At 47.8% G+C, this 217,172-nt stretch overlaps 9 protein-coding genes, 2 long non-coding RNA genes and 3 other non-coding genes across 26 annotated transcripts; 4 read left to right on the top strand and 10 right to left on the bottom strand.

Annotated features, from left to right (window-relative positions):
* The first annotated feature begins 3,880 nt into the window (after positions 1 to 3,880).
* Positions 3,881 to 24,731, top strand: csnk1a1 (casein kinase 1, alpha 1). 4 transcript variants are annotated; one of them, XM_023794865.2, is made up of 11 exons: positions 3,882 to 4,600; positions 4,752 to 4,858; positions 11,358 to 11,484; positions 11,638 to 11,736; positions 14,114 to 14,197; positions 17,236 to 17,375; positions 17,724 to 17,802; positions 18,145 to 18,219; positions 19,574 to 19,680; positions 20,027 to 20,139; positions 23,217 to 24,731. In XM_023794865.2, the coding sequence occupies exons 1-11, from the start codon at positions 4,478 to 4,480 to the stop codon at positions 23,222 to 23,224; spliced, it is 1,062 nt and encodes a 353-aa protein (XP_023650633.1). In that variant the 5' UTR covers positions 3,882 to 4,477; the 3' UTR covers positions 23,225 to 24,731. The 4 variants fall into 4 exon arrangements, with proteins under 4 accessions (XP_023650632.1, XP_023650633.1, XP_023650631.1 ...); XM_023794863.2 differs by having other exon boundaries at positions 20,027 to 20,175; XM_023794864.2 differs by lacking the exon at positions 23,217 to 24,731 and having other exon boundaries at positions 3,881 to 4,600; positions 20,027 to 20,180.
* An 8,562-nt stretch (positions 24,732 to 33,293) lies between these two features.
* Positions 33,294 to 40,949, bottom strand: LOC111834974 (uncharacterized). Its single transcript, XR_002836116.1, has 2 exons — positions 40,804 to 40,949; positions 33,294 to 33,968 (listed from the first exon to the last, which is right to left on the bottom strand). It is a non-coding gene; the product is annotated as an uncharacterized lncRNA (long non-coding RNA).
* A 6,823-nt stretch (positions 40,950 to 47,772) lies between these two features.
* On the bottom strand, positions 47,773 to 57,550 carry fbxo38 (F-box protein 38). 2 transcript variants are annotated; one of them, XM_023794996.2, is made up of 21 exons: positions 57,133 to 57,550; positions 56,594 to 56,799; positions 56,366 to 56,499; positions 56,120 to 56,283; positions 55,819 to 55,984; positions 55,464 to 55,739; positions 55,184 to 55,277; positions 54,954 to 55,084; positions 53,837 to 54,007; positions 53,575 to 53,717; positions 53,291 to 53,495; positions 53,067 to 53,201; positions 52,554 to 52,718; positions 51,523 to 52,062; positions 51,302 to 51,402; positions 51,127 to 51,229; positions 50,870 to 51,036; positions 50,524 to 50,669; positions 50,073 to 50,176; positions 49,415 to 49,528; positions 47,773 to 49,247 (listed from the first exon to the last, which is right to left on the bottom strand). In XM_023794996.2, the coding sequence occupies exons 2-21, from the start codon at positions 56,722 to 56,724 to the stop codon at positions 49,069 to 49,071; spliced, it is 3,369 nt and encodes a 1,122-aa protein (XP_023650764.1). In that variant the 5' UTR covers positions 56,725 to 56,799; positions 57,133 to 57,550; the 3' UTR covers positions 47,773 to 49,068. The 2 variants fall into 2 exon arrangements, with proteins under 2 accessions (XP_023650764.1, XP_023650765.1); XM_023794997.2 differs by having other exon boundaries at positions 52,596 to 52,718.
* A 2,070-nt stretch (positions 57,551 to 59,620) lies between these two features.
* Positions 59,621 to 81,775, bottom strand: fgfrl1b (fibroblast growth factor receptor like 1b). Of its 2 annotated transcripts, none has more exons than XM_023794847.2 (7): positions 80,742 to 81,775; positions 80,475 to 80,584; positions 69,726 to 69,998; positions 62,800 to 62,880; positions 62,004 to 62,282; positions 61,561 to 61,884; positions 59,621 to 61,361 (listed from the first exon to the last, which is right to left on the bottom strand). In XM_023794847.2, exons 2-7 carry the CDS (start codon positions 80,545 to 80,547, stop codon positions 60,985 to 60,987), a joined length of 1,407 nt encoding a protein of 468 aa, XP_023650615.1. In that variant the 5' UTR covers positions 80,548 to 80,584; positions 80,742 to 81,775; the 3' UTR covers positions 59,621 to 60,984. The 2 variants fall into 2 exon arrangements, with proteins under 2 accessions (XP_023650615.1, XP_023650614.1); XM_023794846.2 differs by having other exon boundaries at positions 59,623 to 61,361; positions 61,561 to 61,914.
* A 2,539-nt stretch (positions 81,776 to 84,314) lies between these two features.
* LOC111835089 (small nucleolar RNA SNORA74) lies at positions 84,315 to 84,519 on the bottom strand. Its single transcript, XR_002836155.1, has one exon. It is a non-coding gene; the product is annotated as a small nucleolar RNA SNORA74 (small nucleolar RNA).
* Positions 84,520 to 85,484: 965 nt separating this feature from the next.
* hspa9 (heat shock protein 9) lies at positions 85,485 to 92,621 on the bottom strand. Its single transcript, XM_023794912.2, has 17 exons — positions 92,311 to 92,621; positions 91,729 to 91,787; positions 91,527 to 91,614; positions 91,260 to 91,441; positions 91,040 to 91,164; positions 90,757 to 90,830; positions 90,508 to 90,614; positions 90,089 to 90,251; positions 89,852 to 89,944; positions 88,402 to 88,611; positions 88,081 to 88,308; positions 87,887 to 87,991; positions 87,686 to 87,803; positions 87,373 to 87,467; positions 87,121 to 87,213; positions 86,896 to 87,036; positions 85,485 to 86,552 (listed from the first exon to the last, which is right to left on the bottom strand). The coding sequence occupies exons 1-17, from the start codon at positions 92,398 to 92,400 to the stop codon at positions 86,475 to 86,477; spliced, it is 2,049 nt and encodes a 682-aa protein (XP_023650680.1). The 5' UTR covers positions 92,401 to 92,621; the 3' UTR covers positions 85,485 to 86,474.
* LOC111835091 (small nucleolar RNA SNORD63) lies at positions 87,569 to 87,638 on the bottom strand. Its single transcript, XR_002836157.1, has one exon. It is a non-coding gene; the product is annotated as a small nucleolar RNA SNORD63 (small nucleolar RNA).
* Positions 88,659 to 88,864, bottom strand: LOC111835090 (small nucleolar RNA SNORA74). The gene has a single exon (XR_002836156.1). It is a non-coding gene; the product is annotated as a small nucleolar RNA SNORA74 (small nucleolar RNA).
* A 10,636-nt stretch (positions 92,622 to 103,257) lies between the features above and the next one.
* LOC140593287 (uncharacterized) lies at positions 103,258 to 107,050 on the top strand. Its single transcript, XR_011993556.1, has 5 exons — positions 103,258 to 103,936; positions 104,069 to 104,095; positions 105,887 to 105,925; positions 106,223 to 106,369; positions 106,899 to 107,050. It is a non-coding gene; the product is annotated as an uncharacterized lncRNA (long non-coding RNA).
* Positions 107,051 to 107,418: 368 nt separating this feature from the next.
* Positions 107,419 to 134,124, top strand: LOC111835021 (F-BAR and double SH3 domains protein 1-like). Of its 3 annotated transcripts, XM_072717321.1 has the most exons (20): positions 107,419 to 107,698; positions 108,216 to 108,313; positions 112,109 to 112,154; positions 119,452 to 119,519; positions 119,719 to 119,863; positions 121,527 to 121,663; positions 121,812 to 121,875; positions 124,139 to 124,267; positions 125,359 to 125,481; positions 129,301 to 129,396; positions 130,279 to 130,398; positions 130,479 to 130,586; positions 130,975 to 131,136; positions 131,599 to 131,724; positions 131,819 to 131,902; positions 132,106 to 132,283; positions 132,780 to 132,994; positions 133,125 to 133,275; positions 133,390 to 133,442; positions 133,619 to 134,124. In XM_072717321.1, the coding sequence occupies exons 1-20, from the start codon at positions 107,678 to 107,680 to the stop codon at positions 133,667 to 133,669; spliced, it is 2,175 nt and encodes a 724-aa protein (XP_072573422.1). In that variant the 5' UTR covers positions 107,419 to 107,677; the 3' UTR covers positions 133,670 to 134,124. The 3 variants fall into 3 exon arrangements, with proteins under 3 accessions (XP_072573422.1, XP_072573423.1, XP_072573424.1); XM_072717322.1 differs by lacking the exon at positions 108,216 to 108,313 and having other exon boundaries at positions 107,420 to 107,698; XM_072717323.1 differs by lacking the exons at positions 119,452 to 119,519; positions 119,719 to 119,863 and having other exon boundaries at positions 107,420 to 107,698.
* A 432-nt stretch (positions 134,125 to 134,556) lies between these two features.
* Positions 134,557 to 146,632, bottom strand: rell2 (RELT like 2). Its single transcript, XM_023794960.2, has 7 exons — positions 146,436 to 146,632; positions 145,708 to 145,791; positions 140,336 to 140,574; positions 140,027 to 140,092; positions 139,631 to 139,694; positions 137,280 to 137,459; positions 134,557 to 137,163 (listed from the first exon to the last, which is right to left on the bottom strand). Exons 3-7 carry the CDS (start codon positions 140,529 to 140,531, stop codon positions 136,554 to 136,556), a joined length of 1,116 nt encoding a protein of 371 aa, XP_023650728.1. The 5' UTR covers positions 140,532 to 140,574; positions 145,708 to 145,791; positions 146,436 to 146,632; the 3' UTR covers positions 134,557 to 136,553.
* Positions 146,633 to 146,650: 18 nt separating this feature from the next.
* Positions 146,651 to 155,504, top strand: hdac3 (histone deacetylase 3). Its single transcript, XM_023794958.2, has 15 exons — positions 146,651 to 146,834; positions 147,448 to 147,530; positions 148,362 to 148,504; positions 148,734 to 148,815; positions 149,785 to 149,841; positions 149,925 to 149,980; positions 151,443 to 151,576; positions 151,656 to 151,736; positions 152,009 to 152,082; positions 152,246 to 152,310; positions 152,938 to 153,027; positions 154,274 to 154,332; positions 154,588 to 154,667; positions 154,805 to 154,962; positions 155,050 to 155,504. Exons 1-15 carry the CDS (start codon positions 146,780 to 146,782, stop codon positions 155,117 to 155,119), a joined length of 1,287 nt encoding a protein of 428 aa, XP_023650726.1. The 5' UTR covers positions 146,651 to 146,779; the 3' UTR covers positions 155,120 to 155,504.
* A 274-nt stretch (positions 155,505 to 155,778) lies between these two features.
* Positions 155,779 to 171,113, bottom strand: myot (myotilin). 2 transcript variants are annotated; one of them, XM_023794956.2, is made up of 17 exons: positions 170,959 to 171,113; positions 167,579 to 167,631; positions 167,185 to 167,311; positions 166,022 to 166,087; positions 165,560 to 165,701; positions 164,650 to 164,706; positions 164,441 to 164,560; positions 164,177 to 164,333; positions 160,249 to 160,983; positions 159,963 to 160,107; positions 159,732 to 159,833; positions 158,916 to 158,953; positions 158,432 to 158,564; positions 158,141 to 158,348; positions 157,433 to 157,598; positions 157,088 to 157,221; positions 155,779 to 156,244 (listed from the first exon to the last, which is right to left on the bottom strand). In XM_023794956.2, the coding sequence occupies exons 2-17, from the start codon at positions 167,584 to 167,586 to the stop codon at positions 156,114 to 156,116; spliced, it is 2,469 nt and encodes an 822-aa protein (XP_023650724.1). In that variant the 5' UTR covers positions 167,587 to 167,631; positions 170,959 to 171,113; the 3' UTR covers positions 155,779 to 156,113. The 2 variants fall into 2 exon arrangements, with proteins under 2 accessions (XP_023650724.1, XP_023650725.1); XM_023794957.2 differs by having other exon boundaries at positions 164,683 to 164,706.
* Positions 171,114 to 172,096: 983 nt separating this feature from the next.
* Positions 172,097 to 213,867, bottom strand: LOC111835014 (mitogen-activated protein kinase kinase kinase kinase 4). Of its 5 annotated transcripts, XM_023794896.2 has the most exons (32): positions 213,262 to 213,867; positions 212,778 to 212,843; positions 204,220 to 204,276; positions 202,644 to 202,769; positions 202,246 to 202,356; positions 201,013 to 201,103; positions 193,784 to 193,914; positions 193,615 to 193,669; positions 192,757 to 192,835; positions 192,012 to 192,187; positions 191,588 to 191,660; positions 190,381 to 190,588; positions 189,766 to 189,888; positions 187,444 to 187,503; positions 186,681 to 186,881; positions 186,247 to 186,396; positions 185,715 to 185,846; positions 184,549 to 184,616; positions 184,279 to 184,349; positions 183,800 to 183,891; positions 182,887 to 182,966; positions 182,568 to 182,658; positions 181,507 to 181,656; positions 180,714 to 180,840; positions 180,427 to 180,582; positions 180,201 to 180,344; positions 179,674 to 179,808; positions 179,095 to 179,195; positions 177,885 to 178,034; positions 176,046 to 176,205; positions 175,412 to 175,551; positions 172,097 to 174,855 (listed from the first exon to the last, which is right to left on the bottom strand). In XM_023794896.2, exons 1-32 carry the CDS (start codon positions 213,310 to 213,312, stop codon positions 174,772 to 174,774), a joined length of 3,639 nt encoding a protein of 1,212 aa, XP_023650664.1. In that variant the 5' UTR covers positions 213,313 to 213,867; the 3' UTR covers positions 172,097 to 174,771. The 5 variants fall into 5 exon arrangements, with proteins under 5 accessions (XP_023650664.1, XP_023650666.1, XP_023650667.1 ...); XM_023794898.2 differs by lacking the exon at positions 181,507 to 181,656; XM_023794899.2 differs by lacking the exon at positions 186,681 to 186,881.
* Between the last annotated feature and the right edge of the window lie 3,305 nt (positions 213,868 to 217,172).

Below are 217,172 nucleotides of genomic sequence, written 5' to 3'. Positions count from 1 at the left end.
GCATTTTTAGTTTTTTCATAGCAGTCACCGATTTTTATAAAATAGAGTTTTCCCTTATCGGGACCAGGAAACCGGTCCCCATAAGGGAAAAAAAACGGATATTTATCACGTTATGGGGACATTGTGTCCCCATAAGGATAGGTAAACCCGCTCACACACACACATACACACACACGCACAAACACACACACACACACACACACACACACACACAGACTTCAGTAAACATTCAAAGATGTTCACAATAGTATTATCAAATTTCAGTGTCTTGATTTTTTTGACTTTTTTAACAATATTTTGTAGTTCAAATGCATTGTGATAATCAACCAAAACACAATTGTTACTTGTCACTTGAAAATCTGTTGAAAATTTCCTTTTACTAGACTTTGTCTCTATGCAGCCAATTTAACTTGAGGTGAAGAACCTGTCTGTGCACAAATAAAGTAAATAAACTGCAAAATGATGATAAAGAGTGATTACATTTTAATGAATGTTGCAACTACCCCTGTGGACTGTTGCAACCGCCATCCCTTATGGGGTCAGTTGCAATATTTGACTTTGTCTATTTAAGTATAAATTGTTACAGCAGTGTGAGTGGGTAGCTGACAGATGTGGGTTTATTGTATTAAAAATGTATCTTTCCAGTACAAACAGTCTCAGAGAAATTGAAGGAAATGCAAAGTGTTGTAACCATCCCCACTCCACTACATGAATAGGAGATAATAGAACGGACAGCGTCGCAGATTACTGAATTTCATTGACTTTTTCAAAGTACAGTACAGCTGTTCTAAATGTTTTTCAAATTACATTACTGTACAAATTAAACTACTGAACTGTGTACAATTCAAATATGCTGTAATACAACACAGTACTGTACATATGATATAGCTTAATGTAGTTTTGCTGCTGCAGCTCGTTGGCTCGTTTTTGGTGGTTTATCATAAACTTTGATGAGTCTATATTTGTCATTGAGAGAAAATGACTATTTGCACGCAGCACGCAGCATTAGCCTCAGGTCGCTAACCAGAAGCAGATAGGTTACTGTAAGCATGATTACAGTAGGATTAAGATGTACAGAGGCCCCTAGGCTACAGTAGTCTGTGGGGCCCCCAACCCCACCCCCCTCCGCGCCAATGGGGGCCCCCTTGCAGGCTGGCACACGTGGGGCCCCTAGGCTTAAGCCATATCTAGCCTGTGCGTTAATCCGCCCCTGACTGTAAGGCATAGGTGAATCTGGGGGGTGGCAAGGGGTGACCTTGGCCAGTCTAGACTGAAACCTGGCCACCCCATTGGCCACCCTTCCACTCATGAGTTTGAGGCTGGCTTGGAGACCAGTCTCACCTATTGTTTTACTTTTATCCTTAGTGTTTGGTATTTATCTCTGTCTTTGCTATGTGCCCTTGTTTTTGGTTTACCCTGCCTGGTTTAATTTGTTTCTACAGGAATATTTGTTCCTAGTTACCTTTGGTGTTTCTTAATGTTTCCTAGTTTCAGTGCTTGTTAATTGTAATTTATTCCACTTGTTGCTGTGCATTTTCTGATTGGTTGTTTTTGGTTATGTTCCACACCTGCCCCTTGTTAGCCCTTGTCGCCTATGTAGATTTAAGTGCCTGCTCTCATTCTATTCTATAACCTGTCATTGTAGATGCTCTCTGTGTTAGTAATGGTGTTAGTTTCTCAGTCTTGCTCCCGGTTTTTGCTTTGTTCCTTATGTGTTACTTTATGGTTCTTCTAGTTTAGTTCTTGACCCCTGAAGATCCATCTGTTTTGTGTTCTGTTGTGTTCGTATATTCACCATGCTCCACCATAACAGTAGTGGGGTGAGTCCTTAGTCACTACGTCACTCTTCGCCACAGACATAAGAAAAATACTCTGATATTGTACCACAAATATCAGGCAAATAACAAGCCAGTCACTTATAATTTTCTGTCATTCATTGACACCCACTGAGGCACTGATGAAATTACATAATCATATATATTTTGTATAAGAATTTCCATTTGTAATTAAATTTACAAGGGAGGAGAAATGGTCCTTCAAAAATGTGGCAAGTATCAAGAGTTTTGTATTCCCATTAACAAACATGATTGAATCCATTTTGAAATCTGTTTGACATCAATTGCTCTGGGGCTCAAGGCAGATAGGTTAATGTGGAATGGCATTTTCACAGCATGCTAATGCATGCTAACCCTCTGCCTGCTAGCCATTACATACTTAAAGCTATTGTATCATTCATCACAGAACACAAGAGACACAGCACAGCAATCACAACACTTCTTTGAAAAGCTACAGATAACAATTGCTGGAAGTAAGGGAGAATAATAGGTTTGGAAAACAGAGACTTTGTGAGAGTCCTGGTCTGTATTTACGTGCTATTAATCGCTCTCCTCTAAGCTATGATTATATTTACTCAGGCAGTTTTTTTATTCCACTTATATTGTGTCTGTGGAACAAATGACAGAGAATATGCCTATTATACTGTCATAAAATGTAACCTCTTGCATCATGCTCAGTGCAAACGACAGCAAAAGGTATAGTAATTGGAGCCGGGTCAACTTGAATTGTAAAGAGGTCACCCAATCACTGAGCTGAAACAGTGAGATATAATCCATGTAGTTTCTGTTAACACCATGTTTCACTGTCAGATTACAGTGAACCCCCACTCCTGGCAGCAATTAAATGTAGTTTAAAAAATATGTGAATTTACTGGCCCTTTGTCAACTGATTTCACACATTTTGTGAACAGCACTTAGGACACAGCTGAGTAGAGCCACAGAGAAAGCTTGTACCTTCATACTGCGACCCTAGAAACTGCCTATGAGCAGTTATGCATGGGATCCGTTTCCTGGTGTAACCCGATGTGTAAGATGTTTATGTGTATCTTCACACAATCACAAACAGTCAAATCACCTGACACAGATGGCTCAATACCATGTGTCAGCTGTGTGCTTCCCATCAAAGACCCCCCCCCCCCATCCAGTTCCTCTTTCTGTTGGGATGTTGAAAGTGAAGGGTTTAGTGGCTTGGGGGTGGGGTAAGGAGTGCTGGCCTCACAGCCACTATATGGGTGTGTCTGTAGAGAGGTAGAGCAGGAATTTAGCAAAAAGGAATGAAGCCAAATTGAACAAGACGGTTACAATGCTTTTTTGATCAAGGCTCAATAAGAATGCAAGGTGTGGTCTGGTGAAGTATCTGGGAAGTCTACAGGTTGGCGAAAAAACACAGGGTACTCTCAATCACAATTTTGTATCTAGTTGTAATCACTATATATATCATAGAATTCGGTGATAACAGTTGTATATGTTAGGAAAGAAAAAATATTAAGTTCTTGTTATTTTACACAAATAAGGAACTGCTTCCTTGTCAATCCGGAGAGCAGGGAATATCAGCTTGGACCCACGTCGAGCCTCACAGACCAATTTTACCAGTTGCCTCAGTCAGACTGGTAGTAGGACACGTCTCGAAATGGATTCCACATAAAGGGCCGGTGCTACTAGATACCGTCACAAGGTGGCAGTCTTGCTCCGCAGTTTCGCATCTGGCACGCTGCCGTCAGCGGTACCGAAACCATTTTGAGGCATTTGTTGGATACTGTATTATCAGGCCCCAATTTTCACAATATGTCATTACTAAACTGGTTTTTCATTTTTTAATAAAAATTTGGCTTTTCTAAACCAATAAAATGACGCATTTTCAACGAATCCAAAATTTCCATAAGAATGCAGTACTGTTCTCTGTATGTTTTTGCCATCTATTAACATCGGACGGCTACCTCGATTGTGCAGCCGCCATTTTAACGTAACGCGTGACCGCTCCTCGCCTCGCGCTGTCGTGCGTTGCACCAGCGTGCCCGCTGACGTCGGGACTCCGCCCCTGCCTGCGGCGGCTCGCGCCGCCTCGTCCTGTGGGAAGAAAGCCCAGCCAGCTCGAGACTGACGAGCGGAACGGCAATATGGCGGAGTGAGCGGGTTGCGCTTCTGAAGAAGTGTGGCGATTCGACGGAGATTTCCCCAGAATACGGACGGGAAGGGGGCATCCACTCTAACGTGTGGATACCAGTCCCAAGAGATTAACGTCCAGCGAAGAAGAAGAAGGACATAAGAAAGAAAATCTAAAGTAACCTCGCCCACCCAAACGCTGAGGCGGCTTAGGGAGGGAAGCTTCGTCAGACTGCCTCGGGGTTCTTTGGCCGGACGAGGTTCTGAAACCGCGAAGGGACGGCAGCAGCTTTTCTTATTTCTTCTTAAAAGCAATCACCAGCGAAGCGCCTTCCCTTTCTACCCATGACAAGGGCTTCATCTCACTGAGTATTTAGCTAATTGGAGTGAGCGCCCGCCTCTATCAGGACCTTATGCTTTGTTAACGACGAGCGGACGGGATCGTGTTAGATAGACCCATCAGATCTTTTTTTTTTTTTTTTTTTTTTTTATAACCACGAACAACCCCAGATCGAGTTTTTACTCGCGTCTCCGACGACATGGCGAGCAGTAGCGGCTCCAAAGCCGAGTTCATAGTCGGCGGAAAATACAAGCTCGTTCGGAAGATCGGATCAGGATCCTTCGGCGACATTTACCTGGCGATCAACATCACGAACGGAGAGGTAAACGGCCCGTGAAGTCTGTGCCGTATTACGGACGCCAAAGGGGTGGGAGGTCGTTGCTGTTAAGCTAGGGCCGGGCGTGTAAGATGGAGGAGCGACCCAGGACATATAGCGATCATCACTACAGCCGCTCTCGCTCGTGTCGTTTCAGGAGGTGGCCGTGAAGTTGGAGTCCCAGAAGGCCAGACACCCACAGCTGTTATACGAGAGCAAGCTGTACAAAATCCTTCAGGGCGGAGTGGGCATCCCGCACATACGGTAAGACGGGCGGCCCTTCGGACGTTAGGGACGGGCGGCCGACAGGCTCTGTCACCGTGTCATCCACTTATCGGAGTGCTAGGCGGCTAACCGCTAACTACTGGCTGGGGATATAATGTCTTCAGGGGTGAGAACTAACATAGACTCGGTATGGGTGCTGGGACGCTGTGCTGCCCTCCGTAGCCGCTCCATCCGTTCGTCGGCGAGTTGAAGCGAAATGGCCGCTCGCCTTTTGTTGTCTTTGCTCCCAACATGTCCGCCTGCTGTCAGAAAATGGCGGCCACTGGAGCGGCTCCGTGGGCCTTGGGTGCTGTGTGTGTGACAGGGACAGGCCGGTTCGATCGGAATCTCCTTAATGTCCGCTGAGGGGCCGAAAAGAAGCTGGGGAACTGAAAGCAGCTAGCGGCGGTACTGTATTTTGGCAGGTATCGCCCGGTCCTGGTTTAAGTATCACCCCAGTGGTTCGACGCCATTACCATCCCGTGTTTGTAGTCAGCGTGATGCGGGAGTCGTTTTTTTGTTGAAGCCCTCAGTATCGGACCTCAGTTTCGGTGAGCAATAAACCGGATTGTTCCACGATCAAGGCTCGCTTTCTCATCATGTCCGGCTGATGGCTCACACGACATCTAAATTCGCGTGTCACCAAATGTACATGGACGACACGATATTGGCAAAGAAATGTCGATAAGTTCTTTGGACTTTGAAGATGTGAGTTATTGTTGTCGAAGCCATAAGATTTCTAAATTTTCCAACAGCACTGCCCGGGATTTGGGCCTGTATTATCTGGAATGTCACTTTCAGTGGTAATTTTGTGGACATCTCATTATGAATATAGCTCTAGATGCTGGCATGGCGTTAAGAATCAACATAATCCCACATCCTGTTCATATTGTAACTTGACCAAGGAATAAATACTGTTTTAGCATCATTTGTTGAATTGAAATTAAATTGTGAATTTGTATAAAAATGACCTGATCATTTTAGGGGCCAATCATTAAGTTTTGGGTTACGCTTGGCTGGGGTGTTATTTCTCTGTCCTTGAGTTGGAAACCTATTTTCCAGCCGTTCCTGATGTGTAATTAAATTAGAAATGGCTGCAGGAAGAATTACCTTTATACAAACGCATACCTTGCTATGTCGTGCTTCACAAAATCTGCTGACATGCTGGATTGACAATAGAGGTTAGTCATCTTGATCATCTTGTTTCATACACTCAAGTTTCAACTTAGAGGCCCAACAAGCAAGAAATAGCTTAGGCTGGCCATGGAGCATTCACAAGATGGCAGCTACTGCAAGCTCATGGCAGTTAATTGTTCAGGATCCTGGCTAACAAAGCAATTGTATCATGGGGTTGAATTCCTCGTTTGCACAACATACCCTCCTCAACCTTCTTTGTTACTCAATCCAGAGTGTGTCAGTTCTGTCCCTGCTGTTAGACAGAACAGTGACTTTGCTCTCCCTTAGTAGTAAGGAAGTGTATTTTGTACATGGTTCAGTTATTGTCTGGTCTTTTGGAAATTCGATTGTGTGTGGAGGTCTTCATGAGGCATTGGCTGTGAAGGGGTTGTCTGCGTGGAAGTGACCACCACAGAACAACTGGAAATTGTGCTGACCTAGGAGAAAACCGATCTTGCTTTTCCAGGGTGCCACATGGCTGAGTATTACTTGTAGTCTGAAATATGTGTGACAAATTTTCATTCTGGCAAGTATGTAATGTGTTCTGTGTTTACTAGTAGAAGCTGAATATAAGCACTGCCTGTTTTGTTCAAAGCAGAAAATGATGAAAATGGTTAGCCTCCTTGACTATGACATGCTTTGAGTCCCAGTTGAATTTATTGTGTGGAATTTGCAAGAATCTTTCTGCTTATTGTCATTGTTTTCTGTGGTGGACAGGGGGCCCATACTAGTTTTATAAATGTTGTATTTGGGCTTAGTACCAGTCTAAAACAAAGCTGGAGTTTTACGTGGAGTAGTAGTCTTGGTATCCCAAAGAGGTGGGATGGCATTTTGTTCTTTCTGCCTGCACCTTTGTGTCCTGACTGGCTATTCCACTTTAAAATCTTCGCTTTGAAGTATTTTTGAGATCTTTGTTTGCTTTTGTTGTCTACTTGAATGATTTGCTGTTTTATTCCTGCCCCAGGACACAACTAGGGAATGGTTTCTATGAACCCAATTACTGATGACATTTTGGACCATATCCAGTTAAGCTGTGCCCCTTAAGGTCAGAGTAGGACTCTGAGCAGTGTTTTTCAAAGCTAGGAGTGAGTAATATTATGAAGGTTCATGGGAACGATTGTGCTTTTGGGTGGCTCGGTTTCGACGAGTGCAGTATTTGTCTTGATTGGATTTGGTTAAAATGTGCTTGTACCGTAATCCAAGTTTCCTACAGCTAAAGTGTCCTTTTTTTTTGCTGAGTCACTATCAAAACTGGCTTGCCATCAGACAATAAACTGGTACCTTTCAGGCTCTTAATTAGCTGCATGGGGCTTGTGGAGTGTGACTTCACTGCTTTTAATGATGAGGACTTCACTCCTGTTAATGTCATTAAGTCACTCTTGATGGCTGTAAATCAACAATAATACTATATTCTCCCACATTCTGATTTTGATGACCAGCTGTCTGTCTAGTAAGTTGGCTTACGAAGTGAAAGTGAAATCTGAGGAGTGGCTTTTCTTCTTTCTTTGAATATTTTTGGAGGCGGTGGGGTTTTTTTTACTCCCTGTTTACATCAAAAGTTAATGAATAGTTACAGATTTCAGTTGTCTTCCCTCTCAACTTGAAATAATGAACTTTCTGATCCTGGTCTGCAAATGCATGACTAACTCAATGGCCCCTTTTCTCTCTGCAATGAGCCCAGGTAACTTCTGCTTTCCTGTTTGTCAAGTTTTTAGTTCAGTGTAATTGGAAAGGCTTTCATTTTGAGTAATCTCATTTTTTCCCTAATATCATTATTAGTAGTCTGTATACCAGCTGTATTGTCCTGTGTGGCTAACTGTAACCTGGCCCTGACATGATGGTGCAACCTTGCTAATGCCTGAGAGGTGCTATGTTGAACTCACACAGCAGCACCCAGTGCTACTCTTCCAAGGAAGTTGAAATCGCCCTGCATCAGTGCTGGATTTGCCACAGTATATTTCAGGTACATTCAGTGCATATCCTTTTTCTCACAAAACCAAATTTTATGACCTTTCTTAATCGCGGTATTACATTTAATAACTACTGCATCGATGGTTTCCTGTTAATTTCTAGTAAGTTACAGCACTAGTTTTTTCAGTCTTGCAGATCTGTGATTTCAGTACTGTGATGTGCTGTGCATGCACTGTCTGATTTTGCATCCATTCTGTCAGTACTGATGAGCCTGGCACTCATCATTGAGCAGAGTGCCTGGCTGATCTCTTGGCTCTTTGGACACAATCGATGGGACTGCAGCACGTCTGGCCAGCTCACATTTGCAGAACAAAGCGGCATAGCTGCTCTATGCTGATGCGGGTAAAGTGTCGCTCTGCTCACTGTGGATTCCAGAGCTGCAGCTGCTGCTTATTTTAAATGTATAGCCTAACAAGGAAGACATCTCAAACACTTATGAATATTCTAGATGCCTTGGTGAGACATGACACATCTTCAGCCCTTTCCAGCTGCACTCGTTTGGTACTAGGCCCTAGTGTTACCCTCCAACAAACTAGGGCACACATCCATGTGAGATTAATTTCAAAGTAGCATTAGTAACTTCTGCTGCCCCATGGAGCTCAAACAAATCAGAACTGGCAAAGAAAGTAGTGGGGCAAGTTGTCTGCTTGCTTCTGTCTTATGATTGGGGTGAGGCCCTGTCCTTTTACTACCTGGCTTTGTTGGGAAGCCTGTGAGCTGTCAGAGGAAGCAAGGACTGGGTTATATAATGCGTTGAAGCAATTTCCATACTCACCAGTGTTTTCCATTTTACTGATGTGATCTTTCTGCATCTTGTCTCATGAAATCAGTCCTAAAGGTGTTTCATTATTCCCTGCAGGTAAACCAGGTTGCCTATAGTGCATTGATTGTTAATCTCATCCTGGTGCACTTATAGTTTGTAGTTCTGCTGCTGTAGTGTGCTGTATCTTCACAACAGAGGCTCATTTCGTAGGTGCCCTTCCGAATGCCTGTAACAATTCCTTGGTGTGGAGTAGTCAAGCTGTCTGAATAAGCCAGTTGTGAATGCTCATCCTATGGTTATTACTCCGTGAACTTTCCCTGTTGTCAATGTCAAACCTTGCCTTAACATTATCCCCATTTGCTCCCCAGGGCATGTTCTGTCCTCTGTCCACTGAAAAAGTAAAACACCAATGGTTGTTTCTCTTAGCCTAAATACTGTAAAAGGTGTGAACCATAAACTGCTAGATGACTTGAGAGAGCACGTACAGATAGCTTTCCTATCATTTTCACACGCGTTATCGCTAGTGTCAGCGTGGTATGGTGCTGCCTTCAACCTATTTGAGAGTTTTTGTTTTTCTGTGGTGCATCTGTTTTCCAGATACGTTCCTCACAGTACTTTTTTTGTATAGAACGTTTGGTCACCATAGTTTTGCCTCTGAGTGGGGAAAAAATAGATGTCAGTGGGGGTGCTGGGCTCTCTGAATCGTTGTGAGGTCACCTTGGTCTAATGCCTTGGTGGCCATGCTCCACTCTTACACAGATCAGAGTCCGCCCTGTGCTTTGGTAATGTCGCTACCCTAGATGAAAGGAGTTGGCACAATGGCTCTGCTGGTTATGGCTTTTGTGCAGAGGTGCCTTGTGAAGATATCATCTTTAAACTGTCCCTTTAAGTGCTGCTTCCCTCTTGACTCTGGAGATTATTTACTGCATAAGGTTGTGCTCCATCATAAATGCTGGTTGGGCCTCATCCTCTTTTAACTGGGTTCCTTTTGCAGTTCTCATTACTCACTGCACTTCCTGTTGGGTTAGTGGATGGAAAAAGGACAGGTGGCCCAAGGTGAAATGGAGCGGGGGGGAATCGGCGGTGGCCAATCACGGTTTTGCTCTCCTGGTTTGCTGACAGTGTGTTCTTCGGGTGTATTTCTGCATTTTACAATGGCTCAGCGACTTTGTTTGTATTGGTGTGCCCGCTCTGCTCTTCCAGGGCAGGGAGCCAGGCCTAGATGCCTGTCCGCCTAAAGTGCAGGTCAGTGTTGTCTCAGTGTTTGGGTTGTGAGACCTTCATAGTGGTACTGATCGCTGATTTAGGCCCTGCTTTGGGGGGCATAGTGTGATGTTTGTCTTCATGGTTGCCAGCTGCTTGCATCTTATTCTGGCTGCATGCTGTTAATGTGTAACACAAGCTGTGGTGATTGAGTTGGAGGTTTGTATGAAGTTTTACTTTTAAACAAAGGCAGCCCTGCCGGGTACTCATTCACAGAGCCGCTATCTGCTTCATACAGGCAGGTCAAATGTGAAGAAAAATTTTGAGCAGCCACTTCAACGTTTGATCCCATACACCCGAGAGGGCAGTCGCCTACCGGCTGGAGCATTGTGTCTCTCTGCCACGCACACACCATAAAAACAGGTTGCGGGAAATCTGGTTTAACCAGATAGTGTTTGTGTTGCCACCTAAAGAACTGATGTTCTGTTTTTTTAATAACCTTTACTTGAGTGAAGATGTAATTCATGAAGTGCCGGAGTTGGTGTGGTATTCCTGGGAGTTCCCTTAATGGATTTTGGTAGGAATCCCCTCCTGTCCAGTCATGTGGGGAACAGCTTTGGGTCTTAATCTGTCATTTTTGGCTGCAGGACCCACACCTTGTCATCACTGGAGCCGAAGCCATTTTGGTTACATACTTAATTTATTGCTTTGTCTTAGTGCATCTGTTTTTGCATGGATTTTAGTAACTTGTATGAGTGTTTTTTTGGTTTTTTGTTTTCCTTCCTGCTCTCTTCTCGACAGCGTATATTTCTGTGCCTTTATGTTGAACGGCAGGAAGAGGATGTAGTGAATCCCCAAAACCACCATCTAGCAAAATAGACTTGTTTCAGCCAGCTGTCTAATTGGCCTTTTCTTTTGCCTGTTTGGTACAGCTGACAGGATTGTACTTTTTTCCCAGCTATAAAGCTGCTGAGGTATTGATTTACCATGGTTTATGCACCCACAAAATCAGGACTGCACCCCGCAGGATTTGAACTTAACGATCAGTTCTAAATGACTTAGGCCTAGCCATCCTTAATCCCATGCCTTTCTATCTGAAGTTTCCTCTAGTCTTTGAGATTGCTTTCTGCAGGACGTAACTATAGCTATAAATGGCCTCATGGCAGTCAATGTGGTCTAACCGGTTTAAAACTTGAAACATTCAGCAGTCTCTTCCCAAACCAGATAAAACTACTTTTAAGTCTGTTCAGGAAAGTGAGCAGCTTCCCTGTTGATATTCCTGCCCCTGATCTTCATGTTGGGCTGTTTTTGTTTGCAGATGATCCCAAATGTTAAGGAAAAACTCCTTCCTTTGCATGGTCTGATGCTGGTGCTGCTTTGTTTCAGGTGGTATGGCCAGGAGAAGGACTATAATGTCCTAGTCATGGATCTGCTGGGGCCCAGCCTGGAGGACCTCTTTAACTTCTGTTCGCGCAGGTTCACCATGAAAACCGTCCTCATGCTTGCTGACCAGGTAAAATGCCATAATGTTTATATAAAAAAAAACCGGTATCTACAGTATCTATGCTAAATCCCCAGCTGGATCCCAGCTGCTTTGGGTTCGAGTGGTGCAATTGTGATGGCTTTCTCCACGAATTGAACCATTGTGAGGTGTTTGTCTTTGCAGATGATCAGCAGAATCGAGTATGTTCACACAAAGAACTTCATCCACAGAGACATCAAGCCAGACAATTTCCTCATGGGTATTGGCCGTCACTGTAATAAGGTAAGCCCCCGGGATCGCGGAGCAGGCCCTGGGGAGTCGCTGGCTCCAGCACCGAGCTGCCACATTTCAACCTCGGGACAATTTTGCCAGAATGTTGCCTTGTGGTTTGGGATCGGCACACGTGCAGCTTTATACAAGTTAGGAATAAAATCATTTCTTCATGGATCATAGGACATCCCCTGTAAATTTTTACCAAATACTCAGCCAACATGAAACAGTAGCCTGAGACAAGGCAGATTTTAAGTTCGATTTAAGGCACCATGATTAAGTTTAACTTTCCATATGGTATTGGTAATATTTTTGTTTAGCATGGTCACAGGCTTGTGTTGTCATTGTGGGTATGATGGCAAATTGATATGAAATCAGCCACATGTGGATGGGCCTCCTTGGTTTTTATTCCTCATGGAAATGAGGAAAAAGCTTCTGCATGACCTGTAATCTTCCCTTCCTCCGCAGAAAACCGCTTGGTATTTCGTTTTTACCCCATGTCGTCCACCGTACCTGAAGTTGCCTGTTTTTTTGCTCTTGTTAAATACGTCGTTATCTGAGGCCTTGCAGACAGGCAACATTTGGCGAAGTTAAAGCATGATGTGCGTTTTGACACTGACTGGCCAGTGGAGGCAGCGCCGGCGGCTGGGGTCGCGTGGTCGCACCTAGAGCGAGACGAGAGGCAGAGACGATACGCAACAGGTGCTGCTGTTGAAGGCTGTACTACCTTTTTTGGCAGTGCTGTTTGGACCTGGTTTACCATTGTGTGTTTGTGTGAATGCCAGTCTCAAGCTTTTGTTTATGCACATGTTGAGTTACCACCTCATTTTCTTTTTTTTTCTTTTTTTAATGCTAAACTGAATCTGCAAACCCCACCCCCATCACATACTCACCCCCCCCCCCCTCCCCCGGACGCTCAAGCCCAGTGACTGGTCATGAAGACTCCCCACGCGAGTCTCGTCCGAGCTCCTTTGGTCCATGTAGCTCTCCTCTGGAGTCATCTGCCTCCATCCGTCCCAGTCCTTTGGCCTTCTCTTCCAGTTCGTTTCCTTCACATTGGGTGCTGATTGCTTTTTTAATTTGGCTGTGTCCATATATTGCCCAGTCCTGTGGGTACAGTCAGGGGATGCTTGGGACATCAGTTTCCAAATGCGGCTTTAAGATTAATATGGAATATCCTGGAGATGATGTATTGGTTATTGGAAATCTGGATTTGCCCAGGTTAAACATTAATCACCCCTAAACCCAAACACACAGCTTAGGTCAGTATTGTTACTCTTCTGTTTCCTGCTTGGCCAAACCACCTGCTGTATCCAGCGCAGATTATGCCTTGCAAGTTCTGTTTGCCCTTTCTGCACACTGATCCATGTAGATGTTGTCTACAGCAGAAGTGGATGTGTGTACATCACTTTTTGCTAACGCACCTTGGCCTCGTGTCAGCTGCTTTCTCTGTGCTGCCGAGGCACTCGTCATTACAGGCTGCCTTTTCCTCTGAGCTGCGCTAGAACCCTACAGAGCAGAACCTATAGCTGCCTGGAATGCTGTCCTTACTAAACTCCACGTCTGTGGTTGGAATCATGCTCTTGTTTGCATGCTGTTTCTGTGTTTTGTTGACGCTCTGTGGGCCTCACTGCCTGATCAGGCCACACCAGAGGTTGCCAGTGTTCTACCCTCTTCCTCACTGAAGGTGCCTCACCTTCTCAGTGCCATTACAATGAGCAGGAAGGCTGTTTCTTTTGGTTGTGTCGCTTCTGCTGGGGATGTGGGAAGACAGCGGCTTTGAGTCTGTGTGGCTGCTTTTGCTTGGAGAACCTCATGCCTACACCAATTGAAGTGGCTTGTAGGGCCCAGCCTGAGAATTAGCCCCCTTTAACCCTAGTTGTGCCTAGTAAGCCAGGTGCAGATGGTGTGGTTTCCCACACAGCCCTAGGTGGCGTTACTCTCTGGAAAGCTTGGGTATTGGATGGCACTGCTAGCGTTAAATGCTAGATCAGGATGCCACTGAATGGGAAGACAGGCATGAAGGTCTGTATCTCCTTCGTAGTTCTGAGCAGGTGATGTGCTGAGACTTCAGAAGTCTTAACTGGCTGCCCTGCCTGCCTGTCCACCCTGCCAGGCCAGCAGCATGAGCTGCATTGGAAGAACGCTGAAGCAGTGGATTGTGGGCTCTTTCTCTGTCTCTCTTTCTCCGGAGATCAGCAGAGCTCCCGGGTTCTGCTGGAAGCTGCTTGCTCATGGGGAAGGAGGGTGGCCTTAGGCTGCCCTTCCTCCTGCTCTTCTTCCTCTTCCTCCGTCCTTTTTCTGAGCCTCGGTGTTGCCTGTCTGCGCTGGCCGTGTGGGCTTGTCAGCGATACTGTTTGATGCACTGCACCCTCTATTGTCTGTTCAGTGTTTAGAATCTCCAGTGGGGAAGAGGAAAAGAAGCTTGGCTGTTAGTTCTTCTCAGGATCCATCTTTCTCAGGATTAAACCAGGTCTGAAACCACAACCGCCTCCTGATCACCCCCCACCACCCCCAAGTTCTTTCTTTTGGATTTCTCATGTTATTTTTAGTGCTTGAATTTGACCAGTAACCATTAACACTTGTTGGCATTTAATCCAGACACACATGCTAAACAGATCAGGGGATTAATGTGTAGTCCAGGTTGCAGAGATCTGTTTAGGTGAAGGATCTAGTGTGTGCAGGGTTTATCTGCAGTGTGTAGGGTTTGTTACCGTTGAACGTTGCCTTCATTGTTTTGAGGCACTGTCTATAGTGCTTGTGGGTGGGGGTGGGGGGGGGTGGATACATTTCCCTATAGCTTGCATGCGGTCTGCCTACATCTTGGTTTCCCCACTTATGCCTGCACTGGGGGGTTTTTTGGGTGGGTGGGTGTGCGGCTGCATTTTTCAGGAGGCAATTCCAGTGAAGCCCTCAGTCACTGGGGAAAAGGGTTCGTGTTCTGGTTGGGGTTTGGCCTTGTCAGGCCCTCGCGGCAGTCTCGGGTGGTGAAGACTTGGGGATCGTGATGGGTTGCTAGGAAATCCAAGCATGGATTGGTGGGGTTGGGGAGGGATGTATCTTGGGAGCCACATAGCTGGTTGAGACTGACCTGGAATGGCCTGTGAAGAGCGATGATGTCAGGAGCTGCGGGTAGTGATGGGGATGGGGGGGGGGGAGAACAGTGCTGGGTACTACCTGTGTATGACACTTTCCTCCATGCTCTGTGTGACAGCGCATGCAAGTTCCTGCTTTAGAACAATTTTTCTCAATCCAACCGTTGGACCCCCCAGACAGTCTGTTTTTGCCCTTCTCCAGCTCCTGGTAGGGTGTGGGAGGGAGCAAATATGTGGACTGTCTGGAAGGGAGCTGGGAGGGTGCAAAAACATGGACTGTCTGCAGGGTCCTCTGAGGCCTGGCTTGAGAGACACTGCTATAGAGAAGTGGCCAGTTGTGGTGTGGACTCTGTATATGTAAGGCTGTGTGTGTGTGTGTGTGTGTGTGTGTGTACGCGTGCAAACGCCTGCGTATGTGGTAGCTGAACCACCTCTGGGTTGACGTAACCCTTTCTGTTAAAGCTGCACCTCATTTACCATCAATTCTGGGCCTAACAGCAGAAATGTGTATCATAAAGATTTATCTAGAAACCAAAATAAACTGCCCAATGCATTCAGATATGGTAAAGTGCACTGCTATGTGCTCTTTTTAACAGGTATCTCACTGACTGCTGGCCAGTTTTTAAAAGCATTTCCTCCGATAAGCTCTGGTGTGTTTTCTCTCTGGTGTTGGCTGTATTGCACTGTGATATGTGTGTGTCACACTGGTCTTGCCATCGCCAATGTGTCTGCTGCTTTAAGACTAAACACCGTTTCATAGCATGTGGACCTACACTGCTCCCCCAACCCCTCTGCCATATGCCAGGTACACTCAGTGGCCACCTTATTGTGTACCCCTGTATAGTACCAGGCTGGACCCACTTCAAGCATGAATGAATTGTGTTCAGAGACACGTGTCTGCACTTCACAGTTGTCTGGCTGTTCTCCTCCAGCCTCTCTCAACCACAAAATGGACCCAGACGTGGATGTTTTTTGCTCATTCCACCATTCTCTAAACTAAGATGCTGAAACAAGCCTTATAAGGCACACCACGTTTAGATCAAGCATCTTAGCGGTTGTGGTGCTTGTAGACAGTGTGCACCTTTTGACCTCGTTCAGATGCAGCCACGTGATTCGATGTTCCTAGGCATGTTAAGAAGGTGTGCCTAATAAAGTGGCCTCAGTGTCTGAGTCATACATAACTGACATGACTTTTAATTTCACAATTATTCAGAATTAGTTCTTTAACTATATGAAAGTTTTGTGAAATATGGCTAACTGTAGCAAGCTAGTTAGTGTTTGCTAATGTGTCAATCATGCTGCTCCTGCTTGCTGTCTTCATATGTCTGGGAAGCTTTTTTTTTTTATTTTTTTTTATCAATGAAGGAAATTTGTATCTCCTGTTGAATCACTGAAAATGTTTTGTTTGCTAATCTTTTGTCATCTCATTGAATGTTTGCTTAACCCAATGCAATTGAGTTTTGAATATTGGTAAACTTTTTTGACAAACCTTTCATCACAATGAGGGAGTAATACACCTTTTCCTCAAGCAAGGTGCTTTCCTATTAACTAAATACTCTTGTGTTCTGAGCAGCTCAGACACTAAAGCACCTTAAATGTACTTGTAGCTCTTATTCTCAAGCTTGACTTGTGCTGCTGCAGATAAGGTTTGTTTGGCCCAAGTTTCCTGATGTTGTTCTAGGACAGCACGTTGCATTTTCCACTTCTGGTTGTGTCAGGGCGCAGGGTGCTATTTTGGGTTACCTTCATAAGGCCACATCGCGTATTTATAGATGCGGAGATGTTCCATTCTCTTCCCTTGCTGTTCCAGCTTAGGGGCCTTGCAGTGGTGGTGAAAGAGGAAAGACATTGGTGTACTCGATTGGATGGTGTTTTGGGGAGATTCTCTTGGTGGTCGTCTGCTGTGAGAAACTATGAAACTTACAGCCGTATCAATAAGATTTGATTCCTTGGGTGAGCCCAGTGACCCCAGGGAATCAATGCTGAGCAGTTGGCTTTCCGATGTAGCTTCAGAAGCTGCTGTCCCAGTGGGATGGATGGGTGCTGCCCTCTCCACCACAGCACCTCCAAGTTGCCTGTGGGCTGCTGCCTTTGAGAGCTGAGCTTGGTCCTCTTAACTGAGCGAGTGACAAACGACGCCCTAGGCTGTGTCGAGAGGATTGACCTGCTCTTTTTTTCTTTTTCTTTTTTTATTTGCCTTGAAGTTTTTTTTGTTTCCTTCCCATTTCCCGCTTTACTAAACTGGGAGGGTGTTTCCCGTTCATCCGTGTGCCAGTTGGGCTCCATTATTTTTTTTTTTTCCTTCCCCAAGGACTACAAGGAAAGTTGGAAAATCGGACATAAAGCCTGAGGAGTAGTGTTTTAATTGGCTGTCCTGCTTCCCCAGTGCATACGGGTTTGTCTGTTTCTCTCCTAGTTGTTCCTCATCGACTTCGGTCTGGCCAAAAAATACCGAGACAACAGGACACGGCAGCACATACCTTACAGAGAAGACAAAAACCTGACCGGCACAGCCCGCTACGCCAGCATCAATGCCCACCTGGGTATCGAGCAGAGGTCAGTGTGTGCTGGAGATGATGGCGTGTGCAGTGATTGAGGACTTACCCAAAAACTGCCGAATCCTTCCATTTTGTGGCTTTGGGTGCACAGATGGGGAGAGATTCTGGCCTGTCCTCCTTAGCCTAGGATGGTGTTTTCTTTTGACCCAGAACCCCACTTTTTGTTTGAGGGCATGATTGTGGTTCTCCACCCCCAGTGGCAGTTTGATGTTTCAAGCAACCCTTTTGCTTTTTCAGCATTGCAACCCCTGATTACATGGCATTTCCGCATTTACGTCTTGTTGGCCCACTTGATGTCTTTGCTGAAAGTGTGTTTTAAAATTTTTAAAAATTTTTCACCTTCTAGTCGCCGTGATGACATGGAGTCGCTAGGATATGTTCTGATGTACTTCAACAGAACCAGCCTGCCCTGGCAAGGACTAAAGGTAGGATGTGCAGATATTCTGCTGGTCCTGCTTCGGCGAATGCCAGGATGCCGTCATCATTATAGTTCCTGAAATCTTCCTGAGCTTGTTCTGTGACATGGCCACTGCAGCAAGTTTATTTTGAGTATTGCTGCATAGTATAACTAAGAGCGTTTCTTCACCCCCCGAGGTGTCGGGTACTGAGTAAAACACACATGGTAGTTTGGTAAGGATTAGAGGTAAAGGTCACTCCTGCCCCTGGACATCACTCTTTGCTATGAGCCATGGTGTTTGTCTAAATGCCTGAGCCACTTGCAGTTTGTGGTGCACATTCCTTTCATCTTTCCTCTGCATGTTCCTCAGGCCGCCACAAAAAAACAGAAATATGAGAAGATCAGTGAGAAGAAGATGTCAACCCCGGTAGAGGTCTTGTGTAAGGTATGGGTGAGGTCTTTGTATTTCTCAGGCAGCATGGTGGTCACCTTTCAGAGGAGTTCCAAACTATCCTCATTCTTGAGATCATACCTCATGTATATAGGTGGATATTCTGTTGAAGGATAAGCTGTGGAGACATTGAGCTTTGTATGTTTACATTTATTTAGTGGATGGACAAGTGAGGGCCAGAGAAGGGTCAGCCAGTCCCTGGAGAAATTTGGATTAAGAGCCTTGCTCAAGGACACGATGGTGACATCGCACTGCCAGCTGTGTGATTTGAATCCGTGACCTTCTAAGCTGCTTTGCCAGACATCTGCCCAAGCTTGTTTACGTTATTCACTATGACGTTCTCAAGGTGTCGTTATCTTCGGTCATGTAAATGATTAACATGGGAAGCAGAGGCCGTCTTGCACTCAAGTTGACTACCTGCTGTTGCCTGGCAGTGGCAGTTTAATATGATCGCATGGATTTTCAGTCATGGTTAGCGGAGAGATTCTGTTCATGCCACGCCATGGGTTTTCCTGTTGGCTTTGGCTTGGATAATTCTTTTCACGTTGTTAGGAAGGGGGTAGAGCTTCAGCAGCACACATGTAAAGGCTTAGGGCAACCTTTTCGTATCTGCATCAATCTCAGAGACAGGAAATCCTTAATTCATCATGCCATTGTGACTTACAGGGCGAGAGCAAGTACGTGACAGCTGGCACGTGCTAGCAGAATGCTAAATAATCAGAGAAGCCTTGCTCCACATAGTGCTTGATGGATGTCTGTGTCTGGAAGGTCGTGGGTTTGAATCCTGTCCAGCAGAGTAACCCTATCACTGCTGGTCCCTTGAGGAAGGCCCTTTATCCAAGATACTCCCGATATACTGTCTGACCTGCCCTCTGACCCCAAGCATTCCTCACTTGTATGTGCTTTGGATGTAAGCATCTGCTAAATAGATCCGAATAAATAAGAGAAATCTTACCTGGTAAATCTAGCTGGCTCTGAATTTGTAAAACACAAACCTTGCTGTTGTGGTACGTGTGCAGGGAATAACAGAATAATATTTTAATAAAACTATAAATGCAACACATTGTGCGCATGTGCAAAGTACGTGGCTTGACCAGAGAAGTATGAACGTTTCCATGTACGCACATGGAGAGTGGATACGTGAGTATTGCGGTTTTGCGGAGAATTATGAACCGGTCTGTAGGGAGGATGGCGCTGTGCCAGTTTACCTGGGAAGGCAGTGTCGCTGTGTCTCCCGCGGTCCCTGTGCAGGGCAGCCTTGGTGTGCTGGGTGTGAATGTGGGCTGCTTACTCCAGCGCTGCCCTTGGTGTGAGTGCTGCTGTGACCTGTCCTGTCTACCTTGGTCAGGGTTTCCCAGCTGAGTTCGCCATGTACCTGAACTACTGCCGTGGGCTGCGGTTCGAGGAGGCACCAGACTACATGTACCTGCGACAGCTGTTCCGCATTCTCTTCAGGTGAGTCGCCTGGCTGCCGCGCGTGTTTCTGCCTGCCTGCCGCCAAGTCAGACTCAGGGTGGGGGAGGTGATGTCAGGTTAGGGGATCGCCTTGTTTCAGCTGGGAGCCAAAGGCTTAAGGTGCGATTTCAAACCTCCCCCCCCATAGGGCTGTTTTGCTTCCCTGCTTTTCGTTCACATGTGAAAGCAGGTGGCCATTAGAGGTTTAAAGTTTCACACTTGACTGTAACTGTATCTCTCTCTTGTTGGGCTGGAGTGCCTGTTGAACTGTTTAAGGGGTCACATGACTCAGGGCTGCTGTGGTCTCTTTCCCCCTCCCACCCCCCCCCCCCCACCCCCGCTACAGGACTTTGAACCACCAGTACGACTACACCTTCGACTGGACCATGCTGAAGCAGAAAGCAGCCCAGCAAGCAGCATCCTCGGGGGGGCAGGGGCAGCAGGCACAAACGCCCACAGGCAAGCAAACTGACAAACCCAAGAGTAACATGAAAGGTTAGTAGCAAACGGCCAAGCGACGTTTTCAGTGCAAAAACGGAGACGCCAATTGTTCCACTTTTGTTTTTTGTACTCAAAAGGTTCCTGATGATAAATTTGGAACATTCTCTCCCTCCCAAATTAAAGAGGAAAAAAAAAAAAAACGGTGTTAGTTCAAGGAGACACCCAAAAAACTCAATTGGTCTGTCTTGCAGATGCAAAGACGTCCTTGGGACATTTGACTACTAACTTTAAACCAGTGTCTTTATTCTTTGGGGGTGATTTTCTTCTGTGGGCATAAAACTAAACGATCCCTTTCGTGAATTAACCACTTTCCAAATGGGCTGAATGGATACGACCTTGTCAATCATTGTTCCTGGATCTAACACTTGTTCTTCACTGGAATGCTGTTCAGTCTTACACTGAGCCAGATGTGCTAACGGTAACCTTCCCTCTGTCTTTGGTGGGTGGACTCAAGCTGGTGTGGCTACAAAGACAATGATGCTTTTATGATGTGACTTAACCATTTGTGTTGCATTTGAGTTGCAGGTACCCCATTTGCTTAAAGGTCACAGCCCAGGCTGGTTAGTCGGACCATTGCATCTCCCACCATTATCCCATTCTGTCAGGTTCATGTGGGCTTTCGGTCTCCCTTGCAACCCCTTGCTTCTGTTTGACTTCCAGCGGCTAGTTGCATAGCAGGTCCTGCGGTGCTGATCGCCAGAGGCTGCTCTTGGCTGCTCGGGCACCGTGTGGCCGAGCTGTGTGCTAGCTGTGCCCAATCCTCCTGTCGTTGAGGCTTTTATTGCTCTGCCTCCCTCTTAGTCTGAGTGTTAAAGCGAGAGAGAGCGTGCAAGCGAGCAGGCCATGGAGTCTACCCCTTCACCTGCCTGAGGGCAGCTTTGATTCTCTGATGTCCCAGTGTGGAGATCAGGCCTGACAGATGCCTGCTTCTAGTCTGCCTTCACCAGGCTGGTCTTTAGACCTCTGTCCTCTCGTGCTCAGTGTGAATTCAGGCTGGTTCGAGGAGCCAGTGCCTCGGGATGCAAGGGGACTGACTAAGTTAACTCGGCTCTCACAAGCAATTCTGCCTTACGCTAAGCTACTAGCGTACAAGGCTTGTCTGATTATTTAGCATTCTCCAAGCACGTTTCAAGCCTGTCATGTAACGTGAATGCAGTTAGCGGCTGATTCACGTCGTTGCCACCTGAGACCCCTTGGCCACTTCTGGCTGCAGCTGCTCGATGGTACCCCACTTCTCAGACGCCGGTCTGCAGCTCTCCACGTCTGTGGAGAGGTGAGGGTCTAGTGGGGTTTGCTGATGCCGTGATACTGGGCCGACCCCTTGTGTTCTGCTCTTGGTTAGTGTCCCATACCTGCGGTTAGCATGAGCCAGAGAGAGCTGTACTGCATAGCCCATACAAACACACAAAGATTAGCCAAGTGTTTCCTTGTTTGGCTGCTGCTTTTGAAGTGTGTTTCTGACCTTTTTAACACCTCTCCTCTTGTGAGGGAGGGTTGGGTGCCTGCTGGACAGCGCTGGCAGGACGTTGAAGGCGCCCCCTTTTGGAGGGGGAGTGCTGTTTATTTGGACACGATCTTAGCTGATCCGCTTAGTAGCTTGGCTAAACAATGCCACCATTGTTAGTGCCCTGTTTGTTTCCAGGCCTCCGGTGTGAATTCACAATGGCAGCCTGTCAAAAGCAAACGTTTGAGAGGGCAGTTTCAGTGCTGTGCCACTTCACAGGTAACACTTCCAAAAACCCAGAACTGTTTGCCTGAGGTCCATGGTGTACGTGAGTGCACACTTTCCTTACGTTTTATTTAGCTGGTGCTTTTGTTCAAAGCGGTGAATTTTTGAGAAGGCAGAGTTGGACTGTCCCTGGAGCAGTTGGGTGTTAAGGGCCTTGCTCATGGGCCCAACAGCGACATCATCGCTGTGCCGACTCTGGGGATCAGAGCGTCCCAAGCCACACGGCGCCTGCAGGAATGTGTAGCTGCTGTGTCGTTATGCACTTCTCATATCTCTTGTTCAGACTGGTTATGCTGGTGTCCTTTTCCAACTGAAGCTGGAACCAGTGACCGGTTTTTACAGACCTTGCAAGGAGGGTTATTTAATCCTCGGTCGCCCTGCTTCTTGCTGGTTTAGACACGCAGGGGGGAGTGCCCACACAAACTGGTGTAGGTTTGGGTGGGACGGTGCCTGTGATTATGAAGGTGGGGATTTTATCTCCCCCCGCCCGTAATCACCAGCTAGGCTGTAGAGGTATTTCACAGACCTCTCTTGTTCAGCATGTTTCGTGCTCTGAAATGGTCATAGCTATGATCTTGTTCTGTGTAGGAATCTTACCCAAAGAAAATGCAGCGTGTCCTAAATCAGACTCTGGTTAACTGTCCTGGTATTGAAGTGGGAGTGAACCTTAGCCGACTGCTTGGAGGAGGCGGGGCTTCCCCTTTGGATATCTGCTGCCAGCAGATGTACAGGATGAATGAGCCAGGTCTGATGCCCTCTCTTTGCCTGGCATGGCGTTGTATCCTTACGGGACAGTGTGACTTGTGCATTAACCAGTCATTGGGATTTGCTACTATAAAATGGCAGTAAGCAGATTTTTTTTTTTTTCCAATTTCCTTTTTTTTTTATTTTATTAAACAAAGTTTCTCATAGGATCTCTGTCCAGCTTTAGAAGTTTGGAGTGACAGCTTTAAACCTTCCCTTTTACCTGTAACTCCTGAACGGGAAATACCTGACCCCCATGTTCCTCTGCTTAAGAGTGAAACATCTAACATCCTCTTCTGGCTGTTTCGTGTCCCCCCCTTTGGGGCTTTTATACACGTAACCTTCAGCGGAGCCCCTCGCGCCTGTGCGGCGCCTGCGCTTCCGTCACGCCTGTGGACTCTGGCCTCCAGTCCTCGCAGACGCGGCTGGCTCCTCCTTCCTTTCTCCTCTGGCTGTGGTGTTTGAGCTGCGCCCCCCACCCTGCTCGCTCCACGCTTTTGCCTGTGATCTGATTCTGTGTCTTAACCCCAGTCCCCCCCCTCCCCCCTGCTGTCTCCCGCAGGTTTCTAAGCATTAAGACAATGAAGTTGAATGAGAAGGGTCAAAGAAGGACCTGCGTTCCGATCACACCCCGGATCTCGGATCAGTTCACCAGAACCCGCCAGGCCATGTGGGCAACCATTTCCCTTCCCCCGTCCTGTTAAAGAACTTCTGTTCTGTATACTATATATGTAATCGCTATATATAGATAACATGCACAAGCATCTATCTATATATTGGTTTGTATATACTATATACACATAGAAAGCGGCTTAGTTATGAAGCTTGGAAGCTGTAGCCTTTTCTATCGTCCTGTTCCTGGAGACCCTTTTATCCTTTCCAAACTGAAGTGTCTAAAATGGTTTGCTCACAGAGGATGTAACTGTGCACATGCCAATGTTACCCTGAGCCGTCTCCTTCAGAAAAAGGCTGCTTGGGTCCCCCACCCCACCCCCCTCCCCCAATCCTGACTGGGCCTGCTCCGAAGGGGGCGCTTCTCGCCGTCGGACGCGCACGCATCCGGCACGTTTTCTGCCCCGTCTGGCCCTCTTCCACCTTCTCGAGAATGCGCGATGAAAAGATGTAAAACTAGGACTTTTGTCTTTGTCATGAATGAATGAATGAATCGGTGTATCCTGGATATCACTAAGCAAACATTGGGTTTCTTGGTTCATAAAGTCATCGAGACTCTGCCTGCTGACGTGCTAGAGGAGCTTCGTATGTGAAAATTAAAAAAAAAAAAAAAAAAAAAATTCTAGTGACTACTAGGTTTCCATTTAGAGCGCTGCATTTACTCTTGTTCTTGGTATACTGAAGGCTAAAGCGTATAAACACCACAGAGCGTATTCATTACAGATTAGGCATCACTTGACTAAAACCTCTATGTAAATTGCTTAGATATAAATGTATGCCACTGCAATCTCGGTTTGTACTCCCTCTTTGGAAACGTCAGCGTGAAAATGGGGAAAAACTCACCTGTTAGTCAGTCAGGCTGCGATGGCCTTCATGTTCATTTGGCGCGCAAGCAGACCGCCCTTTTCCTTTTTCTTTTTTTTCTTTTCTTTTTTTTGTATACATTCACAAATACATTTTTATCAGTAAGGACTTTTTTTCTGCTCTCTAGTTGTCTCTTCCCTCTTAAATTGATCGTTTTTGGCAAAGGGGCTTTTGTTCCCTCCTGTAGGAAGCCGAGATTATAACCCTTAAACTCTGAGGCTTCCTCTCTGAGGCTGAGAATATCGCTGCTGGTTAGAGTGGCGACTTTTTCCCCTACATTTTTTTTTTTATTGATTATTAAGGTTTGGAGGGTTCTTTTCTATATGCTTTTAAGTCTTGTAAAGAAGAAGCAAGGTTATTTTGAATTAATTTTTCAGCCTTTGGCCACAGGAGATGCACACCAGTAACTTGTTAGATGACTCCATTGATCCCTCCTCTCCCTTCTGACCCAGCTTAAAGTATTTTACTGCTGGACATCCTATAAAAGTGTAATTTATTCCCTTTTAGCATGTCAGAATAAATTAAAAATGACTTGTCAGAACCACTGTCCCAGTCTCTAATTTTGATAAAGGAAAAATATCAGCCAACCTGGCCTGTATGTGTAAGCGGCCATTTTTTGTTGCCAACTTTGTTTGCGTCTGTGGTGGCTGGTTAAACATTACACCTGTTTGATTGCCAGCCTAAGCAGTTAAAACTGCGCCATTTATCCTGTCAACACGGGAGCTTTATGACTGGTAGGCCAATTAAATCTGAACGAGCGGCCTCCCATTGGTTGGGTTCCGTCAAGGCGAAAGGGACAGTCTGTGACAATGATGCAGAGCTCTTGCTGTTCTCAAAGCAGTTCCTGTGAAATTTTGTTGTGGGGGTTAGTTGTAGGTGCTTGTGGTGGTGTTTATAAAAAAACTTCAAAATTTATATCTGTAAATATTAAAATGGCTTCAAATTGCACTTGTGGAAAATGGATTAATTGACCAAATTGTACTGGGGGGGTGGTGGGACTATGGATGGACGTCTGGCTGCTGCTCTCGGAATTCAGTTATTCTCCTGATTAGAAACCTGTGGTCACACCTCAGATCTGGGTGTCTGCACTCACCCTATAAATCCTCATTCAACTGCACTGTCTCCTCATAGCTTCAGCTTAAGAGTTTCCTGTATAAGTTCTCGAGAGAGGGGTTTCTAATTGAACTGTGCTTGTGACGGGTCTGCCCCTCCCCCATCGCCGCGCCCTGGGTCTGATGCTCCGCTGGAGAGCCGCCTCTGACGTGCCACACGAGGCTGGATGAATAGCTGTGTATGGAATCAAAAGGAGCCTTACCGCAGATCTGCTCTGCTTGCAGCCGAAGTGGCCGCCCCTTTGTAGGGGGGACGTGTGACCCAGCAGCACAATGGCTCAGAAAGGCCGGGGGTGGGTGGTGTGTAAAGGTCAAGCTGTCTGTCTGGCTTTAACGGCACAGGCGGGGGCTACTGCTGTGTTTGGACCCCATACACAAAGGAACTGCAGCCATTCCGGTTTTAAGACATTCAGTTCCCGGCCAACTGCTACAGGTGAGTCTCCCATAATCACAGTGCAGAGCTGCAGATCACAGCCATACAAAACGTGAAGGAAGGTGCGGAGCAATGCACAATTATTTCCATTCAGTGGTGATTTGTGTACCAGTATCTAACATTCACACAATCATAGTCTCACTATCGCTTCCTACTGCCATGGATACCTGTGCTCTTTTATGTTCTCTGCTTCCCAGTTCTGTAGTCAGTCAGGGCGCTAAGGTTTAGCAACACTGCAACAGGCTCCCTGAAACACCCCCCCCCCCCCGTGCTTTCTAGTGTCTACAGAAGGGGTGATGTCTGAATGTTGCTCTGGCCCAGACTGCAGATGCACACAGTGTCTGGGCTGAGGGACAGGCTGCCTGTACCCTCTGCTCATTGTGTGCAAGACATATGCAAGAGGCAGCTGTATGCAAAAGGATAGAGGGGTCCAGACAATCTAGCAGATGGAAAATGTGTAGGCGGCTTTCACTGTCACATGCTCAAAGGGCTGGGGGTGGGGCACAGAGGATATTCTCTTTGGCAGACCGCAGGGAGGCACACAAGGCTGGCATTCACTCACTGTAAGTCCGGTACAGGAGCTGTGTGCAAAGAAAATGGCCGCCCTTCTGCCTTTGAAGTGGAGGCTGCCGTCTGTCACCTGCTGCCAAACTGCTTCCGTTCTCAGTAAATTATTTTTAATTGCTCTGTGGAGGTTTGTGACCATAACCGGTCTCTTCCCGTTTCTATGCTTTTGTTTTAATGTAACATTATGCTATAGTATCCTGCCTGACGAAAGACAGCCCTCAATCTCAGGCGCTTTAGCACGGGAAGTGAGGGTTGGTATGTAATACGGAAATTCGCATGTAACTTGCTGCTATATGTGGTTGCGGATTTGGTGACAGAGATCGCTCACTGCGCTTTTTTTTTGCAGGGGGGATGCCTATCTAGCTTTCTTTTAACAGGAGCGGCGTCTCTCTAACCTCCCTGAACCCCCCTCCCAAGGCCCGTCACCGCAGCCGTGCCATGGAGATTGCTGGGGGCCGCTTTTTCTAACTGATCTCCACTGAGGAATGCATTCAAACAAACTGTGCCTGTTTAGAGGCTGTAAACAAAAGCACACGGAACTGTTTAGCGAACAGCCGATGCGCCCATTATTTCGCGCGATCGCGTCCGGTTTTATTTGCAGGGATGTACGCCAGCTTCACGACAGCAAGACACTCAATACAGGCCGAGGCTCCTACTCGCGATTAATTACGTGCTCAGTCTTCTTGTGCGAGTGACTGACAGCAGTCTGCTCGGCATAATAAATATTTAATCATTATAGTGGGAGGTACCCCGCAAGCTGAACTGTGCTCCAGAATATAATGATTTTGTACAGTGAGAAACTAATGTGTATTTACCGATATAAATCTTGTGAGATTAAACACAGGCGTAGGCGGATAACCGTGGTCATTATTTAATGTAGCTCTTCCGCTTTAACCCCCACCCCCCGGTCACGTTGCGCTGCGCCCCCTTGCGGGGCCTTTGAGAATCGCCTTTATACGCGCTACTACCGAATCGTATTTCAATCCCATTTCATTTCCCTTCAACCCAATTATTTTCAACCATCAACAACTTCGATACAGTTTTTTTTGGCTTACAACAGTTTAGGATATAAATGCATATTTAATAAAAGCCATGAAATAAAAGAAGAGAGGGAACAAAACTTGAAAATCCCTTAGGGGTCTAAGGTTATCTGGCTGCCCAATCCCCCCCCCCCCCCCCAAGCCATGCCAGCAATAATCAGAGCGGGAAGGTGTGTGTGTTGTGCTACCTTCTGTCACACTTTCTGTGGGTCAGCTCATTGTAAAACCCTCTGCAGACCCACAAAAGCCAAGAGAAAATCGCTGTATGTGCAGTAACACCAGCAGCCTTATGCGTGGCAGGCTAGGCTACAGTAATGTGGCTTCAGTCTGAATAGTGAGACTGATGGGGCCTCCCTCACATATGCTAGCAGACTGTTCACTAAGCCAGGGGCCCTGTGACTTAAAGCTGTCGCCAACAGTCTTTTTATTTATGTGAGAAACTACAAGAAGGCCTGTATTCTGTGATCTCAGTGAACGTTCTGGATCACACGCTTTGGTCAGATGGGTTAGATAAGCAGGAGTTGCACCCCCGTAGGAATTTTGCCGTCCTGTGCTGAACAGGACACCAGTGGAGAGACATCAGGATATCAGTAATACTGTCATATTTACTTCTTTTAAGGCTACATTTTGAAACTGCTGCAGGGGAGAAAGTGTGTGGTTGGTGTTCGCATGGCAGTAGTCTGGTTTGTTATATAAACTCATGTATTCATCTTTCTATATCATCAAAGGTTAGAAAGCACTTCAGTTTAGTTATGTCCCTAAGCTAAGAAGTATATCCTAGACCAGGGGTATTCAACTAAAATTTAAAGAGGTCCAGTTAGAGAAAAATTCTTGAAGCAAAGGTCCGGAAGATTATAATGTCTAACTATTTAATAGTGTGATATATATTTCAGTAGCCTATTAGTTGCATCAACATTGTATGTAATCAGTACCTGACTGTTAAATCAAATTAATTCAGTACAATTCAAAAACGTTTTGACATTATTTATTGTCACGTGACATAGAACTTCGGGCAGCTGGCTGGAGTGAGATTTTCAATTCGAGATGTCTGCACACATGTAACAGTTCTTACCTTGTAAATAGTCTGCTTTTGTATTTAACCTTGTATATACACTTTTGACGTAGCTAATTTTAGGTTTTATAATGAAGTAATATAGATTTGCCGTAAGATTTCCAGCATGAGTCTCAAAGCAACCCTGAAAACGTACATTTTTTGTTTCGCATGAGTTTATTTATATAACAGATAACATTACTTTATACATATGTTAAAATACAGAAACTTCAACGAACATGAAATCAACAATAAACTACGTCTATTTATTCAACGTGTTATATGATACATATTGTATTTGAAAGCTTTTCAGCTTTACGATTTCAGGAGAACGCAGCCACTCTGTTACGAACATTACGCTTTTTGTTTGCGGGTGTTGGCTTTGCTGCTGCTATTAACACGAAAGGCACAATAGCGCAGACAAAGGGCTGCATACGCCGAAATATATGTCTTGCTTGGCGGTCAAAGGCGTTTGACGTTCATTGGCGTGGGAAACGGCGGTTCTACTATAAACGACTACCGAAAAGACTACAAACGCTGCGCCGGTTGAAATAAAAGCGCCCCGTCTGGTTTTAAATAATAACTAAATGTTTTGGCTGTCGGTCCGGGTCCGTGTGGTACAGCTTCTGGGTCCGGACCCGGACCGCGGTCCGCCTGTTAGTGACCGCTGTCCTAGACAATAAGGCAACATGAGAATCGACCGTCAGGACTGCATTGTAAAGTACACCATGGTCACCGTCTAATTCGGTGAAACTGAAACACAAGCTGTCAGTTCAGGTGGGGGTATTACCACCCATCAGTAGGACTCCTGTTTTATCGACGTTCAGAGACCGATATTAGTCACTCACCACCTCGGTCCTTAAATGGCAGCTTCTGTTGGCAGTTGGGTGGCTACTATTCTCTCAAGGATTTTTGAGAGGACGAGAACATCGGTGACAAGTTTGGAATTGTTAAGAATGTGAGAAAAAATTTTTGGCTTTTTAAGGAAAAGCCACTTTAAATTGACATGGGTCCTTACCTGAGGCTGGGGAGGTGTTAATGGGTCTCGTGAGTAACTACAGTGAGTCTAAGTAGTTCAGAGGGTAGGATCTAGTGAGCATGTAGTTCGTCGGGTTTTCTGAATAAATTCAAAAATTCCAGTCCATTGACCACTTACTGAAAGTGCGTACTGTCTGTCAAACCTTTATCAATGAATACTTAATGACTGCATGATGTTATCAAATCTTAGTTTTATTGGTCTGTTGGGCAGCTATGCCGGAGCTGTTTCCTACATTGTCGATGCTGACCCCCCCCCCCCATGCAGTTTCTGCAGCCTGTGTAAAATACGCCCTGAATAATGCACAAGCTGCAATACACACAGCTGGCATGCGACAGGGGTAAAGTTACGGGGTTACAGTGGTGGTGGGGGGGCTCGTATTGCAGGGCACGTTCCTATAGGAGTTTGTTCCATCTAGACAATGCCTACAGTTTCAACGAAGACTTAGCACCCGGGTAACCTTATCTGCGTCTATATTTATATCTCCCAGCATTAATGTATATTTAGTTTTTAAGTGAGCCTCACGTTTGTACCAAAAGTCACGTGACTCTCCTTTTTTGTTTATTTCTGATCGCCATGGCGACCATTTGGCTATGTTGACGAGTGGCCTGTTTGCTGTGTCCTGCCAACTTGTGGTCTAGCCCGACATGGAGGCAGGCAGGAAGGGGCAGTGGGGCAGGTGTGGTGCGCTCTGTGCTCACGGCTTTCAGAATAGAGTATTTGTTGGCTTTTGGTCCACCCACCCTCCCCACCAATGGCCTAAAACGGGCGGTATGGGGGGTCGGGGGACGCTGCTAAAAACAAACACAAATGTTAAATCGGTCAGTCTAACACCTCCCCCCCCCAGCCTGTCAGCAAGCTGAATGTTTCCAAAAAACTAGTGGCCATCGAAATCATACACCAGAGCATACAGTCACCGTGTCCCACCCAAGCAGCCAAGCAGGGGTGCAACATCTCAGGACACTTCATCCTGGATGGCATGTGTGGGGACCCCCACCCCTATCATTTTGGGGGGGTTGGTAATCAGTGTGCCCTTGAAGTTCATGAGGTTAATAGCTGAGTGGGTGACAGACGCATAGAGTCAGCCATCACACGCATTCATGTGAAATCCCAAAGTTCACTAGAAAGCGTTTATCAATGAAATGAGGTAGATGAGGAACTTGATGAAGAACGTGTCCCTGAGGGCTCAACGCAGAGCCACAGTTAGAGCCGGTAACGTGTGCTTACTCCCAAACAGTAGCACAGTAGTGTCCTGATTGGGTGTGACTTGGTCAGAGATCCCGCTTTTGGTGCCCCTGGTGACTCCTGGGTACGCAGATATTCATGGAGGTTGAGGGATCGACCCCCCCCCCCCACCCCCCCCACTGGCACCCTGTAATCTGAGTTGCTGCTACGTGCAAGATTTAGAGAACAAATTTACATTTGGGCTGCCAGAAATCCCCCTAATCACCTGCCCTTCTTGTTATGTTTAATAGATTGCCTCAATATTTTTTCCCTACATCACCCCAAAACCTTATTTGTGCTGAGCTCTGACTGCCATGTGTCCACCAGGTGGCCCCCAGAATACGGTGCCAAATGCTCAACAAGAATAGCAGGATATCAGATGTAAGCCTTCCGGCCTGCAGTCCTGTCTGGGTTGTCTGCCGCCTTGTGCCCTGTGCTGCCCTGTGCTGCCCTGTGCTGACCCTGAGTTCTTTTCTTAAACACGCCTAGAGTACGTCCTTAACAGCTGTGGCCCTTGCTGTAAGAGAGTCGCGTTGATAAGATGTCAACATGGCCGCCCACGTCCGGTTTGTCTGTGGAGTGGCATCTGTGTGCTGATTCGCCAGTTGCCACAGTCACGTCCTCTGACCCCGCCAGCTGGGCCGTGGGGTCCTGTGAAAATGAGAAGCCGAACCTGGGCTTTGAGTATAATCACTGCACTCCTGCGCCCTGAAATAACACGCCGTGTAAGGTGGCAGAGGGAGGCAGTGCTGGCTTGCCGAACCAGGCGCGTTCTTTTTATGTCTGCGTTATATCCCAGCAACAAAGCAGCCACTTCCTGTCCTCCAGGCGGCCTGACACTGCACCCTCTGGCCACATAGCTCCTACCCTGCGTTGTCATGGATACCCATGCCTCCTGATCGTAACACATGTATGTGGTGCATTGTGGGAAACGGGCTTGGCCAGGCACGTTGTGTAAGACATAAGACACCTTTACTCTCATTGTACAAACATACAATGAAATTCTACGTGGCGTCACTCTTGTGGAAAGGCAACAATCTGGGAGGGAGGATGAGTATTCAAAAGGCTCAGCGCAGTGGCAGGATGTGATAATCGGGTTTAAGGCTCCTAGCGAGGGCTCTGAATGTAGTTGGGACAAGTTTATTTTTTGGCTTCCTGTGAATTCTGTTTAGCAGCAGACTCCCCTCCCTGTTCGCTTCCGGAAAGCTCTGCAGCAGGTGAGTCAGAGTAGCACTGCACCCCAATCAAGGTGTGTCAGAGGAGGCTGATTCAGTAGGTAAAGGAATGAGATATGACTCATCACCCCCCCCCCCGTCACATGATCCCCTTATACTTTCCCCTCCCACCTCACTCTGACTCATTCCTCATTCAGTTCCTCCAGGCTTCTCTCACTCTCTGCCAGTCTGAAGCACACTCACGAGTAATACTAGGCAGACGTCACTGTCTCATTATCATAAAAACCCGGAAAATTCCGCTTCGGTCCAGTGACGCGTGACGAGCCCGAGCCTTGGGCTGATGCTGTTTCTCAAACCTCTATTACATGATCGTGGAGCCTGGGTCTCTCCCATGAAGAACCCCAGCTATGCCGTGGCTCCCATTCACGTGTGCCTGTTTACTATGTCTCTGTTACGCTCCCTCAACGGCTGCAGCTGGATCCTTCTGGCTTCCAGGCTGAGGTCACGGCAAGCGAACATGACAGCCAGTCAGATCTGCCGGTTGGGTCACATGCCTGACCTCAGCGCAGCACCTGGTACGCCGGCTGCTTCACGTTCTGCATGCAGAGGTGTGGTATAGGGCCCCTCCTGCCGCGAACTCCAGCAAAACATGCAGATCTCTCCATAGGCTAACATGAAGACTCTCCTCTGTACTAATAGGCCAATTTAGCATCAACCTTGATGCCCATTGGCTGGTATATGTCCAATGTGATTCCACACAAATCACTCATAAGTCATTCAGTCTTACATCATAGCCAAGGTTACTGTGAGTTAGAAGCTTTCACTTTACATGGGCCTGAGTGATCCTGGTCCAGTAGATCTAAAAATATGGCAAGTGTGATGTATAGAATTGTTTCTGAAACCAAATTTGTCCTCTGTAATGCTTGAATACAAACTGCACATAATCCCTTGTGTATTCTGCGATGGCACATTCAGTGGGCCTTTGGATTGTAGCATTAGCTTCTCTATAACTGATATTAACTTTAAACTCAAGTAACCTCTTGATACTGATAAGAATAAGCAATATATAAAAGCACACACACGTCGGTTGGATTGGGCGGCAAACGTCACCCTATCCCACAGGCGACTGCAATGTAGCCGTGCCGCTGAGGCTCAGTGGGCAGCATTCCTGGAAATTTGTGAGATAGATGGCTGGCCTTGATGGATATAACTATGTAATGCTCTCAAATAATTATCAAATGGAATTCAGGTCATCAGTAAAATGAAATAAAGGAAGGCTGCTTAGTCCCTAAGGAATCGGCTCAATGACACCCCTTAGTGGTGAGATTGTATACAGTAGCCATGGTAATTCTCACACTTGCCAATAGATGGTGCATTTGTCCCTCTTCTTGGTAAACAAAAAGTTGACAAACACATTTTAAAAATATTGCGCAAAACTATAGCTTTTTTTTTTAAAAGACACAGATCTTTTTGTCAAATTTATTTATATTTTACATTTTATAATATATCTCAGGAGTCGTGCTTTGTTTTATTATTTGAGCTTCATAAACACAACGTTAAGTACTTCTGTCATTTCTAGTGAGAATAACACACAAGGTTCCTGTGTTTAGCAGGGTTATCTGGGTTCATTTAGCTGTCACGTGACAATGTTGCCTTTCAGCTGCCACACATGGTGAGAGTACATCTTGATGTCTGGTTGTAAAGCCACACCTCCAAGAACAGTATTTCCAGGAATCCCCCTTGTTATTGCCCAAGGGATTCCTGGGAAAACTGGACCCCGGAGGTAAGGAAGTGAATGACTGTTTGTCAATAGTAAGGATCCAGTAGGAAGAAAATAAATAATGATCAATCATTTACACTTGTAACATAGTTACATAACTGGATATATTTTCTCCTGAAGGATGGTCCCTCCTGTGTTGGGTGGGATAGAGGTGTTGACCCTCCGTAGCTGAATCAGCCTCCTGGTCTCTCTGGCTCTGCGGGGTCAGTGGAAGCTGTGTCCCCTCTCCTGAGCTACAGTGCTTCATCTCAGACTCCCAACTGACCAGAGATGCAGCACTGCACCTTGGGCCTGGGGACTGAACATCCATCCTGTCAAGCAGCGGAGGGCAGCACTTTACCCCCGGCCTGGGCCACCATCCTGTGAACCAGCAGAGGGCAGCATTGTCATTCCAAATGGGGTCAGAATAGTAACATTACACATAAAGCCTAAACAAACACCAAGCCATTTGTTAGAAAAGGGGCTGCCCTGAGGGGCAAGAACGATGCAGTACGATGACGCAAGCATACAGGAAGTGACATTGACCCGAGACTGCTTGTATCCTCATATTTTCTCCCCGGACTTTCAGGTTTTCCCACACTCCTATCCCCCTGCTGAGCCCAGATCCCTTCCTGGCCATTTTGAGATTGCCCCCATGTTGCCCTTTCAGCCCGAGCCCCAAACGGCCAACGATGGTGCTTTTACACCCACACGCTGCCCCAGGACCAGCCTCAACACCTGTGAGCCATTGGAGCCCCGCCAGCCGGACAGATGGACCAGCATGTCCATTTGTGTGCCCAGCAGTAGTCTCACAGACATGTATTTTGGTAACTCCAAGCTTGAAAAGGGTGAAGAGCTGTGTACACATCACCCAGTTAACCATAAACACTCAAAAGACTCAACCAGCGGGTTGGAAAAAAGGTCTCCCTGAAGTCAACCTGAGGAGAAACATCTCTGATGTCTGGATGAAGGCCCCAGATGAAAGTTGAGAGATCAGCACCACTGCTGTGTTCCTGTAGCGAAGCAGCGTGGTGTCTCTGATGTCATTCTCTACCGTTGACGGCAAGAGGCGGATAAACCAATCAGAGTGAAGGCCACAGTCCTGCTTAATCCTATCATTTTACTGGATATGATGTTTCTGGAGGACGTTTAGATATGTTCTCTGATCGGGCTCCGGTCTCCACCTTCTGCTGGCCCAAGTGTTCACATGCTGGTGGGTCTGTTCTGCTCTGGCTGCTTCCTTCAGACTGTGAGGAAGAGGAGCAGCCAGCCCCTCGCAGCATTGACCAGTTCTGGGTTATTCCAGTATGTATGCATGTAACATAGAGTAACTCACAATGATACCCTGTATTGCATTTATTCCCACTTCGTATTCTGGTTGATGGTTCTAAATTCATAGGAACAGTGGACGAGCAGCCAGAACAGGCCAGGAACTGACAAGTCAGGAGCCGTGTGAGACCAGTAACACTAGTTGCTGGACCAGTGTGTTCTCCAGCCCCCATTAAATTGACCTTAAGGTGCATTCTGTTTTGTCTTGTACAGTTAAAATTGTCCTCAATCTGCAAGTGCTGTAAGTACATTTTATTTATTTTATGTACATTTTTTTTTTGAGAAAGCAGGATCAGCCAGACCCTGGATCAATTAGGGAGTGAGGGCTTTGCTCAGGGGTCCGATGGTGACATCGCTCTGCTCAGCCTGAGATTTGAACCGGCAACCTTCTGATGACAGGCACAGTGTTCTTGGTGCTTTGGTGTGAAAAGGCCTCCCATTGATCGGCCTGCTAGAGAGAAGAACGCATGGAGCCGGCAGATGGGGGTGGGCTCTGCCCCAGGCCTGAGAGACTCAGGGTTAACCAAGGACCAATCAGAATCTTTACTGCCACATGACCAAGGCCGGTGGAAATTTGTGCTGGCCGCTGTCGGAGACACCCTGACAAAAGACAACTAACGATTAGGGCATAACGTAGATGGAGTAAGTACAAGGCTCAAGATACACCACAGAACACGCAACGTATGTGGTAAATACAGCGGGTCGTGCAATCGGCGTACATGTGTGTCTTCAGCTATTTCGATTAAACACTGCTCAGTGATGCTGGGCCGGCCCCCAGCGAAAGCCCGCTGAGGATCCCTGCAGACGCATAAGCACCAGCGGCCAGCCGGACTACAGACTTCTGCAGTTTCATTTGGGGGGAATTTAATTTATCCTTGCGAACTGGGACAAACCAAAAAAAAAGGCACGGAGAAAGAAACAAGTGAATTCCTCTGCTGTCCTGGGCCAGCTCCAGGAAGGAGAAGCTTTAGGGTCACTCACATCCCTCTCTTGGAATCTGCCTCTGTCCATATAAGGAATTTTTAAGGGATTTTATTTTGGGATAATGGAAAATGTAGCCGGGCTCTCGATAAACACTCAAGCTCATGGTTCTTAACAGGCCATGATGGTGGAAACAGATAGTTTGTCACACTCTGCCCCCCAACCTCCTCCCCTCCCTGTGGCCCCCCTCCCCCTGGTTCCTCTCCTCATTTTATGTCCATTTCTAGTCTCAGCCTGCAGCTGACTGACATAAAAGGATAAAGCGGTGAAGGTGAACAGTAGACCTGCAAGGCCACTTCTACTCTCCCGCTTTCAGACATGGCAGACATCGTCGTGTCCTGGGCTGCAGGGGGCGCTGCGGCACACGGACCGGCCCAATCACACACAGTGGGCCAACAGGTCCGCGGATCCTGCGGTGCTGCACTGGCCCGGCTGCCTGGAAGCTCTACACCTTCACCAGGAGCCTAAATGTACATTTCTTGGAGGGGGCGAGCTGCTGTCGTATTTAATGGTGGGTTACGGGACAGCTGAGTGGGTTTGTGCCTCAGAATGAAGCATCGTGGGGACAAAGCGACACAACGATGCTTAAGGGGTGGGAACTGCCTCCTGGCTGGTGCCCGAGGCTGCTTTGCTCATAGGGGATCCTATCAGCCTGCCTATCCCCCATAAGGGTGGGCTTGCCGCCAGAACGCACAAACAGGGATTCTGTGACCATCAGAAGCAACCCAAAGCACACACTCCATCCATCCATCGGATGTTCCACAGCTCGCCTGCATCACAGCAGACGCATGAGCCCCTGTCTGCAGTAACTGACATTCCTGACGGAAGCTGCTCATTAGCGTGAGTCTGCCGATCATTCAGGAATTCTAAACAAGCCACCAGGAAATGTGAACTTGCCCTTTTTTTCTGAAACCACAATAGAGAGACTCCAAGGAGATGCTTTGCCAGAGTTACATGTAAGGAGCACGCTCTGTGTCTCCTTGTGAGCGTGTGCGGGCCTGCGTGCCCCGCCGCCGCCCCCCCGCTATATTTACAATCAGATGAGTCGGTAATCTGGCACAGCCAAACATCTCCTTATAAGGCAGCCTCCCCTCTCCTCTCTGCCCCCTTAATCACTGAGGCAGGAAACACGGGCAGACGAGCTGTCCCTCCCATCCAGGGCATTAAATCTGAGATAGAGCTGATGTTCCAGCAAACCTCCATCTGCACCCTAAGCCTGTCAGACGCCTATCCTACCCCTAACCTGTTAGATCCTGACCTGTTAGATCCTAATTGTAATTGTAATCACTAAGACCACTTACTCTGATGATGTCAAATTTTGGGTGAGGACAGCAAATAAGCAGACTAAGTGGTGTGTATGGGGGGGGGGCAGGGTCTCTGTGGTAGAGGGCTTGTCTTTGAATGAGCTGAGCGCCAAGCCCGAATTAACTGAACAGACAGGCAACAAGTGGGTGGGGGGGGGATGTTTATAATGCTGAAGGTAAACAGATCCTGATGGAAAAACTTGCTAACATACAAAAAACCATTGACCAGAGAGAAAAGCGAGTCCATATTAACTACACATTAACTACACATTAACTACACATTAACTCCACATTAACTCATTGTCGGCTCATTTTCATTCAGATCAAGCTCACAAAGTGGCCTCATTACCCACCCAAATTATCAGCAGAGCATAAACAAACTGAAGGCTTTCCTCTTCTGGCTCTCCCTCACGGTCAGTAAACACACATGTGGAAAAACACAGGCTGAACATACTTTCTCAAGGCCCAGAGGTGGTGGTGGTGGGGGGGGGGGGGGGGGCTTGCTGGGTGACATTTAAGTGACACACTCCAATGACAGGAAGCCAGACAGGGACATTTCAATTATGACGAGAGGAGAATCATGACAAAAATCAGTTAATCCTTGTGAAAAAATTTTATCTCTGAATGAAATGTTTTTCTAACAATGCCTGGAGATAGCATCCATTACTCCAGAATCCAGAATCTCTGTAAGGCCGATCGTTTGGCTGAGACAGCTGATAAGTGCCTCCTTTTACTCTCAGATGCGTTACATGTGGAGCAACATGTGGACTGAAGATTCACAGGGTTTGATTATCACTGTGACTCTCTTGTTTTCCCTCCTGGCACCGGTCCTGCTGTGTTTGCAGTTGGAGGAGATTTTCAGCAACTCCCAAAGTATTGCTCTTGGATATTTACTAAGCGGGGGGACTTAACCATGGGCACTTTTCAGAAGGATGGAAAGGCAGACCTGAAATGCCGCGATGAGGGCCGGCTGGTTTGTGCGGAGACCCACCGGGCTGCAGACCCAAAGCCACAGACAGGAATCGCCCGCCAGCGTTCCCTCATTGCGGCAGCGTTCCGTCAGCGTTGTGGCAGCGATGCCCAGAGTGGAACGGCCTGCCGTCACATGACCGCGTTTGCATGTGCGTATGTCATGCCGGGCACTGACTCCCCATGGAGATCTCCTCCCTCCTCTCCCTCCCTGCTTCGGAGCGACCCTGGGAACGGGGTTCCCCTGTGGCCCTTCTGGTGGGGGTGGGGGGGGGGGGGGTCATGTGAAACCACTCTGGTTTGATCGCTTCCAGACTCATGGTTTCTCTGAAAATAAATAAAGTGTTTCCTTTCCCTCCCCCAGCCCCCTCCCTCCCCCACCCTTCCCCCCCATCTAATCTGTCCATCTATCCTTCCAGCCAGACGTTCTGTCCACAGCGCAGTGACGGGAAGCTTGTTATGGTGATGGTAACCCGTACATGACATAGCACTGAGTACTTAAACCATTTTGAGGTATTTACAGAATACTTCAACTATACCAACATTACACAGTACAGAGTACTCAAGCAATACTGACAGGACATAGCACTCAGTGATTAAACCATACAAGCACAACACAGTTTGGGGAATTTTACTATACTGACATGACAATACTGAACACCGAAAGCATACTGACAGGACTCAATATAGGGAATTTAGCAGCACTGACATACCACTGAGTACTTAAATACCCCATACCGTAGTATTTAAACATACTGACATGACACAGTACCAATTACTTAAACCACAGTATGCAGAGTATGGGGTATTTATTTCAGGTATATAATTCACTCTATCATAATGCAGCAGTGGGTGTCTAAACCAAACCAGTAGATCAGTCACCAGTGAAGTTGACTTATGTGTGTGTATGTGTATAAAGCACCAAGATGAGATCAGTCATGGCTGGTTGTCATGCCTTCCAGGTGAGATGTCTTACTTCAGCCGATTGGCCGAAACTCATTTGATGGACAGCTCTATGCAGCCTGTCTCATGTCTGCAACCCAAATGTCACCGCCCTAGTAGTAAAAATGAATGAGGAAAACATCAAATCTTGGCCAAACCGTATCACTGAGCCGGGTATGTCGAAATATCGGCAGCATGGTGAGCCAAAATGCAGACACAACCTATAAACGGATAATTTAGCACATAAATAATTTAATAAAAGAACACTGTGAAATCTCAAGGGGATAAATGCCTAGTCTGTATACACTGAGGTAATGCAGGTATCATCACCTCTCATATAAAACTGCAGAAAAACTTCACACTACAAGGCCCAGCTTATAAAAATGAGTTTGGCAACACCAAAGGCTCCTTACAGCTTGCCGGGGGGTTGTGAGTATTATGCTGACACCCCTGACATCAGGTCACAATGCTCAGAACGAAGACTTGCTCTGCTGACCTAACAGCTGGACACATCTGCTACAACCCCCCCGTCTCGAACAAACCTTCCCAGAAACAAAGAGCGAGAAGACCACGGAGCTCCAGATGGGGGATGGGGGGGGGGGGGGTCACATTTCTTTCGTACTACGCACACACCCTCGAGAGTGAGCTCCACGCTCAGTGAGCGCTCTTGCCTATGTTCAGATACATGGACGTTGGACCTTTCAATAAACATCACTAAGATCCCCCCCACACACACAGAGCTGGATAAGTGCTGGGGAAGTTCAGTTTAATGGTGTAGATTATAAGGTCCAACATTAAGTTCTCCTTAACCACCACACTTTGGTTAACATATAAGGTGACATAAAAACGCCAAATGGCCTAACATTATTATTTAAACACGTTGTTCTCCACAGCCTGGGACCAGATGATGGTGGCCAAAGCAACCCCTATGAAGGTAAGTTACCCTGATGAAGAAGTCTGGGGACGACAGCGAAATATCGGAATATATAATTTACTGGAGCCCAGATGCCACTAGTGACTGAACCTGCAGTCTTCTATTTTACACAAATATACTTAATTAACCCATATGTCTCCTAGGATGGTGTCCCCCAACCGTCCCCCCCCCCAGATAGTCCCCGTTTTGGCACCCGAGGAACTGGGTGGAGGAATACAATCCTCGACTACAGATTAGGCGTGAGGACTGGATTCCTGGTTCATCACTGTCTACCTCACTGAAATGCACTTACTGACACAGAGAAGCAACCAAGCAGTTCTGAGCGTCTACAAGATCCAAATGCACGAGAGCAATGGAAGCAGCCGATTCGCACGCCAGCAGATCACTGGCACTGAGATGTATGTGCAGATACGACCTGTGAGAAAAGCAGGACCCCCCCCCCCCCCATCCAGAAGAAGCCCAGCTCTTAGCCTCCTGTCAAGAATGACGGGCAATGAACCTGAGGTCTGGAGGGGCTGAGAAGATCCTCAAGCAGTGACCTGCGGCGGGTGGGGGGGGCGGGTGCTCTTTGCAATTCTATACTCCCAGTGAAACTGAATTTGCAGACCCTGGCTGCAGTCTCTTCCCTCCACAAGCCCCAGCACCCTGAGTCACACAATCTGGCCTGAACCTTACGGTGCCCCCCACCCCCGAGACGCCCCCCGCCTGCCACATCCCCTGCTTCAGGCTCCCTAGTTGGCCCATTTGCCATACGTACCTGCCGGCAGCTCCTGTCCCATCCTAGCGGGGGCGCTGGCCCGAGGGTGGGGCCGGAAAGGAGGGGAAGCGGCCGATGCTGCTCCCCGTGGCCTGATGGGGCCCCCGGCTCCGGGGCCCCTTTGCAGAGCGGCCGGCTCAGCTGGCAGCCTCTTTTCTTTTACTCCTTATATGAGGAGGGAGGCCGGCGCTTGGAGGGGGAGGCCCGCCCGGGAAAGCCCCTCGAGCCGCGGGATTGGCCAGCGCCGGACCCCCCATGACCCCTACCCATGACCTGCGACGTCTGAGGAGGAGAAGTTTGCATGGAAGGGGGGGGGGGGGCGGAGGCTGGGCCGGATTCCCTCGAAAGGAAGCCGCATTTGACAATTTTCATATTTCTTCTAAATTTGGAGATTTGTGCCCGTGCCGGAGTCTTGGCTGCGTGCTCAGCAGGGCCATGTGGAAACCATTAAGGACGGAGCGGCGCTCCGAGCTGGGCCTGGGAATGCCGGGCCGGCACTCGCAGGCACTTGGAATAATTAACTTCCTCTCAGAAGGTCTCTCACTCCTGCATATGGAAAAGTGCTCTGGGGAAGCGGAGTGGGAATGATGCAGACTGGACGGGAAGAGGCTGCGGGAAGCTCTGTGTCTCTGATGGGGGAGACGGAGAGAATGGGGGCAGGTGAGAAGGTCAGATCCCCCAGGTCAGGATGACGGAGTGTGCCCTGTCACCCAAATGCCAAACACCGTGCCCCACAGGAAGAGGCTCAGCTAGTTAAGAAGATAACTAGTACTATCAAGTGCTTATACGGTAAGCCTAACTGAACATGCCTACGCAAGCTAGTGGTCCAGGACAAGAAGCCCGAAGTGAGGGTCCTGAGGGACTGACTCAGCAGCATATCTGGGCCACCTGAAGGCCACAGGAGACAGAACCGGATACGTTTTACGGCATGAGTTCCAGCCCAACCCATCAAACGGCCACCAGCTCCAGGCGGCGGTCCTGAGAAAGCAGATCACGTGTCCTTCAGAAGGTCACAGAGTCTGAGAAGCTCCCTCTGGGAGGTCAGGGACCACCTGCGTGCTTCCTGTTTCAGATCACATGGCTTTGCAGCGGCCCTGGGGGCGGCATGGATCTCACACAACCTCTCAGCTTAATCGAATAAAGGACAGTGAGGGTGCTAATGTGAACCACTCGTGCAGAAGGTCATTGTCACATGGACAGGATGTGGGTCTTCAGGGTCTGGCTTCCCGTATCGCTATGAGGTCTAAGATACATCCTGGTCCAGGTCTTTTAGCTCCTTGGTGCTCATATCATCCATTCTTTGGTGGCGTGTGTGTGTGTGTGTGTGTGTGTCTCTGAGGTCATCCAGAACATCTAACGGTGGACTGAAACCAGGCTCATTGCAGTGTTTACATACCCTAAGGACACCATGTCCAAATTTTCCTTCCAAGGGCAAACATGGCTGTGTAGCCTTGTACCTTCAATATCCCCAATCCCTAGTGCGATGATGTAAACACTGCAATCACGAAAGAGGAGACGGGGCTTGAGCTTCCATTCTTACAGAAGAAAAGAGGAGATGGAAGCCCAATGCAGCTTCACTGACTATCTGAGGAGACCCTCCCCGACAAAGAGGAACTTGCGTCCCCAGTATGGTCACCTCACTGCTCCCCACTCAATGTTCCAGCTGCACATGGGGATCAGAGGGAGAGGGCAGGAGTCTGCGAAACATCAATGAGATTAACGTCCCCCCCCAACCCCCTCCCGACAGACCCCAGCCACTTCTCTAGCAACCCCCCCCCACACACACACACACAAAGATGAGCGGCCAGACACTCCTCCACGCAGAGGCTAAATTTAGATGAGAGAGGAGGTGTAGGGGTGGTGTGGGGTGGCTGAGCAAAAACACAACAGTGGAGGAGAAAAGAGTGCAGGTCGCTCCTTGGTGAGATGGGGGGGGGGCATTTCATCATGGCAGAGAGTTGGGGGGGGGGAGGGGCAGAGCTCCCTGCCCGCAGAGAAAGCCTTAAAAAGGTAATGTTTGGGGAAGCCTCAGTGTTTAGATCTGCAGAAGCGGGGCCCATCAAACGCATGAGTGAGCGAGCAGCGGGGGCCCCCCGGCTTGGCACAGGGCCCCCGGGGGCCATGTTGGAGGCTCAGGCTCCTACATACCGCTTTCCCTCATATGGTGAGGTCAGGCGTCCCTCTGCTATCAAGCGATCGCACACATTAGCGCTGCAGGCCGACGTCCTGTACTGCTCGGAGACGCACACCTCCTCTGAATGTACCGCTATGTGTTTGGTGCCGGGACACATACACTCTAATACAATTTTATTGTTAATCTAACAAAGACCCCGAAGGCGGTGGGGATGGGGGTCATGAACATCAGCAAATGTTCGTCGTGATCACTAATGATATTGGCAGCCTGACCAGTGTCTGTGGTTTGTGAATTTAAGTACTTTCTGAAGCAGATGAGAATGCACTGTGTATAGGGACAGTTCCCATTGTCCCTCACCAACAGTGACTGGCCTGCTAACATCACCAAAGCATCACCCACTATTTACTTACATCACTATTTTTATTTCACACTTCATTCCATCTCTACTCTAGGTAGACAGTCAAGTATAAAAGTATGCTTAAAATTTCACGTGTACGTTCACTGCAAAAAAAAAAAACTTATTTGACACCAGACGGCCTAAAACTGGCAAAATTATCTGCCAGTGCAGTAAAAAAATTGCAAATGGTAAGATTTCCTAAAATAAGACAATATGCCTAAATGCAGGCAAATTAATCTTATTCACAAGATGTGTTATAAGTTTATTAATGAAATTAGAATTTTGTATACATGTATAAAAAAATTATACTTCTTTGGATTTAAATTTTTTGCATTGTTGTTTTGAAACTTTCTCGCAAGTTATATGTTATAAACTGGGGCTTAACCCATCAAGATAGCTTTGTTGTTTAACATACTTGTCCAATAAAAATCTGTTTGATTCAGATTCAGGGGGTGACAGGGGGTCCACAGGAACCTGAGGTACATTATTATGATTACTATTATTATCATCATGGGGCAGCAGTCACTGGGGCACACACCCTGTAAATCCTGTGGTGTAGCAGGCACTGGGGCACACACCCTGTAAATCCAGTGGTGTAGCAGGCACTGGGGCACACACCCTGTAAATCCTGTGGTGTAGCAGGCACTGGGGCACACACCCTGTAAATCCTGTGGTGTAGCAGGCACTGGGGCACACACCCTGTAAATCCTGACGAGCTGAACGTGTTGCCAGGTCCGTCTAAGGACACCTGTGTTAGGCTGGGGCCTCAATGTCCCACCTGCAGGTCAAAAAGCACCCCCCACCCCCCAAAAAGCAGCATGCCGATCAGCTTACTGTCCGATATTCAGCTTGCTTCCATAAAAAGCTAATTAGCTGATTAGCCCGTTTTATGGGGGCACTTTGAGAACACGCTGCCCCCCCCCCCCCCAATTGAAGAATGACGTGATGGCTGCTGGTATCTGGGTGGGTGGGGGGGGTGGGGCGGATAACAGTTACGTGGCTACATGTCGTCCTGAATTTCCACATCCTGTCTGAAGCGTTCCTGCTGATTTTATTTACGTGTTCGCTTCGGGCTGTGGGACCCCAGGAAAGTGTTTGTGTTGTTAATAACTAGAATGCTTTCGGCATGACATAAACGCATGGCCCCCACTGTGTGCCAAACACCCCCCCCCCCCAAAAAAAACAAAAACAAAAAAAACACAGTGCACTGTGACTCTCACCAACATCAGCTGGAGGTGGGACTACCACTTTCAATCGGCAGGAATATGGGAATTTGCCGGGGGTGGGAGGGGGGTCACAAAATATTGATTTAAAACGAGGCACATCAATATGGAATATGGGGTGGTCCTGTTAAAAAACGGGACAATAGGTATTTCTAACTGGAGAGCCTGTGTCTGTGAACCAGGCTGGTGGTGGTATGGTTGCTTGAGTAGAATCGAGCCTCCTGGAGACCCCAGGCCACCAGTGGGGTCATATCCGCACTCCCAGGTGAGGGGGGGGGGGGGCGTGACAGTGGGATAAGCTGGGACATGGAGGACACAGCGCGTTTCCACACATCGTCACTACAGGTTTGAATGTTTGGCTGCAGAAGCTGGGAAAACCAGGTCATCTGACAGACGCATGCTGGCTGGTCTCTGTAGTGACGGCAGAAGAGGCCCACAGAGCTCGTACTGCAGTTTTTATCAAGCCATGTCACTGCTCCCGTTACCCTGAGTGTTTAATGAAAGACCAACTGAAAGAGTGGCAAGGCATGGATAACCAGTCAGAGATTAATTAATCATTAATCATTTAATATAAAAGCTTCCTTTCACAATATGCAGACCTGACATAACAGATGCAAAACTCTGCGCTGTACTGTAGTCAGTTCTGTTTTAAAAATAGACTTGCTGCACCCCCAGGCCATCCCAGTAATCCGTGCTCTGAAAAGGGGCTCAGTTTTGATAGCACCGGCTCTGGCACAGGGGGAAAATTGATTCTGTCAACAGCGGGAAGCGATGTTTACACGAATAAAGTTTAAAAGCCTCACCGTCCTAAAACAGACCTCTGTAGATATAACGAGAAAGCATGATAAGGAAGTCCTCCTTTTCCATGGCAAAAGTGGCAGGGGAGGGCTGGCTGCAGGCTGCAAAGTCGGGCTTCTTAGCAGGAAAATACCAGGCTTTGAGGCCTAATAATCGGGTGGAGGGCCTCTGACCAATCAAGAGAAACTACCAGAGAAATAATGTTCATCCTGTCTTTGCAGGTTGGATACTGAGTTCATGCAAGCTGAACTCTCAGCCTGGGGATGTTTGAAATGCTGCCCCGCAGTGTCAACCTCATGCACATTACACTGATTTAGAAAGTAATTGAGACTGTTGAGTGGTTAAAAAGTTTTAAAAGTCTTAAAATATCATTAAGTGGGTAGAAGGATTAATCAAACTCATCCCATTCATTAAAATGTTTATCGATGTTTATCTGAGACAACTCAGTTTTGCTGAATGAGTCACCCACTTCTACCAGGTAGATATTAAGGTGACTAATCCATCTGAAATTTTAGCTGGACAAAGAACACACGTTTAGTTCAAAATGATGTATGTCTCAGTCACACAGGAGATCCTGACATCCTTGGAGAGCCTCAAACTAAAACTATGCAGAGCTTTATGACACAGAACTGGAAAACACGCAGTAACTAACGGCGTTTCAGGGCTGCCTCCGCTGTCGTCTCGCAGATCTTGGCACTTCGATCTGCGAGACAAGCTGCAGGTTCAACAAACCTCGCTAACAAAGAGCACCCCACCACAAATCACATCCCCTTCCTGTTCAGACGCTGCTGGCTGACAGGCAGCTGTAAACCTTCTCTGGAGACGTGCGGTGTCGTGGAGCGGTGATGTAAACACGGCGACAGGCTGCAGGCCTCGTGCGTCACGGTGCCACCAAGGAAAAGCATATGGATGGATACGGCGAAAAGGTACCCTCTCCCGTTTGACCAGTCATGGCAGCACCTTCAAAGAACAGGAAGATCCCCAGCAATGGGGTTACAGAATGAAGTGGCCCTCATGACCATGCCAAACCGTACCATGTCTGGTATTCCATTCCATTGGGAAGCATATGTGCACAGAATTCAAATCCCCCTGGGGGTGGGAAACCATTTCCCCAATCTATGCCAACCGCAGTAGCGTGGTCCAAGCCACAGAACAGTGTCATACCCATGTATTGCATACACCCAATTGGTTAGGTGCACCACTACCTCATTAAATTACCTCCAGTTGGCGCTAGCATAGCATAGCATGCTACAGCGAGAGTCCTAACAAGGATTAGGAAATGTGTGCATCTCAGTCTCATACTGGCTTCACTTCATTGGCTTCCGGTTAGGTCTCCTATTGACTACAATGTGCTACTGCTTAGCTATAAGGTACTGAATGGTAGGGTGACCAGATAATCCATGTCAGGGAGGACACTTTGAGCTACTTCGGGTTTTACAAACTATTTTCAAATTGAAAGGCTCCTGTGCTCGGCTAAATAGTTCAGCTCTTCTTGTGCTTTGACTGGTTTGTTTCCTTGACTGAAAGACTCATCCAGCTGTTTCACATTAGCATTAGTAGCACATGCATGATTATAGGAGACTGACCAATCAGCACAGAGCAAGAACTCAGTGCTCAAGTGAAATCCAGGTCCGTTTAATTGAAATGGTAATTTACAATTCCTGTCCTAGCTCAGAGTGTCCTCCCTGACATGGATTATCTGGTCACCCTACTGAATGGTCTATCACCAGAGTATATTACTAGCTTACTGGTTCCATATAGCTTTGCTCTCAAGGTGCTGGCTACCTGGCAGGGCCTAGAATAGAGCCCCCTCATCTCCATACCACACTACAGATTACCTCAAGTAATTTCAACCATTTGTCACAGTTTTATTAATGCACTGTTAAATTCTCCTGATGGTGGGCAGATCCTTGCCTGACTACACGTCTGTTGTCCACCCCGGTTTGCTGCTGGACCACAACACCCCTCAATCCCACCAAAGGAAGCGGCTTCCTCACCTTCCTGCCCAGACGTCGGCTGGACCTTCCACATGTATACCTGAACTACACACAATTTTACTTGATAAATTGGGACTTTGTTATTCTATACTTCCTCTGCCGGCCCCTGGAGGCTGGCCTCCCCCTTTGAGTTTGGTTCCTCCCAAGATTTCTTCCTTCTAGGGAGTTTTTCCTTATCCACTGTCACCTCTAGCATGCTCACTGGGGGCTTTGGGCAAGGATAATGTAAAGCAGTTAGAGACAATGTAATGTTGTGAAAATATGTTATACAAAAATAAATTGAATGTTCTGAATCAGACCAGGTGGTGTCCTTCTACACCTCAGCCATGTCCCACCCACCCCCCAAAAAACAGCCACCCAAGTCCCTCCAGATGATCTCGATTTTAAAAAGCACACAGAAAAATGACCAACACAAAAGAACCCATTCAGCTTCTCACTTTTATTATGTGAAATAGTTTTTTTTATATATATATATATAAACCTATAAAACAAATCTCAGAAGATCCTTTAAATACAGTATATCTGTTCTGTACATCGGTAGTGTCCACAGGCTAGTGCCATGCTGGGCTGTAGCGTGAACCCACGCCAAGTTGTGGCTTCATGGGGGAGGGAAGCCCCCCCCCCCCCTCCCCAGCTGCAGGTTTCAGGATGCTGGGAAGCTCCTGAGTAAATGCGGGGCTCATTAAAGCAGGTGGAATGGAGGAGAGTAGCCAGGCTAGATGAGCAGAAGGCATGAATCACTCACACACAGATACAGGTCTTCAAGCCATCTTCCTCTGATTGCTCACAGGACACCTTCGGGAAAGCCGTGCGAGTCCAGCTCAGGTAACAGTGTGAAACCGGGTGGGGGGGGGGGGCAGTTTTGTCTAAGTTCCTCTTTGCTTCCCTGAAATAGCATAAGGATGGTCCAGCACCGGAAGACAGACTGACTGAAGGGGGGGGGGCTCGTCTCACAGTCCACATGCACCCTCTGTTCACAGCACCCACATCTGGGACTGACCTGCATGTGCCTGAACACTAACACAGAAGCACGATCCACATCAGGCAGGTGGGGGGGCAACTGCAACTGACCGGCTCAGGACCAGAAGGTACCACTGGGGGGAACTGGGGTGGCAAAGTGTGCATGTGTGTGTGAAATGGTTCCTAACAGCGCAGCAGGGTGATCTCTTCCCTTTTTGTCATTCTTTGTGATGAATAAACAGCAGCGCAGATGAACCAGGAGCTGGGCTGAGAGTGAGGACAGGCGAGTAGTCAGGGAAGATGCAGGAACACGGGAAGGAACGACGAAAGGTGAGCGAGGTAAGGGCACTTTCAGCACAGGGCACCATGCCCAATAGGGCCCAGGAGGTGTGAGGGGCGGGGTCTCACACATAAGGCGGGGCTGGGGGAGGCCAGGGCACAACACTCCGATATCACCATATCTAACAGGGTGTTTCCTTCGGGCTTTGCGTGTGCGTGTCCGTGTGTATGCGTGTGTGTGCACACATGTGACATCCATGTAGCCAAACACTCTCCTGCCCCCCCTCAGCATAGATGGGCCACACCCAACAGCGGAAGCAGGTTTCTGCCAGTCAAGGAAAGAGGGATGAAAAGAAAAAAAAAAAAAACTGCAAAAGGCAAGTGGCCATCAGTGACAGGGACACAGTCAGCCAGTTTATCCCTTCATGTAAACACAGGTAAACAGCAACAAGGCATTGGTGCAGCTTGCAGCGCCCCCTAGATGTAGTCGTCCTCAACTGGTTCCCCACGCACATCACAGTAATGGATGAAGACGGCGACCACGCGTTGGAAGACGCCACGCCGCGTCTGCCGCCTCTCCGAGATCTCCTCCCCGATCGTCTCCATGCAGATGTCGGCGGACAGCTGGCCCTTCCTCCGGGGGGCATAGATAGTAGCTATGGAGACAGGGAGGGGGGGGTGGTGTCTCTGACCAAACTGAATTACATGCCACCCGGAATGTAAACAAACCACCATAAAATGCTACACAGTCTGAGAAATCAAGCAGACACACGATCATCTGTCAGCAATCTAACACCTTCCCACCCACACGCCCCCCACTCACTGCTCTCGTCGTCCTCGAAGTCATAGCGAGCGTAGCTATTGGGCTCCGCGGTCCGCAGCGAGCGAAGCCACGGGAAGTCCGTTATCATGGAATAGGGGGCGCCATCCACCAGCCCTGTAGGGGAGGAACGGCGAGTAAGGGGAGGCAGGCAGAATGCACAGCAGCTGGAAGAAGCATGCAGACTCTGCTGAGGGGGGGGGCTGCACAGAGCAGCTGGGGAGGGGGTCCTATGCCCTCGCTTGGGTCCCTAGGGGTATGAAGTACAACTCTTTGCTCTCATGACCTCACGCAACAGGAAGCTTCAGACTGAATAGGCTGCCATTTTGGTTTGGGAACTCAGAGGAGGCTACGTTCACACACACAGAGACACACACACACACACACACACACACAGAGACACACACAGACACACACACAGACACACACAGCCCCTGACCCTCCAGCTGTGACCAGGAAAACCTGTCTGTGCTTTGCTGCCACACATTTGATTTAAATGCCTGCAGATAAGACAGACGGAGCAATACTCCCCGTTCCTGAAATGATCCTGTTTTTTCTTGTTGCCGTTAGATTCTCAGCCTTGGGGCTCCGTAGGCAACTTTCTACGTGGCTGGTCAGCGTGACAGGATAGTGCCACCGTCCCCAAGGGTCCCAGTCTCACCCTCCAAGGTGTAGATGTCTCGGCCCCAGGGGTAGCTGGGGTACTTCTTCACATCCTCTTCGGTCCGTGTCGCCTCTGGAAAGAACTCATACTTGATGAGCTCCCTGTAGGAAAGGGAAAGCTTATTTACATCCCCAAGGCATGATTTTCCCCCAACGCAGGAAGGAAAGGGGAGCTCATTCAAAGCAGAACCGCGATAACAATCTCAATTACACTGAGCAGAGCATGATATACATCTGCCCGATGGATGCACTGCGTTTTGACATCGCTGGCACACAGTGCCACCTGCTGGTAGAACTGAATTATATCTGGTGGAAAATGCTGTCATCTGGTGGGAGATTAAAAAGCCTGTAGGTCTGGAATTAGAGTTGAAGATTTCTAATACATAAATCAGTAATTACGCTGCCCTCATTGTGTTCGAATGACTGCATGCTTCATGGTGGGGACTCACTGGCTGATGTTGGCAATGGTATCCATCCAACTGCGCACGCGCACTTTATTCCGCACATTTGGGGGGTTGCTGAACTCGTGGATGATGCAGATGTGATACGGGTACGGTCCACAGAACAGCTTCCTCTCCAGGGCCAGGGAATCTACCTGGGACAGGAGAGAGCAGGTCAGATGGGAGACCCTGAGTTAGGTGACCTAGGAACCAGAAATGGGCTCCAGAACTGGAGGAAATAAATGACAGGCAAATGAGAAGGAGCAGGACTGACAGATGCTGCCGAACCAGGTGGGAGTGAATCGTATGGGATGGAAGCAGGGTGCGGTGTGTGGTGGGCACGCCCCTCCCCTACCTGCTGCATGGGTCGCATGTAGATGATGCGGTTCCTTTCGGGGGGCATGCGGAGAATCTGGTCTAGCACCTGCTCCATGTTCAGCTTCCTGCACTGGGCGTAGTCGAAGCGGTTCACGATGGGGGCGTTCTCCACCTTTAGGTGCTTCAGCACCCGGCAGCGTGTTGCTGAGGGGGTGGAGGCACAATGGGGGGGGAGGGGTCACAACATGGAGTTGACGACCATGCGGCGTCTGGGAGGGGGGGCTGTGACCCTACCGTGGACAAACATCATCTTGGGGCACTCCTTCAGCACCAGGTCGGTGATGCCGCAGTTGGTGAGCGTGATCCCCACCAGGTTCTTAGATTTCAGAGTCAGCACCTGAGGGAGGGAAGATTCATGAATGTGCCCTGACAGGAGGGGTGGCTAAACCACCAGGGGGGAGGGGCCAACCTGCACATGGTCGTCCTCTGTCACCGGGTCACTGGTGCTGGTGGACTTGTCTGCCGTGCGCTTCCTCTTCCCCACAACCCGGGGCTTGGCCTTTGCCAGCTCTGTAAGGGGTGATGTCACATGACCACTCACAAAATTAACAAGTCAGTTCCTTTATCGTGTCTATAACACAGAAAGCCCACAAGATGGCAGCAGAGAACATCTCTCCGCACAGACCCTACCTGACTCAGACACCAGTGAGACTGAGGAGAGTCGACTGCGGGCTCGAGTCATGGGCCGCCGTGGGAATCCTTCCCGGGGGGCAGGGTCTCCCACAGAGCCCTGCATGCTCCTTGCACCCGATCTCTCACCACCAGCACCAGTGGAACCCGCTGCCACGCCCGTACCAGCGCTGGCTTCACTATTAGGGTTCCTGGGCGGTGCTCCTGGCCCGGGCTCCTCTCCCCTGGCACTGCTGGCCCCGCCCTGAGTCCTGCTGCATGTGCAGCGCGTCCTGACGGCTCCCTCACCGCCCCCCGCCCCAGGCTCCGCCCTCCCCTCCCGATTGGCCGAGTCCTCCCTCCAGCGGATGGAGCAGACGCAGCCTCCCACTGCGCAGCCACTCCCCGCTGCATCCCTAGTGACCCGCCCCCCCCGCTCGGCGGTGTCCGAAGCCGCTTTCATGTCCGCCTTGATCTGCTCGCTGGTCACCTGACAGCCCTTTTCGCAGCTGCGCTCCTGGGGGGGCGGTCCCCTCCGACGCAGGGGTATCTTCCCTTTGCCTTGGGGACAAGAGACAAGGACAATAAGTCACATCGTGATGTGATATTTTCAGTGACAAACAGCTCTCCCAATCGGATCCAGATGTGTGTATGTAATGCTGCTTTTCCACTGGCATACTGGAACGGACCCGTACCTGAGGCGTACCGCAGAGAGAGACTAGTTACAGTGCGGTTCCAGCTCGCTTTGGTTTTCCACGGCAGAAGGGTCGGCTCAGTAAAGACGTGACCAGGTTTGGACAGTGACGAATTAACTTGAGTAAATATGCATTAAAAATCCATTCCGGTATTTCCACGCACTTAAGCAGGGCCATGTCAGCATGGTTACCACTCGGGTTTGGGTCACATACTTTACAATGGAAAACCGTCAGTTCCCAGCACGGTTCGGTTCTAGGTGCCAGTGGAAAAGAATCATAATTCATAAGGCGCTGGAGGGTGGGGGCGTGACAGTTGCAGCACGGTCCCCAGGTCCGAGCTTCAAGTTGTCCACACACCGCTATGCCTTGCTGCGTCCTCCGCCTCAGGCAGCTTCTCACCGACATCCGAGTAAGATGACGTGGCCGGCCCACCCTCCTTTGCCGTGTCATCCTCGTCCTCACTCTCCGAGTCCGACACCATCACAGGGCGCTGTCTCACTGATGACTGGACCCCGCTGGGGCCTGGGGACCCAAAGGAGGAGGAATCAGGGTGGGAGGGGGCCCAGATAGAGGTGACAGCTTTGATCAGTGGCACAGCTGGGTGTGACAGGTGCTAGATGCTAACTGATACTAACCACTAAAACCTGCAGGCCAGCTGGCTCAGACCAAACCAGACCAGAGGTTCCAGCACATTTCACCTTCATTTTACTTACAAGTGAGGTAAATACCACATCACAAACATAAATTGCTTTGCAGATCACGAGATATGAATTGGTGACCTTCCGGTGCTTTCATTACTAGACACACAGAGCTGGTTTGACATCCCACGGGCTTGGACCCTCACCCACACCCATGTCCAGGCACACCCACCTGCTTGTTCCTGGTCCACGGCTCGGGCCACGCCCCCCGCCTGGCTGGGGCCTGGTTGACCCCCCTCAGAGGCGCCTCCCGCCACTGACTCCACCTCCATGTTCTCCCGCTGTGGGTCCGCCTCAATGTCGACCACTGAAACACAAAGGCAGGCATGTCAGGATGCTGGCTGGTCTAGACTGAAGGGGAAAATGGGGGGGGGGGGGGGCGTATGCAAGTCGTACTGGGAGCATGGTCCTGTGGCGGGGGGGCCTGGCCAACCTCGTGGGCGACGTGCCCACCGTGCTCGTTGCCGCCCACCAGCGCCTCCTCGCCGTCTGCGTTGGCGTTGTTATTGTTGTCATTCTCGTTGTTTGAATTCTGGTTGCTCACCAGTGCCGAGGAAACCCCGATCCCAGTGCCAGCACTGAGACCGACCCGTGCACAGCCCTGCAGAGGAGACGAGCCACACGGCAGTCACACGGCGATCCCAGAGCCCCTCACTCCACATGAATCCCCTATGGCTTACCTTGGGCGGCTCTCGGAACATCTGGTCCAGCGAGATGAACTCCAAGCTGGGAAGCATCTCAACAAACTGGCTGAAGGACTCCAGGCGGATGGCGTGACACCGTACTAGTGTGAGGTCCACCAGCCTGCTCCAGCGCGAATGATCTGGGGGGGTGGGGGGGTAGGGGGTTGGGGCCAAGTAAACGGGGTGCGCTTTTCCCTAAAACCTGCTCTGTTAAATTCCCGATCAGATCCCCTAGGGAGGGAGGGTGGGGGGGGATCACCTGTGATCCAGCTGTGGGGGTTGTGGAGGTGTGGACAGTTGTAGACCAGCAGGTGCTTGATAGAAGAGAAGACCTCATTGACCGCCTTCATCCCAATGTCCGTGATGATCCCGGGATTCTCGATCACGTCCGCGAGGCCGTACTTCACCAGCCCCGAGTGGCTCATCTTACCTGTGAAAGGAACTCTGAACATCTCACCGGCTCTGTGGCAGTCTGCTCAAAGGTCCATCAGCTCACCTTGTGGGATTTCATCCAAAAACGTTCACAGGCCAAACTATCAACCACAACATGCCATCACCAACTATGGGTCAGTCACCATGTCCAACATGAAAGACTCATTATGAAAAATGTCCTTTCAGTTATGGGCCGTTTCACAGGCAATTAGCTTCACAGCAAATTACAGCACACACAGTAATAAATTCAACATCTGAGCATCATTGGATGGGGGGAGGGTGTTTTCTTAAATATTGCAATCTTGATTCTAGAAAATTGATACAGATAGACTAAACCATAACCCAAATCCTAGAGGTACAGGAGGTATAATAAACTAAGATAAGCAGAACACTGACTGTAGGAATTTTATGCTCTGTTTTCCTCCATCAGAAAAAAAACGTGGGGCCTGGTTATGTCAAAGGGCACTTTCTGCCATAACCTTTAGAGGTCCACAACTGCTATGAACACCTCGAGCCACGCAACGCCCGTGTAAATCCGAGACACTGCTGGCTAGGCAAGGGAGAGTTCTCCATCACCCAGCCCACGCGTCCAACACCCTGCCTCGGCAGGCTGATTTCTGTAGTGTGATACTGATTCTGGCCGTCATGCTGCCCACGCTGCTCTTGTTTTGTATACACCCAGCAAACCAAGGCAGCTACACTAACACTAACACCAACACTAACACTAAAATAACTCCAGGAATCAAGTGAAGCTATTTTAATAGCACTACCGAAGCAGTCTTTGAAGTAGCCCGTTCTGATGCCCTAGCCCCAAATGCTAGTGATGAATGATCTTTGACAGGATGGGTTGCCGATATGGACACCAAGATGAGCTCACTTCTTTCCAAAAAGTGGAGGAAGGAGCTTCACGAAGCATAAAGGAGCAGATGGAAGTCTGTACTCACACTGAAGCAGGAATTCGTCCACGTAGCCCAGGTGTAACGTCTCAAACTGAGGAAACTCCAACTGGGCCATCTTCAGGGCGGAGAAGACGCCGTCTTTGGTCAGCGAGGGCTGGATGCGGACCTCATGCAGCCTGAAAAGCCCAGAGAGCACTAAGCTTCCATCCATCCGCCCACCAGCTACATCTTTTGGGGTCACGTCAACCCCAGCCACGGGCCGTTGGCCCACTTACCTCCGAGCTGCAGTGATGATCAAATAACCTAGGTCGACCTCAAGGGCATTTTTACAAGCCCCGAAGACAATGGTGTGCAAATTACGGAAGCCTCCTGGATCAGCAAAAAAAAAAAAAAAGACGACATAAATACCACTGGAGACAAGCATTGCTAGCTCGGACCTGGACCACGGGGCTCGGTTGAGAGGTCCTTTTCCCCTCTGCATCTGTGGAATGTCCCCAACACACCTGGACATTCCAGAAGCCCTACAGAAGCACCCCCGGCCGCCCAGTGCCTCACCTGACCTCCAGCTATCCTCCACTACGTGTTGGATGAGCCCCCCCAGGAAGGGCACCCGCACAAGCTCCAGCTGTTCCAGGTTGCGGGCAGACGCCAGGCCCGTGACCAGAGGCACGTACTTGAGCGAGTTGGTGGGCCCGGCGCAGTTCCTCATCACGAAGGTGCGCAGGCTCACGCACAGAAAGTCCTTGAATGGCTGCGGCTTGGTCAGGCGGACCCACTTAAGGTAGAGGTGTTTCAGCATGGAGATGCAGGGGATCTCAGGCACATTCACGCCTGCAGATAGGAAGCCCACATGCTTGAGCAGCTCCTGTCTGCTGAGTGAGAATCCAGGGGCGCAGCTTCTGGGACCTACCTACGAGATGCAGGGTCTGGATCTTGGCTGCCACTGGGATGGTGAGCTTGTTCTCCGGTGGGATGGGAAAAGCCCCGTTGCGATTCCGGAACTTGCCCAGGATATGAACATGTGGCATGTAGTTCCAGATGGCCTCCACCAGCTCCAGGTGAGAGGTCTCCACACCCTGGAGAGGGAACACACCCCAGGCACCTCTTCAGAGAGGTTTTAAGAAACCAGCTTCTCTGTCAATGGAACAGAATATTTCAGCTCCAGTGCTTTGTGGCCCTGACAGTTGGAGGGTGCTGGAAGCTTAGCTCACCAGCAGGTTCGGGCAGGCCTGCAGTGCCTCCAGGACCCCCGGGATGCTGAAAGCCTCGTAGCCACGCACGCGCCGGCGTTCCAGGTAGCGGGGGTGCAGGCCGTACAGCTGCTCCAGGTCCGGCATCTTCTTCAGCAGCATGAGGAAGCTGGAGTCTGTGAAGCCTGCAGGCACAGAGCAGTCAGACGTATGCGCCCCCGCCCCACTGCTAGCGTCATTGGTGCCAGGCTGTAAGCCAGCTCTTACCCGAGGGCATGTACTCCCACCAGCGGCTGGCACACAGGTCCACGACCTTCACCACGCGCAGGTACAGTGTTACGGCCTCCCGCAGCTTGCGTGATAGGCACTCCATACACATGATGTCCTGCATGGGGAGGTACCTTTACGGAAAGGAGGAACGGGCATTACCACCTACATCACTAGGCCACCTGGGTGTGTGGCTTCCATTCCCAGTGTTGGGTTGCTAAAACTCACCGGAACACGTGGCAGAGCACTTCATGGGACAATTCGTTCATGTAGTCCTTTGGCTCCTCCTGCCAGGAAGGCTCCGCCCCTCCGCCGCCACCACCCTGCGTCTTGGTGGACTTCCTCCTGGGGCCCGTCATGTCAACTCAGGCACGGAGAGGCAAGCCAACTCAAGTCCCCTTCACCCAGTCACACGCCAGCATGCACGAATACACCTGTGGGAGAACCATGCCACTGACACCGTGACAAACCGCGTAACTCAGGCTCACAAAAAACATGGGCAAATGGTGGCAGCTGTGGGGACTCCGGCTGTCCCCTGGACTAGACACTGAATCGCAGCAGCATCGCTAAACAGAGCGGTCCGTTCACATATCCCTACGTTCATCAGTTAGGGCAGCTATCTCACTAGGTCTGCAACTGCGGCTTATCACTCTGGACCTAACCTTAAGCCAACGCGATCCCGTTGGGCAGCACGCGGCCTACCGCCGGTACCGAAACCCATGGTACATCACACCCCGAGAGGTCCTTCCGCCCCGGTGGTCCGTTACCTTGCCGTTCACAGCAGCATCAGCTGCGGCCACCGCTTTCTGAAGAGGGCGTCAAACCACAATGTCTGCCAGGTCAGACACACGCACAAACGAGGCGTAAACTCGGCTGTACCCGGTGCAGAGAACCGGGGTCCCGTGGCTGCTCAGCCCGACACCTCGCCTTTGTACCCCGCTGCGCGCAGACAGGCACTCCGCTAAGATAGCACTAGCTACATCCCCGGGGCCGCCAGGGATCCCCCCTGTTTTAATGAAAAGCTCCGGCACACTGTCTCCAACGTCCAGCGACCCGTCCTAACTACCGGGACGCGAACTGGCTCCGTCAGCCTCGGCTTCAGCCCGTCCGGCTGCTCGCAGGCTAACTTCAGGGTCCTGATGCGCTCCGGCCGCGGCTCATAGACGCACTTCCGCTATCGGCTTCCCCAGCCCCTTACGTCACGTGACCCATGACCGAGGCGGCGCTACAGCACCGCTGATCTTTCATTGGTTCTTTCTCGCATAACACACACACGCACGCACGCACACACACACACAAAAACAATAACTAGTTCATTCAGGTGGTGTTTATTAGTGCTCCGTTGCTGTATGGTGTGCTGTTTGAAAAATTAGTCTTGTAACTTAAAAAAATACAAATGTAATATAATTAATAAATGTATTTGACTTTGTCAAGATAACAGATCGTAGACGCAAATTGTTGTGACGGGATTTTAAACGCAATTTTAGAATATAGTAAGGCCATTGCAACGTACATTTCTTCTGCCTTGCTTGAAGGAAGTTAAAAATCAAAGTTGCGAGTTTCACGTGAGGCTGGAGGTATCCCGATAAGAGTTTAAGTTGAAGTTATGAAGAGTGAAGAAACGACTGGTTGCAGTAGTTTTGTCAAATACGTTTTTTCGATTATATCACAATTAATCATGGTTATTGCATGAGGCGTAAAAATAAATGTGATCATTATTCTGTTCGGGCTCCTACTTTTTGCACTCATCAGTCACTAGGTGGCGCCGAGACTGCATGCAATTCACAATTACAGCTCCCTGACATTATTCTCTGGAGAAAAGACAGAACTCCGCTACTTCTCCTAATCTATTATCTGTATGGATATATATGCCATATAATTTACTCCTGCTATCAATATTATTTTTTATTGTTGTGTTGTTGTCAGAAATCCTGCTTTTATTTACATTCACAGATCTTGGGACCAGTATCATCTAGTATCCGGATAAATGAATGGTTGAAGTCCATTGGAATAAATTTTTCAGCTAATCAAGATATACGGCAATGTGATACCAGTCCCTGCTCTTGAAATAGGCCTACAAGTCTGGAAAAAAATAAGAGACCACTCCATATTCGAAAAAAAATCTGCATTTTAAAATCCTGGTTTAATCTTGGTTCTGTTGGCAGAAGGCTACTCTGCGAGATAGACTGCTTCCAGGCTCAAAGTTTCTAAGACACCAGTACACAAGAACAGCGTGAAGCAGGAGACACTGGGAACGACCTAAACCAGCCAGGTAGAGAGCAGAAGCAACTTTCTAATGCCAGAGATGACTGTCAACTTATCTGGCAGTACCTCTTAAACTGGAGGATGACATCAAGTGACCTTCAAAAAGAAGGGGAAACATTAAGTACAGGTGTGGAGAGCACTGCTAGGACAGTTCATGTCAGGCTTCTAGAAGCAGGACTGAAGATCCATAAAGCAAGGAAGGAGCCTCATCAATGAGAAGCAGGGAAGAACCAGGCTGGAGCTTGCAAAAAAAACCCAAAAAAACGTGTATTTTCCACAGAAGCATAACCATAAACTGAGAAATGAGTGAAACTGAAATTTTTGCTGTGGTTCCTCAAATTTTCTTATGTATGTTAAACATATACTTTTTTTTTATTTGTTTTTCCAAGCCCCAACAGTTTTTGACCAGCACATACCCACTTTGAGTTGCGATGGTCCAAAGCTGAACTGAACACGGAGGACAGAATTATGACTGTTTAATGGAGGCTGTACATACACAGTACGGGCAAAGTTACCAGGTCACGTCAACACCAGGGGTGTCGTCGGATGGACTGAACTGGCCACCGAAGGGACCCATCGGAAACCCTCTCATCACACGCACACACACACACACACTTTCTCTCTGAAGCCCCCTTCATCCAGAGCCTCTATCCCCACACAGTTAAGGTCAGCTGGAAGCTTTAACTGGGTGGCTCACTTTTCCTCAGGAAAAACAGAATGAAGTGTACCACCTCCCTGTAAATCTGCCTGCTTTTGATGCTCCTAACACGCCTTTGGTAATATTTATCCTCTAAGACCACAGCATGGCTTTCTTACGCCTGACTAGGTTAGACTAACATTGCACCAGGAGACTCTTGCCCAGGGAATCCATAGCATGGCGAATCCCCCAGACACACACCAGCATCTTAGTGAATCGTTTCGATTTTATTACTGTACACTGCAAACAAGCAACTGGACGCCAAGGATATGTTCAGTTTTTTACGTGTTTGTGTTTAATTTGCATGGTTTCTTATTAATCGTAATAATAGTAGGCCTGTAGACCGATTGATCACTTGCAATCAGAGACGACAGGAATAAAAAGGTTTTTATTAGAAAAATATTTCATGTGCAATGCTGAGAGACAAACAGTGTGTTTCTTGGTGGGATTGTGCTACAAGCCATTAGTAACATTACATCAAGAACCGCTGAGAGGCTTTAATGCCCGTGACAGACTTCTGAACCTAAAACAGACCGCTGGTAAGAAGTACTGAGCATGAACACGACATACAGCTGCTGTCAAACGCAATAAATAACCTTTAACGGCATAAAACGGTCCATTTATTTCACATCTTATTCACTGCTCAGTTTTTACGGCTGTAACATCAGACTTTGGTCCAGAAAAGTCGTTTTTAAACAAAATGACAGACATCACTGTCATATCCAAGGCCATAGCTTTGGGCTGAGTATTGGGGGGGGGGGGGGGGTTAGAGTTCTCCACCCATTTAAGGGGATCCAGGGGATTGTATTGGTTGGTTTTGGTTACAGCCCCCCACCCCCCCATAATTTACACCCATGGTCGTATCTGTTTCCTATCTCTGAAAAAACAAAGACAACAGAATAGACTGATAACTAATAACAGCAGATATAAAAATACAATGTGTCCCAAAATTTTAAATAAAATACAAATCTAATAAGAAATGTATATAATAGCTTTATATACTTTTAACATGTGAGAAAATGGCACTTCAGTCACAGAATATGCAATTTGGTAATACTGCATTTATCAGACACAACTGGGCACATCTGGAAACTTCTGGGGGTTAGAATGAAAGGCTCCGTCCTGCTTCCCCGTTCACCTGTTTAGATTCTCTGACATGAGGCGGCACCCTCCAGCACCCCACCAGGAACAGGTGAAGGGACCGATCGCAGTCACAGCTTCCAGATTGCAAAACACTTACATGGCATCTTATGCACGAACCTGCTTTGGACACACAAACCTCTTTTAGTAATAAGAACAATTAATAGAACATTTCTGCATTAAGGGCACCGATTCTCTGTGAGGTGCAAACAAACTTAACGTTTCATTCACCTCCTGGGTCGGTGCGGTTCTGGTGAAAAAAATAACACGTCAGAATCAAACACTTGTGAGAATGTATCCCAGCCCTGAGACAACTCGAAACTTTCTGTTTGGGTTCATCAACACGGGAAACAACCTCACCCCCAACTGACCTCTCAGGATGTGACCCTTTAGGTGTCTGTCCAGATCCTGATCAGGCTTGCAGGACCAGACAGACTGTCCTGAGCTCCGCCCATCATGAGGTCAGGGGTCAGAGGGACAGCAGAGGTGTGAGGGTGGGGCCAAGGGGTGGGCGGGGTTAACACTGGTAGTGGAAATGCTGGTGCACCTTGCCATCTGTGTGGGCGTGGGAGTGCGTGTGTGTGTGCATGTGGGTGTGCATGTCAGTGTACACTCTGGAGTAGACCTTGGGGGTTCCCCCCGGCATGGCGGACCCCACACCCAACAGTCTCTGGTTTGGGTAGTCTGGGGTCGTGCAGCCCACGGGGTCCTTGTCCCGGTGAACGGGGGCGGGGCCACGCGGTGGCAGGTTGCCATGGTGACGGCGGGTGTGGCACAGCCAGAGTACGATGGTGCCCACCATGAGGAGGGCGGTCGCGGGGATGCCGATGATGAGTGGCCAGGGTAGCCCGGAGCTCAGGTGTGGGGGGGTCACCGTATTCTCCACCTGGGGGTCTGAGCCGGGAGACAGGAGGTCTTCAGAAAGTAGGCAGATCCACACCTGCCCATAAACCTGCTCTCTTAGCTAAGCTTATGAATATAGCTATCCATGAACAATTAACTTTCAAATTTATCGCTGAAAACACCCTCTTATAATGTATGTAACTTCAGAATGTGCTGGAGCCCACTAGAGGTCCACCTTTCCCACACTTACCCGGCCGCACGGTTAAATAGGCACTGCGGAAGCTGTAGCCCATAGTGTTGGCGCCCAGGCAGATGTACATCCCAGCGTCCTCGTCACGCGCTTTGATGATGGCCAATTTGTTGAGGTACGACCCGTCGGGCCGAGACCACACCTCCCCCATGGGCAGAACCATGAAGTGCTGCCCCCCGACCTCCAGCGTGGAGTTGTGGCGTCCCTCCATGCCCGGGTCCACCCTCTTGAGCCACTGGATGACAGGCTTGACATCGCTGTGCACTTTGCACTGGAAGGAGGCAGTCCCCCCATAGTCCACCGTGGTGTTGACCGGGTGGGTGCCTGTCAACATGGGCTTGGAATTGGTACGTTCTGGAGAGGGGGGTGGGCAGTCAGTAAATTGTCCAATGACAGCAAAGCAATGACTGCTGCCTAGTAGAGGGAAATCACGGCAAGCTCACCAATGACGTCCACTTTGTATGTGGCGTTGATGTTCCCGGCTGCGTTAGAGACATGGCAGGTGTACTTAGCGCTGTCCTGTGGTTGCAGGTTCTTCAACGTGAGGGTCCACTGTGGCCGGCGGCCCGGGCGGGGACCTGCTAGCCGGGTCTGGTCCTTCCACCACATTATGATGGGCTCCGGATTCCCAGTGGCCAGGCACTTGAGTCGTACTGAGGAGCCCACTGGCTGCTCCAGGACTCGCCGGCGCATCTTGGTGGGCAGGCTGAAGCGCGGTTTCACTGCCGAGGGAGATGAGGAGGCCTGGCTTAGAGAGCGGCATCACTAACTGAGCTAGCCACCTTCGTGCAACATAGCTGTGTCTCATGTACACACCAAAAGAACGTGCCTCAGGTTCATGTTACGCTTCCGGAGGGCTGTCTGCCTGTAGCTAGGGGTTTGTTGTCTAAACCCCACCCAATCTGTGTTTGTAAAGTTTGCTACATCCTCAACAGGCATAGCATCGTTTGTGGTAAAGAAACTGGTCAGCTCAGGCAAATTTCCTGTTCGAGACTTCCTAACGTCGATTTTCTGTCTTTTCGTGGGATTTGACCAATTCAGTGTTGTATGTAGCCTTATCATTAGTTAGTGAGTCGAGTCAGAAGATGGTAGCTAACTAGCTGGTTAGCGGAACATGCTGCTTCAGCATCTTCTAAACAAGGAATGTGTCTATTTAATATTAAGTGTAGTCACTATTTGTGGCCAACAGGGGATCCCATACGAATGTGTGGTTTGAGCAGTCAGGCTGGAGTGCCTCACCCAGGGGCTGCTCCGTGGGGCCCGGCTTCGAGAGCTCCATGCTGGGCTCTAATGGGCTGGCCTGGGCGTCTGCGGAGTCGCCTGAAAGATAAAGCAAGAGGCTGAATGATATTGTGGGGGGTGGAGGGGGGTAGAACGGATAAAGGCAACACGGGCCCCAGAGCAGCAGGGAGGACACAGATCACACAGATGCCCCCAGCGGGAAGCCCAGCAGGGCCCCAGCCAAGTCCCGATGAGAGCTGGCCCCCCCACAAACCGAGGCGTCGAAGCGCTCCACGCAGGCGGCTGACTGTATCAACCCCTTCCCCCCCGGTCATCATTTACAGTCTCAGAGTCATCCCTACGTACGAAATGTTTGGTATAACAACAAATGAGTGTGGGTTTAAGATATCTTGCATAGCAAGAAGGAAAACAACAGTTACGCTTGTTATCTGGGCCTGGCGGCATCCTGAATAGCTCTCCTACTGACGAACTCCAGCACTGTTTCATGCAAAGAGGCCTGGCTCACGCACACCCTGTCTGTTATTTCTTATTTACCTTTTCTCTCTCCTTGCTAACATGCAATCTGAAAAAAAAAACCCATCAGAAAAGTCCTAAAGTTATTTGTTTATTCATCATTTTTCCCCCAACTAGTTTTAAAAGTTTATGGGGCAGCCAAATAGTGTGGTATGATGAGAAGCCTTTTGGGAGCACAATTAACCCTTTTAGTTTCGGGTCAACGAACCCTGTTGTGGCAGCTTTTATCCAAAACTAAGAGGGTTAATTGTGTTTCCAAAAAGCCTCTCATCATACGAAAATGTATCTGTCCTGAAAACCTACTATTACACATTGGGATTTTTACAAGCTGTTCCGCAGGGAAGGCGATAAGTAGGTGTGTGTCTTAAAGGCCAGCGCAGTTTATTTGTGGTCCTTCGGGACCTGGCAGGGGGGGAGGGGCCATGGTGGGGGCACGCCAGCGGCGTGTGACGGCACAAAGCCCGGTGTGTCTTTACCTCCTGGGGTAAAGTTTTACGGCTGTGTGGGAACCGCAAGCAGCCAACGGTTGTATTATTTTTATAGGGCTTGCTAGGGGCCGGACAAACAGACCTGATATTGTTGCTCCTCTCGAGTTTCCACGCTGTTTAAAACAAGGCCCGTGTTGACATAACCCTGAGCAGGACGCCAATTAGGCGCCTGTAACGCAAAGGGCGCCGTGCTCGGGCTGCGGGGCTGCGTGTTGAACCCCCCCCCGGGAAGCACCCCTCAGAGACGGGCTTGTGTGAGGCTTTTCCTGAATCAACAGCCCCTGTGTTCGGCGTCGGGGAGAATCGGGGCTTTGGTGTGTGCTTTAAAAAGGCTGGTCTGTTTAGGCACGCCGCCTACCTCTGATCTGACCTCACTTCATGTAGCTGGAGGTTAAAATATTCCAAGTGAAAAAGATTAAAAAGTTCGTTTTATCACGGTGACCGCGATCAGGTACAGAAATCCAAAATCCCACGATACGTATGGGTTAGAAGAATCTTTGGTCCTTGACATATGTTTTCCGTGTCTTTCTTTGACGTTTTATGAAATTTAGGCTTCCTCTGAAGTCCCGGCTCCTCGTCCAAGCCTCAGAGACGCCCCTCTGTGGGCAGTGCACCATCGCGCACACCTATCTTTGTGTTCTCGGTACCCAGGCTGACATCATACGGCCAAGGGGCGATATCTGCTGCCATAGTGACCATTTTGGATTCTCCCGAAGCCCAAACAGGACGTACTCTGAAGCTACCGTTTCTGTTGCACGTCTCTGTCACATGGCCATCCGTGGCCTGCAGGGAGAGGCAGAGATTCGGAGAGTGGATGCTAGCATGAAGGCGGGGGCTCTCGCCGCCCCTGCTGTGGCGGGCCCCTCCCTCCCTGTTTTTCCACTGTGAACCTGCTGGCACCAGGGAATCGGGGGCCGTATACGGCTTGCGGGTTTCAGTGAGGGCCTTGTTATGGCGCTGATGTCATCTTAGCCTGCTGACCGGCACCATGACAGTGCAATAGGAGTCACAATCGTGGTGTTTGCTGCCACTAGGGGGCCCGTGAAATGCGTGGCTCAACTTTAAAAACACGTAACCACCAGACTAAAAAAACAGGAAACTCTGGTGGCAGATCAAGCTGGTCTGTTACTAGGTCAGAGGTGAGATCACATAAAAACCAGCAGTCTACCAGCCTACACTCATCCCCCACACCTCCAGTACAGCCTGAGAGAGGAGGGTAAGAAGAGCTGTGTGGATGACTGAAGAAGCTCTCCACACTCCCTCACACACACACACACACACACACGCACACACCACTGTGAGGTGCTCAGACCCCTAAGATCCCGACCAAAACGGAACATGAGGCAAACACAAGGTCACACGCTCCGGGGAATGTGCAGTCTGATGTGCGACACGGCGTGACAGACCGAGAGACGTACGCAGGAGCGTGAGAGACGGTGCAGGTGCCCTGTGCCGCAGAGAGGTTCACGCCTGCGAACAGGAGAAAGTGAATAGCGGTTGGTTCTGCAGCGCAGAGGCCGCGTGTGGCTTCCTGTTACATCTGGTGATGCTAATTGTGACCCAGCGTACTGCGAAGTTGTGCAACCACTCCCCGTTTAATGAGCGAGTTCCGTTCTGACGACCGGGTCGTTAAGGGAAATGGCCGCTTAGTGAAAATCACGGTAGCCCAGGCGTGAGCGTGACCGTGCTTACGACTTCAGTTCAGCCTTTCACGCTCGACTTCTTTTGCTCCGCATGAAGTGGATCATTTCCTGGTGTTTGTGTGCACCCTCCTTCCATAAGGCTAGATCCCTTGATGCACAGCAGGCCAGCTACAGTGTGTATGAGAACGCGGAATCTATGGCTTAGATGCAGCCCCTCTTTCTGCTCTCGCCGGCAGTAGTATATATTGATTGTGGTGGCCGTCGGGGACCAGATATATTTATGGAGGTCTCTTCTAAGGCTCTGTATAGAAAATAAATTAATCCATATTTTGTTTTTATTATTTTGATGTGGGGAGGCAACAGGGGTAGCCATGTATTTAATAGGGGAAGCCATGGCCACCCCTTAGATCCGCCCCAGCTTGCCGGAAAAGGCACTATATGAAAGTGGCACAAAACAGGAGGGCTACGTAGCAGCTTCCCAGTGGCCGGCCGATGCCGTGGAATGAAGAGGGCGACCAACGCCTGGAAAGGGGCGGGGCCCCGAAGTGGCCGGCCTGCCGAGGGCTATTTTGGGCAGGGCACACGTCTCCTAAGTGCCAGTGTTGCCTGGTGCCAGGCGAGACAGGGGGGCAAATTAGAGAGCTGTAGCACACACGCAGCATGGGAGATGCAGCGGGCCATGGGAGGTGGGGGTAATTAGAAGGCTCTCCTATCTTTTATAGGACCATTAGTGGTTTTCTCTAACAGCCATGCGGCAAGCCAGGAGGAAGTCGCCCAACCTTTTCTTCTTCTTCTCCCTCCTCCTCCTCACTTATTTACTTATTTAGATCCTCTCATTCTCCGCTAGGAGGTGGACTGTTTGAATTCCTCCCGTTTAATTAAAAGTCATTGGTGCATTTTTTGGGAGGGGGACCTCCCACGGGGGGGGGTCACAGGAGGGACAACCCGTCTCTGTCATAAAAAGGACTCACGTTCGGGGGGGCTCCTGAATGCCTGACGTTAATAGCAGCAGCGACGCTAAATGTAGTCCCGCCTACGTGAACAAGGTACACCAGAAATAGAGCTGGGCGATGTGCAGCCGGCCCGTCCTGCCGCGCCACGCTGCCGCCGGCCTCCCACGCAAACACGCTGCCGCGGCACCATCACCCAGCCACTCAGGTTCCTCGTGATTATTTTCGGGTTCCCGGGTTTGCCTGCCGCTTCGCTCGGCACGCGATGACGAAGCCGTGCTGCATTTGGGAATGGTTTCAATTTCATCAAAACATCCTTTCATCCCCTCTTGCCTTTTACCAAGTCTCGCAAGCATGAATTAATTTGTGCCCATATGTGCTTTCCGCTTTGAACTCGCCCGACAGTAACACAAAGGAAAGGCGGATATTGTGAGGGATCTGGGTCCGTCACTGAGCTCGGTGTCAATCTGTCCGTTATCAGAATTAGTCATGAAGTGACCTTCCTGCAGGGAAAGAGACCGACGGAGCTGCAGACGGCTTGGGGTGAGGTGTGTGCCGCCCCAAGGCGCCCAGGATCCTCATTGGTACGGAAGGCAAAACAGCTAGAAGTGCCCGAGGTGGGAGGGGCCCAGGAAAAAGCATCTCACTTCAGGAAAATCCAAATATTCCCCCTTCTCTCGGCCGAAGGAAAAGTGATCCTGCGAGTGGTTCACCCCAAACGTTTGGATAGCACTGCTGGAAGCTGAGTCACTGCATTTCCAAGCGGGCAGCAGAGGGAGGTTGAGGGGGTATGACCACAGTGACCTATTCATCAATTTTATCGCTGAAACGCGGGACAAATACCACCCCCCCCACCTCAACCACTGCATGTGTGGTACGGACCAGAATGGACATGTTATGCTGAAACCTTAGTCTCACCCTGGGCTAAAATTGGCTCCCCCAAAGTTATTTTGTTATAGTTAACCTCAGGTGAGGGAGTGTTGGCTGGGATACAGGACAGTACATATGCCCCCCCCCCACCACCATAGACGAACAGAACACAGCACAGGTCCACCTCTGGACCAGCCGTGTGAACTCCAGGCCGTTGTCCTGTGGAGAATCACAGTAGCTACTTCTGGTTTACACTGCTGGGGTCCAGCCAGAGGCTCTAGGCACTGCCCCCTGCATCCTGCGAGCCAGCCAGGCTGCTGCGTTACCACCTCCCTCAGGCTGCTGCTGGAGGAGCTGAAGACCTTGCTCCACTGAGGGGCAAGATTCCCAAGACCTCCAGGTCTCTCAAAAGGAGAGTCGCACCCTAAAATTAGGCACCTAGCTTGACCTGATTCAGTATGGTACTGGTTTTATCGCAGGTCACCTTGGATCAGTTTGCCACGTAAGTGTATCGCGAGGCAGCCTTGGAAGCGTTTAACTCCTTTGTGTGAATCCACACAGTCAGCTGCAGATGTAGGGTTACCCAGCTAGTACGGAAATCCACGGTGGTCAATTCTAAGCTGGTGCTGCTCTCCTTCGGACAAGCGAGTCGGCCGACTTGTACGCCACCTTGCTGGAAACCATCTGGCTTCGAAGACGTGTTTGTCATCTTACCCACCATTTTGCCCTAATTTGTTGTGAAGTGATTAATTAGTCAGTGACTAATGAAGTCATGTGTGACACAGGGACAAGCGGGACCCTGAACACAGACAGACGGGCAGTAATGTGAATCCTTTGTTCCTTGCTTCGGTATGGGCTGGCAGCTCCGCTAAGACGTTAGACCTGCCCAAGCTTGCCCCCTAAGAAGCGTGTGACCTGAGAACAGCCGACACTGATGAATCTCCCTGAAGTCAGCCGGGTGTCTCCCCCCGGTGGATTTCCCTACAGTTAACTGCATAACGTTTTACGTGATATTCTAAGCTAATGTTGAGGGTTCAAGAAGACCTGGGAGAAAGCAGGGCAGGAGAAACCACCTCTCGTTTCACTGAATGACCAGCTCTTAGCAGTGCTGTTTGGTTTGTATAAAAGCTAATGTTCAGAAATGAATCTACTTAAAATAAATAGAAACTTGAAAATAATGTCTGTTCGAAATGGCTGCATTCTTTCCTAGCTAAATGGTTATGCGCTGCTAATATAATCATTTCCTTGTGACGTAGCTGTGGGGGATGTGTTTAAAAAATAAACACAATGAGCAGACGGAAGGAAAGCCTGGACAACCAGCCTTTGGACTACCCCTCTGGACAAGGTTATTGATTCTCCACACCCTTCTTCTGCACTATCGCAGGCTTTGGGTTCTCCAAACCCTTTTTCCATACACAAGCAGGCTTTGCGTTCTCTACACCCTTCTTCCATTCTTTGGATTCCCCAAACCTTTCTGCCATATTTAAGCAAGCACACTGTTCCCCAAACCATTCTTCCAGACTAGACCAAGCTTTGGATTCCCCACACCCTTCTTTTGTACTCGAGTATGTACTGGGTTCCCCAAACCATTCTTCTGTACTAGAGCAAGGTTTGGGTTCCCCACACCCTTTTCCTATACCGAAGAAGGCTTTGAGTTCCCCACACCATCCTCCTATACTCAAGCAGGCTTATGGGTTCCCCAAACCATTCCTTAGTACCGGTTTTGGCTTCTCCACATCCTTCTTCCATATTTGAGTAGCCATGAGCTTCCTCAAACCACTCTTCTGTACTTGGGCAGGCCTTGGGTTCCCCACACCATTATTCCATACTCGAGCAGACTTAGGGTTCTTTATACCCTTCTTCCATACTCAGGAAGACTTCGGGTTTCCCACACCCTTCTTCCATACTCTGACAATCATGGCGTAGATTTTCTACATAGCATCATCACCAGCGGAAAGGACAGCGCTGCTCGGCCACATCAAGCAGATGGTTCACTGCTTAACCCGCATTTCCAGGCACGCTTAACACATTCATCAACATCGAGGTTCCCAATATGTCTGGAGGGAGTGGAGGGGAAATGCAGAAAAGCATGGTGTTGGGTTACATGTGCGGTAAACAAGTGCTGCTCCTCCACGGTACACATATTGTGTGACAGACACTCAGGTGAAAAAGGCCCTTTGTTCTCTGCACTCAACGTGAAATCCGAGTAACAAGCTCTACCTCTTTTATATGGCAAACTAGCCGTAAATTCTCATTTACACAATGCACACTTGTACATACTTATTTTGTGTCCTGGAAATGAAACCATATTCGCTGAATAGTGTTGAGGCTGCCAACTCTGCCAGTCAAGTCAAACATGATCCAGCAGAATGCTAACCCGGAGGCTGAGCCCTTATCCGCTTTGCAGGCTTTCTGATAGCAGCAGGAGGCACCTTCATAGGAGAGAGGAGCTCACTCACCGACTATGACCAGGGTGTAGTTGAGCGCCAGGGTGCCAAAGCCGTTGGTGGCGCGGCAGACGTACATGCCCGCGTCGCTGGCCTCTATCTGACTGATCTTCAGGCTCCGTCTCAGGATGCGATAGCGACCCCAGCCCCGGTTCACATTGCGACCATCCTTCACCCAGAGTACCAGGGGTGGGGGGTCTCCTTCCACAGGGCAGGGCAGGCGCACGGTGTGTCCCAACCGGACGACATGCTTCTCTTCCACCGGCCTGCTGATCCGAGGTGGGCCTGGAATACAGTGAACATAAAAGCCCTTTACCCTACCGAATGACAGGCACAGCAACGACACGGTAATAGTTGCGTAAAAATATATAACGCAACATAAATTTCTTACATCAAAATCACATCGTGATATTTGGACATTTTCAAATAGCAGTTCCCAATACACTGTCCTAGTTTATTACACAAAATACTTTATTTCATGTTGTAGCATCCTGATCTTCTTGTATCTGTTCTTTTCATTTGTTCACGCACCCATCATTACTCCTTTTATTTATTTTATTGTTGTTTTCTAAGTATGTAACTTTTTTTTTCAAGACGCTGGTTATATTGTCTTTCAGAGGCAGGTTATTTACATAATCAATTAACAAAGAACGCGTTTGCAAGTCCCACCCCAAAGTAATGAGTACCAAAAAAGTACCCCAGCTGGTTTGATACTTTAGGTACTGGAACTTTGGTACTGGAACTCGACCGGAAGCCAATGGAAAAGAGAAAGTACTGAAAGTACCATACCAAAAGTACAGGGGACCTCCTGGGGGGGTCACAGAAGGGATAAACCATCTCTGTCACAAAAAGGGCTCATGTTTAGCAGGGGAAAAGCACCCTTAGTGTCAAGTATTTACTTAGCACTGACGCAGTGACAGTTAGTAACAGGTCTTTAATTCAACACTGACAGAGTGATAGATAATAACAGGTCTTTAATTCAACACTGACAGAGTGATAGATAATAACAGGTCTTTAATTCAGCACTGACATAGTGATAGTTAATAACAGGTTTTTAATTCAGCACTGACATAGTGATAGTTAATAACAGGTCTTTAATTCAGCACTGGTTTAATGACAGTTAGTAACAGGTCCTTATTTCAGCACTGACATATAGTTAATAACAGGTCTTTGATTCAGCACTGATTTAATGATAGTTAGTAACAGGTCCTTATTTCAGCACTGACATAGTTATAATTAATAACAGGTATTTGATTCAGCACTGATTTAATGATAGTTAGTAACAGGTCCTTATTTCAGCACTGACATAGTTATAGTTCATAACAGGTCTTTAATTCAGCACTGACATAGTAATAGTTAATAACAGGTCTTTAATTCATCACTGATTTAGTGACAGTTAGTAACAGGTCCTTATTTCAGCACTGACATAGTGACAGTAACAGGTCTTTACTTAAGAACTGACATAGTGACAGTAACAGGTCTTTACTTATGCACTGACATAGTGACAGTAACAGGTCTTTAATTCAGTGCTGATATCGTAACAGTTAGTAACAGGTCTTTATTTATGCACTGAAATATTGATAGTAACAGGTGTTTAATTCAGCACTGATATAATGACAGTTAGTACAGGTCCTTATTTCAGCACTGACATAGTTATAATAACAGGTCTTTAATTAAGCACTGACATAGTGACAATTAGTAACAGGTCTTTACTTAAGCACTAATGTAGTGACAGTTTCAGGTCTTTAATTCAGCGCTGATATAGTGACAGTTAGTAACAGGTCCTTATTTCAGCACTGACACAGTTATAATAACAGGTCTTTATTTAAGCACTGACATAGTGACAGTAACAGGTCTTTAATTCAGTGCTGATAAAGTGAAAGTTAGTAACAGGTCTTTAATTCAGCGCTGATATAGTGACAGTTAGTAACAGGTCTTATGCACTGACATATTGATAGCAACAGGTTTTTACTTTAGCACTGATATAGTGACAGTTAATAACAGGTCTTTACTTAAGCACTGACATAATGATTGTTAATAACAGGTCTTTACTTCAGCAGTAATGCATAATTTCATGCCGGGTAATTAGATGGCTGCTTAATTTGTCCCCCATCTTGTTGATTTACACTAAGATGACGTGAGTCTACAGTGACCAGTCATTCAACACATGAATCCCTCCTTTCAGAAATGACTAATGATGCTGTCTGTTCATTCTGCCTGATGTTCCTCAAACATCCCATTCACTGCACAAAAAAAGCAAACAAACAGGGAAAAACACACAGCACCTCACACACCCTAGACTGGAACTGGTGAGCAGGGGACAGGCATGTGTCTTTATAAGCCTCTCGGGGTCGCTGCTTTCTCCATGCCCTGCCCCTCTCTCTCACCCCGACTCGAGTTCCACGGCTAAAACAACAAACCGCCTGGCTACTGGAGTTCCCTGCTGTCCGTTTGAGGCTGAAATTTTCTCCACAACACTACCCAAGGTCATGCTTTTAGGATTGCTTTTACACCTCAAGGTAATACAAATTTTCTTTCTTACCAAATTTTTTTATTGCTCCCTTAAGCTTTGTATTTGTTTTTTGCCTTTTTGTCCAGTGGAGGACAGGGCTCCTTCTTCAGTCCCTCCTAATCCACCTTGGTGTGTGTGTATGTTTTGGACAGCCCCTCCCCGCCCGCCCCTCGCCCATGTACTGTGACATCCTGTTTCTTCGCTGGACAAGAGCCGCCAAAATTATGGAAATTGAAAAATGAAACTTTGCAAATTGACTTTTTTTCTCCCTCCCCTTCCTCCTCCACCTCTCAGCCAGATTGAAGTGTTTTCACCTGGAATTGCTGGTTGACATCCAGGAAAGTGCCAGAAACTCAGAAAGGGGAAAAAAAAAATAACTGGAGTTGTTTTTAGTGCTGGAATTAAATTACAGCACATTCCTGAGCATTGGACTGAAAGGATTTCTTTTTTATTTCCCTGAAAATATTCTCAATGCTGTAGAAACGGGACACATTTCTGGGTCTCCATGAGGAGTCACCGACGTCAGGAGGTGTTTGGATCCACACCCATCGTTGGGTGTCACAAGGGACCTTCCAGGACCTTACACAACAACGGCACCTCACTGGCCAATCAGAGGCTGTAATGAAGTACATCCATAAAATGGGATCAGGGAATACGAGCAGTAAAGATACGATGCATCTTAAAAAATTGTCTGCCGTTATCTGCCAGGTCCAGAAGTGGATTGTGGGGCGTTACATCTGCGTGTGGGCGTACATCTGCATTTCTACCTTTGTGGTCTAAAATTGTGGCAGCCATTGAGGTTATTCATGAGCAGACTTAGATACAGATGCAGAGATTCATCAACTGATATGCTGTCACGGTGGTAAATGCCAGTGTGATATCAAAAATTCCCCCTAATTTGCTTATGGGACAGAAAATGGCGAATCAACACAAGCCACCCAAGCGTGGCATTATTGGAGTAACTTAGATGACACCAGATGAGCCAGCGAGTGGGCAAACATGCGACCTGCTGGGTCCTCTATGCCTCACGGCCCTGCCACGGAGCGTGTGAACATGGCAAGCAGGGAGTGGGACACCCCATGGCAGATGACAGGCGGGGTGGGGGGGCAGGACGGGAAAGCCCCCCCTTGGCTACTCCCACGGCCCCCAAAACCTGTTGGCAGATGGAGGTGCTGTGGTTGACTGGGTGGAGGAGGGGGGGGCGTGAAGGCACTTGAGAGGACAATCGAACTCTATGTTGCCGTATGCCTGCCCCCCCGGGAGGCGCCGTTGCACTGGAAAGCTGCCAACTCCGGACTTCTTTGCAGAGGTGACCCGCATTCCTCCTCCACCTCCGCCCACCCTCGCACCCGGGAGTCCATCTCCCCTTGCATGCAGTTTCATGTCAGAGAATATACAGCCTCACCTCACCCTTCACTGTATGGGATAAAACAAAGAGAACCCCCCCCCAACACAGATCACACAAGCTTGTCGTTGTTTTCTGAACTTACACACCCAGTGGGAGTCTCTCTCTTTACAGCCAGCAGAGTGAGGAGAGTGTGGGCTGTAGAGTGCACACACATACACTCCCCAACCCCACTCCGTTCCTTTCATCTGAGGACCTCCACCCTCTGCGCTCGAATGCGACCCCTGCATGAGGACCCTGTCCGATCAGGACACGTCCCCAACCGGTCAGCGGGTCTATCACGTGTGTTATGACAATGAATGCTGAACCTTGTGGCATTATGGAAAGTCCAGCCGTCACTGTCCCTTTGTCCTGCACTCGGTTCCTTCCATGCCACTCAGAACCACCCCACTCCCTGCCTTCCATCCCACTTGGACACAACCAATTCTTGCCTTCCATCCTGCTTGAATTGCCCGCTTCCTTCCATCCTGCTCAGAACCAACTACTTCTCACCTTCTGTCCTGATCAGACTCGCCCACTTCCCACCTTCCGTCCTGATCAGACTCGCCCACTTCCCACCTTCCGTCCTGCTCAGACCCGCCCACTTCCCACCTTCCGTCCTGCTCAGACCCGCCCACTTCCCACCTTCCGTCCTGCTCAGACCCACCCACTTCCCACCTTCCGTCCTGCTCCGAACCGCCCACTTCCAACCTTCCGTCCTGCTCAGACCCGCCCACTTCCCACCTTCCGTCCTGCTCTGACCCGCCCACTTCCCACCTTCCGTCCTGCTCAGACCCGCCCACTTCCCACCTTCCGTCCTGCTCTGACCCGCCCACTTCCAACCTTCCGTCCTGCTCAGACCCGCCCACTTCCCACCTTCCGTCCTGCTCAGACCGACCCATTTCCCGCCTTTTGTCCTGCTCAGACCCGCCCACTTTACACTTTCCGTCCTGCTCAGACCCGCCTACTTCCCACTTTCTGTCCTGTTCAGACCCACCCACTTCCTGCCTTTGTCCTGCTCAGACCAGCCCATTCCTCCCCTTATATTCCCTCCCTGCTTCTTCTCACTACCTAGCGGCCTCCTGTTTACATTTCCTGATAGCAACAGTAGACACAACATGGTATCTCTGCAGAGTTGCCAGGCTGCCCGTCATCTGCTGATTCCTGGGTAGAGATAGCTGGGGAGGGTGGGCAAGGCTCCGGCTCCGATGTTATCGCTGATCCTGCTGGATGACCTCCGGATGACCCCTGACACTGTCCCATCATGCATCAGAGGGTGCATCTTGGGAAACCTGAAATCCTTGGATGCCAAACTTCCCCCAGCTATAATTGGAGCAGGTCACATGTTCGTGCACAGAACCGGCCCCTCCCAATCCACATCAAGAATGAACCAGGAAACCAATCGAGCAGCCAGAAAGGTGAAGGAGGCAGGTCCATGATCACACTGGATGCAGCGTCACGCCCTCGATGCACTGCCCTTTACGTTAGAGAAGAAAGGGGGACGATACCAGGGAAGCCCCATGCTGAGGTCTCCACCCACCCATTTTCTGTGCTCATCATCGTTACTTGAATCCCCGATTCATAAGCCTCGATGGTCCTGTTAATTGGAGGATTCCCAGTGTTCACTTCTCACTGATGTCAGATCCCAATGGCTGATGGACCTGGTGCCAGCCTGCGAGCCCCTGAGCGGCGAGACAGCTGTGGGTTCACTCCTTGGGTCCCTGTGAGTCACGGCAGCTAACGTTCAGGTTCGGCTCCTTCGGAGCCCTTTAAAACCGAGAATGGGGCCTTTCACGGGCTAATGGGGGTGTGAGGTGGGGGGGGGTCATCCCTTCATTTTTTAAAGGGCCAGTAATCCCCACCTGGTGTTGTGCGAGGAGGCTTTTCGGAGTATGGCGGAGAAGCTTCGGGCCTCTGCTGTGTGCGCCAAGGCATTTGGCCCGGTGCTGTTCATGGGAGAGTGCAGGACAATGGAGAGAAAGACGACTAACAGATACGGACCCACCTGAGCAAACAGGTACGACACATCCGTGACCCCGCGGAGCCCAGGTCACACCCCACTGCACTAGCTGTGTTTGTGCAGAGGAATTCCAACGGGGCCCTTTCAAATTACAAAGGCGTCACTGGGGCCAGCCTGGTACCGTCAACAGCAATGGATAAGGAAACGACAGTGGATAGGGAAATATGTTCAGCGAGATGAAAGCAGGGAGAACAGGGTTGGGTTTCATTCATGCAGGACCAGACTGATGCTCACTGGCATTCCTTTGCAGTATCATCGACGCCTCCCCCAGCAGCCACACACGCGTGCACATGCATGCGCGCATACGCACACGTACGCACACGCACACACGAGGCACACCCTTCTCCGATGACCCCCTTCACCCTGGACCCATGAACACCACCTTCCCACCACTCAGAACCGGCTGCTCCTGTAGGCTTCTGTACGCCGGCTTCTGGGGAGAATTCAGACGTTCAGCACCTTGGGGGTTCAAATCCTTCCTCTGCTCTGTGTGTGTGGGATTCGCATGGTCTTGCCCCTTTTCTGACGGTTTTCCCTGAATTCTCAAAGTTCCTTCTTCCGTTCAAAGGTATCTACTTTGACCAATTGGTATCTCTAACCTGCCCATAATGTGTGTGTGTGTGTGTGTGTGTGCGTGCATGTGTGTGTCCTGTGACAGACTCATACCCCAGCCTTGTGCCCTCCGCTGCCTGGGATAGGCTCCAGACATCTCCTTTCCTAGTGGTCAGAAGATGGATGGATGTTTAAACGTGTTTCCCATCCAACAGCCATTTTCCTCATAAAACACATCCTTCCAGCAGTTACATTTCAGAACACACATTCAGTCACGTCCGCCAAGCACAGCACAGGAACAAAACTGTATTAAATAACTGGAATATCTGAGCAGAGCCAGAGAGACTAAACACGATACATATCACGCCTGGGTAGCTTCTCTGTGAACTTCCACAGATCCCTGGCATCAACACTTCCTATCTGCCCTGATGAGCATCGCTGTCCTCCCCAGGCAAAGCTGGATCGTGATCTGGCCTCCATCTCCAACGTGGAGCAGCTACTCCGGAAAGACCCAGGTGATGCGAGGTGAACGGTGGCACCAAATCAGGGGAGCTAGAGATGTCAAGGAGGAATGCCGTAGGTTGTGATGCACCGATTTGGAAATTTTGGCCAATACCGATATTTCGTCTAATGTTACCGATAACCAGCCAACCTCAGACGCCCAGAAATCTGTAGTGAAACTGATGTTGGTGATGTTACTTCTTAAGATCTTTATGGGAATGTGCAGTGAGATTTCAACAAAGTAGTATGACTTGAGATTCGGTAGCGAGGTACTAAGTGGCGAATGAGTCAACAAAATCGGTGCTATTTTAGTAGTTGTGTTTTTCGCTGTGGTGCTTCTAACTTTGATAAAATTATGAAATTTAAATATTCACTGACTGACACATCGGACCGATGCTGATGTATTGATTTTTAAAGAACGTTGGATAATACCGATACGTTGTCCGATATATTGTACATCTATAGCCATTAGCTTGGTATACTATCGGCTTTGACCCAGTTAAAAACCCCACAGCCAAACATGCCATAAAGGTGGAACCACAAACCCTGTTCAGTGGCACCACCTGGACCCCAGTGGTATCCACCAATTCACCCCCATCATCGCTGGGTGTTGCTCTGAGATGCCCCCCTCCAGTAAATGAGTAAAGATAACGGCCTCCAGCCCCCCCTGCATTATCTGCCTAATGAAGTAGGGAGCTGAACACCTGCTGAGCGGATATGAGGTGCAGGGGGGGGGGGCTGTTTCTGGGGGTAATGATTTACCGGGCTGTTGATTCAGCCGTAGGTCCCGACCACCCAGCCGAGTCGGCCCAATCGCATGTGTGGGGCCTCCGACCACCCAGAACAACAGATTAGTGTCAAGGAAACCGCTGCCTCCCCCTGCCCCTCCCCGCTCGCACTACACTAAGCAAGAATACAGATTGTTATCGTAAACCATTTAACTCTTCAAAACGGCTGATGCTTCCTTCTGATGACTGCGCCCAAACCCGGTGTAGACGGACTGCACGAGGTAGTATGACTGTGGTCCTGAGCACCAAGACAATATGAGAGAACACTTCCTGTTTGGCTGAGGGTGGGAATGTGAAATCGTCCAACCATGTGGCAGGGGCAGGGGGTGGGGCATCACGTGGGGGGGCCTTGGGATTGAGGGGCCTATTGGCCCTCCATTCACAGCAAGAACACCTGCAAACGCAACATGGCTGTTCTGCTGTATCCAAATAAAGAGCATGGTGCATGAGTATCCTTAAAAGAATCAGGAGAAGGTCCCCAAATGATCATATGGGTGGGGCCCAGTCATGGCGCCCCAAACCCAGGTGGCCAATCCAGCACACAGCTGTGGCTGCGTCCTTCCGCCTCACACGCCTCCACTCCTGCCCTCCTGTCCCCATGTCATATGATTCTAATCACAGTCCCACCCACATAACAGGGCCCACATAATAGGGTTCATTTCTAGGCCCGTCTGGGTCTATTTTGCAGAACCAGAGGCACTGAGCCCCAGACCTGACACACATCAATGACGGGCTGCGACAGCAGCGGTTCCAAGGTCCTGATGACATTTACTCCGTGAATGAATTACCATGGTCTAACTTCACGGTAAAGCCCACAGTCTCTGTATAACAACTAATTATAGTTAAACCGCATCACATGATACAGATAGAACAACTTCCTGTCAGGCCCCTTCTTCACAAGAAACATATAAACACACTGACCTAAGAGAAACAAAGGCCACTGAATCCATATGATATATGAGCTGTGTTCACTTGATTACTCTCTCACAGGGACTCAGAATTTAAAAGAAAATTATGCTTCTATTTTCTATTTGCTACAGGCAAATACAGGCACATTGTACAGGAATTCTTTAGTTTTCAAATATCCCATCATGCTCTCCTTTAACGTCAGCCCTTAATACGGCAACCCCTGGAGAATTTTTGGGTGTTAAGGGCCTTGCTTGAGGGCCCACCAGAAATGTGACTGTTCTGTCTAAGGATGGGATTTAAACCAGCAACCTTCTGATCACAGGCACAGAGGCCTTCCCTGCTGAATCACACACCAGCACCTTTCGTGTTTAGATGGCCCCACAGAACCAGCCAAGAGGGACAGGCAGCTGGACGGCTTGGCAGGACAGAGGGACAGTAACCAGGAGACGGTTTAGGTGACACAGGGCAGGCACAGCCCCCCCGCTGACCATTTTCTCCACCAGCAGTCGGTGTCATGAGACCCACTGTGATTTACGCTCCCGCCGCTTTTGAACTTGGCAGGAGAGACACTCAGCCAGCGCTGGGCTCCTGGTTAAAAGGGACGCGCTCTTGGTGCTCGGTGCTGACCGCGTGGAATTCAAAAGCCGCTGAGAACCGCTGGCTGTGCGCTGTCAGCAGACAAGGCCCTCTGTTCCCTACCTAGAGCACCCGTGTAGCTCATTACACTTCCCAATCCTTTAAAGAGCTCCTTCTCTCAGGCTGGACAGCTCTGGGTGCTTGTGAAGTGCCCAGGGGCAGAAGAAGGGAGAATCTCTCAGGCTGGTCCATGGTTCTGTGTCCCCTGACACTTTATTGTGAACCCCCACCTGCTGAATTTAAGGTGTGCTGCATGCATGTCACCTTGCACCCCCCCCCCCCCCCCCACCACCCCCACAACTGCTTGGTAGATGCTGCGGACAGGGATCGGGGGCTCCTTGCAGATCGAATCGCCAACATTAGATTTTGGGGGTCCTATAAAGCGCTACGCCCCCTGAATCTGCCGTGGCATCCATGCCCGCTTTGACGCGAATTTCGGCTGCTTCCCGTTTTAAATCTGTGTAAAGTCGAAGAACCACGATCCACCTTCTGTGTATCGGGGAAAAGCGGTGCCTGTGTTCTAAACTCCCGCAACAGTCCCGGGATTTTAACACTTAAGCCCTAATAACACAAGTTATTAAAACACGGTTCACACTCAACTGGTCAAAATAAAACTGTCAGGCAAAAAAGAACTATTTTATGTATTTAGCACATGACCGCAAATATTAAAAGGACTCTGCGCTTTGAGTAAGAGGTAAAACATTTCCCGTAAGTCAAAAGCATAAGCCAACGCTTCCAGCTGGCGGCTCACTTCTCACCCCAGTAAAAACCTATTTAGTTTGGATTTTCTTTTTGATTTTTCGCACTAATTTAAGGCATTATTATGATCATTCAGCGATATTCCGTGGTATGAGATACACGAAATAGGATGCTACGCGTGTTTCTTAATTTAGTGTTATTATAAAACCGCTTTGCAAGCTATTTTAATACACTTATAAGTAGCCTATATCAGATATTATATCTTATATCAGATATATCTCGCTATTAATCTGCAGTATTAGTTCAAACTAGAGTACACCTCTCTCTCGATTCTTTGCCTTATGTATATAAAAGGTCTGTAAAATGGGCTAAATGCAACTGTTACCCCTAAACACACAAAGTCATCAAGGGCACCAGTTCAAGTTGAAATCGGTTGAAACACAGGAATTATATTTTTGTACGCTGGTCTACATGCAGCGCAGTCTGGGAAAATACGAGTCTATTCCGAAAAGAAAAAAAACTTTCCTGCAAATCAAATGAAAGGTAGTAAAGCGGTGCGCTGAAATAGCAGCCAGCTGGGACGGGAGAGACAAGCGGGCCATTGTGCAGTCAAACCCTGCAGCCTGGGCCAGACAGGTCCGGCTTGGTAATGCTCGGTTCAGTTCGGTCCCGCTCGGTCTCGCCGAGGGGACCCGCAGTAGTGAGCGCTGAGTTGCAAGCTTACCGGGAGGCTGGTGAAACAGAAAGTGCATTTCCTTACCTTTGGCCTCACTGGACAGAACCAGAACCAGAAGCGATAGGTAAACCCATAGGTAAAGCGCTAAACCTTCCATCGGATTGAAAGACCCTTATTCCGGCGCGACTTGCTTTCTGCAATTAAAAAAAACCCAGAAACACCAAGCATTAATGTGGAAGGATGAAAGTAAGACACTGCGTTTAATATTCATCAGGTGATCTGATAAATTACATACAGTAATTATCCTGCGGAGCACCGCTGTATAGAAACAAACCTGGAGTTGATACTCACATGCAGGCGACCTGCGACGCGAATCCCAGCAGTGTTTAGTCACATATACCGCTAATGATGATGAAGATGCTGTCAGGAGCGCACCGTACATTCAAGCAAAATATTAAAGTAACTTATTTTAGGATACGATTCCAAGTTCGTCTCTGTGTATCACAGCACTAAAGCCGCATTAAATGGTCTGGATGCTTTCAGTACAGCCGGTGTTTCTCGGGTCGCCGCGGTTAAATGTGCGAATCGCCCGCTCCTGCCGTGATGAACCACCTAACAGCCCCGGTGACATGCGGAACAACCTTGCCGCCTCTGCTCCCTGGTCGGAATAACCCCACCAGCATCCCTTTCAGGATACACAGTAACTCCGCCGAGCTGCACACTTGCGGGTCCCCATTAACCAATCACGGGCCACCTGCAGACTGACGTGATGTGAGCGCCCCCTCTCGGCGAACGTGCCCACTTACAAGTGCCGCGGCGATAACATCACACAAGTTTCTCTTGGTATTGCCGCCACTGAATTTGATATGGAGGTGTATGCCACTAATTTCCCGCGGATCTTTAGTTTCCAGCTTTCTAGAGTTTTGGTTAATTGGGTTGGCGTTTAGGAAGTTCATCATCGCAATACTATTCAAATTCAGACCTGTACGGTGTACTATGAAGAAAGTTTTTCATATACAGTGTTAACGTCATGGAGCCAGGTTAACAGATTGCTACAATCAGCGTTAAATGATATGTAGCCAGTGGTTATCAACAGCGTAAATCAATTGTGAGTTCATCTGTGCGCATCCACATAAAGAGGACTATATTGGCACTGCAAACCAGAAGCCACCCTGATCGATAGGCAATACCCCTCAGTAAAAGAGGCCCGATGCTAAATATTGGTGTCAGGATAAAAAACCATGGTATTACATGGTATAAAATCAGTGGTATCACCTCTTCTATTTAACCATAGCTCACATGGAACGTCTTTTTCTTGGTGAAAGGATGAAGCAATAAAAAAGGCCAATAGGATATTGGGGTATATCTCCAGGTGTGTGGAGTTTAAGTCAAGAGAGGTAATGCTAAGATTATACAATTCCTTGGTGAGACCTCACCTAGAATATTGTGTGCAGGTTTGGTCACCATATCTTAAAAAGGACATTGCGGCCTTAGAAAAGGTGCAGCGTAGGGCCACAAGAATGATTCCTGGTCTTAGAGGAATGTCATACGAGGAAAGGTTATTTGAGCTAAATCTGTTCAGCCTCAAGCAAAGGAGACTGAGGGGGGACATGATCCAGGTCTATAAGATTCTAACAGGTTTGGATGCTGTTCAACCGAAAAGTTACTTCAGCATTAGTTCAAATACAAGAACTCGTGGCCATACTGTAGGTGCAAATTAGCGGGAGAACATTTCAAACTGGATTTAAGGAAGCACTTCTTTACACAGCATGTAGTCAGAGTATGGAATAGTCTTCCTGAAAACGTAGTGCAAGCTGAATCCTTGGGTTCCTTTAAATCAGAGCTAGATAAGATTTTAACAACTCTGAGCTATTAGTTAAGTTCTCCCCAAGCGAGCTCGATGGGCCGAATGGCCTCCTCTCGTTTGTATAGTTCTTATGTTCTTATTTGTATATACATTTTTGGTGAAAGGATGAGACTGGGGCCTGTTTCAGTCCAAAGGCCTGCACTATGATATACACCATTTAATCGAGCTACAATTTGAAGTGACAAACACTCCGAAGCCTCAAGAAACCAACTCACTGAGCTCACACCAGTCAGGACTAGGTACAAACTTAACAGCTTAGATACTATTGAGTATTGAGAAATGCCTTGTGATTTGGTACCAAACTCCAACACCTAAGGAGTACATCATCTGCACGTACAGCACACGCACGGTAAGATACCCAAAAACCTTCTGTCGAAATTGCTCAGTATAATGCACGTTGTCATGAACCGTTTGCCTGCCTTAGCGAAAATTTGAGAATAATCTGGCAAACCATGATTAATTTATAGCCTAAAATATGCACATCAATCCTTTGTAAATATCTTGCAGATTTACAGCCCATTAACCCCTAGATGGTTCATTAGCTTGGTTTTACTAGAAACACTGAGTAGCCACAATGGATTGAATTCAATGGTCCTACTTCAAGGAACAGTATTTGAATAAGATGATTTTAGCCCCAGTTATTTTGAACCCAGAAGGTATTAGAGTAATCTATATTGAAATGTAGGCTGTTTTTGCAAATCCACAAGCAAATCGATCTGTTTTTATAAGTTTATACTTTTGGATCAGTTATGCTACTGCATGACACATGTAATTGTGTACTTGCATACATACAGTGCTCAGACTGTTGTGGGACAAATTTATTGACTTAAGTAATTCATTTGTAGTATTGAAACTCATAAGATGGAACAGCTCTTTTGGAACTAAGTACAGTGTTAGTAGTTTAATTGGGTGCTGTAATTAGCAACACCTTTGCAATAACAAACCAAACATTTTAGTGTCCCTTTCACAGCTGATGACTACAATCACAATAGTAAAAGGGCAAGAACAGAAGTCAGTCAAAAAAAAAATACATTTAAGGTTGACAAATCGGCATCCATGTTCTCCAGCCCTAAAGCAACACAAGTACCCCCCTGCACACCAACAAGAGGCTGCATGAGAACGCAAGAACCACACAGATTCAGGTCTCGGTCATCTTTATTGAGCTTATAGAATAGCATGCCTTATTGTCATCGCACAAATGTACAACAAAACTAGGTGTGTCCCCCGAAACAGATTCACACTAGCATAGCTCTGCATATTAAGCTACACATACAAAGTAAAACCACGAATACAGGCCAATAAACTGTTTCTGTGCATATGTACATACAAAGTGGGAGTACATAAATGAAGTGGTTCCGTGTGTGTGTGTGTGTGAGAAATACATTACCCACAAGTGCTCAAAGCTGCTTCAGATCAGCCCACAAACCCTAAGGAGAGAAAGTTCGGAGCATGCTCAGTCTGCACCAATACCACACAAGAGAAACTGTTTCAGGTCTTCTTGTCAGGTTACAGCAGCATACATCCACTTTAACCTGTGCCAAAGTCCTGCTGTTTCTGTCCCAAGAAAAATCATCATAACAAGGAAAATAGCCTCTGCTATGACTGTACAGACTTGGGTGCTCATTGGCCAGACAAACGAGGTCCATAAGATTACCTGTGCTGGAGTCCCACACGCCCACAGATCTGAGTAGATCCACTGAGATGGCCAGCTGCAAAAACAGGATAGCACCACCTTCAGTTACTAGGGGGAAATTAACTTGGCAGCGACAAGACAGCTAGACTGGGGGGAAAAAAAAAAAAGAACTGGAGGAAATTCTTCTGCAGGACTGTGTTCAGGACTGTAAGTCTCCTCGTGGATATTCAGAATGATGTGTTAAAGAGCATCACCACACAGGTCAGGACTAAGAGACGCAGCTGACTGCCATGGCCAACACTTACCCTCGTTCTGCTGCTGAAATGACCATCCCAACGCCATCCTTTATGGGGGAGGGAAGAGGATACTGTTAAACAAGATCAAATTCCTACAGGAACACTGCATCATGCTAGTACAGGCTGTAAATGTGAGCCCCCAGACTAGGGCCATCCCCAGTTTGTGAGGGGGCTGCCCACTCTCAGGGGGGCATGGTACCACCGCGGCTGGGCATCAGCAGACACTAGAACAGCGCCTCCCAGAGCCCAAGCCTAGTGGCAGCACCTTCCTCTCCCAGCAGAGTAACACTGAAGCAGGCATGGCACAAACCTGCACAGCTGACTGCCGCTGGGGGGGGGGTTTACACACAGCAACATCGTTCAGCCTGCAGTTTCACTTACAGGACCTTAGGCAATTAAAGAATAAACTCGGCTTGAAATCGTTCCATAAAGCTCGCCACCTACTGGACTTAAGAGAACTGGGTCATGCTGTCAGGACCACTTTTCTATAGGGTGCAGTCAGTCACATTACATCTAAAAAAGGCAACAACGCCTATACCAAGCGCCCGAGCAACTACACTGCAGGCCACGTGAGCATCGATGTCGAACTTAAATTCAAAGTTCAGCTCAGTTTTGGAATTTTGCGCAACGGTAACGTAAAGCGCTTTGAGATAACGTAATGTTGTAAAAAAAAACGCGTTAGACAAATAAGATTGAATTGGAAAAAAATGAATATCGGAGGTAGCCAGCTTAGTACTACACGGCTGAAAAGCAAAAAAAAAAAAACGCGGTAAAAGTAATTGTTTTAAAGAAATATTAAACTAAGTCAGTTATTAAAATAAAGGATAGGATACGCACGCTGTGATCTGGGAAAGATACGCTGAGGTTTGTGATATAATTCACGATATAGATACACACGTGTAATAAAATTAAACACTTGCTGCAGTCACGCTAGAGACAAACCACCGAACTTCACCTCCACATTTAGCAATGAAATCGTGTAACTAAAAGAAAACTACAGAGGACACGAATACTCACCATGCACTTCGGGCGACACGCTGGGACCGAAAAGACCGCGCCAGTGGATCGCATGGTCCTTTATACGTCTGAGAGACGGCGTGTCAGAGTCCGCCGCGAGGGATTGTGGGATATGTATGCATTCCGCCCGCAGCGGCTCCTGACACCCCACCCCCGTGTGCACGCACATGATACGTCACTGCGCTTCGCCACGTTTTCGGTCAGGTCTTTTCAGGTGGATACCAAAGAAAACATGCTGAGCATGGAAGCAAGTGTAAGAAATCATGACACCGCCACACTCGTAAGCTTTAAATTTTATTATAAAAGTCTATGATGGAAGCATTTAAGTGTGTCCATACTTTTCAGAAACATACACCCAAATCCTCAGTTTAAACCATTAGCCATTATAATTATATTATTACCTCACAAGAATACCGGTACAACGTTACCGGGTTTAATAATTAAAGCAAAATTGTATGTTTTAAAAAACCAGAAAAACTACCCCTTTTCTGTGGAACTTATTACACAACACCAGATTGCTGAGGCTTCATTGCCTATTTATTTTGCCCCATGTAAGCAGAAACTTTAACACCTTCCCTTGCTGTACTGGGTTTGCGTAAAGATTTCCAGGGTAAAATGAAAATGACGTTTTGTAGGACAGACCGCTGGCCCAGAGGCACGATTCACTGACTGGTGCAACTCATTATGGTGTCTTTGTAAAGAGAACGAAATTAAATGCACCGGGAGGGCAATTTATCCCATAATGTGACTGGCTGATTAAGAGCTAGATGTGATCTCAAAGACCCCCTTTAAAAAGTACACTAAGTGCATGTCTCTTTCACAACTCAATAACAACCCAAACCTGGAGGCCAAAGAGTGCAGGTCAGATTGAGACAAGCTTCCATTTTCACACTTGAAGAAAAGTGTAAGGAAAGGGGAACAGAAAGCTGAATAGCATTCCCCACCCCAGTCAGTGAAGGGTACAGCCTGGGACAGGACTGTACATGCTGACTCTGGCCACAATGGCAGGGAACCAGACAACAGCAACAGCATTTTACTACATCACAAAGACAGAGGGGCAAGCAAAAAAAAAAGACAAGATACATTTTTGGGAATTAAATTAAACATAAGGGGAGCACAGATAATGGCATTCATTATACCTTAGAGCTTACTGAACAAAACACAGTATGTGAAAATGGCGTGAATGCAACAGGCGCTCAGGACAACATCCAGTCCATAACCCCAAGCCCTCCAGTCCCACTGTCTCCATGACAACTACAATTGCAAAGGCTCTATTGCTGTCCTTCCTTCTTCTCTTCTCCACCAGCTCCCGAGCTGCTGCCGCTACTGCTTTCCCTCTCCGAGGCCATCTACAGGACAGGAGGTGGCAATGAAGCGAGTTGCATTCTCAGCTGCAGCAAGCCAAGCACCATTAAAACTCAGTGTCTACAAAATATCAAGTTCATGCCCAAGGAAAAGACAGAACTCACTGTTTGCTCTGGAGCATTACAGCCAGTGTGCGAAATACCCGTCAATATTCGGGGGGGGGGGGGTCCCCATCTCCCTATTGTTCCGCAAGACCGATCTTGAGACCCCCTTAAAATTTTGCTTTTGGGGCTTTCAGGGGCTCTCATAGGTTAATCGGGGGTGTCGGACCCCCCCCAAACCTCCCCACATTTCGCACACTGATTACAGCACATGGTCAGCACTTACCTTCTTGTATGCCATCTCAAACAGTTTGAGAGAAGCCTGTTGGAGGTTTGTGGCTGCTTGCTTGATGCTCTCTCCGGTCTCTGTGTCCTTCCTAGAGAGGAGGTCCCTCACCTTGGTGATCTCCTCCTTCAGCTTGTCGCACTACCAGAGTCAAAACGTTAGTCACTAAGAGTGTAAAAGACGTTCTCTCGTACACTTGAACATCAGCACTTCTCAAAGTCTCACCTCATCAGCAGGGAGCTGATCTTTGAACTCCTCCATCTTGGACTCCGTATCATGGATGATGCTCTCTGCCATATTCACGGATTCCACACGGTCCTGGGTGGGGTTTAAGGACAAATAAGAACAGCTGACGACATTTCTGGGGCTCCCATGTGGAGTGCGAGAGTGACGGCTACAGAGTTTGTCTCACGACAGCCGGGCACCAATTACAGTGCCACGTCTCTGAGAACGGACCACTTTAACAGGGAGTCATACCTTCCTCCTACGGTCTTCTTCAGCATACCTCTCCGCATTCTTGATCATGTTCTCAATATCATCCTTGCTGAGGCCACCAGAGGACTGGATAACGACTGGGAAAGGCAGCAGAGGTAGGATCGATTCAGCAAAAACCTCAAATACTTTGCCAGTGTCCACGCTGCTTCAGGCCTAGACGTGCATTTTAAAACTTCTCTGTGCTCAGCCATGGAGAATGTGTCCTCACTGAGGTCGGAATGATGTGTTGATAAAAACCATCATAGCACAGGGTCAGAATGGGGTAATGGGGGGGGGGGGCGGTATACAAACTCACTCTGCTGCTCACGGCCAGTGCCCTTGTCCTTGGCGGATACGTGGACAATGCCGTTTGCGTCAATGTCGAACGTCACCTCAATCTGGGGCACTCCTCGAGGAGCTGGAGGAATTCCCACCTGAGCATATAGGTATGTGGTTTAGGAATGGGGTGGGGGCACATAATTGAACTCATGATGTTCAGGTGCTCACAGATACGCACCAGGGTGAACTGGCCCAGGGTCTTGTTGTCTGCAGCCATCTCTCGCTCTCCCTGGCAAACCTTGATCTCCACCTGGGTCTGTCCATCAGCTGCTGTGGAGAACACCTGCAGATGGGCCAATCACATGAATGATTCCATCACACTGCATCTTCAGCTCGCAGTGAACTGAGCCACTGTCCCTCCGCAGCCCTCACCTGGCCCTTCTTCGTTGGGATGGTGGTGTTGCGGTTGATGAGCTTGGTAAAGACTCCACCCAAGGTCTCGATCCCAAGGGAGAGGGGGGTGACGTCTAGGAGAAGCACGTCTGTGACATCGCCAGCCAGAACCCCGCCCTGGATGGCAGCACCAATGGCCACCGCCTCGTCGGGGTTCACGGACTTGCTCGGGGCGCGGCCAAACAGGTCCTGGACGGTCTGCTGCACCTGTGGGTGGAGTCCCGGGTTTGGGGGGTGGGGTCAGAGGTGAGAGAACACACGGCGATTTGGCCGGGCAGCTCCGGAGAGAACACCACTCACCTTGGGCATGCGCGTCATGCCGCCCACCAGCAGCACCTCGCCAACGTCGCTCTTGCTGACCTCGGCGTCCTGCATGGCTTTCTGGCAGGGCGCAACCGTGCGGCGAATGAGATCCGCCACGATGCCCTCGAACTGCGAGCGTGTCAGCTTCATGTTCAGGTGCTTGGGTCCGGAGGCATCCATGGTCAGGTAGGGCAGGTTGATATCGGTCTGCATGGGGGGGGGGTAATGATGTCAGACTCACAGGGTGCAAATATGCTGTGAGCCCCCAGACTAGGGCCATCCCACATGTGTGGGGGGGACTGCCCACTCTCAGGGGGGCATGGTTCCACCATGGCTGGCCGTCAGGAGACACTAGAACAGCGCCTCCTAGAGGCCAGGCCTAGTGGCGACACCTTCCTCTACCAGCAGAGTAACACTGAGGCAGGCATGGCACAGACCTGCACAGCTGACTGCTGCTGGGGGGGGGGGGGGGGGGTAACAATGGAGGGTGTAGAGGCCTAACTCCACAGAGATGTGTCAACCATGATTATCTGGATGGAAGTTGCACCCTGACTTCAGAACCAGCCCTAGTGCCCCAAAAGGACACTGTTTTACCAAGCACCCTGTGGCAACGGGGCTCTGAACAGAACAGGCATTTCCATCACGGACCTCTTGCCAAGAAAGGTATATAACAGGGGCGTGCCGTGTGGCTGTTGGGTGGGATGCTGCATCTGTGTTCCGAAGGTCGCAGGTTCAAATCCCAGGATTGGGAGAGAGATTCCACCATCGAGTACTTAAACTCCGGCTCCTCCAGGGATCGTCTGACACTGCTTCAAAAAGTGCTCTTATCCAAAGCAATAGACGCGTACTAAATAAGCAAGCTCAGGCCACAGCCTCAACAGTGATGATCAAATACATCTCACTATTCCACATATTTAGAGAACATTTTATTTCCAATGTTGAGATTATGGGTATGCAGATATCGGACTCTGGCAGTGTTGGCTTTACGAGGTCGTTAGCCAAGTGGGGAGATATTGGAAAATAAATCAGATGTTATGAATTTTGGGCTTTGCTGCCGCAGACCTGCCTTGCGATACTAATACTGTCATGAATTTGGCTGCAGGAGATCAGTGTCTGAAGGAGGAATAGCAGTTAGCTCTGATTGTTCAGTTTCACTAATGGCCCTGTATGTGAAAGTCAGCGCATGAGCTGTGTGTGATGAGAGGACAGCCGAAGGCGACAGAATCAAGCACGACTGGTTATTTGGTAACAGAATGGCAGATAATACTGAACCAAGATAACCAACACAATGTGACAGAAAGGGGGGGGGGGTAACTGTGACTAAACAAAGTCTGAGACTTTAACCCTGGATGTTTGGCCTGGTAAACACAGATCACCGCTTGTCCCAGTAGGGCTCCCCCATGTCACCCCCCTCCTCCCCGGGTATCTGGTGCACTGCAGGGCTTACCTGCAAAGAGGAAGAGAGCTCACACTTGGCCTTCTCTGCTGCCTCCCTCACCCTCTGAAGTGCCATGTTGTCTTTGGTGAGATCCACACCAGACTGCCAAGAACAGAAAGCGGCAGGGTTCTGTGACTTCAGAGCCATAACAAGTACAGCTGAGACCCCCGTCTGCCAGCCTTTGAGCCAATGGGCCCCACCTGGGCATATTTGTCTCTAACTTCACAGATATGACAGAGGACTGACCTCCCTCTTGAACTCCTTCACGATGTGCTGCAGAAGGTGCTGGTCGAAGTCCTCCCCGCCCAGGAAGGTGTCTCCGTTGGTGGACTTGACCTCAAAGACCCCCTTCTGGATCTCCAGGATGGATATATCAAAGGTGCCCCCTCCCAGGTCGTATACTGCAATACTAAAACAGCGACGAGTACGTTGAATGAGTTTTGTGAACAATGATGCAGATAAAAAGGAAGTCTGCTAGAACTACCTTGTTGAGGAACACGGCAACATGCCCTACAGAGTTAAGCACTGGCAAATGCACTTGTGAACCACAGGGCCAGAGAACCATACTGCAGTCGTCTTGGCAGTTTCTTGAGACTAAGGAACCCGCACTGAACACGGCACAGAGTCTCCCCCCAGAATGCAGCCGGTCTGGCTCCAGCACTCACATTTTGTCCTGGGTCTTGTCCAGGCCGTATGCTAGCGCAGCGGCGGTGGGCTCATTGATCACCCGCAGCACGTTGAGCCCGGAAATCTGACCGGCATCTTTCGTGGCCTTTGCAGAAATGGAAGCCCGTCATACAAGCGAGAAACGCATGACTACATTAAGCCATTATGACACGGCTCCATAAAGGTGGCTGACAAACTAATGGGATGAAAAACAGGATCCCAGCCGGTGTTCAGGAGAGACCCCTCACCTGTCTCTGGGAGTCGTTGAAGTATGCTGGCACAGTGACCACGGCGTTCTTCACCGAGTGCCCCAAGTAGCTCTCTAAATACAGCACAGAAACACTAACATTTACTACCAGAGGAGAATATTTTAAGCTTATGTGCACACACTACATTGCTGTGCATCCTACATCTGGTTTTCTAACCTTAATAAATAGATGTATGAATTTAACAGCACTTTTAATTTCTTGTTTGCTTTCTGCATTTTTGATTTCTGAAAGTCTGCAGGAAACTTGCAACCTTCCAGCTCACCTGCCGTCTCCTTCATCTTCATCAGCACGAAGGCTCCAATCTGGCTGGGTGAATATAGTTTACCATGAGCCTCGAGCCAAGCATCACCATTCGAGGCACGGACAATCTTGTAGGGCACATTCTTCCTGTGGAGACGAGGCACACCTTTCAGTCAGGATGATCAAACTTCAGACACGCCCCCAAAATATTCTTGTACAGAAGATAGTGAAGCGGAACTCACATGTCCTTCTGGACTTCTGGGTCGTCAAAGCGGCGTCCAATGAGCCTCTTGGTAGCATAGAGCGTGTTTTTGGGGTTGGTGACAGCCTGGCGCTTGGCTGGCATTCCCACCAACCTCTCACCCTCTGCGGTAAAGGCCACTACGGAGGGCGTCGTCCTTGCACCCTCCGCATTTTCAAGGACCTGGGAATCAGAGCAGCCCACATCACTGTGATGTGAAACATCAGTTTATCTATGCTGATCCACCTTGTCCCAGCTGACTTCCTACCTTTGCCTGTTTACCCTCCATGACAGCCACACAAGAATTAGTGGTTCCAAGATCAATACCGATGACTGATCCTTTGATTGCTTCGGACCTTCAATAAATAAAAACAAACAATTAAAAAAGGTAAAATGTGTGACAGACCCTCCAACTACCTAGACACTAAGGTCACGTGGGTAGTAAATCAGAAAAAGCCTTGAAAACTCACGCATAACAACGCCTGGCCACGACCCCAGTGGACTCAAAGCTCCACGGACTCCAGCAGGCCTGTGAAACAAGTGTACGCAAAAAGAGAATATCGTTAAGAAAAGTGTGTTCTGCCCCCCTCAGTGAAACAAGACGGCCAAGTCCATGAATGAGGCAATCGGTCCTGCTCTTCCATCAGACAGGCTGAAGGTCAAAGATGCTCCACACAGTCGGTTCTTTAAAGCGTTACACCGAATGACCTCCTCATGGTCGGGAACGACTCAGCTAAGCTCAGCATACGCAGTATGGCCCGCTGGCACCGGCTACAGCAGCCTGCGGGCACTGCTGGCTCCAGAAACACTTCACAGCGCAGGAAAACGTAGCCAACATTTTACACACCTCTAACATACTGCTTTCTATAGTTCTTCAAATCTGAGTAAATTAGACAGTCGGCATTTTTAAAAAGATTCACGTGACAGGAGACCTCTTCTAATGTCTGGCCTTGGCCAACACAGACCCGGCGTGACATTTCTCCATACATCTGCCAGTACCCAACGATCCACAGATGTTCAATACCACTGTAGTCGTAGTTTTTAACTTGTACCTTTTTTACCAGTGACGTGACGCTTCCAGCACCATTCTGGGAGCAGCTGAGCGCCCTCGACGCGTTTCTGGCCACATTCAGCATCATCATGGCGACAGCGTTTAAACTTGAAAAACAAGCTACTCTGGTGTAAGCGAAGAAACGGCGCTGAATCAGCTAAAAGCGCGGGCTGGAGCTGTTTCGGGAATGTAGCGAAGAACCGATAAAGTGAAGAAGCCTCCGATGCCTCTCGTATAGCTGAGTTCCCCCGCACAGTACACTGCTAGCAACCCGCAGTCGCCGACTTCTTCTGGAATTATCCAGCACGTGGGTCATGCCGAGGACTCGGACGGACCCCTATTTAGCGGGTCAGTGTGTGCCTGAGCTGATTTCAAACAGGAACGAGCAGGAACTACAAACTTTTACCTATTCTCCGACGTTTAACATGTTTATATATAACAAAAGAAATAAATATCGAAAAAAACTACTTTGTGTGCATAAAGTTAGTATTTTGAAAGGGGACTTTGATACGGCTTCTCTTAAGGGTACTTCAGGTCCTTCATAAAATATGCGTATTTGAAGGTCACTCCGAAAAAAAGGTAATATTACATTGTAGTTACATCAGAGGCCTCGATGTATGTGGTTAGGCTGAAAGCGACGTGTAGCGGTGTTATTCCGTGTTTTTCTTAGCTGCAGTTATATTATTAAGAAGTTATCAAAGCGATCTAAGTACACATTGCTTAGTCACACATTATTTAAGTATAATTTTAAAATGAGCTACAACGAAAACAACATTGGTTTCTGATTAATAATTAGTGTAAACACATAACTCTTAATGGAAATTAACTAGCCAGACAATGGCATTCCGATGTCCCGATCTGTTTAGTCACATATACTTGTAAATGTACTGCATTTCTACGACTGTTCAGTCACGCCTCAGCTAACTATGCCATGACGTCGCAGTTTTCACCGCCCCCCCCATTACAAAATTAAATGTAATTAATGTAATTGTTTACGGTTTCTTTTATACCTTAATCTAGGTTAATCTGCTGAATGATAATGAGTTACTGAAATGCGTTTAAAGTATACATATAGTAACCTTGCTGCGCATGATAATGAGTGGACGCGGGAGATTGCGTAGATAACTGATGTCAGGTCAGGCGCTATTTGTGTAAGCGTAGTCTGATCAAAACCGCAGATAACCGTTTATGTGGGTCAAAGCAATAGTTCTAGCAGCAAAAGTGCATATACATATAGATTTTAGTCATTTAAGGAGCAAACTACACAGCCGTCATACGTGCTTAAACAATAATATGGCCTGAAATATGTTGCCACTATATGGTTTATGTTATGTAAGTGTTCCTTATTGCCTAGGCTGGTGGGAATTTTTGTTTGCACAGATTGTTAGTTTTGGGCACAACTTCTTTGAGGCTTTTTTGCTCTTTGCTGTAGTTTTTTCTTAATGCCAGAATCCAATCCACCATACCAAACTGTGCTTTCTCTGACGGAAGTGTAGTATTGTATAAGAAGGCGACTGGCTCTAAAGTGCTTTAGCTGTCTGAGGAAATACAATCTCTGGTTTGTCTTCTTGTGTCCGATTTGACCTGCCATTTTAGGGGCCTGCAGATGGAGGTGCCCAGAAAGATTTTGTTACTGTAAATTGTAGACTGTTGATATGGAGTGGGGCTTTAGTGCTCTGTGAGTGCCTGAAGTCCACAATGATCACAGAAATTTTGGATTAATTGAGCTGAAGGTTATTGTCAGTGCATCAGGTGACTGTCCCATCCACGTTGTTGACAGAAATGATGCCAGTGATGGTGGTATCAGCTGCATATTCGATCATTTTTATAGAATTGTGCTGTGGAATGACCTCATTAGTTAACAAGGAAAGGAGAAGTGGAGAGTGCAGGCAATCTGTGGTGCTTCAGCGCAGGTGGGGGGCAGACTGAAGTGCTGCTATAATGAATAATAGCAAATCAGTTTGATCCAAACCAATTTTTATTAAAACGACTGATATAACTATGTTTGTTAACTATGTTTGGTTGCACAGCAGGAATAATAATAATAGATACTTCATTGATCCCCAAAGGGAAATTGTCTTTACACCTCCCTCAACTTGCTCTTTTTTTGTAGAGTAAATTGTCCACAAAGGGTAGCCACCCATAGTGGCACCCAGGGAGCTGGGGGTTAAAGGACCCACCACTGTACTGAGGCTGGATTTGAACCGGCAACCTTCTGATTACAGGTACAACCCACTGAGCCACACGCTGCCCTGAATCACTATCGCCTCACACCTCCAGGCTTGGGGATGTGAATCCCAACATTATTGTACAGTTTCCATGTTCTCCCTGAGTCACATGGGTTTCCTCTGGGTTCTCTGTGTTTCATGCCTTTGTCCAAAGACATGCAGTTAGCTTGTGGCCCATGTGTGTGTGTTTGTGCCCTCCAATGGACTGTCAGTGGCCACTTATTGAACCGCTGGGCCCGTGACCATCTACAGGGTACTTTTACCTTGAGAACCTACAGCCCCTTCAAGCCTCCTGGGAGCAGACATCTGTAAAGGGAGGAGAGAAGCACACTGGCCAGAGGCCTGCCCTCTGTAGCAGGACCAGGCTGTTTCTCACCCTTGGAGATGACAGAGACCACATCTCCAGTCAGGATTAAAGGGCACTGGTGGGATTTTGGGGAGGGATAGGAATGCATCAGAAAAAGTACCAATTTCTACCTTTCAGAGTACAATTACTTTTCACTGGGGCTGTACCCTGAAGGGTATGCCAATTGTACCATAGCTGTAGATAAATGTACCTTTTTAGTTTATTTTTTAAAAGGAAAATGGAACAGAAAGTGGTACAGAAATGGACTACGAGGAATATTTTTCTATCATTGGGGGTACATTAATGTTGTTTGTACCTTGGGGAACAAAACTGTAAAAGGGCAGTAATTTTTTTCTGACAGTGAAGGAAAGCGTTAAAATCGAAATTTAACCTTGCTTATGTACGTGCCATTTAATAAAATCCCTCAGCTAGCAAGGTCAGCAGAATACCATAAATACCACAACTTGTTTGATTCTTAGAAATTTTGTTTGAAAATGCCCGACTAATTCTTACCAGAAGATGGCGCCATAGCTATTCAGTGTGACCCAGACTAGTGCACATTTCAAGGGTCGGTGATACAGCACATTCCAAACACGTAAAGCCTGCAATTTTTTTATAAGAAGAAGTGATTATGCTAAAGGCCAACGTTTTCTGCACAGCATGAGAAAAGTGCCTTTAAAAAGTTATTTCAAGCAGAAGTAGTTGTTGTGAACACCATATGAACAGATGCAGGCAGAGCCAGACAAAACAATAATGTAAACCCTAACACTGTCATGTGCTCTGGGCGCCAGCTGTCTAATTTATGTCTCTTTATTGTTCCCTGTGGGCCTGCTCTCATGAGTCTGTAGATGTTTAAATGTACTTTACATGAAAATAAAAATTTTGAATTGAATTGAACTTTAAATGAGCCCATAAAATTAGCGAAAATAATCAGTCCCTGGGTTAAGAACATCTGACTTATGTGTAAGTTGTCCGTACGAACAGACTGCCATAAAGCCTATTACATTAAACATTCACTTTGTGCCCTGTGTGAAAAAATTGCGCAGCTTCAGTGGTTTGTCAGCTCGAGGTACAGTTCAGTACCCTATGTAGTCACTTTTATTATTACTGTATAATTAATATTATGTACTGTATTATTATTTTTCTCACTTACCTACAAAGTTGACTTGAAGACAGACTTAGGTAATGGATCTCATTCACAACCTAGATACTGCCTGTAATAAAAAAAAAATGCTTGAAATGGATCATAAAGCAAACATGAACTTGAATATCCTGAGATTTTGTAATGTTTAAATAGAATTCTGAAAATATATTTGGAATGCTTATGCATCAGTGCCAGTGGGTGTTTATTAGAGCCAGTACTGAGCAATTTTTGCCCTGACCTGAAACCAGTAATTGACCTCTTGTTATAAGATACATATTCTCTAAGCTCAGCCCCCCAGAGTACTGTCATGTTTTGGGTCCCCTTTCCACGTCTAGGCTCCTAAATTATTTAGAATGGTGGTACTCAGACTTATTTACTGGGCCTCCAGAGGGCTGATATACAGTCTCTGGCTACTTGTTGATGCCAGAGGTCAGAGAAAAATGGCTAGACTGGTTCAAGCTGATAGAAAGGCAGCAATAACTCAAATAACCCCTCATTACAACCAAAGGATGTAGAAGAACATCTCTGAACGCACAACACATCAAACCTTGAAGCAGACTGGCTATAGCAGCAGAAGACCACTCCACTCCAGGTGCCACTCCTGTCAGCTAAGAACAGGAAACTTAGGCTACAGTGGGCATAGACTCACCAAAATAGGACAATGGAAGACTGGATAAACGTTGCCTGGCCAGATGAGTCAATTTCTGCTGTGACATTCAGATGGTAGTGTCAGATTTTGGTGTAAACAACATGAAAGTGTGGATCCCTCCTGCCTTGCATCAGCAAATCATGTTGGTGGTGCTGGTATAATGGTGTGGGGGATACTTTCTAGGCACACCTTGGGCTCCTTAGTACCAACTGACCATCACTTAAATGCCACAACCTACCTGAGTATTGTTACTGGCTATGTCCATCCTTTTATGACCACAGCCTACCTGAGTATTGTTACTGGCTATGTCCATCCTTTTATGACCACAGCCTACCTGAGTATTGTTACTGGCTATGTCCATCCTTTTTTGACCACAGCCTACCTGAGTATTGTTACTGGCTATGTCCATCCTTTTATGACAACAGCCTACCTGAGTATTGTTACTGGCTATGTCCATCCTTTTATGACCACAGCCTACCTGAGTATTGTTACTGGCTATGTCCATCCTTTTATGACCACAGCCTACCTGAGTATTGTTACTGGCTATGTCCATCCTTTTTTGACCACAGCCTACCTGAGTATTGTTACTGGCTATGTCCATCCTTTTATGACAACAGCCTACCTGAGTATTGTTACTGGCTATGTCCATCCTTTTATGACAACAGCCTACCTGAGTATTGTTACTGGCTATGTCCATCCTTTTATGACCACAGCCTACCTGAGTATTGTTACTGGCTATGTCCATCCTTTTTTGACCACAGCCTACCTGAGTATTGTTACTGGCTATGTCCATCCTTTTATGACAACAGCCTACCTGAGTATTGTTACTGGCTATGTCCATCCTTTTATGACCACAGCCTACCTGAGTATTGTTACTGGCTATGTCCATCCTTTTATGACCACAGCCTACCTGAGTATTGTTACTGGCTATGTCCATCCTTTTTTGACCACAGCCTACCTGAGTATTGTTACTGGCTATGTCCATCCTTTTATGACCACAGCCTACCTGAGTATTGTTACTGGCTATGTCCATCCTTTTATGACCACAGCCTACCTGAGTATTGTTACTGGCTATGTCCATCCTTTTATGACCACAGCCTACCTGAGTATTTTTACTGGCTATGTCCATCCTTTTATGACCACAGCCTACCTGAGTATTGTTACTGGCTATGTCCATCCTTTTTTGACCACAGCCTACCTGAGTATTGTTACTGGCTATGTCCATCCTTTTATGACCACAGCCTACCTGAGTATTGTTACTGGCTATGTCCATCCTTTTATGACCACAGCCTACCTGAGTATTGTTACTGGCTATGTCCATCCTTTTATGACCACAGCCTACCTGAGTATTGTTACTGGCTATGTCCATCCTTTTATGACCACAGCCTACCTGAGTATTGTTACTGGCTATGTCCATCCTTTTATGACCACAGCCTACCTGAGTATTGTTACTGGCTATGTCCATCCTTTTATGACCACAGCCTACCTGAGTATTGTTACTGGCTATGTCCATCCTTTTATGACCACAGCCTACCTGAGTATTGTTACTGGCTATGTCCATCCTTTTATGACCACAGCCTACCTGAGTATTGTTACTGGCTATGTCCATCCTTTTATGACCACAGCCTACCTGAGTATTGTTACTGGCTATGTCCATCCTTTTATGACCACAGCCTACCTGAGTATTGTTACTGGCTATGTCCATCCTTTTATGACCACAGCCTACCTGAGTATTGTTACTGGCTATGTCCATCCTTTTATGACCACAGCCTACCTGAGTATTGTTACTGGCTATGTCCATCCTTTTATGACCACAGTCTACCCAGTTTCTAATGGCTACTTCCAGCAGGAAAATGTGCCATGGCACAAAGTTCATTTAATCTCAGACTGGTTTTTTGAACATGACAATTTCACTGTACTCAAATGGCCTCCACAGTCACCAGATCTCGAGCGAATAGTTGCAGCTGAGGGATGTGGTGGAATGTGAGATTCGGATCATCAAGGTGACCAGTGACAAATCTGCAGCTGTGTGATGCTGTCATGTCAACATGGATCGAAGTCTCTGAGGAATGTTTCAAGCACCTTGTTGAATTTATGTCATGAAGAATTAAGGCAGTTCTGATGCAAAACGGGGTCCAATCCAATACTAGCAAGGTGTACTTAATAATGGGGTCAGTGAGTGTATTTTTCCTGATTCCCCAAGAATTTGTTTCAACCAACCAATTGAGTACTCTGTGACTGTAACTCTTTATACTGAACTGGTTGGTTGAAACAAAATCTTGGTCTGGATTTCTACTTTTTGAACCTGAACTTTCCACCTCTGGGAGTACCCACTGTTTAAATACCTCTGATTTAGGGTTTCTGCCCCATTTATGACACCTCCTGTGTAGAAGAGCAGATGATGTGGATTTTTATAAAGGCAAGCAAGGCAGGTACGCGAGACAGCCTCCGTCTTACAATAAACCACAGCAGTGTGTGTGTGTGTGTGTGTGTGTGTGTGTGTGTGTGTGTTTGTGTGCGTGTTTGTGTTTGTGTGTGTGTGTGTGTGTTTGTTTGTGTGTGTGTGTGTGTGTGTGTGTGTGTTTGTGTGCGTGTTTGTGTTTGTGTGTGTGTGTGTGTGTGTGTGTTTGTGTGTGTGTTTGTGTGCGTGTTTGTGTGTGTGTGTTTGTGTGTGTGTTTGTGTGTGTGTTTGTGTGCGTGTTTGTGTGTGTGTGTGGTGGGTGTGTGCGTGTTTGTGTGTGTGTTTGTGTGCGTGTTTGTGTGCGTGTTTGTGTGTGTGTGTATGTTTGTGTGCGTGTGTGTGTGTGTGTGTGTGTTTGTGTGTGTGGTGCCTTAGACACCACAAGTGGCAGTGAGAGTGTGTGCTTAAGACAATGCAGCAGAACAGGGGGTGGGATAGTGGGATGGTGGAACAGCAATTGACAGCGATTCTGTCATCCACTGGTCTGGACCAGAGAGAGCCTGACTGGAAGGTTTGACACCGCTGTCTGCTCATGCTCTGGGGACAATCTGTATGACTAAAAGCGCTCTCGTAGCTTGGCTGATTGTATCTCTGGAGTGCGAGGCTTTGCCGATCTGCACTGATTACAGGCCTGTTTCCCTGCCTGTATGGAATCGGAAAGCCCCATCAGACCGCCGCCCGTGACGAGAGCGTGCCGCCTGGCATGGTTGGTATCGCTCCCATCCATCTGCATGTCCGGCCTGTCAGAGGGACCTCAATCATTCCTGCGCTCGGTAGCTGAAGATGGTTTTTCCTCTCTGATATTTCCTCGGCCTCCCGCTCTGGGTGCAACATCACTATTTTCCGTCGCTTCCTCCTACGATGCCCTCTATCGCTTCTAGTTTTGCTGTCATCGGGCTTCTATTGAGAGTTTCTCACTGGTTATCTGATCACAGCTTGGGATGTTGCTGTTTTTTCCCCAGAAAGGAGAGAATTCTAAAGTGTTTATGGTCTTTCTGTTAGTCAGGTACTTCGTAGTCAGGTGTATGCACACATACACACACCCACACACACACACACACTTAAATGACACCTGTGGACGACTGCTGACCTGTCCCGTATCTCTTGGCCATCAATAACAGAGAATGCAGCTCACAAATTGTCAAATGTATGGCTGATAAATTATTATGTTTGTGTTTCTGTTCAGTGGGTTATTGCCAGTTCCCCTCAGAATATACAATATGTGTAAATACACTTCGGAAGGCCAATAGCGAACAAGAAATACACAGAGGCTCAGTGGGTTGTTTTGTGACCTCACACCTCCAGGGTAGTGGGTTCAAATCCTGCTCCTGGCTCTGTTTGGAGGGCCTGGTGGTGGATTGGCATTCTATCTTGCCGACTGCATCTTGGGAAAGGCTCAATGCTCCATCACAGGATATGCAGTAAAATTCATTGAAAGTGATCAGTGTCAGCCCCTGTTTCACTTGCTGGCAGGGAATTGTCGTAAGTCAAGCCAGAGACAGTAATAGCAAAATATTGGATCAAAAGCTAAATCCATTCATAAGTACGATGATGTCATTTCAGAAATTCCATTTCATTTCTGTGTCATGAGATGTGTTGGAAAATTTGACAGAAATCAACATCCACCTCCTCAGCTGGTGAAGAAATGGAGATGCAAGTCTATGGCCTACATAACCGTGTGTGGGGTGGGTTATCACTAGGAGGGGAATGCCTGTGCTCCCAGCACAACTAGATAAAGCTACTTGTTGCATTGCTGATGATACATAACTAGCTGCTCATCTAAAATGTAAAAGTTTAGAATGTTTTATTAGTGGGATTACCTAGGAGAGGGGCTCTGTGGCTGCTAGCCCTGAGATGATAGGATAACACACTACGCTTCCAGAGAACGCAGTGGTATACCCATAGGTAACTACTGCTATCTGATAAGTGCTTGGTTATTGTGAAATGACCAAATCAATGTCTGATAGTAAAATACACCACATGAAGTGGTTTGGGGGAATCTCAGGAAAGACTGATTCTCAGCAGGGTGATGTTAGGACTCTGGGCCTGGGCTGAGGGTCTAACTCGCATGGTCAGTAGGTTGATGTCACCAAACGGCCCATAACCCATTTCGGCCCATAACCCATGACTAGGCAGTGTGGTTATGCATCTGTGCCTGTTATTTGAAGGTTCTTGGTTTGGATCCAGTGATCAGCAGAATATTTACATTGTCATTGGACCCTTTACTCCTCCCCCCCCCCCCCGTTCCAGAGGTCAATGGCTGGCCCAGAACTCTGGCCCAAAGCTTCACTCTTTCAGTATGGGTGTAAAAGAAAGAGACACGTGAAACCTAAAGAATCTCTATGTACATGTGAAATAAAGCATTGTCATACTTCATGATGGTCTCTGCTAAATAAGCCAGAATGAACCGGCTCAAACCCAGCCTCAGCACATCTGCAGGTCCTTGAGCAAGGCCCTTAACCCCCAGCTCCCTGGGCACCACCATGGGTGGCAGCCCTTCACAAACAACTTACTCTCCCAAAAAAGAAAAGAAAAGAAAAAGAACAAGTTGAGGGAGGTATAAAGACAATTTCCCCACGGGGATCAATAAAGTATCAATTATTATTATATACCAATTTCCCTATATTCTTGCCAAAATTAACCAATTTCCTGCTCTGACGTATTATCAGTTTAACTGGAGCTTAATAATTCATTAAAAGGAACAATAGATCAAGCTTAAAGCAAACACATAGACATGGAGTGCTGGTTCTGGCAACTTTCAGCCAGCTTGCTCTTTTTATTTAGCCGTGTCAGTGGATTTATTGAACTTTTTAAATGGATAATGTAGTACACATATAAATACACATACAAATGCCAACACGAGTACTTTATGAAAGTCTGACTTTCGTTGCTTTTCCTGAAAAATGGCAGATTTATTGATTTGCGATAATCCCGTTTAATACAGGAAGCTAGAGCCTTTACTATAACAAGAATGAAGTTCCATTATCAGTAACCTTTCACCACTAGACCCAAAATGAAACATTGCTCATCATCAGAGCTCTGAACCTGCACACAAAAAAAGACATTTTAAGGTCAAGCTAAGTGTTAAAGACTGTCTGTTTCAATTACACTACAAAGATTCGCTCTGGCATATTATGATGCTGAATTCAGCATCTCTTGCTTTCTTACTCTTTTTACTCACTCATCAAATCAGATACGAGGCAGAAACCTGTCTTGTCATACGCTGCCTCATCACATTAGGGCTGGGAAACTCGAGTCCTGGACAATCAGAGCATGGAGGTATGTCCCTCATCCTGGGGGGGGGGGGGGTTTGAGGGGGTGAAGGTGGTTCACGAGCAGCAACCTCCTCACTCCAGGAACTCGCTCCTCAGGCTCCCCCCGTCGGAAAACCGCAGCAGGTCCTCCAGCTCGCCTCTGCCCGTCTCCTCCTGCTCCACTTCCTCAGCCTCCTGAGGCACCTGGGGGGGTAGCCCTTAGTCTGGAGGGGGTTGGGGCCCCCGGCCCCGCCGGTGCCGCCTCCTCCTCCACCCTCAGCCCCGGCTTCCATCTCCGGGGCTGGGGCGCCCTTTTCCCGGCCCCCACTATCTGCCTGGCTGGCCACCTCCACGGTGAGGAGATGTGCTGGAGCCAGGACCACAGCAGTCCTGCTGGAGCAGAGCCCCATGGGAAACCTTCACTCACGCTGTGATGGGATCTGCTTTCTGGGGTCCAAATGTTCACGCTACATAGATCTCACCATACTCCCCCCCCCCCCCTTTGTGAGCACAGCCGGTTTGAACAGCCCTCTTTTGTTTCCCCCACGAGAGCCACACTGAGGACCCTCCACACTCCAAACTGGACTGGTTTGACTGGGATACCTGTCTGTGACAGCGAGGGTCACACACGTGTTCCATAAACCCACTCGTGCGTCCAACACACCACGCCATAGTTTCACTTTGTTTCATTCTGTTTTATTTGTCATACTAAACTTGCCCAAGTGTCACATTTTTGGAAAACATTAGTGGTTTAAATCTATTGTGTTTTTGCCTGCGAGTTTTCAATAATTGTTCCAGTTGTTAGATATTATCACTTTCCACATACATTTTTCATCAAGCTCATTTTTTTCTTGTTTTTTTTTTTTTTTACATTTAACAGTATTGCTTTGAGTCGTGCTCGAGAATCAATAGATAGCTTTCATCTATAATGTCTAATGTTGCTGACGGTCAAGCCAGGAAAACTTTCGGCCCATGTTGAAGAACATTTGACTATCAATCTAAATTTTGCTTCAAAACCACGTAGCTGAGCTGAGATAATGGTATTTCTCCAATTCCAGGCCAACTACAATAGCCAAATAGACCTGCTAAGTGGGAGATGAACTACGAAGTCAACCTCAGGTTATATTGGATCCTTGCTTGACTTTCATTGTCAGATTGGTTCTGGTTCATTATTTCCTGATGATAATCAGATGAATGGGAGTGCCTATGTGGTAGGCAATTCTATCTGATAAGGCTGTTGCTGATGTCTTTGCTAAACTAATGGTTTTCATACAAATATAAAAAAATGCATGTGGGGGAGTGCATAGCTGAAAGGGGTTTCCCTGCGTGGAGATTTTAAAAGGCACAGCACAGAAGCTGGTTCCATTCATAAGCTCCAAAGCACCTTCTGAGCATCAGCATTGCCACCTGAGGAGTGACAGGATGATGAGAGACACACCGACTTTCCTCCTTTTGCTCTGTGCCTTGTCGAGCTACTCAGATGGACTGTGCGTCAAGACGACGGAATACGTCAAGTTCATCAAAGGCCTGGAAAACGCGGTGAAGGTAGGGAAACGCAGCTTGATTGCTTGGTGAATGACGAACCATTTCCCATGCTCTCATATCAACTAGACTTTGTTGTCCTGATGTGGAGTTAGCTGGACGTGTCTGATGAAATTATGTGTTGCTCTTTTACAGAATTGTCCAGAAGCCTGCAAAAAAACCGTGAGTAAAAAACAAACAAACTATTTTTCACTTTCTATTCATTCTGGGCTTTCTTTTCCAAATATAAAAGACCTTGATTGATTGGGCGTTAAAATGATGTCACGACCCAATTCTGCTTTGATGAAAGTAATCTCTTATCTTATATTCTGTAATCATGAAACATTTTAAAATGTAAAACCCTATAATCTGCATTGTTGCTCATGTTAGATAATAATCTATCCTAAAATATATATAAATGTCTGAGGAGCTGTTTCGAAGCTGCATATCATGATAAATCAGTGTACCTTGATCTGTGCTTGCAGGCCTCTGGTTACTCTATAACTGAATGACTTACTTTACTGCCATCTCTCTCTGTGTCAGGAAGCGTATTTTACACTATCAGGCCCTTGAAGAACCAGAGTATGAGTGTCTAGCTCTTAGTTTCTTCGGCGACAACTTGGTAGCATTGTCAAGCTTCTTTTATGTGTGTAGAGTGACTGATCTTCAAATGGACTTAAAGTTTATAAGGATCTCTTGCAAAATGCCTGGTATGTCAGAGTTTGTTGGACAGCAACCAAAAAGTAGAATATGTTACGAGAAAGGAGAGCTTCACTGGGAGAAGGCCATCTATAAGAAAGCATTTAGTAAACACAGTAGCTACCCGAATGGTCAAAGACTGGGGGCCAAAGACTGGGGGCCAAAGACTGGGGGCCAAAGACTGGGGGCCATCCCTGCAGGAGTCACGCCATTGTACTCAGCTGCACACTCAGCTGTGGAAAAGTTTCTTCGGGCAAATCCGCCAGCTGAGCTGTGAAATGTGAGTGGCAGCTGCCAGTTAGAGCCAACTGTAGCCAGCTGTAGCTCAGAGATGAAGGATGAGGTGTAGGGTGAGTGGATTGAGGGGGCAAGTAATGTAAGCTTTCCAAAAGACCATCTTAAATATATGGCTTGCTTCCTTCTTACTTACAATAATGCAACTGGTTAGCATCTGCCCAACATTGGTTGCTCCTGATATCGTTGTAAGAGGATGATGGACCAAGTCTTTAGAGTCCTGGTGCTCCCTGTTTTGCTGTATGCCTGTGGGACATGGATGCTATCCAGTGAGCTGAGGTGAAGACAGGACTCCTTTGCTACTGTGTCTCTTCGGAGAATCCTTGGGTGTTGCTGGTTTGACTTGGTGTCGAATGAGCGGTTGCTCAGGAAGTCCCGAATGAGGCACATTACCTGCATTGTGAGGGAGCCTCAGTTACGGCATTACGGCCATGTGGTCAGAGTTGTTTATTTGTGTGATGGCCGTGGCAACACGCTGTACCAGTGCACGCTCCCCACCTGACCTGGGCTGGGGAGGCTCACAATGGGATGGGATAATCTCTCTTGTGGAGCCCAGCGCTGCTTTAGGAGAAATCATCTTACGGGAACTGGGAAATAATTCAGATATTAGCAGTCGGTGGCACATCTTGAGAAAGCACTTCTCTACACAGCGTGTAGTCAGAGTATGGAATAGTCTTCCTGTTAGTGTAGTACAAGCTAAAACCTTGGGTTCCTTTAAATCAGATCTAGATAAGATAACAACTCTGAGCTATTAGTTAAGTTCTCCCCAAACAAGCTTGCTGAGCTGAATTGCCTCCTCTCATTTGTAAATTTCTTATGTTCTTATGTGGAAAGTGGAACTAGAGGAGACAGCCGGTGGGCCCAGACTCATCTGCCATGATAAATGGGCTCATATCACAGATCACACCCCCGTTAGCTCATTGCCTTCTGTCTTCCACATTCTTTACATTCTTATCGTGCTTTTTTGTTTTTACGTTTCAGCCAGAATATCCATGTTGCCAACCTCTCAGCTTTTCAGAGGTAAGAAAGATCTCACCCCTTTTACCTCACATTTAACAGCTGTGTGGCTCCATTGAAATGTCACCATGCATGTTTTTGTTGGATTTTCTGTTCAGACCTGTAATAATAATCAATCCTTCATTGTCCCCATGGGAAAATTATTTTTATGCCTCCCTCAACTTGCTCTTTGTAGAGTAAGCTGTCCGTGAAGGGCAGCCACCCATAGCGGCACCCAGGGAGCTGGGGGGTTAAGGGCCTTGCTCAAGGGCCCACAGATGTGCTGAGGCTGGGTTTGAACTGGTGACCTTGTGATTACAGGTAGACAGCCTTAGCCCACTGAACCACACGCTGCGCCAAGGGAACTGCAGTTACTTCAACACGGGTTTAATTCAGATGGGGAATCTCAATAAAGAAGCTAATATACACTGTACCCAACTGGAACGGAGGCTGAAGAGGAGAGGACCGGTGAGAGGACCGGGGAGAGCTCATTTTCGTGTGCTTTTAGAGACTCCACATCCACATTCTGGCACCTTCTCCTTCTGTACTCCCTCTCTGATTTAACCTTCACAAATTACACGCGGCCTGTTAACCACTGTCCCAGTAGTCTGCTCCACCAGGTTTTCGTCAGACAGTCTCCATATTCTAGTTGACCCATTTGCCATATTTGCTCACTTTTGATTTTACGATAGAGCGCTGGATGATCTGCAGGACTAAATCACTTGGTGTTTGAATGTGGCCAGCTTGCATGTTCATGCCAAAGGTTGAACAAACCCATTGGGCAGACTGTTTTATCCAATTTCAGGCATCTGTGCTAATTAAAATGTATTCACATCAAACCCAAATGATACCAGTATTTAAATACTAGCGCTAGTCAATTTAATTGAAGGGTGTCACTGATATTTCATATTCTGGTTGGCTACAATTACTGAAAGGACTCCTGTGAAAAGGTCTGATAAACTGATGAAAGCTTAACTATTCTAATATCTTTTTACAGTGTTGCCCTTCATCTCTCAATTGGGACGAACTGCAGCTCCAACGTCTGGTGTCACAAAAGGACTTTGTAAAAAAAGTCGAGAATATATTTAACCAATTACATAACATATATAAGCATATAAATAACACAAACTCTAAAAGCTAAAAATTTATTCAGCCACTGTATATGAAAATGAATTGTTACTTATTTTTTTGTAAACTATTTAATAAACAATTTCAACAGTAACTCCCCTGCCTCTGGACTTTTAGTTTTGTTAAGCGTTTTCACAGCGACACCGGAATACATCAAAAATGGGCCTAGGTGAAAAATTAACATAAAGTCTGTACTGAATAAGCGGTAAGAAGATGGATGCATGTAATGTATAAATAAAACATAACTTAAAGAATTTTGGTAAGGTTTCCGATTATTAGAAATTAAAGTTTTACTCCATGAGCAGAATATAAACTGTCTATATGTGCTATACTGCTCAATCGCTGTAATGTAGATTTACGGGCATTACAGCCGCGCACAGGGGTCAGTCCGAGTGAACAGGAGACCTCCGCGGACCTCACTAGGGGACGCTGTCAGACCGCATGCGGAGCGGCGCAGGTGAAACCGCAGCTCCTCCTACGACAGCGGCCGGCTGGAGCTTGATGCTCCTCAGCGCGGAACCGAGAAGTCAGCTCGCTTCTCGGGAAGTGCTTCGAAACACCATGCAATAAGGAAAGAAGGAGGAGGAAAGCAGGGAATAAAACGCAAAGTACCCGAAGGAGGACAGGACGGCAAAAAAAAAGCGGAAAATGCAGCCCCCGCCCCGAAAGGTAATGATCTTTAGGACAGTGCTGCACCAAGAAGCTGCCGAAGGTCTGTGTGTCCGGCAGCCCTTCGTCGTCCGCCTTCTGCATGTCAAGATGCCGATTGATTTTTTAATGTTTAATTCGACCGGGTCAAACTCATTGCATTTAAAAACTGTTGTCTTATACATAGTTTGACTAAATATGACAAGTTATGGACCCACACTACTTACAAGCTGCGCTTTATTCCCACTTTTAGGTACTATATTATGATGCGTGGGTAGTAGCCTAAGTGTGATACGTGAGATATTCGGTCTTTTTTGGTTCTCTCGTTTAATCTTCGTATTGCGAAACACTAGGCAGTTTAATTCACCGAAACACCAGAGGTCTCTTAAAATATTATTTATAAATGTTTAGAACATATAACATTTCAAATGACGCTAATATTTGGTTTGTAATATTCGTCTTGCATAGGACTTTCTTTATTTGGCATTTAAGTGTGACATGTGAGTCCGTTCAGTTTGGCTGTGCCGCTCGTTGGCAGGTGAAGCAGACCCAGGAAGTGAAGCTGGCCTTCTCTGAGCAGGTGGTCTGTCTGCAGGGCAAGCAGCAGCTGGGTGCCGAGCTGCTGGAGGACATCAGGTGTGTGACATGGCCAGGCGTTTGGGCTGCTGAGGTCCAGATCGCATGCTTTAAGGCAGCATTACTCAACCCCATCTTTGTGGGCCCCCCTAGATGGTCCACGTTTTTGCGGAGATGGGAGGGAGCAAAAACATGGACTGTCGGGGGGGGTTCCCAAGGACCGGTCTGAGAAACGCTGCTTTAAGGGGGTAAACGCCCCACGCCGCCATTCTAGATGTCCCTTCATGGCTTCCGTCAGGCCTGAGGTCCAAGCTGTGGTTTTCCCACAACACACTGTGGGTTGCCATGCTACTGTTAAGCGGTAGTCCCCTCAATAGTTGGTTGATTTTGCTGCCCATCAGCTCCAAACGCCACAGATGGAGCCGTCCCAGTTCAGGGCCTGGAGATCCAGGCCCACGTTACCCTATCGATGCTGGGAAGCACTTGCCTGGGATAATGGACACCCTTTATTCCACTTAAAGCTGGGAATACCCCTTAATGGATATAAAATAAAGGGAATCCTCTGTTAAGCACCTCTGGAGATCAGCTTGGAGATCGGCATACCGGCTTGATGTGAGTCCGTTAGCGATTAGCCCCTTCGTCATGGCGCCCTCCCTCTCCTTGGAGACTAATGCGCTGGAGTCGAAGAAATGACGATCTGAATGCGAATCGCTGTGCTGGGTTTTACGTGCCATGCATCTTCTCAGCAGAATGTGAGGCCGTCGTATGAAGGTTTGACAAACTACATAAGTTTGCCAAGACAACTGGCCCCAACTGCCTCTCCCAAAGTCTCTCTCTGAAATCCCACAAGCACCCTTCAATAAAGGCTCCTCCTTTAATCCTGACTGGAGACGTGGTCTCTGTGGTCTGCAAGGGTGAGAAACAGCCTGGCCCTGCTAAGGAGGGCAGGCCTCTGGCCAGTGTGTGGCTGATTTGCAGGCCTGCCTTGCGGAGCTTCCTTTCTTCCTCTATAATGACAATATAATAATCTTTATTTATATAATATGAAATGCGGCTTAAAGTGCTTCACATGGGATTAAAATAAGAACCAAAGATAGAGAAGCCGAATAAAATATGCAGCTAATGTGCAGGTCAAGGAAAGTTTGGAAGGAAGGAATTAATGTAATATCAAAGTCAAATTAAAGTAAAAATTGTAAAAAAAAAAAAGCCATATTATGGATATATCAGCAAAACAGGGAAAGAGAAATGAATAACAGGTAGTAGAAGAAAATAGAGCTTAGATCGGGCCCAAAAAATTAAACCCGACCCTACCCGAGCCCGTGCACCTTGTGTCCGAGCCCGACCCGGTCCGACACATTAACTGTAATTATGAGCCCGAGCCCGATTTAAACCCGACTATTTTTTAATACGTGAGCCGTTGTAACAGACGTTCTCAACTACAATTCTAAGTTGTTTGAACTACAGAAATTAGTTTAGATTTATCTTAATGAAAAATGCAACAAGGACGAAGCATGTAAACTGCATTGTTTGTTTATTCAGAATGGATTTTTGAGACACGTTTAGAAGAAAAGCACGTTTTCACTTATCCAGTTCGCTTGCTGCTGGAACCAGTTTGTGTGCTCGGCATCGAACTTTAAGTAAAGGGTTAAGAAAAAGGTTAAATCCTTCCGTAAGCAGCCAACGAGGTATGTGTTAAGTTTTAGTTAAGTTTGTTGTATTTAGCCATGTAAATGTAAATGCTAACTGAGGTTCGTGTTAACTGTATATGAATTCTCTAAGCTGTCTTTATTGTTATTTATGTTTATATTTCATTTGAATTTCAATGTTTGTTAGCTAATATTGTAAGTAAATGTGCTTGATTTTGTGTTTCCGTATCTGTATTTAGTTCTCACGTCTGCCATGATGGTGATAATAACGAAGCCACTGTCTTTCGAATAAACCGTCGGCTCAGTTAAATGCAAAGGACTCTTGTGCTCGTGTCTTACGGGAGGGAGCTACATTTATAATTATGGCATAGCTCTCCACCCAATTAGGCTAATTAAGTAATGATTTAAAAAAAAAAAAAAACACACGCTTGATCATGGCCCGGCCCGGCCCGGCCCGGCCCGGCCCGGCCCGGCCCGGCCCGGCCCGAAGATAGTGGCAGGAAATATCGGCCCGACCCGGCCCACGGGTCGGGTCGGGTCGGGTCTGGGCTCGGGCTCGGGCTCGGGCTCGGGCAGAGAATCTAAACTCTAGAAGAAAAGAGGAAAGTAAAAAAAAGAAAATAACGAAAAATATAATAAAACACTATGAACAGGTTAAAAGGCCAGTCAAAAAAAGATGGCTTTTGTCATTGAACATGTTAAGCTGTCAGCTTCTCTGATGTCTCCTGGCAGTGAGTTCCACAGTTTTGCAGTGTAATGCTTAAAAGCTGCCTTAGCACTGTGTTTGTTTGAAATACACAGAAGTCTAGCATTGGTAGATGGCGGAGTTCTGGTGGGAGTTCTGGTGGGAGTTCAAAAGGTAAGAAGGTCAGTAATGTATGAAGGTGCTGGTCCATTTAGCGCTTTATTAGCAAGTAAAAGAATCTTAAATTAAAATCAGTTCTAAAAGATACGGCTACCCAGTGGTGGGAATACAAGATTGGTGTAATATGATCCGTATCTCTTAGTTCTTCTTAATATTCTGGCAGCAGCATACTTGTAACTTATAAGTAGTTGTTTTCGGCAAACCAATGAAAAGGGAATTGCAATAGTCAAGGTGACTAGCAATAAAAGCATGTAACAATTTTTCAGCATCATTAGGTGATTAAAAAAGTCCAATCTTTGCCAAGTTCTTCAGATGGTAACATAATATATTGAATGTGGATTTTAAAACTTAGCATTACACCAAGTTTTCTAACCTCAGATTTTGCCTGTGATATCACACAGTCAAGCCTTGACTTTATCTTTTAGTACCTGGGGACCCAACCCATTAGAATTGCTTTTGTTTTTTCTTCATTAAGTTCATTAAGCTCCCAGGAGGCTTGACGGGCTGTAGGTTTTCAAGGTTTAAGTGCCCGGATGGGCAGAGGCCCAACGGTCGATAAGTAACCATCTATGTAAACAGCAGTAGGTTGGAGGGGAGATGTGGGGGGGCTGTGGAGACAGCTAATGCTGCATTCCAGCTCAGAAATTGTGAGTCCCTAGTCTGAAATTGGAATGCCCCCTGAAGTCAGAATTCCTACTCGTGAAGTTGGAAGAATCTACGCAACTGTGAGCCAAGAATTCATGATGGCTGCGCCTTTATCATCACAGGTTAAAGCTGTAGTTTTATACTGTCTATTGGCACTTATGTCTTATTTGTGGCTAATTAAATTAGTTGTACATACAGTACTGTCCAACCGCTAACTGTGGATGTGTTGCTACTGTGTTTTTTTTGTGCAAAATACCGCGTAATGTGTTACCAACTGATATTGCTAACAATTGCAAACAATTAACTGGGGCCTGATTCAGAAAGCAGGATTTCTTGCTTAGCCAGATAACATTTCAGATTTAAGGTAGTCTAGGATTACAAGCTGCGCTTCATTCCCACTTTTAAAGAGGTACTATATTATGTAAGTGAACAAAGATAAAGGTAATTTAAACTTGGGTACCTTAAGTCAGATAAGTTATCCAGCTAAGCAAGAAGTCTTGGTCTTTGAAACATGTTCCTGGTGTCGCTAAATGGCTTGCTACTTGCTGTACAGAAAAGGGGTTAACTTGGGTGTGATGTCATTCCCAGTTCCGAGTTTCAACCTTGGAACCCAGCATAACTCTGCTCAGACTTATGGCAGGGGGTGGTGTTAGACATGCACCCTCATTTGCTCTGAACTCGCTCCTTACGCCCCCACAGGTCCTTCAGCAAGCAGAGGGCTGCTGTTGAGAAGGAGTACGGCCAGGTGAGAGTTCCCTTTGTTTTGGTTGGATTTTGGGTGTGTGTGTGTGTGTGGCAGGGGGGGGGGGTTCACCTGATCCTGCTCAAAGCTGATTGGTGGAGGAATTCTGAGGCATTGGTTTCTTATGTTCTCTCTGATTGGGAGAAGCAGGCAGGGTGGGTGGGGCTGTGGTCACATGTTGCAGCTATTCAGCCCTGATAGGTTTGTCATAGACAGCAGACAAGGGTGGCGCCTAAGATTTTGCTGATGCCATTGGCTTGCTTGATTTTTCATTGTGGGTGCTCTGAAATTTAGGATTTCCCTTAAATGTGCTGGTCACTGCAGTTAATTTTCTGCCGCAACACCCCCGACACACGTACAGAGACATGCACCCAAAAGCAGTACCCACTCTGCGACTGTTACCGTGACATTTAGTGTTATACACAAGGCAAGATATGAAATTATAGTAATTGCACATTAAAAATGAAAAAATCTAAAAAAAACCCCAGAAATTTGCGGGTACTGAGGAGATGCTTTGGCTGTCACTGGGGTAGCTACTGCTCCCCCAAGCCCCTCTCTGGTATCACTCCTTGCAGCAGGTCTTTGTTCGTGTATCACTCCTGGAGGTGTGTGGTTTCAGCAAAAATCATGCCACATGATTGGTTGCCCTTGAACTGTGGAATGTGTGTGTGTGTGTGTGTGTGTGTGGGTATTTTTCCCTCTCAGAAAGTATTATTGATCATAGTCCCAAAAATATCCTGCCCTCTGCATTAGGGTGTTTATTGATTGTCCTTCTGAGGCTTGTGCTGGTCAAGGGCCCCTCCCTGGTATCCCACTGATGTGGCTGTTCTGTCGTGGCTGGGCTCGAACCGGCGACCTTCCCATCACAGGCGCAGAGGTTTGGCTCACTGAGTCGCACACTGCCCCCCAAAGGTGAGACAGACCTCAGGCCGGCCTTGGCCTCGTGACGGAAGGGATGTCAGCATCAGCACATTGAGTCACGCGGCGGCCCAGGGCTAACGCTGTTAACTGTTAACCGTAAACGCTGTTAACTGTTAACACTGTTAACGCTGCCATGACCTTGAACGGATGGCCAGCTGGACAGTGCAGCTTTGTGTACATTGACACGGTAACGTGTGTACACGCTCCCTGCTGTAGTTAGTCGGTAACAGTTATGGGACGTGAGTGGTACAGCCCAAAGTAGACGGTCACCCAGATAACCTATGGATGTGACATGATCATTTCTTCTGACTTTGATATTGGCAAATTGTGTAAACATACATGATTATTTACACAAGAATGAATACCACTAATATTTCAGCTAGCTGAACTGCTCTGTGTCGCAGCTGCAGCTCCGGGCTGATTCATTCATGTGAAAACGGCCGAACCGCAGCGTGCGTGACACAGTGCCAGACTGCCCGTGATACTGAATGTTCATACTTTCAGTGCCAATGTGCCAGGCAACTGGGTACTTTGACGTCAGGCCTTGGGTAGCGCTGTAACTCACCGTGCACTACGTACTTACAGTATGCGAGGCAGCGCTATATTTTATTAATGAAAACGTTTCCAAAAATTGAAAATTGGATACAAAAATAATTAGTGGATATAAAAAGTGTACATACCCCTGTTAAAATGCCAGGTTTTTGTGATGTAAAAAACCACGATAAATCATTTAAAAACTTTTCCCACCTTTAATGTGACCTATAACCTGTACAATTCAATTTAAAAACAAATCTGTTAGGGGAAAAAATATTAAAATAATAAAAAACGCACAATAAGCTGGCTGCATAAGTGTGCACACCCGTAAGTTAAACTAATACTTTGTTGAAGCACCTTTTGATTTAATTCAGTCTTTTTGGGGACACAGCTGCCATCAACTAAAGTGACTTTGATTAACCCCAAATAAAGTTCAGCTGTTCTAGTAGGATTTTCCAGACCTTTACTCAGTTGCATCCCACAGCAAAAGCCATGGTTCATAGAGAGCTTACAAAACATCAAAGGGATCTCATTGTTGAAAGGTATCAGTCGGAAGAAGGGTACAAAAAACATTTCCACGGCTTTAGATACACCATAGAGCCATTTTTGGTATCATTCTGATCATAGAGGGTGAAGAAAGTGTTTGTATACAATCTTTGGTCCGATTACTTTCTGATTTCCTGCTACTTTTTCCCTGGCCCATGAACGATCGAGGTACACTTGCCACTGAGGGCAACCTCTGTGTTGTAATGATTTTTGTGTGTTTTGAGAAAAGGAAGTCAGGGAAGAAACAGGTGACTTTGTGTTGCGTCCAGACACAGTCTGATCTGAATTTATCACATCAAACATATTACTTTGTTCTACTTGTTGATGTTAATATCTAACTTACAGCCAGTATGTTGTTACTTTACCTTTTTTGCTAACAGGTCCTAACCATTGTATATGTGTATGTATTGGCAGTGTATTGCCTGTTAACTGCGGAATAAATGACTCTCTATACCACCATGCCAAGTGTTTAATATTTAACAGAGCCTGAATCCATTTAATCTATTTTTTTCCCCCAAATATCTTTACTGGAAAAAAAAATGCAATACTATACTTCCACTTACAAAAATACCATTTACTTTTTTCCTTTTTCTAAATAAATATATTTATAAAAAATATATAAAAAAAAAAGGAAAACCACCCTGATATGAATGAAGGAGAAAATAATCAATTTAAATTGCAGAGCACAGTATAATAAACAATGAACAACCCCCCGCCCCTGTCCCCACTCGGCTCACCACAACCACACTACATAGGTATAACCGTAACAGACATGTATTCAGTCAGGTAGTACCTCTAAATTAGTGAAATAGTAAATAAAGGGTTGCCACTTATGGAAAAATTTGACTGTACATCATCTCAATGTGTATTTAATTTTTTCAAGTTTTAAGAAAAACATGGTGTCTTTAAGCCACCTGGAGATAGGAGGATATTTAGCAGACTTCCAATGTATCAATAATAAACGTCTTGCTAATAGGGACGTGAAAGCTATAATATCCTTTTGAGTAGAGTTAAGTGCAAGTGAGCGATCAGGAATCCCAAATATAGCAATCAGAGGGCAAGGTTGGAGAATTACCCCGAGAACAGATGACATAGTAGTAAAATAACCCGCCCAGAAATCCTCCAGCTCAGGGCAAAGAAAAAACATATGGCTAAGGTGACAAGGAGAGCCATGGCATTTATTACATTTGTCTTCCACTTCCGGAGACAGTTCAGGAAGTTGAGACTTAGAGAAATGTGCCCTGTATCCATCCATCCATCCATTTTCTCCCGCTTATCCGAGGTCGGGTCGCGGGGGCAGCAGTCTCAGCAGGGAAACCCAGACTTCCCTCTCCCCGGCCACTTCCTCCAGCTCCTCTGGGGGAATCCCGAGGCGTTCCCAGGCCAGCCGAGAGACATAGTCCCTCCAGCGTGTCCTGGGTCTTCCCCGGGGCCTCCTCCCAGTGGGACATGCCCGGAACACCTCACCAGGGAGGCGCCCAGGAGGCATCCTAATCAGATGCCCGAGCCACCTCATCTGACTCCTCTCAATGCGGAGGAGCAGCGGCTCTACTCTGAGTCCCTCCCGAATGACCGAGCTCCTCACCCTATCTCTAAGGGAGAGCCCAGCCACCCTGCGGAGGAAACTCATTTCGGCCGCTTGCACTCGCGATCTCGTTCTTTCGGTCACTACCCACAGCTCGTGACCATAGGTGAGGGTAGGAACGTAGATCGACTAGTAAATCGAGAGCTTCGCCTTTTGGCTCAGCTCCTTCTTCACCATGACAGACCGATGCAGCGCCCGCATCACTGCGGACGCCGCACCGATCCGCCTGTCGACCTCCCGCTCCATCGTCCCCCCACTCATGAACAAGACCCCGAGATACTTAAACTCCTCCACTTGGGGAAGGATCCCATCCCCGACCCGGAGAGAGCATTCTACCCTTTTCCGGCTGAGGACCATGGTCTCGGATTTGGAGGTGCTGATTCTCATCCCAGCCGCTTCACACTCGGCTGTGAACTGTCCCAGCGAGAGCCGAAGGTCACGGTCTGATGAGGCCAACAGGACCACATCATCTGCAAAAAGCAGAGACCTAATCCTGAGGTCACCAAACCGGACACCCTCAACGCCCTGGCTGCGCCTAGAAATTCTGTCCATAAAAGTTATGAACAGAATCGGTGACAAAGGACAGCCCTGACGGAGTCCAACCCTCACCGGAAACAAGTCCGACTTATTGCCGCTCATGCGGACCAGACTCTGGCACCGGTCATACAGGGACCGAACAGCCCTTAAAAGGAAGCCCGGCACCCCATACTCCCGGAGCACCCCCCACAGGACTGCCCGAGGGACACGGTCGAATGCCTTCTCCAAGTCCACAAAACACATGTAGACTGGTTGGGCAAACTCCCATGAACCCTCCAGAACCCTGCGGAGAGTATAGAGCTGGTCCACTGTTCCACGGCCGGGGCGAAAACCACACTGCTCCTCCTGAATCCGAGGTTCGACAATCCGGCGGACCCTCCTCTCCAGAACCCCCGAATAGACCTTACCAGGGAGGCTGAGGAGTGTGATCCCCCTATAGTTGGAGCACACCCTCTGGTCCCCTTTCTTGAAGAGGGGGACCACCACCCCGGTCTGCCAGTCCAGAGGCACTGCCCCCGATGTCCACGCGATGCTGCAGATGCGTGTCAACCAAGACTGCCCTACAGCATCCAGAGCCTTCAGGAACTCTGGGCGGATCTCATCCACCCCCGGGGCTTGGCCACCGAGGAGCTTTTTAACCACCTCAGCGACCTCCGCCCCCGAGATAGGGGAGTCCACACCCAAGTCCCCATACTCTGCTTCCACATCGGAAGGCGTGTCGGTGGGATTGAGGAGGTCTTCGAAGTATTCCTTCCACCGACCCAAAACGTCCCGGGTTGAGGTCAGCAGCACCCCATCCCCACCATAAACAGTGTTGATGTTGCACCGCTTTCCCACCCGGAGCCGCCGGATGGTGGACCAGAATCGCCTCGAAGCCGTCCGGAAGTCGTTTTCCATGGCCTCACCAAACTCCTCCCAAACCCGAGTTTTTGCCTCAGCGACCGCCGAAGCCGCATCCCGCTTAGCCTGCCGGTACCCGTCAGCTGCCTCTGGAGTCCCACAGGCTAAATAGGCCCGATAGGACTCCTTCTTCAGCTTGACGGCATCCCTCACCACTGGTGTCCACCAGCGGGTTCGCGGATTGCCGCCGCGACAGGCACCGACTACCTTACGGCCACAGCTCCGGTCAGCCGCCTCCACAATGGAGGCACGGAACATGGCCCATTCGGACTCAATGTCCCCCGCCTCCCCCGGGACATGGGAAAAGTTCTGCCGGAGGTAGGAGTTGAAACTCCTCCTGACAGGGGATTCAGCCAGACGTTCCCAGCAGACCCTCACTATACGCTTGGGCCTGCCAGGCCTGGCCGGCTTCCTCCCCCACCAGCCTCCCTGTATATGACCTTAAATTTAATAAGTCCAAGGCGAGCAGAAGATGTGGTAGATCGCACCCTCTCTATGGCCTTGGTAGATCGCACCCTCTCTATGGCCTTGGTAGATCGCACCCTCTCTATGGCCTTGGTAGATCGCACCCTCTCTATGGCCTTGGTAGATCGCACCCTCTCTATGGCCTTGGTATATCGCACCCTCTCTATGGCCTTGGTAGATCGCACCCTCTCTATGGCCTTGGTAGATCGCACCCTCTCTATGGCCTTGGTAGATCGCACCCTCTCTATGGCCTTGGTAGATCGCACCCTCTCTATGGCCTTGGTATATCGCACCCTCTCTATGGCCTTGGTAGATCGCACCCTCTCTATGGCCTTGGTAGATCGCACCCTCTCTATGGCCTTGGTAGATCGCACCCTCTCTATGGCCTTGGTAGATCGCACCCTCTCTATGGCCTTGGTAGATCGCACCCTCTCTATGGCCTGTTCCCAGGACTCCTCATGTATTTGTGTTCCCAGTTCCCCTTCCCATGTACGCTTAAGTTTAACATTTGAGTGGTTGCTAAAAGACAGGATAATATCATACAACTTTGAGACATTTAATCTATTTTTTAATTTATATTTATTATATTTTAAAGTTGGAAGGAGGTACTTGTAGTATTATGCTGTCATCATTATATCAGTGGCATAAAATGGCCTTAAAATGACAATACTATCATTTACTGCAATTTTTTGTGGGACAATATATCGTTCAACTAAAGTAGTTATCCTGACAGGCCTAGTCACACCACCCCTCCCCCATTTTTCCTCTGTCACCCACCAAATTACGCATGAGCCAGGGATAGCTGGCCAATCAGCTTCAGTCCTTTGAGGGCCACGCCCATGGAATCACCACCTTGCCCTCCGTTTGGGGGGTCTTGAGTGATATGGTGGATGTCTCGGTTCAGCCAAGGTCACCCCGCCGACTTGCACGGGTCGGGGTCGTGTTGGGTTCTGTGTGTGCTGTGCTGCTCCGTCGAGGTCACAGATAGACTGGCTCAGTTCCCTGTTGTAATTGTCATTGTTTACTGGGTGTGAATGAATAAGAGTAGGGGAATTTTGCATGGTGAGTCTGATTGTGAAAAGGGTATTTTTGCAAACATTGAAGGGTTGATACAAAGTTCAGTCACAGTTATTTCTGTTTGCAAAGTGTTTTGTTTTTTTTGGAACCTTTTTTTGAACAATTTCTGACCTAATTCCTGATTCATCATAGTGGTGAGGGAGTTCTTGTTTTTGCAGTATCTCTCCTGCTTTGTGTTTTAAGTGCAACCGATGGAAATTTCGCCAGATGAACAGCACTGTCCACCTGCATACAATAGTACTATCAGCAGTATTAGTAGCAGTACTAATACCTTTTGCAGCAGTACTACTAGCAGTACTAGAACTTTTAGGGCCTGAAAGATGCAGGGGCAGGAGGAGAGAGGGGCACACACACCCCCCCCCCCCCCCATGAGTTTGCACACTGAGCTAATGGCTCTGTGCCTCCTCTTCCCGTTTCCTGTCTGCCTTTCATTCCTCTGAGGAATGTAGCAAGTACTTTATAAAGCTGGTGGGGGGCGCTCCAAGTCTCCAGGTTCCGGAATCGCGAGGACAAAGGCCATGCTGTCCATCGGCTGCTTACAGACCTGAGCAGAGAGTGTGGTGTGCGGTGGGGTGTGTGCGTGTGCGTGTGTGTGCGTGTGCGTGTGTGCAAGAAACAGGAAGTGGGAGGTGGGGCTTCCGCTGAGACCTTGGGGTTGTGGTCAAGTGTTGTAACAGCCACAGGCATAAATGTCTTGCTCCTGCCCCTCTCTCCTCCTGCCCCTGCATCTTTCAGGCCCTCCAGCGGTTGGCCATGCAGTATCTGAAGAAAGACAAAATAAAAGGAGACTCTGCAAGCTCTTGGTAAACAGTGCTGTTCAGAAGTCATATCAAGTATCACCATTAATGTAGTATTAGCATAAATAATTCATATTAAATAATGAGCTAAATACATGTGTATGTTCTGACATTCTTACTCCAGCGGGAGTAATTTCTCGTTGAGGGTGTAGGTTCTACCCCTCAGCCCTCCCCATTCACCACCCCTCACTCTGCCCCCGCACAGTGGTGTGTTTGCAGTGTGGCGCTCTCTGGTGGAGGCGACAGCACGTTGCGGGGCAGCTCGTATTAGCACCGCGGAGGGATACCGCTCGCTGACAGCTGAGGTGATGAAGACGCTTCGGGTTTCCCAGGATCAGCGGGCCAAGCGGGTCAGTACTGGAGGAGGCCGCTTCTGTCTGCCGGCGCCCACACCTCCTCACCTGTGCTCCAGGCCCATCTGTGGGGTCCAATGTGGCCGAATGGCCCCTCCTCCAGCCGCACCGCCTGACAGTAATCAGGGGCAGCCTGACTGCCTGCATCTATAAACAGCAGAAGGATGCTGGTCTGGGACCCAACGGGGCGTCTTAGCAGAACTGCTGCAAGTAGATTATCCATCTGAAAAGTGAAATGGTATTACATGCTGCCTAAAAGTAAAACTGCAAATACTCTGGTGTACATGTACTGTTACTTTTGCTAAATCTGGTATTACTGATAATAGTACTGCTGATAGTGCTGTTAAAAATATTTATACTGCTACTAAAAGTTCTAGTACTGCTAGTAGTACTGCTGCAAAAGGTATTAGTACTGCTATTAATACTGCTGATAGTACTATTGTTAAAAGTACTTATGCTGCTACTAGCAGTACTAGTATTGATAGTAGCACTGCTAGTAGTACAGTTGATAGTCCTGCTGTTTAAAGTACTAATACTGCTACTACAAGTACTAGTATTGATAGTAGCACTGCTAGTAGTACAGTTGATAGTCCTGCTGTTTAAAGTACTAATACTGCTACTACAAGTACTAGTACTGCTAGTAATAGTGCTGCAAAAGGTACTAGTACTGCTACTAATACTGCTGATTGTACTGTTGATTAAAGTACTTATACTGCTACTAGTACAACTCCCTGATCCGTCCTTCGGTTACTGCTCGCAACCTTGGGGTTACCATGGACAATCGTCTGTCCTTTTCCTCACATATCGTCAACGTTTCCTGCTCTTGTCGGTTTCTCCTGTTTAATATCAGAAGGATACGTCCATTTCTTTCCACACAGGCTACCCAGATACTCGTTCAGTCCCTCGTCATCTCCCGCCTTGACTACTACAACTCGCTTCTAGCGGGTTTACCACTGAGCGTCATTCGTCCCCTCCAACTGATTCAGAATGCAGCTGCTCGGCTTGTTTTCAACCTTCCCAAGTTCTCCCACACCACTCCTTTGCTGCGCTCCCTACACTGGCTTCCTGTGGCTGCCCGCATCAGATTCAAAACACTGATGCTCGCATACAAAGCCAAAAATGATCTGGCTCCATCCTACCTAAAAGACCTCATCACACCCCGCACTGCACCACGATCTCTCCGATCCTCCAGCACTGCTCGACTGGTCCCACCACCCCTCAAGGCACAAGGAAGACACACCTCTCGGCTCTTCTCTGTTCTGGCACCAAGTTGGTGGAATGAACTCCCCCTAGATGTCCGAACAGCTGAGTCACTGAATGTCTTCAAAAGACGACTTAAAACACACCTTTTCCAGAAATACCTGAATTAGCACTTCTGGCATTATACTCAGTTTTTTCCTTTTATAAAAAAAAAAAACGCACTTTCCCAACAGAGTATTAGATCGATGGTATTCATAGCCTTGGTTTTATTGAGCTAGTATCGGGAAAAATTCATTGTAGAGTCTTAAAGCACTTATGTAAGTCGCTCTGGCTAAGGGCGTCTGCCAAATGCTGTAAATGTAAATGTAAATGTACTACTAGTACTGCCACTAGTAACGCAGTCTCACTACTTTGACAGTTATGTTCAGACCCAGTATATAACCAGCTCCCCTCCCCCCAGGGCCTGGAGCAGCTACAACGGGTCCAGGCTGAGCTTGTGGAGGCAGTGCGTGAGCTGAATAAGACCCAGAAGCGTTACTGGCAGATGGGCCGCATCACCGATGTGGCCAGGGGCAAAGCAGCCGACGCCCAGGCCAGGTGAGGCGGTCCGGGGACCTGTGTGCTGTCTGTAACCTGGTAACCTTAGTAAATGAAGTTACAGTGGAATATCCTAACCTTGTGCTGTCATATACCTGCATTTCGGGTCGAGTCTCGTACCCGCTGACCTCAGCGATGTGTCTTTCAGAACCAAGAAGAGTGATCACGGGATCTTCCCCTTCAGGACTGGAGTACAGAAGATGAGTGCAAAGGTAAATCACTTCTGTATTGCTTAGGGCTGGACAATAATTCGATATCAATATATATCGCGATATAATTTTTTTCAATAACAGTGATACGATTTTTAAACACATTTCCGATATTTCGATATACATATATACTGTATCATATAATATACAGTATATGAATAATTTAGTAAATTTTAGTTTAAATGGAAATATATTATTGTTAATAAGCTGAGTCTGAGAGTTTTATTTATTTGATAGTTTATTTCACATTTCTTGTTTGTAAAGGCTAAATACAAATAAAAAGTGAACCTTATTTTTTTTGTACTGTTTTTATTTAAAAAAAAAATTATATAATTTTAATAGGAGGAGCCTGGAGGTATTATAGACTTTGCAAATTCAGTTTGCAGACATCCATTGTGTGTGTCCTCGGCAGTTTTTTCCTGAGGCTTTTTAATATTGTCCATATCGATATCGGAATTATATCATATCGACCAAAATTAAGAAATATATCGTGATATAATTTTTTGCCATATCGTCCAGTCCTAGTATTGCTCTATATTATGTACGGTATATACATTTTTAGTTATTTTAACTTTTTAGTTTATTGTAAGATTTTTTAAACTGTTGACTTATTCTTAATTCTGTTTTTGATTTGATTTGCACAGTCTAAGGGTCGTTCAGGGTACATTTCACTACATGTTGTACTGTATAACCATATGTGTATCTTGTATCAAAGGGGGTGACACCTGGCCAGTCTAACTGTTCCCCATTTGGCTACCCGCTGAGCCCATTAACTGCACTCTACATCAAAAGCAGTTCCACCGAAAATAACTAGTTTCCTAGCAAAGGACCTGCAGGTCGCCAGGTTCAAATCTCAGTACAGAACCTGCGGCTTTGGTTGATATATTTGATGTTCTTTTGATGAAGAATCTTTAATATGTTTGTTAAAACCTCTACATTCTGCATGGTAGCACTATGTGGGAGCTTTTTCTAGCCAACGGACTTTGAAAATTAGTTTGGCAGTTGAATGAGCAGGTTATAATCAGGAAATCACCCATTATCTACAGAGGTACTACTCCTGTCTGAAATACCCGATAGCTATATAAAGTGTGTCTTTCTAGTTGAAACATAGGTCTAATTGTGATATAATCAGTTCCCTGGAAACCAAAAGCATCTGAGGTAATCACAGTGGTGATTCAGCCGTGTTCCAAGGTGACTGTAAGTTCCACCCTGTGTAATTACTGCCCCTCTGCACTTAGCAGGATGCTAGCATACAAAATTCCCCAGGGTTGGCAGAAGTACTGCTCTGTCGCCGTCCCTGTGGCGAGCTTTACTCCTTATCAGCTGTATTTTTTTTTTTTTTGAGGGAAAAAGATCAGATACTGCAATCACCACACTTGGAGGGCAATAGGAATGACTAACTCAGACAGACCCAACATTAGCATCTGTGAAAAAGCCTCAAAAAAAGTCTCAAGCTGCTCAAACTCTTATCTTTTGCTTTCTGTGATTCCGCCGGGTCTTTGGCTGGGTACACAACAAGCTGACCGCAGAAAAAGTAGCAATCAACCAAGGCCGACAAACGATTGGCTCCCATCAGCTCCCATCTTCCACAAACAGCAGCTTGCAGTCTTTCTCAGCCTAGTTTCATCAATCTGGCTTCAGCTCTTTCTAATAGGTCCTGGCAGGTAAACATTTAAAATTGGCCTAGATTAGATTTAATAAGTCAGAATGTTTTATTTTGATACAAAATAGATACAAAAAAATTTCATGTCACGGTTTTTGAGATTTGGATTTTGGGTCCTCCTGACCTGATGAGGATGGGCCTCACTTTCAATTCCATGGTGGTTGATTGTTGGATTTTGGTATGAACCTCCTCAAAAAACTTTGTTTTTCAAGTTTTATTTTGGTACCTAGTTTAGTGAGGTTTTTGTAGGCTTCTGTGAGAAGATTGAGTGTGAAATTGACCAATTCCTTTGATCGAACCACTGAGAAAAAATCTATGGATTTCAATGGACATTTTCAGTGCAGTTTTTGAAAGAAATAACAAGGGATAGGTTGGCAAAAAGAGTGAGAAAGTATCCTTTATTTTCATGAAAACATAGAAAAACATTTATATGTGACATTTCTGGACAGTGAAATGGGAAGTAGTATCTGAAGTGCTTTGGGCCCGTTTTTGCACTTTCCGCTGGTCCCCACCCATGAATTTAGCTTGGCTGCAGATGTGCTCCTCTAGCTCTGGTGCTCAGTCCTCTTTCTCTCTTCCCCTCATGTTTGTCCCGCGGGGAAGCTCCAGGCACGCCTGACCGACTGCCACTGCCGCCTGACTGAGGTGCGCAACGAGAACCTCCTGGCCCTGGCGGGTGTCTGCGCGCACCAGCGGCACTACGACTCCGTGGAGCTCCCCGCCATCATGAGGGTACGTGGGCCCTGTCCTTACCTGTCGTTTCTTGTCCTGCCCGTGACGGGGAGGGCCCCTCTGTGCATGTCAGCAAAGTTAGCGTTGAGTTTGCAAATTTCCGCTCTATACACAAGGAGGAGGGGGCGGAAGAGTTCGAAACGGTAAGCGGGTAGCATCATTTCTGCCAGAAACTGATCATCTGCTTTTAGAGAGCAGCGCCCACACATGTCGCCAAGATGTCCGCCACTTCCCTCCGTCTCTACTGCTGAAAAGAAGAAGAGCGGCACACTGACGACGAGGCCCGGGCGGCTCAGTTTTGCTGAGCCGAACAGGCAGTTAGCAGGATCTGGGCATTGGAGGGCAGCAGAAAGTGCTGAGTCGGGGTGGAGAGTGATGCCTGGGGCAGTGTCACATCTTGAATTTATGATGAGTCACCGTGAGGCTGCTGGGGGAAGCTCCGCTTCCTGCTTGCTTGCGGTTTCTTGAACATTCATATTGACCTTGAAGTGCAAACTCGAGAAAAACTCCGAATGGCCCGACACTTTAACTTGCATTTTGGTTTTTCAGGGCTCCTCAGAATGAACCGCTGATTATTAAAAAACACGCTAAAAAAAGCAAGCTGAAGCGGTGGCCCTGGAGGCTTATCGCCGGCGTTATTTCCCCTCACCGAAACCTGCCTACCGCACTCTGATGTGGTAGTTTGTGTTGCTTTGTTGTACTTGAGAAATGACTAAAGGCTCCTTCTGAGGATGTAGCAGCTTTTAGAGTTTGGCTAATTTCCTGACCTGTGAACAATATGCATCCTGACGCTGAGCCAAATGGTAACAAATGGGGTATGCAGGAACTTAAAAAAAATCTCATTATCATTTCATGTGGTGCTGGGCCCTTGAGCAAGACCCTTAAACCCCCCCCCCCCCAAAATGCCCCAGGGGTGCTGGATGGACGGCTGACCCTGTGCTTAGACCCCAAGCGTCACTCTCACCTCTATACGTGTGTGTGTGCGTGTCTTAAAAACTAGAGCATGATGGGATATGTGATAACTGACACACACTAATGTTCCTGTACTTGTCCAAATGGCAACTACTTTCCTTTACTCCCCGTCCCTGTAGGAGATGGACGCTGACTTGTTTGACCAGCTTCGAGAGCAGTTCACCCTGCTGTGCAGCACGGAGATCGACGCCTGTCACTTGACACAGAGCGAGTTTGCCAGGATTCAGAAGGATGCGAGCCAGGTGTGTTCTGGCCTCTTTTTTTGTCTGCCTTAACATCTTCCGGGTGCTGTGGTCCACAAGGTGACATGCTGACCTGTAGCAATTTATCCAAAATGGTGACATGATCAGAGGCAGTTGCAATTTGTGGAAGGAGAAGTGGGGGGGGGGCTGCTAGGGTGGAGATAGCAGCAGTGTTTACCCCCTCAAAGCACTCAAACCAAGCCCCCGCTCAGCCACAGCCAGTCACTACGCTAAATATGAAATACGCATTAGGAGATGCTGAAGCAGCATGTTCTACTAAACAGCCAGCTAACTACCATCTACTTCACTCTACTCGCTAGTTATCTAATTAGTTATGAATACATCTGAGGGGGACGGAATCTGTATACATATCTACATATGTATGAGTGACAATTTCTTTAAGATAACTGGTGAAGCAGAACTTCACCAAAAAAAAAAAAATAGAAAAGGAACGTAGCTTGCATATTATAAAATATCTTGTTAATGCCAGCTCCCCCGGTTACGATGGGGTTACATTCCGATAATCCTAAAATTCATAGCTAAGTTAACAATCATCACAGCCTACCTTAAACATGCTTGGAACGCTTACGTTAGCTTACAGTTGAGCAAAGTCATTAACACAAAGTCTATTTTATAATAAAGTGTTTAATATCTCATGTAAGAAAGTGAAAAATGTTAACCCATCGTAAAGTTGAAATATCGTAACACGGACCATCGTAACCTGGGGAGAATCTGTATTGTGCAAAACTACAGTGCCGTAGGGTTGCTAAATCGAACGTCGAATTCTCAGATCAGATGAGCCAAAACATGACTACCCTCACGTGAAGAGAATAATTTTGACTATCTCATAAAACCGGACTGTGTCAAAGTCTGGGATATAGATGGTAAGTGAGAATTTGGTGCTCATGGTTGACATGTTGAAAACGGTAGAAATGGTAAAGATCTGACTAACAAGGGCTTGTTGGCAGTTTGTGGTTTGTACCTCTTCAGATTACTCTCAGTGGACGCTCACCCCACATGCCTTGCTGTTTCAGAGATGCTCTGATCCAGCCGCCTCTCCATATCAATTTGGCCCTTATCAAAGTCACTCCGGTTTTAATCCTTGCCCATTTCTTCCACATTCAACATGTGAACTATGAGTGTGCCATTTTTACGAGATAGTTAACATTACCTGCATCGTGTGCATGATGTTTTCGCTCATTGGTGTATACTTCAGTGTATTTCTCTGCACCTTCTATCTAGTAGTTGATTGGATAATTATGGAATATGACAAATTTTTTAAACGCACGTAGTGAAGTAGTACCACATCTTATCTTTCCAGTGATGCACTCTCCAAATATGACTGACACATATTTAACCATTCAGAAAGCGAGTTTGACCATCAGGCGAGATAAACAGTTTTTTTTGCCGGTTTTCCTTGTTGATTTATGAACAAGGAATTGGTATGTTTAGTGAAAAATAAAATACTATGTCCTATTTTGAACCAATATAGGACATGATTTCTCCCATATTTTTGGGCTGCGTGATTAATCCCCCCAGGATATTTTATCGTCGTGGACCCAAGGAGGTGGGTTGTGGCCTTCCTTCTTTCTTCAGATGGAAAGTGGCAGCTCTGGTGCTGAGTGATAGTTTGATGAACAAAGGCGTGCATCTCCCGTCAGCCAAACGCAACGACACAGGGAGGAAAAACCGTGAGATTCTGAAAATTGATTGATTGATTGATGCGATTGAACTCTATGGAAGAAAATAGCTGGCATTTAGGAGATACGACGGTATCGAAAGCTGTGACAACAGAGGAAACTATAGGGAGTTTACAGTTGTGCTTTCCCGCTACAGCGATGTTTCGGCTTTTACTACTGTGTTTGTGTTGCACTTGTAATGTAAAGAAAAATAAATTCACAAGGTTAATAGTTACACAGCTGAAGTAGGCTAAATTGGGCTACATTCGATTTGAAATTAATAAGCAATGGAAAATGTTTAGGACTACAGCGTAATGAATATTGTAATATTTAGTATAATATTTTGTCCGTTTAGAGCAGGTTTCTTAAAGTCTGGACCGTGCTCCTGATGTGGACCAAACCACAACTTAATCCGGATCCAGCCAGTAATGCATCATACGAATCAAAATGGTTAAAAAGACTTAATGTGGTTTGAAGTACAAAAATACAGTGTAGAACCACCAAACCTTGCATACACATAACTCGTCATTAGCCCCATTCACAAAGTTTTTATTTTACAGTTATTTTTAAAAGTATACAGTTTTTAATTTTACAGTGCTGATTATATTATGTTTAGTCTCTTAAGTGTTCAAAATGTCTTCCGTCAGCATTGATACATTCCTGAATCCTGCTCCTGACATCGACACACTTTAACACAGAAATCCCTGTTAGCATCCAGAAATGCTCCTTCGGTCCTTTCACTGTGTGGGACTTCCTCTCAAAAACCTTCTCCTTTACTTCGCTCCCCAAAAAAATCCAAGGAGTGTCTTCAAAAAGTCCATGAGTGTCAGGTCGAGTGAACGTGGTGGCTGATCCAGCGCTATAAAAACTGTATACCTAATTTTGGCCCACGCTGTATTCTGTTGTCTGTATTGAAAGTTATCGTTAATTCATTGAAGTTCAAGAAATGCTGTATTGTTATTGAAAATTGATCGGGACGTCAGACTTGGAACAAAAAATCTGATTAAAAAGCTTGAGAACCACTGGTCTATAGTTTGCTTTACAAAAAAAATTAATCAGCAGCTGCCTCTAATATACTGTATACAGGTATCTCTATATCCCTTCTACGTATGACTGTATGCTGCCTGTATTGTACCTGTATTATTGTGCTATTCATCATTGTGCACAATCCACTGTATTTATCACCGGTTTCGCGTTGATGTCCCTCTGTTGGGTATCTTGTGTCTTGTATTTATTCTTTGTCTGCTATTTTATATTCTTCCTATTTGTTAATTGTCTGTTGTCATGCTATTGTGCCGTGCCAGCACAAATTTCCACTGGCTTTGGCTGTGTGGCAATAAAGATTCTGATTCTGATACTGATGCTGAGTGGTGTCCCAGAGACAACCCTGTCCCCTGTACCATCCAGCCCCAAGATGGTGTAAATGCAGAATGCTTTGTCTGGTGCTGTCTGGACATCTCCCTCCGCAGAAACCGCTCTCAGTGAAGGTAGTGAAAGCAGATTAAGTATTCCAGTGTAATTCTAGATGAGTGGGTGGAAGTGCATCACATTCTGAGTGTGTTTGCGGTTTGCTGGCCGTAATGCTTTACACCTCAAGTGCTGTTCATACCCAACTGAGCTTTATGTGCTGTTTTTTTTGTGGAGGTAATAATAATAAATAATAATAAAATGTATTAATCCCCGTGGGGAAATTCTTTTTACGCCTCCCTCAACTTGCTCTACACATGTCGCCAAGCCACCACGTTCACTCGACCTGACACTCATGGACTTTTTGAAGACACTCCTTGGATTTTTTTGGGGAGCGAAGTAAAGGAGAAGGTTTTGCAACTTGCTCTTTGTAGAGTAAGTTGTCCGCGAAGGGCAGCCACCCGTAGCGGCGCCCAGGGAGCTGGGGGTTGAGGGTCCTGCTCAAGTTGCCTACTTAGGCTGGTGTCAGGTTATGTTAAATGTAAGTAAGACTATAGTGACTTGGCGGTTCTGTTATTCTGGTGGTGTGTTTTTGGCTTTTCCGCTTGAACCGAATGCTGCCCGCCTTCCCGTTTGCCGAGTAGGAGGAGCTGCCAGATCCCGCTGTCCTCACGCTGTGGCATTCCGTGACACCGTGGACACTTCCGTGAGGAGAATCCGCTTGTCTCACCAGGTGACCCGCGAGGAGGAGCTCCAGATCTTCCTGCGAGAGACCCCGACCTTCAGCCGCTCCTGGGAGGTCCACTTCCAGGCGGTGCCCGGCGACGAGGTAGCCCACTCCTCCGACGGCCCTGTCATCCTCTTGCTGACTTTTTTCCCCCACGCTGGCTGTTATGTTCCAGCTGTTATGCTGATTAGGAGATCAGCCAAATCAGCAGTCAAATAGTGCTGACTTATTTTGTAGAGAAAAACAAATGGAAGCAAAAAAAAATAATCTGAAATCATTTTCTGTTTGATGATGAATCAGCCCTTGACTGAAATCTTCTGGTTATAATTTGAGTTTCAGGTATTCCCACATTAGCAGTTTTATTATGTGAAAAAAATTCAGAACATTGTAATCTGTGACTTATGAGTCAAATCATCATACTTATTCAGTCAAGGTTTGTCAAGAAAAAAAACCAGGGACTGGGTAACGTGGTCTACACCAGGGTTGGGGCCATTCCGGAATGCATTGATCAATTCCAGTCCAAATCAGGAAATGGAACTGGAGTTGGAACTTAAATCTCCCTGAAATTCAAATTCAACTCCAATTCTGTTCCGCGTAGTTTTTTTCCCAATCCCAGCTCCAGTTCCATTTCCTGATTTGGACTGGAATTGATCAATGCATTCCGGAATGGCCCCAACCCTGGTCTACACTAAACAAGGGGTTCAGCTAAGTGGTTAGACCACAAAACAGCAGTGTCAGGCAGTTGAGTACTCTGAGTACTCTGTCACTGTGACTGTTTATACTCAACTGGTTGGTTGAAACAAAACCTTGTTCTAGATTTGTACTTTCTGGACCTGAACTCTCTGTAATGGATTACTTTTGTGAGTAACTTCCCCAACACTTGTCAAGTTGAGAACTCAGATAGCAGTTCTCGGGTGCTTCTGGGCAGATTTTTGCACATAGCAGGAGAACTGTGACGTGTGAGTGCCCCCTGTCCTTGTCCAGGTGAGTACCCTGCAGCACTTGAGCACCTCCCCAGGAGACGACAGCTGCTTGGACAAGGAGGCACAGAAATGGGCCACCAAGGCTGCGAAAGACTACAAGATCATAGCTCATGGGGGGAGGGTAAGTGTTGGCCTCCCCGGGAAAGAGACTGGGGGGAGGGAGAGGGGGGTCATAAAACTTGACTGGCCCGTGCGGTATAGGCCCTGCAGACCTTGGATAGGCGGCGGTCCCAACTGAAGGAGGACGAGGCAGAGGCTGGCGTGGAGCGGAAGATGGAGGAGGTGAAGGAGAGTGTGAGGAAAGCTCGGGTGAGTCCGGCCACATCCTTCTGGCTGTGAAACACGTCATGTGTGGAAATAGTGTTATCGTGCTGACTTTCAGCTGCCAGGGGTTCAGTGAGTGAACGTGCACATACATGGGGGTGGAGGGGCCCCAATCAAGATAAGCACACGCAGTCAGCCCACCCACACCGGCCTGGGGTTTCACTTTGACCTTTTCTTCAGGGTATTTTTCTTCAGACTTCAAGGAAAGCAGCTCATATCCATCCTCTATCTTGCTCTGTTCTCTCATTCCTAGAAAGTAATATGTATATTTTTGAAACATAACAGCTCCACTGCTGTGGCTCGTGGGAAGCGTGAGGTGTTTTTTCTCGGAGCCGTGGCCCTGGTGTCAGGTGTTCACCACCGCCCCCCACAGGTGAGCCGCGTCAAAGCGGAGGCCCGGCTGGCCCTGCTCGCTGAGGCGGGCGTGGACGTGGAGCCCGTGGTGAGGAGCACCATGAGCCAGGCCGAGGAGGAGCTGCAGATGGAGAGGAGGCTCAGCGAGGCCCGCAAGTCCAGTGGGGAGCCCGCCGCAGAGGTCTGTGTTTCCCATCATCCCGTGGGATAGGTCAAAGGTCATACGGGGGCAGCAGGGCATGGGGGAGATGCAGAAATTTCCTGTTTCCAAATAGGCACTTTTGTTGTACCCTAAGTGAATCCGTCCAGAAGGTGTCCAGGTGTGATTGGACAGAATGGAGTTTACTTAAACTTACTATTTCACATTAAGAGCATGTCCACGATAAAATGGGGGTGGCTTATTGTCTGCATGAAGCGCAAGCAGCTGAATGCTTAAGGGAGTGTGAATGACTCACGGAATAAGGCAAAGCGTATCTTGCTTCTGTTTTTGTCTTTTTAGATTGTTTTCCCCTGGTGGTGGAAACACAATCGCTTGCATCTAGTTTTGAAATCGTACTTCTGTCTGCATGTGTTCCTTATGTCATAAATATTTTTTGTAACCCAAGGCGCATCTTTGCGCCGCACGTTCCTCTTCCTGTTTTAGGAGGATGATTTTGAGTTCACAGACTTTGAGGATTTTGACGAGAACGGCGACGCCTTCTCGGACTGGGGGGCCGACACCACCCCCTGCAGCTTCCCCATTTCCTGCAGGGTACTTTACACGTACCAGGTGAGGGCCACTTCTTCAGCTACAGCGCCTCCTTCTTGACTTGAATGCAGAGAAATGTCCAGCTGCAGGTCTGTGGTGTGGTGAAACCTTGCAGGCCTCCCAGGCGGACGAGCTGTCGATCACAGAGGGGGAGGAGCTACAGGTCATTGAGGACGGTGACGTGGAGGACTGGCTGAAGGTTTGTAATAAGATCCCCCACAGAGAACCTACTTCCTTGGACTGCTCTTAAAATCTTGATGAGAATAAGGCATTTTCAGAAAAAATACCTTTGGGGAAAAACTGCTCTTAATTGTATATGTTTAGAGATTGTGCAATAAATCTTGGTGGTCTCAGGATGCCAGGAACCTTCTCATACCAGGATTTTTCTCCTCTCCTCCACAGGCACGCAACGCAGCTGGCCAAGAAGGTTACGTACCAGAAAGATACCTGCAGTGGCCAGCAGAGGGTTCTGTCTCGAGTCTGTTGCCGAAGAACCTTCAGCTGGACTCGTCCTTCAGCAGCTGTGAATCATCCCCTAGTCTCCCCTGGAGGCAGCAGGAGCAGTCCCTGCACTCTGGGGGTATGTTTCCCCTATCTCAAGGTCCCTCTAGTGGTGAAATCTATTAATTGCTACTCCCTTCCTGGTACACAACCAGGAGCATAAAACACAACGATGATAAACATGTTAAGAGGAGTGTGTGAATTTTTCCAGTGTTTTGCTGCTACTCAGCCCAGGCTACTACATGGAAGCAGCGAGAGGGATGCATTTAGCATTTAGCATTTAGCTGCTCTGCCTGTGAGTTGCTCTTGTTCACCACTCACAGGCTGTCTGCCTTGGTGTTACGATACTGAATTTCGGCGCTATTAGCTTCCTCACGGTGGCTCCCTTTTCAGTTATGCACCCAAAGGAAGGATTAGGCTGGAGTCCTGTGCCCCTTGGTCCTGTGTACGGATTGGACGGCTTGCCTCACGCGCATATCTCTGTTGTCGCCATGAGCAGGCGTCTGGCGCCAACCTTCTGTTTGTTGATTGGCCCAAGGAGGCGGGGCTGTAATGGCACAATCTGGCCCTCACAGGGATGGTGCGGGCACTGTACGACTACCACGGGCAGAGCGTGGAAGAGCTCTCCTTCCAGGAGGGGGCGCTCATCCGACTCCGGCGCTGTCGTCACGGCGATGTTGACGATGGTTTCTGGGAAGGGGAGCTGGAGGGCCGCGTGGGTGTCTTCCCGTCGCTGATGGTGGAGCTGCTCGGGGAGGGAGCGGAGGAGGAGGATGATGGCGAGGATGAGGTAAAAGCCTGCGGATGGTGCTGGGCGGAGCGAGGTGGAGGCCAGCTGTCGTTGGCGCGACGCCGCGCGTCGGTGGAAATGTTTCCCGTTTCTGTACTAAGAGCTGAGAAATGTCGTCCTCTTCACGCAGTGCTCAGCTGTTCCTACACTTCCCCTGTTCTCCCCTCCGGCCCCTGGGGAGTACACCGAGCGCTGCTCTGCCTCGGCGCCGGGGTCCTGGTCCGCTGACCCCGAGGCCCGCCTGGCTGCAGTGTACGACCTCCTGACGGTGAACCGAGGAGGTAAGGAGTCCCAGTCCCGTGAGTCAGGCGATGCCCCCATCTGAACAGATGGTGTGTTTTTTTTTTTTTTAATTGCCCCTGCCTCATTCCTTTCCTATTTTACCCCCCCACCAGGTGTCAGCAGTGCCCGCAGTTCCCCCGACCTGAACGCTAGGAGGATCAGGCCGGTGTGTATTTTGTTTACCCTCTATCTCCGCCGCCCCCTTAGCATTTGGGTGCCCCTCTCAGCAGCCGACCGTTCGCAGCTGTGTGCTGCGTCTGTGTGCCCGGCCCGGCCCGCTGGCGCCTTCTCACTGCGGCTCAGCTCACCCATGTGGAGTGAACCTTCTTTCACCTCCTCCAGGCCAGGGCACCCCCGCTGCCCCCTGTCCACAGGCAGTCCCCCGGACCCTGAACGCCATGGGGTCGCAATCCCCCAACTGGCCGAGGCTGGCTAGACTGCAGCAGCCCACAGCAGGCCCCCTCCGCTATTTCTGGACTGTTCCCGGATCTGTGCCGCTGAAGCTGAAGTCCCCTGTGGAGGGAATCTCTCCTCGGTCTCCCCTGTGGGTATGCCGGCTTGCTTCTGAGGGAGACCCTATCCCCACGACTCGTGGCGCAGCAGTATGCTGACTGGGTGGATCAGCTGAACACCAGCATTGGTCTGTCACCTGGCCACCAGTGCCAGAGAAGCCTGCCCTCAGGATCGTGTACCTCTTAGTGCTGTGTGTTTGAGGGTGAAGCATTTCCAGGTTAAAGCCATATTGAGTTATTAACATTTGTTTAATTTTTAAGTAATTTAAAGGGACGTCCATGTTTTTATTGTAAACTGTAAAATGTAAGATTATTAAAACTTATAACGTATCTAAATTTATGAGTGACTGATGTCATTTCAAGCAGCGATTAAGCTTGAACCTAGAGCCTATCCTGGGAAAACAGGTACAGCACTGCAGTCAGGATGGCAGTCCAACGCAGGGCATGTGCGCACACACGCATGTACACACGCAGGGCATGTGCGCACACACGCATGTACACACGCACGCATACACACATATACATATACACTGCAGGACCCAGTAGTGATGCTGTGAGACACCAGTGCTGCCCGGTTATTATGTAAAGGATATTCATGATCAACCTCAAAAACAGAGCAGCCATTCCAGAGGGCTGACAGCACTTCCGGTAGCTGAAGCATGGGGGCGCCACCTGCACACTTCCTGTCCGACCAGCAGGCAAGTCGGTTCATTGGGTGGGAACACGGGGCTCCGAAGCGGCGGGAATAATGGACGAAGACCAAGGGTGTAAAAATGCAGAGCTTTAATTTTTATTCTTCAAAATTTCCAGACAATTTTTGTCCAGCTGTATTTCCAGGTTTGAGGATACGTAACACTTTATAGGTAGGTGTGTCTGTATATATAATAAACATATAGTAGATGTGTGTTTAATAGTGAGGTGTAATTTGTAGTCTTGGTCTTCCTACAGATATTCCACATGGAGTCTGCCAATGTCACATGTGCAATGCAGTTGCTATGGTTACCACACAAACACAGGAAGCTATATGGTGCTCTCATGCTAAACAGCTTTGGCTCGTGTACCATGGTTTATGGCTCAAGGCGTGGTTTTTTGGGAACCCTGAACCCACGGACCCAACCAGAATGGGGACCCAGTTGCACTGTCTGCATGTACCGTGTCCCGTTTCCTTCTCAAATTGTGGGTGTGCTTTGCAGCATAACCTTACCCAGACATGTATGGTAGTGTGTCATTGCTGGTGAGACGTTTCTGGACAACACATGCAAGACACTGATCCTAAAAAGTTCCTAAAGATAAAACTCTTAGATCAATTCATGATGCTCATATGGAAGATATCGCTTTAATTACATGAGATGGTGCTGAATAGGGAGTAATCTGCATCATATTTTTACAAAGTTATGTTTCTATATACTTCCTCTTGGATATAAATATATTCCTGAACCTCCTCGGTGTAGCTATAATATAAATTAATAGGTACAGTTAATGGTAGTTTAATTTTCATCACATAAATTCTCTCTAAAAAGTTTTCTGTGCAAAGAAAACAACCAAAGTTGTATCCTTAGATTTGGTATGACGTGAGCTTACAGCAGCTGTTTTTGCCAAGGAAGCCAAGGGACAGAGTTTACATGGGGCAGGGGAAGAATGTTCCAGAACCCTCCTGGAGCCTACAATTGTGGTGTCCAGGACATGTGGGCATGAGGCCTCTTGTGTGAAATACAGGAAAGGTCAAAGTGCAGAATGTGTCATGTCATGTGACATACCACTTGACATGGCAAAGCCTGATTCTTACTTAAGCTACAGACATATAGGCTTTACAATGCAGAGAAGGAAATCATTTGGGTGGTGACTATAATACTTTACATGGCAGTTAGCACGTGTAGGACCCGTTATCGCGTATTCGTCATGTTGCTGGGAGATAGCGAGGTTCACACATAATGAAGCTTACCCAAACCACATGGAATTCTGGCTTCTGCTTCCACACTACTATACATTCATTTTTTTCAGCAGTCTTTTTTGCAGAAATGGCGGACGAGTAAGAGTACTGCAGGGCTGGCAAAGCGCGGGGTGGCAGGACGATGGCGCCGAAGCGGCAGATCCGCTTCTCACCGGGTGGGGTCTCATCTACCTTAGCTGCAAAACTCCAGATATCTGTTGTAAATTAAGTCCCCATCTCACCTTGTGGGGGGGGGGGTCTCTAGATGTGCCCCATTTTGGTCCAGTGGGAAGGGGAGATGTCTTATGATGTCTGAAGTGGTGGGGAGGCTCGCGGGGGCTATTGGGCACAGGTAAAGAGGTAACTGGGTTATTTTCTTCACGAGGGACACCTGGAGTGACGACTAATGCAGATGTGCAAGGAACTCTCAGTAACTAGTGGTCAAGGCCCAGTCAGAACCAAAGAGATTAATCATTGCACCAGGGAATTTGTCAATGTGAAACCGAGGAGTGACATCTGTACACGTTACATTTAGATAATCATCTCCTGGTCTGGATGCAGTCATGCAGCCTTGGGGAGTTTCTGGCTCTACTATTGTTTTTACTATAAACCTGCTTCCTGAGGAACGGAGCGAACAGGTCAGTGCCGCAAACTGGCGTTAGTGGCTGATAGCTGAGGTTTAGTTATGACTGTGGCTTTGTGTACCGTTAATATGTCCACATGCCGGTGCTTCTCAGATAGTCCGGCTGTGGGAAATATCTCTGCCAAAGCTATGTAAGGAGCAGACACTGACCCGCTGGAGGTTGCCGATTCCCCACAGTGGTACGGCACCACCTCACCATTTCAGCTGCGTGTGCACGGACCTCCTTTTCTGCTCACGGGTGGAGCTTGCACTCTCCTCACCCTGGCTCACCCGACAGTCCTTGATGTCCTCCATCTCTACCATGTCATCCCTGCCATCTTCGCCCTGTGCTGCCTCGTCTGGGGGATCCCCTGTCCGCACCACACAGAATTCCCGTGTCCTAACTGGGCCCAACCTGGGGATCCCCATGTCCTCTGCGTCGGCTGCTCCGCTGTCTGACTCCACTACGCAGGGTGAACCCTTGTCGGAGATCATCTCAGGGTCCGTAGGCACATCTGTGTCATCTCCCTGATTGGCGGCAGTCTCCGCTTTGTGCTCCGTTCCCTCCTGACTTGTTTTGACTGTGGCCGGATCGCTGGTGCTCCTCTTTGGATTCAGGGGGGAGCCCTTTGGGGGAAGTGTACCATTAGTCGCCTCTGGGTTGACCCCCTTGAACATTTTCTGTAGGTCATACACATCCAGACGTTTGCCTGGGGGCCCTTTCTCTGTGTTTTGTTGCTCTGTGTTCTCGCTGGACTCAGGGATGGGGAAGATGGGGGTCCCTGGAATGCTGTTCTTCTTCTCAATGTGAGTCACTCGAAACCTGTGAATCAGACCAAAATGTAGTCGGTGTTACGAAGAGATGCAAATCACAGACTTCCTGCCGTACTGTACATAACCGTGCCACAGTCACTCGGGGCGTGACCATGCGTGACCCACCTGCCCACTGAGAAGACCGTTTGCTCCCCCGACCGTGCCTTGAACCGTGCCACCCGGCTCCGGCGCCGAGCTTTCTTGGACTGGCCCTGAGCGCACAGATGGCAGGAGTTGCGGTCCGTGCCGGAATGAACAGTGTGGTGATGAGGCGGGACGCCCCCCATGCTGTCCTTGCGCATCAACCTGAGGATGGGGGTGATTCCATTATCACGATGTGTCACATTAACTGAACTTAGGATGTTTAGGATGGAATCATTCTGTAGCTGCCTGTCCCCCTGTTAATGTTCCCCCCACCCCCTCCCCCCCCCCAAGGACACCGAGTGCAGCAATGTGTGTCTGGAATCCCAACAGGCAGCCAAATCCATATGGTGGCAGGTTTGGTGAAGCAGGCAGGATACTTCCCACGCTCAACCCCTACAGCTCAGCCAGGACCGAGTGAGGCGGGAGCACGGGGAGTCAGAGAGGCTCAGCTGACGTGTATCGGGGGTATGGAGCCAGATCGGCAGTCATCTCGTGCTTCTCCTCGAAATGCTGCTTTCGATTTCAGCATAAAGCTGATGGTGTATGTCAAGCTGGAGGTGTACATCTGCTTGTGTGTCTGGGCATCTCTGAGTCAAAGTCTGCCTTTCCTTTGGACGGAGGGGCCATGCCAGCATGGCCAGTGAAAAAAATCCATCTGTAACCCTAAGAAAATTCAGGAGGCATCCACAGTAACTCATAGGCTAACTTGAGACAAATCAGAAGAACTAGACCACAACCATTTGAGGAAGTCTGCGGAGTGTTCGGGGAGCCTTTCTCTACTCATTCTGCCATACAGCGTCTGGCACAGGAGCTTCTTCACAGCTTCACACTGCTGTCCTCCCAAGCCCCAGGCTGGTGACTGCAGAAGCTACAGCTGAACCCAATTCCACCACTGGAAGGCCGCCATCTTAGCCACTTATTGAACGGTTGACTTGGGGGAGCCCCACCGTGGCACACGGACAAGCAGGTAGATTTGTCAGTTAATGGTTCAGCCCTTCGATTCATGCTGCCAAGGACCCTGTGTTCATTGTGCTAATTCCATTTTGCCGGAACCATGGGGTTACTGGACTCCACAAATTAGACCTATGTGTTGCTGGCATCGATGTAGTTAAGGTTTTACTTTAACCAGCAGTATGCTTGCCCTTGAAACTCTGCCAAAGGGATTAAAAGGAGGCATGAAAGCCGTGCTTTTCAGCTGGAAAGTGGCTTAATGGCTGTAGAGCGGATGCGTGAGGAGCTTGACTGAAAGGTTTAGCATATTTCAGGTTAGCAGCTGCAAACTCTTACAGTGCAAATTTATCACATGTACAGGGGCAGGAATCCACACCTAACACCGCCTGGTTACTATTAGAACCTTTCAGAGAAAATGGCAGGGATTTTTAGAGGAAACCGAGAATTAAAAATTCAAGAAGCTCCCCTGAGATCAATAAAGTTTATCATTCGTGGGCTGCCTTAACTGTTAGTATCAGTAATACATAGTCCTTATTTGATAATGCCATTGTAATTGCTGCTATCGATGTTGTAATAAACAGTATTTCAGACTGACAGCTCTCAACCAGAATGTCACTAGTGCCAGTTTTTAAAAGTTTGCTGAAGTTGCCATCAGCCAACATCGTAAACACCATCCCTATGCTGATCGCTGCAGGTCCTGCCTGAGGTGATTCCTCTATCAGCCTGCCAAGCAGTCACGAACATTCAAGGCCTCCTAAGCCAGGTAACAGGAGTTCGGTGATTATCTGACAAGCAGAATCTGGGGTGGAGCGACAGCGCAGCCTGGCGTAGAGCCCGTAGCCTAGGTTTAGCATGAGAGCATCTCAATGAAAATGTAAATCTAAATGAATGTAAATCTAATGTCACCACAACCAGTCATGCTGGCATTGAGATCCGAAGAATACAGAATAGCAGCTAAAGTACAACAGCTGCATTTTACGGCATTTTTAAATCCCATAAAAACTGGGAAACACACACCTGTGTCACTGTGCTGGGTTTATCTGGGCAGCCTCCAGTTTGGATTTACTAGTCTTAGTCCTCATCCCTGGTTTAGGTTAAATGCTAATTAACGTTCTTTGTATGTGTCTGATATTGCCTGAAAAGATGTATAAATCCTGTGGGCCAGTACCAGTTGAATCCCACATGGAGGCGTGGGCAGACCTCACCTCTGCTGCCCCCTGTCTGAGACGAAGTGTAATCATCTGACTAAGTCTGCTCCCCCTCAGAAACTGGAGCCCCAGGCGGCTGCCTGTGTCATCTAATGGGTTGGCCAGCACTGCTCCGTGGAATCACCTTGGAGATATTTCCTATGTGGCTGAGGCAGGCTTGTGTGAGGTTCATACCTGGCATCGACGTGCTCGCAAACATTCTGGGCCCCCAGCATCTCCTTAAATGCTTCCATATTTGCTGAGAGAAAAAGGAAATGGCTTAATTACATTTCTCTTCACAGAAGAACAGCACCTTTGTAGAGCACAACAAGAAAATGGGTGTTCTTGAATTCTGCATGAACAGATGGTAAATGCTGCCTCCATTATGACAGCATAACCCTAGGCATAAGATATGAATCATGCCAGAAGCCTTGACTAATATGACAGGAAACTGCCACTGAATATGTCTACCTGAGCTCATATTCAAGGGATGTGTGAGGCACAGGTCTGATACGCCATCGAGGGACCTAACAGAGCTTACAGCCATCAACAACCTGTCTCCCAGTCCACCAAATTCACACAGGACTGTACCTTCATTCTCAATGATGCACTTCAGGATTTGTTCCACTGTGTCCTGGTTTTCCTCGGATCCATCATCTGAATTCATAAGGAGAGTGAATAAAGTGAATATCACAAAGACTGTTCCTATTACTCCACAGTTCTGATGCCCCTAAGCATGCTGGGAACATGATTGACGATTGACACATGGATGTTTACATAAATGATACTGCTTGGAAGCCTGCTGGCTTTTCTGTATCATGTGGCAACATCAAAGTCCAGAAAGTGCCTTCACCATGTGCAGCTACCTAGTCAAGTCCAGGTCTCCGGAACTTTACCTACCGTTGTTGGCAGCCACCTTGTCCTGTCCCTCCTCCTCGTCTTCGGGTTCGCCCGTGCGGCAGCGGTAACCCTTCTTCTTCAGCATGTGGCAGATGAGGAAGCCAAGGAGCCCAGTGAGGAAGAAGAAGAAGACCAGGAGGAAGATCATGTACTGGGGAGGGGGTTCCCCCACACTTGACGTGACCTGGTCCGTCATCGGCCTCTTGCTCTCTCACACGGTACTCTTGGCAGAGTGGGACCTGCAGAGAGGTGGGGAAGGGGTACTGTATGACTCTCTGCTTTATCTGGACCCTTCAATGAGCGGTAGGCTCTTTCTTCTCCATCTGGGCCTTCATGTTATGAGCAGATAACAGCTGGCAGGGGTCCCATGTAGCGCTGGTATGCAAACTCCACCTTTATCTGGATGAACATGCATGAGGAGCAGACCTCGGCTAGGCACACACCCAAAAGCTTCAGGGCTGGCAAAATGTTCCACACCACGCATCTAATCCATCAGCTTCCATGTTTGCCTGTCTGCATCTGTTGACTATCCAACTGTGATGTCCGTTTGACTGAATGCATTACCATGCTCAGAAGGTCTCCAAGTAGATCTTCAAGGACAGACACACCTGTTAGTAGACAGCAGCCATTATGATGAGCTCCTCAACAAGAGGGGCTTCATGTTCTGTGGACCAGTAAAGGACCAGGCAGTCTCAGGTAACCATGTTAAGAAGTGAATATAGTGGCGCTTGTTTGAATGGCTGTTTCAACATACTAACAAAACCAGCAGATAACGCATCATACAATTCACCAATCAGATACCAGTTTACATACCCCAAACACTTTGCCAATCAGACACCTCCATGTTTACATCTCTACACGTCTAAATGTATCATGTGTCAGATGCCTGTTTGTCAATTTCTGCAAAATGCGTGTAAACAGGCATCGGAATGATGTTTGTGGGATTTAAGTACCGTTATACATTCATGTATATTAATGCCATTGATAGCTTGTGAAAAATGACTTAAAATTATATAATGTGCACAGTTTAAAGCTTTAGCTAAATGTCAAGTATTTACATTAAGTTAATTTACCACAGGGGTGTCATTGGAGATTTTGGGCCCCAGGAAAGCATATCATGTTGAGCCCCCAAAACCTGACCAATCATATTATGTTCCCAAAATTTTTTAAGGCCCCTGTTGCTCAGGGGCCCATGGAATCATTCTAACTGTCCCGCCCCCTTTACGGCGCCTCTTATTTAGTAGATGCTTTTGTCCAAAGCGATACAAGCAAGGCTGATTGTACTAGATGTTCATGCATTTGAATAAAGATGCGTTCATGTGGAGTTATAGTTAAGCTTAACAGTTCTATTAATAAACATAATTACAACGGAACTGACCAGCAGAATATAACATAAATATTATCAGCACTGCGGAACAATCGACTACAAAACCTGTTCCCTTCCTGCATGGCTGTTGTCTCAGGTTGCCCTCAAGGTCACTTTGTATTGCACTTCAAGGTCTCCTCACATCCTTCAGGATCATTATCTCCTCATTTTGGGAAGAAAACCAACTTGAACTGCATCATTAAAGCGGACAGCTGACCCAGCAGTCTGCATACAGGCGCTGTCCGTCACCGGTGCCCCCCGAAAGGGCCCTCGTCTGCCAGTAGTGGGTACTTCACAGGGTACTCCCACACCAAACATGCCCATCACTCAAACAACACTTCTGCTGTGACAATAGCATTTGTATTGGATCTTCTTCAGCTGTCCATCACTACTGGCTAGTAGTGTAGCGGAGAAATGCCGTCATGAATGGCTCTTTGTTTCACTGAATGGTCTGGCAGCAGAGCCCAAAACAGCAACCCCCCCCAATCCTGCCTTCTGAACTTAGAGTCAATAAACATCACCAAGCACCTTGACGTAATTAACACCCATTATCGCGAACTCCACTTTTATCATAATTACAGTGATAATTCCTGTGCAATTGCATTGTTCCTGCATTTTATTTTTTTGCACTTTTTTGTTCTCTAACTGAAACAAGCAGGGATAGCTTACAAAAACAACATCAGGAATGCTGAAATCAAGCTGCAGGTAGCCTGCTACGCAGCAATATCCATCACATATTATACGTTTTACATAAATCCCAGGAGGGTGGCTGGTTCTGAGATGTTGGAGCCACCAAGCCTGACACCAACAGTCACACCACATATAAAATCACCTAGATCCGGCATCTTGGCTATTGTGACCCTAATGGCACTTTTCCACTGGCATACAGGACCCAGCCCAATCCCAACCTGTACCGTGAAGAGAGACTAGCTACAGTGCGGTTCCAGCATGCTTTGGTTTCCCACTGCAGAAGGGCAGGCTCGGTAAAGGCATTGCTGAGTTTCGAGAGCGACAGTGGCATGCAACTGAAGAGACGCTTATTTACTGTTCACACGGTGTACACCATGATTTACTACATGTGCTAATACCTGCTTGCACTTCTGTGAGAATCGTTGTGTTATGTTAGCATCAAACGTTAGCAGAATTAGCATTCTCTTGCATAAATTTGCATCATGAATCCATTCTGTTCAGGCATTCTATACTACTTTTTTTAAAACAGAAGATTGGTAAGTTTCAAATTCTGAGTTTAAAGTTTGGGAATGCATCAATACATAGCGATGTGTGATACTACTACATCCATGCATATTGACACAGATCACTGGTTCTTTGTTGACTCTTGACTGCACATTTCTACCAACCAGCTCGGTTTGGTCACGCATTTGGCCCTGTTATTAAGCAGGGCCATGTCAGCGTGAGTACAGCTTAGGTAAAGCTTGCATAAATTTACAATGGAAAACCATCTCTTCGCAATTTGGCTTGAGTATGGCTTGGTTCTTGGTGGCAGGGTGAAAGTTCCATTAGTCAGGCAGTAAGTGAACTTCACCAATCTGGATGCTGTACATATTCAGATGCAGCCACACGATTGGCTGTTTGGAGGACTGGACTGTTGGTAACCAAATAATGTGGCCACTCAGTGCAAATGTGGTGTAAGTGACTATACAGAAGTTATGAACAGGAAGTTAAATGTTAAGTGGAAACTGAGCTTTAGCTTACCAGGTGAGTCGGTAGTAGGATATGAAACATAACAAGCCTGCAGAAACCTTCTCTCCCAACAGCTTAACTTGTAGACTGGGCTACATGGCCTGAAACCTTCTAGAGAAGAACCCACAACCACAATGCTGCATCTTACAGCCAAGACCCTGGAGACAAAGACTGTCCAGCTGATTCTCCTGGAGAGCTGGGGGAACAAGACCTAAGAGAACCTGGATGAGAAGATTGAGAACAAACACCCCCAGTGCAGCCTGACACGCTGCCGCAGCACCGTATTGAACCCGGAAACACTGCTGATCTCACTTCCTCAAATACGAACATGAGCAACAGCAACAAAACGTAACCGCAGATGATGCCATGTCAGTTTGACAAAGGCACAGAGAGACACAGTGTTTCCGTGCTAAACTGAAACCCATTTATACTCATAGAAAGAAGAATGGAAAATACCACATGCAACAATATTAAAGTAGCTCCAGAGGTAGGTAACAAACAATTTTTCAGTCATGCAGTAACCTTACTGGCCTTAGGAAGTGAGTTCTAGTGAGTTCTCAGACAAGTGATAACCTCTGAGGCTTTGACAGATTGTCTATACATCAAATTGTCGGGAACAGCAATGATGAAGCCCTACGGTTATTAATTACAGTTCACCAATGCCCATGAGCCTTGATTACTTGTTTAATAAATGTTAATTATTCCAGGGTGAAGCTGATGGAAGGGCCCACATCTGTACATTCGCCCTGACTGGAGCAGTATTTAACTGTACAGGATGGAATGTCTTATAAAATTCCTATTAAATATCAGGCCGCCCTTTGCTGTACACTCGGATTAGCTATCAGCGATTTATTTACACGAAGAACATATTGGGAGAGATAGTTTTTGATATGTGTGGACAAATGTGCATTTGCAATAAAGTTCATTAGCATAGGAGTAAGATGCCATTCCCTTTCACAAAATGAGGTACTTTATCCTCAAGTTGCCCGTTTAGCACTGTTTTTCCCCGTCACGCAGCGTGTGTTGTACAGCGCCCGGTCAGACCATGGGAGCCGCAGATCGGATATAAATAAGATACAGGAGCCGCCCAGAAAGCGGAGGGTCCCGACGGCCGTGACACGCTGGGCTCGCCTCTCACACCGACGCATCTCCGGGTGAATTATGGACACCGACAGAGACCGACCTTGGATTTTCCATGCAGGGGCCGGATTACAGGCCAGATACACAGCATAGCCCAGCCATCCATCTTCCTTAACGCTTTATTCAGTTACCATTATTGGGCCTATACTAACGAATTCTCTTGGGTTTGGTGATCTTCCCTAGTAATTAATTTGGAAAAGCAGATAACCTTATTTTAAAGTGTAAAATTTGAAACTTTGACCATGCTGAGTTTTTAAAAATGCAAACAGTCTGGTCTTAATGAAAATGAATTAGTTCAGTCAGATATCCTTTAAATTAATCCTGAGAAAACCGGAAAGACAGCTTGTGCCTGAACGTTGCGTGTTTCTTCATATGGGTTGGTTCTCGCCGTCCAACTTGGTGATCTGGAGATGACCTCCCACAAAACTAGTACAACAGACGATTTACATATCCTTATCCATCCCTATCCATCTGTCATTCTATTGCAAAAGCATTCGGCTTTTATTTAGCTCGCATAATATTTCTTGTAACATTTAACCTAATGTGACATTGTGCCGCACGTCTTAAACGCCCAAACGCTCCCGTGATGAAATGGACCTTTCCTTTAATCAACCTCCCCGTGCGGTTTCTACCTCGGTCAGCACGGTAGATTTCATGACACGACTGCCCTTGGACTTGATTTTTTTTAACCGTGGTCTGATGGACCTGCACGGTGCATCCTCATCTACATTCATGTATGGGGTAACAGCGGCTCTGGTGATAGGGAGCAGGATCGTGCATATAAAAGACAAATATGTGCCCTTGCATCCCACATCGAGTGCAACCCGAAAAGGATGGAGACTGCACGGCAGCCAGTTTTAACATATCATACACGGCCCTTGACTATTCGGCGTCGGCACGTCCCCTCGTTTACCTCAGTGCTATTTCTGCAATTCGTACTTACTGGTGACATTGCATTTCGAGGACGCAAATAACCGAGCGGTGAAAATGCGTTTGCTGCAGCACAAGCAGGATGAGCGGTTCGCCCGTGTACGCAGCGGTACCGCTCCGATCTCCCCAGCCTGCCCCCCATTAAGGTAATTCAGAATGACTATTAACGCAAGATGCCCCTAACCCTCGGAGGGGCCCCGTCGCACAAACGCTATAGAGCGCAGTTCAAACTCACCGGAATGTCAGAGCCGAACGCCTGTGCTGTGTGGGGCCATCGAGACGAGGCTGGTCTCTGATCGAGATCCAGCCGAGAGCTGCTCTGGAGTAAACGGAGGGAGGGAGAGGAAATTTCCAAGTTATTTAAAGGGAAAATAGCCGGGGTTAATGACGTGACGACAGCCTCAGTGAAACTACCCGTGGTAAACTCTCAGTTTTGATGATAGTCTACAAAACACTAAAAAAAACATGGATGCATGTTAAATCCCTTACATTTTAGAAATTATTGCCGCTTGCTAGAGTTAAACATACAGTTGCATCATTTTGCAAAAATACAAAATAAAGAATAAATACACAAACATATACACCTATACTTACTACCCTATAATTTCTCAAATGATAATTATATAGGAAGAAGTTCAGAAAAACAATGAATTTAAGTTTACAGCTGTTTTTCCGATTTAAATAACTGGACAGCTGAATTTCCACCTCACGTGGACTACAGAACAAAAGTTATTTTAATGTAAATACGGGTTATTATAATACCCTGAGATTTAAATCGGCGGCACTTATAATGAATGTGTATATTTCTAATCATGGCTGAACAGAGACACGCAAGTCAAAGCGGCGTAATGTACTATAGCACAGTGGTGACAATGAAATACAATAAAATTCACTTTGAATTAACTGATGAAATCTAAACAGAATTACATGTCAGAATTAGATGATTCCCTTTTTGGGGTATACCTATCTAAGTAATTCGGTGTCGGTAATTGTTGCATAAGATGATTTATTGCATGGACCACAGTCGCATTATAAGGGTTTTAAAGAGCATTTGACCACTGCTCCACTACCATGCAATTAATTCCGAATATCACCGCACTCGCCCTTTAAATTTACGTCATCCCCCTTTCCACCGCCCTCTCATGTACATACTCGACGTCGACGTTTGATGACGCATTCATATTCCATTCCGCGATCACAATGGCGGCGGCCTGGTAGCTGCAGAGATACCTGTGATCGGCTGGATTCAGGGGCATCTCCGTACGCTGTACAGTCGCTGACAGAGAAATAACCTCACCGTTCGCGTAATGACGAACAGGACGGCTTATTTTTACGACCCGGATGTCGGGAACTTTCATTATGGTAAGCCGGCGCTAACAGTTTTCGGATAGCTCGGGGCTATTTGGCTAACACAGAGAGCCAGGATCGGGATTTAGATGTGATTTGAAATCCAAAATAGAGAGGGGTTTCTGCAGACCGCACTTCACAGAGCGGGCTTTTCTCTCTGTCTGCAGCCATCTGACTAGGCTGTTCCTCCGAGTCTGCCGATCAGCTGTGTCTGGTCCCTTTGCAGATATGTCTTTGATTCTGCTTTTAATAGACCAGTGTGTGATGCCTTCTTATTTGGATACACAAGCAGTTTGTTAGTGGGACAGCGGGCTGTAGATTGCACAGTGAAATCGTTTTCACGATCAGGCAGCTTTACCAGGCTAACACAGCGCATTAATAGTGAGAGATTCATCCACTGACATTTATGTGGGCGTTGCTTACAGCAGCCTCTTCGCTGGGTAAATGGAGGCGCCCGAAGTGGGAGGGGACCCACCTCGTTTTTCTGACTCCTGGCATCCTTTAGATGTGGTGCTGGGTTCATGTACGTGGGGGTTACAGCTTCCTGTATCATTCCTGTATGCCGAAAACGCCGCTAAATCCCGCAAGTTTCATTATATAACAATCTTCTGACTATTTCCTCTCCAAGGTGCTGGGCATCCCATGAAACCTCACCGCTTGTCACTCACGCACAGCCTCGTTCTGCATTATGGCCTTTACAAGAAGATGATGGTAGGATCTTATTCCCGCTACACATAAGCTTAAAATACAATTGAGTTGTTTTTTGTTTGGTGTGGGCAAGAACCTCACAGTAGGAGTATATAGTGCTACAATTTGGACAAATGTGAAATTCACATTTAATTATACAACATAGAACAACAACATGGTAGAAGAATAAGGCAAGTTGTTAAACACATGGTGTAAGAACAACAGTAGTGTGATGAAAATGAGTCCAACACAGCACAAATAAACGTGATAGTATAACACACTTTGGGTGAAGGAGGAAGCTGGGGGGGGGGGGGGGTTGCTTGATCAGGTGTACCCGCAGATGCTCTGCAAGACCTTAGATGAATCTGATATACTTTAAAGTTTTATTAATACAGTACTGCGTGGACGGAATTTCCTGTAGATTAGACATTGAAGAGGTTATAATAGTCTAGTACTTACAGATAGGCATTAATTTTTATATAAATACAGGTATGCGTGATGTGCATCAGACCAAATAACATCTGTTGCTGTTAAAGAATTAAAATAGACAAAATAATTGAAAAATCTATTAATACATTTTAAAATTCAGGTTTTGGCAATATACAGCTATAGTAAAATAGTACTGCCATAAAACTGAAACGCAAACACACATTTCAGTCAAATCAAATCTTTTTTTTTTCTTTCCAGAAACTGATTTCTGATCAGACCTGTTGGGCAATGTCTGTGAACGTGTCAGTAATATTGTTATATCATATTGCTCTGTCCCATCTCTGCCCTCTCGCTGCACTGGCTCCACCCCATCCCCACCCTGTCCCTGCCCTGCTCCTCCCCATTTCCCCCCTCCCTGGTTGTCAGGTGTTTAAACCATACAAGGCCTCCCAGCACGACATGTGCCGCTTTCACTCGGAGGATTATATCGACTTCCTGCAGAAGGTCAGCCCCAACAACATGCAGGGCTTCACCAAAAGCCTCAACACCTTCAATGTGGGAGATGACTGGTAGGTGCCAGCATTCACTCTGCAGCCTGACGGAAGTGAGCTTATTGTCTCTTCTTGATGACATCAGTCATTCAGCAGTGTTTGTACATGACATGAAATCTGGTGCTCTGTCTGCCTTTTTTATAATGATGCAAGGATACCAGACCTTGCAGTCCTATTTTTTTTGGTATCAGTTGTGATTCTGCTGCAGGACATGTTCTTGAGAGTCACTGTGCCTGTTCTGTCCCAGCCCGGTGTTTCCGGGCCTGTTTGAGTTTTGTTCCAGGTACACAGGGGCGTCACTTCAGGGAGCAACGCAACTGAACCACAAGGTGTGTCCCACCACCGCACAAATGCGCACATGCAGCAACGCATTAGCACGGCACCCACAACATCAACACACGCAGACACAGAAGCACTTGTGACTTACTAGCCTGCCTGGGTGCTCAAGCCCTTGTCTGCAAATCGTCACACAGACAGGCAGAAAACGCAGTCTCTGACCTGACCCGGAGACCGTACCGCGGTTCCAGGAGGTCGGGTCTAAATTTACCTTGATAGAGCTGAATCTTTGAGCGGTTTTTGCTCCGAGTTGTACACTTCCTGACCAAAATAGGTCACTGTTTGAATTTAAATAACCAAATACTGAGGGGTTGCATCAGTTGAACCGGTCTGGGCTCACTAGCAACATTATGCAGCAAAAAATGAAGTCAGCTGGATACTTGAATTTACTGCATGATTAGGTCAGAGGTAGGCAACCCTGGTCCTGGAGTTCTGGTATCCAGCAGGTTTTCTGTCCAACCTCGTGAGTTACTGTCTGCCTGAGATCAGGTGGTTCATCAGAGATCAAGTAGGATGGAAAACCTGCTGGATACCGGCACTCAAGGATCAAGGTTGCCTACCCCTGGACTTGGTTATCCTACCAATAAGTTTTTTCTTTCCTGACCGTACAGGTATATTTCAGGACGAGAGTGGCTAGATTAGGCTTGAATTGTGAAAGAGTATGAGCAATCATGTTCACACATGAATTGGCCACCACAGAGTTCCACCAGAGTTGTTGCATAGGCTTGTGGAAACAATGCCACAATGAAAATGTGCTGTAATCAAAGCTAAAGGTGGTCCAACTAAATGACTGCTTTTTTGGCCAGGCAGTGTATGAGGGGTTTGAAAACAATACCGTTAGGAACTTGCTCTGCGGTGCAGCCCATTGGGGAGATGGCTGTTACACACAGGAGTGCAGTCACACTAGCATTGCTGCAGTGTGGCCATATAGTCCTTAATAGACAAGCTGCTTTCTTTGCCAGATATGTGACATCGCCATCAACTGGGCTGGAGGACTGCACCACGCCAAAAAATTTGAGGTGCGGTAGCCCCGGAAGCCCGCTAGTTGGTGTTTTGGGTAGCTGGTGATTGGTCGTTATAATCATGTCTCTTGTGCCCCCAGGCCTCGGGATTTTGCTACGTTAACGACATTGTCATCAGCATCCTGGAGCTGCTAAAGTGAGCTACATCGCCTTGCTGGATATTTTGATTTCACTAGGAGGCAGCACCCTACCACTTTCCAGTGTCACTAGGAGGCAGCACCCTACCGCTTGCCTCTGTCACTAGGAGGCAGCACCCTACCGCTTTCCTGTGTCACTTGGAGGCAGCATCCTACCACTTTCCAGTGTCACTAGGAGGCAGCACCCTACCGCTTTCCTGTGTCACTTGGAGGCAGCATCCTACCGCTTGCCTCTGTCACTAGGAGGCAGCACCCTACTGCTTACCTCTGTCACTAGGAGGCAGCATCCTACCGCTTACCTGTGTCACTTGGAGGCAGCACCCTACTGCTTACCTCTGTCACTAGGAGGCAGCACCCTACTGCTTACCTCTGTCACTAGGAGGCAGCATCCTACCACTTTCCAGTGTCACTAGGAGGCAGCACCCTACCGCTTGCCTCTGTCACTAGGAGGCAGCACCCTACCGCTTTCCTGTGTCACTTGGAGGCAGCATCCTACCGCTTACCTGTGTCACTAGGAGACAGCACCCTACTGCTTACCTCTGTCACTAGGAGGCAGCACCCTACTGCTTACCTCTGTCACTAGGAGGCAGCATCCTACCACTTTCCAGTGTCACTAGGAGGCAGCACCCTACCGCTTGCCTCTGTCACTAGGAGGCAGCACCCTACCGCTTTCCTGTGTCACTTGGAGGCAGCATCCTACCGCTTGCCTCTGTCACTAGGAGGCAGCACCCTACTGCTTACCTCTGTCACTAGGAGGCAGCATCCTACCGCTTACCTGTGTCACTAGGAGACAGCACCCTACCGCTTACCTGTGTCACTAGGAGGCAGCACCCTACCGCTTACCTGTGTCACTAGGAGACAGCACCCTACCACTTGCCTCTGTCACTAGGAAGCAGCACCCTATCACTTGCCTGGCCCTCTGCCCACTATCCTTCCACCAGCCAGTGTCACCTTCAGTTCTGTCTGTGCCCCTAAACGTGCCTGCTTTCTGCACTGGAAGTCTTTCTTCTGGCTTTGTAATCGACAGTGGACCGAATATATGTTTTATTTAAGGCAGAGAGCAAGTGGATAGATTGAAATGGACTTCACCTAGTGTCCTATCAGGGCAGACCTGCAACAGTCTGCTCTCTGCTGGTTTGGGTGCTTGGTGCAGAAGCAGCATTTTCTGATGATGATGTGTGAATCAGTCCGAGGTATGAGGGACTTGGCACACCTCAGCTGGAGATATGGAGGCAGTGTCGTTACCCTGAGATGGAGGTTTCTTCCAGGAGACACACTGTGTTTAAATACTGTCTGAGGTGCAGCCTCCAGAACAGTCTGATCCAGATTTGAACGAGAGCTGAGTAAATTACACCTCAGAAGCTGAGTGCAGATGGTACAGCTTTTAATTACATTTATCCAGGTATAGAGGGGTGTGATTTAAGCTGGTTGGTGTGGCTTTGCTGTGCTCCCCCCTCCCAGGTACCACCCCCGTGTACTGTACATCGACATTGACATTCACCATGGCGATGGCGTTCAGGAGGCTTTCTACCTGACTGACCGCGTCATGACCGTGTCCTTCCACAAGTATGGGAACTACTTCTTTCCAGGAACAGGTAGGGTCATGCGACAGTGCTGCAGTGGAGCCGGGGTGGGGGTACTCACGAGATTGCTGACAGTGCACACTTCCCGCAGGGGACATGTATGAGGTGGGAGCAGAGAGCGGCCGCTACTACTGCCTGAATGTGCCACTCCGAGATGGCATTGATGATCAGAGTGAGTTTACCGTGGTTTTGTGGTATGGCCAGGACCTGCCCCTGGGCCGGGCCGGTCCTGTAGGGTCCATTTGATGCTTATTCCTGTAAAAGATCAGCAGGATTAACACCAGCAGATGCTCAGACCTGACTTTTGTGATTGCGGTGACACTCCCCACATGTTTTTTAATGATAACGATGGTAATGAAGCACTATTACAAAGAGCAGCTCTTTATTGTGGTTATCATGGTAACAGTCTGTCAGTGCAGCAAATGTTCCTGTTTTTGTTCACAGGCTACAGGCAACTGTTCCAGCCCGTCATCAAGCAGGTGGTGGATTTCTATCAGCCCACCTGCATCGTGTTGCAGGTGAGGCTGCTATGGGTGGCCATGCTTGGAAGGGCACATGGGGCGGCCATGCTGGGAAGGGCTCATGGGCAGCCATGCTGAGAAGGGCACATAGGGGTGGTTATGCACTGTATAAAGTTCGACTGTTCTCCCCTGGAACTCATTGATGACTCTTCTTTTGCAGTGTGGCGCTGATTCTTTAGGATGCGACAGGCTTGGCTGCTTTAACCTTAGCATCAGGGGTCATGGGTAAGTCTCACTGGTTGGGATGTATGATCACCAACACAAGTCTATACTGCCATCTTCTGGACATGATATGAAAATATCAGCTTTGTGAGAATATCAACCCACCTAGACACTTCAGTAGTATCATTTAAAGCAGTTGTGGTCTTATTCCTGTGTGCAAGCCGTGGAGCCCTGCAATGAACAAACGTCTTGATCATCATTTATTTTGAGATGATGGCTGTTGAGGTTTTTAGCAACATGACAGAAATAGCCTTGGATCTGAACTTCAGAGTCAGGTCTGCTGATGGTCTTCCTGTCAGAAGGGATTTAGAAAGAGTGCCTCATCATGCCCAGTCGAATCCCGACTGAGTCCTAGAATGGGATTTGTGGAGCTGGTGACCCTGAAAGACACACCCAAAACAGACAAGAAGGATGTGACAAGCAGATGTACATTCACTGAGGACACTAGCGGCCGTGACTGTGTCCCCTCAGCAGCGCCATCTTGTGGTGCCTGGCTGCAGTGTGTCAGTCGGGTCCATGAGGATATTCAGTTCGAGGCTTCGCCCTCCAGACCTCATGTGTGCCATGCGATCGCTGTGTGTATTAACCAAATGGGGCATCGTGGGAACAATGTGTCTTCTTTGGCTGCAGGGAATGTGTGGAGTTTGTGAAGAGCTTCAGGATCCCCCTGCTGGTGCTGGGAGGCGGGGGTTACACGGTCCGCAACGTGGCGAGATGCTGGTGAGTGTGCATCCTGGTGGGGGGAGGTGTGGGGTGGGGGGCATAGGTAATTAGCAGTACAGACACTCCTTACTTAACGACCAAGTTCCGTTCCTACGACTGTTGTTTCGACAAGTTAGGAACTGCCTCTTAGCGATATTTCAGCATACTGTACTGGTAGTGGGTTTGTGTCAGCCATCTTTAGATAGTTTTAATGCACTGTTTATAATGTTTTTAGTATATTTATAAATGTTTAAACAGTAGCGTAGTATATACTGTAATAATCAGAATAGAGGAAATCAGCTCCAATATACAACACTGTAAATACAGGTAATAGTTGTTATTTATTCTGGCTGGAGAAAATGTCTAAAGGAAACTCCAACTTATTTTAATTAGCAAAACTCTAACATATTACAGAATATAAAAATACGTACATATAAATTTGTAGTTCTGGAGAATGCTAACATGAATGCTAGTGTAGTGAATACTGACCGACTGCGGGAAGGAGACTGAGACGAACATAAGAACATAAGAAATTTACAAACGAGAGGAGGCCATTCGGCCCATCAAGCTCGTTTGGGGTGAACTTAACTAATAGCTCAGAGTTGTTAAAATCTTATCTAGCTCTGATTTAAAGGAACCCATGGTTTTAGCTTCCACTACAATAGCAGGAAGACTATTCCATACTCTGACTACACGCTGTGTAAAGAAGTGCTTCCTCAAATTTGTTTTAAAATGTTCTCCCGCTAATTTCCACTTATGGCCACGAGTTCTAGTATTTAGACTAATATTGAAATAGTCATTTGGCTGAACGGCATCCAGACCCGTTAGAATCTTATAGACCTGAATCATATCCCCCCTTAGTCTCCTTTGCTCAAGGCTGAACAGATTCAGTTCCGCTAACCTCTCCTCGTAAGACATTCCTCTAAGACCAGGAATCATTCTCGTAGCTCTTCGTTGCACGAAGGGAGATGTGGGATGATTTCCATGACCAAAGTACGCCGTATACTACCGACTGGTCGTAAGTCTGGGCGGTCGTTAAATGGGTAGGTCGTTAAGCGAGGAGTGACTGTAATAATATACCTGTAATGAGTCCCATCTAGCTCTCACTGTTCTGGTCTAGCCTAGCCACAGAGGAGGTTTGTTTGGAATTTGCCGGAAAGGTGTTTTAAAACTTTAAACTTAGTTCCTGACTCTTGCAAGCTTGTGCCGAAACACGGCATCGGTAAGCCCATATGAGCTCAGGCGGCGTGTTGCTCTGTTTCAGGACCTACGAAACCTCCCTGCTGGTGGAGGAGTCGATCAGCGACGAGCTGCCGTACAGCGGTGAGAGTCCCAGTGACACGCAGCCTTGAGGGCGTCTCCCCTGGGATGAGGGCCTTCCCTCCATCTTTACGATGCTGTTTGCATGGCTTGTTTAATACCATATTCTGTGTTGAGGCCAGCAAGTTTTTAGCATGAAAGCTGTATGATAAATTGATTACTACTAGCGTGTAGGTGTTTAAGATGGCAGACACTTTTGCATTGTGGGTTCTTCTCCTCCTCATTTGGATCCCTCTCTCTTTTACCCATTTCCCACAGAGTACTTTGAGTACTTTGCCCCAGACTTCACACTCCACCCTGATGTCAGCACCAGGATAGAGAACCAGAACTCCAGACAGGTCAGCCTGCTGTCCGGGGTGTCTCACTGGGCTGGGCCTCCCTTTGCCTATAGTGCTGCCTATGTTCCTGGCTGTCAATCCTGGTCCTGGAGAGTCCTGATCCCCAGGTCTGACACCCCCCCCCGCTTCCTGTGCAGTACTTGGAGCAGATCCGACAGACGGTCTTTGAAAACCTGAAAATGCTGAATCACGCGCCGAGCGTTCAGATCCACGACGTGCCCTCAGACCTGCTCAGCTACGATCGGTCGGATGAGGCGGACCCAGATGAGCGGGGCTCTGAGGACAATTACTCCAGGTACAGGTCCCCCCCCCCTCTCTTTTATATTGACCTAGGTGGTTTTGCTGCTAAAACAGATTGTGATCCATTATGTTTGTTTACCAGGCCAGAGGCATCCAATGAATTCTATGATGGTGACCATGACAACGACAAGGAAAGCGATGTGGAAATTTGATTGGCCCAGACTTGCGGAGGGGGCGGCGTTTCCTGCCAGCACGGAATCATGAAGGCCACAGTTCCAAAAGCCATAGTCGACCTTAGAGGATTACCAGCTTCCTCCGCTATGAGGAAGTGCAGGGCTGTCCCTTCGAATCTTGTTTACGGCGCACCTTTTTAAGAGAGACGTACTTTTGTTGTTGCATTGTTTTAACTAGACTGTTCTTGGAGCTCCCTTCAGCCTTGGCAAGTCTGTCGTCGTTACCAGACGTGTGTGTAATTATGGGACAGAGAACAACCTAATGTGGAGATAAAGGCAGGACGGAAGCCTTTGTTTTAGTATCAGAGTCTGTACTTTTTTTTTTGATAATTTTTAATACAAATAAATAGGTCTACTGCCTGTCCTCAAGTAGCCATAATTAAACTTTTTGTCCAAGGGCTCCTGTTCAAACCAGAGATGAATGTTCAGCCTGCTAGAATTCCTCCATCTGCTTAATTACAGGCTGCCATTTACTTGTTGTCCAAATCATTTTGAGAGAGGCTGGCGTAGACGGAACTGATTGGTCTATAGTTCAGACTATCTTGAGCAGCACAGCACTTTGACAGGCAGGGGACAGTGCCCCCCCAGAGGTACGGTGGGTAAGCAGCACTCAGAGAAAGGCAGCAGGCAAGGCCCAGTAGAGATTAGATTTTTATTAATTTACTCAGACACTCAGTTTTCACAACATACACAGGCAGCGCCAACTGTGGGACACGAGTACAATGTGGGTTGGAGGCAGAACAACATGCCCAGAGCTGTTTCTAAGAAAATTAAAAAGCAATTAGTTTACATGATTCTAGCGTCACACCCAGCATAAAAAGTCAGACAGTAACAGTGACATTGAACAGACAGCAGGTGGGCGGGACAGCCCGGCAGGTAAGGTCTGTAGATGACCGTCAGTAACCTAAAGTGCATCTGACCACTGGCAGCGAGATCAGGTGTGCACCACGGCACGTGAAACCAGCAAGCGGCATTACAGCTCTTCACTTTCATACAGGGGGGCCGGCTGCCGCTGGGTGCCATCTACGCTCAGGGACGACAGCTGGCTGGTCACGGGGCGCAGTTTCACATGCTGGCCAGCAGGGGCTACCTTGTTTAAGCGAGCTGGAAGGGAAAGAAAGGAGGGCAAACTGCTACACTGGCTATTCAAGAACCACGCCCTATTCCCTAAATAATGCACTATATAGGGTGACAGTCATGTAGTGTGCTCACTAAATAGTGCACTATAAAACACCCACGAAACTGTAGTGTGGAAACTACATATGGTGTGATATTCCCTGTATGCCATAATGGAATGAAAAGGCGAAGATGGTGCTAGAGAACTAGAGTGAGCATTATGCATTCCATACATTAGGAGTACCCTGGCCCTGGGGGGGGCATCATGGTTATGGCACCATGATTAGGACACCACAGCAGGATCATCTCCCAGGCTTAGCCTGGCCACAACCCAAAACAGCCCAGATCCAGTTTCAGGTCCCCACACCCGAAAGAGCCTTTCCCTTGTGGCCCCAGAGTCTAAATTCCACTTCACAGCTGTGGCCCCACATCACAGCACAATACGCGAGTGGAGGATCCAGTGTCAACTTGGAGATCAAAAGTCAGGCTGCCCGACTCAGACACATGGCCCAGAACTGAGGTGTCAAACTGTCATAGTGCAACATTGTTAGAGACTTTTCTCTGTAGCTCTCATGGGGGGGGGGGGAGCTTGGATACATCTGAATGTAGCCCAGGTAAGCCACATGATCTGCTGCTCTACTCCAACCAGTATTCCCAGTATCTTCTGGGAGAAAAGCACAGCGCCAGGCTGCAGTACTGACATCCCAGCTAGTTGGACAGACAGCAACTGCAGAATATCTGGCTTGTTCCTGATGCAAATACATGACTGCCACCAGTCCATAGCAACCATTTGCTTCTGTTCTGTGTTTGACAGCATCATCTGCCACTTACTTCCCACATCCAGCCTGGCGTTGCAGCTGGCCATGCCAGCCTCGTTGATGGCGGACACTGTGTACCAGCCTGCATCAGTCTTCTCCACCTGATCTATCAGCAGACACAGTTGGCCAGTGTTGTCCTGGTACAGGCTGCAAGGCAGCAAGGTGTCAGGGCAGCTACACTCTACATGGCCAGCAGGGGGCACAATAAGGAACAGCTACAGTACTTGAAAATCAGAAGAGCATTTTGATATAGTTGGCTGTTTCACCTGAGTATCATGCTGTGGGCATAAGCATCTTGGTGTAATCCAAACCTTTGGTCAATGTGTAGCTGTGCGCAGTCAAACATTTAATGTCCCACCTCATCCTGCTGGGATTCAGGCTCAGCATCTCCTTGTCCTTCTTCCAGTAGAGTTGGGGAGCTGGAGAAGCCAAAATCTTACACTCCAGCCGCACCGTGTCCCCCTCCATGACACGCAAATTCTTCATCTTCTGTACGAACCGTGGACAACAGAACGCTTCCTGAGCTGGGGGCGGCAGCACAGGAACATGGTCATGACAAAGATCGAGGGTTCCCCACACTAAAATTTGAGCTCTATTCCAAAGCTACTGTGATCCCACACATGGAAGCTTCATCTGACTAAGGACAAGAGGCACTTCTGACTTCAAAGCCATTACCATCTGCACAAGTTTAAAATCTATAAACCTCCATACAGGCAGTTCTCAACTGACACAAGCCATCTATTTCACCAGCTCTTACGGAAGTCAAATTTACATACAAGAATGTACTTTTTTTGTGTTAACGCTTCCATAAACTCTATGCATCTGATATTTTTCTTCAACAATTCCAGTTACTTCCCCAAGTCAAGAACTGCTTGTATATGGTTCGCTGAAGACTGGATCTCACTGGCATGCTTCTGAAGACATGAGGTGTGATGTTCAGCATCCCAGATAAATAGTGACCCCAACCATCTGGATTACAGTCAAACAGCACGCTCGGCCGGCTTGCATAGATCCCGCCCTCTCCTAGTGGCAACCTTGTGCCCCGCCCACCAGGCCCAAGCCTTACCAAGAACATCCAGGCGCATCGAAAAGCTGCTTTCTCCGGCACGGTTCCTGGCCACGCACTCGTAGATGCCTGCGTGGTGCACAGTCACTACCTCGATGATGAAGGAGTGCAGGCCCTTCTCGCATACCAGCATCTTGTGGTAGTCATCAGGGCGGATTGCCTTGCCATTCAGGTACCACGTCACATCAGGTGTTGGCAGACCCCCCACCTTGACAGAATAAACCCAAAGTCAAGTAGCTTGATGGGACCATGATCTTATTACACGACTCTCCCTCGAGAATGATGGTGTACCTTGAAGTCGATCCTGCAGAATCGACCTTCCTCCACAGTGAGGTCCTGGGGTACCTGCAGGAAACGGGGGGCATAGCACTTCTCCTGGATGGCGGAGCCCTCATTGCCATCAGTCCCAGAATACTGCTTGCTCCTGCCAGACCCAGAGAACCACAAAACTGAGTCCAATTCCCACCCAAAGTCAACTTCCTGTCAACAACAATCAGGCTTGATTTGGATTTGAATACTTGGACCCAGTAAGCACCATGCTAAACACTGACATACCCTCAGGAGTAGCCTGGAGTTCACGATTCAAAGAGCAGTTACTATATCTGTACCCATTACGGCACCTCCCAATGGATGTCACTCATGCTGGTGTCAGGAATCTGACCCCAAGTCTGACATAGCACACTTACGAAATAGTAGACGGCTGAGCTGAAGGATGTAACCGGAAAGTAAGTACTTGTCTGAGAGATATGAAAGTTCCAGTTGCTGGGTCACTTACCATATTCCTCCTGAGTGTCGTCCCTCTGGTGATTCTGGCTGCAAATACATGGGAGACTCCTTAAACAATGTGGATTCAGAAAGAATGACACTAGACTGTAAAAGACCTTCAGGATGACAAACCAGGCAACTCGGCATTAATGTAAACCAATGGTGCTCCAAAAATGGCTGACACTATGCTCCGACCTCAAGCTTTGCTCTCACCTGTATGTCTCGAAGAAGAGCAAGATGAGAAAGCTGAACAATTCCAGTGTACTTGTACTCATACTTGTGCAAATGGCAAATTCAACTAAATTTCATTAAGGTCTTGTTCCAAGGTGCATGGCTGTTTGCAAACAGATGAACCTTTGACCAGAGGACAGGGGGGCTTGCTTTCAGTTCAGATAGAGCAAATGCGTGCATGGGTGGGTGGTCCTGGTCCAGGTCCCATGCCACATTCCGAATGCCACCACCACATAGGAACGTCACACCTGCTATTTCTGTCCCCGTTCTTAGAACGGGAATGTGGTTTATCTCCCATGACGTAGCCCCCCCCGGAAAACATTTCCATCTTAAAATGACAGTGGAAAGGGAACCTTACATACAGAACCGATGAGACCATAAGAACCCCTCCATACAAGGATCTTAGTTGGTGGGTCATTTGAGACATCACCACTGAAACACAGTGATGTTCACTTAAAGACGTTAATCACAAAGCAGTACCAAGTTACCCATTTAAGGCCTTGAGCCTTAATGTTTAACTAAAAAACAAGGGCTGACACACAAGGCTGTATTTGAGATCCTGAGATGAGCTGATAGACAGCGAGTGAGACCATACCTGATCCGGCTGCACTTCTGGATGCTTGTCCAGCTCGAAGACGGAGGCGGCGTTGTCAGGACCCAGCAGTCTCCGTGCCATACGTTCTTCATATGACTGTTTCTGCAGAACATGGTGCAGAGAAACATCAGCAAGATGCCAAACTCGGCAACCTACCTCCATCTTGAACAGGAAAGCCAACTGGCTATAGGGAGATTCATTTCAAGTAGACCCCATGCACCTCACGGATACCTGGCTGTTCCTCCTGCGGGCCTCCTTGTTACGTAGCTGCTTCTCGAGGTCTTGGATGAGCGCATCCTTAGATCCCTGTATCTCCTCATCCGTGGACCGAGACACTGGCCGGGGGGCTGTTTTCTTGAGGATGGGCTTGGGGTTACTGGGGAACCAGAAGGCACACATGCTAATAACACAGGCTAGCCCCAACATTAGCTGTGGTGCCCAATAAGCTAAAGACTGAAGTTAAACCTAGGCTTTGGATCTTACACATGATGCCAGGAAAATGCACTACTGGATGTACCTGTTGGAGGTCCCTTTGTAGCTGGCTGGGAGGGACACAAACGGAGATGGGGTACCAGTTTGCTGAGAGGGGGTGGCAGGCTTGGGGAGGGACGAGCTTGCTGTGGTGGGGGTATACGCAGAACAGTTGGCTGAGGAGGATGGAGGTGGTGCAGACTGCAGAGTGACCAGCTTAGGGAGGGATGTCGGGGTTGTGAGAGAGTGAGAGGAACCGGGCTGAGGAGATGACTGGGAGGGCAGGACGGAGCAGAGGAAGGCAACGGGGGAGGTGCGAGAAGGGGGGGCACTGGTCACTTTGGGGATTAGTGTAATGCTAGAGCGCATCGGGGCATGGGATGGAGAGGCTGGCATGGAGGAAGTTGAAGAAGGCCCTGGAGTGGACACCGGAGAGCTCAAGTTGGAAGACGAAGGGGAAGTCTTGATGCTGCCGTTGGCCTGTAGACTCTCATAGCTGGGAGCCTGGAAGTGCGGCTGTGACTGGATGAAGTGACGTGGGCGCTCGTAGTTGAAAGCGCTGGGAGGGTAGAGGGTGGGAGAGAAGGTAGGCAGGTCGGCCACACTCATGCTGCCAGAATGGTGCTGGTCGCCGAGCCGCTGGGGACTGGTGGGTGTCTTCGGCGAGAGCTCCTTGACTTCGGCTGGTGAGGTGGGAGCACAGGCCTCTTGGGGACTCTGGGCCTGGGAACTGTAGTTTGTCCCACGCACACCTTCACTTAGTTTCTGTTGCTCTGAGGACCTGGACACCAGAAAGGAATGAAGGTATTATTTCCAAAGGAACAGCACAAAATGGTATCAAATAATAGATATTTAATCTTTCGTCAAAAAAAGTGGCTACACATACTAGTAATAAAACTACAGGCTGTTCAGCAGAACATTCAAGGTTATGTTCAGGACTATAGTAAGGTCCCGCTGCACAGAAGTAAAGTTCTTGATTAAACTGGGAACCTGCTCCAACCTGTTGTGATTTTTCATAGCAGGTGCTAATCAGCTGGCAAGGCTTCTGGTGGGAATAAACTGAAATGCAACACACACACTCCTTTAGAAATGGGACCATCCCTGAAGTACCAACTCTGAGCCAAGACAGACCACCTGACCTAATGACTCAACCACAGCCACCAATAGTTTCCAGGATTATTGCAAGAAACTGGATGAGGAAGCAAGGTTGAACCTAATCCTACTTTTAAACCTCCACTAACAAACAGTTACATAACAAGCCAAGTGGGTGTGCAGGGGGTGCTGGGAGACTGAGAGGGTCTGAGACAGACACACTGAGGCCATTGAGGGGAGGGGAACTTGGAGCTCTTCACGTCAGACCCCATTCAGCTACCCTGGAATCTATCCAGGTTCCCCCTCACAGGAATTCCCCCCCCCCCCCCACCCCATTGGGTCAGAGGGACTGACGCACATGGGAGTCCTTGTCCATCCATTAAGGGCAACCACAGTTGGACCCAGAGGTCTGGTAATCAGTCAAGTGTCATTTCCACTAGCTACTCTGAACAATCAGCATCTATGCTGCCTGTCCTTCTTCTAGCAGGCCTGCCTCATATTGCCATGAGATATACATGCCATGTTATCACCTTATATCCTGTCACAGCTGAAGAGCTACAAAGCCAAGGAAGTTAACGGATGGAGCAGAAAAGTGTTCAGCTGCATTCGAGACCCATGCCAAACCCAGCTCTCGTTGAATTCAGCTCTGTAGAAGTACCCTTCATGACCTTCAACACGATCGCTGGGAGCAACAGGTGTATGAAGAGGATCACGGAGATTTACCGCTGCCAAGGCAGGGATAGCCAGACACCCAGTACCCGTCACGGTCCAGCGTCCTCCGACAAAAATACAGCATCACATCACAACTGCAGATAAGGGCCAAAGGTGAGGTTGATGGCACTTAACCCATGCTCATGCGGTGTGCCTCTCTGGGGTCACCTTAGCAGGGCACTGTGTTACTCACTGCCAAAGACTCACCAATAACTCGCCAAAAAGCTACCTCCACTGCAAGAGCAGCAGTAAGCCACCACCACACCCAGTATAAAGCTCCTTTTGTCTGCCATGCGCATCCCATGAGGGCATTAAATGCTTATCTGTGTCCCAGAACTAGCTGGCATACGCTCATCATTTGTGGGAGTCCGAGTTCCCATAATATAGCCGCTTACTGTGGGATGTTCTGACAGTGAGATACAGTTATTTCCAGGGTAACCTCCCACTGAAGCACAGCAGCTCCAGTTTGTAGAAATTGCTGAAAGTTCGACAGACCAAGAAGTGACAATAAAAAAAAGGTTTATAAAGAGGGTCCAGTTGTGGGACTTCAGGAAGTCTGTAGAATCACATGCATGGGACTGCCCAAATCACCCCCAAACCCGAAAATGTGTGGTCAAGCGCCACCTGGACATCTGCAACAGCTAATTTACGAAAAGAGATTTTAAATAACCAGCAGTTTTTAGACAGAGATGAGGCATCAAAAACACAGCGCAAAAGCGGGGAGTGGCAGGGGCACAGGAGGAACGTGAACCCTCCAAATTTTTAATTGACTTCATTAATCTCACCAAAAAAAAAAATCAAAAACGGAACTTTACATTTAAATAATTGAGTCGAGTTCCCCCCATATCAAACTCTCTCCAACGCCATTGCTGACTGGGATGGGAATTACTGCCATGCAGGACTCGGAACGCTTATAAATATGCAAAGCCATATAAAATAACCATAAGGCAGGAAAAGGATAAATGCCCGGCTGTCAGATTGACCCTTATAACTCTGAGTCTGACTAACACCAACTAGAGAAGGAAAATAAAAACGGCTAAACGAAGCAACATTTACAAGACAGGAGCAGCCATTATAATCGAGCTAAAGTCACCATTTCACCCAGTGTAAACAGCTGAGCCCTATCCATCATAAAAGCCGTACAAAGTAACCCCGACAAGGGATGAGGCTGAGTATAGGAGTTACCTTTGGACGGCCGGCGGGGTGTGGAAAGCCTGCGATCACCTGCTGGGATGTGCGCTCCCACTGCCCGTGGCAGCGCCGATCTCTATGCGGGGGCACCGGGTTTCCACCTCACTGCACCAAGCGTATCGGCTAGGGGAAGCAGACCTCTCTGACTGAGCACCGTGAATGCCTCCGTGGCTTATAAACGGGCGCCCCGGGGGCGGAGGGGCTGTGGCCGGAGCTTAATCCGCCCCCCCATTTACAGTCGGTCGTTTACGCCGGACACTCAGCAGCTTTACCGCAGCGCTCATGCTCTTAAATGTCCATCGTTAATGAGAAAATGTTAATAACGCTCGCGTTTTTCAATAGCCTGGGTCACGAAATTATAACTAAACTATCTCACAATGTAGTATTACGTAATTGCTCCCTCTGGCGGTCCTGGTAGCGGAGGAATATAAAGGCAGAAATCTCCCCTGAAGTGAGCGGACTATTATTGACAGTTACCTTGGTTTCATAGGTGAAAAAGCGCATTTAAGGGCAATACTTAGAAGGATCCTTAAGACAGAGCATGTTTTCCAAGTCACTTACATCCATGGACCCAACGGCACGTATAAAAACACACGACTTACATAGACGGCTCCAGACTTTTACCCCAAGGGGTGCAATGTGCGAGAGCTCAATAAATTCATCCCAATAAATACATTTGTTAAAAAAATAGTAAATGCATTTACAATAAATTATTACTACATACTGATATGACTGGCACAGGCCATATTTTCAAACATAACTTTATAGTTTCATTTTGTTGAACTTAAAATGTTCAAATAGCATTTGATCATATTAAGTTCAATATTAAGTTCAAATTGCACCCCTACTGACCAGTAGAGGGTGCAATTGCACTCCCAGTAAAATCGACTATGCCAATTTACTTGAGTGAAGGTGGAGGATGATCAACCCGTAGCATGACCCTGTCTTTTCTTGGTCTAGGGCTTATACATGGGACTCACGTGTCTAGTGGGGGGGCGGTCTCCTCCTCAGGGCTCTCGGGCCACTCTGGAGGAGGAATCCCTGCTGTGTCCAGCAGAAATGATGGAAAGTCGTCAGGTTCCTGCCCTGTGGACACCCCGGGTGCATGCTCCTCAGTGAATCCAGAATCATCCAGGCCTGAAGAGGGCGCCATGGGGCCACATCAGGGCATGTCTTTGCTCCTATACCTTTCTGCATGTCATGGACCAGTAAAAGCAATCTTTATGGCAGAGAGCATCACCCACCTGTATACACCTCCAGGAGAGCACTGCAATACACCTCCCCGAACTGATTGCTTGCTGTGCACTTAAAAATCCCAGAATCCTCTGGGTAAGCTTCAGTGATGACGAGGGTACACAGTTCCTCTGTGCATTATGGGAGAAACGGCAGGGAATTAATGTCCAATGTTGGCGAGACTGATAGAATGTAAGGCCTAGATAAGCGGACCTCGCACCTGCTTTCGGAGGACTTGGGGTGGCACACTTACCGGGGACAGAAGTAGAAGTGGCTTCTGGGGAAAATAGGAAAGGTCAGGGGTCATTCTGATTGCCCTTCACAGCAGGCAGTGTGCAACACTGTGCTGTATTACTGCTGATCGTAGGTCTTTGTTTTACCTGACTGTTTAACTTTGACTGGCAGCACTGCTGCATTTCTAGCACCCTAACTCTTAAGGCTGGTTCATACTTACTGCGGGTGTGCCGCAGAGAATGCGGTCGATGTGGCGTAATTTTCGTCACTGAGGTCGGGCCTGGAAGTCACGTTTGAGGGCCACGTACACAGGCGTGCACCACTTGAAAATCGAAACAACGCGGCTAGTTCAATCAGTGACTCAAATGAGGCTCCATCACTCATTGGCCAGGGAAAAATAACAGGAAGTTAGAAAGGAGATCGGAGCAAAGATTGTATATAAAAACCTTTTGTAGCCTCAATGATCAAACTGAAAAGAAACAGGGCTAGTGGAAAAGAAAGGTTGCCTGAGGAAATCTGGAAATACTGGCATTTATATGATTCCTCACTATGAGATTATAAAGGCTCCAAGATGGCTAAAAACTTAAATAAGGCAATATACCCACCTATCTCCTTGCATAGTGTAATATATAATGCGCTGCTAGTTTTAGTAAAATATTTATTTTTTAATATAACATTTATTCCATGTGTCATAAACATGACTTAAGAGCAGCTTTGCTCTACAGCGCCACCCCAGCCCTGACATGGAAGTACGTGGTGGCCTGGAGCGTTGGTACAAGACAAAACGTACAGGAACACGGACGGTCCGGCTGTACGGCTCATCTGTGTCTGCAGTAAGCATGAACCAGCCCTAAGACCCACGCCGCCTGTCCGACCTCTCGGCCTGCCGGACTCACTCTTCCTGAGGATGCGGAAGTCAGCCGAGTCTATGATCCGCTCATTCTCGCGATACCAGGACACCTGCAGGGGTGGCGTCCCACGGATCCGACATTCCAGAACCACCAGCTGGCCCTTCTCAGTGCTGATGTTGTGAAGGCGCTAGAGGGACAGTAGAGGGCCATAATTGTGTTTATAGGGCAGGTCGCTCAGCTGATCACTGATACATCACTGATAGTCATCAGTCGTGACTGTGATTAATTACTAAACAGCCCAGGTATCCTGATAAGATGTTAGCCAAAGACCCAGGGCAGCAATAGCTAAGCAGCCTTGAGCTCAGGCGGGAGGAATGTGCCACAGTCACAGCTCAGAAAACCCCACCCACACCCCAGACACATTTGCAGGACAGTTGACTTTTTCACCACTAGGGGGAACTGAAGAAGCGTTCCATCTCAGCCCACTGATGTTAGAAAAAGCATTACCTTTACAAACGTTGGGGCTACCCCCCCATTCCCAGAATAATTCTGGCTGCAGGACGGACTCTGCGTCTGGAAAGAAAAAGCAGTAGCAGAGGTAAGGTGGCGGTTGGGGCAGACGGGCAGGCTTCCGCACATTTGTCACTCCTGAAGTGCAGAGAACAGAGAGCCGGGCAATCAGCGAGCGATCAGGTGTCGGAGTGTCGCTCTCCCGGCCGCCCCTCTGCCATGCGATGCCTCTTTATGACTCAGGAGCTAAAACTGTTCTTAGGGCAGAGATGCGGCTGTCTCCACAGAGGCACTGACAGAAAAGCGTCCTCTTGTAAACAAGGATTCTGCTCAAAGGTGCCCCCACTCCCAGCACATCTTAGCATAGCCTCTGTTCAGACGATACCGGCACAGCAAGATGGGTCTGTTTATCACTGACACAGATGACCAGTACGTTCCATTAGTTGCCAGGCCACACTGCCTTTTAAACAACCGAAATTAACCTGAACTATACAAAACTGCAGAAGAAGAGACAAGCAGGGATGAGTGCAGGTCGGAAAGCATCTGTCTGTTACACTGCAGGATGCTGAGTTCTCGGTGAACCGCAGGATCGTCATACAACAGACAGGCTAAAAAATACACATTTGCTGGAATGTGTTCTCTGTCTTTGGACCCGTTTCCAAGTTTGTCTCCTAGGCAACGGCTTTCGGTTTCGAATTGGTCCGTGTGTGGCAAATGACTAATATGAATAAATCTCTTCACTAAAAATATCACTTTGTCATCATCTGGCGTTCTATGTGTTATGTGAATGTTTAAGTATCTTACTGGGTAACTTGCAAAACAACAGAGATAAAGTCCAGCAGGTGGTGTCACATTTAAAGAACTAGAGTCGTCTCGAGTTCTGGGTTAAATCTAGTGGTTGAGCAATAAAATTCGCAGAGGGAGGGGGGCAGGAGGAGATCAACCCGAAGGATCGACCAGTCTCCCAGGTGAGTACCCCTGTTATTCTCAGTACCGTTACACGAGTGACAATTACCCATCCCATGACAACTCAAGCCATGGTTAAAGCACTGCCGGCATCAAGTTTGAGAGCCACTGTTGTCACATAAGATAGTGGTTTTAGAAGACAACACTAAAAAATGACAGATGGACACATGTGACAGGAGGGGGCATGAGGGTACCCTCTGTGGGCTGATTCTGAGTGGCTGCACCAGGCTGGACCGCTGCTGCTGGATGACGGCACTGCTGGATGATTCCCTGGAGCAGGATGAGATGGTCAGGGACATGCTGGTGGTCTTCTTCTGGACCCTGGGGAGAAGGGGGTATCCCACAGTCATAGTCAAGAGGCTGTAATTACCATCAGCATTGTCCCTTTGTGTGCTTTAAGCAGATGTCAATGTAAGGGTCACAGAGTGTGGATGTGAACCTGGTGTGGGTTTGTGGGATGATAACATGACTGCTGTTCCGATGGCAGAAAGGAGCCATTAAACGGTTGGTCACCATGTGCGTGATGTCATAATACCGTGATGTCATAATGCTGTGATGTCATACTGCCAACCACACTGCTCCACTCACCCTGCCATGTTTCTGTGTCCAGGGACGACACTCTCCAATCAGCGCAGCTCTCTCTTTATGGTAAGGAGGGAAGAGGAAAGTCAGTTAGGAGCATAGCTCACCATAAGAGAGTCTAACACGCTTCGCTTAAATTTCATAACAAAATCACTGCACTTCCTAACAGGATGCCAGGATGTACTGTTACCTGGGGGAAGGGGGTCACTGTTACTGTAGGGAACCACTTCTGCTTCAGATAAAGATATTTTAATGCATTTATTCATCTGAGAAGCAGGCTGGCAGAAGCAGGGTCGACTTTCAGCTAAACTCAATGTTAATTCAATGACGCTCTAATGACGTGAAACAGAGGTGAGGCGCTTCGCCCACGGATGTGGCAGCCTGAGCTCTGACCGGCGATGCTAGTTTGAGCTGATATACTGAAGGAAACCCGAGGACAGGGTGGCTGTGAGCAGCAGCAGTGCCGCGTGTCTGTGGCCGTGTGATTTTGTGTGCGTGTCTGTACACACCATTATTTCCCAACCTGCTCCTTGGGGATCCCACACAGTCCACGTTTTTGCTCACTCCCAGCTCTCAGTAAAAATACAGACTGTCTGGAGGTCCCTGAGCACCCGTTTGGAAGACACTGGCACACACCACCATTTGCCAAAGCTTCTCTCTCTCATCACTTCTGCAGCAAAGCATGCTGGGTTGTTGTTCTTTAAATTAGTTCAGCTGCACAATCCCCCCTCCCAAAACCCCCAGCTGCTTTTCATCATGACAGAATTAGACTGGGTTTTCTAAACATTCCACCGGTGAAGACACCGAACACCCAGATATGCCGAGCATGACAACAACAACAACAGGGCAGAAAAGAGAGAGAGAGATGGATAGAAAGAGTGAGAGACAGGCAGAGAGAGAGAGAGAGAGAGAGAGAGATAGTCAGGGAGAGAAAGGGAGAAAGAGACAGCGAGAGACAGAGACAGGTGGACTTAGAGACAGACTGATGGATGGACTGGGAGAGGGACAGCGAGAAAGACTACCCTAAAATGTTAACCTTATAACATAATGTGAGCCATGGTAATAAAATGATGACATTGTGGCCCCAGCAAGCCCTGCTGTTGTACCCATGAATAACGACTTCAGTAAACCATCAGCTGTTAGCAATGAGTGCAAGACTGTAAATCGCTCTGAATAAGAAACAGCTAAGCAGCCTAATGCTAAGGCACTAAGACCTGGGGGCAGCGTAAGCCCTTATTTCCATAGTAATAGTTGTTTCCTGGCTGTTCCAAAGCTATTGTGACAGAGCCGTTACCAGTTTCAGGCAGACTCAAGGTGGCCTGTGAGGACTGTCGCTACGTTGTTCCTCCTCTTCTACCATATTTTAAGAAGGGATGATTCTAGAAATGTGGTATGGTTCAGAGAACGGGCTTGTGTCCATGCAGACAGAGACAAGGCCTGTTGACAGTTTTACAGGGTGTGACGATGACACAGCGGTAATTAAAGTATCGTTCTCTAACCAGGACATGCAAGCTTCTTGGTTAGAAGTCAGTTCATGATGCTGCTGTGATAAATGTCAGAAACACTCTGGAAAACCCTGGGGTTAGTAACAGGTCTTTGCTGAGAGGCGTGGGCACCCCCACTGCAGTGTGGGAAAGGTCGATGGGTCTCCTGGACCAATGGAGGGCTGGGGGGGGTCAGAGGGGCGCAGGGCCTTGGTGCTGAAACTCGACCTGGTCGGCGATCTAATCTCGTCATGCTCTCCAGGCTGCATTTAGCAACACATGGCGTGGGGATAAATCTTTTAGTCCACGGGAGCTGCATGGAGGTCCCTGCCCCTAGGGCACCCCTGACCAAGCCCCTGGAGAGCGAGGGAGCAGGGTGGGGGACGGGGGTCAGGTGCCCCAGAGGACGGGGAAGCACTGAAGAGCCATGCTGTCATTTTCACACCCTTCATGTGTGTGTTTCTGCTGGTGCATTCCACCATTCTACTGGGAAGTCCTCCCTGGCTTGCGTAAGAAAGCTCCAGAAATCAGATTTCAAGCTGCTGGGGGCTAATGCTCAAAGACCAGCTCTCTCTGTGTGCTAAGCACACCTGCTGTCAGTGACCATCAGAAAGAATGCTTCCATTATTTTGTGGCGATTAGTCGCCCAAACCTAGTACCATGTGTTCAGCCATCAGGACATCAGCTTCTCCTCACAGAGCGAAATCCACCATGACCGAGGAAGTGACCGATTTAGGGACGTTCAGCAGGGACCAAAAAGGAGACTTTGGTGTTTTGCATCTTGTTTGATGATTTCTTCTTTTGAGGTCAGCAAGTATCTTTCATTGTAATACACTTAATTGTAAAATTGAATGACAGTTAGGAAATATAATACATACCAGCAGAGAAAAGTCTTCAGAACCTTGAATAAAGGCTCATCTGAGTCATGGTGCTCATCAAACTATAGTGGATATTAAACCTGTTTCAGGGGTGAAAGTAGCATCATCTGCTCTGTATGTTTCATGGCAGATTGAAGAAGAGGGTAGTGAAATCATGGCACCATGAAACAGCCATAGAAAGCTTTATTTTGGGGAAACTGACCCATCAATTCCCACAGTGTGACAGCTTCTGGTGTGGCCAATCAGGAAGCAAATCTTAGTCACATGCTGTCCACATGACCAATGAGGAAACGGTTAGGGTAGCTTGCAGACGCGGTGCCCTCGTTCTTTGTGATTTGGGTCATTTGTTTTCAGCTCTGAGCTTCATGACTCTAATGGCTATTACTGTCCCAGCTTGTGTCCCTTGGAGGTGTAATAGGAAATTTTATATGAGGTGATGAATCACGCTGCGTTTACGTTCCCGGGGTGAGATGATGGCTGACTCATGCTGGCTCTCCACTCAAGAGAAACATCTTTTGGTCCAGTTCTGCTTCTCGCTGTTTTACATCCAAAATGCCGTGGTCCAAACTGTCATGACCAGTGCAGCTCACAGCTCGTCCTATTCCTGGAGGGGGTCAGAGCCACTGGGGGTGGGGGTGCCTTGTGCACTACAACAGACCTCCAGCTCCTCAGAGAGTCGAGCGTTTGGTAACAGTGTTCACATGACAACAGAGAACTAATGATATTTCTCTCTTTGGAAAAGCAATGTTAAATGGGACCCCCCCATACATGACTGAGCCATGCATACACCATAAGACGCTGCTCTGGACCTGTTTTGGTACCGCCTCACACACGCGTGGCACGTCTGCCTTCCTGTGAATTCAAACGGAATTAGTCTTGCGTTCTGTCTCCTAGCTGCACGCAACCACAGCCACTTGCACGTAACTCAATACCAGCTACTTGCAAAACCCCAAGCTGTCGCCTACATTTACCAACCCCCCCCCTTGCCCCCCCTGCCCCCAAGTCTGCCCTGCGGGATTCTTACCTGTAGGGCAACCGATGGGCACCAAGCAAGCAAGATCTGCCTGTCAGGCCTCTCTGGCAGAAGATGTGTCCTGGAGCGATGAAAGGAGAGCTAGTCCCTCTCCGCCGTCCTCTCCGCCTGTCCTCTAAGGAGGGAGTGGCAGGGTGTGGGCTAACGGGCGGGGGGAAGGGGGAGGGCTGGTGTCTGAGGTGGGCTGAAGTGAGGAAGTGAGTTCAGGCCTGTCTCGGGTTACGCGGCCCCCAATGCAGCTGACTCCACAGGAACAGCAAACGCTTGGAGCTCAAATATAGATGCCCCCTCCCCCCCCACCCCACCAGGCCAGATGAGAATTCCATGTGGACGAGCTGGGTCCAGTGGGGAGCCTGGAACACGGTAAGGCTGAGGCAGCATCCCTGGTGTGAGGCTCCATCCTCTTCGCGAGTGTGACCAGAACACTGTAGGGTCGTGACCTCCACAGCACAGAGTGAAGGGCTATGTGGGAGTAACACTCACACTCTGTGGGTAGTTAGGTCATAACCTGAGCTCCCTCAGGATCTACTGGTGCCCATAACCTAAGATCCTCATGACCTACTGGAGCCCATAACCTCAGACCACCATAACCTACTGGAGCCAATAACCTGAGATCCTCATGACCTACTGGTGCCCATAACCTGAGATCCTCATAACCTACTGGTGCCCATAACCTCAGACCACCATCACCTATTAGAGCCCATAACCTCAGACCACCATGACCTATTAGAGCCCATAACCTGAGATCCTCATGACCTACTGGAGCCCATAACCTCAGACCATTATGACCTACTGGAACCCATAACCTGAGATCCTCATGACCTACTGGTGCCCATAACCTCAGACCATTATGACCTACTGGAACCCATAACCTGAGATCCTCATGACCTACTGGTGCCCATAACCTCAGACTATTATGACCTACTGGAACCGACATAATCTACTGGAGCCTGTAACCTAAGACCCCCATGAAGTACTGGAGGAGCCCATGACCTGAGCCCCTTATTAACTAGTGGAAGAGCCCGAAACCTGAGTGTCTCATGATCTACTGGAAAGGCCCATGACCTGAGACACTCATCATCACCACCCCCAAAAAATTGTTATTTTTATTAAAATTAAGATAATACAATTGAACAACAAATGTTTTTATTTCTGCAAAATTTATGTACATTTTAAATTTTAACTCATTGAAAGCATAAAAATTTCTTAAAAAGATCTATTTTTTTTGACAATATTTATATGACAATAACACTACAGTTAGTGTTTAAACAATCAAAGGGGAAAATAAAAAAAAAACATTTGGGAAATAATCCAGTGCGCAAAAATGGATGATTGTATTTTAATCTAAAGACAATTTCAAAGTTAGGGGTTTTTCAGATCGTATACATAATCATATAACCTAAAAGAACAAGATCCACAATTGAGAAAACTATCAAAGAACATCTTAATAAACCTTTAAGTATATTTTAAAGACATTCTGTCTTATCCTGCATATATAATGAAAAAAGGAAATCTGAATACTCTTAGAATGATCTCCCAGTTTTATAGTTATAATTAATAAAAACTGATCTAATATTTAATGCATTTATCTGATCTCCTGCTGACCAGTGACTAGGAGGTTCCACTTCTCAGCTCCTGATTGCCAACACACACATTGTCCCTCTGCGACTTACACAAACCCATCACAGCCACTCGGTCATGCTGCCTGGCTGCCCCTAGAGGGGCCATCACGATCACCGTGCCTGTTCCTACATCTGCCAACCTCCTTTCGTCCGAAAGTGTGACGAATGACCCTAATGCTATTTAATCAGACTTGCATCAAACTCCAGAAACATCGATTATAGATTCCTCTAGAACTCAACTCTGACACTGTAATTTAGCAGAAATGGTTCCAAAGGATGAAGTTCATTTTTTTTTTCTTAAGCCTGGTGCAGAAAAGGTATAGAAAGCAAACTTCATTTTTCCTTAAATGTACATTTAAATATAAAATAAAAAAACATGTATTCTTTATAATGAGTCGAGCCCCAAGGTTTAAATTGAAATTTTGTCTTTATTTCTCGCCCCCAAGGTGTCCTACTGCCTCTTAGCTGTTCCGTGTTTCCTGTCTGTGTTCGACCTCGCTGTGGTTCTGGCTCGTTCCACGCCTGTCCCAGGGATTCACTGCTCTCACCACTGGTGTCCTCCTCGCTGCACTATTCCTGCACTAGTTCAGAAGGGATGACACCTCCTGTGATAGGTGTGCTGTCAAACCACCAGCGTTTTTTACACTCCATCTTACAGCAGGAAACACAGTTCTGTAAGGCACCCGTCTGACAGTAGGAGGCGCTGTAGAGTGACGACAGGGAGGAGAGCCCAGCTGTCTAACCCAGCCAGGGAAAGCACCTTTCTCCAAGCCTCTCTGAGGTTCCTCACCATGGCTAATGAAGCACAGTGTTGATGGGAGCAACATGAAATTATGTGAATATTTATTAACATATACTGCTCCTCACTTACTGCTGTGTTTATACAGCAAAATAAAATTCAGAAAAAAACTATCCTCATTCGCAATGTAAAAAAACCCACTAAACTATCTAATTGAATTATTTCAAATCATCACAGAACCAGCTGCGTTGTCACTGTAAATGAGACACATGAAGATTTATACTGCCAATATGACACTTAGCACCACCCTGTGGTGCCCTGGAGCACAACAGCTACTGTCTAAATAGACTCAGTTGTGACGTTTCTTTTCAAGCCGTTCACATGCTTGAGTTCACATTTTAAATCAGACTCACATTTCTTTTTGCTTCCTTTGAGGGTTGCTGCTTTTTTGCCTCACTTTAATTGGCTGAAGCCTTTAATGCATATTTCAGCATAAGTAGTTTGATCTAGAGTCAAGATATTTATTACTGTCTTGTTTGCTAATCAGGCCCAAATTAAAAAAAAGAAAAGAACAAAAATCACACTCCCCAGTCCAAATATTTGTCAATAATTCTAGGGGGTCAATGTTTGCATTAATACTGAAATTGAGTGAACACAATAAACCAGCTTCAGTTCTTTTAGAAGCCCACTACAGTAAAGCAATTCTTACAGGTATTTTACATTTAACCTTTCTAGTGCAAAGGAGTAGATATTATGTAAAAATAATACTGTACATGCAAGAGGCCAGTAAATATGAAATAACTATGAAACAGTGCAATTAATATGTACACCAGCCCATGTACATAGGCGTACTGCAGCAGGCCGGGGGGGTGGACCACACTCTGCCTGCAGCCCACACGTTGCGTGAATCCCAACATGCCTAAGCGGGTGGCGGGGGGCACTTTGGAGCACATACCTCCCCGGGATCACTGCATCTATGGGCCTGTGTGTGTGTGTGAGTGTAGCTGAGCCATCGGTCAGAACGGTGTATCGCAACAACTGGGGGCACATGACAAACGGAATAGCCAGCTACAGTCAGAGAGGGAATCCGTTTCGGAGAGACTGCTCCCAGTGTGTGTGTCTGCCTCAGTCACTCCCGGCTGGAACAGCCAAGCTAGGCTACTCTTCTGAGGTATTCGGCTAACGTCTCAAATGCTGCGCTTACTGTGTTTATTGCACGACCAAAAAGCTGGAGGCGCGGACAGAACCCTGACGTGTCTGAGCACTTACAGTAATATTAGTGACCAACCTGACTGGGTCTGACTTTTAACACAATGCTTTTTCACGTCAACTCATGTGAGCGCTATTTCTTGGGAAGCTCGTTGACCGGCACCGATCCGGGTCAGGGTACAGGTGTGATCCGGACTCGGCGAGGCTGCCAGCGCTGCTGTCGGGCTCCCGGTGTCACCAGCTGAAGAGGGAGTTCTGGCCCAGCGTCATGAAGTAGATCTGGCTGCTGCCGCCCGACTGGACCGAGGCAAAGAACACCTTCAAAAAGAAGAGCAGAAAGGTGGCTACTCTCTGGAAAATAGCTCCCCCGGTGGCGACTTGTGGCCCACCAAGTGTGCAGCTCATGACGACTCAGACATCCCTCAGAAGGCTCCCAATGGAGTCAATGTAATTCTCACCTTAACACTGTACTCATCTTAACATACTACTCACCTTAATACTCTGTTGACCTTAACACTGCATCCACTTTAACACACTACATATCTTAACACCATACACATTTTAACAAATAACACACATTGTACTCATTTTACACTAGTGAACACTGTACTCACCTTAACATACTACTCTTATTACTACTCTTAACACACTACCCACCTCAACATTGTACTCACCTTGACACGCTACACACCTGAACACCGTGCTTACTTTAACATCCAACACACTTTTCACGGAAAGCTTCATGAATCTCTTGCACAAAGGTCTGGTAAATAATGAAGATCTTCTACAACGTGGCTGACATTTATACAGAACGTGACATGCAGTCACTGGTGTCAATGGGTACCGCGATGTGGGGGAGCGGGTGTGTCCTCACCTTGTCGTTCCTCTCACACAGGAACTTCAACTTCTGGGCCTTCTTGTGCATGAAGACTCCCTCGAGGTGGCCGGTGCTGGCCGAACGCAGCTCGATGGCCTTATCGCCCCAGCCCATCACCTGGTTGGACTGCAGGTATGCTGAATGGGGACAGAAGAGGTGTGATCATGAGCTTAAAGAGGTTTCTGGCTCAAGCCTGGATCTCTGAAGCATCATCTGGACCAGAACATGAGATCTGGGTCGCCATGATGAAGGTCGCTTGTGGAGCACTCCTTCAAGCCCTCCAAGTGCTGTTTATCTGCACTTTGCTAAAAAGCATCTATGTACTCAGTTCCCGCGGATCATGCTCCACCTGGCTAGTGACTCGGTCACAGGACCCAAAAGAACCAGTGCCGTTTTATTTTTAGAGCCCCGGCCCAAATCGTTTGGGTGTAGGAATATATCAGTGGGCTATCAGATCCCACAGTCTCCTTGTGTTTCTAGTCCAGTCGTGTGATCTGTACACGGATTGGATCGCATGTGGTACAGGCCCCGGAAACGGTGCCGAGAGGGAGGACGAGTGAAAGATCGCAAGACGGATGGCAGAGGAGATAACAGAGTTAGAGGAGCAGAGGCGGCTCTCGCGGGTACGCACCGACGGAAGTGGGCATCTCCCCCCACTGGAGGACCGTTTCCTTGGTGATGCGCCCATAGGTGTCGATGTAGACCCCCTCGTCCTCATAGCACACCAGAACCTCTGTGCCGCTGGTGTTGGGCAGGATGATGATGGCATGAGGTCGAATGAGACCCTGGATCTGGAAGACAAGCAGAAAAGCTTTAACACACACACACACAAACACACACACACACACAACTTGAGACAAAAGAGAAAGTAACACACATATGTGCGCAAACATACACTGAGCATCAGGCATGCCACATGGGAGAGTAACACGCACACACAGTAACAAAACAAAGACTCTTAGTGCGAAACGAACACACACAATGTAACATAAGGCACCAACACTACAGCAGTACAAACTCACATGGCAGCCAATCAGAATGCCTCTGAAGCATCATCAAAAACCTCAAAAAGAGAATCAAATGTTACACTCCCACAAACGACTGGGAACGTGTTTCTGGCACGACTGGTGCCCCCCAGGCCCACCGCCAGCACCCCACAGTGAGCAAGATGAGCCCCGTTTAATGGCTTTAATTATCTGTCAAAATCTCTATTAATTACTGCTGCTCATTTTGGCTTTATTAGCCGGGTTACGGGTTTGTTTGGCTTGCAGTCTCGTTAAAGGTGTCCGCGAGCAAGTGGGGTCCGGCTGGTTTCTCGCGAGCCTCCCAGTGAACCCCCCCAGTGTGGGGGTTGCGGGTAGAGCGCCCCCCCAGTGAAAGTGTCCAAGCTGGCGATGGTCCGATAACCGGGCACACAAGATGACGAGCCTGTTCCTAAATCCGGGGCGTCGACACGTAGCTCACATGCACCCTCCTTCTGCCGGCTACCCCAAGCAGGAGCCTGGCATGCACACGCGTGTCCGAGCGTCCGTGTGCGCGCGTGTACTTGCCCGTTCCTCCTGTCTGGCTGCCACGATCCGCAGCATGAGCACGGGCACCCAGAGCCGGAGCGCGATCTTGAGCCGCTGGCGCGGGGCCGCCATCAGGGGCCAGGGCGGCGGGCAGCGGGCGAGTGGGGACTCCAGGGTGGGAGAGCGAGCGAGCGAGATAGCGAGCGGGCGGGTGAGTGGGCGGGCGAGCAGGGAGAGAGCTGGGAGAAGAGCGCAGCGCGCTGAGTGAGCGAGCGGGCGACGCAATAAACGGACTGCGCTCCGCCAAACGCATTTATACGGAGAGGATGGAAAAAAAGGAAAGCGGCGGCAGCGGCGGGCCGGGTCAGCGGAGCCTGCTCACACAGTGCCGTATTTTTAGCCACATTCGGAAAGTGGCACACAGCAGTGGGGCTGGGGCCCGACAGCCAATGGGGGCTTTCTGGGACAGTGCACTGGGAGAGCTGGGATACGTAGCGGTCTGGGTACATGTGGCGGCGTATGTGTGGGTGTGTGCGTGCGTGTCGGCCGAACTGCAGGAGTGCCCCTGTGGGCGTGTGTGCGCCCTGCGCGTGTGTCCTGTGTGTGCGTGCCCTGCATGTGCTCTCTGCTTTTCCCAATGCGGACTCGTACCTCCAGCGCGTGGGCAGGACTCATTAATGCAGCTAGATTCAGCTCAACATACAGAACATTGACATCTCACACTAGCGGGGGAAGAGGAACTCACACACAAACACACACAAGCACAAACACACACACACATACACACACACCCCCCCCACACACACACACACGATAACCAGGAGACCCCCTTATATGAGCAGGCTCCAGGGTCCACTCTCCACACAGTAACTGGTCTATTTATCCTTCATCGATGTTGTTCAGAAGTTCTAAAGTGACATTCAGGCCCCGGGGAGCGGGAGGGAGGGGGGGGCACTCACATGCGTGGGCAGGTAGAGGTCGTAGGGTGTCCCCGAGTCCACGTCAATGGCGTGGAAGCCGCACAGCGAGCCATAGATGACCTTCAGTCTCTGACCATCCTCCACGGTCAGGTTCACTGACAGTGGCTTTTGTGGCAGCGAGGTGAAGGACTGGTGAAGAGAGGGAGGGATAGAGAGGGTGAGAAGCAGGTGTAGAGAGGGTGGGAGAGAGAGAGACAGAGGGGGGGGAGATAAAGGATGAGAGTGACAGAAACACACAAAAATATAGGGATAAGAAATTCTTCATATTTCCCAGAATGCAATGTAGCACTTTAATAAAGTCTCACGAACAGTGTTTACATTCAGTGTTAAGTCATTTCACCATCATTTCACTGGTATTTCATCTTACTGCTGCCCCCTAAAGGTGCACCCAGAGCAGCTGATGTGGACATTTCTGGCCTCTCTGAGGTGCTCGTAGGCTTAGGGGCTTAGAGTCCAGCTGGTTAGTTAGCGAGCTCCTGGCTGCTAATGTGCTGCTAACTCGTGGCGGCGGAGAGCTGTGGGGGAAGTGGAGCAGGCCCCACCGGAGACCTTGAACGAGAGCGCTGCCTGCAAGGTGACCCTCTTACTGCCACAAAGGGGCCTTTTTCTTGCGATGGCATCCCAGATATTCAGGAGTGGTGGAGTGGGCCCCCAGAAGGCGAGGGCGGGGCCGGTGGAGGCTGAAAGAGGGCCCCCACCCACACACCTTTTTAGGACACTCTAGTCCTCCCTATTCTTTTCAGACAGATACTTTTGCTATATTCACTTCTAGAGCAGACGTCGTTTTCCAAAGGGATGTACCGTTCAGAAAGCAGGGTTTGCCCGGGAGCAGGTGGGGGTTAGAGGCCTTGCTCGGGGGCCCAGCAGCTACATTAGTCTGCCACACACCACCCCAGCTAGATGGATGGATGGATGGATTCAGGTATTTTCCAGAAATACCTGAATTAACACTTCTGGCATTATACTCTGTTTTTTTCCTTTTATAAAAAAAAACCAAAACAAAAAAAAAACGCACTTTCCCAACAGAGTATTAGATCGATGGTATTCATAGCCTTGGTTTTATCGAGCTAGTATCGGGAAAAATTCATTGTAGAGTCTTAAAGCACTTATGTAAGTCGCTCTGGCTAAGGGCGTCTGCCAAATGCTGTAAATGTAAATGTAAATGTAAATGAACGGCTAGCCATCTCACCTTGAAGGCCATGAACTTGTGGTAGGGCTTGGGGGCCCAGGCGTACACCTCCACGGCGTTCTTCAGGGCGATGACCAGGAACTTGATTTTTTCATACCGCACTGATGGGTGGGGGGAGAGCGAAAAATTACAAGTGAACCATTTCGCCAGGTGGTGCTCCGATCCGATGTTAAATCCCTGTTGATGCTCAGTGCTGCCCCCTGCAGCCTGACACTGGTCATGATGCCCAAAACCACAACACTCTTTTGTTTGTTTTTTTTTTTTGGTTGACCCAGATCTTTCATTCGGCTTTTTGTTGACCACATCCCTCTCTGGTCCCCCTTTATCTACCCACTAAACTGGGTGACTCTTCCTGTCACTGTCCATTGCATGCAGGCCACAAAAGACCTGTATAATGTTTGCTTTAAAAGTAGCTTTGAAAGCTGACACTGATGCATTGGCCCATTCATCGAGCCAGATGCTTCTCTGAATAAATAAGCTAGACTCTACTTTATAAAAGGCACTAGCTCCTCAGCTGTGGCGCCACCTGCTGACCCCTGCAGGGAGTGCATTGTTGCAAGCATGCTGGGTGCCACTCACCCACTTTGTAGTGCACACAACCCTCCAGCTCGCCCACAGATGTCCAGCCCTGCCGCTTCTCCACTTCAGGGTCGTTCCGCAGGATCTTGTTCCTCAGCCAGGACAGGTAGTAGAGCCTGAGCTTGTTCTTTTTACCTGAGGGACCAAAGTCAGGAGAGAGTAATGGCAGAGGTGGGATTACCCCCCTTCATTTGGGGATTATGACCTGCCTATGTGGAGGACACAACTGTAAGATCAGCCCCTTAGATTTACCTTAGATTCTGGGGGTGAGGGGTATGAGATTAGCCCCTGTCTGCTCTGACGATTTAGGTGTGAGATTTGTGCACCTGAACCTGAAGCACTTAGTAGTGAAATTATCCCCCAAGCGTGGGGTTAGGGTAATAGGAAACAGGAGTGAGATTACCCCACAACTCCCATGTCGTACTGAGATTTTCCCCAGTCTACCTGCCCCAGTTAGAGGTGACCTTATCCCCCCATATTACCCCAGAGCAGTCAGGGCTGAGAGACACCCCCAGTACTGCACCCACCTGAGATGGTAATGAGCACGTTGAGGCCCTCCAACACCTCCATCTGCTGGAAGCGGCGACGGCTGATCAGCGAGTACACCTTCCCCTGGCCACTGCGGTCCAGCAGCCACAGGCCGCTCTCTGTGCCCACTAGCAGGTTCACGCCTGTGGGTGGGGTGGGGGGCACGTGTCAGGGGTAGCCCGAGCGGCAGGATGGGCCGAGGCGGGGCGCGGCCTGCTAACTCACCCCAGAGGCCCGCACAAAGGATCTCGGTGTGGAACTTCTTCTTGTACTTGCGTATCTCCGGCGTGTCGCTTTGAGGCCGGATATTGGTGGGGTTGACATTGACCACGGAGCCCTTCCGGCGGTTTTCCCTTCGGAACGGCTCCGGCTTTCCGCTGGCTACAGTGGCACCAGGACAGACGGGTTAATAGCGCCCCCACCCCCCAACCGACAGCGAACGACTGGTTAACACTGATTGCCCCCCTCCCCTCATGCCTATGGGTTGTCAGTGAGGCATGCTGGGTACTCACTGGGGCTGCTGCCCACCGGACTCTGCGGGGGGGAGATCTGCATGAGCCGGGGGTCGATGAAAGGCATGAAGGAGGGGGATGACGATGTGGAGGAGCCACTCTTCCCCAGCTGTCCGCCAGTGGGGGACTGCAACGGCAGCAGAGACCCACGGTGAGAAAGGACAACAGGGCACCTCGCAAAGGTGACAGCAGCGTGTCCATTAGGGGCACTGGCCCCCAGAGTGCCCCCTCCCCTGTTGAAGTCATATCACTGGCTAATGATATAGCCGGCTCCCCTGAATGAATTATGGCCCCTCTTACGCCCCCACCTTAAAAAAAATCCTAGAATTGCCCTTGGTGTGGTAAACTTGGACACTGCATTACAGCTCCAGAAAGGGGGGGGGGGTCACTGGAATGAACCAGGTGGGTAGCACAGTGGCTCAGGGGGCCCTGCTCCTGAGGCCTCCCACCTCTTCCTGTCTTATGTGGGTTTCATCCCACAGACCAAAGACATGCTGGTGTCTATAAAACGGCCATGTGACTGACTGCCATCCTATCTGGAGTGTCCCCCAGTCTAGTACCCCATGACTCTTGGGATAGGTTCAAGGACCCTCTGCATCCCAAGATATGTGGTTATAAGGTGAATTTATTTTTGAACGAGTCTGCAGTTGTGTTCAGTGGAGCTCAGCTATGACACAAGCGCCCTCTAGTGGAGGAACAAATCATACACATTTATGTCTCTGCGATGCTTACTGAAATTCACTATTTCAACAATCCAGGATTTTGTGTGTTTGTGCAGTCTGATGATGCTCACATTGAGGTGTGGGGATGTGGGATTCAGGGGGGACTTGGGGCCATCCTGGGGGAGGGCCGAGCTGCTAAAGCAGCGGCTTTTTTGCAGAAGATCTGGCAGAAGGTAGTTCTGGTTGCACTCCTGTACTGGAGGCCGCTGCAGGGGGGGAACCTGGATGGCGAGTGAAAGAGCCACAAGCTTTCAGCAGGGAGGAGGCAGGACACTGAACACCCTGAGGCAGAGCCCCATCACTCTACACCCCCGAGGCTGCAGAAATGATCAGGAAATTAAGCATGCTTACAGGAAGTGATGAATGCTTACAGGAAGTGATGTTTGCTTACAGGAAGTGATGTTTGCTTGCATCCTTTGGGATGTTAAGTCACTTTTAAGCTATCATTTGTCATTACTAACTGACCTCACTAATGCTAACTGCTGTAATTACTCATACAAAAAATATCACTATGAACATGCACTCATTTCACTAACAAAGAGTGAGTTCTAGGCTGTATTACAGTACTGGGTCATTTCTAAGGTATACCAGAACATATACGTTGTTCTAATTTCTGAGACCCTGCAATGAGAGAGATTTTAACCAGACAATTTAGCCCAGGGGTGGCCAATCTTATCCTCAAAGGGTCAATGTGTAGGCAGGTTTTTGGGATAAGATTTAGATCACACAGCGGCCCTTTCTGGGTGAGTTTGGCCACCCCTGGCTTAGTCTCTCATGTAAAGTCCCCTTCAGCTTGGTTCTTAGTCCTCTTCATGGGCTGCTATGATTAATGCAGACCTACAATCACCTGGTAACATTTTGGGATAGAAATCAGATAAAAACCAACAGTCTTAACAACTAATCTAACATTTAGTCACCATAATAAAGATCTTCAAAGCAAAGGCAGCCTCTGAAGCACAGTTTTTTTCCACCATTGGGCACCATCCAATGGCTGTGATTCAAATGTCAAGCCTGTCCGGGTTCTGGGGGGGTCGGCAAGCCTGTCCGGGTTCTGGGGGGGTCGGCAAGCCTGTCCGGGTCCTGGGGGGGTCGGCAAGCCTGTCCGGGTCCTGGGGGGGGTCGGGGCACTCACCTGCTGCTGGTTCAGGTTGCCATGAGGCCGCAGCACCACGCCGTCAGGGCTGAATCCGTAAAACCTCCGGATCCCGTTATTCAGGCTAGGCCTGGGGGGAGGGGGCACAGTCACAGGGTGGGGGGGGGGTCAGTGATTGCATCCTGCATTTCTTTTTTTCCACAAATATAACAAAGGCGCTTGCTTTCTAGGAAAGAAAAAGGATCCGCCCCACCCGATGACCAACTCCAAAGTGCCACATCAGAGCAGTGGATGGTAAACAGGATGTCATAGGGAGATGGGAAAGTGTGCGGGCAGTGGGGCGGGCGGCCGAACACACCGGGTCCTCTCATCCTCGTCGCTGCTCGCCATCTCATCACTGGATGAGGAGTACACTGCAGCCTTCAGTGGCGCTGAGCCCTGGAGGAGGGAGGCTGAGGTTAGAGGGGATTACTACCCCCTATAGGACCGGAGATGCTCACACAGACTTAGGTCCTGCTAATGCCCCACTGATGATGAGGTCACTTCCTGTAAGCCAGCCAGGGTGCGTGCAGATCGAGAGACAGCCTGACTTTAGTAACCTTCGCTAAGGACCGGCGTGGATCTAATGTGATTCTGATTGCTTCTGCAACTAGACCAGCCCCGTACACACCATCATCCACAATGTTCAGAAAGCCTGTAGTAAAGACACTGAGCCCACTGTCAGATAAGGACAGTCTTCCACAATGTTGTGACGCTGTCCCAGAGGACCTGGGGGACGGTGACTCACCCAAGTTCTCAAAATAGCATGTGACCAAGGAGACTTTTGTGAAAACAAAGTTTTGCATTGTAGCGGAAGTGGAAATAAGAGACATCTTAACGAGGTCGCTATCCTAAGGGGCGAGTCCATAGACATAACAACAGGAAGTGACAAAAAACGGGTTATGTTCTGCTTTACTGTGACTTAAGTTTAAGGAATGCTCACACTGCCCCCTGCTGGTGAGGAAGTCTCACACACTTTCAGACATTTGAATAAAACCGCCCCTGACTCCATCTGAGATAACACAGCTGCAAAAGCATGCATTGTGTTAATCCCTCATTACATTCAGCCCCCCCAAGGACTTCTACTATTCATCTGTCATTAGGCTGTAATTAAGACAGACATGAGGACTATAATCTCTGCTGAGGAGCAACACGGAAGCTGAGGAATGACAGCGTGCTGGCTGGTGTCCCGGTCTGGGATGTAAGAGCAGTATGCCAGACGGAGCACCTACTGGCTTCACGCCCCCGGGAGAGCTTTCCTGGGACGCCCGATACTGCTGCTGGCGCGAATGCAGACGTGGACTTTCCAGCATCTTGGAGAATTCTGTGAGAAGGAGGACAATCAGATTCCTGACAGAGGTTTGCTTGGAGAAATGACCCCCTCGTGCAGCAAGGCATGCTGGGTAAAAAACACCAGCTGTTATTCTGCTGTGTTCACCTTGCGGGTGAGTGGGTGCACACACCCGAAACATACTCCGGTAAAGACATTATCTACTACTCATGTGCTCTTGGGATGATGGTATAGTTTATTCTACAGATGGTTCTTTATAAACAAGATTCACAAACGAGAAAACACAACATGTACCACAAAAACTGAAGAGATATATCTGAGAACATATTTAAAAGGTACACCACAACTCTTAACATCTAATGTCATCCACTGGACAACAGCTGAGGTTTGAGAAGATGTGGGGGGGGGGGGGTTACACACCAAACTGGGTGCTGCCGGTGGAGCCACTGTGAGGGGACCTCCCCCTGCCACCTGGAGATGCTGGAAACCCACTGGAGATAAGCAGGAATGGAGAACGATGAGAGGAAGGAACAGCACTCTGGTGTGGGACATTTTGGACATACGAGCTGGGCCTGGGAGGCCGGAGTGATGGACTCAGCCCAGATTATAGGAATAACGATAAATAACGATAGGAATTACTATAAATAATGATAGGAATAAATCCTTCCAGAACATCTGTGTGTAGCATACCTGGAACCCGTCCTCTGATGACTCAACAGTTCCTTGCAGTAGATCTTCGATGTTGTACGTTCTGGGACCTTTGGGGAAAAAGGAGAGCCCCCATCACAGAGATTTCCAGGCCAGCGTTGGCTCACAGCGTTGTCTCACATGCTCAGATTATATTACCTTTTTTTAAAACTTTGGCACAATCCTCACATGACATGCAATCAAAGAGTTAAGCTGCTTATTTTACTTTTTATTTTATTTTTCCATCGGTCCAGGTAGCCCTGCCATGCTATATTTTAATTTCATCGAAAACAGTCAACGGAAACAAAAAGGAAAAACAAAACCTGTCGATGTGAGAACGACGGTTGCCGAACCACTGAGTTTCTGTCAGTGGGCCCCGCCCTCGCAGAAAAACACATCATGGGAGTCATAGGTGTAAAGAGATTCAAAAGGGATCTGAAAGGTCACCGTGCTGGGGTGTGCACAGTGAAAACCACAGCCCCCCCTCCCACAGTGCTGAGCTTGTAGCTCATGCCCCCGCAGTCATATGGCACGAGTGCACCGCCCAGAGGAAGAACTACTTCCTAAATGACCTCTGAAATGCCACCTCAGCTGGGAGTTTCTGATTTCGTCCGAGTGCTTCGCAACTGGAAAAAAAAAGCTTGCCGGCCATTAAGAAGAGACGCGGCACCACGCTCTTTCTGGGAGAGTCTCGAGCTCTCCCGGGCGAAGGCAACAGATGGTTTGGTTGAGGAGCGCAGCTGTTTATCAGCATGATGTAGGAAGTTGCACTCATGAGGGATGTTATTAAAAACATAGGCTGTCAGTCACGTTGTGGAATGTGGCTGTGATGAGGGGGGGGTTTGGAGCATACCACTACCCTAAGCAGGTGTATGTGTTTGTTCATGCCTATTTTTGTGTGTTGGATTCCCCAAAAAAGTGCCCAAAACAAGCCATATAACAAAGACACAAAGATGTGTAGAACAAAGACACATAAACAGTCTTTCTACGGCCACCTCCCCCCAATAAATGGTTTAGCCGAGGTGCAGAGATGTAGAATGAGCTGATGGTGGAATTTCAGTGTATAAATGTAGGATGTGGGAATTTCACTCAACAGAATCTGTCTCACAAGGTTCACTCACAGAAAGATGCATCCATCCTTGAAATCCCCTCACCAGTAAAAAACCCACCTTGGGGGGGTGCTCTTCAGAGTTGGGGAAGTCCCAGAATACATCATCAAGGGTGGGGGACAGGGGTGTGGTGGCCATGTCCGACAAGGAGCTGCTGTGCTGGGCGTCCCTGCTGGAACGCAGGTTGGCGTTCTGGAAACACATGTCAAGCACCTTAACTGGCACAGAAATAGAACTGAATCCCACAATCCACCTGGAGAGCAGAACAGTGATGCTCATGGAGGGGATCTGAAGGAGTACTTTTATGGAGCTGGTCCGCTCAAGTGACTATGGGCAGCCATATGGCACAGGCAGGGAGGGAGGTGGCGAAAAGTCACACGACCATTTGAAACAGTGGCCCACCATGGGCACGACCGAAAGTCACAACTTCCCTTGGACATCCATAATTTAGGTACTCCTGGATGATGTGGAGGTGAGCGCCCCCTACAGGCTTGGAGTGCATGTGAAACCACGAGACCTCTCACGGACTGTTCCAGAAGTGTGACTGCGTGTATCATGGTGCCATGGTGCTTTGGCGGACCCCCCCCCTTACCTGCTGGGGGACGGCCCTCTGTAGGGCGGGGGTGCAGGGGCTTGAGTTGCTGCCGGAGCCCAGGCGAGACTGGATGTGGGAGGGCAGACCAGCAGCCACGCGGTTCAGATTGTGGCGAGGCCCTTCGCCCACTAGGGGGCACTCCTCCACCTGATCGGGACAGAAAAGACCTTTCAACCCCTCTGCCTCGGGGGGTCTGGGGGTCAGACTCCAGTCCTCCAGCTGGTTCCATCATGGTTCCTCCTTCCTCCTTACTGAGACTAAATGAGCCCACCTGCTACTCCTGGATGTAACCAGGCTATAGAGGATCTTGATTGTGTAACATGTCTGACAATCGGTGCTGCGTTTGCTGCAGCCAGCAGGAGAGTAGCAGCGCTGTAAGCAGGTGCAAGCGAAACAGACACAAAACATGAGGGCGTAGCGGAAAGCTTTACCGCTCGGTGGCGGCCGGCGATGGGCCGTGAGGGGTCGGGGCCGGGCCGGGAGGGGGCGGGGCCGGGCCGTGAGGGGGCGGGGCCGGCAGCGGCCTTCTGGGGCTCCTGCTGCCTGTGGTCGTGCTGAAGTGACAGCAGCTGCGTCTGGTCCTTGGGCAGCGTGCGGTGGAATTTTCTGCTCTGTGGGGGGGCTGCCGTCCCCTGCGCGATGACATAAACACACCGAGGTGCGAGGCAGTGCGGGGGTGTGACCGGCACAGCGAAGCGGCAAGCTGAAGCCTTTGATGTGCACCTCAGTGGTTTATTGAAGGGGGGGGGGGGGGCATCTCTCACTGATTTATGGTGTGGACGCCTTTCAGGGCCCCCTTCATCTCCTCCCCCAAATTTACATTTACATTTACGGCATTTGGCAGATTCCTTTAGCCAAAGCGACTTACACAAGTCTCATCAGTGAGTACATTCTGATACTGGTTCAATAGAACCCAGCTAAGAATACTAATCACTCAAACTGATTTACAGTATGGATTGCGAACAAGGTTTGGGGGGGGGGGGGGGGAGAGAGTTGGGGCGGGGGAGGCAGTTCAGCAGCTTCGCAAACAGACTCCCAGCTGACACGATGGCCAGTCCCGTAAGTCCCTCCCCAACACCTACCAAATAAATTTGAATAACCATTGTCCCTGCCCTGCATAGCCCCCCCCCCCCAAAAGCAGTGCCAGCACCCACAGAAGCAGTGGAAAGGTGATAAGGCTGTGGGGGATCTTACCTGCTCCTTGAGGGGGGCCGCAGGCCTGCCGCCATCGTCCACCTTCTGCTGGCCGGCTCCCTTTAACGGCAGAGTAAAAACAGGCTCAGCGGCTGGGAGGACACACACTCGCCCTCCGCCTTATAAATACCTCACACTAAATGTAGGAACGGGGCACTGAAGTCAGGGGCTTTTCCTGAACTCTTTCTTGCATTTTGGGTCCCAAAGAGCGATCTTAAAAGGTGTGAGACTTTAAATTAACGCCGACGACAGCCTGTGAGGCGGAGCGCAGCTGCGACTCGACACTAAACTCACTGGCCATCTGCAAATAATTAGTCGCCAGGTTGCCCTCCAGACACCTCTCAAACTCGTTAAGGCTGTCAAGAGATGAAGAATGACAGCAGGTTTAGGGCAGACATGTGATGCAGAAGCGGATCCAAGAATGGGGGCGGACACGGACATACACACACACACACACACACACGTTTGTAGTCATATCTTAGTGGGGACTCTCCATTCATTTCTATAGGAAAAACCCCAACCCCAGCAACGACAACCTCAATCCCTACCCAGCCCTAACCTTAACACACATGACATGTGACTCGCCGGAGCCAATCAGAACAGAATGCGCTTTAGAGTTTGCAAAATAAAACAGTATCCCAGAGGATATGTGGGGGTTTGGCTGATTCACCCTGAGATACCCTATAGTACCTGCTTCTTCACGTTACTCCCATCGCCTGAGGCACGCCTGCCATCAGGCTCCACCTCATCCTGCCACAGCATTCACCCTGAGATACCCTATAGTACCTGCTTCTTCACGTTACTCCCATCGCCTGAGGCACGCCTGCCATCAGGCTCCACCTCATCCTGCCACAGCATTCACCCTGAGATACCCTATAGTACCTGCTTCTTCACGTTACTCCCATCGCCTGAGGCACGCCTGCCATCAGGCTCCACCTCATCCTGCCACAGCATTCACCCTGAGATACCCTATAGTACCTGCTTCTTCACGTTACTCCCATCGCCTGAGGCACGCCTGCCATCAGGCTCCACCTCATCCTGCCACAGCATTCACCCTGAGATACCCTATAGTACCTGCTTCTTCACGTTACTCCCATCGCCTGAGGCACGCCTGCCATCAGGCTCCACCTCATCCTGCCACAGCATTCACCCTGAGATACTCTATAGTACCTGCTTCTTCACGTTACTCCCATCGCCTGAGGCACGCCTGCCATCAGGCTCCACCTCATCCTGCCACAGCATTCACCCTGAGATACCCTATAGTACCTGCTTCTTCACGTTACTCCCATCGCCTGAGGCACGCCTGCCATCAGGCTCCACCTCATCCTGCCACAGCATTCACCCTGAGATACCCTATAGTACCTGCTTCTTCACGTTACTCCCATCGCCTGAGGCACGCCTGCCATCAGGCTCCACCTCATCCTGCCATAGCATTTACCCTGAGATACCCTATAGTACCTGCTTCTTCACGTTACTCCCATCGCCTGAGGCACGCCTGCCATCAGGCTCCACCTCATCCTGCCACAGCATTCACCCTGAGATACCCTATAGTACCTGCTTCTTCACGTTACTCCCATCGCCTGAGGCACGCCTGCCATCAGGCTCCACCTCATCCTGCCACAGCATTCACCTTGAGATACCCTATAGTACCTGCTTCTTCACGTTACTCCCATCGCCTGAGGCACGCCTGCCATCAGGCTCCACCTCATCCTGCCACAGCATTCACCCTGAGATACCCTATAGTACCTGCTTCTTCACGTTACTCCCATCGCCTGAGGCACGCCTGCCATCAGGCTCCACCTCATCCTGCCACAGCATTCACCCTGAGATACCCTATAGTACCTGCTTCTTCACGTTACTCCCATCGCCTGAGGCACGCCTGCCATCAGGCTCCACCTCATCCTGCCACAGCATTCACCCTGAGATACCCTATAGTACCTGCTTCTTCACGTTACTCCCATCGCCTGAGGCACGCCTGCCATCAGGCTCCACCTCATCCTGCCACAGCATTCACCCTGAGATACCCTATAGTACCTGCTTCTTCACGTTACTCCCATCGCCTGAGGCACGCCTGCCATCAGGCTCCACCTCATCCTGCCACAGCATTCACCCTGAGATACCCTATAGTACCTGCTTCTTCACGTTACTCCCATCGCCTGAGGCACGCCTGCCATCAGGCTCCACCTCATCCTGCCACAGCATTCACCCTGAGATACCCTATAGTACCTGCTTCTTCACGTTACTCCCATCGCCTGAGGCACGCCTGCCATCAGGCTCCACCTCATCCTGCCACAGCATTCACCCTGAGATACCCTATAGTACCTGCTTCTTCACGTTACTCCCATCGCCTGAGGCACGCCTGCCATCAGGCTCCACCTCATCCTGCCACAGCATCTCCTGCAGCTCTGGCCACTGGAAGCCGGCGTCCAGCTGCTGCCTGCGCTGCTGCAGAGGTCGGCGGGTAAGATTAGCATTAGCGGCGTACTGCTAGGGTTAGATTATGGTAGTATGATGGTAAAATGCTTAGACATGATTTGAGTAGGGCTGTGTTAGCAATGGGAACAGATTAGAAAAGGGTTATGTTACCATTCATTGAAGATCAGCGTACGGTTATGTTAGCATTGGGGATAGATCAGAGTAGGATTATGTTAGCTTTGGTGATGGATTATAGTAGAATTATGTTAGCAAGATTAGAGCAGGGTTGAATTAGCACTCAAGGAAGTTTTGAGTAGGGTTATGTTAGCATCCATTAAAGATTAGGACAGGGTTATGGTAGTATTTATGAAAGATTATTGTAGGGTTATGTTAGCTTTGGGGACAGATTACAGTAGGGTTATGTAAAGGCGTAGAGAACGATTACAGCAGGATGATGTCAGCACTGGGGATACGTTACAGCAGCGTTATGATTCGTAGCGCTTTGGTAGCGTAGCGCCTTACATCCTCCAGTTTCTGCCGCTCCTCCTTCTGTCGCTCGATGCGCTTCTGCCTCTCGGCCAACAGCTGCCGCTTGTATCTCTCCTGGTCGAGGAGCTGCTGCTGTTGCAGCCTCTGTTGACGCTGCGTCTCCACACAGCTGCGTGTCTCCTGCTGCAGCCGCAAGAACTCCCGCCTCAGTGTGGACTCACCGGGCATGTTGACGATGGAGCTGCAGTGACACACATGCATGCAGGCTGAGTGAGTACATGTGGGGGCACAGCCAGCACTGCGACGCCCCCTTGTGGGGACTACCTGTCATGACACTATGGGGTAGAAATATTTAGGTATGTTTTTGTGAGTGTGCATGTACATTTGAGTGTGTAGGTCTGTGTGTATGTATGAGTGTGTAGGTATGTGTGCGTGTGTAGGTAGGTATTTGTAACTATATGAGTGTGCAGCTGTGTATGTGTGTAGGTGTACATATGAGTGTGGGTGTATATATGAATGTGTAGCTATGTATTCATAAGTATGTGTGAGTATTCTTCAGTGTGTATATTCGTGAGTGTGTATATATGAGTATGTAGGTGTGTTTCCATGAGTGTGGAGGTGTGTTTTCGTGGGTGTGTAGGTGTGCATTCGTGAGTGTGTAGGTGTGCATTTGTGAGTGTGGAGGTGTGCTTTCGTGAGTGTGTAGGTGTGCATTCGTGAGTGTGTAGGTGTGCATTCATGAGTGTGGAGGTGTGTTTTTGTGAGTGTGTAGGTGTGTAGACGTGTGTTTTCGTGAGTGTGTATATATGAGTATGTAGGTGTGTTTTCGTGAGTGTGTAGGTGTGTAGACGTGTGTTTTCGTGAGTGTGTATATATGAGTGTGTAGGTGTGTTTCCATGAGTGTGTAGGTGTGTAGACGTGTGTACGTGTGTTTTCGTGAGTGTGTATCTGGTGGTATGTAAGTGGGTTTTCGTGAGTATGTAGGTGTGTATTCGTGAATGTGTAGGTGTGTTTTCGTGAGTGCGTATATATGAGTATGTAGGTGTGTATTCGTGAGTGTGTAGGTGTGTTTTCGTAAGTGTGTATATATGAGTATGTAGGTGTGTATTTGTGAGTGTGTAGGTGTGTTTTCGTGAGTGTGTAGACATGAGTGTGTATATATGAGTGTGTAGGTGTGTAGCCGTGATTGCACGCCTGTGCATGCAGATGCCTCCTCCTATCCCTCTGTCTGCCGACACACCTCGGCTCTCCTGTGTCTTCGCTCACGTCCTCCTCTTCCTCCTCACTGCCGCTGTACTCGTATTCAGTCTCCTCTGTAGGGGGATAGCATGACCTCAGGTGTAGTTTGGGGGGGCGGGGGCAGCAAAATAAGTTTCCCAGCAGCCCACTTATGGCCCCGCTGTGCGCATTTTTAGAAAAGGAGAAGTCGACTCGACACGTGGTAAAGAGTGACCGACTGGAAAACACCTTCATTCACAGCCACAGAGATGTGGTTTCCATGGGGGGGAGACTAGACAATGCAGAGCCCCCATGCTCAAAAAGCACAACAGGAAACAGGGGCATCTCAGTTTCAAATACCTGCCTGTTCTTGTTTAGCTGAATAATCAGTGACTGTTTGTTAGAGCCCAGTATAGCTTAGCATTAGCACAGGGGGTGGGGCCTACCTTTGTCCCCCTTTTTCTTCCGTGTCCGGTCCAGGTGGTCCTTGAGCATGATGCGCACCTGCCGCTCCTGGGGCAGATCCTTGACAAACGGGTGCCGCAGCAGCGTCTCAGTGGATGGCCTCTGCAGGTGGTTCTTCAGCAGGCAGCTGTCCACGAACGTTTGGAACTTCTTGGACCTGGAAAGGCCGGCACACATGAAACGGTGACCCTGTCCGTCACACCATGCGGCTCAGTCTGACACAGCGGCCACACCCGTGACCGTCAGGGAAGGTCCTGGTTGGGAAATCCCGAAATTACCCCAACAAAACCGCTGCCTGTAAATGACCACACAGCCTGTTTGAAGGAAGAGGAACCAAAAGCCGGTATTGGATTGTGGTGTAATTTAAGCTGAGACAGAAGGGGGCATGCTCTGTGTAGAGCTGGATGGGGTCATTCTTTCCAGAATACTCCAGGTCTGGTTCTGTCCATGTTTGCGCCTGTCGCTCATTCCCATGTACAGTATGCTGTATATACATGCGAGTGAGAGTCCCTTTTCCTCCAAGAATAAATAGCTGAACATCCCTGCTTCTTACTCATCTATTAGATTCTTCTGCCTTTTCCTACCCTGCCTGAACCCCACATAGGTTTGTACGTTGGCTGGGATATGGCGGTTTCTCACAGAGCATGGGAGCAACCCCACCGCTCAAATCCAAACTCATCATTGAGCACATGACCCCCACAATGCTTTGAGGCGGTGGCATCTTACCACTTCCTGGACTTGAGCTTCGGGGCTGGGTTCCGTGGGATGAGGAAGAGCGCCCTCATGGGGTGCATGTCGCAGAGGGCTGGGGGGGGGGAGTGTACAGAGATACAAAATAATTAGGAGGCATTCACCCTGACACAATGTCCCAGTTAGTGACCTAGTCTGTCTGGTTCGCTGTTCAGAGACACTCTCCACTGTCTGGCCATCCCAGCAGTCAGGCTGTCTCTCTTGGAACGTTAATACATTGACCCTGACAGGTCCATTTGGCGCTGAACAGTCAAGAGGGTCCAGCTGGTAGCCAGCAGGATCCGGTCACGTAACCCTTGTATAACGGTTCGCTTCAGTGAACTTGGCGATACGGAATTTGTATGGACAGCTTGCACAGGACCTTTTTTCACAGCTTAAAATAGCTTTAAATGACAAAAGACTTTCTTGCCATGGTAACTTCCAACTGGAAGATATCTTTGTGATGATCACTGAGCAGGCCTTATTGTGATTATCACTCAGCAGGCCACGTTGTGACGATCACTCAGCAGGCCACGCTGTGACGATCACTTAGCAGGCCTCACCGTGACAATCACTCAGCAGGCCTCACCGTGACAATCACTCAGCAGGCCTCACTGTGACAATCACTCAGTAGGCCATGCTGTGACGATCACTCAGTAGGCCTCACTGTGATGATCACTCAGCAGGCCACGCTGTGACGATCACTCAGCAGGCCTCACCATGATAATTACTCAGTAAAATATACTGTGAGGAAAAACATCAAAAACTAATCCATCTGCTTGTACACCAGCTTTCACTCCCGTGATTCTCTAGGCACCCCACAATGCTAAGGTGATGTGATGGTGCAGCACTTACGTGGGGCTCCTTCAGCCATCTCCAGGGCAGTGATTCCCAGAGACCACAAATCGCTCTGGAACAGGAGAGAGACAATCAGGGAGAATGGGCTATTACTGTAAAAGCCACTGTTAACCAATGGGAGCTTATGGGAGGGGCCTGGGGCTCTAGCCCTAGCCGTAGCTCTCACCCTGTAGTCGTAGGTGGCATCCTGGTTTTCATCACAGGCGATGACCTCGGGCGCCATCCAGTAGGGTGTGCCAATGAAAGTGTTCCTCCTGCCAATGGTGCGGTCGAGTTGGGCACTCACACCGAAGTCCACTATGGTGAAAGAGAAAGGTGTTTTAGAGGCTTAGCAGCTATGAATTTAACTAGGCAGCCTAAGAAAAACCTGTTACCGTGCAGTCTGTGCGTGAATATCTACCTGTTATGGGGCAGTATAAGAAAATCTGTGATTCCTGCATACAATTATCTCTCTCTGAGTCGAAAGTTGGATAAAAATGTCATGAAGGCTTCCGGTTTGAGCAATGTAGATGGCGGACGCATATGTGTGAGTCTCCCGACAACTTCAACTTAAACTTTAGTAATTGTTATTCCTGACAGATCAGAAAAGCAGCAGCGGACGGTAATATTGGTTTGCCATTACAATGCCACACTGTAAAACGAAAACTGATCAAGTTCCAAGGGGACTTTCGATAAGTAGCAAACTAGCTAAAATGGCGACGGTTGCTTCAGCGGCTAACGAGGAATTATCCTTAAATATACTGACTACGGAGCTGGAAAAACAACGCGAGCATCTTAAAGAGGATATGAGTGCGCTGATTAGGTCTTCCCTTGCACCTATACAGCTTTCCATAGAATCGTTTCAGGAGACTGTGGATGCGTTTGGTAAACGTCTCACGACCGTTGAAACAACGGCTGGGGGAAACTTCGAAGCTCTTAATAAAGCGGAGGCGGACATTGCTACGTTAAAGGCTACTAACGACGCACTGTTGGACCGTCTGGACGACCTTGAAAACCGTTCACGTAGGGCGAACCTTCGGATCATAAATGTTCCCGAAGACAGCGAAACTGGAAAGGACATGATTAAGTTCGCTTCGGATTTGCTGAAAGATGTCATGGGGACTCAGGTGTTTGGAAAACCGCCAGAGCTGGAAAGAGCACATCGCGCACCGGCGGCTAAACCCGGGGATGGACGCCCTCCCAGACCTATTATCGTTTGTTTTCATCGATATCAGGAGAAGGAACGAGCTTTGCGCTGGGCCAGGCAGCATGACCTGCAGTTTCGAGGGAAAACTCTCAGATTCTATCCTGACCTGAGTGTGGCACTCTCCAGGAAGCGAGCTACCTTCAAGAAAATTAAAGCAATGCTCTATCAAAAAGGGATTCGTTTCAGATTCCTCTATCCTGCCCGTTTGCGTCTTATTCACGATGGCGAGACTTTCACCTTTGAGTCAGCGCCCGAAGCCGAAGCCTTTTTTGAACGGCGAATCAACGTGACCGCTGCTGCGGAGGAGTAATTCTCGGTAATTTCAAATTGTCTTTGTACGAGTAAGTTTAAAGGTTGTGTTTTTCTGATCGCATATCTGTATGCAGTATTTACATATTGATGTGATGTATAAGAAGTGTCGGGGGCTCGACAGTTGAGTAGTTAATGGGTAGCCGGAAGGGTAATAGGGTTAGTGGAGTCCTGCAGCTTACCTCAATTGGGGAGGCAAACATAGGAAAGGGTGTTGTAATGTTCATGGCTGGGTTTACTACCTTAGTGACTATGTATACAATTATTATTACTTTGTTTTATTTATTTATTATTTATTTAAATTCTTTTTTTTATTATTTATTTATTTTTTCTTCCCCTATTTTCCTCTGGATACTCAACTTATTTTTGGACTGTTCTCATTCATTGCCAGTTACATTGAGAAACTTAGCTGGATACCGGGTTTGTCTATGTCACGGATGCAGTGTTCCTCCTTCTATGCTGAATTATGACTGTTATGTCAAGCAGAGGAATGACAGGAAAGTCTTCCATTAGGTTTACGTCATGGAATGTTAAAGGTCTTAATGGTCCTATAAAGCGGTCCAGAATTTTCTCTCATCTTAAACGTCTTAATTCTGATATAATCTTTCTTCAAGAGACACATTTACTCAATTTAGACCATTTCAGGTTGAAGAAACCATGGGTTGGGCACATTTACCACTCTAAATTTAATGCAAAGTCAAGAGGAACGGCAATATTAATACATAAAAAAATTCAGTTTTCTGCTTCAAACGTTATTGCAGACCCTCAGGGTCGTTATATTATGGTGTCAGGGAGGCTATTTCAAACTCAGGTTTTGCTGGTGAACATTTATGGCCCCAATTGGGATGATAGGAACTTTATAAATAAACTGATTGCGTCTTTACCTAGCTTTAATTTATATTATCTGATCCTAGGCGGCGACCTTAACTGTGTAATGGACCCACACTTGGATCGTTCAAGCCCAAAGCCACAAGTCCCTTCTAAAATGGCACGTGATATTTTAACATTTTTGAACCAGACAGGTTGCGTAGACCCCTGGCGATTTTTCAACCCTCATAGTAAGGCCTTTTCTTATTTTTCCCATGTACATCATTGTTACTCTAGAATTGATTATTTTTTTATAGACAAAAGTCTCCTTCCCTCAGTAAAAGGAGTAGAATACTCTGCTATTGTAGAATCTGACCATGCTCCCGTATTACTGGATCTCTTCTTTCTATCTAATTTTACAAATTATACGTGGCGTTTGAATTCATCGCTGTTGTCTGACGAATTATTTTGTAAGCATGTGTCTTCCTCAATTGACAATTTTTTAGAATTTAATTCAACGGAGTACGTCTCCCCTTCTCTCCGTTGGTAGACTCTAAAGGTGGTGCTTCGGGGAGACATTATATCCTATACTACTTTTATTAATAGAGAGAGGGAAAGGAAAAGGCAGCATTTAATCGATGGGATATCCGAAATTGATAATCGATATTCTACCTCCCCTACACCTGAAATTTATAAGGAAAGGATTGATCTTCAAACCCAATATAATTTACTCTCATCAAATCATGCAGAACAGCTTATTCTTCGGTCACGAGGTTTTTTCTATGAACACGGTGACAAGGCTAGCCGACTCTTAGCCCATCAGCTTAAATCTAGGTCATCAGCACAACATATTTCCGAGATTGAAAATGATGCAGGGAACTTAACGATTGATCCCCTTGCAATTAATAATGTTTTTATGGACTTTTATTCTAACCTCTACACATCAGAAACATTTACAGACCGATCCAAACTGGTTGAATTCTTTGATAAAATAAATGTCCCCACTATCTCTTTGGAGCATAAAAAAGACTTAGATCGTCCCCTTCGGTTGCAAGAGATATCTGAGGCCATATCAGCGCTACAGAGCGGCAAGACCCCGGGGCCTGATGGCTTTCCGATCGAATTCTATAAGAAGTTTTCAGCTAAACTATCTCCACTCCTTCTTAGTATGTTTGAACATTCTTTATCTCAAGGTACTTTGCCAAGGTCCCTTACTGAAGCACTGATCATACTCTTACTGAAACCTCAGAAAGATCCAACAAAATGCAGCTCATACCGACCAATTTCTCTGTTAAACGCGGATATAAAAATTTTGGCTAAATTATTGGCAATTCGATTAGAATCTCCTTTAGTTAATATCATCTCAGTCAACCAGACCGGTTTCATAAAAGGTCGGCACATATTTTCTAACATCCGCCGCCTCTTAAATGTTCTTTACACTCCCTCATCCCAAGACACCCCTGAAGTTGTAGCGTCATTAGATGCTGAAAAGGCATTTGACCGTGTGGAGTGGGATTATCTTTTTTTTGCTATGGATAGGTTTGGGTTTGGCCCTGAATTTATAAAATGGGTTCGTCTACTTTATACCTCTCCAGTTGCTTCAGTAGTTACTAATAAATGTAGATCAAAAAATTTCTCTCTGTCAAGGGGCACTCGACAAGGGTGCCCTTTAAGTCCCCTTTTATTTACAGTTGCAATCGAGCCATTATCTCTAGCATTAAAATCTATGTCCTCTTTCCATGGCATAGTCAGGTGGGGGGTTGAACATAAACTTTCATTGTATGCTGATGACCTGCTTCTTTACATTTCAGATCCTTTATCATGCCTAAGTGACATTATCAAAGTTTTACATAACTTTGGGACCCTTTCGGGCTATAAGCTGAATATTTCCAAAAGTGAATGTATGCCTGTTAATTCGCTCGCCAGACATATGCCTGACTCCGTTTTTCCCTTTTCCATGGCAAGATCTAAGTTTAGATATTTGGGTGTCAATATCACTCCGTACTTTAAAGGACTGTATGAAAATAACTTCATTCCTTTATTGACTAAACTTAAGTCTGATTTTCAGAATTGGAGGCTTCTCCATCTGTCTATGGTTGGCAGGGTGAACTGTGTTAAAATGACAGTTCTTCCAAGATTTTTATATCTATTTCAGTGCCTCCCTATTTTTCTATCCAAAGCGTTTTTCAATTCTTTGGATATACTTATCTCCGATTTTATTTGGGATGGGAAAACCCCAAGAATTAGTAAAGAGTTTCTTCAGAAAAATAGAAGTGATGGAGGATTGGCTCTCCCTAACTTTTTATACTATTACTGGGCGGCTAATGTCCAAAAGATAATCTATTGGATGCGCTCATCAGAGGATATTGATTGGTATGAAACAGAATTTAAATCCTGCACAGCCACTTCTTTACAGGCTCTTGTAACATCTAGCTTACCTATTAAGATAGGTAAATATACGTCAAATCCAGTTGTTCACTTCACTCTTAAAATATGGGCTCAACTACGTCAGCATTTAAAGTTAAGAGAAACGCTCTTGCTTCAGAGTCCAATACGTAATAATCATGCATTCCTACCAGCAAAACTAGACTCTGTATTTAAACAGTGGCAAGATAAGGGCATCTCAAGGTTCAGTGATTTTTACATTGATGGTGTCTTTGCGAGTTTTAGTGATCTACGTTCTAAATTCATTCTCAATTCAGTTGACCTTTTCCGCTATTTTCAGATACGTCATTTTGTTAATGCCCAAAGCTCATCATTTCCAAATATCCCTTCAAAGTCCCCTGCGGACGCTCTGTTTGAAGTACCCTCCCATCTACGTGGTCTTATTTCAAGAATATATACAATTTTAATGTCTTTAAAAAGTGTAAGAACAGACAAGATTAGAAGCAGGTGGGAGAGCGAGCTTAGTATGCGATTTTCAGAGGAATTTTGGAGGAATGCTCTCTACAGGGTGAATGGTAGTACTACTTGTGCCCGGTTGAGTTTAATACAGTTTAAAGTATTGCATCGCATGCACTTAAGCAGAACACGGATTGCCTCCTTTGTTCCTACCTTTGATAAGACCTGTATTAGGTGTCATACAGGTGAAGCAGACCTATCTCACATGTTTTGGGCATGCCCCACACTCACTGCTTACTGGTCAACCATATTTGATACACTTTCCAAAGTGTGTGAAGCACCGTTGAAGCCATGTGCAGAATCCGCAATATTTGGCGTTCCGGATGAGGCATCCAATTTGACTCAAAGACAACTAAATATCATTGCCTTTGCATCCTTGCTGGCTCGCAGACAAATTTTATTACACTGGAAATCTACCAATCCACCTAAGGCATCACAATGGCTTCGGGATCTGATGTTATACCTACATCTAGAAAAGATTAAATATTCAATTAGAGGTTCTCATAAATTCTTCTATGTCTGGCAACCCTTATTATTGTATTTCACTGCTATAAAGGTACTTCCTTGACATTGTAACGTTCCTGACTATGGTATCCAGTTTAATTTACCAATTCGTGTATTTTTTTTTTTAAATTTATTTATTTATTTTTTTTATATCTTATCTTATTTATTTATTTTTATTTATTTTAAATTATTGCATATCCATCTTTGTGTACTAATCTGTTTCATTATTAATATTAGGTAGTATGTTCGGGGTTGGTTGGGGAAGGGTTTAAAATGTAACAATACAGTCTCTGTACAAATAATAGCATCTGTCTTTGGAATAAAAAAAAAAAAAAAAAAAAAAAAAAATGTCATGAAAAATGTCACTTCCTGTTGGAAACATGCCTCCTTTCCGATGTTGATGTCCGACAGAATTTTGTTGTCTGAGATTCCCCTGTGACGTCATTTCAACATGGCGGCTTACACACTCAACAGTAATTCTATTTTATAAATATTAAAAACTGTTTACTTTGTTAAATGTAGTTATAAATATAATAGTTATAAATGCAATTGTACGTGGTCAATTTCGAGAATACCATATCATGACCGTAAACAGTATTCTAGCATGCTATATCAGATTTTTACCAGCCTTTTGTTTGTTTGTAGTTTGTTTGCCTCTCGAAAAAAGAATAAAGCTATGGATCTACTAAATTATTACAAAGCTCTTAATGTGGTTTGACTAGTTTGTTTTTCTTGTTTGTCTCTCGGAAAAAAGAATCTCGCTCCAAATCTGCTAATATAAAGCAACAACACACAACAGCGTGTCCATTGAAGCAGCCATGTTTGTTTCGAGATGCGTAGCTTGAATGGGATACTGGTTGGACGTAACATCATGCACCTTGGAATTTACGACTTCAGAGAGATAATCGAACGCACCATAACTACCTGTTATGCCTTGTTCACACTACACGATTTTCCAAGTCATCAGATAGCCATACTGTTCACACTACACAACTTGTCTTCGGGAATCTTTCAGTCATTGTGATTTACACACTACACGACTGCTCAGTGACAGGGGGATCACACTTCAAGATCTTTCTCCAGGAGGAATTGCTGACGAGTGTTGTCTGGTCAGTAAACTAAATTTTGTAATGAAATCACACGTGTGAATGACACCAGCAAATCACAATTGTACTGCCATCGCACTGCAAAACGTTAAAACACTTGAGTCAAGTTCGACATTTACAAACGAGTGGCAAATGAATCCTCATATATAAAGAACTTTCAGGAAACAGTATCATATACCTTTGGCCTTTAGTGACCCAAGAACAGTTTCTAATCAAACTGAACTTTATACACGTTTTTAACACCTTTCTAAATTCCTGCCTCAGATTTCACCTCACCCTGTGTCTTGCATTCTCATTGGTTCTGATACTCTTCACACCTACTGGATTTTGAAGTCTAGATATTTAGCATGTGAAATATCTGCCAGGCGTCTGTAAAGGCATCGGTCACTTCATCGCATCGCGTCTTTGAACAGTTCACACACAGAGATCAAGCGCCGATTTGTCGTCGCCGATCGAACACCGATTTGCCGATCTGGGGGATTTTGTCGGCGGTCTCCAAAATCTGTTGCCAAGTGGAAAATTGGGGCTAAAATCGTGTAGTGTGAACTTAGCTTAGGAGACCATGCGCAAGCTGCCACCCACCTAGCTTGACCTCAGCGTTTTCAGTCAGCAGCACATTTTGACCCTTGATGTCCCGGTGGATGACATGGTGAGAGTGAAGGTGTGACAGACCCTGAACATCAAAGAGACAGAGCATTAGGAGTGGTTGAAAGAACACACAAGGTGCTTTCACACCAAAGTTCTGGAACCTGGCCCTGGTTTACAAGTCCCTGAGTTGTCTCAACCTGGAACTTTCACACCACACAACAAGACCTGGGGGCTTTACACTAAATAAGCATGGGAGATGCAAAAAGTTTGTAGATTAAACTTTGCACATAATTTCATATGAAACTACACCGACATGCCAAAACAATGAGAGGATAAATAAATGGTTTTGCTAGTTATTGGGGGGATCGATACTGATCAAAATGGGACACAACATTTTATTTACATTTTGTTTATATGACACGCAACATGATTCATGATTATCATCAAATACGGCCAGAAGATCGATGAATAAAAACCAATGTAACGTTATCCTGCTAATAAGCGCTGGCAAGTTTCACCACAGGCAAAGCAGATTTCAGTGATCTAATTTTCCAATGCAGAAATATGGAGATGTGAGCAAAAGCATTGATGAGCTAAATGAAACTGGGATACAAAAATAATTCCATCTGACCATTTTTACCCTGTTGCATCTCTTTTTCTGCACTTCTGTGTAACTTCCAAGTTAGCGCCAGTGCTTGTAGTCAACCAATCAGCAAGCTATTGCTGTAAGAGCCTTCCCAGTAATTTGAATGTGTTTGAATGAAAAGTACCTGGAGTAGGTACTAAAGCGCTGCTGAACTGCTTACGATAAACTACAACCCAAGTTCCTGTGGTGCAAACACGACAAAAGTCACTGGTCCCAGAAAAAGGTTCTGGTTCCAAAAATGTTATTGTGGTGTGAAAGCACCTACAGACACACCAGACAACAGCATAAATCAGCCAACAAGCAGGATTGTCATGTGACCTGCAGATGGTCAGATGAGCTGCAGAAGGAGAAGGAGCTCTATGGTCAGGAAACTTCAATGAAATCAAAGCAGCAATAATAACTCAGAGGATTTCATCACCACCAAGAACCTTGTTTGACTGGCAGGATGTACAGCTATAAATATATTGTAGGCCAAGCTCAAGCCTTAAAGTACAGTAACCATGTTACAGAGTATATAATCATGACAGCAAGTCAACACCAGCATTGAGAATAAGACATGCTGGAGAATGGTCCTTGCTCACCCGGAGAACCTCCCTGCAGATGTAGGCGATCCAGTCCTCCTTCAGACAGTTACCCTTGGTTTTCTTGACCAGGTCAGTCACAGACCCTGCCCCACAGTACTCCATCACCAGCTGTGGAGAAGCCAACTCTTGCATATGGGATGACACAAATTTCAAGTACTGAGCTCAAACATGCCCATTCACCACAGACAGGGAACCTCTGCACATGGCCAGAGGTGCTTGTGTTCAACCACGCAGAAAATGTTACACAAGCTCCATGAGATCTAGCAACAACCACCTTGGAATAGGACCACACCTCCGCTGTTTCCTCCCCATTTGTACTTGATCCTGTTACCCCATGGCAGTTTATGCTCTATCCTCACACTATATCTTTGCTCAAATTGGTTGCCTACACTCACCCACAGCTGGTCGTCCTGCCCTGCGGGACTCTTCTTGATGAAGGCCCCGTAGTACGTGGCTATGTTCCGGTGGTGGGAGTATGTCTTCAGCATGTTAATTTCCAACTTGATCTCATCCTCCTCGTCCTGCACACATAAAAGCACAATCAAGGCAAGTCAAGGTGTATGTGGCCGACTGTCAATGGGGTCGACTGTTTTGGGCAATGTGGGTGAAGACACCAGACAATCCCATGGAGCATGAGGCCTACAGCTCCATTCGGACGCGAGACGCTTTTGCACTTCAGAGCAGGACTCTCTGATGACCACTAGTAGTGTATCTGCTCACTGATTATCCCCTGGGCACACAGCTGACCTGCTCATACATGGTGAGCTAATGAAGCAGCTCTCCTAGGGATTAAAAAATTTCCTGGCTCGACACCGTCTCTAACTTCAGGCTTTCCCTGGCTCTACACCTCATCTGACTCCACACCTTCTCTACGAGATGTTTTCCTCCATACTGCCACTTAGAAGTGTGTCTCACTACTGCATTCTTACGTCAGTCTGCACGCGTAATCTTTGCCCGGAAATTTGCTTTTCTGTCTCTATTGTAGGAAATTTGATGCAGGGAATGAGGTAAATATTTGCCAGGGCCCACATCCTTGCCAGACACCCAGATTTCAGTCTCTAGATGCAAAGGGTGCTGGGTTTTAGGATGCTTTTTTAGTGCACAAACAACAGAGATGTATCACTTTACTTTATGTGATGATTTGACACTCTGTGCATCAAGGGATATTTATTACTAAACCATCCAGCTATAACCCAATTATAGCATAACAGTGACACACCAAAACTTTACACCCCCCCCCCCAAGCCCCTGCTAGTTCAGTGACCGAACTGCAACCCTTGTCCCTTCTGTATCCCCACCCCCATGGGAGCCAGATGCTCTGTCCTGGAGGCTGAGATCACATCAATGTGGTTATTTTCCTTTAATAGTCAAACAGCTTATGTTTATAACCTACACATAGACCAGAGGATGTGACATCCTGATGGGAGTGGGGGGCTGGGGCGAATAATTTTTACAGGAAATCTCCTGCTGCTACAGTGAGAGGCAGATAGACAATACAAGATCGGGCAGGAAACGGGAAGGGGTATGTCTGTGTGGTGGGGGGGGGGGGGGGGTCGTCTTTGTTTGAGTCACATGGGTTGTGTGTGTGTGTGTGGGGGGGGGGGGGGTTCTTTAAGCCCACCGCCACACACACTCCATTAGAGCCTAATATGCACATGCCTCATTAAAAAGCAAACCCCTAAAGCATGACTGAACGCAATTTTTATACAGTATAGGTGTTTTACGGAGATTCTTGATTTTTATTTTTCCTGTACTGTCATGCTGACTGATAACCCCTGAGGTCCGTCTCTCTTTGTCACATATCGTGTCCACATTTGCTCCAGTTTGTCAGAGTGCAGGTTTGGAGGTTTCTCCGAAAGCCTTCCTGTCCCTGGGCTGGGCACTCTGCCATCTCTGCCTGACAGGGGATTGGCATTCTGACCTTACTCCAGGAGGCCGTCCTGCATTTACTTAGGAAAAGCTGCACCTCACCTCCGTCACGTCCATGACCTTGATGGCAGCGAGCTGTCCGGTCTTCACGTGCCTCCCCTGCGGAAACAGCACCCGGCTTCAAGGTACGCCCTCCGCAGCACAGATACAGCAGAGACACACTACAGACACACGGTCACACTCAGACACAGCACAGATCACAATTCACACAATCAGACACGATACAGACATGGCACAGACACACACTGTTCTTTGTAACAGAGTAGTGTGAGTATTGCAGTATGGTATATGGTCACTATTCACACGTTGGTTAAAAGACTCCTGTTAACTTTAGAACTATTCATGTAAAAAATTGTACTGAGAGCCATTACAGCACATGTATCTTCTAGGCTATGCCCTTAATTACAATGACATCTGAGTGATACCTTATTGACCCTTATGGGGTAATTATCTTCTCGTCTACCCCGTCTTGCTTTCCAAGAGGCACGCCATATATAGGTGAGAGCCAAGCTTGGGGGTCAGGCAGTATCCAGCACCCCTAAAACACATGAGCCTAAGGGTCTTGCTCAAGGACCCAAAAGTGACTCTCACTCTCCCAGCCTGGAGATTTTAAGTGACAAACCTTCTGATCCCAGGCACATCGGTCCCAAAAACCATGCAACACAGTACTGTGAACCACTCTTCAATGTGAGAAGGACCAGCGTGGTTAGGGACAAAGAAGCTACATGTAACTGCAAGAACAGACTATGTCCTGGTGAAGAGAGATAGGCTAAACAGAAAGAGCCCAGCTGTAAGAGCAGCTGTGTTCATTTCTACAGCAGGAACACGAGTTGCACCAATCGAGTAGAGAAACTCTCTCGGTCTTTATAAAGCTTATTAAGCCTAACCCTAATGATAACCTTAATGCAGCTTCACTGAATAACACAGAGCACACGCTGTAAGATTATGAGGCTGCTGCTGTTTCCGCTTCATTTGTATGTGAAGTTCACCATGTCATTCATCATCTCAAGTTTCATGAGGAGAAACGCTTCAAGAAAGCCCAGAGTGCTGGTCTCACCTGACCAGTCTACAGGCTTCTATGCTAAAGGGCTATGAACCTCCCTTCCGAGAAGAGCTGTTGCTACACAAAGAGAAGTCAGACTTCAGGCCATCAGTACTCCCAGGGGACATGGTTCTACTTGCAATGAGAGGTCAAATGAATTGGAGACTGACGAAATGTGAAATTAGGTTCAAAGAGTTGGTAGAGCTGGCCACCTTGGGAGTGGGCAGTGTGGCAATGCGGACTCTCATGAGCTTTCCCAACATGATGCAAATTAACCACAGAGTGAGGCCACGCCCTGTTTCCAAAGAGGCAAACACAACCCTCAATGTGGTCAACTGAGAGCCTGCAAAGTGTTTCCAGCTATGGAGTCGCTGTTACTGCGCTACCCTCATGTTCGAGTCAGGCTCCATCCTGATTGGTCCAAGAATTCCCCTCCATATAAAGAAAAAAGGAGGAGTAGGAGCAGAAACATTGTGGCAGGACCCCCAGTTCTGCCTGCAATACTGGCAGTGTCATGCTCAAGATGCAGGGAATCAAAGAGGTAGAGGGTTGCACACTGTCCAATGCAGTTTAGATTTACTCTGTAGCGTATATTTGTATCCCATGTGACCTACACTGCAAATTTCTAAATTGCTCTTCAAGCTGTCTGTGTAGCGGCAGCCCCTTCACAGGAGGGGGAATGGTGGGAGGGTTTTTTGTGGTAATATACCATGTTCCACACGTAATACACACTCCTTTCTGTAAGAGTTGTTCCACTGGACCAGAACGCTGTGTCCTGCTTTCGAAGTGCCAAACATGGGGTGGCTCCCAGGGCCAAGTGTGTCCATACGTGTAGCTGCCTGTTTTAAGCTCCACCCTCTGCCGTGTATATGACTCACAAGGGTGTCACTCTGATTGCTGGTGGTACGTAATTAGCAGACCCTAACTGGATGTATCACTTCAGTCCGATGGCCCATATGCAAGATTTAAATTGCAATTAGCTCTTGGTCCTTAGTTACTGTCGAATGCACAATGTGAGAACCCTGGAGTGTTGGGGTTTTGGTTCATTCCACTGCATCCAGTCATCCATCCATCTTTGACAGGGTTACTGGGGCCACTGCACACACTTTATCCCAGATACTTTAAAAAGCATGTGAACACCAACAAAGACAAGAAGAAGCGATATCTGATACCAGCTGAATGTCGCTGGCAAAGCTCGCCCTGCCTGTTTTCCCATTTGACTCCTTCTTTATCCCAGCTGGCTGAGTATGTTTTCTCATCACATGGCGTCAAGCTTTCATGCATACGAGCCATGGGGGAAGAACAGAACACTGAAACAACAAGCTAACGGAATTCACCAAACAACAAAGAAGTACACACGCAGAACAAAGCCAAGAAATGAAATAAATTAAAAACAAGCCAAACAAACCAAAGATATACAACTAAACAAAAAATGCAACAAAGCAAACAAAAAACAAAGCACCAAACAAAACAAAACAAATATCAAGAACCGTTTTCCAGCTGGCGGAATCCAACCTAAGGGCAAGCAGTTGGTCTTGACAGAGAGCTTTACGAAGAGCATAACTATGATCATTGCATCCTGCAATATCCAGCCACTGACAGAGAAATTAAAATGTGCAGGCTTCACAATGCTGCCCAAGCAAACGTGACTTTCAATGGGAGAGCGAGAGATGAAACGGTTTCCGTCTATTGTTTGTGTGGATTCAAACTTTCACAAACACAACGCGTGACGGCTGGCCTTTATTAATTCTCACTGAAACGCATCTTTCTGCGCAGACGCTGGGTACAGCTGTTTCGACCTGTTGTCTTTTACAAGAGGTCATACTGACTGCCCTAGATTAATGCCATGTTCTCGCTGAACTCAAGGTTTGCGCAACAAATTTAAAACAGCAACTTCTGCAATGGTGTCACAACTGAAAACACATGGCTCTCACTCTGCCAAAGAAATCTCTCCTCTGTCTCGAAAGTTTTCCACAGTTTTCTGTAGCTATGCAGCTCTGCACTCAGACCATTAAAAAGACACTCTTGTACGTGATCCAAAACAGCACATCACATGCTGGGAACATCCCTTGGGGGTGGGGTTAGGGTTTATGTTGCATAGAAGCTACATTCTTCAGACTGATCAAAGTTTAAAAAAAAACATTGGTCAAAATGTCCGACAGGGAACAGCGAGGTCTACCCTCCTCTGTGATTGGCTCACTTGGAAATCCACGACTGTTTGCTTGCTTCCATAACATGACAGAAGTACGGACATATCTTTAAAAGAGTGGAAGTGTCTCTTTAACACTTCCCTTGGAGTTGGGAGGGTGACCGGGGCTTGGCACGAAGTCACCCTCTCCTGGGAGGTGAAAGCGAGGTCCGTTAACCCCTCACGCCACAACCTTCTGTCTACCCGCTGTGTCCCCTCAGTGTGTGCGGATCCTCTTCACAGATGCCGCCTTTTGTGTTTTCTTTCTTTCTTGTAATGGAAACTTTTCCTCCGGCTCTTCCTGTTTTCCCTCCTGTCAGTAAACACAATGTGATGGGGATACAGATGCCATCAATGTGGCGCAGTCTTGAATGTGAGGAAATTCCTGCTCCTCACTGACGGGTCCTCACACCCCATCCTCAGGGCTTGGGGGGGGGGGTGGTTTTCACCCATAGGCCACGGTTTCTCCCGGAGTGGACCCAGGGGAATCTGTGCTCCATGCAGTGCCCCCCCCCTCCACCTTGTGACGCCGGGGACTCCGCCCTGTTGAGCGGAGGGAAGCAGGAAATGGCTGCCGAGAATGTGGTTTCCTCTGCGCCACCACATGCTAACCTGGCATGAGAGTCACAGCTGAGAGCTTTCGCAACGCTGGCACACGCTCTCACACACAGCCGGCGCCTCGCAGCAGACCCAAACTGAGACAGCTTGGAGCAGGAGCCCTACCACCCACAGCGTGCGACAACCCTGAGAGAAACCGGGTTACTGCCGTGGAATCCAGGCCCGAGAGGGGATGACAGACTCTCTACTCATCAGGCAGGTTTATAGGTGGCCACCTTCAGTGCCTGACCATTTTTACATTCACATTGTATTTATTTAGCAGATGCTTTTATTCGAAGCAACATACATTTTTTTTATGAGAACACAGGGACAGCCAGTCCCTGGAGCATTTGGAGGTTAGGGGCCTTTGCTCAACCCGCTGAGCCCCAAACCACCCCCCCCATACTCTGTAGCCTGTCTCATTAGCTATGCAGTTCTTCCAAAAAGCACAGCATCCATTCCACAACAGTGCAGAAGCTAAAGGATATGGATGGGCATTATCAAATCAGTGATGCTAACCGACAGGGGGATGTTGCCAAATCTGGCAAGTTCATCTTAACAATGTCTGCAAGCTTGCAGTTTTGGAATCACAAAAGTCCATGCCAGTTAAGTCTTTGCAGAACATCAAGGGATCCTGTTACGAGGTGGCACTTTCCTGCCAGGAAACTGCAGGAGGCCAAGACACCATGGGATCTTAAATGGACAATGACATGCTTCTCCACTCCAATCATTAGGTCAACCTGCATCTTTACAGGTCTTCAAAGCTCTCACCTCTGGGCATCTAGGGCCTTCATGACATGGGGTCAACCCTCTGTGGGGTCCCACAAAAAGGCCCACAAGAAAGCCTTACAGAGATGTGGGACCATCTAGAGGCACCGTGAGAGACAGTCTTCCAACTTGTCATGTTGCGATAGAAAGCAATGGAGGACAGACTCAAAAAAATAGCCAACCACAGTGTGTGATGGCACTTCCATAACCAGGAGCATCCAAGCCTTGAGTCCTTGGACCACATGACACCAAGGAGGTGTCAAAACTTCCAACAATGCCAGCTTGACCTTGCCCACTGCTTCAAAAGTGAGAACAGGCCAGTCAGGTGCAGGTAGTCGACCACAGTGACGATTTCGATTCCTTGATTGATTGATTCCCGTTTCCTCACTTCACTTCTGTTTTGCACTTTGCCACCGTTAACGTCTCTCCACCTCCGGGGCCACAGAGGAACAGGAAGTGTGTCTCTGTGCAGCATGTGCAGCATCGTCAAACACTTTCCTTAAGTGGAAAGTGCACAACCAACTGACACTCGAAAAATAACAGCAGTAAAAATACATTGCACTGATGCGTCGACAAACCACAACAGACAAATGGAACACACAAACAGCCAATGGGGTCATATATGATATGTCTCGGGACATCTGTCCTTCTACACTAATAGCGGAGATGGATCATGAGAGTTACAGGCAGTCATTTGGTGAAATGCAAGTAGCTGGAATGGTGTTCTGCAGCCCAATTTATAAAAAATGGGTCCTTCCGTGAGCATTACTGTACGAACATGGGCTGCTCCTATAGGAAGGTCCTGAGAACCCCTTCAGCACAAACTCGTGGCCTAGCAGGACAGCTTTTAAAAATGCCCCAGGGGCTTTTAGCGGCAGATGAGCAGAGAGTGGCTCAGCAAGACATATGGTAGGGAACATAACCCTGAAAGCATGAAGTATAAACTGTAAAATCCTGGTGGACAGACTTCCTGCGACAGACTGCTCTGACTAGGGATGCTCATTTCGATTAATTTTCCCAACCGACAACCGCCGTTCGTTATCCAAACATTAATAGTTAACTGATCAGATTAGAATATTAAATTAGAATTGAATGAAAATAGAACTGAGGAGTGTCTGATTAAATATGCGAACATTTTTTTTCAGTTTTATTTTAACATGTGCGAACAACAGCACACAGAACATATCAAGAACAGAATCTGGATTCACACATCATCAAATTTTCACGCACCTGCAGTGTTTCCGACAACAGAGAAAAACAAATTAATATAAATAAAAAGAATAAGTACTTCTTTTCGCTCGCTTCATTTTGCTTGCCCGGCAAAATACATCTGAAGGCACTTGTGGTTGCACGAGATAACACCCCATGAGTTAACAAATAGTGTATGTGTAGCATATTCATGCCACAAAACTTTATACTACTACTACTACTAATAATAATAATAATAATTAAAAATATATATATAAAAACATTTTAAACCAGAACATTTTAAAACAAATTTGAGGAAGCACTTCTTTACACAGCGTGTAGTTAGAGTATGGAATAGTCTTCCTGCTAGTGTAGCGGAAGCTAAAACCATGGGTTCCTTTAAATCAGAGCTAGATAAGATTTTAACAACTCTGAGCTATTAGTTAAGTTCTCCCCAAACGAGCTTGATGGGCCGAATGGTCTCCTCTCGTTTGTAAATTTCTTATGTTCTTGACTGATAGTAATAATCGGTCAAAATTCATTCTTTCGGTTAACGATTAAACGGTCAATATGAGCATCCCTGGCTCTGACCATTTAAGCGTCCCTCAACAGAAACATAAATCTATCTGAAGATGTAATACATGAACTATTTGGAAAGAATAGATCCAGGTAGAGATTCTTCCAAACTCAATATGTCTGTCAATTATTGTTAAACACGTGCTGGTTCTAAAGTCCCATTCGCTGCTTTGGTCATCGACTTTAAGAGTCTTTAGGGTATGCCAAGATGTCATGTAGAGATGTACTGTACACTCAAGTTTTTCTCCTTTTCCCGGATGTGTGGGAGGTCAGGGCTTGCAAAGATGCGCAGAGTGTCAGGGTTCACAAGGACTCCATTGAAGTGGGCACAGTTCACAGGATGGTTTGGGGACAAAAACATGACCTCCAGAGGCTGTGAGTCAACACTCAACCTCAAGGGCACGAAATCCCAAGATGGAGATGATTTAAAAAGGCAAGAGAGGAACAAAGACATTCATTCATCTGAGAGAAGCGCCCTCAAAGCGGGAGGTCTGTCCAGAAAATCCTAATTGCTTCAGTGCACGAACTCGACATGGAACAAAACCTTCGGATCGATCTGATTCTAAAGAATCACAGGGGTTTTGTTTATTTAAAACAAGCACACTCTCTCTCAGGAGCAACTCGATCCCTGGTACTGGGCCGAGAACTGTGGAGAGAATTTTCAAATCAATACACTTGGGAAAAGAGGAAAATAGGCCTGAGCTGTTGCATTTGGCCATGGAAACTTGTAAGAGTGAGAAGGAAAATGGGCAGCATTGGGGTAAACTGCTCAAAACTCCACCCCCCAGAAAGCCAGGCTCCCAGAAACAGGATTTCCTGTTTGTCTTGACCTTTGGCCTTTCACCTGAGGCCAGCAGTGACCCCAGCGGCCCCGAGTGGGGGTAACGATCCAGCTGCTGTTCATAGAAGTGCTGACCCCTGCTCTTTCTCACAATGGCTTCCCTGTGCCAACGCAGACCATAGGAATGCGGTGTTTTTTAGAGTAAAATAACTGAAAATCATAATATACATCTGATTCTTCCTTGGAGAGCCTAATGGGGATGTGGCCATCCATAGCTATGTCACACAAGGCCCTGGCTGCATGAAGTCTCATTCGTCATGCTGGGTGTGTGACTGTTTCAGTTGGTGTAAACCTCAATTTTTTTGATGGTGTCTGTTGATATGTGCACAGGCTCTGTTGCTTATTTCAACTGAAATCAGAGTGCTTTCCAATCAAGGACACCTGCCCAGTTAATTGTTCACTTGCATGGAGGGGGGGGGGGGACTTGCAATTAGTGATTCTGCCTGCTTTAGGTACTTACACCTTTTTACTTAATAGCAAGTGGGTCAGCATGAGGTCATAACAGAATAAAGATGTATTAATGTCATTAAAGCAAAAAAACCTTCACAAATGGAAGAGGTGTTATTTTTTATGGAGTGTTAATGGCAAAAATAAACAGAAATCAGTGTATATGCATGGTAAAGTACAGTTCAAAACACCAAAATGGAGCAGCTTAAAGATCAGGCAATGTCCTTCTGTGCAGATTCAGGGTGGAAGTCAGGAGGACGTTAATGTTTTGATGATAGGAGATGACGGCTGCTGAGATCGTAGTCTCACAGATGGACAGGCACGCCTTCACCCTCTCTTTACAGGAATCACCACACGCAGCCTTTCTTATCTGCTCATCAAGCATTCCCGGCTGTGACATAAATTCGGAGGTCTACCAGCCATGTGACAGCACCCAGGCCAGGTCCGCTCCTCTAGGGTTTCTCAGAAGGCGGTTAACACCACAGTGAAAATGCTGGTCTCAGCCCAGCAGAGCTAATTAAAAACACCCCCTCCCCTTAAACAGCACCATCCATGTGTAAAGAGTAGTGATGTCAGTGCCGATAAGGATGTGGACTCCACCCAAGGGTGTTAACCTCACTCGCATCTGGCGCAAACCCCTGCAGTGAATATAGGTCACAATATAGGCAGAGATCTTTCTAATGCCTGTGCCCACACTAATAATCATGAAATAATGAGCATTTCACATCATTAATTCATCTCCGCATTAGTGCATTTCTGACTCACTCCTTGTTGACCTGGAAGTGCAAACAGACCATTGTGATACTGCGTCTGCATTAATCATTTCCAATTACACAAACTTCAGCAAACTTAAGTAAAGGTCAAGGATTGCCCAAAAAGTGCAGGAAAGGGGAATGTTCAGTCAAAACTGCATGTGTGAGAGTTTATGAGAGGTCTGAGAGGTTTCCACCAACCTTGTAGACTTGCCCATAAGTCCCGTTTCCAACCACTTCCACAAGCTCAAATATCCCAGCAGGATCCTGCAAACGTGCAAAAACGTTGTCAACATCTTACAAAGAGTCCGCTTCAGCCGCTTCACTAACGTTACAAATCATCTTGAAGCCTCGAAATAATTTGCTGTTTCCTCTTAAAAACAGCCGAAGACAAACGGTAAATGCGAGCTTATTAAACAGTGCACGAAGTCACCCCGTTTTCCTGAATGTTTAAGGGACTTTATAAAGGCGCTTTTAGAGCCCTTGTCCGCTCCTTCACAGCCGCTTTTCTCCTCCCTAATCCCACAGAGTAACACCGTAACTCCGAGGCGCCGCTCCCTCCATCCTCTTCTCCAAGCGCTAACTTTCTCCATCCTTTTCTCGATACGAGCTGACACCGTAAGACGAGCGCAAAGTAGCCGCAGCTCCGGCAGCCTCTCGGCGGCTGTCACGGAGCCGGACTCACCCGGAGCATGGAGAGGTCGATGCCGTCCAGGCTCCTGCCGTCTCTCGCCATGGCGACTCCGGCTCCGGTATCGATCGCTAACGGGACGCGGGAGCTGCGATGGCGGCGGGGGTCCCGCACAGCCTGTCAGTCCACGGCCGGAGCCGGCGAGAAGCGAAGCGAAGCCAACCGAGCGACAAACACAGGAAACTTCTCATCCAGCGAAACCCGGAAAACGCGGAGGAAACAAAACAGGGTCCCCCCTCCTCCTGCTCCTGCTCTCCCCAAGAAAACAAAATTTCAAAAAAGTGCAGCTCAGAAAGCAACGGTCCCTCGGCATGTGCGCTTAAAGCGCGCAGTTTGCATTTTACACCCTGCAGCAGGAGGTCTATGAGAATGCAGGGTAAAGGGTGATTCATGCACGCTATGTCCAGGGAGACATATACACCCACTGTCCCTTTAACCAGCGTTACTTTTGTTTTTAAACGGGGAGAAATAAGTTCAACTGACAGGGCCGCATTGACAGCTTTGTAAAGTAATGACTGCTGGACATAAAGTGGATTTTTTTTTGGTATAAAATATCGATGATGTAAAAGTATTGCTAGTTAGCTGCGCTCACCCTTGTCTTGGTCTCCTCTGTATATGGGAGGGAGGGAGGGAGGGAGGGAGGGAGGGGGGGGTCACATCGGAGTCTGGCGGTACTCTGGTGGCTCCGTACGTGACCCCCTGCCCGGGAGCCCCGATTTAAGGGCCCCTTTCTTCACACGGGGGCAGCGTGCGGCGCGGGACTGAGGCAGCTGACCTCTGAAGGGGGCCACTGTGTCCGGCTACAGTGAGCCCTTTCTTGAGTGGGGAGAGGGAGGGTGATGTGCAGTAACAATACGGAGGCATGATGAATAAGCAAAGAGGCCCCCCAGGCTTATGATATAATGACGACATTCTTAGGTGGGGTTGACGCTCAGATGGAGAGGGATGGAGTGGCTGGCGAGGTTCACATCAGAGTGTGATGGTTTACATCCCCCCCCCCCCCACTTGCCCTGTTGGCCTGAGGATGGAGGATAGAGATTTTTTAATGGATGGTGTGTTTGGGGTGGGTTAGGGTGTGAGGGGGGACACTCATACTGTTTCCCTCAATGTCAATATACATATAAGCCCTTTTCCTACATGTCCCACGCACTCCAGTGCGTACAGTGCATATCTGTGACCGTGCTGCTGGCTGGAGGCTCCGCAGGACGCCCGGGGGGGGGCATGTGTCATGCAAAAGCTTCATTGGCTTGAGTCAGGTTACAGTTTGCATTTGAACAACAATTTGGAGTGTAAATACATTTATTGTGAAATAACGCGTAGAGGTGCAAGTGGCTTCTCACGCAATGGTGGAGTCAATCTTATTAATGCACCGCACCCCGGACCATGATAGTAAAGTCCGCTGGACTGGCAGCAGGTCAAGAGTCAGCCTACTCACTGGAGTTGTGTCCGGCCACTGTCTTGAGCGGGGGAGATGGGTCGAGAAACAGTTACACAAAACAATGAGTGGCCAGCTCACCCCCCCACCCCCACCCCAACAAGATCTGAAATGTCAAGTGAAACCGCAATTCCCCTCATGTGAGATTCCTGTCAACATTTAAGCCAAATAAACAACACGGGGTGTATCAGATCGTAGCGTGTCTCATTGTGTGGCTTACATACGGTCGTCTGGTTAATCGGGTAAATCGGTGAAAGTGAAAAGGAGTGATGCGTATCTCATTCATCACCAGGATTATGTGGGTGAAGCTTGTGCTTTAGAGGAACAGATGAAACAAACTGAATGGAGGAAGTGAGTTCAGACGTCCTTGTGTTAATTACTCATTTGCATGGTTGTTGCGTGTTATTAAACTATAATTGAGAATTACAGTACAGGAAAATATGCACAACTTCTCCAACCCAGAACTGAGCCATTTATACTGAAGGTAAGGAGTGAATCTTTCTCTAGAAGACATCAGGTTGCCGGCATGACGGACTCCCTGTGCACCTCTGTCTGTGAGAGCTGGGCGCGTCCCGGAGCCTCTGGCCTTGTGAGATGGCGGATTGGGACGCGTGATGAAGATGAAGATGTAGCCCTTTCACTGCTAGGGGCTTTAACGAGCTCCGTGGTGTTCCTACACTTGACCCTTGTGATTTAACACCTAGTCCACCTAGTTAGGCCCCAAGTTGGGGTCCTGCTGATCACAGGGACCTGAGGAAATGGGTTAGGGTTTAGGGTTAAGGTTGACAGTGACACGACATGCCAGGTGCTGATGTTGACCCAGCTCCACATCCCCATCTGGGGTCACAGTCCCGCTGAGTGGCTCTGGCACGTCTCTGTCAGCGGAGCGCCGTACGCAGATTCGATCACCACTTCCCTTCCGTGCCGCCTGCAAAATTCGACGCTAATCTGCGTCATTAGGTTGGCACCGTGCGGTGTTTTCTTCCCTTTTGAAAATGAAAATAAAAAGTGCCCCTCCTAGTCTTGGGGGGTTTATTTATAGGCTGTGGTGAGCAGCTACCATCATCCTTTCATTTAGTCACATATGTCTACACTCATCCGCTCGTCCGCTTTTTCCAGACATCCTGGTTTTGGTGGCTCCCTCCTTTATTTTTAAGGGCAGAAGTATTTTGGGAACGTAGAGCGAACGCGATGTTTGGACTTAAAAAAACGCTGCTAATGTATTACTCTGTGTTCGTCGACAAACACAGTAAATCACATCTCCGGGCATTGTGTGGCCTGTGGCGCGCTGACACCACCAGGTGGCACTGTTGCGTCTTAACGTTACACTGCATTGAACGTAGCCTTTCATTAGTTTATTAGTGAAAGTTAATCCGTGTCTGAAGGGCTGGTTTCCACTTGATTTCAGTGAAATACTGATAATTTGGATTTTTTTTAGCTTTAATAAATAGTAACCCAATTCACCTCGTTATCATGAAGGTTGCTGAAAAAGATGGAAACGTGGCTCTATAACTTGCGCAAACTGGAATGTCTCTCTCTACAGGCATTATTTGGTTCCCTTAACAAATATTTCCTAGAATTTGTGCACTCTAAGGGTTTCTGCAATCACAATGATTTCGGCAGAAAATGTTTACACAAGAAAGCATGTTAAAAGGCATTTCTGAAAAGTACACTACTGCTTGACAAACTCCTTCCTGAGAGTAGCTGGCTGAGGGTGTCACTCTCAGTTGAGTAATTTTTTTGCTGTTTCTAACCTCCATTGTTCCCAGCCCTGTTTGGAGAACCGGAGGCTCGGAGTAACTGAGCACCTCAGACCCTTCGCCAGAAAGCCTCGTCCTCTTTTCACACTCGCCCTATTTTTTCTCCTTGTCATTTCCTTGCTTGAGACTGACGCACACGCGTGACCCTGGCGTTGGCGTGACGCGGCGACATGCTCCATTTACGTGTTTCCCGCACGTCCTTCTCACTCGCGTGCCTCGTCCTTCAGTTTTGCTCCCCATCTGTGGGGGAACAGAATGTGAGGTTTGTAAATGCGGGGTCTCTCCTTGAGGAAGAGCCAACCCCCCCCCCCCCCCCCCCCCAGAACTATATGTCAATTAGAACCAAACGCCGAACTCCAACTGCTCTTGGATGAAAAATGAAAAGCTGTATTGCTCATATTAACACCATTTTCTCCCAACCGGCCTCCATTCTCCCACCCCCCAGAGCTGGTCACAGGGGCCTAGACCAGGCCCCCCAGGGCCCCTACCTACTGCTGTCCTACTAAACCATCCCACTAGCCTTCCCCTACCCCCCACAGTGTGTCACTGTATGCTAATATCTACTAACATCTAATATCTATGCCAATAAAGATGGTGCCTTGATCCTACAGATGCATTATGGGCAATGCCTTCTGTGTTTAAAAGCACCCATGGATCAAATTCAGGGTTGCAGGTCAAATCAAAATCTGGGAATAGCATTAGTTGGAGCA

The sequence above is a fragment of the Paramormyrops kingsleyae genome, chromosome 10 (assembly GCF_048594095.1).
Source record: "Paramormyrops kingsleyae isolate MSU_618 chromosome 10, PKINGS_0.4, whole genome shotgun sequence".
Taxonomy (NCBI): domain Eukaryota; kingdom Metazoa; phylum Chordata; class Actinopteri; order Osteoglossiformes; family Mormyridae; genus Paramormyrops; species Paramormyrops kingsleyae.
The sequence above is the reverse complement of the archived record's forward strand: the minus strand, read 5'-3'. Positions and strand labels throughout refer to the sequence as shown.

Bases quoted from the DNA above. Each gene is read 5' to 3' on its own strand.
- csnk1a1 (XM_023794863.2), top strand. From the start codon at position 4,478: ATGGCGAGCAGTAGCGGCTCCAAAGCCGAGTTCATAGTCGGCGGAAAA. The intron at 14,198-17,235 runs GTCTGAAACCAC...TTTCTCTCCTAG, and splicing joins CTTTCTCAGGATTAAACCAG to TTGTTCCTCATCGACTTCGG. The intron at 19,681-20,026 runs GTGAGTCGCCTG...CCCCCGCTACAG, and splicing joins CTGTTCCGCATTCTCTTCAG to GACTTTGAACCACCAGTACG.
- fbxo38 (XM_023794996.2), bottom strand. From the start codon at position 56,724: ATGACGGGCCCCAGGAGGAAGTCCACCAAGACGCAGGGTGGTGGCGGC. The intron at 55,278-55,463 runs GTGAGGCACTGG...TTGCTGATCCAG, and splicing joins GGAGGATAGCTGGAGGTCAG to GAGGCTTCCGTAATTTGCAC. The intron at 53,718-53,836 runs GTGATCCCCCCC...CCACCCCCCCAG, and splicing joins CCCCCACAGCTGGATCACAG to ATCATTCGCGCTGGAGCAGG.
- fgfrl1b (XM_023794846.2), bottom strand. From the start codon at position 80,547: ATGGAAGGTTTAGCGCTTTACCTATGGGTTTACCTATCGCTTCTGGTT. The intron at 69,999-80,474 runs GTAAGGAAATGC...ACTGTATTCCAG, and splicing joins TCTGTCCAGTGAGGCCAAAG to GCCCACCTCGGATCAGCAGG. The intron at 61,362-61,560 runs GTAAGTGTGGGA...CTCCCGGCTCAG, and splicing joins CTATTTAACCGTGCGGCCGG to ACCCCCAGGTGGAGAATACG.
- hspa9 (XM_023794912.2), bottom strand. From the start codon at position 92,400: ATGATGATGCTGAATGTGGCCAGAAACGCGTCGAGGGCGCTCAGCTGC. The intron at 87,992-88,080 runs GTGAGGGCTGCG...GCCCATCTGCAG, and splicing joins TCCCAACGAAGAAGGGCCAG to GTGTTCTCCACAGCAGCTGA. The intron at 87,214-87,372 runs GTATGACTCCCT...AACCCCACCCAG, and splicing joins AAGAAGACCGTAGGAGGAAG to GACCGTGTGGAATCCGTGAA.
- LOC111835021 (XM_072717321.1), top strand. From the start codon at position 107,678: ATGCAGCCCCCGCCCCGAAAG. The intron at 119,520-119,718 runs GTAAACAGTGCT...GCCCCCGCACAG, and splicing joins GGAGACTCTGCAAGCTCTTG to TGGTGTGTTTGCAGTGTGGC. The intron at 132,995-133,124 runs GTAAAAGCCTGC...CTCTTCACGCAG, and splicing joins AGGATGATGGCGAGGATGAG to TGCTCAGCTGTTCCTACACT.
- rell2 (XM_023794960.2), bottom strand. From the start codon at position 140,531: ATGACGGACCAGGTCACGTCAAGTGTGGGGGAACCCCCTCCCCAGTAC. The intron at 139,695-140,026 runs GTACAGTCCTGT...TTTTTCTCTCAG, and splicing joins GTGCATCATTGAGAATGAAG to CAAATATGGAAGCATTTAAG. The intron at 137,164-137,279 runs GTGGGTCACGCA...TCTGATTCACAG, and splicing joins ACGGTCTTCTCAGTGGGCAG to GTTTCGAGTGACTCACATTG.
- hdac3 (XM_023794958.2), top strand. From the start codon at position 146,780: ATGACGAACAGGACGGCTTATTTTTACGACCCGGATGTCGGGAACTTT. The intron at 149,842-149,924 runs GTGCGGTAGCCC...TTGTGCCCCCAG, and splicing joins ACCACGCCAAAAAATTTGAG to GCCTCGGGATTTTGCTACGT. The intron at 154,963-155,049 runs GTACAGGTCCCC...TTTGTTTACCAG, and splicing joins TCTGAGGACAATTACTCCAG to GCCAGAGGCATCCAATGAAT.
- myot (XM_023794956.2), bottom strand. The intron at 159,834-159,962 runs GTATCCGTGAGG...CATGTTCTGCAG, and splicing joins CCCGCAGGAGGAACAGCCAG to AAACAGTCATATGAAGAACG. The intron at 157,599-158,140 runs GTAAGGCTTGGG...TGCCGCCCCCAG, and splicing joins GATGCGCCTGGATGTTCTTG to CTCAGGAAGCGTTCTGTTGT.
- LOC111835014 (XM_023794896.2), bottom strand. From the start codon at position 213,312: ATGGCGAGAGACGGCAGGAGCCTGGACGGCATCGACCTCTCCATGCTC. The intron at 202,357-202,643 runs GTGAGTGTAGGC...GCTTCTCCACAG, and splicing joins GGCAGGACGACCAGCTGTGG to CTGGTGATGGAGTACTGTGG. The intron at 183,892-184,278 runs GTGTGTAACCCC...TCCTTCTCACAG, and splicing joins CACCGGCAGCACCCAGTTTG to AATTCTCCAAGATGCTGGAA.